This window comes from Cnephaeus nilssonii (assembly GCF_951640355.1).
Source record: "Cnephaeus nilssonii genome assembly, chromosome: X".
Taxonomy (NCBI): domain Eukaryota; kingdom Metazoa; phylum Chordata; class Mammalia; order Chiroptera; family Vespertilionidae; genus Cnephaeus; species Cnephaeus nilssonii.
In genome coordinates this window covers 125583325-125871682 of record NC_137071.1, presented here as the reverse complement: position 1 = coordinate 125871682, position 288358 = coordinate 125583325, and the positions used below count along the sequence as shown (strand labels likewise).

Below are 288358 nucleotides of genomic sequence, written 5' to 3'. Positions count from 1 at the left end.
ATTCAGAGTAGGGCCTTAGGACCAGAGGAATGGAATCTTAAGAAGGAAATGGAGACAAACATTATCTTGTGCTGCCTAGACTAACATTTAGAAGCAGGAAAAGGGGAATAGGTTTTAAGGAAATGCTGTCTCTAAGGTTATACAAAAGCTTTGTGTATAGTCCTAGCATTGCCAATGGATGGCTAGTGGGGCTAAGGCTGCAGATATTTATGTTTTATCAACTTTAAGATGCATGCTTTTCTTTTCTTTGAAGGCAGGATGGGTTTTGCAATCAATGGCATCTTACACTGGCTCTCAGCCATTTTCCTTTTTCTTTTTTCTTAAAGAACAGATAAGAAACATCAAGAGGAAAAATACAGTGTTCGCATTACAAAAAAGGTTTGAAAAAAACAAAAATGTAGAAAGAATGAGGAACAATAATCCCAACCCTCTCATATTCCCATGACCAAAAGATAATCCCTACTAACATTTTTGTATGTTTTTTCTCATCTTTTTCTGTAAGCCAAGATTTTGTCATTGTGGTTGTTGTTGTGACCATATTGTATATCCAATTTTGTCTTGAATTTTTTACAGCCTGAGATAATGTAATAGGACTAAAAAGGTTTTTTTTAAAAAATAGCATCCATTGGTTTAGTATTCCATCATAGTCATGCTTCTCACAAACCCGGTGATTCTAATAGAATCATTTATAAAAGGAAACATATAAATGTCCCATGTCATTATGTACATGTCACACACATATATGTATATGTATATGTATGTGTGTGACACATTTCTCATTTTAATGTTTTTGAAATTTGAATTTAACTTCCACTTGATGCCATTTTAGACTTTAAATGCACTAAGAGCCATGCCTAAGTCAAGAATGGTTCATGATGAGGACAGGGCTGAGCTGTTATGACTCTAGCTATGAGGGCTTGACCTAATGAGGATTTCTATCCTTTTAGATTTTTGACAGCTATATTCCACTGTTGGCTAGAATGGGTGGCACTCTCAAACCACAAATCTAGATGGTTCTTACATATACTGGTGTGAAGACACCGCTCATCATCCTGCATTGAATAGCTGATTCTTGGATTCAAAGATTATCTCTTACTTTCATTCCTGTTAAATGTAATTTTGTTTCAGTCAACCTTCATCCCATTTAGTCACCCAGAAAACATTTAATGGCCCAGGTCATGTGCTGGGGGCTAGGATACAAAGGCAACTTCTGACCTCCATGTATTGTGGGAGGAATAGACAATAAAAAGACTGATAACTTATAGGCATATATGCATAACCCATTGACACAGACAAGAGTGCAATGAAGGCCTGGGGAGGGGGAGGAGTGAGGAGGATGGGGTCAGTGGGGGAAAAGGGAGACATTTGTAATACTTTTGACGAGAAATATAAATTTAAAAAATAAAATAAATTACAAAAATAAAAATAAAAAGACTGTTAAATGCAAAGTTGGAAGTATGTTTACAGGTAAGTAAAAGCACATAAAATGGGTACCCAGTCTAACCTTGGGTTTGAAAGAATGAGACTAGAGTGATAGATTCACTTAGCCTTTTATTAGTTGTGTGATCCCTCTGTGTTTCATTCTCCTAATCAATAAAATGAAGATAATAATATCACACCTGGAATTGTAAGAATAAAATGAGTTAATGCATGTAGAGATTTTTAGAATACTTCCTTAAGCATGACAAAGGTTGTGTAACTGTTAAATAAATCAAGGAAAGCGCTTCAGCAGCTTGAATTTGGAGATTGAGGCAGCTTCTTAAGAGATGACATTATTTTAAAAGGGCAGGACAAAACCTTTCAGGCAGTAGAGATAGAAAGAACATGGTACATTTTTTTAAAGGTATAGATAATGTTTTACTATTTGTTTCCTATTAACATCATTTCAATTTCTTTATTGTCTAAAGTTTTACATATGTCTCCTTTTTTCCCAATCGACCCCCCCAGCCATTTCCACCCCGGGCAAGCCCCCACCACCCCAGTGTCTGTGTCCATTGGTTATGCTAATATGCATGCTTACAAGTCCTTTGGTTGCTCTCTAACCCCCCTCCCCTACCATTTGTCTCTGGATCTATTCTTGTTCATCAAATTATGTTGATCATTATATCCCACATATGAGTGAAATCATGTGATATTTATCTTTCTCCGACTGGCTTATTTCACTTAGCATAATAGAACATGGTACATTTTAAAAATTGCAAGTTTAATAGGGCAGATTATAGGCTGTGTATTAGCAATAATAAAGAAGGAAGTGACAGGGAAGGTGTCAAGCATGGGACTAAGTGTTGTTTGCCATGGTAATGGATTTGTATTGGTTAATGAAAGAGGAGGAAAGCCGTTGAAGAATTTTAAGTCATAATAATCTACCCTTCAATCTATAAAATAGCTATTACCCCACTTTACAGATGGTAAACCTAGTGCACTAAAACATTAAAAAACTTGCCCATAGCTATGTAGATAATGATAAAATGAACTTGAATTTGAATCTAGGCTTCAGGGTGCACATACTTAACCACTATATCATACCACCTTTCCAAGAATACAGGAAGAAAGTGTCAGGTTTAAGATGAAAAAAATGATGAGTTTAATTTTTGACATGTTAAGTTTGTAATACCTGAGAGGTATTCAATTGTCCTATAGGCAATTGGATAATGAATGGAGAATTTGGCCAAAATAAATAAATAAATAAATAAATCGGGGCTTGCTATTTAGATCTGAGTCAATCATGATAAGCTATAGAGTGAAAATTAGAAATCTGACAGTGAAACAGGGGGAACCCCCAAATCTATCAGATAGGCAGAGGAAAAGGATCCAATAATGTTGACTAAGAATGAGCAGCAAGATAATTAGGAAGAAAAGAAGAGAGTAGAGTAGAAATCAAAATAAAGAGAATTTCAAGAAGGAATATGTAGTTGACAGGGTCAGATGCTGCTGGGAGGTAAAATAAGTCAAAGATATAAAATTATCATTTGGAATTATGGGACTTATACTTCCAGTAGGGTGAAGAAGGCATACTTTTCCCTATTCTGTTGACTAAATATAGTTAAAAACCCTGACAATTATCTATAGAACAAAAATAAGACTGAAAGTTAGACAGAGAAAGGCAGGCAAACTAGAGACTTTGGGTTCCAAGGAATGACACAAAAGGAGTCCTTTGGGTTTACTCTTGCCTCATATATCCCAGATTGGGTGCATCAACAATAATGGGCACAGACCCCTTTTCCCAAAATAAAGCCCTAGAAAAGCCTGCTGCCTCCAGACAAAAGATCAGGAAAGGGGAAAAGTAACAAGACAGAAAACTCCAACCAAACACCACAGAAAAATATCTGTGGTCCCACTCCCCAACACTGTCAGCAAAGACCAAATCAGAAGGCTAGACTTTCACTCTGGTCAGGCTGTAATGAGGCACCCAACCCTACACCAATCCCTGCCAAGAAAATGTTAGAGAATGCTGAGTGGGAGCTGGGATTTTTATCTTCATCAAGAGTTAACAAGAACCCTGTTGCATGGTGTCACCAAAAATCATGTGGGGAGCTTGCACTTTCATTTCCACCTGAATGAGAGATCCCACCCTCTAGTTGTTGGAGTAATGTTAGTGGAAGCCTTGTGGAAAGTGTAAACTTTGAACAATATTCCCCCAGAATATCAGTGGAAGCCTGTGGAAAACTTGGATTTTAATTTCAGCATGGCAGTAACAAGTCATTACCTCTAAAACAAAATAAATAAGATCCAGAGTCTCATAACAAAATACCCAAAATGTTCAGGTTTCAATAAGAAATGACTTTTCACATCAAGAACCAGGATGATCGTCACTGGAATGACAAAAAAACTATCAACCAACACCAGTAACAAGATGACTCAGATGTTAGAATTATAAAAAAATGTTTAAAATTAACTATCATAAAAGCGATTTAATAAGCAATTACAAACGTACTTAAAACAAAAATAGAAAACGTCAGCAAAGGAATAAAAATTCTTATCAAAGATACAATAAACAAATTAAAAAACTCAGTGGATGGGCTCAAATCAGAATGGAGAAGGCAGAGAAAAAGAATCTGTGAATTTGAAAATAGAGCAAAAAAAAAAAATACCCAATGTGAATAATAAACTAAAAAAAGGAAGTCAGAAAGAGCCCCAATAACTTCCATGTCATTGGAATTCCAGAAGGAGAGGAAAAAATGGGTGGAGTTGAAAAAGTATTTGGAAGAAAAATGGCCAAAATTTCCCCAAATTTGGCAAAAGACATAAACCTACAGCTTCAAGATGCTAATTGAATTCAAAACAATATAAAGAAATCCATGCTAAGACATATCATAGCCAAACTTCTGAAAATTAAAAACAATCTTGAATGCCACCATAGGTAAATTATGAATTTTAAAAATATTTAAATATTTGTATTGCTTTTTTTAAAAGAGAGAAACATGCATGTGAGAGTGGAACATGGATGAGCTGCCTCCTGCATGCCCACTACTGGGGATCAAGCCCACAATGAGGCATGTACCCTGAACTGGGAATCTAACCAGCAACCTCTTGGTACACAGGATGACGCTCAACCAAGTGCTAATGAAGTGCAGGGTGTGGTTACAGTTGGAGCAGAAAAGAAACTCACCAAAATTAAAGAGTACAAGGAACTGTGGGACCACGGGTCTAAATGGATTAGTGACCTTTGAAGTCTCCTAAGGATAACAGTGATGCTTGCATGAGAATGGGATAGATTAGGAGTGGGATCTAAAGTTTTTAATAAATGTGGAAGAATGACCAGAAGGTTTTCTACATGGTATTGAACACCTGTTGAAGATACAAAACTTAGAAGAGGATAATTTTTGCAAGATGAATAATTCTTCAGAAGCAACAGCAGAGAATTAGAAAGATAGTTGATAATGTTGCCTATGACACACTTCAGAAGGACTTAAGAAGTGATGCTCTTAGATGAGTCATTCGTATATTTGTTCATTCATTCATTCATTCATTCATTCACTAAATAATTATAGATCACGGACCATATATCCTGGTCTGTCTGGGGACAGTGCTGGTTAATGCATATGTTACTGATATAATTGTTAAGAAATGGCCCTGTCATGATCAAAATGTTCCAGTTTGGATAAATTACATAGTCAGTGTAGTTGTAGAGCACTTATGACCTGGTTGAGAAGAAAGATCTTTGTTGGCTCCTTATTCTGTATTCTATCATATTTGATATGTGGTCATTTGCGTGTTTGGGGGTGGTCACTCATCTATTGAGCATCCATCAAAGTCTAGTATCATCAGCCTTATTTCTCCATTGGTTGAAAAAATATCAAGACCCTCAGATATGTTCTGATTATACAATTTCCCTGAGTTCCTAATCCCATGAGTAGGGAAAAGAAACAGCCTGGCGTGGCTAACACTCTGTGAGCTCTGCTTTGTATTTTCTTAATATGTTTTAAAACCAGTCCTTAACAATACATTTAGAAATATGGAGCTGGATTAACATCAAACACACTAATCAATAGTCTGTAAAATACTTTAAAACTATTTTGAAAGTTAAAATTATATTTGGCAGTTTCCAGTATTGTGGAATTTCTTCCAGTCTTTATTTTCACTTACTCTCCTTCCACCTCTGCAAAAACAAAACAAAACAACAACAAAAAACAAAAAAACTTCAGTCCCCCCCTTTCTGACCTTGTAATATATTTAATGCCTGCATCCTACAATTTAATTTATCTTTAGTAGTTTCTATATTTTGTTTTCTTCCTTTGGGAATTTTGCACCTGCTATTTTCTTTGCCAGGAACATCTTTCCATCCCTTTCCTCGCGCTCTCTTATTGCCTTGTGTTTTTTAAAATATATTTTTTATTGATTTTAGAGAGGAAGGGAGAGGGAGAGAGAGATAGAAACACCCATGATGAGAGAATCATCCATCAGCTGCCTCCTGCACGCCTCCTACTGGGGATTGAGCCCACAACCTGAGCATGTGCCCTGACCGGAATCGAACCCAGGACCCTTCAGTCTGCAGGCCTAGGCTCTATCCATTGAGCCAAACTGGCTAGAGCAAGCGCTTACCATTTTAAAGTTAATCAGGTTATTGAAGATTGGAAGACCAGACACTTATTTTTTATCGAATTCCTGAGGATTTACGATATATTAGATCATGTGATCTACAAATAGAGATAGTTTACTTTTTCTTTACAATCTGGATGCTTTACATTTTATTTGTTGATTTTATTTTTTAAAATATATTTTTATTTATTTCAGAGAGGAAGGTAGAGGGAGAGAGACTGATAGAAACATCAATGATGAGAGAGAATCATTGATTGGCTGCCTCCTGCACACCCCTACTAGGGATCAAGCCCACAACCTGGGTATGTGCTCTAGACCGGAATCAAACCCGGGGACCCTTCAGTCTGAAGGCTGACGCTCTATCCACTGAGCTATACCAGCTAGGGCTCCTATTGCCTTGTTAATTACTACTTGTTCTTTAGTCCTTTCCTTAGCCCTCACCTCTGGGAAGTCTTTTCAGCCTCCAGGAGGCATAAAAGTGTCCCCTCCTCTATGTTCCTATAACAGGATATGTTTCACTCCATGAAATCCTTTATCCTACGACTGTAATTGTGTGTTTAGTTGTCTGTGTCTCAGACTCTGAACTTCATGAAGCCAGGGACTGTGCTCGTTTATAATTGTATCCCCAGCACCATGTAGAGTGCTTGCTACAGAGCAGACACTCAATAAATATATCTTGAATGAATGAGTGACCAAAATTTCTAAACCAAACGATTTAAAACATTGCTTTGCAACTATGAATATACAAAGAGGATCATGGAGCTGAATATTTTAAATGAGAACTAACGTGGAAAATCCAAGCCTTTTGGTAGCCAAATTCACTTGCTGGAGCTGTTTTCCCCACCCACATGAACATCTCCTTTGAGAGAGCAAATTAAGTATCATGCCTCACATCTCTCACAGCCTCACATAGCATGAAATACATAGAAGCATCTCAAAAAATACATTTCAATTTGTAGATGATGCCAGAGCATCATTTTGGCTGCATGCTATTTGATGTTTTTTCCATTTAATTAATTCAGATAATGAGACGAATAACCCATTTCTCTTTTGCTATGATGGCCCAGCCTTTCTTCCAGGTGTTTCTCTCTCTCTCCTTTTTTAAATCACCCATTTCAGTATCTACCCATTTCCCATTCCTGGAGATATGGGTGCAGGTGAGGAATTGCATTTGGTTCTAGTGTCTCTTTGTCCCTATTCTCCTCAGTTCTGGACACACACAGAGAGTGACTGTATGAGGATGAGTACAGATTCCTGGTCTAAAAACCCAGATCCCACAGTAATTCACTGGGCAAATGCCTCTCCTTTCTGAGCCAGTGTCTTTACCTGTCAAGGGGAGGATTCAATTAGCTGATTCCTTAGTTCTAAAATTTATCTGATTCTCTCCTTTGTAGCTTTATTTCTAACCACACAATATGTAGCTGTCCCTGGGGTCTCCAACTTACATCAAATTCTGTCACGCCTCCAACTTGAATCATAGCAAATAGATCCCTGGGAAACATCCCAATGTATGAATTATTAATGTTCCCACCACACAGCCTCTGTGTGAATATTTACTTATATCACTGGGTATCTAATCCTAACAACAAATCATCATTTGAATGGTTTACTATTGTTTTCTATTCTTCTCAGTGATTCTGTTCATGTCTTCATTTCACCTTGAGGATTGTGTAATTCTTTCTTTCCTTGAGACTGTGACACCAAATAGCAAAGAAAATGTCAACATCTGAATCCAACCTTTAATGTTTTGCTACTATTGCCTTATAAATTGTTGCATTTGTTCCTCTACTCTCAATCCTCCTTGCCTCAGATCCCCTAATCCAGTGGTTTGTCTTTTGTTCTACCCACTCCATAGCTGGAGCAGCTATAATCACAGTTCTGCTGAATGCGGTCTTTAATATGCTCACTGATCTAGTTATTTCTCAAAGGGGAAAAAACCCTACCCGATATCTCAGCTCTGTACTAAGGGGTTTGATCAGCAGCTGTTGCATCCTTCACCTTCTCTCTGGTCTTGGCTATCCAGTATTGCACTCATTCTCACCCTTTCATAAGTTCCTCTTATCTCCCCTTCCCTCCCTCATACTTCTCCCTCTTTCCTTTCCCACAACAGTCACTGCAGGTTTGATTTCAGCCAACACTTTTCTCTGCTTATAGGTTGAAATAGATGTTTATATCCTTGGAAATCTTTTGAGCTAACCACTTCTTTAAAAATGTATTTTTATTGATTTTAGGGAGAAAGGAGAGAGAGAGAGAGAGAGAGAGAGAGAGAGAGAGAGAGAGAGAGAGAGAAATGATGAGAGAGAATCATCAATCAGATGCCTCCTGCACACCCCACACTGGGGATCAGCCCGGGCATGTGCCTTGACCCAGAATCGAACTGTGACCTCCTGATCCATAGGTCAGTGCTCAACCACTGAACTATGCTGGCTGAGCGAGCCATCCACTCTTTATCACTTCAACTGGGGGTGGGTGGCACAACATTAATACATTAATTTAGTTGAGGATGTAAAGATGATTTGACTTTGGGTGATGGACACACATGCAATATACAGATCATGTATCATAGAAATGTATACTTGAAACTCATATAATCTTTTTAATTTTATGTCACCCCAATAAATTTAATTAAAAATAAATAAAAAAAGGTTTGATAAAGTCAAGCTGCGGGAAACAGAATGGAAGTTCTCTGGCTTGTTACAAACCATTCTCTGTACTGCCTCACAGATTGGAAACAGGGAGATTGAGTATATGCCTCATTTCTTATTTCTATCGGATGGGGGGGTGCCAATTTCAACTAGTATTTGCTTTTCTGTAAGGAGGGGTGTCCCAGCCAGCTCAGTGGGGGCCCTAGTATGATACATTCAATTCCAAGTAATGTGGGGGAGCCTGATTTGAATGTCACCGAGTAACATGCAGCAAATTATTTGCATGTTGGATGGAAGTGCCCTTAGGAGATACAATCTGGACCAGCCTCCTGTCTGCTCTACTTGGCTATCCATTTAAACCAACTAATAAACATTACTCTTCACCAAAGTGACATGACAAATGTTGATGACATATAGTCATCTAATTTGTAAAAAGAAAAAAAAACAGGCAGCAACAGTGAAAGGTAAGTTGAGTAGTAAGAGGGTAAGGGGTTGTATTTCTTTTGACAACCCATATCAGGGCAAATCAGCATGTTTGTTGCTGTAAGGAATAGGAGTTTTCATGAAGCTTGCCTTGATCTAGAATATTCTTTCACTCCTTATCTTAGGTTCCTGCAGTTCAAAGACTGGAAAATGTCATGCTTCTCCTCCCCTAGCTTCTGCTCCACAACACACACACACACACACACACACACACACACACACACACACACACGTAACTGGGATCTATATAAGTTCAAATTTCCTTAAAGGGGAAAAACCCATCATGAGTTTACTCTGGCACTCCTCATTGGCATGGTACTCATTCTGGGCAGTAAATAGGTCAAACTGAGGAGAAATTTCAGGATCTAACACCAAACATTATACATTTCTCTAGGATGAGGTTGAGGGGATTAGTTGTGGGATATCTCTGAGAAAACTGAGATACCCCACAACTTGTCAGATTCATGGACAGGGGTGAGCAAGCAGTTTGTGATCTCTATGTCCCCAGGCTGCCCACCTCTCTGACCTTCTGGTAAAGCAGGGGAAGAAAAAAGATAGTAAGAAATGATTTCCTCTGCTGAGTCCAGATCTCTTTTTCTACTCTCTATCACACCTACACCAATCAGTCACCTTCACAGGAAAAAATTTGTGCTAATGGCCTGGCAGAATTGGGAAGGCAATATCTCCTTCTAACTAACTAGATCTAACATAGTGGGAGCAGCCTAGTGTACATGGTTTAAGACAAAGATGACTTGTGTTTAAATTCTGGTTCCATCATGTTCTTTGCAGTGTGATCTAGATCAAATTGCTTAATTCCTTGTATCTCCATTTGATTATCTGTAAAATAATATGGCAATATTAGTACCAACCTCATTGGGGGTGTTGAGAGGGTTAAATAATGTAATACATGTCACAACCTAAGAAACCTGCTTTGTAATTCATAAGCACTATATGAGAGTTTGCTACCATTATTCCTGGAAAGAGCACTAAAACTGAAGTCAAACTGATCTTCATAATTTATAAGTCACTTCACCTTCCTGTCCTCAGCATTATTACCATAAAATTGGAGAAAGGACTTGTCTCACATCCTCTGACTGCGTTATTTCACTTAGCATAATACTCTCCAGGTCCCTCCATACTGTCTCAAAGGGTAATCCTTTTGGGAATGAAATGAAATAAAATATATCAAACATCTGGCAATTAAAAGGCCTTCAATACCTGGAGAATTCTTTTTTTATTCCCCTATCTTTTACTTCTTACAAAAAAACACCTATGCTTTAAGCCCTGGCAAATCTCATGCCCTTAAGCTTCAACATCCTTTCACTAAGAATTCTAAAATCAAGTGATCTCTGCCAACTCCAGTCCATTTCCATTATTTATTTAGGTAATGCTATTATTGCTGCCATTTATTATGCATCTATTGAAATGGTACTGCAGTGGCTGCTGAATGGGGCTATGCCACCTACTCTGAGAAATCTTCACCAACACCCTCCCCTGCCCCCAGTCAGTTATTTTCTCTGTCTCCCACAATACCCTATGCATGCTTCTACCTCTATTACAGTTTGTTGAATGAGTTAGTGATGAAAAAAAGACAGAAAGACAAGAAGAAGCTTATCTCAGGCTCCAGAATATGCAGACATAACCCTCCATTAATGACTAATGGAATTAATGATTAAGCCACACTACCTTGCCTAATTTTATCCATAAACATGATCCATGTTTGTTTCTGTTTGATTTTCAAGGTGAAATTGTGGATTAAGTTGGATGCTGATTCTTATTAAATAGATATTTATGATACCCATTCTTTGCCAAGCTCTATGCTACTAGGCACACTGGAATTATAAAGATAAATAAGACATAATTGTTCCCCTCAATTAGCTTAGATTCAAGCTGGGGAGCTGAGAGAGACATGTGAAGAGAAGCCTAAAGATACCAGTCAGTGGAATGTTGTGAGGAAGAGTGTAGTCTTGGGGATCACATGGAACCTTGTCTCCTCAACTTACTAGTAATGAACAAGTTATTTAGCCTTATTGAGCCTCATTTCCTCATCTATAAAACGAGGCTGCTAATAAAAGTACTTAGCTCTGGGCTTCTTGGGAGGATTAAATGAGATTATGCATTGCTTACATGATACCTAGGTACACAGTAAGCACTAAATAAGTGTTAGTCACTAGTGTCAAGGTTTGATATAAATACTGAGAATTCCAGAGTCAAGAGGCAAAGATATCAACGTAGGCTGGAGATCAAGTCAGTGAGACTCAATTTTGCGAGGTGAAATTTTATTTAGGCCTTAATTAAGAGAGTTATAAAGCAAAGGATACTGTGTGTGCAAAGGTGTGTTGACACAACGTACATATTGGAGGTGAATGAATATACTACTGTGAAGGAGGCAGCTCATACAAGGGAGAATTGGGCAACAACAGGAGGGAAAAACTCTAGGAAAAAAGTACATTCACAAGATGTTCAAATCCTCAATCTACCATTTCTAGCTGTAAGATTTTATTTTATTTTATTTTATTTTATATTTTATTTTATTTTTAGCTGTAAGATTTGAGACAAGTTAGTTAACCTCTTTGTATTCCAGTTTCCTCATCTTTAAAATGGACTTGCCCTGGCTTTCTTCAATCTTGTCCCAATCCCATTCAATCTTTTTAGAAGTCATTGTTTTAAGGATTTTATGTGAAACAACCCATCTAATCCTCACAATGAACTGATCATGAAGATGCTACTAATATACTCTTTTTTTTGTGAGGAAACTGAGACAGAGGTGTTAAGTAACTTAAGAATGTCACACAGATATAGCTAAGTGGTAGAGACACAATTTGAACACAAGCAGTTTGTGTGTTTTTGTTTTTTATTTGGAGGCCAAGGAGAAAGCAAGAAAGATGTCAGATTACTGAAAGAAAAACGCTTACAAATCAAGATCATCAGTTTAGGTCTAATTTGTATTGGCTGATGCAACTGACTAATTACCCTACCCCTTAGCTAAATGAATAATAATAATAACAGCTACATCAAAGAACATCAAGGTCCTATGAGCTAGGCACTGTATTAAGTTCTTTATAAGTATACTTTATTGCCACAGAAACCCTAAAAGGTAGGTATTGTTATTCTCCCCAGTTTACATAGGAGGAAATAGAAACAGTTAATTCATTTGCCCAAGTCTCACATAGCAGAACTGAGATTTGAATTGAACCAAGCTGGTCCCAGATACAGCTTAGTCATAAGACAAGAGAGTTAACAATTGAGGGGTTGGGCTTTGGGGATACCTTTGAAAATAAAACAAAACACAAACTACTAATATGGAAGAAGACAAAGCTGATTTCTTGTTTTATGATTTTTATGGTTTCATAGTCCATTTCCCTTTATTGATTACATATCTGACATTCCCTTATCTATATACCTGGGAGCATCTTAATATTTGTCTCAAATGAATAGTGTTATAGGAGACAAGCATATGAGAGGGGATCATCTCTACAGGAGATTGGAAGCTGCAAAGAATCAAGTCATAGTGCCACTGTAGACTCCTTCCTGGCACCTCTTTCATACCTACACATTAGGGTTATTGTAAATGGGCTTGGTAGGTTTAAAGCTTTGAAGGGTATCTATTGAGGTGCTTCGTTTTTTCCCTAGTGTAACATCTTGTCAGCTCTCTAAAGACAGCCTGGCAGCATTCAGTTGGTACCTTATCTTTACAAAAATAAAGGAAAATACATCCACTGCTTTTCCTCTTGTTGGAATAAATAGGAAGAGTAGTTGGGGGGTAGTTTGAGGTTCATATATACTCAAGAACTTAAAGTCTGGCTATTTGCAGTCCATGCTATTGTTCTTTTATATTCTGTTTAAGAAGCTTGAAAGGACACAGCCCATGGAAGAACAAATAAACTAAGATCTTAAGTTTATTAACTAGTAACCTCAGGAAAGCTGAAAACTTTCTTTTAGTCCATTTTGGTTTTTGGTTTCTGATGTACGAACCATACTTAGAGCCCCATAACACTGATTAGATGAATCCTACATGCCCCTCTTTCAGTGATGTGAATTATGAACCTTGCTATAAATTTGTAAATTAGTTCCATTGTTTCCAGCAAATTATTTTAGTTATGAAGTTCATTATCACTTGAATCCAATGAACAGAAGCTATAGTTCTTTAACCATTCAGTCATGCATTGCTTAGTGACAGGGATATGTTCTAAAAACTGTCATTAGGTGATTTTATCATTGTGTAAACATCATAAATTTCACTTATACAAACCTATATGGTATAGCCTATTACACACCTAGTCTATATGGTATAACCCAGTGGTCGGCAAACCGCAGCTCGCAAGCCACATGTGGCTCTTTGGCCCCTTGAGTGTGGCTCTTCCACAAAATACCACATGCGGGCACGCACGTGCAGTGCGATTGAAACTTCGTGGCTTATGCGCAGAAGTCGGTTTTTGGCCTGGGCGGGTCTATTTTGAAGAAGTGGCGTTAGAACACTCAAAGGGCCAAAGAGCCACATGTGGTTCGTGAGCCGCGATTTGCCGACCACTGATATAACCGATTTCTCCTAGGCTACAAACCTGTAGGGCACGTTACCATACTGAATATGACATGCAATAATAGCACAATGTATTTCTGTATCTAAACATACCTAACTTAAAAAAGTTATAGTAAAATTATGCTATAAAAATAAAAAATGGTACAGCTGTATAGGGCACTTATCATGAATGGATCTTGCATGACTGGAAGTTGCTCTGGGTGAGTCAGTGAGTGAGCGGTGAGTGATTGTGAAGGCCTAGGGCATTATTATACACTACTATAGACTTTATAAACATTAAGCGACACTAAATTTATTTTAAAATTTTTTTCTTTTGGTGCATGAAATGATGCTCAACCAACTGAGCCACACAAGCCAGAGCTAAAATTTTATTTCTTTAATAATAAGTTAGTTTATTATAACTAACTGTTCTCTTTATAACTGTTCTACTTTATAAACTTAAAAAATTTTAAACTTTTTGACTCTTGTAATAATGTTTATCTTAAAACACAAACACATGTACAGCTGTACAAAATATTTTTTCTTTATATACTTATTCTATATGATTTATTTTATTTAAAACAAATTTATTTTTTACTTTTTAAATGTGTTTGTTAAAAACTAAGATAAAAACACACATTAGCCTCGGTCAGTGGTCGGCAAACTCATTAGTCAACAGAGCCAAATATCAACAGTACAACGATTGAAATTTCTTTTGAGAGCCAAATTTTTTAAACTTAAACTTCTTCTAATGCCACTTCTTCAAAATAGACTTGCCCAGGCCGTGATATTTTGTGGAAGAGCCACACTCAAGGGGCCAAAGAGCCGCATGTGGCTCGCGAGCTGCAGTTTGCCAACCACGGGCCTAGGTCTACACAGGGTTGGGATCATCAATATCAATATCTCTACATCTTGTCCCACTGGAAGGTTTTTAGGGGCAAAAACAGACAGAACTGTCATCTCCCATAGCAATGCCTTCTTCTAGAATACCTCCTGAATGACTTGCCTGAGGCTCTCTTTGAGTACGTGTCACTCTTTTCAGAGGTATGCCCATGATGGTTTGCTTAATTTTTCTGTCATCATAGATTTGCTTTAAGCAGATAATGCAACATGACATTCCTCTCCATTAATGAAAACCTTTCCATTTTAGAGTCGATGTTTTCAAACATTTTAAGGAGTTTGTTGAGATCCGCCAAAAATTCTGCTAAACCCACCACTGTGAATTTTCTTGAGGATTATTCTTTTTCTTCTCCTGTAGTTTCATTTTCTCTTCCCTCTTCTTTAGCCATGTGCTCCTGTTTCATTTTCAACAACTCATTAGTCAATTCCTCAGAAACCACATCAAGGAGCTCATCAATGTCATCCTCACCCACAACCAGGTTAAAGCTGTTTGCCATCTCAACCATAGCTTTGTTGATGTTTGCAACTTCCTCATCCTTGGAATATCCTATGAAGGAATGTATGAACCTCTTCAGTGTCTTCTTTCGGATGCCATTCATACATTCTTTGGTCACATTACCCCAAACCCAAGCAAGGTTCTTGATGCAGTCAGAGATGTTATTATTTCAGAATTGCATTTTTCTCAGTGTCTTCCTCAGTTGCAACAATAGCCTGGGCAAAGGTCCTCTTTAGTAGGAAGCCTTAAAACATTCTATAACTCCTTGATCCATTGATTGAACAAAAGAAGCAGTTTTGGAGAGAGGAACACTGCTTTGATGTTGGTATATAGATCACCAATAAAATTAGGATATCTGGGAGCATTATCAACAACAAACAAAGTTTTGAAAGATATGTTATTCTCCAATCAGTACATCTCCATTTCACTGGTATAGCAACTCAGGAGATATCTTGGAAGAGGAGATGGGCCATCCATGGCTTCTTATTGCTCCTATAGTACATTGGCAGTGTGTGTGAGAGATAATCATTGACCGCTGGGGATTGAGCCTGCAAGCATGGCATGTGCCCTTGGCTGAAATCGAACCTGGGACTCTTCCGTCCACAGGCCAACATTCTATCCAAACCAGCTAGAGCCCCAAATATCTTTAGCTGACTTCACATTAGCACTCACAGACTTACTACTCTCTTTTACATTATGTAATGAGTGATAATTCTTGAATCATTTATACCACCCAGAACTAACAGTAAATTCAAAACCATAATTGGGTCTAGCCTTTCTTTCCACACCATAAACAAACTTTTTCTTTGGCTGTGATCATCATGATGCAGAGAGGGATATGCTTCTGTGTCTGATCTTCAATTGAGGTCATTAGTAGTTTCTCCATGTCTAATATAGGCTCTTCTTGAATTTTTGTTAGTTTTGTTGCTTTCAATGAAGCAGAGGCTTTAATAGCTTCTGTCGCTTTGTTCTTGTTCTTCAAGATCAAAGCTCTGGTGGCATGGGACATGCCTGACTGGAGAGCAATAACCATCACTGATTTTCCACTTCGTAGTCCTTAAACACCTTTAATTTTATTTTCAGGTCAATCACTTGATGTGGCCTCTTCCTGTCAACATTAGCAGCAGATTTTGTATGCTTAGGGACCATGATGAACAAAACAAGAAGAGATTAAATCAAGCACAAGAGAAAATGTTGCAATCAAGAGATGCAGTAAACACAAGATGAATGGGGCTGCTGCCAGCATAACATGGCATACTGTTTAACTTTTAAAAAAAATAAATAGAAAGGGTACACTCTAAAATAGTGATAAAAGTATAGAATTAAAAATACATAAACCAGCAATATAGACATTTATCATTATTAAGTTCTAGGTACTTATATAATTGTATTGCTGTATTTTTATATGACTAGCAGAGCAGCAACACACCGGCATCAACACAAACACAAAAGTAATGCATTGTGCTATAACATTACAATGGCTATAACATCACTGGGTGACAGGAAGTTTCAGCTCTATTATAATCAATGGGACCACTGTCATGTATGGGGACCATCATAAATAAAATGTCATATGCAGTGCATGTGTATTAAGAAATATATGTCTATTTTATTTCTATAATATATGAATTTGCACATATGTGAAGAATAAAACACTATTTTTTTCATCAGAAACACTCATATATTCTTTTTTTTTTTAATAGTAGCAGTATGGTTTACTAAGCTGTGCCTTTGTACAGGTGCTGGGGCTTGCCCATGGTGCTCTTGATGTTTAAAGCCTGGACATTCTGCCAGTTCTTTTTGAGCAATGACACCAGGAAATTGACAGCTAAGTGGATAATGTGCACAAGTTCATCATCTGTCATCTTCACCTGGCCAACAGCCACTGCCAGACACAGCACCTTCTTCATCTAGCACTTGATTGTGGATTTCACTTCATTAAGTTTGGCCAACATGTTCTCATTGTGGGTCAGCAAGAAAGAGAACTTGCCAGTCTTATTCAGGCCTTGGCCCAGGATTCCTGGGATCTGCTTGATCACAGATTTTGAAGCCAAAAAGGCATCATACTTCTTGGCCAGCTTCTTGACCAGTTTCTTATTTTTGTTGAGTTTCTTTAACACCTCCATATCCATTGCCTTGGCTTCATCACAGTGCTGCTGGTCCCCCAGAACACATGTATTGAAGCCTGATGGTGTCTGAGAGAAGCGTTTTTCCTTCTGAGGGTCATAGTTCTTCAGGTTGATCTTCAGCTCCACCATTTCCAAAAACTTATCGTACTTGTGCTGGTTCCGGTGCAGGACTTTCCACACTGCCTCATAGAAGGTATCATAACAGACTTTGCTGCTCATGGCCCCCAAAACTGGAAAAGAGTCAAAGATTGTTTCTGTAGCAATTATCACAGCTTCATTCCTTCCTCCCTCTGACTTTCAGTATTTCTGGGGAAAGGGGGGTAAAAGGATAGGGAAACATTGGAAAGCAAAACAAATATAGTCTCTGCTTTCCCCTACCAGGAGCTTATACTCTAATAACAAAGACAGGTATTAATTAATCACACAGGCAAATCGAAAAGTCCAATTTTGAAAAGTGCTGGGAAGGAAAACTTCCACATGTTGTGAGAGAATAATATGAAGGCCTAATTTAGACTGGTAGACAAAGTAAGGCTTCTCAGGGAATTTCTATGTATTAGAAATCTGAATAATGAATAGGAGTTAAGTAGATGAAGACTGAAGAAAAGGAAGAACACTTCAAGCTGAGCAAACAGTGTGTTAAAAGTCCCCCTGACAGTAGAGACATCAGAAGGAGGGACTGAAAGAAGGCTAGTGTGGTTGAATGTAGAGAGTAGGGGTGTACAGTTTGAGTTGTAATTAGAGATATAGTAGGGGACAAATCATGAAAGGCCATGTTAAGAAGTTTATTTTTTCTATGAACAATGGGAAACCACTGAGGAGTTTAAAGGATGGGCAACACAGCCCTAGCCAGTTTGGCTCAGTGGATAGAGCATTGGCCCACAGACTGAAGGGTCCCAGGTTCACTTCCAATCAAGGGACATACCTTGGTTATAGGTTGATCCCCAGTGTGGGGCATTCAGGAGCCAGCCAACCAATGATTCCCTTACATCATTGATGTTTCTATCTCTCTCTCCCTTTCCCTTCCTCTCTCTGAAATCAATAAAAAAAAAATAAAGCATGGGCAACACAATCAGATTGGCTTTCATTAAGGCCACTGACTGCAGTGTGAAGTAGACTGGTTGAAGGTGGTAAGTATGGATGCAGGAGGATATTGAGTCCAGTGAGGGATGTTGGTGGCTTGGACTATGGAGAAAGCAATGGAGTCTAGTATGGCAGGAGAGAAGTGGGTGAATCCAGAATATGTTTGTGGGCTAGAACTCACAGAATTTATTGATGGCTTGTATGTGGGAATGAAGAGGTAGGATGTGTTAAGGAAAATTTCTCAGGTTTTTACCTTGTGCAAATGAGTGAATGGTGGTGTCATTCATTAAGATTAGGAGTACAGTAAAAAGATAGACTATAGTTTGGTGAAGGTAATGATTTCTATACACACATAAGCAGAGCTGTGTATTGCTCTGTGTTCAAGTTGGTTGAGAGTACGAACAGGAGAGGTCATATAAACTTTGAATAGAGTCTCATACATCTCTATAATATAGCTTCATCTAACGTTTTCTATCCAAGCCATTCATTCCAGCAATTACGCTTAAATATACCTTGGGCAATTCTTGCTTTAGTGCTCCAGCTCCTACTGCATAGGATTATTATTATTATTATTTGTGTGTGTGTGTGTGTGTGTGTGTGTGTGTGTGTGTGTGTGTGTGTGTGTGTGTTTTGTCTCATCTATAAAAACCTTCCCAGAATCTTTAAGAGAAAGGGCTCTTTCCATATGGATTCTAATAGCATTCATTATCTGCAATACTCATCTGACATTTATTGATCACAAACAGGTCATTTCTAATTTCCAAATGGTTTGAGTTGAAAAATTCATCTATGTCAGTTGTGTGAAGTACAGAATTCATTTTTTCTATATAAAATCTGGTATAAACAAAATCATTATCTTTTTTTGTTGTCAAATAATCTTTAATTGAAATATTTTCCTTTGTGGTTCTTAATTAGGTAGGCATTCTACTACACCACCATTGATGTCATGAAGGTGACAGCCATCAACATTAGAGCCCACAGACTGGGCAGTCCCCAGGATATCTTTAATGGTTCCAGAGAGTTATCTAGATAAATATGGGTGCCACATCTGTTGTGCAATGTTGACAATCTCATAAAAAGTGATATTTCACTGTGCTTGATGTTTCTTTACTTCTTTCTGTCTCTTGGTGGTTCTTTGAGGGCCTTCTGCAGAGGCAGAAAGTACAACTTCAATCTTGGCCTATCTTTTCTGAATGGTCAGTTTCACTGTGATCCTCAGATTCTTCCAATCACCAGTTGCTTTGGTAATGTCACTACCAACTTTTTTCGAGACAGACCCAGGACACTGATATTTTTTCTTTTTTTTAAATTTCTTTATTGATTAAGGTATCACATATTTGTCTTCATCCCCCCATTCCCATCCCACACCCCTCCCCACACATGCCCCCACCCCCCTGTTGTCCTTAACCACTGGTTAGGCTCATATGCTTGCACACAAGTCCTTTGGTTGATCTCTCCCCTTTACCCCCACCCTCCCCTACCCTCCCTCTGAGGACCAACAGTCTGATCCATGCAGGACACTGATATTGAGGGCCAGGGTAGACATACCACTAATTTCCTCACTGGTGCACCTCAGGTATACACATTTGATTTTGTTGGGATCAAACTTAAGTGGCATGGTGGAGACAGCCAGTGTCAGATGAACCTGGATTCAGGACGACCAAAGAAAATTTCTATTAGGCCTCCTCCAAGCTGAAAGCTAAAAGCCAAAAGCCAAAAGCCAAAATCATTATCTTGAAGAGAGATCTGTAATCCTATGTATATAGTAGTGTTATTCATAATAGTCAAGGTATGGGAAACAACCTAAATATCAGTCAACCGATAAGTGGATAAAGAAAAGGCTGCATGATATCACTTATATGTAGAATATTAAAATATGTTGGAACTCATAGAAACGAAGAGCAGAATTATGGTTGCCAGGAGCAGTGTGGGGGTCAATAGGGAGAGGTTGCTAAAAGGGTACAAACTTAAGTTATAAGATGAATAAATTCTGAGGATCTAATGTAAAGCATGGTGACTATAGTTGATTATACTGTATAATATAATTGAAATTTGCTGAGAGTAGAACTTAAAAGTTCTCTTTTTAAAATGTAAATATGTGAGATAATAAATGTATTAGTTAACTAGATGTGGAAAATTCTTTTACAAGATATATATATATATATATATATATATATATATATATATTCATCATTTTGTACACTTTCAATATCTTATAATTTTGTCAGTTATGCATCAATAAAATTGAGGGAAAAGACTGAAAATACTGAATTCAAAACCTATTGAAAGAAATAATAGTGTAAAATATTTTTGAATTATATATATCTGTGTAAAAAAAGAAAAAGAAAATCTTTTGTAAATGATCGTTAGGTTCCAAGGTTAGCCAATCAAATCAGTTTACTTTAATATATATATATATATATATATATATATATATATATATATATATATATTTAGTTATTTATTTCGGAGAGGAATGGTGAGGGAGAGCGAGATAGAAACATCAATGATGAGAGAGAATCATTGATTGGCTACCTCCTGCACACCCCACACTGAGGATTGAACCCACAACCTGGGCATGTGCCCTGACCAGGAATGGAATCGTGACCTCCTGGTTCATACGATACTGAACCACTAAGCCATGCCAGCTGGGCTCAAATAATCTACTTTATAATATAGCTGAAATATGGAGACATGTGTGATGCAGAAGAAAAGAAAGTGATGCTCTAAAATGAGTAAATGAGCAAACAATAAAATTGAGTAAAAAATTATTTTATGTATTTGGAATTCTAACACTCGAGGATAATCAGATTTAATTAAAGGAAGATCAAGAAGTAGATTGAGAGTTTTATGAAAAATTTGGAAAGAACTTTAGAACCTGATGATGCTAGTTTTTTTTATTATGTTTAAATTCACTTCAAAACTTATTTAAAAGTTATCCTGGTACAGCTCTGTTTTAACACTACACTTACATGTATCAACTACAATTAGGATTGCTTTAGTTTCCAGTCTGAATTTTTTTTTCTTTGTTCACAAAAGCAGGAAATGCATGCAATTTTTTAAATGTAGAAAGTTATAATTTTTTTTTTAATTTGGAAATTGCACTTGTCCACATTCTATCTCAGATTATTTCTATCTGCCCCTGGTCCTTCTCTGTTTATCTTTTTCTGACTACTCTTGGGCAATATTACATATTCTCAGTTTTACAGTCCCACAGCAAGGTGCTTCTTAGGAGTAAGTAACTAACCAACCAGAGTGAGAATTCAGACCCATCTCTCACCGTCTGGCCTTCCTTCATACTCACTAGCTTTTTTATACACTGAGTGGCCAGATTATTATGACCACCTGACGTTTGTAGGCAAATTAGCCATACACTGCATCGTATGGGATATGGAAGCCGGAGGCCTGTTCGAACATCTTTGCTGTCTGCAGTTACCAAGATAAAATGTCTCCAATTCACACGGGAACACAAGAATTGGACAGTCAAGCATTGGGAAAAAGTCATGTAGCCCTTTGAATCACGTTTCCAGTTGCATCATGCAGATGGCAGAGTGAGAATTTCGTAGAAACAGCATGAAAGCATGCACACCACATGCATGAGTACAACCGTTCAAGCTGGTGGGGGCAGTGTTATGGTTTGGGGCATGTTTTCCTGGTGTGATTTGGACCCTTTAATTCGTGTGGAACAACGTCTGAATAGTACAACATACCTAAGTATCATTGCTGATCAAGTTCATCCTATCATGTTGATGGTGTATTCCAATGGGGATGGCTTCTTCCAACAAGACAATGCGTCATGCCACGATGCTCGTATTGTGCAGCAGTGGTTTCAAGAACATGAGGGAACAGCCTAAGTGCCCATCAGCAGATGAGTGGATTAAAAAAAAACTGTGGTACATCTACACAATGAAATACTATGCTGCGGTAAAAAAGAAGAAGTTCTTACCATTTGCAACAACATGGATGGAGCTGGAGAGCATTATGCTAAGTGAAATAAGCCAGTCAGAGAAAGATATATATCACTCATTTATGGAATAAAATGAACAACATAAACTGATGAACAAAAACAGATCCAGAGTCAGAGAAACATTGATCAGACCATCAAACCTCAGAGGGAAGGTAAGGGAGGGTGGGGGTAAGGGGGAGAGATCAACCAAAGGGCTTGTATGCATGCATATAAGCCTAACCAATGGAGGGTAAGGGCATGAGTGGGGAGTGTGTGGGGGGGGGTAATGGGGGAATAAGGACACATATGTAACACCTTAATCAATAAAGAATTTTTTTAAGAAAAAGAACATGAGGGAGACTTTACCTTGCTTAGGTGGCCCCCACAATCACCAGATCTCAATCCAATTGAGTATTTGTGGGACGAAGTTAAAAGAGCCATCAAGCAGCTGGTTCCACAACCATCAAATCTCACAGAACTGGACAGTGCTCTTCATCAGGCATGGTGTCAGATTCCTCGAATCACCATTCAACATCTTGTGGAGTCAATGCCAAGAAGAATCCCCACAGTATTAAAGGCATTAAAGGCAAAACGTGGCCCAACGAAGTACTGATGGGGTGGTCATAATAATCTGGCCACTCAGTATGTGTGTGTGTGTGTGTGTGTGTGTGTGTGTGTGTGTGTGTGTGTATGACATGACCTTCAGTCAATAGTTTGGGACACTCAGTACCTTCCTTTGGGATTAAAACAAGCTGAGGGGCCTATTCCATAGGTGGTGTCAACATTCGTTTCTTAAAGTATCCTGATCCCCAAAGTCAGCCTCAGGGAGATGAAGGATGGAAAGTCAGGAGCTAAAGCAGAAAGGGAAAAATCTTGGAGGTGGAGGTGGTCCCCTGATGTTGATAGAGATGCCCATAAGGAAATTTAAATCACTGTTTAGGAGTTAGCCACAGCTGTGCAAGTGAAATTACAGGTATCACTCACAAATGGATCTTGCTCTTACAACCATTTAAAAATTGTGCTTACTGCCATTTTTTATTTAGTTACTAAAATGTAGATTCTGGGAGAGCAGGCTCACTACTATACCCCCAGGACCTATAATGGGCATTACATGGAGTAGTAACCCAATAAATATGTCTTGAATAAATCAATGAATGCATACCACTTTTCATTTAAAACCAGAGATTTTTCTAACAGCTTTTCTGGCAAGTCAGTAAATAAGGCCCTTCTGCACAATTCTAAAGAGTGCAGGTCCTCACATGCTGCCTACAGAATCACCTGAAACAAAGGCCCTTCCCTATGTATCCAACCCCTGAAGTAACTATACCTGAACTGGTCACTATTAAAAGTTTTTATCATTTTAAAACCTACATTTTTTCCCAACGATTCTTATATCTCAGTGGCTTCCTTACAGGCTTTATTAGGTGTCACTGAGGCAAGGTTTTTTTATTTCCATAGACATTAGTCTTCACACACAGGTATTTTCCTGAATCAGAACACATTTACATATTTATTGCATTTTTGTAATTCTAATACAAGGTAAAAATGAGACTATTTTCAATCCACAGTTGATTGAATAAGTAGAGTACGTTTTGCTGTCAAGAATCCATTTTCTTGCACCATCAACTCATGCTCAGTCCAACACCCACACCATCAAGGTATGAGACAGAAACTTTCCAATTACATCCCTTTGTGCACTTCTTTGGCTGTTTATTTCAACAAGTAGTTTTTAGCAAAGATTTTTTTCAAAACCAAAAGTTTGGGATTTGTCTTGAAATTATTAAAGCATTTCTTCTCTCATTATGTTATTTCAAAATAACCTCAGTTGTACCTTAAATATGAATATGGCTTTGACTTAGTTTATTTCTAATTTGGAGGGGAGAAGTACATAACATTTGCTTGTTAAAGCAGATGTATTTATAATCAAGTTGTGACTATCTGTTACATTTATACATAAAATTTACACATGTACATACATATACAGGGTGGAGCAAAAGTAGGTTTACAGTTGTATGTGAAACACAGAGTTTATTCTTGTATTATTTATTATATTATTTTCTATATGAACAACTGTATATATATATATATACATATATATATATATATATATATATATATATATATATATATATACACACACACACATATATACATACATTTTTTACATGTACATTCATATGTACATATACAGAAGACTGCCACCAAAGTTGCTGGTTGACTGAATCTGAATAAGTTAATGCACATTCCACAGATTGGATGGAAATGGATTTTCATTTGCTAATTTAATGGCAAGAGGTGTGCTGGTAAAGAAACTGAGTAAAAGGTGAAGATTCAAACTGGCAAGAGTCCTGTTAAGATACTTAAAGGTTTGCATTGGATTCTTCTCTCAATGCAGGGTTTCAATGGTTTCCAGAAACGTCCAGCCACTCTGCCCAAGTCCCCAAGCCTTCCAGCCTCTTTTAGCTACATGATTTGTTTTTCTATATTATTGAATTTATTTCCTTGCATAACTCCTTTCTACTTCAAGTCTCCAAATAAATGGAGAGGGTGCCTTTTATTCAACCTCTAACAATGGCCTGCCTGGACTCATGAGTCAGGAAGATACTTCAAAAATACTGCACTAACTACATGAAAAACATGGTCCTCATTTGTGCAGTCAACAGAGAGTCAGCAAAGGGATTGTGTGGGCAGTCATCTATCAAGCTGACCACTCAAACCCCTGGCCAAGGCTATACCCAAATCACCTAGGAATGTTCCTACTTTTAAATTCTTACTATGTTTATGTTTTCTAATTATAAAGGCAATCACTGATGATTATAAAAGTAAAAAGTTTGGAAACGAAAAGCTAAATAAAAACCAAAAAGCATGGCCCTGACTTAGTAGGAGAGTTGGTTTGGGCATTGTCCTGTTGGGCATTGTCCTGATACTCCAAGGGTACGGGTTCAATCCCTGGTCAGGGAACATACAAGAATTAACCAATGAATGCATGAATAAGTGGAACAACAAATCTCTCTCTCTCTCTCTCTCTCTCTCTCTCTCTCTCTCTCTCTCTCTCTAATAAATAAAGTTAAAAAGCACAAAGAAGATAATTTATGCAGCTTTGGCTTAAAACATTATCTTACTTTTGGTCTTTCATTAGTGTAAGCACTTCAGTTACCACTTCAACCTTTTATTGATAACACAACAATGGTTTATTATTTTTCGTGATAGTGTGTATTGACCTGGCCGTTCTACTTCATGTGCTATCAGTTTTTCTGGTATGGCTGCAAGGTGTGAAATGCTCTCACTCATATGGCTGGTTGCTTGGTGCTAGCTATTGGCTGGGATCTCAGCTGGACTGTTGGCTGAGTGCTTGGTTTTTCTTCATACAGACCTCTTTACATTGTTGCTTGGGCTTTATCACAGCAAAATAGCTGGGTTCAGGAAGGAGTGTACCAAGTGGTGAAACAAGACTAAACTTCAGAAATTACAAAGCATAATTTCCGCTACATACTATTGGTGAAAATTAGTCACAGGACCAGCCCAGAGTCAATGTGGTAGGGGATTATAAAAGTGAACACTGGGAAGTAATGATTTATTGGGAGTCATTTTTGGAGACTAGTTACCACAGAGCCCTTCCTATCCCCTTATCCCAGCAGTTTTTGCTCCTCTGCAGCAATAACTGAGTAGATTTGTGAGAATGGGATGATGGCAATGATTATATATATATATATATATATATATATATATATATATATATATATATATATGGAAGTCAGGTTGATATGATCAGTTGACTATGCAGCTAAGATCCCCAACATTCAATGGCTCTGAATTTGTATTTTTGGCCTTGTCTAAGTAATTGGCCATTGAGAAGGTTAAACATCAAAGTCTTAGCTTAAATATCACTTTCTCAAAGAATTCTTGAGACATTCCCCCAATTATTCTCTACTTTTACTTCATCGTGGTTTTCACAATTTCTAACTTATTATTTTTTTTACATATGTTCATGTGATTATTTGTTTTATGGTGTTTTGTTCACAATGCCATGCATCTCATGAAGGCAGGGACTTTGTCTTCTTTAGACTAGAACCTAACCTAGCACAGAGTGTGGTAGAGAATAGGTACTTGCAGAATATTTGTTGAATGAATGGATGACTAAAAGGGAACGTGGATAATGTCCTCACCTCTCATTTACTCACACACATGCAATTAGAGTAATTTAGTCGAGGATTATAAATGGGAAGCTCTTAAAAACAATTTTCACCAAATCTATTGGAGATAAGAAAGTGATACAGGGGAATTTCAATCAAAATAAGTTCTGTTGGGACATCTGTTTTCTATAAGAGAAGGCATCTCCAGGTTCTATATTAGAAACCTCAATTTCATTCCCACGTTTTGTGCTTCTTTTTTCAATAGCTCAGAATTGTTACCTGGACATCTCATTGTTACAGTCAATGCAACCAGTCCTATTTCAGCATTTTTACTTCAAGCCTATTAGCTTTCCATTCCCTGCCATTGATACCAATATCCCCAATCATCTTTGCTGCTTTGTTCATCTTCTCTTTCCCATATCTAGCCAAACTCTATTCTCTCTTCTATTTTATATTCATTATTCATTCATTCTTTAAGTTCAACATACATTCACTTAACACATATTATGTGCCAGGCAGCAGAATACAAAAATGTTTATGAGCCAGGTTCTGTCTTTGAGGAATTGATAGTCTCATTGGGGCATATAATGATTGCCATTAGAACCTATTAGTGCTTTTAGAGGTACTGTGATAAAATAGAGGGCAGAAAAATAAACTGTCTCAGAGATTTGAACCTGTGAAAGAGTTGGGAGTGGAGAGGACATAGGGAGGTGAGTCAAGAATGGTAGAACATAGGAAATTACATTTAAACTGAGTCTTGGAAGTAATTCAACCAGTGACCCTGGAGAAGAAATGTAAGAAACAGAGGTTACAAAGCACATGCAAAGGCATGAGAGTATGGGGGCGGGGAAGGTACTCAATATATATGGAATATAGGTTGCACAAGAAGGAGAAGATAAGACTAAAAGGCTAAAGAAGGGCCATAAGTCTACAAGAACCATGTACAATATACTATGCAGTTGTGTACTTCAATTGAAGAATTTTAAACAGGGCAATAGTGTAGTTATATTTACATTTTAAAAATATGTTTTTATTGATTTTAGAGAACGAGAAAGGGAGAGGGAGATAGAAATATTGATGAGAAGGAAACATCAACATTGATTGGCTGCCTCATGCACGCCCCCGCGCAGAGACCCAGCTCCCAACCCAGGCATGCCCCAATAATGAGGAACTGAAATAAAGTAGTGGTGAGGAAGTTGTGAATAGAGGACACAGTGGCAGAGGAACAAGGATAAGAAGACTGGAAATAGGCTTGGTAATATGAGGACTGACATAGGATTTATTAATTTGGTGGCATTAGCAAAAAAAAATATCATGTAGTAGTAGAGACTGAAAGCAGATTTCAGTGTAAGAAGTGAGGAAATAGAGACAGGATAGACAAATATTTAAAGACACATAACTAGAATGACGATTATAGGGAAAAATGATTAAAATCGACTCTGTTAGTTTAATGTTTTTTTATTAGATGAGACTTCAGGGTATATATTCACTGAGAAGAAAATGTCCATGAAAACAGAGAGGTTGACTCTATAGGAGAAAGACAAGGGTTACTTGCTGGAAAAGGACACCAAGGAGGTAGGAGGAGGTAGGTGGAATGGAACCCAAGAGAAGAATGGTGCAGATACCTCTCACTGTCAGACTGCAGTAGTTATTAGGTGATCTTGAAATCAAATAGCCCTAGGTTAAAGTCCCAAATCTACCACTTGCTATCTGGGCAAACTTGACAAGCAGCCTCAATTTTCTGTTATAAATTGAGGATAACTAGACCTTTTCACAGTGTAGTTGAAAGGATCACATGAGACAGTAAGTGTATAAAATGGTAGCTATTATTACTAAGGAGAATAGAATGGGGGCAAGCTAGAGATAAATTTGACAGTAAGGAGTCAAGAATGGAAGGCATTTGTACCTAATTCCTCTAATGTTCTCTCATAAAGGTCAGTTGTTGAAAGCACAAAAATAGGGATGGGGGTTAAGGAGCTGAAGAAAAGTGTTATGAAGCTTGGAGAGGAAGGAGAGGATTTGCTGAGGCATAAGATTGCTGAGCAACATCAAGGGACTTGACTTGTCTCCTGTCATTCAATCTCTTGCTTTCACATCCATCTTGCACAGTGACACTTGATTAATATTCTCAAAAGGGCACATTTATCATGTCACATATTTGGCATTTTAGGCTACCTGCATTCAGATGTCTTTCTATTATACCAGCTTCTGCAACTCCACAAACCAGCTGAACTCTTTACTCTTTTCCTTATGTTTCCTGTTTTCTTAATTTTGCATCTGTGTATATGCTATTCCCTATACTCACAACATGAGGCTCATTCTAGAAGTTTATAAAGTGCAGACTTCAGAGCCCTGAAAAACTGAGCTCCAATTTGAACTCTGTCACTGACCAGTCATTAACTTTAGGCAAAGGGCTTTGTCAGAGTGATAGAAAAAAGTCAGAGTGGTATAAAAAGGAATGTCAGGGTGGGTGCTAGCACATAAAAAGTCATCAATGAATATTTGTTGAATGAATAAATGAGGCTCTCTCAAGGATCATCTTCTTTATGAGGCCTTCCAAGACCACTCCAGGTCACAGAAATGTATTCTTTGTGCAACTTTTCATAGAATTATGTCTGAGATTACTTGTTCAACAGCCAACTATTTCTCCTTGGGAAATATCTTTACTCATTTCTGTGATTTTCATTTCAATTTATCATATGTCTTTCTTCCTTCCCCCTTCTACTTGAAATCAGAGGCTGTATCATATGAACAACAAATATTAATATGTGTTGATATTCTTTTTGTTGATTGGGGTTGATATTGGTATACATGAAATGAAGTTTCTGTTTGTTCTTACATTGCATCCTGGGAAACCAGCTGGAAGGATTGTCACTACATTTTAGAAGTATATGTTTTAAATTTATTGCAAGTGTGATAGGTTGAGAGTAGGGGAGTGACATAATCTGATTTATGTTTCAAAAATTTTCCTCAAGGAGTTCTGATTCCAGTAAGGATGGAGTAAATATATGCCAGCCTTTCTCTCCCACAGAATATGAAAATAAAACCTGGAATGGATTCATGTGCAGCTATTTGAGAACTCTGAAAAATAAATACCAACAGAGGAAGAACACCAAAAATCAAAGTACTACTGAACCAGCTTTAAATTTACCATATTTCCTCCTCTGGAATCCTCTGGCCTAAAGGCAATGCAACTCAAAACATGAAAGTGAGTGCTGTAGTGCAGACAGAGAAATACAGGAAAAACACTCTACTTTTAGATCAAAGGTCAAAGAAAGAAAAAAGGAACACTTAGAGCTCGGAGAAAGTAGAAGAAATACCTGTTTTTTTTCTCTGTTCTCTCATGCCCCAGCCCCCAAGTGGCTTCTCACTGAGAAAGGAGGTAGCAGTGAATGTGATGGAAAAAGCAAACTGTAGGAGCCAAATCCATAAGGAAGAGAAACTTTTCACTCTGTTTAGTGGAGCAATGACTCTAAGAAAGCCAGGCCAAACTCCACTGGTTATTTTACACTTTTATAACTTCTGTTTCTTACATTTCTTGATCCTCCTGTTGCTCGGACTCTGAATGCAAGACAATTACAGAAGTGGTCAGTTTGTGGACACGATAAAGGAGGCCCAGGGAACCAAAAAGTACTAGGGAGATAGCAGAGATGGAGCATAAGAAAATGATCCCATAAAGAAGTTGATGAATTCCTGGGCTCAATCCTGACTTATGAAACTGTGGGTCTAATCTTCCTTAGCATAACAAATATTTTGAGAACTGAGATAATGCACAGATCTCAGTCCAGGTTCTACACTGACCACTGGGTGGTGCACATACAGGATAGATCTAAATACCACTGCAAAGTCTTTGAAAACTAAACTGACGTTAGAACCACAGCCTACAGAAAATACCAATCTTTCCCATAGGACTTAAACAAGATCCAGAGTCCTATAACAGAATATTCAAAATGTCAAAGTTATAATCCAAAATCACCCATATACAAAGAACCATGAAAATCTCAACTTGTATAGGAAAAGAGGCAAACAAGATGGCACAGAGGTTGGAATACATAACAAAACACATATTATACAAATGCTTAAATGGAGGGCTTCTGGTTTCAGTTCCAACATGCGAAGAGCTTACAAGTTATTAGTTTCACACTCACAACATAAGAAGAGTTGAACATGCTGAAAATAAATATTTTTTCTTAGCTCTATCAGAGAATTGAGGTGACAGGACAAATTACCACCCCAAAAGATGGAGAGACAGGGGAATACAGAAAATCACAGCTTACCAGGAGCAGAAGCTTCTAGAGTAAGACAATGGGAGGAACACTTAAATGCTAACTTCAATGAGATGTTAGTGGCTCAGTGTAGATTATCTTTGTTAGGTCTGATCAAATGACTGAATAGATATCCCCTCCTCTGGGAAACTGACCTTTAGATCATTTCATAACCAACATTCCCTTTCACTTAGACCACATTCCATTTGCTAACTTTCCCCTCTGGACTTGCCCAGGATCCAGACCCACCCAGAGAAATCCCCAACATATAAAGCCCACCTAGAGTCCTTTAAAAACTCTGACTCCCCATCCCTGGGTGCTGGTATCATTTTGGGACTCAGCCCATCTGGTTTCCAGATGGCCTAATAAATTTATAATTCTTTACCACTTTTGGCCTCGTGTGTACCTCCTTCGGAGACCCTAACATTTGGTGCTGAAAACCGGGAGAGTTCCATGGGGAAGGGGAGCCATCACCTGGGCTTTGGTTGCACACAGTTTGCTACTTGGAGAGCGGTAGGCAGCAGCAGCTCATCTTGGGCTCACCTCCAAATCCTACTTGGGTGACAGGACCACTGGCCTTGAGTAGGCCTCCTTCCCATATGAACCTTCCCCACCCAGCCAAGGAGGCCGCTTTTTTGGGAACTTCTTCTTCTCCATTGTTTGACTCTCCATCCCACACTGGCCAATCTTCTCTAGGTGAGTGACATTCCACAATTTCCCTCATCTTGAGTCTTCTGTCCACTTACTCTCACTGACTTCTCAAAAGTCCTCTCCTCAAAAGTTCTAGCACTAGGCCAGAAGACTCCTTGGCCATTTGGCTTTGTGTCCTTCTGAACTGGGGACATCCAGTCTGGAGAGTCACCCCTCATTTCTCATGGTGATTTGTTTAGTGGTGGGGACACCTGCCCTAAACAGCCACCTTTGGACTTGTAGTCTGTCATTCACTCTTCCGCTCTCGTGGGCCATGCTTATTCTCCTTATCATGGGAAATGCTTCCTCCGCATCCTCTTGAGACCCTATTGGCTGTCTCCTTAAAAATCTCAACTGCTTTAGACTCACTGAGATCATGCCCAAGCACCTCGTTTTCTTTTCTAACACTGTTTGGCCACAATACAAACTAGATAATGAGTCTCAATGGCCTGAAATGGCACTTTTGATTTTAACCCATGGCATGATTTAGATAATTGCTGTCACCACAATGGAAAATGGTCAGAGATTCGCTATGTTTAGCCCTTTTTAATCCTTGGTCTCGAGCCTCTCTATCAGATCCTTCTCTTTCACACAGAACATCATACCCCTAACACTTCTGATTCTGAATCTACTTTTGACTCCGCAGACAACTGACCTCCACTCCCCATGTGTCCCCTCTCTCACCTGCAGTAGATTTCTAAAACCCAGACCCTCCCTTCTAACCAGAAACCACCTCTCCTCCGGTCCATGAGAGCCCAAATCCAGAGAACACGAGCTTCAATACAGCCTTTTCCCTACCTAACACTTGCTCTCCGGCCACCTAAAGAATGCCTTCCTCAACAGCTGTTTTTATTCCTGTGCCCATTCTACCCCTGAGGGAGGGAGCAGGAACTAAGGGCATAGTCTGAGTCCATGTCCCATTCTCTATGTCCCACCTTTCCCATATTGGAAAAAAGACTCGGGTCTTTTCCCAGAGACCCGACAAATTTTACTAAGGAATTTGAGTATCTGATCCAGTCCTATGACCTGACCTGGCATGACATCTAAGTCCTCCTGTCCTCCTCTCTAACCCCAGAGGAGAAGGAGAGCATCAGGCTAGCAGCTCAGAAGAATGCAGTGGCCAACCCATTTGACACTGGCGTGGTCCCCTCCAACTGACCCAAGAGGGGACTATCAAGTTAATTCTCTTGGGTGCCAGCTCCATAGCCATATAATCACCTGCCTCAATGCTAGACTCAAAAAGGCTGCCCATGAGGTAGTCAACTATGACAAACTTAATAAAATCATTCAGGGCCCTGACAAAAACCCAGCTCTCTTACTCTCCCACCTCACAGAGGCCTTACAGAAATTTACCACCTTAGACCCCACCTCCCCAGAGGGAACCCTTCTTCTGAACACCCATTTTATACCCCAATCAACCCCCGACATAGGCCACAAACTTTGAAAAATAGACATAGGTCCACAAATCACTCAAAAATACCTCGTTAACCTGGCCTTTAAGGTCTTTAATAATAGAGAGGAGGAGACCTAAATCCAAAAACAAAAGTGAGATCAGGCCACGGCTCATAGCCACCACTCTCATGAACCCCAAACTAAGTGCTGGTCCTCCAACCATGCATAGGTAAGGCAGGGGCTAAGCCTCCTCCAGGCCCATGCTTCAAATACAAGAAAGGACACTGGGTCAAGTTCTGTCCAAATCCAAGACCCTCAGAGCAAGGATGATAGGCCAGGTACAGAAACTCACCAGGGCAGAAAGCTCCAGATGCTTAGCAAGGGGCAAAACTGGAAAAACAAGAATCTTGTCCTCAGCATAACCTATCCTCCCCTAGTATATCAGTAATCAGGCAGTTTAGACCCCCTGACCTTTTCCTCCCTAAAGATAACATCTAGGCCTCAGTTGTATTTCAGGTCGAGGCCCAGAAAAGCAGCAAAACCAGACAAGTGACTGCCTCTGAACCAGCTTTTACCTTCCAAGTCTCTCAACAGTTTTCCTCAACCTTGGGTATCACATAAAAACTCCACCCAGAATTTTTTTAATTTAAATTCTTTATTGTTTAAAGTATTACATAAGTCTCATTTTCCTCCCATTGACTACTCCCCAGTTGCCCCCACCCCCCAGCACATGCCCTCACCGCCCCCCATCTGTGTCCATTGGTTATGCTCATATGCATGCACACAAGTCCTTTGGTTGATCTCTTATCCCTCACCCCCTGCTTTCCCTCATAGGTTGGACAGTCTGTTCAATGCTTCAATGTCTCTGGTTCTATTTTTTTTTAAATTTTTTTATTGTTTAAAGCAGTGGTCGGCAAACCGCGGCTCACGAGCCACATGCGACCTACACCCCCACTTCTTCTAATGCCACTTCTTCAAAATAGACTCGCCCAGGCCAAAAACCGACTTCTGCGCATGGGCCACGAAGTTTCAATCACACTGTACGTGCGCCCCTGCACGTGGTATTTTGTGGAAGAGCCACACACAAGGGGCCAAAGATCCACGTGTGGCTCGCGAGCCGTGGTTTGCCGACCACTGGTTTAAAGTATTATATGAGTCTCCTTTTTTCCTCCATTGACTTCTCCCCCACCACCCCCTCCCCCAAGCACAAGCCCTCACATCCCCTACTGTCTGTGTCCATTGGTTTTGCTCATATGCATGTACACAAGTCCTTTGGTGGATCTCTTACCCCCTCAGCCCCCCACCTTCCCTCACAGGTTGGACAGTCTGTTCAATGCTTCTATGTCTCTGGTTCTATTTTTGTTCATCAGTTTATGTTGTTCATTGTATTCAACAAATGAGTGAGATCGTGTGATATTTATCTTTCTCTGACTGGCTTATTTTGCTCAGCATAATGCTCTCCAGTTCCATCCATGCTGTCGCAAATGGTAAGAATTCCTACTTTTTTACAGCAATGTAGTATTCCATTGTATAGATGTACCACAGTTTTCTAATCCACTCATCTGCTGATGGGCACTTAGGCTGTTTCCAAGTCTTAGCTATTGTAAATTGTGCTGCTATGAACATAGGGGTGCATATATCCTTTCTGATTGCTGTTTCTGTTTTCTTGGGCTATATTCCTAGAGGTGGGATTACTGGCTCAAATGGCAGTTCCATTTTTAATTTTTTTGAGGAAACGTCATATTGTTTTCCACAGTGCTGCACCAGTCTTCATTCCCACCAGCAGTGCAAGAGGGTTCCTTTTTCTCCGCATCCTCGCCAGCACTTGTCCTTTGTTGATCTGTTGATGATAGCCATTCTGACAGGTGTGAGATGGTACCTCATTGTTGTTTTGATTTGCATCTCTCAGATGATTAGTGACTTTGAGCATGTTTTCATATGTCTCTTGGCCTTCTGTATGTCCTCTTTCAAAAAGTGTCTATTTAGATCCTTTGCCCATTTTTTGATTGGATTGTTTATCTTCCTTTTATTAAGTTGTATGAGTTCCCTATAAATTTTGGAGATTAAACCCTTATTGGAGATAACATTGGCAAATATGGTCTCCCATGCAATGTCCACTTAACATCTTAATCAAACATTGACTATAATTAATTATTTGGCATGTACTAGGAATTTTTTCTACATCCCTTCTTAGCAAGAGACAGAGTTCTACTCAAAACAGGAATGATCAATTGGACAAGAACCTGTACTCTAGTCTATCTCTCACCTAACGTAGACATAGCCCCCCAATAATCAGTCTTTACCTGTCCCCATAACCCATCATATCTGACACAAAAGGGCAGTCCAAATAATCCCTCTCCTCATAACCTTTGGTATCTCAGCAGGTGTTGGGACTGGCATAGGAGGCTTAACCGCTGCTCTATCACATTTTTAACTCCTGTATCAGAACCTACAAGAAAGCCTAGATGACATTGCCAAAAGTTTATTTCAAATTCAGGATCAGATAAATTCACTAGGGGCTGTCACCCTCCAAAATCAGAGAGGACTAGTCCTCCTAAGTGTGGAGAAAGGGAGTCTATGCCTCTTTCTGGAAGAAGAATATTGTTTTTATGTCAATCAGTCTGGCCTAGTCAGGGATGCTGCCCAAAAATTAACAGAAAAGGCCGCAAAGATTAGAGAACATCAATCAAATTCATGGGACTACTGGCTAAAATATGTAAATTGGTATACTGGGTACTTCCCTTCATAGGACCATTAATATTCCTATTCCTCATTCTCGTTTTTGGCCCATGTATTCTGCGTCATTTTTCGTCTTTCCTTTAGGACTGCTTTCAAGCCTTCACCAACCAGTCTCTCAGGGAAATCATGCTGCTGCAACCCCTCACTCCAACCAAGAGGAATCTAACAGTGTTCCAGCTAACTACAAAGTCCATCCCCTTATGATCTTGACATCCCCTCTCAGATGGAAGAAACAACTTCCATCCCTAAACCATACAACAAAAAGACTGTGGAGTGTTAGGTCTGATCAAATAATTGAATAGATATCTGCTCCCCTGGGAAACTGACCTTTAGATCATTTCACAACCAATATTCCCTTTCACTTAGACCACATTCCATTTGCTAAGACCAGTGACTTTCCCCTCCAGACTTGCCCAGGATATGGACCCACCCAGAGAATTCCCCAACAAAAAAGCCCACTTAGAGTCCTTTAAAACCTCTGACTCCCCATCTCTGGGTGCTGGTTCCATTTTGGGGCTCAGCCCATCTGGTTTCCAGATGGCCTAATAAATTTATAATTCTTTACCACTTTCAGCCTCATGTGTACCTCCTTCAGCCACCAGAACAATCATGAGAGTTAAAACTTCTGAGGGATATTCAAAACATACAAAGTACTCTTAAAACTCAACAATAAAAAAACCAACTTGTATAAAATATGGGCTGAAGACCTTAACAGACACCTCACCAAAGATAAATAGATAGCAAATAAGCACAGGAAAAAATGTTTCACATCACATGTCATCAGGGAAATGCAAATTAAAATAACAATGAGATACCACTACACACCTGTTAGAATGCTCACAATCCATAGCAGTGACAATACCAAATGCTGAAGAGTATGTGAAGCTACAGGAACTATCATTCATTGCAAAATAGTACAGATGGAAGATGGCTTGGTTGTTTCTCACAAAATGAAACACACTCTTAACATATGATTCAGTAATTGTGCTCTTTGGTATTTTGCTAAAGGAGTTGAAAAATTATGTCCACACCAAAACCTGCACATGGATGTTTATAGCAGATTTATCTGGGTAGGTATGGGATTTTTTTTTTTTTTTACATTTAACCTGTTTGGTATTCTCTGAGAATCCTGGATCTGTAGTTTGGCATCTGACATTAATCTGGGGGCAATTCTCGGTAATTATTGTTTTACATATTTCTTCTGTTTCATCCTCTCCTTTTTCTCCTTCTGGTAGTCACATTATGCACATGTTACACCTTTTGTAGTTGTCCCACAGTCCTTGAATATTCTGTACTGTATTATTAGTATTTTTCTTTTAGGTTTTCAAGGATTCTACTGATATGTAATCTAGCTCAGTGATCCTTTCCTCAGCTGTGTCCAGTCTACTAATAAGCCCATCAAAGGCATTTTTCATTTATGTTAGTGTTTTCTTATCTCTAGAATTTATTTATTTTTCCTTAGGATTTCTACTTCCCTGCTTACATTGCCCATATGTTCTTGCACGTTGTCTACTTTATCCTTTAAAGCCCTCAGCATATTAATCATAGTTGTTTTAAATCCCCAGTCTGATAATTCCAACATCCCTTCCATGTCTGTTTCTGTTGTTTGCTCTGTTTCTTCAAAAGAGTGAGTTATGCTTTTGGAATTTTTTCCTTGAAAACTGAACATGATATACCAGGTAAAATAAACTGTTGTAAATAGGTCTTTAGAAATGTGATGGTGAATTGTGGGGGAAAGGGAAGAATTCTATAGTTCTATGGTTAGGTCTCAGTTTTTTTAGGTAGCTTATACCTCTGGACTTCACAAGTGTTTCTCAGTCATCTTCTATCTAGTTAAGTGGGAAAGGATAGTCAGAGGCAGCTAGATTTGGATATTTCCCTCCCCCATGTCAGTTAAGTTCTGATAATGCTTCAGCAGGTTAGGCTCTGGTTAACTAAGTTCACCTGATAGCAGGCCTTATTAAGAATAGAGTGTTCTAATAGAGTGGTGTATTTCAAATGGTTCCTTCTCCTCTCACCCTGCTGGAAGCCTGAGGGAATTTTTCTGATATTTACTATAGGAAACTGGTTGAGCTCCTGGAGGCAAATCTCACAATATTTTGGCACCCCTAACATAACTGGGTCCTCCTGGAATTTTTATCTCTTAGGATTTTTCATAATCAGATTCCAGCAATTCATCAATTACAGTTCAGATTTTTTTCTGCACCAGCAGTGGTTCCTGCTCCTAAGTATCTGTTCTGATATGTTGTGATAATCTTATTGGCCTGTTTGTCTCTCGAATGTTGGGGTCAGCAGTTTGCCCTGTGTCCTCAATTATCTTATAGATACAATATTTGTTGAGTCTTAAGTCAGTTTAGCTTTTTACTTGTTGGGATGAAATGGCAACTTCCAGCTCCTTATAAGGAACCGGTTACCAGAAGTCCAGTTATACTTTTAAACTCCAGAATTTCCATTTTCTCAGAAACAATAGTTTCTGAGTTCGATGTTTGATAATTGTTGTGACTCCCGGAGGGCTCCTTCCAGCTGTCTTATTACCCAGTTTTCTTTTGCAAACGATTTTATGCACAGTCTAGAATTTACCTTTATTAAATCCATGAACCTCCTTCCAATTATTTTTCACCACAATCACCAGTGTTCTTGAGTGTTCCAGTAGACCTGTTATTCTTCAAGGTGTTACAAATAATGTCAGTTTCTTTAGTAAGAGGTTAGGATCTATCTGTTTATGGCTTGCTTTCCCCCACCCTCCCACCCCCAGGTCAAATCTCTGAACCAATGCTCTGGAGCTGGGGATGAGAAATTGGCAAGTTTCTCTCTGAGTGACACTCTTCACTCTATGAACTGATCCCTTGGTAGAAGGGGGCAGTTAGGTGCTCTCAGCTTTCCTCTCCTGCCTTGGAACTACCACATCATAAGGCAGGAAAATGTGATCAAGGTCCTAGTATTCTCAGCATGCCTCACTCAAGGCAGTCTCTAATCTATAAGTGGGGGTTTGGTGAAAGATGAGAGATACCACCTCCTGATCACAGTGACCCAGGATCTAGCTTCAGCAACAGGTAGCTTGAGGCAGGGTGCAAAATGCTGAAGTTCTGTTTTGCATGGGAAGAAAGCCTCTAACGGGGAGCTGGGAGAGCTGGAGCCCTGTGTTCTTGGCTGCAGTAATCTGGAGTAAAATATCCCCTCTTGAGCTTAGAAGAGGACAGAAGGAGCTGTTTTTAAATACTATAAACTTACATTTGTTAACTGATTTTTTGGAGATTTTCTTGAATAGATGTTGCTTCATTTGCTGTTTCCAGATATTTAAATGGTTGTTTTAAAAATATTTTCCATCAGTTTTACTGGGGAGGGTGTCAGTGGAGGCCCTCACACTGTCATACTAGAAGTTAATCTCCACTGAGAAGTTTTGAGCTTGATAATGACAGTGTGAGGTTTGAATTTCATTTTAGTTAAATTCTGTAGGATATATCAGTAGAAAGTTAGGATGGAATTATTGGGAGAGCAGTTAGGAGTTTATTGTCATGTTCTAGGCACGAGGTGAAAAAGCCTAAAGTAAGGCCATAGTAGGGGAAAGGGGCTGATAAGTTAGAATTGAAAAGGCACAGGGGACCCTAGCTGGTTTGGCTCAGTGGATAGAGCGGCAGCCTGTGGACTGAAGGGTCTCAGGTCCGATTCCGGTCGGGAGCACATGCCCAGGTTGTGGGCTCGATGCCCAGTAGGGGGTGTGCAGAAGGCAGCCAATCAATGGTTCTCTCTCATCATTGATGTTTCTATCTCTCTCTCTCCCTCTCCCTTCCTCTCTGAAATCAATAAAAATATATTTTAATAAAGAGGTATTGGATAGCTTAAAAAGGAACAGAAGCCAAAGATGATTTCCAGGTTTCTGGCATGTGTGACTAGATTACTAGTGGTGCCATTTACTGAGATAGGGAAGACAATGTGTTTAGTAGATGTCATACAGTGGGAATTGATGGAAAATATAATTGTTGAAATGTGTTAGAGGTGCCTGTTGAACATCCAAGTAAAGTTAAATTGTCATTGTTCCAGTATATAGGTCTGGAATTTAGGAGAGCAATTTTTATACATGGGAGCAGTGTTGTGCTAGGTCCTTCTTGTAATGGCTCATGAGAGACTGCTAAATTTTCAGAGATTTAAGTGAACTGGTTGTTAAACATTGCAGTTATTAGGAACTAAATTATGTAAATTTATATAAGTGAATCATGTAAAATATATAAATTATAATAAGAACAAAGATAAATACTCAAAACTCATTGCTTCATATTTATTTTCTTATCTATGCTCTTGAGGTTATTTGCATGCATTGTATTTGTATGATGGAAATCTTATATAATGGTATTCTATTTTGCATCACTTCCCATCTCTGTGTTCAGTGATTGCATGTTGGTAACTCGAAGTCTGCCATGATGGAAGTATTTACACAAGGGAAAATAACAAACACTACATACAAACCAGTAAGTATTTTTCTTCAGAGAGCCAGTGGTTAAATACAGGGTGTGGCAAAAGTCATTTTATAGTTGTTCGTATGGCACATAATACAATAATGAATAAATAATAATGCAACAATAAAACCTGTGTTTGCGTATATGCAACTGTAAACCTACTTTTGCCACAGCCTATATTTACCAGCATACCACTGCATAGGAGCCATTAACATACAGGTGGTGATTAAAACTATATGAATGAATGTGATCACTCAGGTAGAGTACAGAATGGGGTGAGAAGAGGATCCAGAAATCGGACTAGGAAGAGAAGCTTCAAAACCGCAAATCAGAATCTTCCAGTGATTTTTAGACCAGTAAAAAGGAAGAAAATTATACTTTTCCCACTATATCAGTAAGGCATCTAGTCATGAAGGTAAAGTATTAGCAAGTTAAGTTAATCTGTCTCCTGGAGATGAGTCAGAGAATGAAAAATGAGCAAGTTGCCTGGACAAAAAAATTCCATCCTGAAATCCAAGTCTTGTTAAGCTACGCTATAAAAGAACAGGAATGTCTGCATTGCCTAATTGGGCAGGAGAGGAAAGGGCAGATGTTTTTCACATATTAAAAACAAGCTGGCAACATGGCTCTTTTGTTCACACAATTGTACATCTCCATGAGAATTTATTGAGCACCTTCTAGGTCCCAAACATAGGTTAGGAACTGTGAACACAGAGTGGATGATACAGTCATACAGAAAGTACTGAAAGTTGTGGTCAGAGAAATCTCAGAGTACATGGGGTTTAAGCTGGATTTTGAAGGTTATTTAAGAAGTACCTGGTTGGAAAGAAGAGGGTGGGGACTATTCTCCAAATAAAGTTTAACAGAAATAAGAAAAAGCTAGAGCTAGGAATAACAATACTTAACACTTAAAGAATTCTTATTCTATCCCAAACACCATTCTAAGAGCTTTGTGTACACTATCTCATTTAATCCTTAAAACAACCCTATGTGAAATTACTATTACCCCAATTTTACAGACAAGGAAACTGGGGCCACACCACAAGGAAGTGGCAGAAATGGCATTATGAATCCAAACATTCTGGCTGCAGAGCCTACAGTTTTAACTAATACCCCACCTACCTCCTGAGTGTGCTAGGTGTTTTCATGAGGGTTTGTGCCGATAGAGGTCCAACTGGAGTACAGGGAATCCATGAAACAAGAGAATTTCATAGGTAAGAAGTGAGCCAACTTCAAAGAGTCTTAAATTCTGCAGACACTCCCATCAATTTAGAGCAACATGACAAACCCAACTTTGAATCCTGAATCTGACATTGATTAGTATGTGACATAAGACAAAGTCAGTGGTGGCTTCCATTTCCCCACCTTTCAAATGAGTCTGTCAATGCCAATTCTGTAAGGCTGCAGTGAGGATTAAATGAATAAAAGTGTATAACATGTCCAGCACAGAGTACACCATAAATGGAGGTCATGACTATTACTTACTTTATGACTTGTAGAGTCCTTAATATAATCTTTATATGTGGAATCTAATGAACAAAATAAACTGATAAACAAAATAGAACCAGAGACATTGATACATGGAACAGACTGACAGATCTTAGTAGGGAGGGCGATGGGGGGGATTAGATAAAATAAGGTGAAGAAATTAGCCAAAGAACATATACATAGCCATGGACACAGACAACAGTATGGTGAAGGCCTGAGGTGGGGGCTGGGTAGATGTATGCAAAGGTGGGAGACATCTGCATTCGTGTCAATAATAAAAATTTAAAAATAAAACAATGGCAAGTTTGTTTATAGAACAAAAAATAATTAATTTTATGTTCTTAGGCAGTGATTCCTCAGTGGCCCATCTAAGTGAAACCTCATTCATTTTTTTATGATTTATTCTCCTGGTAACTTGTGGATCAGACTGTTGGACACTCTACAACCTTGGGTTGCGGGTGCCTTCCAGTTGGCAAGTATGAACAAAGATTGGCTTGGTTTAGGGCAGTGGTCGGCAAACTGCGGCTCGCAAGCCACATGTGGCTCTTTGGCCCCTTGAGTGTGGCTCTTCTACAAAATACCACGGCCTGTGCAAGTCTATTTTGAAGAAGTGGCATTAGAAGAAGTTTAAGTTTAAAAAATTTGGCTCTCAAAAGAAATTTCAATCGTTGGACTGTTCATATTTGGGTCTGTTGACTAATGAGTTTGCCGACCACTGGGTTAGGGTAATGCCATACATGTGTGCCCACCATTGCTAGGAAGTAGTAATTCCTTTGGGGTACTACCATTGGGATGAGGACAGCTAGACAGGAAAGAGGCTGGATATCAACTTCTCATCTTGACGTTGGTCCACATGTCACAGCTAGGCTTTGGAGATATCTGCATTGCTCAATCCCTTTCATCTACCTACCTGTCCAGTTCTGGAAAGATAGCAGTGAATACCTGTGGAAACATAAGGTCCGGGTACCCTGTGGAGACTTTGACCTCTCCCAATTTCTTAGAAAATTCTCTTTCTTCTCTAACAAAATGTCATTTTATGTTTCAAATGTGCGCTATGGAAAATCTTAATCTGTTTGATATCTTCCTGGAAAAGCAGTTGTTAGAGGCACATAATGGAAAGCATGACTAGGATTAGCTGATGTTGTCAAGAATCTTTTTAAAAAATATATATTTTCTTGATTTTTTACAGAGAGGAAGGGAGAGGGATAGAGAGTTAGAAACATCGATCAGCTGCCTCCTGCACACCCCCTACTGGGGATGTGCCCACAACCAAGGTACATGCCCTTGACCGGAATCGAACCTGGGACCTTTCAGTCTGCAGGCTGACGCTCTATCCACTGAACCAAACCAGTTTCGGCATTGTTGTCAAGAATCTTGAAACTGTAAACCCTAATAGTCAAGACTCTAAATCAAGGATGGGAGGAGGAACAAAACCTTTTACTTTTCACATGCAAATATCTTAATGTACAGCTGTCACCCCAAATAGAAAACCAAAAAAGCCTCTTCTAGATTCTCAAAGTCTGCCATGGGATCTGTGGCACTTCTGTCTTACAGGAGACTTATATTGAAGTAGAGTGGATTCCTCTCCCTGGGGTTCTGTCTGCAGGCTGTCAAGTAGGTCTGTGCTGGCTGACTGTCTGCAGGAAGGGCCAGGGGAACCACACTATTTCCTTCTCAGGCCATAATGGCTGCCTCACCCAACAGGCAAATGAGTACATATGGCCTCCAATTTCACAATATTCTATTTTCTTGCAGTGGTCCTAGGGTAGGTAGTCAGATTGGGAGAGGGCACATCAGGCCAAGTTGCCTTACCTTTGCTACAGTGGTTCACTACAGTGATTCTGCTGGCTTCAGATCTTTCCCACAATTCCCTAGAGGGCAGTAGATTGCAAGATTATCTTTGGAGTTGGATTAAAACCCGGACAAGAAGAGAGAATCATAATTAATGGCAACTGCTTGGTCAAATCAATTCTTGGGCCCGACAGGGAGTGTGATGGAGGAGTCTGAATCAGACATTCTTGACTCTTTCTCTCACATCTCACAACTGCTCTTCCCTTACAACTGGGTGTACCTTTTACATTTACTTAGAAATTGATCTTTTTTTTTCATCCTTTTTACTGCTACCACTTTGTTCTAAGCCAACATTCACTCACTATAGACTCTGTACTCATCTCCCTTTTTCTGCCTCTACCCCTCTACAGTCTGTTTTCCTTATAGCAGCCAGAAGGATATTTTAATTCTCAAGTCAGATTATATCACTTCTCTGTTCCTAATCCTTCAATGACATTATCTCATTCAGAGTAAAAGGCAAATATCTTACAATGACTTACAAATCTCTGCATGATTTGTGCTCTCTTTAGCTCTAAAACATCAGTTCCTACTATTTTGCTTCATGCTCACTCGGTTACAGCCACACTGGTTTCTGTGCTGGTCCTTGGAAATAACAAGCATACTCCTGCCACAGAGACTTTGCACTAGCTGTTTCTCTGCGTGGAAAAAATTTCCCCCAAATACTCAAATAATTCACTTCCTCACCCCTTCAGTCTTAATTGAAATAATGCCCTCTTCAGTGAGATCTTCCCTGATATTGCTTTATTTAAAGTTGCAGCCACCCCTATACTCCTTTGGTCTCTTCCTTGTTTTTTTTCCTTCTTATAGTATTTATCAACTTCTAGTATATAACTTTTATTTTATTAATTTTTTTATAATATGTATTTCCCCTACTATATAAACTTCATTAGGGTATAGATTTTTTTGCTTTAAAAAAACCACCTGTATATCTGCAACAACTAGCAAAGGGCCTGGCATTAGTAGGTGCTCAATAAATATTTGTTAAGTAAATTTTCTTAAAAGATGCCCATGGTTCAGGAAAATGTTCCTTTTCTTAGTTGGATCTCACTGATAGCATAAGGGGATTGGATTGGTCAAACTCTCACGTCTTTTGCATCTCTAGAATTAAGTCTGGAGATCTGGGTAAAAATACACAGTCTCCAGAGCCAGATTTCTTGGGATCCTATACCTGCTACCATAAGACAAATTACTTTACCTCTCTGGGCCTCTCAGTCTTCTTATCTGAAAAAAATGAAGATGATGAAAATAGGGCCTGTCTCCAAGGATTGCTTTGGGAGTTAAATAAGATCATCCATAAATAGGTGCTTTAACACAGTGCATGGCATTCAATAAACATTAACTATTGCTTTTTGAGTAATTATTAGCAAGTAGCCACATTACCAGCCTTCCTTAGGCTCAAAAAACAGCTTCAGTGACTGATAATAAGGGGGAAAAAAGGCAAAACACCCTTCATAACAGTGAACTCACCTGCGGTTTATATGCAGCTCATATGCGACTCATAGGCATATAGCTGGACTGTTTTCCTCTCCCCATCCCATTAGTAAGACAGAAGAACAGCTTGTTCTCTTATAACCTGATGTCCCTGGATAAGAGGGAGGGAGAAAGAGGAAGCATGTGATTGCCAGGACCACCAGCTGCATCTCAAATTCCACAGAGAAGCAGGATATGAGGTCTTATTCACAATCACCCATAAACCTGGCCACAGGTGGCTTCAACCAGATGTGTGGAGTACGTGTGTTCCCAGTGACAGGGACTCATCACAGAGGTTCTGCTAGGAGGGCAAAAGATAAGGTTCAAAGCCATAAAACATGATTCACAAAGCTGGCCTGGTCTGGTGTTAGAGATGCATGACCGTGACAGAGTAAGGCAAGTTAATACAGTGGAAACTAGAAAAGGTAACCAATGAATAAGCTTAATAGTAGATGATGATCATATTAATAATAGCTCATATTTCTTGTGTATTTATTGTATATCATGTATTTTATACATGCTTTCATTTAATTCTCTAATTAACTCAGTCATTCTTAACGTTAGCTACACATTGGAGAACGTGAAAAACACTATCAGTGCCCAATCTCCACTTTACCAATTAAGTCAGAATTTCTGACAGTTTTACAGATAAGGAAACTTAATTTCAGAAAATTTGCTCCTGGTCACCCAGTTAAGAATCAGCACTGGGCTATAGTGCTTCATGTTCAGTACTACACGTTATATGCCATTCTGAAAAGGCTTGAACTAAATACTTGGGGCGGGGAGACAAATGTACTACTATTTGTAATACCTTAAACCAGTGGTCGGCAAACTCATTAGTCAACAGAGCCAAATATCAACAGTACAACGATTGAAATTTCTTTTGAGAGCCAAATTTTTTAAACTTAAATTTCTTCTAATGCCACTTCTTCAAAATAGATTCGCCCAGGCCACGGTATTTTGTGGAAGAGCCACACTCAAGGGGCCAAAGAGCCGCATGTGGCTCGAAAGCCGCAGTTTGCCAACCACGGCCTTAAACAATAAAATTTTTTTAATAAATAAATAAATACTTGGGGCCAGAGCCCAATTTAAACAGAGCAGGTGCATTGTGATTGGACCAGGTATGGCTTAGGCTAAACCCCTTGCAGCATGTAGGCATCCTGGGATCAAGTCTGGGATGCCATATTCCAGAGACTGGTCAAGCAGTACCATGGGCAACTGCTGTTGTTTAGGGACTTCCTGCCTCAATCAAAATAGTCTCAGTATTAAGTCACCTGTCCTAGTGATAATTATTACAAAGTAATCCAGCTGCTATCTACCCTTCTCAGCTTCCTCTGCCCATCAGTTCCAGGCTTAGTGCAACAACAACAGTGACATTAGATGATTATTTCCTTAAGCATGATATGTGTGCCACTGAAGATTTACAGGATGATTTAGGCAGTAAACAGGTGATCATTTTGAATTTCAATTATTATGTGTTCATTTTAATGTATATTAGAATATATATTTCCAATACATAGTCACGATTTCACAAATATTGCTTAGAACAAGACTGAATTGATTTAAAATATTAAAAAGAGACTTGAGTTAAAGAAAATATTAAGTAAATAATAGCAGTAGAGGTGGTTGGCACAAGAATATGGGTCCAAAATTCAGAATAGAATAGATGAATGGCTGAAGAGTAAAAACACTAGAGTCCATTTACTCATTCAACAAGCATTTATTGGATAACAAGTATGTGCCAGAAATCATGTTAGATACAATATAGATGAATAGGAAATGTTTCTTATTTTCAAGAAGCTTACGTAAAAAGTAAGTATACAATGGCAATTCAGTATAAATAAGCATAGTGGGAATATATGGGAGTGGGCAAGTTATGGAAACAGGGATAGTTGGATTTGGGAAGATTTCCAAGAAAAGGTGACTTAGCCATGTAAATGGGAGAGGGAGAGGATGCCAAGTTGAGGGCAGTAGGAACAAAGCATAGAAGTGAGGAACAGCAGGTGTAAATGTGTAATGGTTGAAAGGGGAAGGGTGAGAAAGGGAGTAAAATACAAGGTAAAGAAGTAGAGAGAAAAGTCTGGGAAGATCTGTGGGACTGGAGTATTGGACTTCATGAAAAGGTGTTTGAGCCGTATTATTTGGACATGGTTGGCTTTACTTCTGGGATAAAGGGTAGATAATTCAAACCCTAGTTATATTTTTTTTTACTGTGTGACAGTGGGCAAGTTGCTCTAATCTTTCTGAGTTTCAGTTTTTTCACCTGTCAAGTGGGAAAATTATTAGTACCCCTTTCTTAGCATTAATTGTAGATAGTTAGATGAGTTGTCATTTATAAATCACTTTTTATGGTACTTGGCACATAAGTCCCATTCTTGACTGTTCTTCCCTGGTTTTATTCTTTAGAGATGTCAGCATCATGTTTATAATATAAGCCAGTTTCTATGACCCTCTTATTTTATCACATGGTCAACAAGTGTTTGTGTGTATGTGTGTGTGTGTGTGTGTGTGTGTGTGTGTGTGTGTGTGTTTTAAATATATCTTTATTGATTTCAGAGGGAAAGGGAGAGGAAAAGAGAGCCAGAAACATTAATGATGAGAGAGAATCATTGATTGGCTGTCTCCTGTACGTCCCCTAATGAGGATTGAGCCCGCAACCGGGTGTGTTCCCCGGCAGGAATCAAACCTGGGACCCTTCAGTCCGTAGGCTGACGCTCTATCCACTGAGCCAAACCAGCAAGGGCAACAAGTTTTTAAAGAACATGTGCATGTAGCAGACATCTTACCTATTTTATTTCACTAATTTGCATAATGGTTCTGATGACAGGATGACTGTGTAGTGAAAAGTCAAGTGAAAAGGGCAGGGCTGCTACACAACTTGGACTTCAACTAGAGTAGCTATTATTTGCTTTATCCATACACTTAAGGTGCAACAGGTATCACATTTCTTTATTTTTTTAAAAGATGAAAACCCCAAATATGTGGGTTTCCCCAAATATGTGGGAGGAAAAAGAGTTGAAGACATAGAGTGTATATGCTAGGAATTTGCTCCAGTGACCTCTGCTAGCTTGTGAGTCTGGAGATATTATTGATATTTTTCAGAATTTAGTGGTTTTGTCGCTCCAGATTATTTTTTTATTTTTATTTTTAAAAATTTCTTTATTGATTAAGATGTTACGTATGTGTCCTTATTCCCCCATTACCTCCTTATCCCCCCACTCATGCCCTCATCCCCCTGTTGTCTGTGTCCATTGGTTAGGCTTATATGCATGCATACAAGTCCTTTGGTTGATCTCTCCCCCTTACCCCCACCCTCCCCTACCTTCCCTCTGAGGTTTGATGGTCTGATTGATGGTTCTCTGTCTCTGGTTCTGTTTTTGTTCATCAGTTTATGTTGTTCATTATATTCCATAAATGAGTGAGATCATGTGATGTTTATCTTTCTCTGACTGGCTTATTTCACTTAGCATAATGCTCTCCAGTTTTTTTAATTTGGTAAAAAGCACAAAACAGGAAATTAGAATCTTAACCACTTTAAGTGTGTCGTTCAGTAGTGTTAAGTATATTCTTATTTTTGTGAACTATACCTCCAGATTCTTTATTTTTTAATCAAAAGAAATACTATATGAGTGTGTTCATTTTGTGATGATTTGCTGGTATGTAAACTTTAGATTTATTCACTTTTCTGTATATTACACATAAAAAAGGAGATTTATCTTTTTTAAAAGTGATAACATTGAATAAAAATACCAGTAACTGTCTCAGTTCATTTATTGGTGAGTAATCCAGTTAGCTGTAGAAATGAGAGGTGACAAGTTTCTTAGATGTAACGCAAGAACAATATTTTTAAAATCCTGTGTACAATTTTTAAAAAGGGAAGAGATTAGTTCAATACTAAGACATCTTAACTATCATAAAAGAGAATAAAAAGGTCTTCTTGTCCAGCAAAGGTGGCATAAACTCATTTATACCTTGCTCTCCCCTTCTAAGTATGACTAGGAATCCTGGAAATAAATCCCTTTGTTCCTGTATTTCTTGAGACTCTCCATCACCACTGACAGGTATTGGGTGATCAGGGAGTTTCTTGAAAGTGGGATGCCTACAGAACTAGTGACCCAGCTTAGGAACTTCTTTGTGTCCATGGATCTGAGAATACTCTCCCCAACAAAGACTGGCCATGTCGTGGGAGGAGGGATCCTGCCACACGTGGCCAAATTCTGAAAGTGTTCTTTTTTATGGAGACTCCTGTTCCCTAGCTAGAGGCATCACACAATCCAATCTGAAAGAAGTACCTTCTGCTTTCATAGGTAGAATCAGCACAGACTAGTGGGAGCCACAGAGGCACCAGATACTCCAAGCAGATTGAAGCACAGTAACAGCTCTGAAAATTGAACTGTTATTAGAACCAATGTATACAACAGTAGCCCAGGACCTATGTGCTACAGTTAAATGAGAATGCCAGCTAAAGTAGAGGATTTACATAGGACTAGAATTTCTAACACAACAGCCAAAATATCCAGAATACATTAAAAAATCACCTGTCATACCAAGGGCCAGGAAAATAACTTGAATGAGAAAATACATTCAAATGACGCCAACACTGAGATGAATCATATGTTAGAATTATCTGACAAAGATTTTAAAGAATCCATTATGAAAATGATTCAATGGGCAATTATGAACATGCTAGAAACAAATGATAGAAAATCATAGCAAAGAAATAGAAGTTATTGAAAAGAACCAAATGCAAACTGAAAAATATAATAGAAAAAACCTCCAGGGAATTATGATGAATGAAAAATAGCTAATCCCAAAAAGTTATGCACTGTATAATTTCACTTATTTAAAGTTTTTGAAATGACAAAAATCATAGAAATTGTGAACATTTAGTGGTTGTCAGGGCGGTTTTGGTTCAGAGGAGAGTTGCAGAAGGAAAGTGGGTGTGGTTATAAAAGGGCAAAACAAGAGATCCTTGGGGTGATGGAACTGTTCTGTATCTTCACTGTAGTGATGGATACACAATCCTACACAAGTGGACAAATTGTATAGAACTAAATACATAGATGAGTAAAAGTGATACTGGAAAATTTTGAATGAGATTAGTGGATTGTATCAATGTCAATATCACCATTGTAATATTGTATTATCATTATCATCGGGGGAAACTGAGTGAAAGGTCCACAAGATCTCTCTGGATTATTTCTTAAAATTCCATATGATTCTATAATGATCTCAAATTAAACTTTTAATTAAGAATTAAAATAAGCCCTAGTCAGTTTGGCTCAGTGGATAGAGCATCGGCCTCCAGGCTGAAGGGTCCTGGGTTCGATTCTAGTCAAGGGCATGTACCTCGGTTGCAGGCTCCTCCCTGGCCAGGGCCCTGGTCTGGGCCTGTGCAGGATGCAACCAATCAATGTGTCTCTCTCACATCGATGTTTCTCTCTGTCTTTCCCTCTCTCCCATTCTCTCTAAAAATCAATGGGAAAATATCCTCAGGTGAGGATTAAAAAAAAATTAAAATAAGATAACCTATATTTTATTTTATTTGTTATTTTAAGAGTTTGGTACATATCTTTATAAATCTTTTGATATCAATATACATTAAAGAAAGAAAGAGGGCTCAACCAGTGTGGCTCCGTGGTTGAGCATTGACCTATGAACCAGGAGGTCACGGTTCAGTTCCTGCTCAAGGCACATGCCCGGTTGTGGGCTTGATCCCCAGTGGGGCCACGCAGGAGGCAGCTGATAAGTGATTCTTTTTCATCATTGATGTTTCTATCTCTATTTCCCTCCCCTTTCCTCTCTAAAATCAATAAAAACATATTTTAAAATGTTTTCTAAAAAAAGAAAGAGGGATGGAGGGAGAGACATCATCTGTTCACAGCATACTTCCTCTTACATTCTTCACCTAACAGAAGATAACTTATATTTTAAAGTCTTAATTAAAATGAAATTAATTATCTGGTTTGTGAAATAGAGAAAATAGAATTTTATTGTAACTGTGGCTTTGCTTTGTTTATATTACTGCTAGTGTTGGGATAAACTTTGAATATAGTGGCTTTGTTAATATAACTATAATTTTGAAAGTTTCATTTTTGAGCAATTTTGAGGTACAGAACTGAAGATTTGTTGCAGAACTTAGGGTAGCTTCAGAGTTAGTAATGTATTTAGCAGATGAACAATATTGGTTTTTAACTCTATTTTAAGCTTACAAATGATTAGAAATTAAGTGTTTTGTATATCCAATTTTAAAAGTACAATAAAAATTAGAAAATAATAAGATTAAATTAGAAACATAAATCTTATATGAGTTCCCACTCAACAGCATTGGCCAGAAGTCCAATATCAATTGCTTTTTGGGATCTTTTCACCTCACTTCAATTATTGCAGAATTTTGGGGTTTAGGCAGTCCAGGAAAAGAACAGGAGGAGTATGGCAACAAAGATCTCATTGCTCCTCTTCCAGCCAATGTTATCCATTCAGAGATGAGCTCTGTCATTCCTTGTACCCCTTCCATACCAAGTTCTGCTATAAGACATTTCACTGAGGTTCTTAGGGCTGTAGTGCCTAATACCCAAATCTTCATGGCTATAACCATCCAGGCCCTGTCACTACCTAGGTGCTCGGTGTGAACAGAGGTAGAAACTAGAAATCCAGTGGTTCCAATTCACTACTTCCCCTGAAGGAAGCTGTACAACTTCCTCTCTGTCTTGGCAACTCATCCCATGTCCATGATGAGTTTAGATGAAACTCTGGAGTGTATTGCAGTTACCTAGGAGCTTGTTAAAGCCACTACAACCTGAGACTTGCTCCAAACATCCTGGTCCCTTGTTTTGTTTATTAATCCATTCTGTGGAAAAGGTAAAGAGCAAGGTATTTGGACATTAACTTAGTAGTATCTCACCCTGCCATGCACATAAAAGTTTTTGTTTTGAAAATTATTAGTATTTTTTATTTTTTAAATATATTTTTATTGATTTCAGAGAGGAAGGGAGAGAGAGAGAGAGAGAGAGAGAGAGAGAGAGAGAGAGAGAGAGAGAGAGAGAGAGAGAGAGAGAGAGAGAGAGAGAGAGAGAGAGAGAGAAACATCAATTATGAGAGAGAATTATTGACCGGTTGCCTCCTGCATGACCCCTACTGGGGATCAGGGCATGTGCCTTTGACTGGAATCAAACCTGGGACCCTTCAGTTCACAGGCTGATGCTCTATCCACTGAGCCAAACCAGCAAGAGTTAAAAATTATTTTTTATACTTCAAGAACTTCCTTTAAGCACAGAATAGGTCTACCAATGGAAAATTATTATAGTTTTTTTCATCTGAGAATGTCTTGATTTCTGATTTATTCCTGAAGGATATGTTTACTGGATGTAGAGATTGGCCTATAATTTTCCTTTCTTGTCATTTCATTGCCTTCATTTGCCTTTGAAGTAAGATCCAAAGTCTCTGCAAGGCTGCAGTATAGCACAACTAGAGCTATAATTTTAACCATGTTCCATGTTGTATTCTAGGACTGCCATTCACATATGAGAGGATGACTCTGGAGTTGCGTGAGGTGCTGAAAAGAAGTGGGATTGGAGGGGCATGACAAGTATGGTGAATATTCGAATGGCACTGAACAAATGGGAGAGGAGGCTAACAAATGAAGAGGTAGCTGACTGGTGTTGAGGGCCCAGTTGAGAAAAGAAGTTTGCAGTGGCTTCAATCTGCATAGCAGTATGGTTTCCTTTAGCAGCCTGGAATAGAGGGTAGCTGGAGGCATCAGAGAGAGGATAAGTTTGAGGAAAGCTTTTGAAATTTTTCTCTGGTGTTTCCTTTAATTTCCACTTCACTTCAGAAATCAGTGGAAACATCCCAAACCACGGTTATCAGTCACTGTGGATAAATCAGAGCATATCAGGGCAGAAATAAAAAGACAAACAAACAAACAACAACAACAACAACAAAACCCCACCCAATCCATCTGCTTGGTTGACTGGTGGGAGGTTGTTGAAAACAGATGGGGATTACTTCATTAGACATTCATTCTTCCATCCCTTTCAAATCCCCAAGACTGGTATATTAGAACCTAGGACATGGACTCCTCACAGTGCTGCTTCTTTCAATGCATTTCAGGATAAAGCCTTCATCATAGCAGTTGCCTATAAAGTGGCAACAAATAGGAATGATCAGCAGGTTCTGTGGTACCTGGGGCTCTCTTCTCCCCATTTTTCAAACACAGACTGGGAAAGATAAGGTAAATGGAATTTTAAAATATCAAAGACTTCCCTAGCTGTTTTGCTCAGTGAATAGACCATTGGCCTGCAGACTGAAGGGTCCCGAGTTTGATTCCAGTCAAGGCACATGCCTGGGTTGTGGGCTCAATCCCCAATAGGGGGTGTGCAAGAGGCAGCCAATCAAGGATTCTTTCTCATCATTGATGTTTCTATAGCTCTCTCCCTCTCCCTTCCTCTCTGAAATCAATCTATATAATAAAAGCCTAAGCTACTGTTACGGCAGAATGACCAGAACGACTGGTAGCTAGGATGCACACTGACCACCAGGGGGCAGATGCTCAACACAGGAGCTGCCCCCTGGTGGTCAGTGTGCTCCCACAGGGGGAGCGCCACTCAGCCAGAAGCCGAGTTCAGGGCTGGCGAGTGCAGTGGCAGTGGCGGGAGCCTCTCCCACCTCCACAGCAGCTCTAAGGAGCAGCGAGCTGAGCAGTAAGGGGCAGTGAGCAAGCAGGCGGTAAGGAGTGAGGGGTCCCAGACAGTGAGAGGGCGCAGGCAGGGCTGAGGGCTGAGGGACCCCCTACCCCCAGTGCACGAATTTCATGCACTGGTCCTCTAGTAAAAATATATTTTAAAAAATATCAAAGACTTCTCAAGGCTTCCAGATTGAAAAATAAAATATTCTACAAAGCAAAGAATTAAACTGATAACATACTTCTTATCAAATTTGAGTACAAGAAGACAATCAAGTAATCTTTTTAAAGGACTAGACTTGCAGTGTTTAAAAGGACTTTGAGCATATAATTCCTTTTTCATTTAAATGTATTAAACTAATAAAATATTCTGGGTCATACAATGTCTCAGAAGGCTTGCCACACAAAATCCTCATTAACAGCAATTTTTGAGGTTTTCAAATTAGAAGAGAAAAAGAGATGCTGCAAGAGATATGGGAAGTAAGCATGATAAATATCATGGTATAGTTTATTGCTGATATTAAAATTAAACAAAAAAATACAGAAGAAAAAGCATATTCATAGTAACTCAGACCTCAGTTTTTAAGCCTTATCAAAATGATAGAGAAGGTGTGTCTTATGTACCCAAAAGACATAAGAACATTTTCAAATACTTGTATTTTTTAAAGGAAAACATAGATATTGGTAAATTAATATGACTAAATAAACATGCGTGTTAAGAGAAACCACAATAAAGATAAATATATAATGTATAATTTTTAAATCAAAGAAGAAAATTCCATCTATTCTATAGAAGGCAGAAAAAAAGAAAAAGATAAACAAGTCAAAAAAGATTTCCAGCCCTGCGGCGTTGCTCAATGGTTGAACGTCAGTCTATGAACCAAGAGGTCAAGGTTCAATCCCTGGTCAGGGCACATGCCTGGGTTGCAGGCTCGATGCCCAGTGTGGAGCGTGCAGGAGGCAGCCAATCAATGATTCTCTCTCATCTTAGATGTTTTTCTAGTTCTTTCTCCCACTCAATTCCTCTCTGAAATCAATAAAATATTTATATGTATGTAAAAGATTTCCAGTGTGGATTTCCTGTAGGTAAAATCATCCACTGTGTAGTTATGGGTTATAGTGGCTGAAGTAAAATAGAATTGAAGCAACAGAACTGAGAAGCTAAGGTGCTAGGTGACATGTCTTCATTGCCAGAGATGAGAAAAATTTTATCCTCCTTTGAGATTCTGTTTTGGGGTTTTCCCATTCTCTTCTATCTTTGTCAAATCCTATAATTTATGAGGAATAAGAAAAATAATGGATTTCACCAAAGAGAGCTGTATGGAAAGTAGAATATTCAGGGAACTACCAAGTCTCGGTTAAGGAAGGATAAATAAAGAGGGGCAACCACAATATCTCTATGTTTCCATGGGCTGAGCTTGATTTACTGTGCAATGGGGTTCCAGGAGGAACTGTGGAAAGGTCTTAAAAGAGGGAAATCAATGTTGGGAAGAGAATTGGATAAGAAATTCATGATTAGAGTACAAGGGTGGGAAGAGGGTAAGGTGATGTGTGGGCTGGTGCTTGCTTTTGGGTGGTATCTAGGGATTATAAAAATGAAAAGCATAGATGGAATTGGTTGCCCACAAACACTCTAACATTTATGTACATTGCTTTATACCCATAATGAACTGAATTGTTAAATGTTACACAACCTGATACCAGCACCTCGAACACCACCACCCCTTCTTCCTTACCCAAGCTAACTTGTTGAGCTCAAAGCAGCGATAAAGCCCCCTCCAGTCATATTCCTCATTCCATCTCTTTCCTTACTTTTCCATCACCCACTTTTTTCTTTTCACATCCCTATATCACATTACCACTTACTGCCCTTTGGACAGTTAGGTGACTAGACCACATCCACTTACTGTAACCATTGGTCAACTCATAGGACCTTAGGCAAAGGTTGCCACCTGGTGGTTGGAGACCAAAATGGGACTTGGGTAAAACAGATGTGATTTGGATTTGGGATCTCCTACTGAAGATGAATCAGAATCACCTGGAGGACTTGTTAAAACAGAGTGCTGGGCCCCATATCCATAGATTTTGATTTAGTAGGTCTTGGTTGAGACTCAAAACTTGAATTTCTAATATGTTCCCAGATGCTGCTGCTGTTGGTATTTCAAGGACCACAGTTTGAAAAACACTGCTTTAGACAAACCTCATTGAGATAGGCAGACCTCCATTTAGAGTTTGACTCCAAAGTACATTATTTTTTTTAGCTACACTATTATTGTTAGGAAATGCAGGTGGTAATGCTTGGGTTGCAGTCTCATTTGTAGTCTGTGTCTCTGGCCAGGGTAATCACCTAACAAAGGAAGGAATGGTATCTATTCTTCCTGCATGAATTATATGTACCATGCAAAATTAATAATTCCCCTACTGCTGGATATTTATGTTGCTTCCAAATTTTCACATTTATTAAATATTTTAAAGTGAACTTTCTTTTTCATAAACCCTCTCTTGCTATTTACTGATTATCTCTGATAGAATAATTCTGATGCATTTTTATGATATTAACTTTTCCCCTTCCTATGTGAGGTGAGGACGCATAGGGGAAAGGGGGATGTGGGAGCCAAGAACTCTATTTGACCGAAACAACTACTATAAAGAAAACTGGACACAGGTTCCTGCTCTTCTGGAGATTATAATCTAGCATAAGACTAAAACATTAATCAACAAGTCATACAGATAAATGTAAAGTTGTGACTATAAAAATGCTGTTGAGGAGAAATCAACAGTATGGTAGGCAGTGTGACAGTGCTTGAAAATTTTGTTCCAGATTATAATGATAAACTTTAAAAAATTGACTACTAACATTTAAAAAAATTATCATTAATATTTTGATGTAGGATAACTCTAAGATGTCTGTCTTTCTTAGTTGGTTGGATAGGGGTTATTATTCATTGAAATATAAAGACCACTGTAGGGGACCAGGTTTTAGAGGGAAAGATCACATGTTCAGTTTTGGACATATGGGGTTTAAAGTGTCATTGAGCATCCAAACAGATATGAAGCTTTGGAACTAAGAGAAGACCTGAACTGGAGATAAATTTTAGGAATCAACTACATACACATGAAAGAGAGAGAACAAGGAGAAGAGGAACTGGGACTAGACTTTAAGAGATCCCAATCTTATATAATAAAAGCCAGTATGCAAATGTCCCCTCGACCTGGAGTTGGACCTGGAATTCAACCACTCACTATGACGTGTGCTGGCCACCAGGGGGCAGCGCGGAACATGGTGGGCTTTGGTGACGCTGCTTTGGCAGCAGGCTGCAGTGGAGGCACTGCCAGCTCCGATGGGCCAGGATGAGAGCAGGACCATGGCAGGATGGTGGAGCAGGTGAGCGGGTGGCACCAGGCCAAGGCAGGTGTGAGGGGGCACAGGGGGTCCGCACCTGCTTGATCGCCCCACAGGCGGGATGGTGGGGCAAGTGAGGGGGCAGCCCCAAGCCACCCCACAGGCCACCCAAAGGGACCCCACCCATGCATAAATTTGTGCATCAGGCCTCTAGTATTTAATAATTTTGTTGCGAATAAGCCAGCATAAAATATCTCCAAAATATGAATCCTACAGCAAGAGCGTCATGAATGCATCTCTCTCATAAATATTACTACCCTACATTTCTGAATTGCCTAATATGAGCTAGGGCCACTGCACTAAATGTTAGTGGTATAAATTGGTGCCCTTGAGAAGCCCACAGCCTAAAGGGAGAGACAGAAAGCATAAACAATTATCTTACCCAAACATCATACACTGTTATTAGTATAATAAAGGAATATTTCTGAAGGAAGTGAAATCTGAGTTGTATCAAATGACAAGCTGCAATTAAAGGAAGAAATCAGGGGAAGGATTTCAGGCAGAGGTATTTACTTCTGTGAAAGCACAGAGGGATGAGACTGTGTAACATCTTAGGAGAACTGGCAAGAACTAAGGATGAATCTGAGGAGGTGTCAGAAGTCATAGCTGGAGAAGTACATAAGGGATAGATTATGAAGGGCCTTGTATACAAGAAGTCTGGACTTTATTCTGTGGGCAGTGAGGCCAGGTAGAGGGAACTGGCCTTATATGCCATTTGGGAGTCAGGCTTGAAGAGTGGTGTTATGTGTACCCTGTACTCAGATCCTGGAAGCAGGTAGGACGTTATTTCTTCTCTTTAATAACCACAAAAGTACCCCCTTTGCAGAACTGATAAAGGAACACTTTATCAGAGTGGGGGTAGGTATAAAGGTTTTGAGTGCCTTCTAGCAAGGTCCAGGAGACACATGGTTTTCCTCATTTTCAGATTGTTTCAGGAACAGACATGGTTTAGGCCATGTTTTGTCAAAACTGGATTTGTTTACAAAAGGTTTTAGTAACTGATTCTTCAGTAGGACTTAATAGCTACCAGGCTGTGGGGAAGTGACCAAAATTGTGTTCTAAATACACAGCATTACCTAATTTATCCAGTCTCATTACTCTTCTCTATCTGCCCCTCTTCACTCTTACCACAATCTACTTTCCTAAAAGAAAAATAAAGGTTTTATATTTGTAAAAGGTGTTTAAATATATAGTCATTTGTGAGACTTCTAAATGGTAGCTGTTCAAGCTTAGCCAGTATGAGAGATTTCTCTCAATTACAAGTTATCATTTGTTATATCTACTAACAGTTCTGCTATTTTACTTTTGTCAAACTAAAAAATGTGGACAACTCAGGGTACATGTTGTTATTTTTTTAGCATTTTGACTTATTCACATTTAACCTCATGCATTTTCAAGTTGGAAATATTTTTCACTCAGATGGCCTTTTCCCAAATTATTTACTCTGCAAAAAATATGACCAACTCAGCACCTGAGAAAGTGAGTTCCATTAATTATCCTTTTTAGGTAGAAAAATCAGTAGCTGGGAGAAAATGAGAATTCAAAACCGTGTTGTTTTACTCAGTTAATAGCAATGAGCAAATCCAGGATGTAGTGGCATATTTAAGAAACATAAACAGTTTACAAATAGAGCATATTCTCTAAGGTTTACATTGCCCAGTAGGAGAGAGGCTTTTGCCAGAACCCTTTAGCTTGTGGCCATGTTTGAACCATGCACAAAATGGTCAAGATTTCCACGTGATATAGGTTGGTTGTCTTTATCAATAGTGGAATGCAACCTTTCTAAGCTATTTTAATCTGACTTCTTTAGTGCTAAGGGGTTGCCATACTTTTGCTAGACATTTTAAAAAATCACCATACAAATTTTATTTATTGATAAAATAATATCTCTGCTGAAAATTAATATGAAATATTTTACTTATTACAGTAGCAAAGAGATTCATGAATTTAGACTATTAGTAATAGCTATGGCATCAAGGAAAAATCTGTTTTGCCTCTGTACAGGGTAAAAAATGATTACGTATGTATGTGTATTTTATATATAAAGTATCACGTAATTGTGTATGTCCCTTTCATTAGGATAAAATGTGCTGTGAATATGCACTTTGCCTATTTCATTCACTGCTGGTTCTCCTGAGCATAAACCAATACCTACCATATTAGTTGAATGAATGACATTACAGTTACATCCCTTTTGTTTAATTTACATACAGTAAAAATGCTGACAAAATTCTGAATTTCTAATTAAGTGTTTAAAAACCACAGAGCTCTTGTAAAGATTAAGTGAAGGTTTTTAAAAGTGTATATTTTGATAGAAAACCATAGTGGAAATAAAAATATGTGAAACTGCCTAACCTCGGGCAGGGAATTCAATATTTAAGTAGACTCCAAATCTAAAGAGAGGTTTGAAAAAAGTAGAGGGTTTTCCTACACTATCCTCAAATCGGAGTCCAAGTAGTCCACATGTAAAATCATTTGTACCCTACTGCTCTTAATGGGGTATTTTCTGGGAAATGGCGGTAGAGACAGCTAACAGATGATGACATTGTTTCCATTAAGATAAGCCTGCCTGCCCTAACCGGTTTGGCTCAGTGGATAGAGGGTCAGCCTGCGGACTGAAGGGTCCCAGGTTCGATTCTGGTCAAGGGCATGTACCTTGGTTGCAGACACATCCCCAGTAGGGGGGTGTGAAGGAGGCATCTGATTGATGTTTCTCTCTTATCGATGTTTCTAAGTATCTATCCCTCTCCCTTCCTCTCTGTAAAAAATCAATAAAATATATTTTTTAAAATAACTTTTAAAAAAGATAAGCCTGCCAGAAAATTATACTTACTATGGTGACCTCCTTAGTCTGAAACACTTTCTCTGCAAGTCCAAGGAAATCCTGACTTGGGGCACAGATCAGGGTGGGTGAGGAATGGAACCACCTTTTACTGAGGACCTACCGCATATCCAGCTCTACCAAGAAACTCATTTGTTTTCTACTTTAACTTTATAATAATGGTTAACATTCATTGAGTACTTACTTTATTCTAGGCCCTGTTTTAAGCACTTTTCATGGATTAACTCAATAATTCCTCACATCAAATCAATGAGGTATGTGTTTTTGTTACCTCTGATCCACAGAAGAGGACACCCAGACACAGAGGAGTTAAATATGCTCAAGAGCTGATTGGTTCGATTTCAGGTCAGGGCACATACTAAGGTTACAGGTTCAATCCCCAGATGGGGCCCAGGTGGGAAGCAACCAATTTATGTTTCTCTCTCTCTCTCTCTCTCTCTCTCTCTCTCTCTCTCTCTCTCGTCCTCTCTCTAAAAAAAAGTAATGTTTTAAGGAACTGCCAAATTGTTTTCCACCAGCAATGTATGAGTGTTTCAATGTCTCCATATCTTTACCAATACTTATTGTTTTTTTCTTATTGCTATTGTAGTGGGTATAAGGTAGTTTCTCATTGTAGTTTTTTTTTTAACCTCACCTGAGGATATTTTCCATTGATTTTTAGAGAGAGTGGAAGAGAGAGGGAAAGACAGAGAGAAATATCAATGTGAGAGAAACACACCAATTGGTTACCTCCTGCACGAGCCCTGCTCAGGGCCTGAGCCAGGAGGAGCCTGTAACCCAACCAATGTACGTACCCTTCACTGGAATCAAACCCAGGACCCTTTGGTCTGCAGGCCGACGCTCTATCCATTGAGCCAAACCTGCTAGGTCTATAGTTTTTATTTGTATGTCTTTAATGTTGAACATCTTTCCCTGTACTTATTGGCAATTTGCATATATTCTTTGGAGAAATGTCTATTATAATCCTTTTCTCATTTTATTTATTTTATCATTGAGTTTTAATAGTTATTTATATGTTCTGAATAAAAGTCTAATATTAGATATACAATATGTAAATATTTTTCCAATTATGTGGATTGTGATTTCACTTTGATAGTATTGTTTGCAGCACAAAGTTTTTAATTTTGATGTACTTCAATTTATTTGTTTATTTGTCACTTGTGCTTTTGGAGTTATAAATAATCACTGCCTAACCCCGTGTCAGGAAGATTTACTACTATGTTTTCTTCTAAGAGTTCTGTAATGTTAACTTTTACATTTTGGTTTATAATCCATTTCAAGTTAATTTTGCATGTGGTGTAAGGCAGGGGTCCAACATTATTCTTTTCCACATGGTTTCTCAGTTGTCCCCACATAATTTGTTGAAAAACTATTCTTTCTCCATTTTACCTTCGCATTCTTATCAAAAATTAATTTACCATAAATGTGAGGGTTTATTTCTGGACTCTCAATACTATTCCATTTATTTATATATCTAACCTTGTGCTTGTATCACAGTCTTGATTACTGTGGTTTTGTAGTAAGTTTTGAACTCGAGAAGTGTGAGTCTTCCAACTTTGTTCTTTTTAGAGATTATTTTAACTATTCTGGGTTCCTTGCAATTACATATGAATCTCAAGTTTGACTTTTCAAATTATGCAAAGAAGCCAGCTAGGATTCTCATAAGGATTGCATTGAATCTGTAGATGAATTTAAACAATATTGTCATTTAAACAATATTGTCTTGCCGAAACTGGTTTGGCTCAGTGGATAGAGCGTCAGCTTGCGGACTGAAGGGTCCCGGGTTCAATTCCGGTCAGGGGCATGTACCTTGGTTGCGGGCACGTCCCCAGTAGGGGGTGTGCAAGAGACAGCTGATTGATGTTTCTAACTCTCTATTCCTCTCTCTTCCTCTCTGTAAAAAAATCAATAAAATATATTTTAAACAATATTGTCTTTCCATCCATAAACATGGGTGTCTTTATACTTATTTAGATTTTAAAAAATTTCTTTCAACCATGTTTTGTAGTTTTCAGTGTACTCACTCTTCTTTTGTTCAATGTGTTCCTGAGTATTTTATTAAGTTGATACCACTGTAAAGGGAAATGTTTTCTTAATTTTTTTAGATTGTTCATTGCTAATGTATATAAATACATGGGCTTTTATATATCAACCTTATATCATGCAACCTTGCTGAACTCATTTAGGCAGGCAGTATGAGAAGAGCAAGAATATGTCTAGGATTCAGAAGGAATTATTGAGTAAATCAGGACTAGAATAATGTGTAGTTACCATGTATTGAGCATGTTTGTGATAGGTTACTGCTTCTCAACCTTTAATATGCATATCAATATCCTGGTAATCTAATTAAAATGCAGACTTTTGTCAGTGGGTTTGGGTGGAGTCTGGGATTATGTCTTTCTAACAACTTCTCAGTAGGTAGCTGGTAGCTTTCACTTACTATTTTAAGCCACACCAACCCTGTAAAATATATATTATTGTTTCCATTTATAGATAAAAAGGAAATCAGAAGTTGAGCAAATAACCAAGTTCATAGACTAAGTGGCAGAACCAGGATTTGAACATAGTTCATGCTAATACCAAAGCTAGGCTCTTTCCACTCCCTCACACTGGATATATGAAATAGGATATCAGTTGGGATATGAACAATATATGGATCAGGAAAAAAAATTAAGTTTTTCAGGGTCAGCAGAGTTGCCTCGAGTGCATTTGGGTCTAAAGCTTGAGGTTATCTTGGTTATGTTGCTAAGAGTGAGGGTGTGAGACCAGAATATCAGGTAGAAGGAAGATGATACTAGTAGACAGAACTCAAGATTAGAGGTGGTATAGAAAGTTGTTCACTTCTGATCAGAACAGACTTCAGAACTGGACTCTTTATACTGCTGAGATTTACATTTGTGGTTAAAACTACTGTTGACTCTTCCTGAATTCTAAATTATTTTACTGGGGATAATGAATGATATAATACTAATGCAATCCTTGAGGGGCCAGGTTAAGGATTTAGGAATGTGGGTAAATGGTTACCTATGAAGAACTATAGATAGGTGATCAAATTCCTTTCTAATAGTTTTCAGTAGGATATTAGATTTCCATCACCTCAGTCAAAACACATGAGATAATTATTTTTGTCCTTAGCACCTTTTATTGAAGTATAACCCTTGATGACAATCTGACAGGCATATCAATGTCAGCCAAAAAGGGAGTGGTGGAGGACACAAATGCAGAAACAATTAAGACTCAGAAAAATAATAGCTTCACATGGGATAGATGACCCCCAACAGTTGTACAACAAACACTGATTCTTTATCTATAGAAATCGCCCCCTTCCCCACCCCCCTCTAAAGATCTACTAATCTTCAAAGAATATAATATGCTGTTACAGAAATATTATTGGCAAAGATAACTCCTTTGGCAAACACAGCGGGAGTCACCAAGCTTCAGACAGGAGGAAGTGGCCAGAAATGTGCCCAGCTTCCTCCATCTGAGACTTGCTCCTGGCAGAGCAGCGCCTTTAGGGAGGCTGGCGTTGTGGCTCTAGTGCCCCTGGACAACTTTTTGGCACATGAGGTTAAATGGAAAATAGAACCTGAACCTGGTCCTGAAAGAGGCTTTTCACCTTTTCACCCTCTTTGGATCTCTGCTTCCAGTTTTTCCCTTGCAAGGACTTTATTTTCAGTGTGTCTGTCTTTCTGTTGGATTCCCATTGAGCATTTACTGCTATACCCTGGCCGAGTCTGCAGCTAGTAGGATTCAAGGAGACTTGATTACCCAAGGCTCTGGGAGTGGGGAGTTAGAAGGGACATATCATAGTAGCTCTTGCACTGATTCCTCTCTATATATCAACCACTGTACTTACCTATTACGCACTGGGGCCTGTATGAGTATTTGAAGGGAGAGGGCAGACTTCAAGACCAATAACGCTTTGTGAAAATCCCTTGGCCTGCCTTCCAAACTTCTTCCTTCTGGCAGGCCTTTGTGGAGGGCAGAGCCCAGGACATGAGAACAGAGGAGAGACTCAGCATTTGAAGTAATAAGGACAGCTTTATAGCACTATCACTCACAGTGGGACTGCCAAGTTAGCAGTGCTGGGCATTAATTATATTGAGTAATATAATTTTGGGTTTATTTTATTAAGATCTTGGAACTGTCCCTCTGTATACAAGTGAGCATCCTTTTGTTCTGATTCCAACTCTAAAATAAATTGAGGTGGCATGAGGGACAAAAATATGAGTCGATAGTACTTTTAGTGTGATAAACTTAAGGTACAACCAATCTATCGCTGACTAGAAAAACTAAGACTGTGGCCATAGTGTCCAGGTGAGTGATCACTCTTTTCTATGGGCCTATATTTCCAAAAATCTGTTCTAGATGTGCACACACACACACACACACACACACACACACACACAAGCATACAATCTTCTGATGATGGACTACATTGGCCTCATCTCAATCTTGCTCATTGTTTATTTTAGAGCCTGTGTTTTTAAAAACATGGCAGCCACAGCCTATATTAAAAGCACTCCTCCACCTTCCTCAACCTTGGCTTGGGTAAACCTAGCCCTTTACAAGCCATCAGCCTTCCTGAATAAAGTAGAATTCTCCACTTGGGGGGAGAATGGCAGGTTGACATTTTAACAGTAGTTCTGACAGCAGCAGTATATTAAGAGCATACTCAGCCCCCACCCCACCCCACCCCCCAGCCCAGGACACCCTGCTGGCCAAGATTCTTCTATTGTTTTCAAATACAATGAGGAGGAAACGGAAGTTAGGAACCAGTATTTGTAGCAGCAGCAAAATTCCTTGGCAAATTCTTTTGGTCAATTGAGGCACTCCTGCTGCTACAGTTAACCTCCAAAGACAGTGAGGAACTCAGCAATGACTAGAACAGATGTCAGGGATGCTGGGCAGGGCTGGGCAATACCAAGTATGGGCTAGTTAGCAAGGAATAGGGAACTAAGCTGTATAACAGGACAATTTGGCCACAACTACCTTCCTGCCATCACCTGAAGGCTTTCCCAGGACAGAAACTGGCTACCAGTGCCAGGAACTAGGCAAAAGCAGCAGCATCAGTTGTTTGTCTGCCTCAGATCCTGGCTGGTTCATAATTTGTACTGGGGGGCTGGCCCTGACTAGAGCTTTCTGCTACCACAAATTTTGGTTCCCTGAGCCAGACCACAGGCTGAGAAAGCAATTAGGTAGAGGAGTTCCTCCTGAGCTTATCTCTCCCCTTTTCCTTAGCTTGAAGACTTGGAGAAATAGGTGGACCTTGGTCAGTTTCAGATTTCTTTGGTTTCAAGGAAAAATAAGTAAGAAAAAAATTGGACCCTGTTGGGGAATGCTAAGCTCATGGCTATCTATACTTCAATGGAAGTATAGGACCAGGCCACACTGGAGAAGCTCTGAGTTCAAGGTGAGAACTTTCTTAAATACTTGTCAGCTATGGTGGGAATAATTCAAAGCCTTGACACCGGTTACCTAGCTATGGTGAATTCAGGCTGATCTACAGAAAATGTTTTCCTTCTGGGCTAACTTTTCCCTTTCTAACTCCCCTCCTCTCACCTTATTAGTTAAAAAAGAAGAAAAAACAATAAAAATAAATAAAGTCAAAAGGACATTTAAAATATAATAAGAACCCCTTCCCCCCAGTAATGAAACATGTATGCAGAAGTCAGCTTTAGCAGAGCTATTCATGGCCCATAGTGTGAAGCCCTTAGGGTAGCCATCTGTAACTCCAGCAATACAAAGGCAAGATGAAATAGGAAGTGGTAGGTCCAAAGTCTTAGGACAGGAGGAGGGCCACACTAGCCAGGGCTGATAGTGGGCCTCTTTCCCTTTATGAAGATGCTGGGAAAGGTGGGGATGGGACCAATTTCATTAAGCCTAGCTCTACCCAGCAGGGCATCTGGGGATCACAAATCCTTTGCTCACATTCTGTTAAGTAAAATTCCTCCTTCTTTGCTTCCCACTGCAAAGCTTGAGTAAAGCCCTGAAATTCCAGTAGGTAAATGCCCTCAAGACAGTCAAATTTCTGTGGGAAATGACTGGGCCTTGAGCTTTGGCTGATTATGGTGTGGGTGGGTGGTGAGTGCATGATGTCTCTGATATCCTACTACAAAGAAGAATGAAGGCACTTTGTTGATTCTCTGTGTGCTAAGTGCTTGCTGTGCAAACTGTGGGAAAGAGTGTGGTTGTATGATCACACTCCATTACAGTTTCTACTTCTTGCTTCTACTTCCTAGGGTAGAAGTTTGGGGTCTCCCCAGAGTGTCCTAGCTGGTTGGGCATACTGCTTGGTAAGGGGCAGTGAGAGATATCCAGGGTAGAGGATATGGAACAAACTGCTAACTAACTGCTATTTGCTAACGAACTGCTAACAAAGATTGAAAGCACTTCCCATTGTGGCTGGGCAGTGATGATGTGGGCAGTCTGCTGGTGGAATTAGAAATTGCTAGGCCCCAGGAGTAGGCTCTCCCTGAGACATTTGAGCTGCTCTTCCCCAAGCTTGATCTTCTCTTCTAGCTCTCGCTGTTCAATGATGAGAGCAGATTTCATCTTCACAAAGTGCTGATAATCTTGGAGCTGGTCCTGAGGCAGGTAGCGGGAGACCATGCCAAACACCAACTTCTCCCTCCGGTCCATGTGCTCCTTCAGCTCCTTGGCATCTGCCAACTGCCCTGTCAGCTGCTGCTTCTTCTCCATCAGCACCAACTGGGGAAATAGAAAACCAATTAAGAGTCATTTCAATTACCAGTCATCAGCCTAACCCATTGCTCCACCGGGCATGCTGCCACAAAGCAAGTACGCATTCTGCTAACTGATCAATCGTAGATTTCCTGCCCTGAAGTCCACCTTCATGCAAAAGCTTTTCTTTCCTGTAGCAGGGGGAGAATATACACGAAAGTGATTCTGGCCAGGGGGATATGCAATTCCCTTTTTCCATCTCTAAACTATCTTTAATTAGTGGATTATCACTGAGGTAGATATGAGGGAAGGCTCTGACAAAGCTAGCTCATGCCCCTTCTATCTGGTGAACAACCATCACTGCAAGAATACTTTTAAAATGGTATCAGTCTCTGCGTGGGTATATATGTGTAGCCATGTGTGTAGGCACATGCCTATGTGCCTCTTATTGTAAAATAAAATTTTTATCTAATACCACTTGCATAGGGAAAGGCAATGCAGTTTGGGTTCATGAATGTATGCAAATTGACCCAACCTGTGGAACTGACAGTCTCCCAATCTCAAATACTTGGTGAGACCTTGCCCTTTAAGAGAGAGAGAAAGAGAGAGAGAGAGAGAGAGAGAGAGAGAGAGAGAGAGAGAGAGATTGCTGCTGCTGCTACTATTACTACTGACAGCATTGATTCAGTGTTTAACCTGTTCCAGGCCCTGTTTTAAGACATTAACATGAATTATCTAATTTAATTTTCAAACTTTATGTAGTAGGGAGTGTGTTCATCCCATTTTTAAGAGATTGAGACAGAGTGAGGTTAAGTAAGTTGCCTATAAGTCACACAGCTAATTAGGGGTAGAGCCAGAATTTCAAGGCACTTAAAAGCCAGTGCTCACACTCATAACACTATGCTCTACTCCCTCCCAGACTACCCAAAGTTGAAAGAGGAAGCCTCAAGAAGACACATATGGCATTTCCCTCCATCCACACCCAAGAGACTCCAACTCTACCTTCTCCTGGTCAGCTTCTGAATCAATGCTGTTGAGAGCATTTTCTACCCGGGCCAGTCGTCCAGAGAGTGACAGCAACAGGTTGACAACTTTATCCAGGTCCCCAATAAACAAACGATATTTTTCAAACTCATTGGACTTGCAGACAGCTTTTAGGTTGGCCTCCACCTCTTCCCCAAGGGCAGAATTGGCATTGATGTCCTCCAGCAATCCTCGCTGTGCCTCCCGTAGGACAGAAAGTTTTCTGCCAATGCTTTCAATAAGCTGTATCTAGGAGAAACAAGGAGAAGAAAGCAAAGGAAGAGGATGGGGACTGTCAGAAACTGATATGTTCTTGTAACCTATGTTTTTGGATCCAAGTAACAGATGGTCGGCTCTACCCTAGTCACTGGAAACAAAAGAAACCTGAGCAAGTCACATGAGCATTTTCTGTTTTCAGGACAGTCTTCTCTCCCATCTTTTAGAATCTGGGAGGAATCTCTGTCACTATGAAATGTCTTGGCATTAGACAAGTGATACCCATGGGCTAATACCAAATGTAACTTCATAAATACTTGCTAAAAAAATGAAACTAGACTACCTTCTTATACCATACACAAGAATAAATTCAAAATAGATTAAAGACAAAATTTAAGACTCAAAACCATAAAAATATTAGAGAAAACATTGCAGTAAAATCTCACACATTTCTTATAGCAATATTTTTTCTGATATATCTCTCTGGGCAATGGATAAAAGAAAAAATAAACAAATGGGACTACATCAAACTAAAAATGTTTTGCACAGCAAAGGAAACCATAAAAAAAAATAAAGACAACCCACTGAATGAAAGAATATATTTGTCAATACATCTGATAAGAGGTTAATATCCAAAATTTATAAAGAACTCAGACAACTCAACACCAAAAAACAAACAAACAAACAAACAAACAATCCAGCCCAGTGGTTGAGCAGCAAGTGACCTGTGAAACAGGAGGTCACGGTTTGATTCCCAGTCAGGGTACATGCCCGGGTTGCAGGCTCCATCCCTAGTATGGTGCAACTGATCAATGATTCTTCCTCATCATTGATCTCTCTCTCTCTCCCTCTCCCTTCCCCTCTGAAATAAAAAACTAGAGGCCCAGTGCACAAATTCGTGCATGGGCGGGGTTCCTCAGTCTGGCCAGCAATTGTGGCTGATCGGGGCCAGCCAGCTGTGGGGAGGGACTGTGGGAGGTTGGCTGTGGGAGTGCACTGACTACCAGGGGACAGCTCCCATGTTAAGGGTCTACCCCCTGGTGGTCAGTGCATGTTATAGTGACCGGTCGTCTGGTTGACCAGTCATAATGGTCACTTAGGTTTTTATATATAGATAGATATATTTAAAAAACAACAACAACAGACAATCATTTAAAAAATGCACAAAGGATCTGAATAGACACTTCTCCAAAGAGGACATACAAATGGCCAATAGACATATAAAAAGATACTCATCATTGCTAATCATCAGAGAAATGCAAATTAAAATCAAAATGAGATACCACCTCACACCTGTCAGATTGGCTATCATCAATAAATCAACAAACAAGTGTTGCAGAGGATGTATAGAAAAGGAAACCCTCATGTACTGTTGGTGAAAATGCAGACTGGTACAGCCACTGTGGAAAGCAGTACAGAGTGACCTCAGAAAATAAAAAATGGAACTGCTTTTTGAACCAGCAATCCCACTTCTGGGAATATATCTGAAGAATCCCAAAACACTAATTTGAAAGAATATATGCACCTCTATGTTCATTGGAGCATTATTTATAATAGCCAAGATTTGGAAGCAGCCCAGTGTCCATCAATAGATGAGTGGACAGAAAGCTGTGGTACATTTACACCATGGAATACTTTGTGGCCATAAAAAAGAAGGAAATCTTATCTTTTGCTACAGCATGGATGGACCTGGAGAGTATTATGCTAAGTGAAATAAGCCATCAGAGAAAGATAAATACCATATGATTTTACTTATATGTGGAATCTAATGAACAAAAACAAGCAAATAAAATAGAAACAGACTCATAGATACAGAGAACAGAGTGACAGCTGTCATAGGGGAAGGAGATTGGGTAACTGGGTGAAAAAAGCGAAGGGATTAAGCAAAACAATCTCAGACACAGACAATAGTATGGTGATTACTTGAGGGAAATGGGTTGGGGGGAGGTAGAAGAAGGTAAAGGGGGATAAATGGTGACGTAAGGAGACTTGACGTTGGGTGGTGAACACACAATACAGTATAGAGATGATGAATTATAGAATTGTACACCTGAAAACCTATATAATTTTATTGACTGTCACCCCAATAAATTAAATAATAAATAAATACTGTTTAATAAACAGAAATTGGAATGCTTATGAGAACATAGGTTAAAAAAGCATTGTCATCAAGTATTTGCCTATTTCTTTATTCAATCTCCTTCTATCCATTTAAGTACCTCTGGAGTTCATGGCATTGTGCTAGATTTTTACCCCCTCAGCTTAACTTTTCAAGCCTTTTCAATAAGAGTCTGAGTTCTAGAGTTTCAATAACTACGTTTGACTTAAAGCTCTGCCACTTCCTAGCTGTGTGACCTTAGGTGAATTTCTTTATGAAGTTTTTCTTTCTTTATCTGCAGAAGGGGACAACTGCAGTACCTACTTCATTGAATTGTAATAAGGATTCAATGAGATAATGAATGCTAAGGGTTTAGCACAGACTGAATGCTCAGTAAAAGCTGGCTGCTATTATTATTATTATTCAGTTTGTCCCCACTCTACCATTCTGATTCCACTCCTCAGAACCTTTCAAGATTAGCTCCTCACCCTCCTCTGTGTTCACAACACTAATTCTTGTGTTTCTGATCTGTTTATGCAGTTCTACCTACTTTGGCCAGTCCCATTCCTTATTCAGAGCCCAGCTTTGTCTCTACCCTTCCTGCTGAAAACCCCTGTCCCCATAAGTCTTCTCTCAATAATCTTTTTCTTTTCTGAACTCTCCAGATGTTTAGAATTAGAATCCTATTGTGTAATTTGAAGTTGTTCACTTTCTGTTTCTTGTGTGTGTACCTGATTCCTCTCCTACCATTGATTGTAAGTTTGAGGGAAGCACTGCTTGTGTCTTCCAATTTGTCTCTCCTATAGTCAGTTCTGGGACTGCACTTACAGGAAGGTAGTGTGGTAGAGTGGAGTTGTGGAGTCAGAGATGCCTGGATTCCAATTCTACCTCCTCAAAACTGTGTGACCTTGAGTGAGATACCCAGTCCCACTGAGACTTCTGTTTTCTCATCTGTAAATTGGAGAAGTGCCTCCTCTCTTCCTACTCCCTATTCTTGTGAGGGTTAAGTGATATCATAGAGGTAAAATACTTAGTAATTTGTCTGGAACATTAATCACTAAATACATGTTCACTAATGCTGCTGCTGCCGCTATTGTTGTTATTATATTACTAGAGGTCCGGTGCATGAAATGCATGCACTTGGGGATCCCTAAGTCCGACCTATGCCCTCTTGCAGTCTGGGAGCCCTCAGGGAATGTCCGACTGACGGCAGAGTCAGACATCCTTAGCGCTGCCACAGAGGCAGGAGAGGCTCCCACCACCGCTGCTGTGCTCACCAGCCGTGAGCCTGGCTTCTCGCTGAGTGGCACTCGCCCTGTGGAATCAGGCTGAAACGGACTCTCTGACATCCCCCAAGAGGTCCTGGATTGCGAGAGGGTGCAGGCCGAGGGACCCCACTGGTGCATGATCAGGGCCAGGGAGAGATGCAGGAGGTTGGACAGCCAGGGAGGGACTATGGGAGGGCTCCAGGGCGTGTCCAGCCCATCTCACTCAGTACTGATCAGCCAGATCCCAGCAGCAAGCTAACCTACAGGTCAGAGCGTCTGTCCCCTGGTGGTCAGTGCACGTCATAGGGACTGGTTGACTGGTCAACTATCTGCCCCCTGGTGGTCAGTGCATGTCATAGCGAGCTGTTGAATGGCCTTAGCATATTATTAGCATATTATGCTTTGATTGGTTGAATGGCCGACCAATCGACAGGACACTTAGCATATTAGGCTTTTATTATATAACTAGAGGCCCAGTGCATGAAACTCATGCACTTGAGGTGGGGGGGCTCAGCCCAGCCTGCGCCTTCTCACAGTCCAGGAGCCCTTGGGGGATGTCCTGGAGACTGGAGGGGCTCCTGCCACTGCTGCTGCATTCGCCAGCCGTGAGCCTGGCTTCTGGCTGAGGGGCGCTCCCACGAGCACACTGACCACCAGGGGGCAGCTCCTGCATTGAGTGTCTGCCCTCTGGTGGTCAGTGCACGTCAGAGCAACCAATTGTTCCACCGTTTGGTCGATTTGCATATTAGCCTTTTATCATATAGGATTACCTGGGTATTACTACTACTGCTATCTGAGTTTGAAACCCAGTTCTGCCACTAAGTAGTAGAGTGACCTTGAGCAAATAACTCAACCACTCTGTGCCTCAATTTTACCATCTGAAAATAGGGTAACAATAGTACTTATCTCAAATGCTGTTATGTAATTAAATGAGTTAGTACATTTTATGTGCTTAGAACAGTATCTTGTATATAAGAAGTATGCTTTGATGTTTGTTTTATTATTCCTTCCCAGAAATAGTTTTCTAGATTGTGTTATTTTCTAGTACTTTATTTAGAGATATCCAAGGTGACCAAGACCAAGAGACCCTGCTCTGGGTTCAGAGTCTGTTGTTATATTTCAGGACTGGTCAATATTCAGGAGATCACCATGATCTTAGTCTGAAGTGTAATAAGTTTAAATTAGGAAAAATTCCAAAATCCACTGGGAATGAGGGCTAAATGATATGAATGAGGCAACACAATTAGATGCCAAGAGGCTCCCAGATATATTTTTTTTTTATCGACCAGCTGCCTCCTGCACACCTCCCAGATATTTCTTATCTTCTTTTCTCCAAAATAAAACTCAATGCCAAAGACAAAGTAGGGCTGGGGGCCAAATGATCAACCTGGAAAATCAACTACCCAACCCAGTTCTTAGGTTCCATAGGTCTTCCAGGATAAAAGTGGAGACAACCCTTTCTTTCTTGGCATTTGGTCTTTGCAACCTGAAATTCAACCCTGGGGAAAGTGTAGTAGATAGAGTTATGGAGTCATCACAGACCTAGCTAGAACTGAGCTGCTTTTCTGGGATATTACAAATCAGTATCATTTCTCACCATCTTCCTCAGAGACAAAAACTGTTCCAGCCCACCAACAATCACTTCAAATCACTATCTGCTATTTCTGTACGTCACCATTTCTGATCATTTTTCTCTTCTTCTGGTCAGACTATTATTAGGTTTTCTCCTAATGAGAAGGTCCTAAGTAAGACAGGAGAAACCTGCCATGATTAGGGAACATGGAATCCAAGAAAACAGGCATCTGGATCAAGAAATCTTTAATACCATCATGCTTCTAATTCCTTCTCTGACATTTTGTTTCAGATTGGAAAGTGGTGGTGGGGACTTTTGTAAATAGCCTTGAGCTTTCCCACAGGTCATATCCTGAATGAGAAACATGGGCTGATGACTAATTTACATTGAGTTCAGATGTCCACGAAGTGGTAAATTGGGCCTTTCAGGTTGTCATGGAAACCCAGTTGTTTATGAAATAAAATGGGTAAGTGCAGAGAGGGCAAAGTGATTCCAGGAATTTGATTAGACAACCAGGCTAGTGGTACTTAGAGGAAGAAAGGGGAGGCTTTGCAATAGCAACATCATTTCCATTTATCTATTTAACATTTTTAAGAGATTACTGACTACTTTTGAAAATAAACACTAAAGTTTACCAGCTTATAATTTCTCCTTTTCATAGTTAGTCTGTTCTCTGTCCCAGAAAGTTCACAGATAATACAATCAATGATTACCATTGGTTAGAGTTCACTGGCCAAAACTCTGATGTGCCCTGGGCAGTGTGTTACTTAACAAGGCTGGCTTGCCCTGGTCGGTGTTGCTCAGTGGTAGTGTCAGCCCACACACCGAAGGGTCATGGGTTCAACTCCAGGTCAAGGACATGTACCTGAGTTACAGGTTCCTTCCCTGGCCCTGGTCAGGGTATGTATGGAAGGCACCAATTGATGTCTTTCTCACCTCTCTCCCCCCTTCCGGTTCCCCCCCCCAGCCCCTTCCTTCCTCCTCTCCCTTCTCCGCCCCCTCCTCCTCCTCCTCCCGACCCCCCTTACATTCTCTCTGAAAAAAACAATGGGAAAAAATGTCCTCAGGTGAGGATTAACCAAAAAGAAAAACAAACTAACAAGGCTGGCTTATTTCAGAGGGACAGCCCAAAAGAAAGACAGTCTTGACTTCAAGTCCTGAATCTACCACCTAGTCTATAACCCTGGGCAACTTAGTCCTCTCAATTGGCAAAAAGTAGACAGTAATGTCTACCTTGTAGAGTTGTTTTAAGGATTAGATACTGCAGTGATGACTATGATTACTACTACCATAATTACTATTATTGACCAGATCAAAAAGAGACTCGAGCTGCATTTGTGAGAAACCCAGAGAGGCTATTTGATTTTCAGACTGAAAATATAGGAATATACCAAGATGTTCTAAAGAGCTTAGAGGGCAGGGCAATCTCTAGACTCACTCAAGCTAAAATTTCTAAGGTATATAAAAAAAATTTTCACCTTTTTTTGAGCCAGTTCATTGTCTACTTCCTCCTCTCCTAGGCCAATCTCTGCCATTTCGGGTTGGTCTTTCAACTTGTTCAACAGCTCTGCTTTGGCCACAGAAATATTGTAATAAGCTGAGTAAGAGGTAGAAATCCCTGGGGCCCCTTGAGGAGGCGAGAAGTGCTGAAATTCTTGCCTGTGGGAACAAAGGGTGACCATTTGAACACCTCTGTTGAGAGGCTGCTGACCTTTCTGCTTCTTAGTTTCCCTATGTGTAATACAGTGGGATCCTGCTTTGCCAAGGAGTTGTAAACTAAGAAAATAATGGACCAGGTGGCACTATTCAAATATAAACAGACCACATAAAGGCCATCTAGAATTCAAGTCAAGACCAATTTTAAGAACTTAAAAGGCTATTTCCTTGTCCCTGACTTCTGAAGCTACAGGGACTTCCTTAGAGATAATTTGGTTTGGTCATTGACAACCCAGTAAAATCCAGAAAAACTGACAGGCCCTTAAAGTCCTGGGCTTATCATCAATTATTCCCCTTGGTTCATGGCCCCAGTATATGAACCCCAAGGGAGGGTCTAGGTGGTAGGGATGTATCTGAGACCTTAGCTATTTGTCTTCTAAGCCTGTTGGCATCCCTCCTACCCATCCTAGACATCGCCCACCCCCAGCTCTATCTAGTCTGCTTGCTTACAAAGGCACCCTGTGGCTTTCCTGGACATTCCGATAATTTCTTCTTTCCTGATGGTACAACTTCTGCTTGAGATGGCCCCTCCACTGCAGATCTCCCACAGCAAAGAGGTCACCCATGACCTCAGCAGTGGTCACCATGTTGGAGGCTGGGGTTAGCACCCCTGCCAGGGACTTGTCACGGCCCACCACATCTCTCATGAGCTCTTCTGAGACTGCCTGCTGTAGAGCAGGCCTTCTGCCTGAGAAGGAATAGCATCTCTCCACTTCTGGTGTATCCCCAATGGCCCCAGCCTCCTCCATAGTTGCAGAATTATATGGGGGGGAAATGGAACCAGTGGCACCCAGGGGCTTGACAAGTGTAGCAGCAGACCCTGTTGTCTTGAGTTCACTGAAGCCCACGGGACTGAGATGCTGCTTCTCGGAGCGCCAGCCCATGAAGGACAACTGCTCTTCAGGAAACAAGTAGCTCTGGCTCCAGGCTGGCTTGGGTTTGGAGTCTTCTGCCATCAAGGATTCTGGTCTGGCATGAGGAAAGAAGGGAAAAAGAAGTTGGGCTTCAGGGACAGATGAGCAAATAATTTCACCCATGATTTATGCAAGGGAGAGGCCCACCCCCTCTATATTCTTGTTGCCTACCAGCCACCCCCACCCTCCACCTGTCTGTGTCACTGCCCCTCTGCTAACCTCTAGCTGTTTGAAAGGAAAAATAGGAAAAACTCATTAGTCATTTTTGCAGCTATTTGCAGCTCTTAAATAAAGGTCAAAAATAATGGTTAAAATGCTCCACAGCTTTTTACTGATTCATGTTATGCTGTCTCCTAATTCATCACACAAAAGAAATTTGAGCATGCCAGCATTCCTCATCCTAGGTATTCATTTACATGTAGGTTTTTAAGCTAATAACACTGATAAAGGAACACTACTCACTAACATCACACAGGGCTTACTATGTCCCAGAAACTGTCCTAAGATGCCTGTGTGTGTGTGTGGGGGGGTGTAGATACAGATATAAAATTCAATGCTCATGACAACCATTTTACAGATAAGGAACATGAGGCATTGAAAGGTAAAGTAACTGTTCCAAGGTCACCAGACAGTAAATGACAGACCCGTAATTTATACCTAGGTTATTTAACTCCAGAATCTGTACTTTTTTTAAATAAAGAATATATTTTTATTGATTTTTTAGAGGGAGAGAGAAAAACACACACATCGATGTAACATTTATTGGCTGTGGGGATTGAACCCACAACCTGGGTATGTGCCTTGAGCAGGAATCAAACCAGTGACCTTTTGGTGCACGGGACAATGCTCAACCATCTGAGCCACTCTGGCCAAGACCAGAATCTGTGCTTTTAGCCACACTATGCTATACTTCCAGGGGAGCAACTTGACAGCATATAAAACCTGCATGTAAAAAATTTTCTGACTGAACAATATCTCTGTTAGCAGAGAAAAGAGAACATTCTGAAGGGTATATAAATGTATAGGATAGGGAATTCTTATGTATAAAAAAACATTTAGGGCATATATGAGTGTTCTGAGCAGAAAGTGCTGCAGGAAAGTATGGAATATTTTTTTAAAGGATGTGGCTCTATGTCAATAAAACTGAAAAAAAAATAAATTTTAAAGCCACCTCCTTCTCGTGAGAACTCTGTGCAGTCTAATGATCTGGAATAGGTTCTTCTTGATCAGTCTAGAAATCTTGAGATGACCACAGTAAGCCAGACTACTTGAGTTCTGGCTACCTGTGGTATTTTGCAAGTTATTTTATCTCTCTTTGCCTCACTTTTCTCATCTAAAAAATGCAGGAGAGTAATGGTATTTACTATAGGTGTGTTGTGAAGATTAAACCAATCAATACATGAACGTTTTTAGAACAATGCTTGGCACATGGTAAGCAAGCAAAAAAAAATTAGCTATGTTGGGAGTGATGCTGTTCCTTAAATCGCTATCACTCAAAAAAGCATCTATAACTGACTTTCTGTAGCCACAAGCCAGGGTTGTACGCAAACAAATGCTTTCCCTTGCATCCCATAGTCATTTAAAAGGAACTCTGGAACACCTTACAAAAATCTCTAATAAAAGCAATTTCCTTCTCTCTATCCAAGGTGCCAAGGTGAATGGAAGTACATAAAGGAAGAACTAGCAGACTGACAGAGGTACTATAACTACTACCTCGGAGCACAATGCCCTACAGGAGACAGAAGGGCCTCATAAAGGTCTGGTCTACCAAAAGAACAATATCTGAGACTAGGATAGCGAAAGAAGCATGGATTTGGGAGGAAGATAAATCTGGTTTTGAATTTTTGCTGCAAAATTCTGACTTATTTAGTCCCTTATTTTGCTCAGCTTTAGTTTTCTCATCTGTCAAATGGGAATAATAATGGTGCTTAGGGCTGTTGGGAGGTTTAAATGAAATGATGAATATAAAATGACTAGCAATGTCTGGCACACAGCAGATGTTCATTCATTAATTCATTTATTCTTTGTTGTGAATATTAAGTGGAAGGTCACCTTTCCTTCCCCTTGATAGGTAACAATCACAGTCATTTTCCACAAAATGTTTTCCGATTATAATAAGAATGCTCCCCAGCTAGACGGACAGCTTGAGAAGCAGCCACTAGGGATATAATAAGAGATTCTCTCAGTGTCTGGAAGCCAGGCCCTGTAAGTGCTGTGCTTGTGGCACTTCAGGCTAGAAAACCTTGACTAGCTCCAGATAGCCAAGTAATGGATCTGCCTGTCAGTAAAAGACATGATAATAAGATACTTCTAATAGTAACAAGTCTCAGGCAGATTCCTTCTGTAAAGGGATTTAATAAAGCACTTAAAGGAAAGACACCTGCCCCCCCATCTTCACTCCCAGAAGAGAGTGGGCTGAGCTCTCTGTGGGAGGCCTGACAGAGCTAAAAGCCAAAGCTCTTTTGCTTTGGAGCAAAGAGGACAACCACACACTGTAGTGCATGCATATGAGCATTGGCACAGTGAAGGGAACAGACATCGGCAGACCAGCGGCCAGCAAGGCTTTGGTCTTCCTGCCCAGGCAGCTTATCCTGTCAACTACACGTATTACTCAATGAAGAAAATGCAAAGAGAGAGGTGAAAGTGGAAGAGGAAAAGAATGTTCTTAGCTATTGTAAAGAATGATCAGGGCATAAAGCATGCAACCCCAGTAACACCTTTGATGTTGGGGTGTTAGGAAGAGTTTAGAAGCCCCGGTAGGTTGTAGAACAAAGGCAAATCAGGTTTCAACCTGGCCTCTTGTTCTGAAAAGCAAGCATAAGACAAGGTAGAAGAGGGCAGGAGCCAGGTTTCTAGGAAAAGCCTTGTACAAGTAATAAGGGTTTAATGCTTTCTGTCTCAGGGGCCAGAAACTGATGCATACCTGAAAGACAAACTGGGAAATAATAAATATATTTTGATAGTGGTATTTAGGGATAAGACCATGAACAACTACAATTTGCTGAGCACCTACTATGTGATAGATTAACTTCATATTCATAACAACCGTGTGGAATAGGTATCATCATGCCTATTTTCCAGTGAGAAAACTGAGGCTGGGAACAGTCCAAGGTCATGCAACTGGTACATGGTGGAGGTGGAATTCAAACGCATGCTGCCTATCTCTTCGGGGACCTAATATCTTTCATAAGCACTTACTTGGAGGGATCAGTGGTCTCCTGCTCCGATGTCCTCCAAAGTCCACCAATGCCATAATAGCAAGGGGGCTGAGCCTTCTCCGGCTGAGATCCCAAGTGGCCCCTTATTGGAGGCATGTAGTCGCTGGAATGGAGAGTAAAAGACTCTTGCTCTGCTGGGAGGCTTTGTGTACCCTGCCTTGAGACCTCCAGGTGACCAAAGTCCAGGGGTTGTGGCTGCTCCAGGACTTCCTCAGTATTGAGAGCACAGGAACCAGTGGTTTCTGAACTGAAATACTGGGGTGGCAACTCCTCCTCCTCGCCTCCCTCCTCCTCTTCCTCCTCGTCCTCTTCTACCCCCTCTTCCTCTTCCTCTTCCTCCTCCTCCCCCTCTTCCTCTTGCTGCTTCTGCTGCTGTTGCTGCTGCTGGGCTGCACGGAAGAGCCTATACTTCTCCCAGTTGGGAGGAGGAGGACGAGGAGGAGGAAAGGCCTTCTTCCTGGTTCCCAAAGGATCTAGCTGGGTTTCATCAACTTTGGTAAAGAGCTCCCTCCTAGGCTGCCCCCAGGCCCGGGAGCTCTGGGGATCCAAGCTGATATGGCTCTCTGAGAAGGCACGGCTGCGCAGTGGGTGGGGCATGGAGGCCATGGAGCTCTCCTCCTCATAAACTGAAGTTTCCTCTGTTTTTTTCGAGGAGTGCTTGAAATCTCCAAGGAGGTCAAGAGAAGAGATTGCTCGGTAGCTTGATAAATCCAATGCTGGGTTCTCAAGGCAAGGATGGAAGGGAGTTGCCCATGAAAAGTCAGCCTTGGAATGAGCCATTTCCCTGCAAAAGAGCAGATGGGGATTGTGTAAAACAAGCAGGTTGCAGATGATCCCATATTTTCAAAAAATATGTTTTTATTGAGGTTTTTTGTTTAGAGAGCAAGGAAGGGAGAGGGATAGAGAGATGGAAACATCAATGAGAGAGAAACATTGATTGGCTGCCTCCTGCACATCTCCTACTGGGGATCGAGCCCAAAACCCAGGCATGTGCCCTGACTGGGAATCGAACCAGGGACCTCTTGGTTCATGGGTTGATGCTCAACCACTGAGCCACACCAGTTAGGTTGATCCCATATTTTTGATGACATCATTTACGTAAAATTTAAAGTGGCCACAAAACAATGTAATCTATGTAGTAAATGTGATAATAATAATATATATTATTGATAGCTAACACTGTGTATGTACTAAATACCAAGCACTGTTTTAAGTGTTTTCCATGTCTTAACATATTTAATACTCATAATAACTATAGGAAGTTGTTATTATTGTCCTGATTTTATAGCTGGGGAAACTGAGGCATGGGAAGGATAAGTAACTTGCTTGGGGCCATAAAGCTAGTAAGTGGCAGAGCTAGAGTTTGAACCTGAACAATCTATCTCCAAAGACAATACACACACCACCTCAGTCTGTTTGTAGCACTCGGATTAAATGTACTATATCCTTAGGCTTACAAGTCTGGTTATCTTGCTTCATCTGCTGCTCCTTTTTGTTTTGTTTTTAACTATGAAAATTTAAAATATTTACAAACATACAGAGATTGCTAAAATAAATATTCATGTTGCCAACTACTGCTCAAAATAAAGACATCTTAATACTGTGCCATTCATTGATGCTTCATAAATTTATTTTTAAGAAATAAGAAAAGCCTGTCCCAGTTTTGCTCAGTGGATAGAGCATCAGCCCACAGACTGAAGGGTCAAGGGCATGTACCTTGGTTGCAGGCTCGATCCCTGGCCCCAGGCTGGGGCACGTGCGGGAGGCAACCAATTGATGTGTCACTCTCACATCGATGTTTCTCTCTGTCTCTCCCCCATCCGTCCACTCTTTCTAAAAGTCAATGGGAAAATATGGTGTGGATTAACAAACAAAAAAAAATAAGAAAAAATACCCTTGTTTTACTCCCCACTTCCATTAACCTATTGCCTCTCTAGATGCAAGCTATATCATGAATTTGACATGTATATTTTTGGTCCATGTTATTATACTTGTAAGAAAAAACATCAAGCATGACATTTGTAAATATCTGCTATTTTGGATTTAAAATATCTCCTTCCAATGCAATTCCAGTCAGAATTCTCAATAGAAAATTTTAACAATAGAAATTTTTAATAGCTTGTAAAATAAAGCAGGATATCATATTAAAGAGTATTTGTTATAGAGAAAATGGGGGGTGAGTAAGGGATTAAGCATATTATAAAGAACTTATAGTGAAAACAGTGTGTTACTGATTATAGGAACAGATTGGAAAGTCCAAAATCTACACTAATAAAAGTGAAAGATGCAAATTGACCGTACCTTTGCTACACCCACCAGCCAATCAGGAGTGAGTATGCAAATTAACCCAACAAAGATGGCGGGTTAATTTGCATATGCAGGCACAGAGGAGCCAGGAGTGGGGCGGGACACTTGCATCATCGCCATGGCAACGACACAGGTGTTCCGCACCGCCCCAGCCACTCAGGGCCTCTGGGCAGCATGGGAAGGCAGGGCCGGAGAGGAAAGGCAGTGCAGGCAGCCAGGGAAAAGAAGGCCCAGTCCTGCATGAATCTTCGTGCATCGGGCTTCTGGTATCATATATAATTGGCCTTCCATAACAAGGAGATAAAGATCATTTAATAAATCTTTCTTGAGATAACTGCAGAGCAGTATTATTTAGAACTATACCATGTACCATCAAAATAAGTTCCAGATTCACGAATTAAGGGTGTATGTGTACAGAATTTTAATATATGTTATATGCCTATGTATGTACTATCAAAATTAAAAAGACTATTGTGAGGAGAAATGAGATTGCTCACATTATAAGCAATAGAAAAAATATCCAAGGTAAATGAGTTCAGGTTTATTTAAATACTAGAGGCCCGGAGCACAAAATTCATGAACTGTGGAGAGGGGCTCCCTCAGCCCAGCCTTTGCCCTCTTGCAGTCCAGGAGCCCTTGGGGGATGTCCAACTGATGGCTTAGGCCTGCTCCCTGCAGTCGGACATCCTTAGCGCTGCTGCGGAGGTGAGAGAGGCTCCCGCCACTGCCATTGCATTTGCCAGCCCTGAGCCCTGTGGGAGCACACTGATCACCAGGGGGCAGCTCCTGCATTGAGCGTCTGTCCCCTGGTGGTCAGTGCGCATCATAGCAACTGGATGTTCTGCCGTTCGGTCAATTTGCATATTTGCCTTTTATTATATAGGATGTATAAATATATAAAGTCAAATTTCTATATAATAAAGAGTCACCGAAGTCATCTATTTAGCTTTATAGTATAAAGGGTTAAGTCTGCTAAACCAAAAGATCTGGTTTGCTGTAGACTGTAAGCAATCAGTATCATTCTAAGTACTGCCCAGTGACAGGAAATTCCAGCAGTTCAATAAAATCATCGGACAGAATATCCTTCACTAGTCATAATGAAGACCAAGAATATTTCCTTAATAATATTCATAATGGTATTCAAGCTCAGGTAGAATGGAAAGCAAAATATCCTTCATTCCTCTTATCTCCAGTCCCCATCTGTGGCTAGTTCATCACTCATATGGATCAGAAATTCATATCCACACATCACATTCCCTATTCTCTTCTCATTTAGGCCTTAGCCCACCTAGAGCTCCTTTATTTTTTTCTTCATGTTTTATTACCTAGATCTCTTTTATATTAAAAGAATCCCTTGTGTGCAAACTCTTCCACCTGGCATTTTCCCTTCATGAAACAAACAAAAAAACCAAGGTGGTGAATGGAAAGTAAAAAGATGACAAATGCCATCAGGCAGAGAGGACTATCCTGAACACTTATCTAAAATGACTTATCCTTACTTTTCCTTTTTTTATTTTGTTCTTTCTCAGAGAATACATCACCACCGGATATTACTAGTATGTCACATACCTATTTTTACTTATTTATTTTGTGTGCCACCCTCTAATTATAATGTAAGCTCCACATTGACAGTGATCTTGTATGTCTCATTCATCTGATATCTCGTGCCAGGCACACAGTAGGCATTCAATAAATATTTGTTTAATACATGAATTAATGCCAAAATGAGAAAAAACAAGGGCCATGATACTCATATATTAAAAAGTTGAATTAAAGGCAAAAATCAATTAATAAGACAAAGAAGGGCACTATAATACTAATGATTAGAACACATGATGAAGATCTAACTACTCCAAATCTTTATGTACCAAATAACAGAGCATCAAAATTTCTAAAGCACAAAAAAAATTAAATTTACTTCATTTAAATATTTTTTTTATTTCTACAGTAAAAAAAGTGTCTAAAGCAAGTCAAGGGGATGTAAAGTACAGTATAGGGAATATTAATCAACAATATTATAATAACTATGTATGGTGTCAGGAGGGTACTAGACTTTTCTGGGTGATCACTTTATAAGTGATATAAATTTCTAATCACTATGTTGTAAACCTGAAACTAATATAATATTGTATGTCATCTATAGCTAAAAAATAAAAATTAAAATATTTCTAAAACAAAATCTATAGGAAATACAAAGGTAGAAAAAAGAAGAAACAAAATATGACACTCCTTCAGCTGATGACAGATTTGATAATCAAAAACTAAGATAATGGAAAAATCTAAATTTATTCATACACTAAAAAAAGACTATTTTTAAGGGCTCATTGAACATTTTTTAAATTGACAATATATTAAGCTAAAAAGTGGAAGTAGTACAGAGTACAGTATCTAATCACAATACAGCAACACTCAAAATCTATAATAATAAAAGTGTAATATGCTAATTATACCGGACAGCCAAATGACCTTCCAGATGTCATTCTGGAAGACCTGGATGAAGCCACCATGGCGGGGGCTGAGGCAGAGGTGGTTAGGGGCGATCAGGCAGGCAGGCAGAGTGGTTAGGGGTGACCAGGTTGCAGGCTGAGGGACCCCTCCCCCTCCTGCTCCCCCCCCATGAATGAATAGGCAGGCAGAGTGGTTAGGGGCATCAGACAGGCAGGCAGTGGCAGTTAGGGGCAATCAGGCAGGCAAGAGAGTGGGTAGGGGCAATCAGACAGGCAGGCAGAGTGGTTAGGGGTGATCAGGCAGGCAGGCAGGCAGGCAGATGAGTGGTCCCGATTGCGAGAGGGATGTCCAACTACCAGTTTAAGCCCAATCCCACAGGGGTCCTGGATTTCGAGAGGGTGCAGGCAAGGCTGAGGGACCCCCCCTCCCGTGCCCCCCCCCATGAATGAATTTCATGCACCAGGCCTCTAGTTAATAACAAAAATGAAAAATAAAAGGGAAAACATTCTCCAGGCTAGTAAAAGAGGAGATCTAATCTGAAACTATACAATATGTAGAAAATAACAACAATGAAAATATTAGAAGCTAGAGAATATAGTTGATTAAAACAGTGGTAAAAGGAAAAATTGTAGCCTTAAATACTTATAGCAATACATAAGAATAAATTAAAATAAATGAATTAAGCATTCAACAAAAGAAGTTAAGAAAACCACCACAAAAATAGACCTAAGGAAAGCAGAAAGAAAACTAATGGTACCAATTAATACACTACAAAATAAATGATAGTGCAAATAATTAAAGCTAAAAGCTAATTCTTTAAAAGAAAATTAAAATAAGACAGATAAGCCACTTGCAAATCTAATTTTAAAACCCAAGTGCACAAAATGAGAAGAATGAGAATATCTAAACCCGCCAGTTACCATAGAAGAACATTGATAAATTTGACCAAAAATAAAAAGCACACTCACATGGTCTTGTGTTAATTCTAACCTTCAAGAAACAAACAACCCCAATACTATTTATTTTTCTAGACTCTGGAATCTAGAGAATAGAGGGATAAGAAAAGAATCTTGCACAGTGTCAATACCAAAACCCCAAAACTAGAAAATACATAAAGGAAAACTAGAGACCATTCTCATATAAGAATACTAATGTATATTTTTGCATTTAAAAACACAAATATTAGGACATCAGTACATATAAGGAATTTATTAATAAACTACCAGCATATACTAAAGGCACATTCTTTAAAAATTCTTTCTGAGAAGAGTGCATGATCCAAAAAGCTGGAAACCACTTGGAGAAGTTTTTTAAAATACAAATTCATGAGCCTCAGTTCTCGAAATGGGAACTTAGTACCTCTGGTGGGGGTTCAGGAATCCGTATTTTTAACAACTGGCTCAAGGGATTCTAATACAAGTGGCTCAGGGACCATATTATATAGAAATAAAGGGCCAGGATAAAAAAGGATGTATGAGTGTTGTGGTTTAGCAGTGGAGGTTTGAGGGCAGATTTATTTGTTCCAATTAGATTGGTTTCCAGTCTATACAGCCTGTCTTCCACCCCTCACACACACATTTCTACCTTCTATCCCTGTCTTTCTCCCCCTTCCCCATCTTTATCTCTAATCTTGACCTGATAAAATTCATGCAGTGACAACATCTCCAAAGGCCTCATTTGGGCCAATGTCCTATAGTTGCGGCGAGGATAACCCAGGTTTGTGAGAGTAATCAAATTTACCACTCTCTTCTCTTACTAGCCAGGGTACAAGATAAGCAATAGAGCAGAGCGGAAAGAACACATTGTCAGAAAGGCTTGAGTCTAAATTCCAGGAAAATTTTGAAATCTGGCTGTATAACCCTAAAGCTGTACAACCTTGATCAAAGTATTTAATTTACCTCAGTTTTAGTAAAATATCTATCTTACAAAGCTGTTGTGAGGGAGGATAAACTATATAAAAAGGACCTAGCAACAGAGAACAGACTGATGGCTGTCAGAGGGTAAGGGGTTTGGGAGGCTGGGTGAAAAGGTGAAGGAATTAAGCAAAAAAAAAAAAAAGCCTCATGGACACAAACAACCTTATAGTGATTACTAAAGGGAAAGAACAGTGGGGGGAGAAAGAAGAGGGTATAGGGGGTATAAATGGTGATGGAAGGAGACTTGACTTTGTGTGGTAAACACACAATACAGCATACAGATGATGTATTATAGAATTGTACATCTAAAACCTATATGATTTTATTAACCAACTAGAGGCCTGGTGCATGAAATTCGTGCATGGGGGGGCGGTCCCTTAGCCCAGCCTGCACCCTCTCCAATCCAGGACCCCTCAGAGGATGTCTGACTGACAGTTTAGGCCCTCTCGCAATCCAGGACCGCTGGCTCCTAACCGCTCACTTGCCTGCCAGCCTGATCGCCCCTAACTGCCCTCTCCTGCCAGCCTGATCGCCCCTAACCACCTCTGCCTCAGTCCCCACCACTGTAGCTTTGTCTGGAAGGATGTCTGGAAGATGTCTGGTCTAATTAGCATATTACCCTTTTATTAGTATAGATGTCACCCTCAATAAATTCAATTTTAAAAATAAAATAAAAAGGACCTAGCAATGATGCTGGGTACATGAAAGGTGATTAATAAGTGAAAGGACTATGTTTATTGTTAGAGTGAAGTCTTTTACTCAGGGCACTGCATATGGTTGTATAAGTTGTTCAGTGTACAACCTTCACTGCTATATGCTTTAGCCTTGTTCCTTGTTCCCATCAAGGAAGCTGGACTATACCCCCTATGGTTAATGTTCAGACCTGTTTAATAGCCAAGAGATCAGAAAACCTTGGGTCTCATCTCAGCCACATGGCTGCCTAGCCAGGAAGCCCTAGCTAACTAAGGATTTTAACATTGGTCTCATTTACTCACTCATCCCATCTATTAAAAAGGAAAGATAATAAAAGACAAGCTTAAGAGCAGAGATAAGATCAGAAGGACTACGTATTCTAAGTTGTCTTGTTTAGGTACTAATCACTGTCAGTCTTACAGAATTTACCCATGGGTAGCCAACTCCAGAATCAGCTGGAAGAAAAGAGCATGCCTTCTAGGAACGTTTGGTGCACTGATTCATGGTACTGTGGCCCTATCTGGAGGCACTGGGCTCTAGCAAGGCAATCTGGAAGTTACTATTCTCCACATCAATTCTGATTTTAAAAGCACTGCCTTCCCATTTACACAACTTATTTAAGGCCAGCCTGAGCCTTGCAGAGTCACTTATATCAGTGGAACAGAGTACACAGGACTTCAGGAAGGGGAAGAACGGCCTTCAATATGATCAGCTGAGCCAATGTGTATACAAGTCATTGCAAGCTCTCATTGAATATTACACTGTGCAAGGAGCAAAACCAACATAGCCCTTGCCTTCCTGGCACTAATATTTGAAGCAAACTGGTGAACAGAAGGCTTCCATTGAAGTGTGTCAGGCTCAAGCTGATATTTGCCTCCAGAGGTACTATTTTCAAAGGGCTCAAGGCTCCTATGTACACAGAAATCTACAACTCCATTTTGGAACCAAGTGGAGGATTCTTCCCTGAAGTGGAGGACAAGGAGCTTTATTAAGGGAAAATAACTATAGTTTCTTACTTCTTACTATGCGTTAGGCACTATTGTAGGCACTTCCATGTATACATTTCTATTAATCTTCACAGCAACCCCATGCAATGGTTTTCATTATTGCCAGTTTGTAGAAGAGGATCCTGAAGCTTAGAAAGGATATATCATTTTACCAACTAATAAGAAGTAGTAGTGCCCAGACTGACACTTGCCTTATTTTCCTCCATGGGGCAATCTCATTGGAGCAAGGACTCGTGGGGAGGGGCAAAGAGTACTTGCACTACATTCATCCCCAAGTGTCCATGAAGACTTTAGTTCCTTGCTGAAGAAAGGGGAGAAAGCATGAAGGCTCAGTATGAGAAAGGGCTTTGTTGACACCAGCAAGGAGACTACATTACAAAAACAAAAGTAAATTGCCTGCCAAGTCCTGGGCTGTTCTCTTTTCCTCTTGGCACAGGTTACGAATCTTCTGATGAATAGATTTTCCCCTTTTGTTAATTTTTTTTTTTTTGCCTAATAGTAATTGAACATGAAAACCAATATTTGCAAATACTGAAAAAGCTCCTCCTTAGGCTTTTTTGAAGTTTCTTGTTTGGAAATGTTCCTTTTAAATTCCCCACAATAGCTGGGCATTCCAGGATCTCAGCAGTAAGAGTGCACAGGTCCAGCCCCTCTCCCCTTTCTCTTTCCTCAGCAGCCAAAAGATAAGACTACTCCAAGAGAAACAGCCACTCCTGGGTTATTGCTGAAGGAAATATTTGCAAGATCCAGGAAGTGGGACACAAGGAGGCTGTATGGGGAGGGGGCAAGGGCTCAGAGTTTGTTGTTACCACCCTTCTCTGCCAATAGCTTCACAGAACTTCAAGTAAGGAACAATTAGCCTGGCCAAAAAAAAAAATGCAAATAGCAGGAATCCCCTTGAGGCTTCAATAGCACCTAGGAGGCTGATGCAGTGTCCTCTGAAGAGATTAGGTAAGTCCTTGTTTTATATGTGCTGTCCTGGGAGAAGCTTAGCTTCCTCTCCCCAATGACCTCAACTTGGAATTTCAAGAAGGTCTTCCCATTAGACCCTGGATGTTATGTAGTGTCATACCCATGGTGATAAGGGATGATAATAACAATTCTTGTTTACTGCAATTCTGTCATATGTAAGGTGCAGGGCTGCACACTTGACAGACTTGACCTCGTTCAACCTTTGAGACAATCTTCTGATCTGGGTATTCTCTTTCTCGTGTAAGAAATGAGGCTCAGAAAGGTTAAATAACTGAGGGAAAACAAAGAGATTAAGTGGCCAGAAGTTACAACTAAGGTCCATCAGACTCCAATGCCCATGCTTTGGCCAGCACGAATGCTGCCTCTCCAGTGTTCTCATAACCTTCTTAAGAGATTTAATAGTAGACATTTTAGGAGACCATAACACATTGCCAAGGGGCCAAGAAGGTTTGATATCCACAAGAACAATTTAGCTGAGTATCAGGCTGGCCATGATTATTAAACCTCTTTTCTCTAATATCCAATGGTTCTGAAACTTAAGCATGCAATAGAATCACCTGGAGGGCTTATTAAAACACAGGTTGCTGGGTCCAACCCCCAGATTTTTTATTTAGTAAGTCTGGGATGAAGTGGAGAATTTTTATTTCTAACAATTTCCCAGGTGATGATGGAATTGTGGGTCCGGGATCACACTTTGAGATCCACTGCTGTAATCAGTCATTATCTATCAGGTTGCCAACTCACCAGGGTATCTTAAAAGGTATAAAGTCATTTTAAAACATGGGACAAGTGGGATAAAGATTTACAAAATAAAATATTGGGAATACTGGAGCTCCAAAAAACTCTGGGAATCCTGATACTATTTAAAGAAATGTGGTGCCCCACCATGGTTAAACAATAGACAGGCCTGGTCACGGGGGGGGGGGGGGGTGGTGGAGGGAGCAAGTTTTACAAGTTTTGTCTGTTTGAATCCTCCTGTATACAAAGCATTAATGTACTGAATTTCAAAGACCAAGAATACAATTAAATGGACTTAATACGAACATTATAAAGAACATGATTCTATCTCAGATGGTTTATAAGGCATCCTGGGTATTATGAATTATGAATGACAATTATTATTATAGAGGAGTGCTTTGGAAGGCATATGTTAAGCATTTGAGGTTTTACTGTTTTTAGAGTAACCCTAAAGATCCATGAAATGTAGTAATTGCTCAACGTGCAAAGGATATGAATTTGACTTTGCAAAGCATCACATACTGGTTTGTAGGGCAAGTCACCCAGCAAAGGAGGAAGCCTAGTCAACTGCTTGGCAGTCCCATCTCAAGTGGCTTGATGGGTCTCTATTTGCTGTCAAAGTAGATTTGTGAAGTAACCATGGTAGAGAGAAAATGTGCTTCTTTGTTAATAATGACATTGAAATGCAAACTATTATTGCTGGTGATGGAAGTGAAGAGCAATGGAAAGGTCTTAAGAAAGTGATGTTTCTGAGCCAGATAATGTTTATTGGTGGCGGTAGTGGTGAGTGGGTTCTATGTTGTAGTGGTGATGATAAATTTGGAGGTTCACTCACAAAGATCTGATGATATACCCCCTTAGAAATGTCAAGGTTTTCACAGATTTAGATAAGCAAAAGTACTGGTTGATGGAGAATTCTAGCAAACCAAATTCTATCGAACAGTGAGATCAAGCATGTCTAGTAAGTAACATTGTTATTGGTATGGGGATTTTTCCAAAGTCCTTGATGTTAAACTTCCCAGGACTAAATCAAATCATTGTGGGTTGCCTCTTCCTCCGATTTTCTTTTTTTTTTATTATAAATTCCAGCTAACTTGACATGTATCCAGAGAACACCATGTGCATTCAACTCCAGCTATTTACATTTTACTAGTTGCCTTTCTAATTTTCTTTGTGTAAGGCTACTATCAGATTCAACATGTGATTTAGGATTTAGCCTTTTTTGGTTAATGAGATTACAAATACCCATTTCTGTGCATGACCCAGTATTTGTATACCTGCCACTGTTAATGGCTGTTTTCTAGTCCACCAGGATGATATATTAAATAGGTAAATCTTTTCATGATTATAAATAGCACTACTATAATACATTTATTATAATTTATTATAATCTTTAAGCAAATTACTTTTCCTTTTTGTGTTACTTCCTTGGGGGTATGCTAGGTCAAAGAGTATGAGCAGTTTTGTAACCCTTGTCACATATTTCTAGATTGCCCTCTAGGAAACTTAACCAATTTATACTACTCCCAGAAACATATATGTTTCCTCACATCTTGCCAATAAAGGGTTTTATAATTTCTATTTATCATTTATTAATTTCTATTTATTAATTGTTTATAATTTAATAAGCAGGTTGTGATACCTTGAAGCTGTTTTTATTTGCTTTTCTTTAAATGCTTGAGAGGTTGTACTTTTCCATGCAGTGATTTTACTGCCTTTATTTCCTCATGTGTAAATTGCCTATTCATTTTCTTCACCCTTTTATGAAGCTGAATCTACAAGCTGACCTTCAATATCTGTATCCATTCTTTATATTTTTTGGACAGTTAACTGTTATCAGTGATACTGACCCCAGACAATTTCCTCATTCTGTTGTTTAGCTTTTTATTACATTTTTGTACAAAGTTTCCCCCCTAACTTTTATATATTTGAAACCATCCATCTTGTCTCTGACATTATCCTCCATTTAAAACAGACACCAATTTACCTTCCATTCATAACTGAAATAAATATGCTATTCTACTTGTCTGCTTTCTAGAATTTATTACAGAGTATTGTATGAAATATTGACCTAATTATTCTCTGAACTGATAACTAGGATTCTCAACATTTTTTTTAAAGAAAGAGTGATTACTTTCTCTAGTTAAGGGTTGCTTCCATTGTGCTCTATATTCTTAGAATAGCTTGAATCTGTTCCTAGAATCTCCCTTTTTTAAAATTTCATTGACTTTTTTTTCAACCCTCTATCATATGGTTTTGATAATTGTCACTTTATGACCGGCTTTAAAATCTGATAGGGTAAATCTACTATCATTACCTTTTTAAATAAATGTATTATTTGGTATGCTTGCCCACTTATTCTTCCAGATAAATTTCACGATTAATTTGACAAGTTCTATAAAGTATCCCATAGTGACTCTAATAGGTAGTTTATTACATCTATATATGTATTCACTTAGGGAGTATTGCAATCACGATTATAATTTTTCCAAACTGAAGCAGAGTATAGTTATGCATTTATTCATGTCTTTATTTCTCCCATTAAGAGTTTTATAATTTTCCTTGAATAAGCTCTGTGTTCCCAGGTATTAATTTAATACCAAAGTATTTAAATTCACTTTTTCATGCCTTTGACAAATCCTTCCATACCTCTGAAGGTTGCATTCTTCTTAGGTGGCAAAGTCTTCCTAAAAAATTTACTCTTCCTATGAAATGAAATTCAACTCTGAATTATTCATTTTCTTTCATTCAATCAGCACATAGGAAATGTGTTCTGGATATTCCACACTCTGCTCATGATGTGGTATGACAAAGGGAAGGAAGAGAGTCAGATCTAGGCTAAGAATTAAAAAAAAACTTGGGTAATAGTTTTGTCATGTACTTGTTATATAATCTCAGAAGTAATGGGTTCTGGGGTCAGATACCTGTTTGACCTTGGGCAAGTGACTTTATAAGTTTCCTCATTTTTATTTTTTTAAGTCATTTTTAAAGTGGGTCAATAAATGGTAACTATCTCACAGGGTAATGATAAATAATAATGAAATAATTTCTGTGAAATGCTTAGAATAGTGCCTGACAGTTAATAAATGTTAACTATTATATTTTTGTTATTGTTGTTAATAATAGTATAATACTTTTCCTGAGTTTCATCTCCCTTCTATTCTCAGTCAAATGGGAACAATAATGCTTAACCACAGAAGCACATGGATTGTTGTGAGGATTAACTGTGGCCATGTTCATAAGAACACCCTACATATTCTAAAGGTTTGTTCAAAATGGAAAGGATCACAGGAGGCAATCATAGGTACAGAAACAAAAATAGATAATCCATAAAATACTTTCTTTTGGGTTTTCAATACATCACACGTATGTGGCTATTTCTCCCAGCAGATCTACTCACTAATTTTTTCCCTCCTGCTAATTTTAAAATGCGTTTGAATTCTCTGCACACAAAATAAATAACAGTGGAGGGAGACAACCAAGAATGTAACTACATGGAATTAAAATTTGTTGTAGGCTTCCAGGAAAAGAGGGTGGCTTAAGAATATACATTTAATTTTCCCACCTACACTCATCCTTCCTGTTGTGACAGAAATGACATAAAAAATGTTAAAATGTGTATATGTTGTGTGAAGGAGTAGAAACTCCATCAGGATTTCACCTCTTAAATGTTATCTCTGCCCTTGAACTTTCCTAGGCCTTACTCATCTTCCCTCAGTTTATAAACTGTGAATCTGCCTCCTCCATCTTCAGTATCAATACTCCTTCCCTTTCCACTGACCTCTCCTTTCTATTCTTAAACTAAAACCAGTTTCCCAAATCCTGACCAACCCTTCATTTAAACCAATGGTTCTCATAGTTAGCTTTTCAAATCCCAATTGCCTGGAAGGCTTGTTAAAGCACAGATCACAGGGCAATATCCCAGTTTCTGATTAGAAAGAGGCGTGAAAATTTGCATTTCTAACCAGTTTTTAGGTGATACTTAGGTTGCTGGTCTTAGGGCCACATTTTAAGAACCACTACCTTAAAGCCTATTGCCCCCTCATCTATCATCCAATTTACTCCTACCTACCCCTAGCTAACTCCTTTATAAAGACACTAGAGGCCTGGTGCATGAAATTTGTGCACAGGTAGGGTCCCTAGGCCTGGCTAGTGTTCAGGGCCGATCAGGGCCTTCCAGCTGCTGGCCGGGGCCTTCCTTCACTCTGCACTGCCCCCTGGTGGTCAGTGCACATCATAGCAAGCGATCAAATACCTGGTCTCCCAGTCGAACTCCTGAGGGGACACTTTGCATCTTAGCCTTTTATATATATAGATTTTTAATGTTTAAGTGTTTTTTGAAACATTCTTCTTTTAAAGTATTTTTCAAGTCTCACAGTAACACTAACACACAATCAATGTATTAAAATTAATGAAAAGAAACAGAAAACACTTCTACATTGCTGGAGGAAATGTAAAATGGTATGGCTGCATTGGAAAACAGTGAGGCAGTTCCTCAAAAAGTCAACAGAATTGCCATATGGTTGAGAAATTCCACTCCTAAGTATATTCCCAAGAGAACTGAAAACATATGTCCACACAGAAATTTGTATATCAATGGTTATAGCAGCATTATTCACAACAGCTAAAAAGTAGAAAGAACCCAAATGTCTACTAATGGATGAATAGATAAATAAAATGTGGTATATCCATTCAGTAGAATATTACTCGGCAAGAAGGAAGGAAATACTGATACATGCTACAACATGATGAACTGCTAAAGCATGATAACTGAAAGAAGCCAGACCCAAAAGCCCACATATTATATGATTCCATTTACATGAAATGTCCAGTATAAATCCATAGAGACAGAAAATAGATTAGCGATTGCTTGAAATTGAAGGTGGGAATGAAGAATAACTGGAAATGGGCACAAGGGATCTTTTTAAATTGGATTGTGGTGATGACTGCACCACATTGTAAATTTACTAAAACTTATGGAAGCATACACTTAAAACAGATGAATTTATGATACATAAAGCTGTGTGCACTTCTCCTCCATGCATCTCCCTTACAGATTATCATGTCATCTATTTCCTAAGTTTGCTAATTTGAAGGTCACTTGTGGTTCCAAACTGTCAAAGCCAGTAGCAGTGCTCTCCTTATCCTTGGTGATGGTACTCTGGCATACTTCTCCTTCTACCACTCCAGCTGCTTGCCCATTCAATATTGTTTGCTGGTTCTTCTTTCTCATACTACCCTCTGCTGGGTGATCCACAAGCATCCTTCAAAGAATCCATTTGTCTCCATCTCTAACTTCAAATTCAACATATGCCAATTCAAACTTATCATCTCCACTAAACCAGCTCCCCTTCTCACCTGCCCCAGCTATGTTAATAACTTTCTCCAAGTCATCAGGCTTTGGAGTTATTTTTTTACTTATCTCCTTTCTTTCCCAAATTCCAATCACCAAGTTTGCTCTACTTTTCTCTGAAAAGGTGTCACATATTTGTGAGCAAATAATCTGAACAGAACATATGAGATGAAATGCAAATATCAAATAAACACATGAAAAATTTTCAAACTAAAATAATCAAAGTAAGCAAATTAAAATTATAATAGGTATCATTTACACCTATTGCATTAGAAAAAGAAAATTTTCCATCAAGCTGGCATGGCTCAGTGCTTGAGTGTCGACCTATGAATCTGGAGATCCCAGTTCGATTCCGGTCAGGGCATCTGACCGGGTAGCAGGCTCAATCCTCAGTGTGGGGAATGTAGGAGACAGCCGATCAATTATTCTCTCTCATCACTGATGTTTCTATCTCTCTCTTCCTCTCCCTTCCTCTCTGAAATCAATAAAAATATATCTTATAAAAGAAAATTTTCCATGATGGCAAGATCTTGGGCAACTGGTATACTTGTAAATTGCTAACAGCAGTGTAAACCACCTCCTAGCAAAGCAGTCCGGTGAAATCTATCAAAAACAATTAGAATGTTCATATTCCTTCAACTAGTAATCCCAACTCTGGATAATTGTATTTAATGAAATAATTCAAAATGAGAAAAAGGTTATAGCTACAGAAATTTTTCTGCAGCATTACTTTATAATAGCAAGAAATTGGAAAAAATCTAATTATCCAACAATTTGAGAATGATTAAGGAAATTAGAGCACATTAATCTAGTGAAATATTATGCAGCCATTAAAATTTATAACATTTGAAGAAGCCTGTACAGCAAAATGAAAAATTGTTTGCTTAGTGGGGAAAAACAAAGCAGGACACACAAAATCACATCTACAGAGTTATTTAATCAAGCCAAAAAAATATCTATATCTATAGATAAAAGCTGGCATAAAAATGAAAGCAATTATGGTGTTAAGGTGGTAGCACTAAAGCTACTTTTTCTTCTGGTTTTAATTTTCTATAACATTGTTTTTCACAATAAACCAACATTTTCTCCTAAATATCACACATATTTATCTATCCCTTCTACATCACCCCTCCTTCCCAATCCAGGGCCACACTCTTTCATGCCTGGATCACTGCCCATAATTGGTCTCTTCAACCCATCTAAACTGTAAATGCTGCCAAGTTTTCTAAAGTGCTAGCTACATTTACCATGTCACTTACTTGATCTGTAACCTTCAATTGTTTGTGATCCTATCTAGTTTTTAAGGCCTACCTATCCTTGCCCGATACTTGGCTATTTGCCCTTTTTTCTGTACTTTTACTGCTGCTGCTCTTCTTCCCTTTCCTCTTCCTACACCTCATTATCACATCCAACATTTAATTGGGGTTTATGGTGCCAAGTTGTGTTCTAAATGCTTTACATATATTAACTCATGTATTAATCCTCACAATAATCACATGAGGTAGGTACTTTTAACCCATATTAGAAATAAGGAAACTGATGAAGCAGGGAGGGAGGGTAGAGGAGAGAGAGAGAGAGAGAGAGAGAGAGAGAGAGAGAGAGAGAGAGACTTCCTAAGCCACCTTAACACAGCTAGAGAATGGAAGACACTGAATTTGAACCCAGGCCAACTGACTCCAAGGACAGAACCCTTAACCAACAGGGCTTATTCCTCCCACACAGCCTGCTTAGTCTCTCTTCTGATCCTTTCCTCCTGAAGGTCCCAACCTTCAGTGTTCTTATTGTCCAATAAACTCAAGGCACAATAATATTTATCATGTGTTGTCCCCTTACAGTGTCCCAGGTGTTTCTTTTTTAAAATTTCTTTATTGATTAAGGTATTACATATATGACCTTATCTTGTTTAAACGTGTCTCTGACATTTCATCTTATAGCAACTCGCCTGAGTAAGCAACACTTAGCTTGTCCCTTTAGTACCTGTGAGACATTCAGTAAATTACTCAGTACCAGTATGTCTGAACCTCAGATTTTTTTCTGAGTCAATATTCTCAAAGTGTGATCCCAGGACCAGCTGCATCAGCATCACCTGGGGAGCTTGTAAGAAATGCACATTTTGAGCCCCACTGCACACCTACTGAATCACACTCGCTGGAGGTGAGATTTGTCTATCTCTAGTTTAACAGGCCTTTCAGGTGTTTCTAATGCATACTCAAGTTCGAGAACCATCACCCTAGCTAAAATAATTACCTACCTAACAGAGTTTTGGGGAAAATAAAACATAACATAATATGTGTATTTTAGCTTGTGGTATGTGGGTTGTTTTGCAAATGGTACTTAATTATTACTGCTACTTAACTCTGTGTGGGTTAGTCTTTCTTGCTCAAGCTGTGGGTGGGCAGGCTTTATGCTTCTTGCTGCTCTTTAATATTTCCCTGCTTGTGTAGAAGAAGGCAGTACCTACACTACGTTTTAAATAAAGTTCTTACTTCATTGGCTGATTGGTAACAGAACCATTTTTGGAGAAGCACCATATGCTAGTACAGCAGGTTCTTGATCACTTTGTTCAATGGCATCTTGTTATGAAGTTATAAAGTTGATTAGAAAAAAAAAAGATTCCCAGCCAGGGCCACTATCTGTATGGAGTTCACAAATTCTTCCTATATCTGTGTAGGTTTTCTCCGGGGACTCCAGTTTCCTCCCACATCCCAAAGATGGATATGTGAGGTGAATTAGCATGTCTACATTGTCCCCGTCTGAGTGAGTGTGAGTCTATGTGTGTGAGTGGCCCTACAATAGAAAGGTGTCCTGTCCAGGGTGGGCTCCCACCTTGTTCCCTGAGCTGCCAAGATCAACTCTGGCCACCTGTAACCCTGAACTGCAATAGGTGAGTTGGAAAAGAAGTGACTTTTTATTAATATTTTTAAATGTATGTATAGCTCACATTTATTTCAATGGTGAATATTAGAAGTGTTTTGGGTCTTCATTTAGAAATTTGGTGATGATTTTGTGACCAAAAAATGCCATAGGTATTTAATTCTCGTTTATATCAATTAGCCTATGGTAAAATTGGTCTCATTGCGTCGTTTCACTTAAATTTGCAGTTTCCAAAAACCAATTGGTGACATTAAGTGAAGACTTACTGTGGAGTGTCTCTGAAGTAAGACTGCCTGGATCTAGTCAGCTTACTATATGTGGAACTTTAGGCAAATGAATTTATCTGTGTGGGCTTCAGTTTCTTCTCTCAGGCAAATGGGGAGATTAACAGTACCTACCCCTTAAGGTTATAGTGATAAATAATTTTTTTGAATGGTGCCCAAGTAGAGAACTTTTAGTTAACATTAGAGATTTTAGTTAAAATTATTATTTTTGTGACATTTTACCCGTTCAGTGGTGAAGGCTCTGTTTCTTTATTTGGCAAGCAAATGACAACACCACTCAGCAACTTCTCTGTGCTTGTCATAGAGTAAATCTATGACCAAGGCCTGGTCTCCTCTCTTGGTTTTTCAGCCTAATATGGGAAACTCTGCAGATCCACTAGACTGAAACAAATTCTCAAAGGACATGGTACAACCCAGTTCACAGTGAGGAATCAGGACCAGTCATAGAATCCCATAGTATCCCCATCCAGGTCAGACCGCAGAGGCATGATGCTGAGTGATCAGTTTGAAGAGTTCTTTAGGGATCTCAATTGAAGCAGTTATGATGGAAAATGCATGAACTTTGGGGTCAAACTTGGGTCTGAATCCTGTTTCTATCACTTATACTAGGTGCATGACCTCAGCTATGTTATATAACCTCTCTGGACCTCATCTATAGTATAAAATGAGCTGTTGTGGAGAATTAATGAGATCATGGGTGTAAAAACATCCAGCCCAGTGATTAATAATTAGTAGATAATCAATAAATGTTGGGTTCCTTCTTTTTTCCATTGCCAACCAGAAAACTGATAGGTTACCCAGACTTTAGAACCAAAAGAAAGCCAAAATTTTTCCTGACTACAACAACAAATCACAGGGGATAATGTAGACCCCCAAGAAAGAACCCCAGTGGTCAGGAGACCCCGATTCTAGTCCTCACCTTTAGTGTCCGCTCCCTAAGAGCCCCTTCAGAGACAAGGCTGACAGCCTTCTTCCCTATGCCACATTCATTCCTACAGTTTGAGTTAAAGAATCACTATAATTTAGGAGCTTCTTGTACAATTAGGCCTGGAGAAGAACTGACTGAAAGAGTATATCAAGGAATTTCACAAAGGAGAGAGTCCAGCCAGGCTGATGTAGAGCAACACCGAGAAGGTAACTGTCACTCCTTATGTTCACCTATGACTGGTAGGCTCATCTCTGGGGAACATGAGTGCTGGGTACCATACTCCCACAGTACAGGAGCACACTCTCCATTCTGGGCATTTTTCCCCTTAAGGGCTTTGCCCAAACAACTCTTTTTCCTCTAGCCCAAGCCATATATGCCATTTGTAAAAATTCTCCTTCTTTCGGGAATTTTAATCTATTGTTAGCATGATCTGCCCTTGGACTTTTAAAAATATATATATTTTTTCTTTATTTCAGAGAGGAAGGGAGGAGAGAGAGATAGAAACATCAATGATGAGATAGAATCATTGATCAGCTGCCTCCTGCACACCCCACACTGGGGATCGAGCCTGCAACCAAGGCATGTGCTCTGACTGGGAATTGAACCGTTATCTCCTGGTTCATAGGTCGACACTCAACCACTGAGCCATTCTGGCCGGGCTGCCCTTGGACTTTTAATGGGCAGACCTTAAGTTCTCAACAAGCCCTATAAAAATAAAGGTGGCAGAACCCAAGAAACAAGTACCTCCAACAACTCTGAGACAAAGGCACAGCAGTAGCAAGACAGCCTTACCTCCTCTCTTCTCCCTCCAACTGCCTAGTGACCACTGGAGAGGTAGGCATAATTTATGCCTTCTCATGTATTTCAGCATGGTCTGGTCCCATATGTTCTTGTGCCTGGGAAGGCCTGCCTCAGGTCCTTAAGATGATGGGCACAACGTTCCACAATCCTGCCTGACCACTGTGTATTACAAAAGGACCTAGCAATCAGTTTGGTCTGTAGCCCAGCTGTCTGGGGACAGGCTGGATGACACCTATGTAAACTCCAAACCAGGTTCCTCCAAGAAAACTGAGCAAACAGAAGACCTTACCATTTCTATAGAAACCTCAGAGGTAGCAACTCACCCCAACACCCTGAGCAGCCACTTACCTCCCTGACTGGCTGGTCTTCCTGTTTCCTGTTACTGGTTTCCATTTGTCCCCAGGAAATTCCTGCAAAGCAAAATTCTGATAAGTTAGAGAGCTCTGAGCAGTCAGGTATCTAGATGGCCTCAAAAATGCAAAGAGTTCAGAAACTTGTCCCTGGCCAGGTCCCCCAGATGGTTTCTTCTACTCTCCCATGCAGGTAGAGAAATACGTACCTGGAGGGCTGCCTTTCTATCAGGAGGCCTGCTGAGCTGCTGGGAGCATGCAGAGACCAAGAGAGCACTTAGGGATCTTGACAGTGTAGTCTAGAAACTCAGTGTTTCCCTCTCTTTCTCCACTCCCCTCCCAAACCACGTTAAAAACCAGTTTAGCATGTTTGCTGTTTGCTCTGGCTCTTGTAAAGAAGGCATTTTTGTTTGTTCTGCCTGGTGAACCTGCTCTCTCCCTTTGACTCTACCAACATAGAAAGCATCTTCTCAGAAGCCCTGGCCCTTGAGGGAGCTTTGAGGCCTAAATTAGCTCTTGCTGCTGCAACCCTTTCCCAGAGTGAGGCAGAGGAAGATCATGCATTCCAGCACACTGCAAGGGTCCTTCCTCCTCCCAGGTCCGCTGGCAGGGGATGAGGTGGGCTTACCTCGGGGGAGCCTGAGTGCTGGGTGCCATGTTCCCCACTTTACAGGAGTACATTCTTCACCCTGTGCATTTTTTTCCTGAAGGGCTTTGCCAAAACAACTCTGTCCCCTCTCCACGTGTGCCATTTGTAAAAATGTCCCTACCTTCCAAGTCTAGCTCCAAACCTAATACAAATTTGCCTTTGACATTCTCCCTGGTTTTGCTTTCAGTACCTTCTATCTGGCAACCCAGAGCTTAGCCCAATGGGAATGCATAGGTATTCCTAAACCTCAGTGATGTTCCAAATGCCCTCTTTCTCTAATGCTACTATTGGTCCCATTCAAAGTTTTATTACCTTTGCCCCAGTTAAACAAAAATTACTCCCTTTTGGGACTAAGATATCTGGTGTCAGTCACTGGCTAAGATACTTAACCCTTTGCACTCGCTTGCTTTTTTGTCGATTCCTTTATTCTACTCGGGATTTAATTTTTTAAATACCCCAGATTTTACAAAGCGCGGCAGTAGAATAAAAAACTGGAGTTTCTTTTCATACAAACTTATTTATTTGGATTTTTTTATATTTCAAATTATTGATACATTCAATAACCGTCACACTCGACATCCGAGTGCAAAAGGTTAATAGCTGTGCTATTTGAGAGGAACTATGTCACCTCCCTAAACCTCAGATTCCCCTCTGGCAAATAAGGACTATGCTATATCTAGCCTTGCTTGGTTCCCAGTAGTGGGAATAAAGTGGGATCTGCATAAATAATCCCTAGCACATTGCTCAGCACATAGGAAACTCTGGATGTTGAGTGTCATGGAAAGGATGAGGTTACTCAGATTTTACAGGAGCAGAGCAGTCTCCGCCTGGATGTGTCATGGTAGAGCAGCTCTAACCACTTGTTAGATTTCAGACTCTGCCTTGATGCCCTTGTGAGATGTCCCTGCCCTCAAAGACATGTTACTTGCTCAGCCACAGTGGGAGCCAGGATTTCCTGTCCATGCCCTGTCTGGCCCTATGGGAAGTGCTCAGTAAATAGCAGTGGCCAAACCAAACAAAGTCCTGTCCCAACTCCCAACCTCCCTCATAGATTTACTTTTTTTCCTGAGCCACTTAGGTTGCTATAAATTGCCCGCATCCTTTGAACCAAAGAGGTAGTCACCCCATGGCTTGGTGCAGATGGGGATTGCTGCCCCAATGGAAGATATACTACTAGAAGGTGTCCTGCCATACTGGAGAGAGCCTGGGCTTTGCAATCAGCCTATGGAGAAACAGTGTAAAAGTCAATTAGGAGTTTGGCCCTGAAGCAAAACTATTCAAGTCCCACACTTGCCCTTTACTAACTATGTGACCTCAGGCAAAATACACAACTTTTTAAAATCTCATTTTCCCCAGCTATTTAATAGTGTGATTGTGATAATAACATTGCCTATTTCTTGATTACTTTGAGGACTGCATGAGTTGACACATGTAACGTGCCTAGAGCCATACCTGGTGCACAGTAGACACTCAAATGTTAGTTATAATTGTTCAGATCTTGCCTTTGCCACTTGCTAGATGTGTGATCCCTCTGAGCCTCAGTTTCCTCAGCTGTAAAATGGGATCCTATTATAACTTATCTCATACAATTGTTAAATGAAATAACCTGATAATATATGGAAAACTAACTGGCATGAAGTATGAGGGATGTGTGTACTGATTTTAGTTCCCTTAATAGCACAAAACAGGAGCCAATTACCTCTTGAACATCTTCCAGGGGCCATAAGGAAGGCATCATCCCTACTTCACACAGCCACCATCACAACTACCTTAGTCATGTGAGCTGGGGTATCCTAATCCATGCTATAACTTTACTCATGTTTGTGGGAAGGGTGTGTTCAGGTGGCTGGGGTAAGAATGAGCATGAAGTGGCTCTTATATGGCTATATACATGTCTGAAAGGCTAGTGTCTAAGCAGACCTGTTTAGCTAGACTAACAGGCATTATGGACTCAATGTGTCCCTCCCTCAGAGTGCAAAAGGAGGCCTGCATTGCTGCTGCCAATAGATGCAACCTGCAAATTGTACCTCCTTCCTTTACAGAGTTATTGGCCCTGGGCTGACACTTCTGTAGCTATCATCTTCTGCCACCCTCCAACTTCAGTCCCCTTTCTCTATTGTCTATTTGTAGGTTCTTCTTTCAGCAAACAGTTTCTCAAGCTAAGCCAATCTCTCCCTTTATTTTAAAAGATAATAACTCACACTTATCTATCTGGCAGTTACTGTTCTAAGTGCCATACATAAGCTACATCATTTAATCCTCAAAACCAACTTTTGAAGTAGGTACCATTATTACCTCCATTTTTAAAGTGGGAAAACTTAGAAATTTGAACTTTGGCAGTCTGATTCCAGCATCAGTGCCCCTAAACCATTATTTTATATTTCCTCTCATTTTTTTCAATATTTTATTATGGATATTTTCAAGCATACAAAGAGTTGAACAAGTTTACAATTAACACATATATCCACCACCTAGATTCTACAATTAATATTTTACCATATTTGCCTTATCACATATTTCACTACTCACTCCTCTACCCATCCACCATCCTATCTTAAATTCTTTATGTATTTCAAATTCTTACAAACAACTTTATCCCCATAAAATTAAAAGCTTAAATGAAATAGACAAATTCCTTGAAAGACAAGCTACCAAAACTCATATAAAAAGAAATAGACAACCTAATGACCCTATTAAAGACATTGAATTTGTAGTTTAAAAACCTTTCCACAAAGAAAGCTCCAGACCCAGAAGGCTTTGATAATGAATTTTATCTAACATTTAAGGAAGAAATAATACCAATTCTGTACAAACTCTTCCTGAACATGGAAGAGGAGGGCATGCCTCCTAGCTCATTTGGTAAGGCCAGCACCTGGTATAAAAACCAGACAATCCTATATAATAAAAGACTAATATGCAAATTGACTGAACAGTGGAATGAGTGGTTACTATGATGTGCACTGACCACCAGGGGGCAGATGCTCAATGCAGGAGCTGCTCCCTGGTGGTCAGTGTGCTCCCACAGGGGGAGCACCACTCAGCCAGAAGCCAGGCTCATGCCTGGCAAGCTCAGCGGCAGTGGCAGGAGCCTCTCCTGCCTCCGCAGCAGTGCTAAGGATGTCCAACTGCCGGCTTAGGCCTGCTCCGCCTGGGAAGCAGGCCTAAGTCGTCATTTGGACATCACCCGAGGGCTCCTGGACGGCGAGAGGGCACAGGCTGGGCTGAGGGACCCAACCAAGCGCACAAATTTCATGCACCAGGCCTCTAGTGACATTATAAGATTACTACAGACTATAATCTTTGATAAACATAGACACAAAAATCCTGCCTTTTGACCCAGTGATCCCACTCCTGGGAATATATCCGAAGCATCCCAAAACACCAATCAGAAAGAATATATGCATCCTTGTGTAGCAGCATTAGTTACAATAGTCAAAATCTGGAAACAGCCCAAGTGCCCATCAGCAGATGAGTGGATAAAAAAGCTGTGGTACATTTACACAATGGAATACTATGTAGCTGTAAAAAAGAAGAAAGTCTTACCATTTGCAACAGCATGGAGGGACCTGGAGAGTATTATGCTAAGTGAAATAAGCCAGTCAGAGAGAGACAAATATCATATAATCTCACTACTACATGGACTCTAATGAACAAAATAAACAGATGAACAAAATGGAATCAGAAGCCTGAATACATGGAACAGACTGGCCTATGCCCAAGGGGAGAGGGATGTGGAGATGACTGAACAAAGAAGGTGAATGAAATAGCTAAAGAACAAATATGCATACCCCATGGACACAGACAAACATTTGGTGAAGGCCAAGGAAGGGGGAGATAGGAGAGGGTGGAGGTAGGCAAAGGAGGGGGGGCGGGGAGCTTCTGCAATAATGTCAACATTAACATTTTTAATTAAAAATCCTTAAACTATGAGAAAATCAAATCTAGTAACAAAGCCAATAATATGTCCTGGCCAAGTGGGTAATGCTAGGCTAGTTCTGGTTTCAAAAATCAATTAATGTAATTCACCATATCAGTAGACTCCTGATAAAAGCTCTCATTAAACTAGGAATAAAAGGGAACTTCCTCAACCTGATAAAGGACATCTACAAAAACCTACAGCTAGCCCAGCAGGTGTGCCTCAGTGGTTGAGCATTGACCCAGGGACCAGGAGGTCAGGTTTTGATTCCTGGTCAGGGTGCATGCCCAGGTTGCAGGCTCGATCCCCAGTAGGGGGCGTGCAGGACACAGCCCATCAATAATGTTCGTGTCTCATGGATGTTTCTATTTCTCTATCCCTCTCCCTTCCTCTCTATCTAAAAATCAGTAAAAACATATTTTAAAAAACTCGACAGCTAACATCACAATACTGAAAGACTGGAAACAAAGCAGCAATATCTACTCTCACCACCTCTATTAAACCTTGTATTGGAGGTCCTAGGCAGTGCAATAAGTTCTCCCTCTCCCCTAGAAAAAACATACACAGTGGACATATTTAAAATTATTTCCACTTGCAGATGATATTACTAAGTAGAAAAATGTTTAAAAATCTACCATAAAGCTACCAGAATCACTAAGTGAGTTTTAAAAGTTTACAGGATACAAGGCCAATACACACGATTGAATTGTATTTCTATATAATAGTAACTAAGAATTTTAACTTGACATTAAGAAAACAATACTATTTACAATAGCATCAGAAACATAAAGTCTTAGGGATAAATATAACAAAATATGTGCAACATTTGTATGCTGGAAACTTTAAAGTAAGTTAGAGAACCAATAGACTTCAAAAACTTCAGCATTCATATCATTAAATAAAGTTCCATATTTGTTTATAATATTTTAAGGCAAAATTTACTTCTAGTGAAGTGCACAAATATTAAGTGTACATTTGTTGAGTTCTTATGAATGTATACACCTGTGTAACTCAAACTCTTATCAAGATATAGAACATTATCATCATCCAACAAAATTCCCTCATGCCCTTTCCCAGTCAATCTCCGTGCCACCTCCCATAGGAAACCACTGTTTTGAATTATTTTCCATAGAATAGCTGTTTTAGTACTTTATATGAAAGGAATAGCAGAGTATATATTCTTCTGTGTAAGGCTTCTTTCACATCTAAGGTTCCTTTAGTCAAAGAATATGTATTGAGCAATTTCATACACCAAGTCATTCAGAAGCATTTGCCTATGCTACAACAGTTCAACACAGGAACTCACTTCTGGTTTGAATGCATCAGCCAAAAGGTGGCACTAAGAAAGCCACAGAGAAGGAATCTGGCAGTGAGCTGGTAAATACCTATGGGGTCCTCCCAGAAATACCTTGGGAGATGGTGGTAGCTTATGTTAGGGCGATAGGTCATAACCAGGTATAGCAACAGCCAGTGTAAACCTGGGTCTCTGACAGAGAAAGAAATTGGAGAAGAGGGGGAAGTATTTGTCCTTTAGAAAACCAGATAGATCAGATTCCTTAAAGCAAAGCCTGGGGGACCATTTGCAAATTTTGGAGCTCCAAATAGTTCTAAAGCAGGAAATGGAATACATGCTGTTTTGTATCAAATACTGCTCTGACACTCTATATACACAATCTCATTTGATCCTCACAACTGATTTATGAGGCAGCCATTATTTTCCTCCACTTTAGTGATGAGGTAATAAGACTTCATTTAGTACTTGGCATTTTATGAGATAAAAATTTATTTGTCCCTTTAAAAATCACATAACTGCCAATTTTGGTGGTTGAATGACTTGCTTAAGGTCACTCAGATACCAATTATACGGCCAGGGTATAAATCCCAGTTTGGTCCATTTCATGAAGCAAAAGTGATTTTATTCTAACTCTAAAGATGAGGTAATTGCAATTTTGATAGCTGCGTGTCATGCCCAAGGTTAGTAAACTACCATATGGTGGAGCCAAGACTATATTGTTTTAAGAAATTATAATTGTTTTCAAATGATTCACCTTGCTTTCTCCTTAGAAAGAGAATAGTGAAGCTCACCCATGCAAGTAGCAAGTCCTCACCTGCACTGTTGGCTTCCTGGGTTTCCAAGCGTTGCCAGGTGCCAAGCTGCTGTCCTCCAGGGTACTGTGCTGGGGATTATGATAGCAAGCTGAACACCGAATGCATTGGTGGTGGTGGCACCGACAGTTGTAGCAGTTTGGCATCATATTTCTCTTTCGCAAAGCAGGACAGATTTCCCCAGAACAATAAATGCAAGGGTCATGTACTACAGCTCCCTGGACACTGCAGGAGTAAGAGCAGGTCCTGTGGTAATCAAAATCACCACAGTGCAGTGGCTTACAACACATGGATTGTTCTAGACCTTTGCTTACAAAACATTCTGAGTAAGAAGGAGTTTCTGACTGAAGGGATGACATGAAATGATATGATTGGTCTGTGGCATGATATGGTTGGTCTGTGGAATGATATGATTGGTCCATGGGATGGCGCCTCAATTCCCTATAGCTGGAGCTCTTTGGCTGGAAATTTTGGTCTATAGGTTTTGGTCTCTGGGTAAAAGTTTTATTACTATGAGTGGTTAAACCTGGCAAATGAGATGTAGATAGGGATTTGCTATTCTCTTCAAAGAACTTTCTTCTGTCTGCAAAGGGCAAGAGGATGGCTTCCTCCCCAGCTTGGGCAGTAGAAGCCTTCAATTCCTTGTTATCTCCTGGGCTGGAAGAGCTTTCTGTGGCTAGTGCCACATGCGGCTGCAGGTTGTGCTCTGGAGACCATCTCCAATGACTTCCATAGACTCCACGGTGAACACTTGTTTTCTCAGAGTCTGAAGAGGATGAATCAGATGCTTTCCACCAGGTGTTCAGACCCAAGGAGGACTGGCCAGGCTTCTGGCTAGGGCTCATTCGGCCCTCCAAGCCTATCCTACATTCATGGCTCTCAGGGGCTTGGCTTAGGCACTCTGAAGACCTAGCCCTAAGCATCATGTTCTTGTTAAAGAGCTTATCTCTGGGGCTAGGTGGTTTTTCATATGAAGGTAGCAAAGGTGAATTAGAGGCAGGAAGTAGAGGACTTTCCAGGGGCTCCTCGGCCTCTTCCACTTGCTCCTTAGTGTCACACAGCTGTGATAAGGGACTCTTGCTTTTATGGAGCTGGGCCTTCCTCCTCTGAATTTCATTCCGCAGGTTGGTAGCAAAACGCTCACTCTTCCGTCGGTTTTGGATTGAGCGTCCCCGGGTCCCTCCATTTCGCCTACCACCCACCCGGCTACACTCCTTGGGCTTGTTGTCCCCTTCTTCAGTTGCCTCTGTGGTGCCAGCTACTTTAGTGGTTGAAGAACAGTCCCTGGTTTGTTGAACAAGAGATCCAGAGGCAGAGGGCTGCTGGCTGGGCAATTCATTGCCTGCTCTGCTTACTCTGTTTGGGTCCTGAAAACGTCTTTCTGGAGGATGTCCATCAGCTTCTTCATGAGGGGAGCTGCTTGGCCTCTGGTGTCCCGAGCCCATAGACCTATCATCCACTGGCCTGGTCTTTCTCTCTTTGCTGGGCTGGTCCTGGGCTCCTCCTATAGGGGGACATGGACTTTTCTTCCCTGTGTGGATGTTATGCAATGGGGACAGAGTCCACTCATGCCCATCCTGTCCAGTTGGGAGCTCCATCCCCTGGCTACTCCTAGTATCAAGGTGCACATGCTGCAAGTGGGATGCCAGCAGCTGTTCAGGGGCACTATGGCGATGGCCTATGGGTCCTGTGAGGCGTGAAGGGCTGCCAAAAGAAGAAGTCTTAGCTATCTCTGCTGAAGCCTTGCTGTGTGGGCTGGAATCATATGATTTTTGGAATCCAGCAGCTTTGCTCGAGGCTTCCATAAGTAAGTGCTCAGAGCCCTGTTGATTGGATTCAGGAGGTTGGCTGAGCTCACAGTTCTGATGGTCCTCATTGGTCACTTGGTCTTGCCCACTGAGGCAGCAGACTCTGTGAGGGTTCCGTGGGCATAGCTCAGTGTCTAAGCTTGGTTTCTCCTTCTGTTGCAAAGAGTCCATAGGCTCAGAAGCCCTGTGCTGCTCTCCATTGAGGAGTTGGGCTCTGGAGGTCTGAAGACTGTCTCGTCTCACTGGAGGTTGTGGTGGGCCCTTGGCAGCCTTGGCAGGCCCTGAGTGGTGGACCTCCTGAGGGCGGGATGACATCTGGGAGCTGGAAGTCAGCTGGCCCCCATTGGTGCGCCGGCTACCTCCTGAGGTCTCCGCCACATTAGGTCTGCCATTAGGGGTCTTAGTTAACCCTGGGCCTTGCATGATGCAGTCTGTAGAGGCTGGCTCCTCTGGCCTAAGGGAAAGGGCACAGTCAGAGGCATTTGAGCTGGCCGAGAAGGAGCTGTAGGCCGAGTCACGCTGGTTAGGGTACATGTTCTGGTCAATGGGCAAGAGGTGACCCTCATAGGTGGCTTGGCCTGGTTGCTCCAGGCTCTCCATGCTGCCAATGGAGCTGCTTTTCTCAGTGCTGCAGTGCCGGGAGAGTGGACACCACTGCACACACACGTCACTGTAAGACACAGGGCATTAGTTAGCCAAATTGCCAAATCCCTTTCCCACTGTGGCCAGCCCTGCCATGGGAGAAGGCAAGACAACCCAAAAGGCACCCGTGCCACCAATGAAAGTGAGATACAGCAAGAAAGGAAGTAAGGGAAAGATATGGACACTGGGGTACCACAGTGATGTGGTAAAATGGGAGAGAGGACAGCATATGGAAGAAGGATGGGGCAAGATCCCAAAGACTAAAAATGTGAGGTATCCATTGGAGGTTATGTTCTGCTTGATGTCAGTGAATCTAGAATTGCTTCTGACCTGTAACTGTTTCCAGGGTGTCAGCGTGGGGCTCTCTGCCAGGAGATACAATCACAGATTATTAACATTAGAGAGGGGCTTTAAAGGTCTGATTCAATTTCAGACAGCCCATTTTGAAAATCAGTGGCTCTCAAATTTGAGCATGCATTAGAATCACAAGGAGGGATTGTCAAAACACAGGTTACTGGGCCTCATCCCCAAAGTTTTAGGTCTGGGTAAATACTGAGAATTTTTGCTTTTAACAAGTTGCTAGGTGATACTAGTGCTGTTGGTCCAGGGACCACACCTTTGAGAACCACTGGTATAAAGCAAGCTCTGCCAAGGAAGAGATTTTTAGGAGGTTATATTTCACAAGGTAACTCAGTTCTAGCATGTGGCCCAGACAGGGCTGGAATGGAGGCATCTCTGTTTTTTTCTTGATAATAATAATCCTGACCATTTACCAAGGACCTATGATGTACCAGGCACTTTAGAGTGTCACATTTCAAACTTAAGGCAAGAAATTATCTGCACTTTATAATTAAGAAAACTAAAACTTCAAGAGGTCAAGTAAACTGACAGCCTCACAAAGCTACTAAAGAAGCAGAGCTAGAATTGGAACCCAGGCCTCTCTAAATCCATTGTCTTAGCTCTTCTGCTATACCATCTGTTGAATGGGACTATAGTAATATCTGCATCGGTAGGTTGCTTTGTGAGTAAAATTAGATAGTAAATGTAAAGCTTTTGTCACAGCTGGGCACCTAGCAAAAGTTCAATATATGTTAGCTGCTGCTCTCTTGATTGCTGTTTCCATGGCTGTTGTTATCAGCATTCTCTTTACTACTAATATTGATAGTATAGTGGCCCTTGACCATGATGCTGCCCTCATTCTCCATGGTAAAGGCAAACTGGGGAGACCAAGTAAGGGACTAGGGTCAGACACAGTCTTGATTTTTAAGTATGATTTCCCACACACAAAGCCAAATTGAGCCAAGTCATGCCAGTAACTCCTATGACTAGAACCATAGAGGTTGCAGGCTGCTCTCAGAAAGGCCACAGTTCAAAAAGCCAGAGCTGAGTAGTGGCAGGAGCACATGAGACTCTCAGATCAGCCTCCCATAATTCTTGCTCCCTGCACTGCCCCTTAGCCACTCTGTTCACTTGACCTCTGGGCTAGAACCTTTCAATTCCTTGTTGGCAAGGGGACCTGCTACCCACCCTACCACCCTTCCTGCTCAAAACAACCACACCCCCTCTCCAACAGGAATCAAGCTCAAAATGTGTTTCTGTGTATTCTTCTAGAACAAAATTGCCTCTGGCTCTGCACTAAGCCTATGGCTTCCAATGCCAAGTAAAGTCACTGAGTGGGAGCCAACTCAACCTTGAGCTTCCATGAACCTCTTCAACAGAAATCCCTTCTTGGATGATCTTGTTGTATGAGGGAAAAGGCAGCTAAGGCCAGCAGCTTTACTGGCTCTGAGCTTGCTGAAATAGTTGTATACCTCTTATGGGAAGTTGTTTCAACAACAGACTATACCACACTCTCTGCATTGAGAGATATTCACTATTATTCAGGGAGATCACATTCTGAAGGTTTTTGGCTCAGTGACAGAGCTGATGAACACTGGATGAGGTTGCAGTGAGTCACTGTAGACAGGGAAGAGGAGCAGAACTGAGCCCTTGGGCCCTCCTACATTAAGAGGAGGTGAGGAGGAACCATGGAAAGAGATGGCAGGGGAGCAGCCGGTGAAACATATGAAAAGCAGGGGAAAAGCCGAGTAAGTTAAGTATTTCAAGGAAACATTTTCCAAGAATGAGAGTGACCCAAAGCTACAGAATTAGCAGAAGACTAGGACCAGAATGCAGATGGGAATCCCATTGCATTTTCCATTATAGCACTCTGGGCTCTATAACATCCAAAAGGTACTAGATCAGAGGAGAAGAAGTGATCACATTACCTACCCTCCAGACCACCTTCAGAGGAGAGTTCCAAACTCACCTTGTGTTGCAGCCGGAATGCCAGGACAAACTGAAGGCTTCAGAAGGGACATGCATGGTGGTAGCCGCTTCAGGGCATCCCTCCAGCAGCTTGGCCACATGCCATGAGTGCGGCCTACTGACAGGGGCGTTTCTCCTACAGCAAGAAAGGGACAGGAAGTAAGCTTAGAGAAGCAGAGCTGAAATCACTTCCCAAGCAGCTTCCGTCCCCACCCTTTTTTTCCCCTAAAATGAAGTACAACATCTTGCGAGGAGTTGGCATAGGAATATTGATGGCCCTCTTCAGCTCCTAGTACTCAAATCTCTTTCATCCCAAAGGGTGATCCCTGGAGAAACAAAATGTTAACTTCACACAGCTATTGTGTTCATAGGTGTATCCCAAGCATGTATAGCAATGCCAAACACATAGTAGATGCTCAGTAAATATTTGTGGAATAAATGAGTGTTGCTGACCAATGAACAGTGACTCTACCTTAAATTGTCTTTGACGAAAAAAAATCAATTGGCCAATCTTCCCATTTTTCTCTAAGAAAGGAATCAGCCAGTGATTGAGAAGTTTGAACAACAAACTTCAAATTCTTCAACCTTTGCTTGTTCATTTGATAAGAATTTGTTGTATGTTTACTGTATACCATCTGTTTATAGCTCTGGTGACACAGACACAAATCAAATATAGTCTTTGCCTTTGAGAGTTATAGATTAGTGAACAAGACAGAGTTATTCAAATAAAGAGTGGTTAAAGGCCTTGAGAGAGTGAAGGATAGGAGGTGAGACACCTGAGTATGTAGAAAAGTGGTGCAAAGGAGCCCCAACTCCTGCCAGGCAAAATAGAACAATGTGGTGAAAGGTGCATGCTAGGCTGACAGAGGAGACTTCCGCTCACCAGGTTAGGGGTGAATAAGAGAACAGGTCTGAGGCCAAGGCTCTGGATGCAACCATAGGGTCTGTCTGGTGCTTGAAGCTGAAGCAATAACTCCTGAACTCATTGGCTTAAACAGGACCAATCCTTGTCCTCTGATATATTTCATATGAATAAATTTCATATTTGGATGTGGATAAGAATAATATGGAGAAGAGCACACATGGGGCATGGGTAATGCCAGAAGATAAAGAAAAGATTGATGAGAGAGAGAATGAGAGAGGGGCAAAGGATGGGAGGGGGGATAAGGAGAGGATGAGAGGAAGGGAGGGAAGGAAGGAAGGAAGGAAGGAAGGAAGGAAGGAAGGAAGGAAGGAAGGAAGGAAGGAATTGGCAGGGCCAGGTAGATGATAGAGATAAGAGGGAAAGATAATACAAAGACAAACAAATGACAGAAAGGGAGAAAACCATGATAATGATTATAGGGAAATACATAGTTGAAAGAACTAGATGATAGAGATGAATGACAGAGTAGGAGAAACAGATGATAAATTAGTAGATGACAGAGAGGTAAATGAATGATAGCTTATTTACTTAGTCTATAATTCTCCTCCACCGAACCATACTAGATACTAAGGGTTTAGAGTTGACTAAGGTAAGGGCCCCTGTTTACAGAAGCTTGTTACACAGTGGGATAATTCAGCGGAAACACAGAAAATCCAAGCAGTGCAAGGCTCTAGAGGGCTAAGCCTAAAAATATAGTTCTGAGGAGAATGGCCTTGCTGGGAAAAACATGGGTTGACTGGTAACAGGCCAGACACAGACAAGGAGGTATAAAAGGAAGGGCAGGGGAAGCTGTTTGTCAAAGGTCAGGAACCAGAGTCACACAGGTCAGTAGCAGTGACTAAGATTTATGGGGATGAAAGCCAGGTGAGGCCCCCACATTTAACCACATTGTTCTCTTATGGATTTCAGAGCGCACAGCAGGGATGCTGAAGGCTCAAGAAAGCCCTGGGCAGGGGTTGCAGGGTGGGGTGGGGAGAGCTGGGGGCATGCTCATTCACAAATTCCTGATGCTAGAAATCTCTCCAGCTTCTGTACCCGGTAGTCATTCATTAACAACTATTTATAAGGCTTCTCACAGAAATACTATGTACCACTGTGGACTGTGTACCAACTATGTACAGTACCACTAAGCAATGAGGACACAGTGGAGAACAGGGAACCTCTCTCATTTTGGGCTCTTCATCCACATCTAAGTTTCCTGAAGTTCTTCTGAGTCCAGGGTTTAAAAGGCTAGCAGTCAGTCTTAATACCACCTTCTCCCCAACTGTCAAATTACTTACTGAGTTCTACAGAGTCTTCTTTTATATTTCTCTGGCTTTGAGCCTCTGTGTGTGTGTGTGTGTGTGTGTGTGTGTGTGTGTGTGTGTGTCTCCATTCTCACTGAGACTATTCCACATAACCACAATTCTCCAACACATAACCTACCATCAACACCTCCTGTTCTAGTCCAGGTCCTTAACAATTTACATCCAAAATATTATGTCAATCTGCCAGTCAGTGTCCCCTTATTTCACCTCCAGTCACTAGTTTTAGATCATATCATGTCAAACACCAACTGAATTGTAGCACTCTCATATTCAAGAATCTTCACTGGCTCCCTATTTTTTACTCTGTCCTGCATTAAATATAAACTGGATCAGACGTTCAAAGCTGTCTTTATCCACCCAGTCCAATCTCTCATATCTCTGCTCCAGTCACACTCTGAAACCAGCTTTGTGCCTTTGCTGATGGTTTTCCAGTAGAACCTAGCACAAGCTCTGGACTTGAACCACCTTGATTTGAGTCCTACTTCCAACACTTGTTAGCTCTGTTGCTTTAGATCAGGGGTCCTCAAACTTTTTAAACAGGGGGCCAGTTCACTGTCCCTCAGACCGTTGGAGGGCCGGACTATAGTTTTAAAAAAATATCAACAAATTCCTATGCACACTGCACATATCTTATTTTGAAGTAAAAAAACAAAACGGCAAAAACACCCGCATGTGGCCCGTGGGCCGTAGTTTGAGGACGCCTGCTACATGACTTCACTTCTCAGAGTTCTAGTTGCCATGGCAGTAAAATGGGATAATAGTATCTAATTAATGGGGTTTGTTAAGATCAAATGAGACAATGCATGCCAACTGCTTAGAACAAGGTCTGGTAAGCCCTCAACCAATTTTAGTTATTACTATGACTGTTCCCTTTGCCTAGAATGCCCCCTCCCATTTTGTTAATCTAAATTCCAACTGTTCTTCAAGGTACTGCTCAAATGCCGTTTCCTTCAAGGAGCTTGCCCTTAGTAATTTAGTACTCACAATTTAGTCCCTAATAGTAATCTGTTTTATATTGCTCATCATTATTTCATATATGTTAGTCTCATCCTACCAACTATACTGAGTCCATAGGCAATGAGGCAAAAATAAGTGAGACAGATCTAGGTTAATATCTTTTTAAAAAAAATTTATCTTTATTGTTGAATGTATTACAGATGTGCCCTTTTTTTCTAGGTTCATATCTTAACCACTTTGGATGTGTGATTCTATGCAAGTCACGTAACCCTGTGGTCGGCAAACGGCGGCTCGCGAGCCACATGGGGCTCTTTGGCCCCTTGAGTGTGGCTCTTCCACAAAATACCACGGCCTGGGCGAGTCTATTTTGAAGAAGTGGCATTAGAAGAAGTTTAAGTTTAAAAAAATTAGACTCTCAAAAGAAATTTCAATCGTTGCACTGTTGATATTTGGCTCTGTTGACTAATGAGTTTGCCGACCACTGACGTAACCCATTTGAGCTTCAGAGCTCTTTTCTTATCTGAGAAAGGGAACAATAATCCTTACCTGGCTAGGTTATTGTAGAGATTAGATAATATTCTCAAAGCATCTGGAACAGAGTTTGATGCATAGCAAGTTGTCAATAATATGTACTATAATAAAGGTTATCAGCTCAGACTTGTCTTAATGGTTCAAGAGTACTCCCACCCAGATTTGTCCATCCACTGTCAAAGTTCTGCTGTACCACTCTCTTGCTTCACTTTGGGAAATAAAAGGCCCCTACTCTCTTTAGGGCTTTCCAGCAATGGGGAAAAATCCCAAAGTATACATAAGCAAGGCAGTGGGGGCTTTGGGACCATTTGGCGGAAAATATAAGCTGGGGAAAGAAAATCCCAACAGAGGATCTGTAGCCACAGCTGGAGTCTTCTAGCCATAGTTTGGGAAAGGAGATGAAACTATATAGAGAGTCTAATACTTGGTCTATAATTATTCCTGAAGAGCTCTAGACAGTCTACACTTATATTCCAATCCTAGCTGTGACTTTGGGCAAATCACTTCTCTGAGTTGTAGACACTTTATCTGTAAAATGGGGAAGGTAACCATCCCTTATGCAGGAGTTGTAGTCTGGATGAAGTCCCATATGTGAAATCACTCAGCATGGTACCTGAAATACTATTAAATTTAAAAAGTAACAATAGGGACAATTTATTGAATACTTAACACATTGCGGACCAGTAGTTTTATTGCTAGCTTTACCCAGTGGCCAGATAAGTTTCTATTGGACGAGTACAAAAAAATGTTTTACGTAAATGTTAAAGGCATGCTTTAAAAATTAAATACCCATTGCTTTTGAAGTTATTTATTACATGTTCTTACAAGCTACTATCTTTTTAAAGTATGATACTTTGTAAAACACTGTGTAATTTGAAGCGAGAATTTTCGTGATCCGTCCCAATGTTTAAAATGTGCACTTTGCATGCATTAGCTGATTCAATCCTCACTCCAACCTTATAAGATCTATTATTATCCCCTCTTTACAGATTAGAAAACAAAGACCAAGAGAGCTGAATTGCTTTTGCTAAAAGCACATAGCTAGCCACCAGCAGTTGTTACTGAGGCTCAGATACTTCAGCCCTTTCTAGGATACCACACAACTACTCTTCCTCAAAGAGCAATCTGTCTCAAAAAGCTTGTATACCCGAGGCATCTCCTAGCCATTCCCTCAAGAAGCAATCAGGCCTAGCAGGCCTAGCTCAGTGGTTGAGCATTGACCTATGAGCCAGGAGGTCAAGGTTTGATTCCTGGTCGGTAGGGGCACATGCCCGGGTTGCAGGCTCTATTCCCAGTGTGGGGAGTGCAGGAGGCAGCTGATCAATGATTCTCATCATTGATGTTTCTATCTCTATCTCTCTCACTCTTCCTTACTCTCTGAAATCAATAAAAAAAATATATTTAAAACAAGAAGCAGCCAGAAAAGGAAACCAGTCATCCTAGAGTTTAAACCATACCTTCTTTAGGCAGTGGGGAAGTGGGATGAGGAGAAATAAGCAGAGAGGTAAGAAAATGCCAACCACTAGCCAGGCAGCTCTAGACCTAGCTATGGAGGCAACTATCCCTTTCTTCTAAGGATGGCTCAGGACTAACATCAAACACATGCCCCATCATTTATTACCCCAAAACTCCTTCCTTGGAAGCAAAAAGTAAGGGATACTGAAGAAAGAAAGCAGAAGTGGGGAGAGAGACAGCAGCCATGATGGCCACGGCTACTAGTTGTACCTACCAGGATAGTTGCCCAGGATGGGGAGATGGCTTAGGAGAGAGCTGGGTATCCAATCAGCTCAGATGCTCATCAACAATCCTTCCAGCCAGCCCCTAGGGCTTCTTTTAGCAAGTTGGATCCTCCCTTAGCTGAGAGCCATCTGCTTTCCAGTTAAGACCTCCTTAGACGAGGGGTCATCAACCCAAGCTCCTCAGTGTGATCCAAGGGGCCCAGACACAGCCAGGTCCAGGTTCCAAGAACAGAAAAGAGTGGTACTGAAGGCAAGGTATGACCAGTAGCCTGGTTGGCCCTAGATGTAGCCACAGCCTTAGTGAATGAAAGCCAGTGTCAAGAAATCAATAGGAGTGAAGACCCTGCTCAAGAAACCAGCCTGTACCCTGGTGGCAAAGGGAAGGATGAAGGGCAGTTCCAGTAGCATAAACAGCCCCCCTGTTCCTGATTCCAGCCTCCTCTGAGTCCTGGCCCGCCCCCTTCCACAGCTTAGAGGCCAATAAGGAAGCTGGGCCCCCAGCCACTGCTAGAACTCAGGAAAGGAGCAAGGAAATGATGTTTGGGAAAGATAAAGCGGGTGTCTAAAAAGAATTTTTAAAAATACACGTAACTGAGAGAGAAAAATACCCCAGACACATACACTTAAAAGAATTCCTGTACTTCCTGGACTGAGTTGACCCCACCCAGCCATCTCCGCAGGTCCTCTAAGCCCCAGAAAAGCAAAGTCCAGATCAGCCAGGCCTACTAGCTTCTAGGACAAGAAGAGCAAGTAGCACTACAGTTGATTTTACACAACTGGGGTTATGTGACCTAGAGATTTTCCCAAAGTGAAGGTCCTGCTGAGATATAAAGACTCATAAGCCATTCTGGGCCATATTTACAGGGTCTGTGCTTCCTATGGGCACCTGAGCTGACCCAAAGAAAACTATTTCACACCAGAGACTCCACCTCCAGAAGAGTGGCACTCAGGGTTACCATCCTTAGCTCTGCCCTGAGTTTGCTCTGACCTCTGGCAACTTACTCCCCCTCTCTGAGCTTCTGTTTCCTCTCTGCAAAATAAAACATTGGACTCCATCATCACCAACAACCCTTCTAGCTATAGCATGACATGATGTAATAGGCCTAGGCCCAAGGCTAGGGCTTCAAATGATGTCCTCACTGACCTGTGCAATAGCCAGAACCCAGAATAGCCCTACATGAGTTTGTTGCACACTCTAAGCCCAAGCTCAGGCATCAGAATTTAGTTTCTCTTGGGGATTTCCCTTCATAATCCTCCTGATTCCCACTCCAGTTTCCTTTGACCTCTGGTCCCAATTCCAGCAAATTCTGGCTCCTGAAAGGGCTTACGTGAGCTCCCACAGGACAAGAAATATGCTAGGGCCTTTCCTCTCTGGGGAAATCATTCCTGGAGGTTAGAGGCCACTTCCCCTCACTGCCCTCTGTACCTCCTAGGGAAGTCTGGGTTGATGTTTATTCCACAAAAGGCAGATATTATTCAAGTAAGTCTATAGGCACTCCTTAGGTAGTTATAAGTACTGTATAGGTAAAGTTTGGAGATTTTTGTGGGCATATGGATCTGGTGTGGCCTTGACTAGTTTGGCCTTGAGCATGTTGCAGAACCTCAGTTTACTCATCTGTAGACATTCAGTAAACAGCATCTGTTATTACTACTAGTATTATCATCTACACAAAATAATAATAGGCAAGATACTATTAGTAGCAAGAAGAATAACTTATTTGATCCTAAAGAAGATGAAAGAGAAAGAATTAGTTAAGAGAAGATACAAAAGCCAAACCTAGTACTCTAGAACAGAGCTTCTAGCGGGCATACTCATCACCTGGGCATCTTGTTAAAATGCAGATTCTAATTCAATAGGTCTAGAGTAAGCTCGAGATTCTGACCTTCTAACAAGCTCTACAGCAATACTAATGCTGCAGGTATGATAACCACACTTTGACAACACACTAAGGAATACAATACCATTAGCAGTACATGAGGGAATAAACCCTGCCCTGAAAAAGCAAACAAACATCAGGATAAACAGTCTCTTCTCATGTCATTACTCAGTCCTGGGTGTCCAGCCTTCCCTAATCTTCTGGTCGCCAAGTACCTTCCCTCTTCCACTAAGTAACCCAGCCTATAAAAGCGCTTCCTTAATGAGGCTTGCAGATCCCCACTTCCTAACAAAATAAAGAGCAATGAGTTTGATAGCAGTCTGGCTCTGTCAGTAGCCGGGGTGGGGGGGTGGGCAGGGGGGACACTGAAGAAATTAGGACTAGTGGCACAAGCATGTTCATAGGACTGGCTGGGGTATGGAGGCGGGGTGGGAGTATTATTTGGGTAGTCACCAGAAGAGGTGATAGGATAGCCAGGAGGGCACAGACAGCATATACTTGAGAAATTCTTCAACAAGGAAAGATAAGAGAGAAATGTGAGCAGTTTGGCCAGTATGGGATTTGGGCAAGAGGCTAGAAGATGAGGTGGGAATAAAAGGGGCACCCTCTACCTTAGCAGAGCTGAGATCCAGATAACTTGACTATAGCCTCCTAGGTAAGTAAAGATGACTGCTTATTTTCTAAGAACTCAGAGGATAACAAGTGGGCATGGGTGCACTGGGGGTAGGCACATGCAGGCAGAAGTAGCAGATAAGCCAAAAGCTAACTCCCAGAAGAGTCCTTATAAAGACTGTTGGGAGAGGTAAGAGGAGAGATGAGAACCAATTCTGGAAGGAGTCAATCTCTAACTGTGTTAGTAGGCTGTCAACCCAATATATTCAGATATCACTATCTATCTCTGAGCCTGGCTCCCAGCAGACCCCTGAGAAGATACGTAGAGGGGGGACAGGTAGGGAGCAAGCAGAAAAAGACCCATGACTCTGCCCTACTCTAGGGCAAGAAGAAAAATATGGCCACTGTTGCTTGGGGTTGTGCTTAGTCAGGATGTCTGTCCTATAACTTACTGTAGGCTCTTTCCTCTTTTGAAAGTGTTTAGAGCCCTGGCTGGTGTGGCTCAGTTGGTTGGAGCATAATCCCTACACTGAAAGGCGGCGGGTTCAATCCCTGGTTAAGGCACATTTGGGAGGCAACTGATTGATGTTTTTCTCTAACATCGATGTTTCTCTCTACCCCCCCCCCACTTCAAATCAATAAAAAATAAAATGTTTAGACAAAGGAAGCACAAAAGAGTGTCCTTGATTAGCTCTGTTTACTTTTTGTGGCTCTTCCAGTCTCCACACAAACAGCACATTCCACCTGCCCCACTTGAAGGGATCCAAGCTCGTTCTGGCCAGCTCAGCAGGAAGGGAAGCCTGCACACCGTCCGGTAGACAGAACAATGCATGGCTTGTTTATCTGACAGAAGAGGGGAAATCTGCTTGATCACCATGGAGGGATACAGAGCTATAAAGGCCCACTCACTCCTCACTGTTAGCTGAAGGAACTTGAAGCCTGGTGATCTAGAGATCCTTACTACAGATCCAACCAAGGGGAAATATATATGTATATATGTGCAAATGTGCATGTCTATATGTGCATGTGTCTTTGTGCATGTATATTTATGTATTTATATATATGTGTATGTATATGTGTACATATATATCTCTGCGTATGTGTAACTGTGTGTATGTATGTGTAATTTTAAAGAGAACTTTTAGGACAATAGTTTTCATTTCAGTCTGGAAAAGTTATAATCTGGGTCATCTCAGATATGAGTACTTTATGGAGACAGGGCTTTGTTACCCAGCTCTGCCTACCCACCTTTCCCACCTCTCCACTCAATCCTAACCCTAACCCTAACTAAAAGAAAGCTAGGGTAATGAATAGGAAATGAAGGGAATGTTGGGGTGGAAATAAAGACTCCCCCAAATGCTGTGGTGTGTGTCAGGGTGTGCCTTTTGGCTTTCTAAATAGAGAGTGATAACTTCATCTGGTTAGGGCTTTTGCATTTAACCTTCTGTTTTCATTTCTCCATTTTCACATTGGAATCTTTAAAACATGGGGGCATGTCTTTTTCTATAGAAGGTTGGAAGGTGGCAACCATATGAATGATGTGGGAGAGTTTTTCAAATATTAGAGGCTAGAAAATGTTTAGGAGTTTAGAAAAATGATACTCGGAATTCTCTTTCAGAATGGGCTGGGGAGTATATTCTAGGTTTTCTATGCATAATCTGATAAAACATACACATCATAGACTATTTCTTATCAGTTATCCCAAAGGCAGGGAGGTGAATTGTGCACATTTCGTAGCTTCTAGGAGTAAGGGGAGCAAGTCAAGAACTGAATAATTGAAGATAGTTTTTGTCTCTTTCCTGTATATACAAAAGCTAAGAGGGCTGACAGAGACTTCAGAGGAGCACACGGGGAAAATGACAGCAGGTTCATAGAGAACCATCCATAGAGTCAGATTTTGCTGTGATGTCCAATTTCCTACACCAATATCAAGTGTGATAAAGAAGATAGAGGATGTTTGCCCTCCAGCTCTGGGTTCTAGCAGACATATCTGTAGCATCCCTTGGGAAGAAGGTTATGAGAATTGTAGATTTCTTTTCTTCTCCCTTTAAGCCAAATATCGCTAATCTCAAACTCATTATTGGAGATACCACTTTTCAGGGGAAATATAGAATCCACAAAGGTTTTGTGGTCAAGTCTAAAAGCCCTTGGAATTACTTCTGGCCATCTTCACTACTAAAGACACAAAGCTTTAAGACAATAGCTAACAATAGCCAGGACCCCAATAGAACCAAGACTACCTACTCATTCTGCCTTGAACAAACATGACAATGAAGAAGGGCCAATGTTCAGCAGAGCTAGAGCACAGCGAGCAAGGTGGACAGTAGTAGGAGGTGAGATTGGGGAAGTACCAAGGCCAGATAATGGAGTTTTTCAAAGTCAAGGAAAGAAGTTTACATTTTATTCTCGGTATAATTAGTAGCTACTAGAGGTTGTTAAGCAGGGCACTACCATGATCTAAGTTTCATGAAAATCTCACTTGGTTGATGGATTTAGGTAGAAGAAGAGTAGAATCTGGGGAACCAGTTTAAAAAGTTCTTATAGATAAGAGATAATGGTGGTTTATACAAGGGAAGAAGCAGTAGGCATAAATAAAAGCAATTTGATTAGGTATCTTGAAGAGGTAAAGCTGACAGTATTTTTTGATGGGTTGTATGTGGAGAATGAGGGAAAAGAATAAACCATGATATTTGGGTCATCTGGCATTTGTTCCTTCTTAGCACAGAATTCATTCCTGAAACTGAGTCATTAGTAGTTCTAAAAAAATGTTGGCAGTTTTCACCATTCTTTTATTCTAGCATTTATAAAGCATCTATCTACATTTAAGGTGCTTGGAGAGTTACTATGAAACACACTAAAACCAAGAAAATATAATCCCGGTGCTCAAGGTATTTACAGTGTGATAAGGGGTAAATAAAAATACCTATGTAACCATTAAACAGGACAGAATGTCATGTCATAAAGGAAATGCTAACAAAAGGAGAGTTAAATAAAAGAGAAAGCAAAGCTGGTTGAATCAAAGAAGATTTTATAGAGACTCCGAGCTAATTTTTGAAGACACAGTATAATTTCAACTATAGAAAACTGGAGGAGAGGTTATGCCAGGTTTTGTATAAACAAGAGTGGGGAAAGCAGGAATATGCTATAGGGAGGACACACAGTTTCTATAAGGCACATAGGAAGTGAAATTAGAGTGATACAAGAACATGGTGGCCCTTAAGTGTCAGGTTAAAGCATTTATGCTACATAATCCAAAAGCCAAGAGAAAGCCTTTGGAGGTTCCAGGCTAGAATTTCTAGTATAATGTTGACTAGAAATGATGAGAGCAGACATCCTTGTCTTGTTCATGATCTTAAGGGAAAGTATTCAGTCTTTTACCATTAAGTATGATTTTGGCTGTAGGTTTTTCATGAATGCCCCTTATCAAGTTGTAACCAACTCTTTTTAATTAAAAAAAATGGTACATTTACTCAATGGAATATTATGCAGCTATCAAAAAGAAGGATCTCTTACCCTTTGAGACAACATGGAGGGACCTATAGAGTATTATGTTAAGTGAAATAAGCCAGAGAAAGGCAAGTATCATATGATCTCACTTATATGTGGAATCTAATGAACAAAAAAATCTGACAAACAAAATAGATCCAGAGACATGGAAGCATACAACAGATTATGGAATCTCAAAGGGAAGGCGGGAGGGAAGAGATCAACAAAAAACTTATATGCATATATGTATAAACCATGGACACAGACATTAGTGGGGTGAAGGCCTGGGGAGGGGAGAGAAGTAGGGAGGAGGGGGCCAATGGGGAAAAAAGGGGGACATCTGTAATATTTCCAACAATATACATTTTTTAAAATTTAAAAATACACGAAAAAAGGAATAAAATATTCAAAGAAACAAAAACAGAAAGAGGAATGATGAACAAACAAAGAAATTATCTTAGAGTCAGGATGAGGGGTCAAAACAAGGTACCAGATACAGATGATAGGACAGTTTAGAAGCTGGAGATGAGACTATCAAGCTGAAAATGAAATGAAAAACTATTATTTATTTTTCCCTAAGAGTGCTCTTTATCAAACTGTTGGGCAGCATGAGAAAATGAAATGTCATGCTATTACCATCTGACATCCTCTCTCATCCTCACTTGTAGACGTGTCCTGAAAAAGTGTACCCAGTAACGCTGCAACACAGTTAAATAAGCCAGAGTGAACTAAATTAATGTTCCTAAGGTTTACACCAAAGGTCCATTAATCTGTTTCACAGTAAGTATTAAATGTATTAAATGCATGAAAATGCTATATTTAAAGCTGAAATTATAATAAATACTCAGTGAAACATAATCTCCAAATGAAAAAACAGCAGGTGGTTCATGATCACCAGGAAAAAGTGGCAACTCAAAGTAACATCAAACATAAAGCAGAAATGTTAAATATAAAACCAGATCTTATCCCCAAGGGCGGGGGTGGGGGGCGGGGGACATCTTCTTTTCCAAAACAACCAAATGAAGGATCAGTAAAGAAGAAATGTCCAAGTATAACATCTCACAAAACACTCCATAACTGGCATCTTTAATAAAAAGGTAATCTATTAAATATCAGAAAAAGAAAAAAAAGAAGAAGGGAATAATGTGATAGAAAACATGCAAGGCAGAATCAACAGGGTTGGACTACTAATTAAATATAAAGGAAAAAGAAGAGTTAAGATGACTGAAACACGTACGAGAATGGTGTTATCACTAATTTAGAAAGGGAAGTGGAAAGCAGGAGCTGGCTTCAGGACACATGGTTTGATTTTAGACACAAGTTTGTTTATTGTGCTGTCAAATTATGTAGATAGGCATGCCCAGCAAGAATCCTTGAGTCTGGGCTGCAGTGCTGGAAAGAGGTCAGGACAGGGTATGGCCATGTAGTCATTATCCACAGAGAGGAGGCAAGCAGCCAAGGCTATTGCAGTACATGTGATTGCCCACAGTACTGTGTGCAAAGGAAAGATGGTGGGTGGCAGATCTTTACAGAACAGCTACAGTTCAGATGGGAGAGGAAGAAGAAGTAATCAAAGAGGCAAAACAATAAAATGGGTGGGGATGGATACAGGTACACATTTGCTGGACAGAAATCTGTCATGTTATCAAGAGACATAAAAAATGTTCTTGCTTCAGCCAATATATACTAAAATTGAATGATATAGAGAAGATTGGCATGGCCCCTGCACAAGGATGACACACAAATTTGTGAAGTGCTCCACATTTTTTTCCTGGAATTAGATAGCAGTAATAGTGGCACAACCTTGTGACCATACTAAAAACCACTGAATTATGTATTCGAAAGTATTTAATTTTATGTTATATGAATTATATCTGTTTTAAAAAGGTTCCTACCCTTTGATCCAGTTTTTCCACTCCTAGGAATCTATCCTAAGAGAGCAATTAGAGATGCACACATTGATTTATGTACATGAAGTGTCATCCACTGCAGGGTTACTTAAAATGGTAAAATTAAGAACATCCTAACCATCCAACATTTAGGAAGAATTAGGTGAAGAATTATACATCTACATAAGACAATAATAGTCTGCTATTAAAAACCATGCTTTTGAAGACTACTTAATGATCTCAGAAAAGGCTCATGATATAATCATAAGTGAAAGAAAAAGTGTATACAAAGCTGTACATAGTACCAGACCAATTTTTAAAAATGTATATACATATCCTATATAATAAAAGCCTAGGTGGCGTCATGCTCTGGCGTGATGCCCTTCCGCGATGTTGTCACAAGATGGCCGCCACAAGATGGCCATGAGCACAGCAGAGGCAGGGCCCAGTGGCCGCTCCACATGGTGAGGCCTGGGGGTCCCCTGGCTTTGCGCAGCACAGAGGAGGCCAGTACAGCAAAGAGGTGTGTCACAGAAGTGGAGGGCAGCTGTGGGCCATCAGGCCAGCAGGGGAGGGTGGTTGGGGGTGATCAGGCTGGCAGGGGAGGGCAGTTGGGGGAGATCAGGCCAGCAGGGGAGCAGTTAGGTATCAATCAGGCTGGCAGGGGAGCAGTTAGGGGGCGACCAGGCAGGCAGGCAAGCGGTTAGGAGCCAGTGGTCCTGGATTGTGAGAGGGATGTCCAACTGCCGGTTTAGGCCTGATCCCGCAGGGGTCCCCAATTGGAGAGGGTGCAGGCTGGGTTGAGTGACACCCCCCATGCACGAATTTTGTGCACTGGGCCTCTAGTCACAATAATAAAAGACCAAGAGGCATCATGACTAAAATGACCAAATGACTGGTCACTATGATGCCCACTGTAGCCAGCCAACCGGCCTGATGAGGGGGTGGGGTTGGCAGCCAACCTCTCGGCCCCTCCTCCCTGCTGGCCTGCCCCTAATTGGACTCTCACACCCCGATCAAGAGTCGGGCCTACTGGCCAAATGTCCCCTCCCTTCCCCCTCAAGCCATGCCCCCATCAGCCCACACCACCACGATAGGCCTGCAGCCCCTCCCCCCCACCAGCTAGTCCCTGATCACACCCCCCATCCCAATAGGGGGCAGGGCTGGGCGGCCAACCTCCTGCAGCCCCTCCCCTCAAATGGCTATGCCCTCAATGGGCCCCCACCACCCTGATCAGCCCACAGCCCCTCCCTCTGGTCAGCCCGGACCCTGATCACCACCCCATCTCAATAGAGGGCAGGGCTAGCCAGCCAACCTCCTGCAGGCCCTCCCCCTGGCTGGCCATGCCCCTGATGGGCCCCCACCATCCTGATCAGCCACAGCCCCTCCTCCCAGCTGGCCCCACCCCAGATCGACCCTCCCACCCCAATCAGGGGCAGGGCCAGCTGGCCAACCACCCATGGCCCCTCCCCCAGGCCGCTGGCCCCCAATTGGCCCCCCAACCCCAATCAGGGGCAGGGCTCATCAGCCAATCACCTGTGGCCCCTTCCCTCAGCCAGCCTGGCCCTGATCAGGGGCCCTGATTGGGCCCTGATCCAGGCAGGCCAGCTGGCCAACCTCCTGACATCTCCTCCTCCCGACAGGCCCAGCCCTGATTCGCCCTGATTGGGGCTGGGCCAGCTGGACCCACCTGTGCACGAATTCATGCACTAGGCCTCTAGTATTCATATACAAGCATATACATTTTCAAAGTCTAGATGGAAATGTACTCTTACCAGTAGGTATTTGTCTGTCTGTAGTAGAATTAAGCATCATTTAAATTATTTTACACTTATTTAAAATTTTGAAATTTTCTATACTACACATGTATTACTTTTAAAAAGTATATATTTTTATTTATTTAAGAGAGGAAGGGAGAGGGAGAGACAGAAAAATCAATGATAAGAGAGAATCATTGATCAGCTGCCTCCTGCACACCCACTACTGGGAATTGAGCCGGCAACCTTGACATGTGCTCTGACTGAAAATCGAACCATGACCTCCTGGTTCATAGGTTGACACTCAACCACTGAGCCACACTGGTCAGGCCTTATGTATTACTCATGGAATACATGGAATGAGAAAAGGTTTCCAAAGAAAAAGAACACCATTCTATATATACATATCATGTATCCTGGCAACTGTTTGTTAGAATTATCTGACATATTCCTCAGTTAGGAATCTGCAATTATACTTGTACTTCGACTTAATTATTTCAAACATGTGGATTTTACCCTTAAGGAAATCAGCTTAGAACCCACCAACTTAGCAAAATGCTTTCCCCAACAAATGCTTTCCTGCTTAGCAGTGGCTTCCTCTGTTTGTTCTACTAATTTTTTAAAAACTCGATCTGAGACTTTTTACCTCAATATTAGGACTGGGAGCTGTTCTTTGCTGTGTGAGGCTGCCAGGGCTGGAAAAACAAGGAGCAAGTTTAGGGGAGACAGGCAGAAGAAAAAGGAGGTCAAATCAAAGTCAGCATCAAGGCTGTGCCTATTGAATTGAAAAAAAAAATTCTTTTTTGCTACTCAGGGCCTTCTTGGCTTTAGTTTCTTTCCGGGTGCCTGATGGACTTGGTTAGGACAAAGTTGGGTGGAGAGGGTACAAAGCACAGGGAAATCTGGTGGGTGGGGGTAGCAGCAAGTACCAATTGTGAAGCCATCTAACTGCTAATATTTGTATACCATGTTTACACTTCACAAAGAACTTCCACAGACATCATTCCATTTATTCCTTACTACAATTTTATAAACTGTACTTTACAAAAGAAGGAACTCAGGTCAGAGAAGTGATACTTCATAGTGAGGAAGGTCCCAGAACAAAGAGGGAAATTCTCGGGTCACAGCTTCCCTTGTTGTGGGAATATATGAGCTGGCAAGCAGCTGCCCTATAGCTACATCCCTTTCAGAGGTTCTTTTCACACATTTTCACAGAGTTCCACAATACTCTGCATGAGCCCCTGAGAAATTTCCTGCTCTGATATATTTATATTTACAAACCTCTAGTTCATAAAGCTTTTCACTTCTTCGGTTTTCAATTAGGTTTTTAAAAATTGTTTTGAAACAATTTAGAAAAAAATTGCAGAATAGAAATTAAATTATTCTCCTTTTGGGGATCATGGACTGCCCTTCTCCCATCTCTCTCTCTCTCTCTCTCTCTCTCTCTCTCTCTCTCTCTCTCTCTCTCAATTATACACATATACACATTCTTTCCCCTTGGGATGGAGAACAAACCAATCAGCTATTTCTTTTGAAACTTGGAATTGACTTAAATTAGATTTTAAATTTTATCAAGGTGATGTTTGTAAAATTGAAACAAAAACTATACATGGATATAGATTTAATTTGAAAATACTAAAGCTGAAAGACAGAATCATGGAATGAAAATTATGAAATATTCAAAATTCTAAGAGTGAATAGAATTTGTTATATATCCCCTTATACACAGGTACTAGAACTGACTTCATTCATTTATTTAGTCATTGAATGATTGACTCATTTATTAGTCATTGAAAGCCAAGCAAACACTGTTCAAGGTGCTGGGGCAAAGCAATGAACAAAACAGACAAGACCTCAGTTCTCATAGGTCTCAGTTCAATAAACCTATGTCAGATAGTAATAAATGCTATGAAGACAGGGAAAGCAGGGTAAAGGATAGACTGACTGACAAGAGGTGCATGGAGCCAATGCTATTTTAGAGATTGAGGTCAGGGAAGGCCTCTGGTAGGAGGTAATATTTGAGCAGCAACCAAAATGAACACAGGAAAAGAGCCAGGTGAATATTTGAAGGAAAAATATTCTAGGCAGAAGCATCAGCAAGAGTAATGGTCTGAAATAGAATCATCTGGCTATGGTCTAAGAACAGTATGAAAGCCAATGTGGCCAGAGTGAAATAAGCAAGACTAGGAAGGATAGGAAATAAAGTTGGGGAAGAAGTCAGGAGCTAGGTGAGCAGGTTATAGGGACTCTGAATTTAATTTTAAGATTGATGAGAATAAACCCTGTGTCTAGTAGGTGCCAAGGAGTTTAATATGTCTGCACTATGATTATTGCCCTCAAGAAACTTACAATCTTTCCATTTGGGGAAATAAACCAAATTTACAGGAGACTTGCAAAGGGGAGGGGATTCTTGTTGTCTCAGGTATACTTGTTCCCAATCTTAACATGCCACTTTTAGTAGAAAAGAGTCCCAAAGGAGAAAAAGGTTTGTCTCCTATGCCAATTTGAGAAGATTCTCCCACCTCACATTAGGCATTTTTATCTCAAAGCCAGTGTTTTCTATATGTTACAAATATTAAAATATTTTTTAAAATATATTTTTATTGATTTAAGAGAGGAAAGGAGAGGGACAGAGAGATAGAAACATCAACGATTAGAGAGAATCATTGATTGTCTGCCTTCTGCACACCCCACACTGGGGATCAAGCCCACACAGACATGTGCCCTGATCGGGAATCGAACCGTGACCTTTTGGTTCAGAGGTTTACGCTCATCCACTGAGCCATGCTGGCTGGGCCAAATAATAAAATATGTAATACTCCCTAACAACCCTATGAGGCAAGTGCTACCATTGTCATCCCCATTTTGAAGAGGAGAAAATCAGAGGCTTGGAAAGGTTGAGTAACTTGCCCAGGATCACAGAACTAGAAAGTCATAGAAATGGTATTAGAACCTAGGAAGCCTGTGTTCTTAACCATTATTCTAACTGGCCTTGCCTAAAGGTAGAGATAGAAGGATGAGGGCGGGAGGATGATGAATCTAAAATTGAAAATAAAAGGGAAAGTCTCCCAAATGTTCTAGGTAAGCAAGAAGAGTGCTGGGGGCCCATGGTAGACCTGGGGGGAAAAACCTGAACTAGCCATGGGGGAGAGCTAGAGAAGCAAGCTGAGGGTTACTGCATCCACATTGGAGTCCATAAGGAGTATGAATACCCAGCATTCAGGCAGAAGTGCTTTCATAACGGAGACATTTCCTGTGGTATACTGAGAGAGACCATGGAAAAGAATGCATAATTTATTATAGCTTGCAGCCAGAGAAATCTACATAAAGGAGATTATCCTTAAAGTCTGGTCTTTAAGGAAGGATAGGAATTGATCCAGATCAAAGGTATTTCTGTAGAAGGAATAGCATGTTAAAATTATGGAAATGTGAGGAAAAATTGATATCCGGAGGGTAGAATATATGAAGAGGGGTGGTGGGAAGTAAGGATAGAGAGGCAGGCTGGGCTAGAATGTAAAAGATCTAGGTTGTTAATGAGTTTGGACTTTTCCCACAGGCACTGGAGAGCCAGTGATGGATTTTAAGCAACAGTGGCAGAACCAGATTTGCATTTTGTAAAGATGTATACTAGTATGTTAGAATTGTTTAGGGAGAAAAGAAGCAAGTGGACCAGTTAAGAAATAAATGTTATAATCCAAGTGATCTATAATTCAGGGATAGAGTAAGGGGACAGATTTGAGAATTATCTTGTCTAGGAGGTAGAACCAACAAATCTTGGTGCCTGATTAGACAGATGTGAGGGGTAAAGAAGAGGAAATCCAAAATGCCTGCTAGATTTCTCATTTCAATGAATGATTCTGCATGTCACCAATGCCAGCAGAAGAGTAGAGGGGAATTATCCCAATTTTGAACAAGTTGTTTTTTTTACGTATTTCTTATTTTTAAAGCAATATTGCAGAAGGCAAACAATTCATATAATACAAAGGCATGTACAATGAAAAAGACACCAGGGGAAAACACAGTAAACAGTTTCTTGTTTACTCCTGAGCAGCAGTATAGCATAGTGTTAAGAGAATAAGCCCTGGAAACCACCAGACTGTCTGAATCTAAATCCTCCATTGCTAGCTGTGTGGCCTTGAACTAGTTATTTAACATCTCTGCCTCACATTACCTATAAAATGGGCATTATAATAATACTGTTCAGAACCTTGCTGTTTGTGCTTAACAATACATCTGGAAGATAAGTTCCTATCTGCATATACTTTTTCACAGATTTTTAATAACTGCACAGTATTGCACTGTCTGAATTTTTCATAGTTTATTTACCCTTTATCCAATTAAGGAACACTGGGGTTGTTTCTAATTTTTGCTAATACAAATATCGCTGCAATGAATACCTTTGTACATCTTTACATACATACATGGTTATATCTGTTAGATAAATTCCTACAAATGGAATTCTGGTTCAAAGAGTATGCAAATGTTTAGTCGTTGTAAAGTCTCCTGAAATTCAAAGAGGTTATGCTAATTTGTACTTCCACTAACAATATATTAGAGCAGTGCTTTTCAAACTTTCATGTGCAAACAAATGACCTGGAGATCTCATTAAAATGCAGATTCTGATTCAATGGGTCTGGGATGGGGCTGCATTTCTAATAAGCTCTTGGTTGATACAGATACTGCTGGTCCTAGGATCACATTTTGAGTAGCAAGGTATATAGCAAGGTAAAAGTATGTGTTTCTCGACATGCTTGCCAAAAAAAAAAAAAGAGGTATATTAAATGCTCTGTTTTTTTGCTATTCTGATAAGTGAAAGTTGTAATTTAAGGTGAGAGTTGTTGCTTAAATTAATTTATATTTCTTTAATTATTTGTGTTCTTGAGCATCTTTTCATTTATTTTTTTATAAGCCACTTTTTCTCCAGACTGCCTGCTTAGTTCCTTTTTTCCTCTTTCAAATGGTTTGTTGGTATATTCCTTAGTGATTTTCAATCTCAAGAGCTCTTTAGAGAGAGAACCAGTTCTGTATTAAGAGAACCAGTTCTTTCCCATATCAGATGCAAAACCTTCCCAGTTTTTTTTTTTCCTTTGGATTTTGTTTATGGCTTTTTGTGATGCTGTAATTTTTGACTTTTGTGTAAGTCAAGTTTAACTCTATAATTTCCTTTGTGTCTTGCTTAGAAAGACCTTTAATATTTCTAGATACAATCTTATATTAAAACTAGTGGCCCAGTGCATGAAATTCATGCACATTAAAAGGGAATTAATTAGAAGAAATATTTATTTTAATATTGCCATTTGCCCTTTCTCTATAATAGAAATGTCAGAGATGAAAGAAAATTAGTAAAATGTATATGAAAATCTTCCTCCTGTCAGCGTCTAGGGCGTGCCATGGGACCCAGAGTCAAGTCCCTGCCGACCCACATGCGCCTCGAAATTACGCGAGACCCCAACCCAGCTGGCCCCAACCCTGTCAAGCCCCACTGGGCAGGGGGCACAGACTCAGGTCCCCTGGCCCAGCACCAGGGCAGAGGGTACAGCCTGAGGTCCCCCATCAAGCCCCACTGGGTGGGGGGCATGGTCTGAGGTCCCCTGTTAAGCCCCATGGGGGTGGGGGGGGTGGCACAGCCTCAGGTCCCTGCTGATTGCTCATTAAGGCTCATTATGGGAACTCAGCCTCCACTGTGCGTGCAGCCATCTTGTGTTATGGAAACTCCGCCTCCACTGTGGGCACCGCCATCTTTGTGGCAGAGTGATGGTCAATTTGCATATTCCCTCTTTATTATATAGGATAACATATTAAACTATGTCTTCAGATCAATTTCTAGACTCAGTTGTGCTCCATTGATGTTTGTTCATTTGATAGTACCAAACTGTTTTAATTAGTGTATTATTATATGTTTCAACAGGTCATTTCTCCATTAATACTCTTCTTTTTTTCAGATCTTTCCTGAATCAGCTTATACATTTATATTTCCATATGTATTTTAGAATCAGTTTGGGCATGTTGCATTATGATTTGTTTGGGAAACTACTTGATGGAGAAGTGTAACATGCAGTTGAAAATGATAATCTGAGATCTAGGAGTGTGGTCTTCTCTGGATATAGATATCTAGGAGACATTAGTGATATCTGAAGCCTCTCAAGAAATGTTTAGAGCCCTGATCAGTTTGGCTCAGTGGATAGAGCGTCACCTTGCAGACTGAAGGGTCCCAGGTTCGATTCCAGTCAAGGGCATGTATGTACCTTGGTTGCGGGCACATCCCTAGTGGAGGGTGTGCAGGAGGCAGATGACCGATGTTTCTTTCTCATTGATGTTTCTAACTCTCTATCCCTCTCCCTTCCTCTCTGTAAAAAAAAACAATATATTTTTAAAAAATAAAAAAAAGAAATGTTTAGAATGAGAAAGAAGGTCTAAGACAAAACTCTAGGTAATGGTTGTCAAAGTGCAGTCCTCAATCTAGTAGCACCAGCATTACCTGACAATTTATTGGTCAGAAACTCTCCAGAGGATTTAATGCACACTCAAGTTTGAGGACTACTGTTTTAGGGTATATGAGTGGTTCAGAGACAAATTAAGGGAGAAGAGCTAAAAATAATCAGTAGGAATAAAACCATGAAAAAGAATTGTTTGATGATTAATCAAAGGGAAGAAATTTCCAGAAAGAAGAGCTCATCCAACTACTATTTCCAAAGGGTTTTATACATATCACCTCATTTACCCATATAACACTGAAAAGTAGATATCATTATCCCCATCTTATAGATGACGAAGTTATGATTAAGTAACATAAAAGATCAGCCAGTGGATATGTGATTTGACACTAGTTCTGTTATATAACAAGGACTATTTATGTTCTTTCCACTATATTACACTAGTGAAAACTTTCCACACTATATATAAGCTGCCATGTCACATGGCCTTCCTACATCCTATGCAACTCACACCAATTTTCCACAAACACCAGTTTCATTATTATTTACCTACTCATAATTCTGCAATAGCTCCCCATTTCCTATTAAATAAAGTTTTTAGTTTAAAGGCTTTTTTTGAGCCTTCTATAGATTGTTCAGATTTACCTTACTGACCCCCTATATAAGTCTTAAGCTGGATTTGGACTCCTTAATATTCCACAGAGTTACATTTCTCTCCATCTTCTCTATGCCTTCTCACACACCATTTAGGAATTGGTCAAGCCACTCACCTTTTTGCAATCTACTTGGGATGTTCTTCTTCCAGTCGACATAATAACTTACTGCTGGTATCACTCATTTGGACACTCATCTATCTCCTTACTCAACCATTTCACCTATATGTGTCTTATCATTTTCTACTAGAGTTCAAGGCTAGAGCATACTCCTGTCCTGCTGTGATCCCTACCATATTGTTTAGCATACCACTATGTACATGCAAGCACTTAAACTAAAAAAATATTTATTAAATCAATGAAATTATATCATGAAAACTTGCTATATAACATATTTGGTGAATTAATATTTAGAAAGTGGCTACTTTCTTTTTAACTTTCAAATGCCATATTAAAAACAGTACATGTTCACTGGCTTCTAGGCACTCTCTTATGAAATACCTATTTAATCCTTACCAGATGTCTGTCAGGTGGAAATTATTGCCCTGAATTACCCATAAAGACAACACTATGAGAAGGTAAAAGACTTGCCCAATAGTATTTCCACTGAGGACTCAGAGCCTGCAATTAAAACTCCCAATTCCATTGTTCTATCCTCCACAACACAGATTCCTTTCTTTCATTTTTTAAACAGGATTCCATAGTTCTCAGTTGAATTGTAAATATTATTTTCTATAGTCAATGTAAGAACATTATAATTCACAAAATAGGTAAATAACAAATATATTTATATCTCAGGTTTAGTGTCTAATTACAGTTACTATGAATAATGAGAGAAAGTACCTTTGTGTCTCTGATTTAAACTTGTGCTATAATGCAAAGGGAGATGAGATGCAGCAGGGTGCTATATTAACATTCATAATTATGCACTTTATGTTCCAAAAATGAATTGTTTGATAACAAGGGGAAATGACAATAGTAAGAATTATGGCAAAAGCACATAAGGTTAATCAACATATAATTGACTCTCAAATAAGCACATTTTAGATGTTTTCTTTTATTTGTGTTTATGATTTATTATTTAGAAACATTGTAAACTAATCTACCAGAATATATTTCCCTATTAAAGATGCCTGAAATGAAAACATGCACATATAAAGTAAACTAATTTTTTGTGATGCATAGTAGATATATCACTTAAGGGAGATTTTGTTCCACAAATGCAATAACCTGCACATAATGAGATGTCAACTTCTTCAGTGATACTTGGTCTAAAACACTCACACACATACACTTTGGGGTCAATTTAAACCTATTGGGAGAAAAATACTAGATTAAATTCTATTTTTTTTAGTATCTCCTAATGCATGCTTTATTAAACATAGCACACACCAAAGAAACAGGAGGGATGCAGAATACAAATGACAACATTTTTCCCTCTAACGGAGACTGACCCAGCTTTACATCAGGAAAGAAGATGCCTTCACTCAACAGATGGCTGTTGGACGTCTTAATGTAAGAAGCCAATAACCTTCAATTCAGTTGCAAACAGACCCACACCTAGCACCTTACCCCATTCAGGAGCCAATTAACTCGGTATGTTTTTCTGCCTAGATTAGCAAGCACCCAAGGTCAAGGCAAAGCTAAAAGCCTAGATGACTGAGAAAGACTCAATTATCCTCTCAGACCAATTTACACTTCCTTTTGCTCTGGGCTCCACAGGGGTACAAGGTTACTGCTGAGGATAATATTCACAGGGAGAGGCTAAGGAAAAGGCATGTATAGCCTAAGGATTTTTAAAGCCACACAAGGATCTCTTCAGATCTCACCTAAAATATTCAATTTAAAGCCTCTAAAAATATTATTGATACAGAAGCAAAGTAGGCAGGCAGGTAGGTATGTAGGTAGGAACCAACTTAGGTGTTATAGAGAGCAACCTACACATGGAGTCAGATGGGACTTGGCTAAAAAGTGGACATGTCAGTTACTTCATTTATTTTGTACTTCAATTTTCTAATCTGTAATATGGAGATATATGTATTTATCCTTATACCTCATAAGAGAGCTGTGACTATTAAATGACATGATGCCAGAAAGAATGTATGCACCCCTATGTTCATAGTAGCACAATTCACCATAGCTAAGATTTGGAAACAACCTAAGTGCCCATCAGCAGATGAGTGGATTAAAGAACTGTGGTACATCTACACAATGGAATACTATGCTGCTGTAAAAAAGAAAGAATTCTTACCATTTGCAACAGCATGAATAGACCTGGAGAGCATCTAAGCAAAATAAGCCAGTAAGAGAAAGATAAATATCACATGATCTCACTCATTTGTGGAATATAATGAACAACATAAACTGATGAACAAAAACAGATCCAGAGACATAGAAGCAACGAGCAGACCTTCAAACTTCAGAGGGAAGGCAGGGGAGGGTGGGTAGAGGAGGGGTAAGAGATCAACCAAAGGATTTGTATACATGCATATAAGCATAACCAATGGATACAGACAGTAGGGGGGTGAGGGCATGTGCTGGGGATGGAAGAGGCCGGGGAGAGATCAATGGGGGAAAAGGAGACATATGTAACTACTTTCAGCAATAAAGAATTTAAATTAAAAAAAACACCCTTAAGCTTTGAAGTTCTCAAACCTCAGATTGTAACTTATAAGATAAATGCCCCATAGTGGCATTTGTTTGGGATAAATTTTCTTAATTTGCAATATGTCTAAAGGCACAGTACTTAATATATGACCTTTTTCCTTTTTGCATTTAACCAATAAATTTGGGGAATGTCTTTAAGAAGAGCATAGAATTTTCTGTGCACTCCCCAGTGGGTGATTGTCATGGTATCTATTCTCTGAATCAGTGGTCCTAGAACTTGTGTGCTTCACAATCACCTGGAGGCTTGTTAGAATGCAAATGTGTTGGTCCCACCATCAGAGGTGGACCTTTGTATTTCTAACCAGCTCCTGGTGACCCCAAGGCTGCTGCTCAGGGACCACACCTTGAGATTCATTGCCTTAAAGGACAAGCCAGTAAGAGCCCCCATTACTCTGGCGAAGGAAGGTCTTTTCCCCCATCAGCCAGATCCCTCCTCCTAGGGTATTAGTGAAGGTGAAGAGAAGTATAACGCACAGGTGAAGAAGAAAGAGAAGATGCCACTGATGGTGGCATAATTTGTCTACGATTAACTTCTGATTAATGAAGAAATATAAGAATAAAAAGGATCATGTGTCTAATTATACCAACCTTTGGCTATCCTGGGGTTCCTGAAAAACTGTAGTCTTTCATATTTACAAAAGAGGAAAATTTTTATTTGCATATTTCCTGAATGTAGCTTAGTGTCTCTAAATTTTGGTGGGTTTAAGGTAACTTCAGTGGAGAATAATCAATATGGTGAAACTAAAAAATAAAAATAAATAAATAAATGACATGATGCACGTGAGAATTGCTAGCACTGTACCTGGACAACAGTAAGTGGTGGGATAGAGGCAGTATTAACATTTACAGAGTCTCTATTAAATGTGAAGGTAATCATGCTTCTGGCTAATCTCTTCACACTTAGGTGGGAAGGTACCTTGGAAGAACCCTGCAGCCTAAATTTAAAACCCTAAGGATAACTTAGTTTATCCTTACTAGTCTTAACACTTTCAAACCAACTACTGGATAAAGTACTGATACAGCACTATCTCAGAGAGCTGCAGAACTATGATAGTCCCAATGGCTTGGTTCCCCCAGTAATGCTGATACAGGGAAAAGAGATGGGTTCTGGAGTCACACAGAGAGACTGAATTTGAGGTCCATCCCTGAAACATTTTAGCTATGTGGCTTTAGACAACTGAAATATTTATTCTGAATCTTGGTTGCCTCACATAATACATACTTTATGAAACTGTAGTGAAAACTCAATAGATGTAAGGTTCTATCACTATTGTATTTTCAGGATCACATGAGGTTTCAGGCCAAGCAAGCTAATCAGGTCCTGGTATATAATACATAGGCAACACAGAGCTACTTTCCCTGTCCAGCTGTGGCAAACCTATGGCCATTGCCAGTGTTTACCCCGATGAACAAAGAGAAAGGAAGAAGAAATTCTTTTGATTATGGCCTGAAAATGCACTTCTAGCAATTCTCCTATTCTGGGGGGCTCATCATAATAGTGATCCTGAATTACATATAAGAGGTCAGCCATACTCCCATCACTTCATTTGTGCCCTCTTCCAGTCAGCCTTAAACTTTTCTTTATTAAACCCAAGGCTTCTCCCAACAGAAACATTTCCTAATCTCATATAAAATTTATACACCAAAACTAGTTTTTAATTGTTGTTGGAAATGTTCCATTCTGTTGGAAGGGCCACTCGCACTTTAAGAAATCTATTCCTAAAGTGCAAAGAGAGATAACCTAAGGTAAGTAACTTTCAATTTGTGTAAATTTAATTGAAACAAATTTTATGACTGAAAGAGAAGGGCGGATGATGTTTTCCCTTTCCTCTAGAGAGAAAACCTACACTATATAACTTCTTAAAGACTATTCAAAGGCATGCATTAACTTTATACTTAATAAAATTGAATGATATTCTGCACCTTCATTACAGGAAAAAATGAAGAATATATCTTTGCATTAGGAGCCAGATAATCATTTTTAGTTGAACAAAGATGCCAAAAGAGCTAACCAATGCTTTCCCTATGATTAGCTGGAAAGAAATCAATACACTCTTGCTAGATTGGAGCTTTCGCTCAAAATAGAAACTGGCCTGAAGTCCAGAAAGCTGGCAGTTCAGATACAAATCCCCAGAAGGTAGCTTGACACTTGCACTAAGGTACAGGGTTCGCATGCTGGTCAGAACCCAGGTTTAAGACTGGAGCTTGCCGAAACCGGTTTGGCTCAGTGGATAGAGCGTCGGCCTGCGGACTCAAGGGTCCCAGGTTCGATTCCGGTAAAAGGGCATGTACCTTGGTTGCAGGCACATCCCCAGTAGGGGGTGTGCAAGAGGCAGCTGATCGATGTTTCTCTCTCATCGATGTTTCTAACTCTCTATCCCTCTCTCTTCCTCTCTGTAAAAAATCAATAAAATATATTTTTAAAAAAAAAGACTGGAGCTTGAAAAAGCTATTAATAAGGACTGGTGAGACATACTGAACATCTTCAAGATTTATGTTTCTTTCATCATCTAAAAGAAACACCTATGGTACTTAACGTTTGCTTAATTTGTTTTTTGATAGTTTTTTAAATTGATTAAGGTACTACATATGTGTTCTTATCCTCCCATCACCCCTCCCCCCCCCCCCCGCCAGTCATACCCTCACTCACCTGTTGTCTGTGTCCGTTGGTTAGGCTTACATGCATGCATACAAGTCCTTTAGTTGATGTCTCCCCCTTCTCCCACCCTCCCCTACCGTCCCTCTGAGGTTTGATGGTCTGATCGACGGTTCTCTGTCTCTGGATCTGTATTTGTTCATCAGTTTATGTTGTTCATTATATTCCATAAATGAGTGAGATCATGTAATATTTATATTTTTCTGACTGGCTTATTTCACTTAGCATTATGCTCTCCAGTTCCATCCATGCTGTTGCAAATGGTAAGAATTCCTTCTTTTTTACAGCAGCGTAGTATTCCACTGTGTAGATGTACCATAGTTTTCTAATCCACTCAACTGCTGATGGGCATTTAGGCTGTTTCCAAATCTTAGCTATGGCAAATTGTGCTGCTATGAACATAGGGGTGCATATATCCTTTCTGATTGGTGTTTCTAGTTTCTTGGGATATATTCCTAGAAGTGGGATCACTGGATCACATGGGAGTTCCATTTTTAACTTTTTGAGGAAACTCCATACTGTTTTCCACAGTGGCTGCACCAGTCTACATTCCCACCAGCAGTGCAGGAGGGTTCCTTTTTCTCCTCATCCTCGCCAACACTTGTCATTTGTTAATTTGTTGATGACAGCCATTCTGACAGGTGTGAGATGGTACTGCATTGTCGTTTTGATTTGCATCTCTCTGATGATTAGTGACTTTGAGCATGTTTTCATATGTCTCTTGGCCTTCCTTATGTCTTCTTTCAAAAAGTATCTATTTAGGTCCATTGCCCATTTTTTAATTGGGTTGTTTATCTTCCTTTTGTTAAGTTGTATGAGTTCTTTGTAAATATTGTAGATTAAACCCTTATCGGTGATAACATTGGCAAATATATTCTCCCGTGCAGTGGGCTTTCTTGTTGTTTTGTTGATGGTATCTTTTGCTGTGCAAAAGCTTTTTATTTTGATGTAATCCCATTTGTTTATTTTCTCTTTAATTTCCATTGCCCTAGGAGCGGTATCAGTGAAGAAATTGCTTCGGCATATGTTTGAGATTTTGCTGCCTTTGGATTCCTCTAGTACTTTTATGGTTTACCATCTTACACTCAAGTCCTTTAGCCATTTTGAGTTTGTTTTTGTGTATGGTGTAAGTTGGTGGTCTAGTTTTATTTATTTATTTTTTGCATGTATCTGTCCAGTTTTCCCAACACCATTTATTGAAGAGACTATCTTGACTCTATTGTATGTTCCTGCCTCCTTTGTCAAATATTAATTGAGTATAGTGGTTTGGGTCAATTTCTGGGTTCTCTATTCTATTCCATTGATCTATGTATGTCTGTTCTTGTGCCAGTACAGGCTGTTTTGAGAAAAGTGGCTTTGTAATATAGCTTGATATCTGGTATTGAGATCCCACTTACTTTGTTCTTCTTTCTTAGGATTGCTGCAGCTATTCAGGGTCTTTTTTTATTCCAGATGGATTTTTGGAGAGTTCATTCTAGGTCTGTGAAATATACTGTTGGTATTTTAACGCAGAGTGCATTGAATCTATAGATTGTTTTGGGTAGTATAGACATATTAATGATGTTGATTCTACCAATCTATGAACACGGTATCTTCTTCCATCTGGTTATTTCTTCCTCTATCTCTTTTCCAAGTGTCCTATAGTTTTCCATGTACAGGTCTTTTACCTCCTTAGTTAAGTTTATTCCTAGGAATCTTAAATTTTTTGGTGTGATGGTAAATGGGATTGTTGTTTTAGTCTCTTTTTCTGTAAGTTCACTATTGGTGTATAGAAATGCCATAGATTTCTTGGCGTTAGTTTTGTATCCTGCTACATTGCTGAATTCATTTGTTAAGTCTAATAATTTTTTGATGGAGTCTTTAGGGTTTTCTATGTATAGTATGTCATCTGTGAATAAGAACAGTTTCACTTCTTCTTTTCCAATTTGGATGCTTTTTATTTCTCCTTCTTTTCTGATCACAATGGCTAATACTTCCAGTACTATGTCAAATAGGAGTGGTGAGAGTGGGCATCCCTGTCTTGTTCCTGTTCTTAGGGGAAATGGTTTTAGTTTTTGCCCATTAAGTGTGATATTGGCTGTGGGTTTATCATATATGACTTTTATTATGTTGAGGTATGATCCTTCTATTCCCACCTTGCTGAGAGTTTTTATCAAGAAAGGGTGCTGAATTTTGTCAAATGCTTTTTCTGCATCAATTGATATGACTATGTGATTTTTATCTCTAAATTTGTGTGATGTATCACGTTTATTGATTTGCAGATATTGTACCATCCTTGCATCCCCGAGATAAATCCTACTTGGTCATGGTGCTGGATCCAATTTTCTAGAATTTTATTGAGGATTTTGGCATCTATGTTCATGAGGGATATTGGCCTGTAATTCTCTTTCATTGTGTTATCTTTATCTGGTTTTGGGATTAGGGTGATGCTGGCTTCATAGAATGAGCTTGAATGTGTTCCTTCCTCTTACGTTTTTTTGAATAGTCTGAGGAGGATAGGTTTTAGTTCTTCCTTGAATGTTTGGTAAAACTCCCCTGTGAAGCCATCTGGCACCAGGGTTTTGTTTGCTGGAAGGTTTTTGATGACTGCTTCAATTTCTTCCATAGTTATTGGCCAATTGAGATTTTTAAATTCTTCCTGATTAAGTTTTGGAAGGTTGTATTTTTCTAGGAATATGTCCATTTCCTCCAGGTTGTCTAGTTTGTTGGAACAGAGTTGTTCATAGTATTTTTTAACAATTCTTTTTATTTCTGTGGGGTCTGTTGTTATTTCGCCTCTTTCATTCTGATTTTGTTTATTTGGGTCCTCTCTCTTTGTTTCTTGGTGAGCCTGGCTAGAGGTTCATCAATCTTGTTTATCCTTTCAAAGAACCAGCTCTTGGTTTCATTGATCTTTTATAAGTTTTTTGTGTGTTTTTTGGTCTCTATGTCATTTATTTCTGCTCTGATCTTTATTATATCCTTCCTTCTGTTCACTCTGGGCTTTTCTTGTTGCTTTCTTTATAATTCTTTAAGGTGTAGAGTTAGATGATTTACTACCATTTTTCTTATTTTTTGAGATAGGCCTGTAGAGCTATAAACTTCCCTCTCAGGACTGCTTTCCTTGTGTCCCATAAATTTTGGATTGTTGTGTTTTTATTGTCATTAGTTTCCAGGATGTTTTTTTAATTTCTTCTTCGATCTCTTTGGTAACCTAATCATTATTTAATAGCATGCTATTCAGCTTCCAAGTGTTTGAATTTTTTGGATTGTTTTTATTGTAATTTATTTCTAATATTATCCCATTGTGGTCTGAGAAGATGCTTGATATGATTTCAATCTTCTTGAATTTGGGGAGACTTTGCTCGTGACCCAATATGTGGTCTATTTTTGAAAATGTCCCATGTGCACTTGAGAAGAATGTATATTCCGTGGCTTTGGAGTGAAATCTTCTGAAGATGTCAATTAAGTCCATCTTATCTAGTGAGTCATTTAGGATTGCTGTTTCTTCACTGATTTTTTTGTCTAGAGGATTTATCCAGTAATGTCAGTGGTGTATTCAAGTCCTACTATGATTGTATTGTTGTTGATCTCTCTCTTGATATCTTCCAGCAGTTGTTTTTTTTTTTCATGTATTTGGGTGCTCCTGTATTGGGTACATATATGTTTATCAGGGTTATATCCTCTTGTTGTATCGATCCCTTTAGTATTATGAAGTGGCCTTTCTTTTCTCTTGTTATGGCTGTCACTCTGAGGTCTATTTTGTCAGATGTAAGTATTGCTACCCCAGCTTTTTTTAAATTTCCATTTACCTGAAAGTTATTTTTCCATCCCTTTACTTCCAGTCTGTGTGAGTCCCTTGTTCTGAGGTGGGTCTCTTGTAGACAGCATATATATGGGTCATGTTTTTTTAATCCATCCATCCACTCGATGTCTTTTGATTGGAGCATTTAGTCCATTTATGTTTAAAGTTATTACTGATAGGTACTTGTTTGTAGCCATTTTTTGGTGCCTGTGTTCCTTCTTCCCTTTTTATTTCTTATTTTTACACCAGTCCCTTTAGCATTTCTTGCATTGCTAGCTTCGTAGTGATAAACTCCCTTAGCCTTTTTTTGTCTATGAAGCTCCTATTTCCCCTTCAATTTTTAATTATAGCCTTGCTGGATAGAGTATTCTTAGATTCAGTCCCTTGCTTTGCATCACTTTGCAAATTTCCTTCCATTCTTTTCTGGCCTGATGTGTTTCTGTTGAGAAATAATTTGATAATCTAATGGGAGATCTTTTGTACATAACTTTCTGTCTCTCTTGTAGCTTTTAAGATTCCCTCTTTGTCCTGAACGTTTGCCATCATAATTATGATGTGTCTTGGTGTGGGTCTTTTAGGGTTCATCTTGTTTGGGACTCTCTGTGCTTGTGTGACTTTTTTCTCCCCCACATCAGCGAAGTTTTCTGACATTATTTCTTCAAATACGTTTCTAACCCTTGTTCCTCTTCCTGTTGTTCTAGCACCCCTATTATTCGTATGTTGCTTCATTTCATGTTGTCCCATAGCTCCCTTATGCTCTCCTCCTGTCTTTCAATTTTTTTCCTCCAATTGCAGTTCAATTTGGGCCTGTTTTGCTTACCTGTCTCCTAATTCAGTAATTCAGTCCTCCACTTCTCCTAGTCTATTGTTGAAACTTTCCATGGTGTTTTTTATTACAGCTATATCACTCTTCATATTTTCTTTATTCTTACATAAGTTGTTGATTTTTTCATCCATCCAGTTTATGAATTGTATGACCCTTTTTCTGAGTTCTTTTTCTGACATATTGCATGCCTCTGTTTCACTTAGCTACTTTTCTGGCGATTCCTCATTTTCTTTCCTTTGGGGGTTTCTTTGTCTACCCATTTTTTATCTCATCGATGGATCTAGATGTTGGGTCATGCAGGGGCTACTCCTTGGGTGGCAGTGGCTCCTTGGGCTGCTGTTGTTCCCCAGGTGGTCGTGGCAGTGGCTGCTCCTCAGTTGGCAGCGGCTCCTCTGGTGGGTGCTGTTAAGCAGCAGTGATGGCTCCTCTGGCTGGTGGGGGGAGGCTGCTCACACAGCTGCTGCTCCTAGGATGGGGGTGGGGTGTTCACAAGGCTGCTGCTCCTTGGACAGGTTCGGGCTGCACGTAGCTGCTGATCCTCAGATGAAGGCGCGCTGCTCGTGTGGCTGCTGCTCCTCAAACAGGGGCAGACTGCTCATGTGGCTGCTGCTCCTTGGATAGGGGCTGGCTGCATGTCACTCCTGCTCCGCAGACAGGGCAGGCTGTTTGTGATGCTGCTGCTCCTTGGGCAGGGGCAGGTTGCTTACAGGGCTGCTGCTCCTCAGATGGGTGCAGGGTGTGGGCTGCACGCAGCTGCTGCCCCTTGGATGAGGGTGGGCTGCGCAGGGCTGCTGCTCCTCAGTCTTGGGCAGGTTGTTAATGCAGCTGCTGCTCCTCGGATGGGGGTGGGCTGCTCGCATGGTTGTTGCTCCTTGGATGAGGGGGCAGGCCACTCACATAGCTGCTGCTCCATGGACAGGGGCAGGCCACGTGAGGCTGCTGCTCTTTGACCTGGGGCAGACTGCTCGTGGGGCTGCTGCTCCTCGTACAGGAGTGGGCTGCTCACGTGTCTGCTTCTCACATAGTCACAGTGTCCTGTGCTTTCTCCAGGGGTCCTCTGCCCTTCCCAGCTGCAAATTGTCTCACCAGCTGAGTCTCCTTTGCCAATTCGGGGTGGATGTTATTCTTTTCAGCTGCTCATTCTATCTGCTCCAGGACAAGGCTCAGGACACATCCATCTATTCCACTGCCATTTTGTCCTCTCCTTGCTTAATTTGTTTTAATAAAGACATTGGGTTTTTAAAAAAGACATATTTTCTTTTACTACAATTTTAGGTTCACAGCAAAATTAAGGGGAAGGTAAAGAGATATCCCATCTGTCCACACACATAATCTCCCCCATTATCAACATCTGCCAACAAAGTGGTACATTTGTTACAATTGATGAACCTTACACTGACACAACATATCACCAAAGTCTATAATTTACATCAAGGTTTACTCTTGGTGTTTGTACATTGTAGAAGTTTAGACAAATATATAACAACATATATCCATTATTAAAGTATCATACTGAATATTTTCACCACCATAAAAATCCTCTGTGCTCTAACTATTCATGAAGATCTCTGAATGAGAAAAGATAACCAAAGGATACCAACATCAAGATAACAGAAATGTTAGGATCATATGACAAAGCGGCTATCAGAAAAATGTTTCAATGAGCAGTTACATACATGCATGAACCAAATGAAAAAATATAAATTCTCATCAATGAAACAGAACGTCTTGACAAAGAAGTAGAAGCTATAAAGAAGAGCCAAATAAAAAATTTAAAACTAAAAACTAAGTGAATAGCTTCAATAGGAGAATGGAGAAGACAAAAGAATGAGTGAATTTTTAAAAAGAACACTAAAAATTACCCAACATGAACAACAACAACAAAATAAACTGAAAAAATAAATAGAGCCTGATGGAACTGTTGGACTATAATGAACAATGTAACATTAATGGCACCTGAGTCCCAGAAGGAAAGAAGAAAGACAGTAGGGCTAAAAAATGTACTTGAAAAAGTAATGCCTGAAAACTCCCCAAATTTGGCAAAAGACATTAACCTGCAATCAAGAAACTAAGCAGATTCCAACAAGATAAACCCAAAGAAGTTCATACCAAGATACATATTAGCCGAATGTCTGAAAACTGAAGACAAAGAAAAAATCTTGAAAGCAGAAAGAAATGATACCTTACCTGTATAGGAAAAATAATTTGAAAGACATATGATTTCACATCATAAATTGATGCAGCCAGAAAAAAGTGCCACAACATTTTTTAACTACTGGAAGAAAAAAAATCTGTCAACACTGAATCCTATATCCAGACAAAAACATCATTCAGGAATGAAGGGGAAATCAAGATGAAAAAACAAAACTAAGAATTCATCACTAGCAGACCTATTCTTAAAGAATGGCTAAAGGAAGTTCTCTAAATAGAAAGGAAATGACAAAAGAAGGAATCCTGGAATATCAGGAAAGAAGTAACAACACAGAAATATATAAATGTAAAAATAGACTTCCTTCTCCTCTTGAGTTTTCTAAATTATTTTTGATGGTGGAAACAAAAATTATAACAATATCTGATGTGGTTCTAAATGTATGTAGAGTAAAAATTGAGACAATTTTATTATAAATGAAGGAGGGTAAAGGGATGCAAATTTTGTATACTTTTCTCAAACTGGTAAATAAATGAGAACACCAATAAATGGAGATAAATTATGTATATATAGCAACCACTAAAAATCTATATGAAGAGATATACCCCCAAACTAGAGGTAAATAAAAATGGAATTTTAATAAATGTTTAAGTAACTCACAGTAAGGCAGGAAAAAAGAAAACATAAATAAAAAAACACAGAGAAAAGAAATTAAAATCTTAGACTTAAGCCCTAACATATCACTAATTACTATAAATGTATATGGTGATTAAAAGACAGAGATTGGCAGAGTGGATAAAACACATTACCCAACTATATACTGACAAAAGAAATTCACTTCAAATAAAACAATATAGGCAGGTTGAAAATAAAAGGATAGGAAAATATATGATGCAATGTTACTCAAAACAAAGAAGGAATGGTTATAATAATAGCAGATAAAGCAGGTTTCAGAACAAATAAGATTACTGGAGAAAGAGTGGATCATTGCAAAATAATTAAAGGGTCAATCCATCAAGATGACATAATGAACCTAACTGTGTACACAGCAAACAACAGAACTATAAAATATGTGAGCAAAACTGATAGAACTAGAAGGAGAAATAAACAAATCCACAGTTACACTTGGAGACATCAGCACTACTCTCTCAAATACTATTAATAGAACAACTAGACAGAAAATAAGTGCGGATATAGAAGAAATCAACATTACCAGCAACCTTCGAGATCTCATCTACATTTATAGAATACCTCACTCAACAACAATAGACTACACATTATTTCAAGTGTTTATAGAGCATATACCAAGGTAGACTAGACCCTAGGCTATAAAACAAACCTGAATAAATTTAAAAGAATTGAAGTCATACATAGTATATTCTCTGAACACAAAGAAATGAATAATAGAAAACAAATGGAAACTAAACAACATACTTCTTTTTTTAATTTATTTTTTTTATTGAGGTATTATATGTGTACATATCTTACCATTACCCCCCCCACCCCACACCCACACATGCCCTCACCCCCCAGAGTTTTGCGTCCATTGTTTATGCTTATATGCATGCATACAAGTCCTTCGTTTGATTTCTTATCTACCCCCCCTCTCCCTAACTTTCCCCCTGTAATTTGAAAGTCTGTTTGTTGCTTTAATGTCTCTGTAACTATCTTTTTGTTCATCAGTTTATAATGTTCTTTATTATCCATAAATGAGTGAGATCATGTGGTATTTTTCTTTCATTGACTGGCTTATTTCACTTAGTATAATATTCTCCAATTCCATCCAGGTTGCTGCAAATGATGAGAATTCCTTCTTTTTTATGGCAGCATAGTATTCCATTGTGTAGATGTACCACAGTTTTAAGTAATCTATGAATCAAAGAGGAACTCTCCAGAGAAATCAGAAATTACATTAACTAAAGGAAAATGAAATACAACTTATCAAAATTTGTGAAACATGGCTGAAACAGTATTAAGAAGAAAGTTTAAAGCAACTAAATGCTTATATTTAAAAAGAATAAAAGGCTTAAACCTAAGAATCTATATTTTAAAAAAATTGAAAAAGAGTACAATAACCCAAAGCAAGCAGAAAGTAAGAAATAGTAAAGATAAGAGCAAAAACATCAATGAAATTGAAACAAAAAAATTAGAGAAAAACACTGATTCTTCTAAAAGGCTAATGAAATTGAAAAACCTCTAGCAAAATTGACAGAGAAAAAAAAGGAGAGAAGATACAAATTACCAATATCGTGAATGAAACAAGGGCTATTATAGACTTTGCAGATATCAAACAGACAACTTCGTGCACATAAATTAAAAATTCTCACAAAAGAAATCCTCAGGCCCAGATGGTTTCATAGAGAATTCTACCAAATGCTTAAAGAAGAATTAGTACGCTCAGCTGGTGTGGCTCAGTGGTTGAACATCGACCTATGAACCAGGAGGTCACAGTTCGATTCACGGATCAGGGCATTTTCCTGGGTTGTGGGCTCAATCCTCAGTGTGGGGCATACAGGAGGCAGCCAATCAATGATTCTCTCTCATCATTGATGTTTCTATGTCTCACTTCCTCTCCCTTCCTCTCTGAAATCAATAAAAATAATGTTTAAATGGAAGAATTAGTACAAGTTCTACACAATATCTTCCAGAAAATCAAAGAGGAAAAAACACTTCCAAATTCATTTTATGAAACTAGAATTAAACCCTGATATAAAAACTAGACAAATACAGCATGAAAATACAAACTACAAACCTCAAATAATGAAAAATTTAATTTAAAATCCTTAATAAAATATCAGAAAATATAATTTGGCAATATATTAAAAATTATATAATGTGGATAACTGAGGTTTATTCCTATGATGTAAAGCTGATTCAATTAGTCAACAACCTCCCAACAAACAAAATCCAGGACCAGACAGCTTCACTGGCAAATTTTACCAAACATTCAAAGATTTAATACCCATTCTTCTCAAAGTCTTGCAAAAATTAAAGTGGAAGGTATACATTCAAACTCATTTTACAAGGCTAGCATTACCCTAATGCCAAAACCAGACAAAGACAACACACACAAAAAAAGAAAATTACAGGCCAGTATCCTTAATGCACACCTAAAGAAAATATTAGCAAACTGAATTCAACAATACATTAGAAGGATCATACACCACAATGTAGTGGGATTTATTCCAGGGATGCAAGAAGGCTAAACATCCACAAATAAATTTATATACACCACATCAGTAAAACCAAGGATAAAAACTTTATGATTAAATCCACAACCTAGGTATGTGTCCTGGCCATGTGTCTCAGTTGGTTGGATCATCATCCCGTACACCAAAATGTTGTGGGTTCAATTCCCAGTCAGGGCACATACCTAGGTTGCAGGTTTGATCCCTGGTTGGTGCGCATATGGGAGGCAACCAATTAATGTTTCTCATATCAATGTTTCTCTCTTTCCCTTCCTCTCTCTTAAAAACATCAATAAAAACATAGGGTGAGAATTTTTAAAAATTATAATTATCTCAATAGATACAGAAAAAGAATTTGCAAATTTCAACATCCATTTACAATTATAAACAACTAGTAGCCCATTTGCAGGAAAATCCTGCAAGCGGCTGTTGCGGCCACGTGCGCTGCCACTGCTGCCGCCTTTGCGGCCACCGCACCTGCACCCGCTCGCCACTGCTGCCGGCCCCGCTCCGCCCCGTTCCACCCCGCTCCGCCCCGCCCAGGCTTTCCCTCTGGCAGCCACCTTGCTTTCTGCTTTTCCTCCCTCTTCCTTCTAAGTTGTCTTCAGTCTTCACTCCTCCCTCTCTCAGTGTATGCAAATTAGCCACCATCTTTGTTGGGTAATTTGCATACGCGCCCTGATTGGCCGGTGGGTGTGGCTTTGGCTGGTGGGCGTGGCTTGGGCATAGCAAATGTGCGGTCAATTTGCATATTACTATTTTATTATGTAGGATTCAACAAAGTGAGTATACAGAGAACCTAACAACATAATAAAGTCCATATGTGACAAACCCATAGCCCAGGGTGAGAGGCTGCAAATAAAATTTTGTGCATTGGCCCTTTAAGTGGGTGCCTTCTTCTCCAGCAAATTCCATCTGTCCTTGGTGGACAGAAACCCTGCTGATTTTCACAGCCAGATGTTATGTGGGCACCTCTTCCTGCCTCTGATGATCTGGGCTGGGGAGTCTGGCCTGGGGTTTAGGCCCCATACTTTCTAGGGGGAACATCCTGCAGTTGAGATATTCCTTTGTACCCTCAGCCACAAATAAATTAACTATATACACCACATCAGTAAAACCAAGGATAAAAATTTTATGATCAAATCCAAAACCTAGGAATGTGCCCTGGGAGTGGGCCAGATCTTTTCATGTCTCCATCCTTCCTACCAGTCTTGATGTGAGTTCTTCTATAAATCCTTTATTATAAGTCCCCTCTTCAGCTTGGCTTTAGTTGGTTATTCAGAATGATTGTTCTTTGATTTAGTTGTATTTCCAGTTTGGTCCTGGGAGCAGGTGATTGTAAGATCCACCTATTCCACCACCATCTTGAAAAGCCTTCTTCAATTTCTTTTATCAGTGTTTTATAGTTTTAGTGTATAGATTTTTCATCTTAATTCCTAGGTATTGTATTATTTTTTGCTGTAATTGTTAATGGATTGTTTTCTTTTTCTGCCTGTTCATTATTAGTGTATAGAAACATCGCAGAGTTCTGTATATTGATCATGTATCCTGTAACTTTGCTGAATTCATTTATTAGATCTGACAATATTTTGATGGAGTCTTTACAGTTTTCTATGTATATGGTATCATCTCATCTGCAAATATGGACAATTCATTTACAACAACAGTGTCAAGAATATACAATGGAGAAAGGTGCAATAAATGGTGCTGAAAAATGGACAGCTACATGCAAAATAATGAAACTAGACCACTATTTTATATCATACACAAAAATTAACTCAAATTGACTAAATACTTGACTGTAAGACCTCAAACTATGAAATTCCTAGAAGAATACATAGAAAGTAAGCTCCTTTATTAAGGATTTTTAAGTAATCAGTCTTAGCAATGTTTTTTATGGATCTGAATCCAAAAGCAAGGGAAACAAAAGCAAAAACAATTAGGACTAAATCAAATTTAAAAGCTTCTGCAAAGTAAAGGAAACCATCATCAAAACAAAAGGATAGCCTATTGAATGGGAGAAGATATTTTAAAAACATATATCCAACAAGGGTTAATATCCAAACTATATAATGAACTCATAGATAATATATTTCAACACCACTAATTATTAGGGAAATGCAAATCAAAACTGCAATGAGATATCACCTCACATTTTTTAAAAAGGCTATTATCAAACAGACAAGAAACAAGTGTTGAAGAGAATGTAGAAAAAAGGGAACGCATACACTGTTGGTAGGAATGTAAATCAGTACAGCGACTATGGTAAACAGTATGGAGATACCTCAAAAAATTAAGAATAGACCTACCATACAATCCAGCTATCCCACTTCTGGGTATTCATTCAAAGGTTACAAAAACACTAATTCAAAAAGATACATGCATCCCTATAATCATTGCAGCATTATTTAAAGCAGCCAAAATAAGGAAACAACCTAACTGTCCATCAATGGATGAATGGATAAAGCAGATGTGGTATATAAATACAATGGAATACTACTCAGCCTTAAAAAAGAACAAAGTCTTGCCATTCCGAAACCATGGATTAACGTTGAGAGTATCTAAGTGAAATAAGTCAGATAGAGAAATACAAATACCGTATGATTTCACTCATATTTGGAATCTAAATAACAACAAATGAACAAACACAACAAAACAAACTTATAGATACAGAGAATAGATTGGTAGTTACCAGAGGGAAGAGGGGTGGAGGGTCAAAATGGGTGAAGGGAGTCAGTTGTATGGTAAAAGATGGTAACTAGACTTTTGGGGGTGATCACTCTGTAGTACATACAAATGTTGAATTACAATGTTGTACATCTGAAACTTACATAATGTTATATATGAAGTTTACCTCAATTAAAAAGTCTGTCAATATGATATAGCAAAAGGCTAAAGAAGAAAACTCATATAATCATACATTGAACCAGAAAAAATCCAATATTTATTCATGATAACAGCTCTCAGCAAACATGGAATAAATTTGATAAAGAACAACTACAAAAATCCCACTGCTAACATCATACTTAATAATGAATGCTTTCTCCCTAAGATCAGAAACAAGGGAAAAAAATATATCCACTCTCTCCACCCTTATTCAACATAGCATTAGAATTTATAGCCAGCACAATAAGGTAAGTAAAAGTAATACAAAGCATTCATATTAGAAAGAAAGAAATAAAACTGTCCATATTTGCAGATGATGTATGTAGAAAATCCCAAGGAATCTAAAAATAAACCTAAACTAAACAAACAAAAGAAACTACTAAAACTCCTAAGTTCAGCAAATTTGAAGCATACAAGATCAACACACCAAAAGCAATCACATTTCCATACACTAACAACAGACATGTGGAACAATTTAAAAAAAAATACCAAAAAATCATTTACAATTTCTGCAAAACAAATTAAATGCTTAGGTATCAATCTAACAGAACATGTGTAGGATGTATATATTGGAAACTACAACAATGCTGATAAAAAAATCAAATATCAAATAAATGGAGAAGCACATTGTATTCATGGATTTGAAGACTCAACATAGTAAAAATATCAATTCTCCCTAAATTCATATACAGATTTAATGAAATTCCTATCAAAATACCATCAAGATTTATGTAGGTATATAGACACAATTATTCTAGAAAGTCAGAGGAACCAAGAAGAAAATAGAAAATCCAGAAATATAGCCAAACATATATGCCCAACATATTTCTGGCAAAATTGTAATAGTTATTCAATGGAGGAAAGATAGCCTTTTCAAAAACTGGTGCTACAGCAACTGGACAACCATAGGCCTAAAAATGAACCTCAATATAAGTCTCATAATTACACAAAAATATTTAAAATGCATCATGGATTTCATGTAAACTGATACATTGGATTTAGGTTATATCATTCATTCTTTACTAATTGTTACTATAGACTGTTAAGTACTCGGTTCTGGGATTTTAGAGATGACTAAGATGCAGTCCCTTCCTTCAAGGAGTCAAAGTTTAGTAGGGAAAAGAGATACTTAAACTGATATTTATGATGAAATGTGGTAAGCATACAGAAGAGAGGAACACCAGCTCTCCTGTGAAAATGAGGACTGGCTTATAAAATGTAGGGGGCCCTTTAACAATGAACAGGGATTTACCAGATAAAGAAAGGGTGGGATACAATTCTAAGCAGAGCAAACAGTATCTGTAGAGACAACAAGTCATGAGAGGACACTGTGTACTCAAGGAATGGTTAAGATGTTCAAGGAAGCTAAAAGCATAAAATCTGTGGGAAACCTATCTGAGGTAGAATGAACATGATATGGACCTGATTAGGTAAAAGTGAAATGGGTAGCTAAGAGAAATGGAGGCTCAAAATACTTCTCTAAGCCCTACTTTAGGGGACTAGGACTATTAAATGAGAAGAAAAGGAAGAGAGGTTCTTATTTTTGGAGGAGGGTATCAAGACATGTTGAGGTCGAGGTAACTGTGTTTACAGACAAAAATGTCCTTTGGACAACTGGAAATATGAGGTTAGTATTCAGAAAATAGTCTGGGCTAGATATATAAATGTGAAAGGCATCAGAATTCAGGCAGTTGAATCCATCGTAATAAATTATGTTACATATTGAAAGGACAGACTGAGAAGCTGGGTGTGTGCCTGTTATGTGTGAGGGACAAAAAGAAATTTACAGAGCAAAGTCCAATGTTATTTCTTTGAGTGCTTGCCATTCAGTCTTTACATAAGTAGTTTAGATTCCCTTTGATGCATTAATATTTAGAGAACTCTGCCTTGAATAAAATAGATGAAAAGGCTGTAGTTCATCCATTTCTCAGCCATTGCTGCCAATTCCCTTCTCTTCTGTCTCAGCATGGCATCTCCAGGGAGGTAAGGATGTGCTGAGGTCAGCAAATAAAATTCTATAGCTTTTTTGTTAAATTATCACTGACTACAGAAAGTGATTTGGAAGTCTTCTAGATTGGAAGACCTAGCGAACTCCCTCATGCTACAAATGATGTTGTTGTTTTTTTCTTGTGCTGTCCTCAATAAAAAAAAAAAAGGGAAGAAAAGAAAACAGACACCCTGTTGTGTGTATCACAGAATGTGTTTTCAGGTATGAACAGCATGTGAAAGCAGATTTTTCAAGAAGAATAAAGTGGCTGGTGGGAAGTCTTAGGGTTGACAGGGTAAAAGGGGTCAATAGAGGAAACCATGGGACACATTCTTGGTATTCTAGAATAGCAGATTATTTGTTGTAGAGAATAATTTTCAGTACTTAAAGTAGTTATTACATCATTTCTTCCTGTCTTAAAACAAATGTGTAAAGACACCAACACACAGCTTCTTTACTTTGCAAGGCAAAACTACCCCATGGACATTAAATTGGTTGTAAAATAAGTTAAGTTGGCATTTTTTGTTTTGTTTTTTAAACCATCCATGGCAAGTGTGTATTTCTAAGGGTCTGAAAACTATCTTCTCTGGATTGAATAATTTTGATTCTTTACAAAGCCTTTACTTGAATGACTTTTCTATCCATCTATCATTTTATAGTACTTCCTTGAATGCTCACCAAATTCTCTATACCCATCTTTAGCTGTTATAAGATCACTTTTAATTCTCCGGTCTAAAACTGTGTTTTAATATTGTTCTAAATGTTCTGTTCTATGCAAGGCATACATATAAGCCTCTAAAAAACATTTCAGAAAAAAATTGTCAGACAGTGTTGCTAAAGGAAGTGACCTGTCCTGGGATATTAATTTAAAAACCAGTTATTTTATCCAGCTTAAATCTGTGTCTCCTAACTCCAGCTTAAAAAGCAGCAAAGTGGAAGGAAGAGAAGAAATGCAAGAAAAAGAAAATATCTCCTAATTAAGGAAAGTGACACACTTAGTGATATCACTTCCTGAATGAAGCCATTCTTTTTTCTATAATTTCTGTCTGACATGGAAAGACAACAAAATGATAGAAGGAAATCTGGAAGCAAGGAGGTTTAAAAAGGTAAATTTGGGTTTTCTCACTGGTTAGCTCCTATAGCCAAGACCAGGGGAGCAGCTTATTTGTGGCCACAAGACTATAAATTGCAGTTAATCACTGAGCTAGGCAGATGTGGAGGTTTTGGATACCGAGCATGTCCCAAGGATGAGAACATGCTGCCAGAGAGTTTTATTTTATTTTATTTGAATTAAGATTCAGTGTAAATTGATAAAAGCAAAGTGAAAGAATATTATATCTGGTAGTGCCTTAGCTGTTTTTTGTCTTTAAAAATTGCTCTAAAATTGCCTAGACTGTTGGTTAATGTTAAGCAAAGCTGTTTTAACCTCAATGTCTATGATTTTTTAAGTGAAAAGGTATAATATTTTATTTTCCCACTGTAGTAAAACATAAACTGAAAGTTTGGCTTATCTGGAAAGATTGAATCTGGAAAAATAAAGAGGAAATAGAGCTAGTATTTCTTAACCTTTTGCACTCAGATGTCGAGTGTGACTCGACACGGTTAGCATTAGAATAAAGGAATTGAGAAAAAAGCAAGCGAGTGCAAAGGGTTAAAATACAAAATCCCAAGTATCTTACCTATATATTCTCTGAAGAGAGAATATATATGCCTCTGAAGAACACATTGAAAACTGACCCAGAAATGTTAAGGAACATGTTCAACCTATTAGTCTATTGCTCATATTATATTGGTGCTCCTAAGTGTTCTTCTTAAGGTGTTATTCATTCATTCATCAGCTATTTATTCATAAAATGCTATATTCCAGACTCTGGAGCCATGTCCTGAAATCAATAGTGAACAACACAAGGTCCTAACTTTAGGGAGCTTTACCTATTTCTGAACAACTCTTCAAGTTTTGCAGGACTTTGTGCCTTTTCCTACAACCTGTTGGCCTTTTATTCCATATTCTGTCATCTGCCTTATTAATAGGCCTTCTCTTTGTTATAGCGCTGTGGTCAACTCAGCTATAAGTCACTTTATGGGGTGGGGGAGGAAGGGGAACAAAATGATCAACCAGTCTTTTCTCTGACACATGCAACCAAATTAGCGTAGGAAAAACCTATTAGGTCACATCCACTCCATCCCTCTGGGAACACAGCAAAACTGTTCCTTGTATTATGCTACATTATTTTTCAGCTACATTGTCCTGCCTAATTGTAAATAATTATAAATGACTCAGTGGCAGGGTTTCCACTATTTCCTCTCAAAGGTTAGCCCATAATTGAGTAATTTTCTGTCTCAATATGGTTTCTCTGATAGTCAGCCCTTGTCTTTTAATCTAATTATGCTCTGATCTACCCTGATTCCATATTATGCAATTCCTTGTTTGTTGTTGTATTTGTACCCTTCAACTATAGCTATATGGCTTTCACACCCTATTCCTTCCCCTATCCAAGGGTCAGTTGGCTGACCCTTTAACTTTGGTAGAAGAAACTCTTCAACTCTGCCACAACTACTAGCCACCACAGTATTCCCTACCCTATGCAGAGAATGTCATCTAATATCTTGCAGTTCTGGGTTCAGACTTTACAAGTCACTTCCTATACATTGGGCAGTGTGGTGGATATGCAGAGACCAAAGATTGCATTTGAATTGCCTTCTTTGTTATCTCCATTTTTTATTCATCTAGGGTACACATCTGTAGCTATTTTTTCCAACCACATGTTTTGATGAAGGTAGTAAGACAGATCCAATTCCTCAGTAGAACATCTTAGAAGATTCTGTTGACCCTATCTGGGTACAGAATTCATTCGTTCATTCACATACTCAACTTTCATTGGAAAACAGCCATGTCATACCCTGTACAAGTCATTAGGTATAAAACGTGAATCTGACATATTCCTCTTCCTCAAGGAATTCAGTCTAATAAAGGAGATAAATAGGTCCTTTTCTACAATTTACACCCCCCACCTACTTTTCTAAAGGATATTGTTGACATATACAATTCCTTCCTCCTATTTACCCTTCACTGAACTTGGATCTCTGCTCCTAATGTTTTAATGAAGCTTTTTCTGCCAATGTCAACCAATAACCTAATCAGCAAACTTAATAGCCTTTTTTCAATATTCATACAACTCAAATGCAAGAGCATTTAACACTGTTGATTGATGGCTTGCTTATTCTTAAAATCCCATCCTTACCCTTGGTTTTCCTGATACCACTCTCCCATATCTCCTCCTACATCTCTGATTACCCTTTCTTTTTCTCTTTTACATCCCATTCCTCCTCTCACTCTCATATGATGCCTCACCCTTATATTTTATTTTAAAAAGAGAAGAGAATATCCTCATCTTTCTATCACTTCATCACCAACCTACCTTGCCTTTTTGTCTTCTTAATACAGATGATTTATCCTAATTTGTATCAAAGTTCAATCTCTCACTTCTTTTCTGACCTCCCCAATGACCTTTCTACTGCAATTATCCCTCCTTTTGTATACCATTAATTTTTCCCTCACTACTGGATTACCCTATTACTAGTCAGATATTTAATGTTCATGATTTAAAAGAAAATCTCCCTTTCTTGATCCTACTTGCCTTCCAGCTAACACTCCACTTTTCTGTTTCCCTTCACAGCTAAACACTTAGACTTACTATCTTCCCTTCTTCACTCAAGCTTTTGTCTCCAACATTCTATTGTTAAGATTGCCAATGACCTCCATGTTGCCAAAAATCAAGAATCAATTCACAGAATCAATGTCTCATCAACATTTGACACAATTGACTACTCTCTCTTTCTTGAATCAGTTTTTTTCACTTGAGTTGTGAGACACCACTCTTTTAGTTTTCCTTCCACCACAATAGCCCCCTTTCAGCTCATTTTTGGTTGCTCCTTATCTTCCCTATCTCTAAATATTTGAGTATCCCAGGACTCAGTCCAAGTACCTCCCCTCTTTGGTGTCTATACTTAACCAATTCCAGATTTCACCTATTCTCAAAGTTTTAATCATCAGAGGGTGACTCCAAAGTTTATATATTTAACATTAAGTTATTTCCTGAACTTTAGATGCATTTATGTAATTTCTTACTGAATATTAGCATGTAGCTGCCCATTGGACATCTAAAACTTAACATGAACAAATCAAGCTTTTTATTTCCTACTTCTGCCCACCATTCATCAACTTGTTCCTCTTCCAGTCTTTTTCACTTTAGTCACTGGCACCATCCAGTTATTCAGGCCAAAACCAAAGAACCTATCATTTCTTGCCCACCCACTCCATACCACAATTCTACAACTCACTCCTAATCCATTAACAAGTTATCCAAAACAAATCCCACATCCAACTACATTTCACTATCTCCATTACTAAAGCTCAAGTCCAACCCATAACCACTTGTTGCCTGAATTATTATAATTAGCCTCCTAACAAATTTCCCTGTTTCTTCTCTGCCCCCTAGAGTGTGTTCCTTATACAGCATCCAGGTGTTCATCTCCAAGTCAAAAACAACCCACTGTCCTGCTTAGAATAGCTTCCCTCTGCAATTAGAATAAATTTGAACTCTTTATCAGAGGTTACAAGACTATGTGATTGTGTCCCTGATTACCTCTTCAACTTCATCTCCTTTCATGTTTCTTTTTGCTTACTATGCTCCAGTTTCAGTAGCTTTCTTTCTGATCCTTGAATACATAAATCATTTTCCCATTTAAGGACCTTTATTCTTGATAACCTTCTGGCCAGAAAGCTCTTCCCCCCAGATATTTATATGGCTACCTCTCTCTCATCCTTTAATTCCTAGTTCAAATATATTCAGAAAGCTCTTACTTGAATTAGCTAAAGTCTTCCCTGTGCTCACTGCACCCACCATATCCACATTTAGTCATTTTATATGCTCTTACACTGCTTTGTTTTTCTTTATAGCACTTATGACTGATATTATATAATACTATTGTCCCAGTGCATGGATTCATGCACATTGAAAGAAAATTAATTAGAAGAAATATTTTAATATCGCTATTTGCCCTTTCTCTATAATAGAAGTGTCAACCAAATTCATGATCAATGATGACAGATCAAAACACATGCATGTGATTGGTGCCAGTGAGAGCTTTATACATATCGTGCATGCACAAGTTAACTTAGCCTTAACTTGCTTAATTAGACCTGCTTTCTGATGTAGCTAAACTTTTTCCAGCCCAGTGAAGCATCCCAACTTCTCTTTCAGGTAATTGCCAGCAACACAGCAGTAAATATCAACATGAAGCAGATTGCTATTGTAGAGCACGCAGGGAGAACAAAAGGTAAAATATTTAACTGTAACAGTGTTTGACTATATTCTGCACAGTGAGAAAACCTGAAGTCATTTTCAAGTTCCACCATTTCTTACTTCTTTTCAGTGGGGTCAAGATTCTAAACTTTCTAAATCTCCATTGTCTTGCTAATGAAAAGAAAATATGATTCTACTGAGTCTCCTATCAACCTACTCCAGGGCTTCTGTGAGGATCAAATAAGATGAGGCACAGGAAAACACTTCACAGACATTTGGTTGAAGTGTAAAATGTTTGCACCTGGCTATAAAGCAAGTCAGGTTCCTGGGCTGAAGAAACTTCTAGGAGGCTAGTTGCTAGGAAGAGGAAGCTGGGCGTTGCTATGTGACATCATTACCGGGTGCCCACAGCTACTGTTGTTGGGCTGGGCTGGGCTGTGGGCCGCATTTTGCACCATAGGGTCTTGGCAGTGTTGGCTGTGATTTGGTGGGGTGTCGCTCCAGGGTGGTGGCAGGGCCTGTGTCCCACTTGGGGGAAGCCAAGTGTTGGTTTATCAATGCCAGGTCTGTGGTGCCATTTATTTTTAAATGGCCAGTGCGCATCATGGCAGCTCCTGTGTTGAGCATCTGCCCCCTGGTGGTCAGTGTGTGTCATAGCTACTGGTCAGAGGGAAAGATGGGCATTTAGCCTTTTATATATATAGATGTTTACTTGTTTTTGATTACTGTCTAGTTCCCCTGTCTCCACTAGAATATCAGCTGCATGAGGAAAGGGACTGCTATATCCCCAGTTCCTACAAGAGTACTTGGTACAGAGTATGGCCCTAGTAAATATCTGTCTAATGAAGGAATGATAAAAGGAAGGAAGAAAGGGAAGAAGGGAAGGATGGAGACAGGAAGGAATAGTTCCTCTCCCTGTGCATAGCTCTTAAATACATGTTCCCCAATATCTTGCTCCAGTCCTCTTCCCTTCTCCTCTATACTTTTGGGAAGGTCCCTCCTAACCACCCACCCCCAATGGCTTCAATTAACATCTACTCAAATAACTCACAATCTAATAACTGAGTCTTTGTTTTTTTCTTATATCTGATCATTATAGTTAAAATTTCCCACTGGGCTTTTCTACCCAGTCTTACATATGCTTCAAACTCTGCATGTCCATGTCTAAAAACTAAATTCATTCTTTTCCTTCCTTCTGATATAACACATATAAAATATCAAGTCAAATGCTCAGTACCTAGTAGACACTCAATAAATGCTAGTTATTGTAACTCTATCTAGTCTAATAAGCAAGAAACTTTGCATTCATCTTGGACTCATTTTTCTTCTTTAATTGAGCCCACCACTTCAATTTTTTCAAGTACTTGAAAATGTAACAACCCAGCTTCCCTGGGATTCTCAACTTTTAATCCTTACTCCAATAATCCTGATTGCCCTTGCCTGGCACGTATTCATTCAATTCAACTAGCTATTCAATGATTTTGAGCTTATAACCCTACTAGGCACTATCATGGCTATTCTAGATAAATAACACACGGACACTGCCCAAAATTAACAGGGGAAACAGATGAATAAACAGCAGTTACAATATAGAGTTATCAGTTATAGATATAGAAAATCAAAGGATTCTGTTTATGGCATAAAAACAATATAGCCCATGGATGAAAGAGCTAAGGAAAGTATCTAAGAAATAGTAAAGCCTTGGTTAAGTCTTAAGTGTTGATTAAGAGTTAGGTAAACAAAAAAGAGGAGAGAGCAGTCAACATTCTAGGAAGCAGCAGCAGAATAGACACAGAGATATGGGAGATGATGGTATAGTTGGGAAAATACATATAGTTGAATATAGACATAACATGTAGTTGAATTTGGGTACATATAGTTGAATGTGGGCTTGTTCAAAAGGGCCTTGTTCAACCAAATAAAGGAGTTTGCACTTTATCCTGAACACAATATGAAACCATGAAGAGTTTTGGTGAGTAAGAGTTTCATGACAAGTTTTACTTTTAAGAAGATTCTGGTTACAGTGTGGAGAGTAAATTCAGGAGGTAGGGAACATGGTAAGACTGGAGGTAGATAAACTAGTTGAAAAACTATTACAGTGAACATACAAAAGAGGAGAAATTTGGAAAATTTTCAGTAGATAAAAATTGCCAAGATTTGATCAATTAGATACAGAAGTGAGTAGTTGAGGAAACTGAGTTCACTGTGAACTATCTTACCTAATAATAGAGAAACATGTAAATTAACCAAACCTCTGCTATGCCCACAGCCAATCAGAGTGAGTATGCAAATTAACCCAACAAAGATGGTGGTAATTTGCATACATACTTGGGTCCTGGGAACTTCTTCAGCACCCAGGTCACTCCCAGCTGGCCATCGGGTGGAGGCTTTAGGCTTGGGAAGGGGCTGAGCCTGTGATTGGAGGTGCTGGGGATGGGGGGAACCCCTTCCCAAGCCTAAAGCCTGGGGTGGAGATTTAGCCTTGGGAAGGGGCTGAGCCTGGGATCAGAGAGAAGGGGGGAAAAATCAATGGAAACATGTCCTCAGGTGAGGATAAAAAGAAAAATAAAAAAAGAAATGTCATATCCTATAAAAGACACATCTTGAAAATGCTTAAAGAAAGTTGTCATTTTTTCATGGTGAAGGGACTGGAGTCCGTGTTGATGAAAATACCTTGGTGGCTGCGATGACTGGCAGTGGCTGCAGCAGCAGGGTGATGGGGCGGGCCCCTTCCCCTGATCAGCCCGGTTGCCTCCCACAAAGGGAGGCCAGACTGCAGCTTAGGTCTGCTCCCAATGGGGAGCGGGCCTAAGCCATCTGTAGGATATCCCCTGAGGGCTTCCAGTATGTGAGAGGGGGCAGGCTGGGCTGAGGGACCCCTCCCCAATTCACAAATTTCATGCACCAGATCCCTAGTTTACATATATAGAGGTACACAGGAGAAGCAGATTTTGTCAAGTGTTGGGGGTGAAGGTTAATGAGTTTAATACATGCATGTGAAGTTTTTGAGATATCTGTGTGGGCAAATGGAGATGTCCAGAAAGAATTGGGATATATGCGAGAGTGGTGTGGAATAAAATGAGAGAGAAGTAATGTTTGCTAAGTAAAATCATGAGAATGAATTGAAATCACCAGATTCAATTGAAATCACTAGATTGTGTCGTATGAGTGAAGAATCTTGTGCAGAACTTTACAGACTATAATATTTAAGGGGAAAGTGAAAGAAGAGGAGCCATAGGAAAGGAATATACAGGCAACGCCAAAGAAAAAACAGGAAAAAGATAGTATTATTAGAGCCAAAGAAAGAGGAAAATTTGAGAAGGAAGCAGTGTTCAATATGTTAAGTGCTGAGGAAAGGTTGTACTGGGTTGAATAGTGTCCCCCTAATATTAATGTTAATTCAGAATCTCAGAATGCAACCTTATTTGGAAATAGGGTCTTTTGCAGATGTAATTAGATAAGATGAGGTCCTACTAGATTAAGGGTAGGCATTAAATACAATGATTGCAGGTGAGGGCATGTACTGGGGTGTAGGGGAGGCTGGGGGGAGGTCAATGGGGGAAAAAAGGAGACATATGTACTACTATTTGTAATACTTCAATTAAAAAAAATAAATACAATGATTGCTGACCTTATATAAAAGGCCATGTAGATTGTAGAAACACAGGGGAAATACTGTGTGCAGACAGAGGCAGAGATTAGAGTGATGTATCTATAATCCAGGTAATGCCAAGTGTTGCTGGCAAACACCAGAAGCTAGGAAGAGGGAAGGGGGGATTCTTTCCTAGAGCCTTCAGAAGGAGCGTGGCTCTTCCAGCACCTTGATCTCAGAATTTTAGCCCCAGAACTGTGAAGAGAATTTCTGTTGTTTCAAGGCACCAGTTTTTACTTTGTTATGGTTGCCCTAGCATACTAATACAGAGGTAAAATAAGATAAGAACTGAAAAAAGTTCATTTCTTTAAATAATTAACAGTTAATGTTAGCCAGAGTCACTTGAGGGATGAGGTGAGGGATAGGGTTAGATTGTTATGGGTTGTGCTTGTAAATAAAAGGTGGTAGAGTAAAATAGTGAGACAATTGTTCTTTTTTATTAAAAAATTTTAATGTCATTATTGCAGACTTCCCCTTTCCCCGCCCCCTCCTTTGCCCACCTTCACCTACTCCTGCCTCCCCCTCCTTTGGCCATCACCACACTATTGTCTGTGTCCATGGGATATGCATATATGTTCTTTAGTTAATCCCTTCAACTTCTTTATCCAGTCATACCTAGCCCCCTCCCCTCTGGTTCCTACCCGTCTATTCCATGTTATCCATGAAAGTAGTTTAGCTATGAAAGAAGCAAAGAGCAATATCTGAACATAAGTCTGAAAAAGTTTTCTTTTTCAATATGGGAGAGATATGAGCTGGTTTGTAGATGTAGAGGATGGAACCATGGCAAAGAGGACAACAAGCTGACAATATATGAAAAAGGGAAAATCAAAGGAGAGAGGTTTCTTCAGGAAGTGGAAGGGAATGAGGCCCAGGCCACAAGGGAAAGAATCGGTATGTCCAAGTGAAAAGATAAACTCTCTTAATATATAAACCTTTGGGTTTCAGGAAGATAAGGGTAGGGGAAAAGTCATTTAAACACATTTATACAGGTTCTTCAATGATGGAATTAAGTGTTTAGATTTAATTCTGGAGGCAATTAGGGCATTTTTTGAAAAAGGAAATGGACATGACTCAGACTAAGTACAATCTCGATCTCATAACTCATGAGGTTTACCCGGAGCACAATTGCTGCTGATTGAAATGAATACAGAAATGTACTTTTGGGAGATTCACTTGGCAGAACTGCAGAGAATGGGTTGGAGGGCATCCAGACAAAAGGTAATGAGTCCCTGGCAGTAGCAGGAAGAGGACAAAGGTGATAGATGAGATGGATATTAGAAACACTGCCGAGGGAGCTTAGAGAGGTCTTGGAGGTAAAAGAGTAAGAGTAAATTGAAGATGATTCTGCAGTCATGAGCTTGACATATAGGGGGAGGAAATATAAAATGGACAGAAATAGAGATATCAAGGAGGAGGTTGGGTGAGGTATAATGCACACTTTGGAATGGAACTCTGCAGCTCAGGAAGAAGGTAATGCTGGCAGAGGGACATGGCAGTCTCCTGTATTCAGGAGAAAGGCAAAACCCTTGGAAGTGAATCAATTCATAAAATAAGAGTTGGCAGATGCAAAAGATAAGGTAAAGGATATCAGAAATGTACTTTGGATATAGGAAGATGTTTCCCTCAAATGCAGGAAGGCTTCCTAGAGGAGGTAGAGAATGTGAGATGTCCTAGAAACAGTGGAAAGAATGCTTGGCTGGTAAGCAGAAGCTGCTGGTTTAGTCTTACCCCTGTCACTTCCAAGCTGTGTGGCCTTAGGAAAGTCCTTTCTCATCCCAGGCCTCAGTTTTTCACCTATAAAATGGGGTTGCTGAATACAGTGATTACAAAGATCCTTTTATTGCATTTTCCTTTAATCGGCAGCTTGACTTTAGTGTATGGCCAGTCTTTGGTTTGGCACAGAGGAATGGGAAACTTTCTAGGTCAAGGAACAACATAGAAGAGGCAGAGGCACATTTAAGAAATGAGAAATAAGCCAATTTGGAGCTAGTTGTTTTTCACAACTTGAGTTATGCAATCTAATGATTGACAATTATTAACGTACTAAATGGTTGATAATAATATCTGTTCTATGTTGTCAAAAGTGCTAGCCACTGAAAGGAAATTTTTATAGTGAAGTTTTAACTAGTGTTGTACTCCCTGCGGAAAATCAGGACTGAAGGATAAGTGCTGCCTAACTTGTATTTCTTCAGGAAAAGGAAAAGAACAGTTACTAAGTGTCTACTTTGTTTCAGGTACTTTGATATACTTGACTAAAATGCAATTTCCATAAGGGCAAGATTTTCTTTTTAAATCTGCTGCTACTATATCACCAATGCCTGAAATAGTGCCTAGCATATAGATGGTACTCAATAAATATTCTTTCAATGACTTGAGGAAAAAATTATATATACTGAGTGGCCAGATATATATATATATATATATATTAGAGGCCCAGTGCATGAATTCGTGCATGGGCCAGGGGGAGGGGACATGGGTGGTTGGCTGGCCTGCCTGCTGGTTGAACTCCTGGTCAAGGGGACAATTTGCATATTAGCCTTTTATTATATAGGATATACACTGAGTGGCCAGATTACTATGCGTTCAGAGATCATAATAATCTGGCCACTCAGTGTGTATAATTTAATCTTTACAACAAACTCAAAAGAAGTGTTAGTGATCTCATTATACAGGTGGGGAAAGAATGGCTAAGAGTGGTTCTATAAACTTGCTCAAAGTCACACAGCTAGTAAATACAATAGTCTATAAGCTCCATATGGGTAGAGAATGTATCTGTTTTATTCTCCATGGTATCCCCAGCAGCTAGCTCACTATCTAGATTACAGTAGCACTCATACTTGTGTGAACACAAATATCATTCATTTTGTCCTATACCAACCACATCATCACCCAAATTCAAAATAATAATTGAATCTTAAGAATCCTATAATTCATCAGACTGCCTTAATGTTTGTTGGTTTAAACATTCTGTAATTTTTGATTCATTCTTACTTGTAGACTGTGATCATTCCTTTCATTCCTTTTAACCCCTAGATGGAGTCTGAAGGTCATCTTTTTGGAGTATTCTTTATACCAGAAGCCAGTAAACTTTTTCTGTAAAGGGTAAGGTAGTAAATATTTTAGGCTTTGAGTGCCATATTGGACTCTCTTGCAACTACTCAACTCAGCCTTTATGGTATTAAAGCAGTCATAGACAACACATAGATGGATTAGCAACCCTGTGTTCCAATAAAACTTTATTTACAAAATACAAGTTGCAGGCCAGATTTGGTCACAGACCATAGTTCACCTACCCCTGCTTTATAATATCATTTTGATTCTCCCATTTCTTGCCTTTCCAAGACTTCTATAACACTATGTTAACTCAAAATTCCTCCTATCCCTGATACATTAATACATGATAGGACAACTACAGTTTTAACATTTTAACCCCTTTTATTTAATTGTAGATGGCAGGGATATAACAACAGAAACAGGTCAGCTGGGGAGGTTGGGAGGTAACCTGGACAAAGCCCCAAGATATGGGAGTTCCTTTTCATAATCATGTTGGTCCAAGATCTGGACATCAGGTTTTAAGGAAAATAAACAGTGTACCTAGAGTTGATCAATTACTTAAAAACAGGCTCACAGATAACCATACTCATAAGAGACTGAATGAAATCTCACATGCCAATTTAGTTGACCATGAAAAATATAATTATCAAGTGGACCAGTTACTCATAGTACCTACTTCCCTACATCAGTATATATATAAATCCTAAGTCTTTCCTGGGGCCATATGGTATACTAGATGCTGGGGACACAACAATGTATACAAAACAGCCCTTCTCTTCATGGTTCTTCTAGTCCAGGGTCAACAATTTTTTTTTTCAGTGAAGGGACAAATAATAAATATTTTAGGCTTTACAGGTCATATAGTTTCTGTCACAGCTAATAAATGGTGCCATTGTCATGTGAAAGCATCCATAGACAATATATAAATGAATAAGCATGGTTCTGTTCCAATAAAACTTTATTTATGGACACTGAAATTTTAGTTTCATATAATTTTCATATGTCATAAAATACTACTTTTCTTTTGTTTTTCCCCAACCATTTAGAAACATATTTTAAAAAGCACTCTTAGCTAGCACGACATACAAAAACAGGTGGTGGGCTGGATTTAGCCCATGAGCTATAGTTTGCCAACCCCTAGTCTAATGAGGAAGATAAATGTAGAAACAGATTATTTCAACACAATGTGATAAAGTCTAGAGTTTTATGGGAGCCAGAGAAAGGCCACCTACCTCAACCCAAGGCATAAATGTATCCTAGACATAGCAACCCTAGAACTGAGTCTTAAATACTGTTAATATGAAGGCATTAACTAAGGAAAGAAAGTAGAAAACATGCTCCAAGTAGAAAAGAGAAAATAAAGTCACAGAATTGCTAAACAACAATGAACTTACTGAGGAATGATACTCCTCCAGAAATGGTATTACTCCAGTTGAGGAGTGCGAGATAAACTTATAGGTATGGATAGGAATGAAGATATTAAATGTGTTATAGAATATGCCTCTGTGCAAGGAAAGCCACTAACAAGTTTTCGGCAGGGGACTGATATAATTGAATCTGCACTTTAGATTTATCTCTGTGGCAACACTTTGGCAGACAGATCTGAGACAGTTGAGAGGCTACTGAAGTAGTCTAGAGAGAGATGATGAGGGCCTGAACTAGGGCAATACAATAGCAGTGGTGATGAAGAGAAGAGGATAAATTCTGACAGTGCCTACAAGGTAAAATCAACATGCCTCAGTGAGGGAATGCAAGGAGTCATAAATGACTGAGTTTTCTCACTTGGATGACTAAGTAGATGAAAGTACCATCAACTGCTATTGGATGGGGAGACTTTTATAAGCTTGATAATGAATTCAGATTTATACACATTGCATTTCAATTTTCTGTTGGGTTTTCCTGTGGATGTTTTTACCAGGCTACTGTGTATATGAATTTTGGGGAGAGATTAGAACTAGAGGTACAATTATGAACACAGATGTGGTAGTTAAAACCATGAATAAATGTAGTTGCTCGGGTTTAATAAGAGTAAGGAGAATCCTGGGCCATGGTTATAAAAAAAAAGACTGAGCCTGGCTAGTGTTGCTCAGTGGTTGAAGGTCGACCTATGAACCAGGAGGTCATGGTTTGATTCCTGGTCAGGGCACATGCCCAGGTTTTAGGCTCGATCCCCAGTAGGGGGCATGCAGGAGACAGCCAATCAATGATTCTCTCTCATCATTGATGTTTCTATCTCTCTCTCCCTCTCCCTTCCTCTCTGAAATCAATAAAAATATATATTTAAAAAGGGAGACTGGCAGTAGGAAAAAATAATATTTGAGGCCTTGATGGTATTGAAGAGCAAGTGTAAAGAGAAAGGGGTAATTAGAAAGGTAGAAGAGAAGAGGTTGTTATGAGACAGTAAAAATTAGTCTTCCTCAACCAATTCCTGAGAACTTAAACCCTAATACTTCAAGGCAGTGGTTCTCAAACTGTAAGCTTGTCACCTGGAAAGCTTGTTAAAAGATGTTGCTGGGCACCACCTCCAAAGTTTTGATTCAGTAGGTCTTTGGTGGTGACCAATAATTTGCATTTCTAACAAGCCCCAAAGTGATACTTGCCAGTGAGAACCACAGTCCTAAAATATCCATCATGTGTAATGAATTAAATTCTTGCTTATGCATCTAGAACAAGCATGTCAAACTCACGGCACATGGTCCGCATGCAGCCCACAACGAATATATTTGTGGCCCAGCCAATATAACGGTATGTAAGAAACGTTTTAATAAAAATTTCATAACTTAATTTTTACAATATCCTGTTATACATAATCCTACCTTATAATAGACAAATATGCAAATTGACCGCACCTTTGCTACACCCAAGCCACGCCCACCCACCAAGCCATGCCCACCAACCAATCAGGATGAGTATGCAAATTACCCCCAACAAAGATGGCGGCTAATTTGCATATCAAGACAGCGTAGAAAGAAGCCAAGAGATGCTGAAGGGAGCAAAGCTGTGCAGAAGCAAGCAAGCCCGGGGGGAGGAGAACGGCAGAGCGGAGGCAGGGCCGGGGGAGAAGGAAGGAGAAAGGGGCGGGCTGGCGGAGAAGGCAGGCCGGGGGACAAGGGCGGAGCGGAGGCGGGGCCGGGGGAGAAGGAAGGAGAACGGGGCTGGCTGGCAGAGAAGGCGGGCCGGGGGACAAGGGAGGAGCGTGGAGGCGGGGCGGGGTAGAGTGCAGCAGGAAACCCTATTGCAGGATTTTTCCTGCAACGGGAACGCTAGTTATTAATAACAAACTACAATGTTCACTAATGACTGATTACTATAATCATGTTGCATTCATTTCCCTTATGCACCTTGGAGTAGCTGCACCATTTCTCTCCACTAATACTAGCAGTGAATATTTTAGCAACCCATTGCCACATCATTAATCTTGGACTGACTTGTTTGGTGGGTGCAACAGGAAATATTTCACTTTCAGAGAACAAGAAAAATAGGTTTATTTGTGTTACGCTTATTAATTTGTGCAGTTATTCAGTGTCTGGTAAGTTAATGTTCAAGAAAAAATTTAATTTTTATTAAAATGTTCTATTATTTTATGTTAACGATTACTCATTTATTTCAGCCCTTTGTATTCAGCATGTCTCTATCAAAATAAAATTGAAGCTTTCGTTTTTTGCCCACATAAACTTAAACCTTGTTTAGTTGGCCCTCATTAGTCTTTGATTTTGACATGCTTGATTTAGAATGCTCCTAGTTTTGTATTAACCTTGAAGCAATTGAGATAATAGTCACTCAAGTTATTTTCTTTGTTCTGTAATTTAGATAAGAAACCCTGTCAGAGAAGAATGGAAGTTGTCAGGGGTCCATGAGAGCAGGGACCATACCTATGTAATACATGACCAAATCACCGGACTCTAGTATAGACTAGCCATTCAATAAATATTTTGTTGACTGAAAGGTTGGCAAGGTCCATAGTACAGTTGGGGAAGTGAGCTGCTGATATTACAAGGGTTTATCGACAGGGGTGGGGAACATCTGACCCGCAGGCCGTATAAGGCCCATAAAATCATTTGGTCTGGCACTGCCAAGGCATTAGGGGTGAGTTAATTAAATATTTGGCCAAATATAGCTGGCTAATTTTTTTAAAACATACTTATTTCAGAGAGGAAGGGAGTGGGAGAGGGATGGAAACATCAATGATGAGAATCATTGATCGGCTGCCTCCTGCATGCCCCCCACTGGGGATCGAGCCCACAACCTGGGCATGTGCCCTTGACTGGAATCGAACCCAGGACCCCCCTAATCCACAGACCCACGCTCTGTCCACTGAGCCAAACCAGCTAGGGCAGCCGGATAATTTTTAAGTTGATAATTTTGTATGGCCCACAAATGATGTTATAAATATCCAAATGGCCCTTGGCAGAAAAAAAGGTTCCCAACACCTGCTCTACTAGGACAATAAAATCTTTCAGTATGACAGTAGAAATTGGGATAGAGAAGATGACAGTGAAGCAGGTGCCAAAGTATAAAACAATAGTGGAGAATGGCCTGGAGGCTGATAGATGATATTGGTAAAGAAATAAAAATGGTAAAACCTGCTCGTTTGAATTTCAAAAGTGAAGGGATTTTGCATGCAGCTGGAGGAATAATGCTTTGAAAGTTATCTGTGGAAAGCATGCCTAAACCAGAGCATATTAACAAACTGTCCATTAAATTGTGTCTTGCTTTTTTATTTTATCATTTAACACAGTGTCCTGAGACTTTACCCACATGATTAAAAATTACTTGTATATTATATGCATGCATATTAGCATAAACAATGGACACAGACACTGGGGCAGTGGGGGCTTGCCCAGGCTGGGATGGGATTGGGGAGGGGGTCAATTGGGGGAAAAGGAGACATATGTAAAACTTTAGACAAAAAAATAATAAAATAAAAAAATTAGTTGTCTACATTTTATCTTTCTGTGCAGTTTTGTCATTTCTACCATATGCATCCTCTTTCTTTGATACATATTTCTTTTTGGTCATTCCTAAGAATTCTTTGTGTTTGGTTGCTATTATGAATGGAATATATTTCTCCTGATAGCTCCGAATTGGTTATTGTAACCTGTTGTTAGTTTTAAATTAAATTTGTGCTTCTTTGACTTATCCTTTGAACTGGTTGTAACACATTACAATTTCTTCATTAATTACTTAAATAAAATCTTAAAAATATGTTCATTTTTATATCGTTGTGGGAATTAAGATTTTATCTTTTAAAATATTATAACATTTGTAATGAAGTTTTATCATCCAATATTATTCAAGTAGATTTGAAAGATTTTCATTTATAAGTTTTGCATCTTAGTTCACAAATTGCATAGAATATTCTGTTTGGAGCAGTATATCAGGTGTTGACATCAGAGTGACTTAGCTTCAAAAACAATGTGAATAACTGCAAGATTTTCAACTTGATAACATTTTTATAAAATTGAACTTGGTTGTTCCTAGAAAGTTTGAAGAAACTCACTGATAAAAACATCTGACCCTATGTTTCTCTTTGGTAATTGTTTTCAGTGTTTCTACAGTTACAGGTACATTTAGTTTTCAACTTCTCAATAATACTTGGCATTGAAAATGTCATTAGATATTTTGAATTTCTCTGAGATTCACAAATTTATTAAGGTACAACTGAAGTCGTATCCTATAATTTAAGAAACCTTTGTATTTGTTGTATTTCATTTATCCTTTAAATTTTATTTATAATTCATCTTTGTTTTCTTGATTAAATTTGCTAGAGGCATATCTACTTGATTCATTCAGCCATTTAAAAAACCTACCCCTTGGCTCCATATTATATTGGATTCTTAGTAATGTAATTTTATTCTTCATTTTTAATAATGATATATTTAAGGTTATAGATTTACTTCTGAATATTGTTCTCAAAGTTATGTCATGATCTCATTTTTGTTATTTTTTTATTAGTCTACTAGTGTTTCTTTGGGCTAACATATGCATATAAATGTGTTCTGAAATGTTCAAGCAGTTGTTTAAATTTGCAAAAGTTTTTATATTATCATCAGAGAAGAGGATAAATATAATTTCTATTTGTAAGAGTTTTCAAAAGTTTTTTTGTGGCATACCATATAATGATTAAAAAATATATATTCTCAGGGGTTTCAAGATGGCAGCAGAGTAGGTGGATCTTCCTGCACCTCCTCCCAGAACCAAGCTGGTAATAAAACTAAATTGAGAAACATTCACCCTGAATTACCAACTGAAGACTAGCTGAAGAGGAAACTTTTAACAAGTGAGGGCAGAAAACACCTTAAGACTGGTAGGAAGGGTGGGGTCGCAAGAAGGGCTGGCCCAGCTCCCATGGGTGGCAGGTGGAGGGTGAAGAGGGATATCTCAGCTGCGAGGGTAGGGGATGTGTCCCTGAGAGGAGTAAAGCCCGGACCCCAGGCTGGGCTCCCAGCCCAGAGGACCAGAGCTGAGAACAGTGGCACACAAAACATCCAGCTATGAAAGGCGGTGGGGCTTCTCTCTGCCTGGGAGATAAGGACCAGTTGGAGATAAAGCCAGTTTAAAAAACAGAGCACAGGATTTTTCATTTGCAGCCACTCAATGAGGCTTCAGTGGAGGGAGGGAGGTGTGGACTGGAGTCACCTGAAGAGATGCTAGGGTGAGAAGCACTGGTGGGAGATGTGGAAAAGTGGTGGCTAGGAATCCTGTGCTCAGTCATCTCCCCCCATACCGCTGCAGCCATTTTTCCTGGAAGCTTAAACCCCTCTGAGCAGCAACAGCCTGGGAAAGGCAAATACCCCACCCCTCGGGGACAGCGGCCCCACCCTCAGGAATCCTGCTTGCCCCACGCTGCATCTTGACACTATCTGAACAGCTACAGAAGCCAAACCTATGGGTCTGGACAGTCTCAGGGGGCATCAGTGACAGGCTTTGGGGTGGGTCCATTTCCCCCATTGTCTTTGGAACCTGACTGGTGCTTCTCCCTCATGGGAGACCTGATAGAAATTCCCAGCTTCCAGCAAACACAACTGGACTACATACGAGGGGTTCTGCCCTGCTGAGGTCAGGGAAATATTCGCAACAGACTCAGATGTGTGACTCACAGAGGGGCGGACATACCCACCATCTTCCCTGAAATTTGAACATCATCCCCCTCACTGGCTGAAAAAAGCCTTTTCAGTGACTAAGTCTAGCAGTTGGACAGCAGGCAGAAGTGGGTGGAGGCAGATCCCGAGGTGTCTTGGGATATTAGCTGATCTGCCCTGGAACTAGAACACAGCTTGGCCCCTCCCATGCACAGCCAAGCCCTGTGGAGGCAGTCACAAACTGTGGATCGCTTGAAGCTTCTAACCCATTGGGAGAGCCAAACGTGGACAGCTTCTGACAGTGGCTAGCACCAAGTACCTCCTGGGAAGCACAGAAATGGCATACAAAACAGTCAGCCTCTATCAACATAAGAGCAAGCAAGATACAAAGGGAGCTCCCAGGGGCACTAAACTCTGCTGAGATGAATGCCACTTGGCTTTTTTTTTTTTTTTTCTTTTCTTTATATTTTTTCTTTTTTATTGCTTCATTATTATTTTTACCTTTTATCCTTTACATCTTATTTTTCTCTTTCCTTTTCTTGCTCTGTTTTTTGTTCTCCTTCTTTCTCTGCTTTTTTCCTGTTCTTATTTTTTCTTTCTTCTATCTCTTCTCTTTTTCCTTTTCATATTCTATTTCTTCTACTTTTCTTCTATACCATTCCCCTTTTCCTATTCTTATTTTTTCTCTTGCTTCTTTCCTTTCATATTTTTACCTTCCCCTTTTATTCTTCTCATATTTTTTCTTTTCTTATTCTTGTTCTCTTTTCTCTTTCTTAATTCTCTTTTCATGTCTGTGTTTTGTTTTTTTGTTTTTGTCACTGTAGAGGTATTTTATATGTGTGGTTGTGGGGTGTTTTTTTTGTGTGGTTTTTTTTTGTATTTTGTTTTGTTCTGTCAGTGCCTGCACAATAGCTCACATGACATGGTTAAGATTGAGCCTCAGAGACAGACAGCCTGAGGGGAGATCCCATCCATGAACAGAACAATGACAATCAAGGCCCAATTACAACAGGAGAGCCCAAATAACATGCACTGGGACATTCCTAAAGCATCTAGCTCAGGAGAACAAAGTCTACACTACTGGGTCCCACAGGACATGTACTATATAAGGCCACCCCACAGACTGGGAAGCATAGTTCTACCTACTACATATAAACAAACACAAAGAGACAGCAAATGTTGGGAAATAAAGAAACAACTCCCAAATGAAAGAAAAGGAGGATGCTCCAGAAAAAGAGCTAAAAGAAATAGAGGCAAGCAATTTATCAGATACAGAGTTCAAAGTAATGGTTATAAGGAACTTCAACAGTCAGACATGAAGAATACCATATCTGACATCAGGAATACACTGGGCCAGCCAGAGTGGCTCAGTTGGATGAGCATCATCCTGTGCATTGAAAGGTTGCTAGTTCAATTGCCCCAGTCATGGCACATACCTGAGTTGCAGGTTTGATCCTGGTAGGGGCATAAACAGAAAGCAACCAATTAATGTTTCTCTCTTCTCTCCTCTCCTCTCTTCTCCTCTCCTCTCCTCTCCTCTCCTCTCCTCTCCTCTCCTCTCCTCTTCTCTTCTCTTCTCTTCTCTTTTCTTTCTCTCTCTCTCTCTCTCTCTCTCTCTCTCTCTCTCTCTCTCTCTCCTTCCTCTAAGCATGTCCTTGGGTGAGGATTTTTAAAAAGAGAATACACTGACAAGAAGAGAAAAACCAAAGAACTTATATACTTATATGCATAGCTCATGGACATGGGCAATAAGATAGTGAAGACCTGGGGGCAGGGGAGTAGGGGATGGGAGGATGAAGGTAAAGGGGGGAGAAGGGGAGATATCTGTAATACTATCAACAATAAAAAATATATTTTAAAAAATAATAAATAAATAAAAAAGAATATACTGGTAGGAATTAAAAGTAGATTGAATGAAGCAGAGGATTGAATCAGTGATTTAGAAGACAAGGTAGAAAAAAAAACACACCAAATCAGAGCAGGAAAAAGAAAAAAGAATTAAAAAGTAGGATCGTTTAAGGCTGTGGTCGGCAAACTGTGGCTCACGAGCCACATGCGGCTCTTTGGCCCCTTGAGTGTGGCTCTTCCACAAAATACCACGGCCTGAGCAAGTCTATTTTGAAGAAGTGGTGTTAGAAGAGTTTAAGTTTAAAAAATTTGGCCCTCAAAAGAAATTTCAATCGTTGTCCTGTTGATATTTGGCTCTGTTGACTAATGAGTTTGCCAACCACTGGTTTAAGAGAACTTTAGGACAGCATGAAAGATAACAACATCACATCATAGAGGTACCAGAAGGAGCAGTAAGTAGCAATAAATAGAGAACTTGTTTAAAGAAATAATAACAGAAAAATTCCCTAACATGGGGAAGAAAAAAGTCACACAATTTCAGGAAGCACAGAGAGTTCCAATCAAGATGAACACAGAGACCCACACCAAGACACATCATAATTAAAATGGCAGATATTAAAGACAAAAAAAAAATCTTAAAGGCAGCAAGAGAGAGACAGAAAGTTACCTATAAGGGAGTTCCCATTAGACTGTCAGCTGATTTCTCAACAGAAACACTTCAGGCCAGAAGTGATTGGCGTGAAGCTTTCAAAGTAAAAGAAAAAGCAAGAACCTGAGTCCAAAACTACTCTATCCAGCAACACTAACATTTAAAATTGAAGGCAAAATAAAGAGCTTCCCAGACAAAAGAAGGCTAACAGAGGATATTACCACCAAACCAGCATTGCAAGAAAAGTTAAAGAGACTGCTTTAAGGAGAAGAAATCAAGAGAGAGAGGAAAGGGAGACAAAATGGCAGCCAAATAGGCAGACGTGTCCTGTGCCTTCTCAAGGAGCAGATAGAAAAAACAACTAAATCAAATAACATCCACCTGGAATTGGCAAGTTAAACACAGCTGGTGAGACAATCCTTGGCCAGAAAAAATAGAGGACACACAGAGAATTGTAGGATCGGGGATCTGGGCTGGAGAGAGAGACGCCTAACTACCAGGATGAGAGGGTCAGAAGGAACCTGCGCTGCACCAAGTCCACATCCCTTGGGGACATGTGTAACACTCGACTGTGTAACGGGGTCCAGAGGGCTGCTGGCAGACAGGGAATCTAGATCTAAGTCCACAGCTGCAAGAGGCTGTGCCCAGAAAGGCAGCCTGAAGAACTGCCCTAGTCGTGTGGTACCAGGGGAGAGAAATGCACAGCAGCGTGGCTGTTTTGCTTTATATTTTCCTTGCTTTTACTCGATAAACCCAGTTCATAGGACCTTGCAATTGCAAACACTCACCGAGGCTGCAGCACAGGTGGAGGTGCAGTTTTGTGGAAACTGTGGAGAGGCTGTGGAGAGGAGCAGGACAGGGAGAGGTGACCAGGAATCTGGCACTGGGACATTCTGGTCCCTCCAACCCTAAGCACCCATATTTCTCCTGAAGAGCCAGCCCCTCCCAGCACCTTCGGGCAACTAGTGCAGCAGCACCCAGCCTCAAGCTCTGCAGAGGAAATAAAGAATGTGAATAACCCCAGGGAGCCCTGGGGGACTGGGTGGAGGGGCCGTTTGGTCCTGGAAACTAATACAGAAACACCCCCACCTAGAGTCTGTGTGAGAAATAGATGCTTGTGTAAATACAACTGAAGGCAGGCAGACAAATAAAGCAGGCAGATTGGTCTCGCCTGCCTGAAACCAAGGCTGTGGAGTCAGACACAGAGGAGTAGTGACTCACTGTGAACTTCAACATGGTGCTGACTACCTAACAGGAAACTGAGAAATGGCAGACAGAACAGTACAGAGGGGTCTTAAACCAGCCCCCATGGGACATTAAAACACAGCTAAAGAGAACAAAACTTCACTTTTTTATTTTAAGAAAGAAAGAAAAAAAACTTTTTTTCTTCATTTTATTTTTTTTTATTTTTACCTTTCATTTTTTTGGATTATTTTTCTGCACTCTATTTTTATTTTTTACTAGAAGTCCGTTGCACGAAGTTTCGTGCAATAGACTTTTCCTTCACCTGGCTGCTGGCACCAGTTTTCCGCCAGCAGCAGTTTTCCTCTGGCCACCCGCCGATCAGAGCGCCTCCCGCCAGCATGATCGGCTACCCCGAGAGGAACTCAGATCGGGAGGCGCTCCGATCGGTGGGTGGGCAGAGGAAAACTGCTGCTGGCGGAAAACTGGTGACGGCAGCCACACAATTGGCCACCCCGAGTTCCGCCACCAGCGTCTTCCGCCGGCCCCATAGGTCCTTCCGCAGCGCCGGCCACCTTGAGTCCCACCCCCCACGCCTCCAGCCGGCCCAATCGTGGGCGTTGCGGAGTGATGCAATTTGCATATTACCTTTTTATTATGTAGGATCATTATTTTACTTTATCTTAATTTTTCTTTTTTGCTACCCTTTTCTTCCTCACTTCTCCCTTTTTCATCCTGTTTCTCGTCTCCTATTCCTGCTTTAGTTTTCTCTCTCCTTTCTTTTTACCTCTCGTTAAAAATTGTTCTTCTTTATCTGCTTTATTGAAGCATTATTATTATTGTAGTATCAGTTGGCTTACTCATATAACTAATTTCCTCTCCCCTGCTCCAAGTCCATGCACCCTTCTCTTTTCTGTTTCTTCGCTAGCCAATTTTTATGCTTTTGTTTTTCCTCTACTCTTGCTCTCTTCTTCTCCTAATAGCTTAGTTTCACTCCCTAAACTCAATCCTATATGCTCTCTCCTCTATTCTCCTTTTCCAAAAATAGATGAATGTATAGATAGATAAAGACAAAAAAACATTTTTAGTCTTTTTATTTTTTTATTTACTGATTATTTTGTTTGTTTGTTTAATTTTCTTCTTATCCACTCATTCTCTTTCTACATTCTCTATACTGAACTGAGGCCATTCCCCTATTCATTCAATTCCTTTACATTAATTACATTAATTTCTGGAAAATAAGCTCTGCTTCTACAGATTATGCCCCCCCCCTCTTTTTTTTCTGGGTGTTTGTTATTTGCACTTTTTGGTTTGCTTGTTTGTTTTGTGGAGTTTTCTCCCCATATATGTATATTTTCCCCTTCTTTTTTCTTCTTTTTCTTTTTTCTCTTACATTTTTTCCTTTTCTCAATATCATTTTTTGCTCTCTTTTCTCTCTCCTAATTCTTTTATCTGGTGGTCACTTTTATTGGGGTTATCGGTGTCGTGAATACATTTGTGTTTTGTTCCCTCTGTGTCATGTCTTGTCGAGTTGTATTTTGTGCTTTTCAGTCAGCATGGTAGAGAGTAAACTACATAACCAGACACCCTGAGAGAAGACTCCATCCACAATCAGGACAATAACACTCAAAACCCAACTACACCAAGAGAACTGAAATATCCTAAGTAAGGGACATCCCTAGAATACCCAGCCCAGAAGACCAGAGAGATTGCACAATAGGGTCCCACAAAACATCCTATATAATAAAAGGCTAATATGCAAATTGACCGAATAGCAGAATGACTGGTCGCTATGATGCACAATGACCACCAGGGGGCAGACGCTCAATGCAGGTGCTGCCCCCTGGTGGTCAGTGCACTCCCACAACGGGAGCACCACTCAGCCAGAAGCTGGGCTCATGGCTTATGAGTACAGCAGTGGTGACAGGAGTCTCTCCCAACTTTGCAGCAGTGCTAAGGATGTCCAACTGCCAGCTTAGGCCTGCTCCATGCAGGGAACAGGCCTAAGCAGTCAGTTGTATATCCCCCAAGGGCTCCCAGACTGTGAGAGGGTGCAGGTTGGGCTGAGGGACACCCCCCGAGTGCACAAATTTCATGCACCAGGCTTCTAGTCTACTATATAAGAAAAACTCAAAAGAATCTGGGTGACATAGAAGTTTGATCTAATACACATAAACAACCACAAAGGAACAGCAAAAACAGGGAGACAAATAAACAGCCCCCATATGAAATAAAAGGAGGAATCACCAGAAAAGGAAGTAAATGAAATGGAGGCAAGAAATTTGTCAGAGAAATAATTCAGAGCCATGGTCATAAGGACACCTAAAAGGATGGAAGATAAATTCAATAACGTGTGTAAGAATCAAGAGGTAATGAAGAGCCCTAGCCAGTTTTGCTCAGTAGATAGTGTCAACCTGTGGACTGAAGGGTCCTCGGTTTGATTCCAGTCAAGGGCACATGCCAGGGTTGCAGGATCTATCCCCCATGGGGGGCATGCAGGAGGCAGCCAATCAATGATTCCCTGTCATCACTGATGTTTCTATTTTTTTCTCCCTCTCCCTTCCTTTCCGAAATCAATAAAAAATGTGTGTGTGTGTTTTTTTTAAAAAAGAGGAAATGAAGAAGAACCAGGTGGAAATGAAGAATGATATAGCTGCAATAAAGAACACAATGGGGTCAAAACCGGTTTGGCTCAGTGGATAGAGCGTCGGCCTGCGGACTGAAGGGTCCCGGGTTCGATTCCGGTCAAGGGCATGTACCTTGGTTGCGGGCACGTCCCCGGTGGGGGGTGTACAAGAGGCAGCTGATTGATGTTTCTAACTCTCTATCCCTCTCTCTTCCTTTCTGTAAAAAATCAATAAAATATAATTTAAAAAAAGAACACAATGGGGAGTATCAACAGTAGATTAGAAGAAGCTGAGGACCACAGTGAGTTAGAAGACAAGGTAGAAAGAAACACCCAAGCAGAGCAGCAACTGGAAACAAAATTTAAAAAGCAGGAGAGCCCTAGCCGGCTTGGCTCAGTGGATAGAGCATCAGCCTGTGGACTGAAGGGTCCCAGGTTTGATTCCGGCCAAGGGCAAATGCCTGGGTTGCGGACTCAATCCCCAGTGGCGGGCAAGCAGGAGGCAGCCGATCAATTCTCTCTCATCACTGATGTTTCCATAACTCTATCCTTCTCCATTTCTCTCTGAAAGCAATAAAGAAATATATTTTATAAAAAAAGCAGGAGGAGAACCTAAGGGAGCTTTGGAACAACACAAAATAAAACAACATACACATGATAGGGGAGTCAGAAGGAGAGGAAACTGAGCAAGAAATAGAAAACCTGTTGGAAGAAATAATGACAGAAATTTTCTGATTTGAGGAAGAAAAAACTCACACAAGTCTAAGTTGAACCCAAAAAGACCAACACCAAGTCACTAATCATCTGAGAGATGCAAATCAAAACGACAATGTGGTACCATCTCACACCTGTCAGAATGGCTATCATCAACAAATCAACAAACGAAAAGTGCTGGGGAGGATGTGGAGAAAAAGGAACCCTTGTGCACTGCTGGTGGGAATGCAGACTGATGCAGCCACCGTGGAAAACAGTATGGAGTTTCCTCAAAAAACTGAAAATGGAATTCCCATTTGGCCCAGTGATCCCACTCCTAGGAATATATCCTAAGAAACTGGAAACACCAATCTGAAAGGATATATGCACCCCTATGTTCATAGCAGCACAATTCACCATAGCTAAGATTTGGAAACAGCCTAAGTGCCCATCAGCAGATGAGTGGATTAGAAAACTGTGGTACATCTACACAATGGAATACTACGCTGCAGTAAAAAAGAAGAAATTCTTACCATTTGCAACAGCATGGATGGACCTGGAGAGCATTATGATAAGCGAAATAAACCAATCAGAGAAAGATAAATATCACATGATCTCACTCATATGTGGGATATAACGAACATCATAAACTGATGAACAAAAATAGAACCAGAAAAAGAAACACTGAGCAGACCATCCAACCTCAAAGGGAAGGCAGGGAGGGTGGGGGGAATAAGAGATCAGCCAAAGGTCTTGTATGCATGCATACTAGCATAACCAACGGACACAGACACTGGGGTGGTGGGGGCATTTCCTGGGGTTTGGGAGTGCCCTGGGAGGGGTCAATCAGGGAAAAAGGAGACATGTGTAATACTTTAAACAATAAAATAAGAAAGAGAGAGGAAAATAAGTATAAAGAAAAATGGCAATAAATAAGTACCTATCAATAGTAACCTTAAATATAAGTGAACTAAATGCTCCAATCAAAATACATAGGGTAGCTGAATGGAGAAGAAAACATGAGCCATATACATGCTGTCTAGAAGTGATCCACCTCAGAACAAAAGATTCACACAAACTGAAAGTGAAGGAATGGGGAAAAATATTCCATGCAAATAGAAATTTTTTAAAAAGTTGGGGTAGCAGTACTCATATCTGACAAAATAGATTTCAAAACAAAGGCTATAAAATAGAGAAGGGCACTACATAATAATAAAGAATTTGATACAATAAGAAAATATAACTCTTGTAAATATATACTCATCCAACATAGGAACACCTAAATACACTGAGTGGCCAGATTATTATGATCTCCAAACACATAATAATCTGGCCACTGAGTGTATATCCTATATAATAAAAGGCTAATATGAAAATTGCCCCCTCGACCAGGAGTTCGACCAGCAGGCAGGCCGGCCAACCGCCCATGTCCCCTCCCTCTGGCCAGGCTGGCCGAACCACACCCATGCACGAATTCATGCACTGAGCCTCTAAAATATATATACTGAGTGGCCAGATTATTATGTGTTCAGAGATCATAATAATCTGGCCACTCAGTGTATATGTTTAAAAAAACTCTTGGTAGACTTTAAAGGACAGAGTGATAGCAATACGTCATAGTAGGGGACTTTAAGACCTCACTGATACCACTAGATAGATTTCCAGATTTAGAAAAACACACACAAGGAAACAGCCACCTTAAATGACATACTAATCAGATGGATTTAATTGATATTTAGAGAACATTTCATGCCAAAGCAGCAGAATATACATTCTTCTCAAGTGCATATGGAACATTCTCAAAGATAGATGATATATTAGAACACAAAATAAGTTTTAACAAGTTCAAGGAAATTGATAGCATATCAAGTATTTTCTCAGATCACAATGGCATGAAACCAGAAATCGATTACAATAAAAAACTCAAAAACATTCAAACACATGATAAATAGCTAAATAGCATGTTATTAAACAATAAAATGGCTTACCAACGAGATCAAGGAAGAAATTAAAATCTTCCTGGAAGCAAACAAAAACAAACACACAACAGCCAAAATCTATGGGACACAGCAAGAACAGTCCTGAGAGGGAAGTTCATAGCATTACAAGCCTACCTAAAGACACAAGAAAAATTAATAATAAACTATTTAACCATACAACTTAAAGAATTAGAAAACAACAAGAAAAGCACAGAGTAAGTAGAAGGAAGGAAATAAATAACTGGAAATAAACTTAACCAAGGAGGTAATTAATACACTTGTACTGGGAAAACTATAGGACATTAAAAAAAGAAATAGAAGAAGACACAAACAAGTGGAGGCATATACTGTGTTCATAGATTCAAAGAATTTACATCATTATAGTGTCCATACTACTCAAAGGTCCTGAGACATGGAGGCATGGAGCAGACTAACATATCTCAGAGGCAAGGAGGTAGGAGGGCAGGAAAAGATTAATCAAAGAACATATATGCATATATGCATAATCCATAGACACAGACAATAGTGTGGAGAAGGCCTGGTGTGGGGCAGGGTCTAGATGGAGGGGGGGAAAGGGGAGGGGTGGGGGACATCTGTAATACTGTCAACAATAAATACAAATATATATATATATATATATATATATATATATATATATATATCCTGTGACTATTTCTCTGTTTTCTGAAAATGTTCTCAGAAAAGAGAGTATTCATTATCCATAAAAATATTTTTATATGGGGGGATAAGAAGACATATGTAATACCTTAATCAATAAAGAAATTTAAAATATTTTTATATTTATTAATTAGACTTGATGGATTATGCTTTTCAAATATTCTAAGTACTTATATTTTTGGTATACTTTTTCTGTAATGATTAAATTACATGGATATCTCCCATACAGACATTTCTTTAATTTTTCTTCTTGTATTACAGTTTTTTCTTTACATATTTGGATGCCATTTTTTGAAGAAAGAAAACAAAAAAGGTCTATGACTACAATATCCTAAATATAGCTTATATCTTTTATCATTATAAAATGAATTTCTTGGGACAAAAATAATTGTATGATTATTGTTATTGGTATGTTGTTGTTGTTTTTTCAAATAGGTAAATGACATGATAAGATAACTTATTTGGAGGTTATATTGATTGGAAGGAGCTAAGACCAAAAGATGAGAAGGCAGAAATTATGAATGATTGAATTAAGAAAAAGGCTACAGAGAGGTTTTTAGGGGACTGGATTGAAGGGAACTGGATTGATGGGGACTGGGGCAAGGGAGAAGAGTTGAAGGTAACACCTAGACTTCTGATATTGTTGATCATTATCTAAAGGCAATATAGGAGGAAGAGCTGGGCTGGCTTTTCAGAATAGGCCATATTATACAGTTCCCTCTTTTTATATTCATCCCAAAGGACTCAAGCCTAGACCTAAAGCTCAGTGTTGAATCTTCATCAGTTGATTGCTTACTCAAACCAAAGTCTTTCTACCTTATTCTAAAACATTAGTGTAAATACTAAATTTCAGGGAGAACACATTTATTTTATGTGCTAAGAGCTCTTTCATAAATTTGAGGAATAACTTACCCCTACAAGAATGAATAATTGTCCTTCCTCTACTATCCTCAGGGTAGTCTACAGGTGAAGGTTATGTTTTCCACAAGAGGGCAGCATCATATTATAAATTATGCCATTGAAAGTCTCCTCCAATAAGGGCTGGAAAGATTGAAAAGGTAAACTACATAGGTTCAGGGAGCCATGGGAACTGCCACACCAATGAAAACAAAAGGGCCCCTACTATCTCCAAAGGCCTGGTAGGTAGTGGCTGATGTTGCTATAAGTAAGAGAAAGAGGACTTGGAGCTTACCAAGGGAAGATGAGTGAGTGACACACCTGAACACTCTCATTATTATGACTGGCTCATAAGTCACCCTGCATGGTGTCTACATTTCTGCAAAGTGCTGGTATTTCTGGTATCTCTGTATAATCAGTATCTCACAGGGACCTTTATTTCCTGTTCAGATCTTTGTCGCCTCTAAATGATTTCCCAGCAAATCATGTTCTCTGAAGGTTATGTTGCAAAGTACACTACAGTTCTGATGTTCTCCTTATTTAATAGTGTTTGGTTATCCCAATTATGCTTCTTTTATGTCCTAGGGAAAGAAATGAGACTGAAATTCATTGATAACCCATTATGAAAAAGGCATTTTACATAAATTGCTTCATTTAATCAATACAACGATGCCATTATATAATAACTACTATTTCCCATATGACAGAGCTAGGAAGTAACATACATGGGATTATCTGACTCCAAAACAAAACTCTGCCAAATGCACTAAGCTACCCCTCCAAGAAGCCTTATTTATAACCTAAATCATGACCAATTGAAGATTGAGTCAGTGACAATGTGTGTATTGTATAAGGCATTGCTTAAGATGTCACCTCCTATCCAAATACATGAGGAGGCATGGCTTAATATTAATATTAGATACCAGAAAGTAATATAATACCAGTAAATGATTGGGATCCTATATAACTTCACCCCTACTAACTCAAAACCCTTTCATTCTTAATTATTCTTTCCTCAGGATAAAACATTTAGATGTGGAGCATGAGAACAATGGAAGAATTAAAGGTGGCTTCTGTGTTTCTGGCTTGGTTAACTAAGGGCATGGTTGTCTCAACCACTGTGATAAGGAGCTTAGAAAGAGATTACATTTTAGGTTTTGAGCATGTTGTCCTTGAAATGCTTCTGAGACATCTAAGTATAAATGTCCAATGGGAAGTTGGTTATATGAGTCTAGGGCACAGGAGATATACTCATACACATATAGATAATAATTGAAGCTCTGGAACTGGGTGAGATTTTTTGATGGCATATTAATGAAGTCAGGAAGGATGGTAGTAGGGGAAACACCAACATTTAAGAAATGGTTAAAGGAAGAGTAGGTAGGAACCTGGTTTTTTTAAAAATGAACATTAAGAACAAAGAGGCAGCCAACCAAATGAGATATGATATTTGTAAACAGTAGCTCCTACAAAGGTTTAATTTCCAAAATATATAAAGAACTCATAAAACTCAACACCAAACAAACATCCCAATCAAAAAAATGGGCAGAGGGCCTGAACAGGAACCTTTCCCAAGAAGACATACAAACAGACAATAAATATATGAAAAGATGTTCAACCTCACTAGCAATTACAGAAATACAAATCAAAGAAGACTGGATAAAGAAGATGTGGTATATATACACAATGGAGTACTACACACCCATAAAAAAGATGAAATAGCATAATTTACAACAAGGATGGACCTTGAGAACATTATGCGAAGTGAAGTAAGTCAAACAGAAAAAGCTAAGAACTATATGAGTTAACTCATATTTAGAATATAAAACTGAAACTTATGAACACAAACAGCAGTGTGGTGGTTGCCAGAGGGAGAGGGTGGGGGGAAAAGTGGTCCTAATATGAGGTGACAGGAGAAGCTTTGACTTTGGGTGGTGGGCACACGGTCCTATATACAGATTTTGTAAATTAGTAGTCCACACATGAAACCTATATCTTCATGTTGACTAATGTCACCCCAATTTAAAAAAAAAGAAAAGTAAAAAAAAAAATGCAAATCAAAACTATAATGAGATAGCACCTCACACTATCAAGATAAGTAATAACAAGTGTTAGAGAGGTTGTGGAGAAAAGGTCATTCACTGCTGGTGGGAATGTTGACTGGTACAACCACTATGGCAAACAGTCTGGCGATTCCTCAAAAAATTAAGAATAAAACCCAGCAATCCCTCTCCTGGATATATACCTGAAAAACTCGAAAATGTGTATTCACAAAGATATATGCACCCCTATGTTCATTGCAGCATTATTCATGGTGGCCAAGACATGGAGACAACCAAAGTGTCCTGCGATAGAGGACTGGATAGAGAAGATGTGGTCCATATACACAATGGAGTACTACTCAGCCATCAGAAAGGCTGAAATAGCACCATTTGCAACAACATGGATGGACCTTGAGAATATTATGCTAAGTGAAAAAAGTCAGTCAGAAAAAGCTAAGAACCATATGAGTTCACTCATATGTGGGATATAAAACTGAGACTCATGGACACAAACAGCAGTGTGGTGGTTGCCACAGGGAATGGGAGTCCCATATATGGTGACAGGAGAAGATTTGACTTTGGGTGGTGGGCACACAGGGCAATATACAGATCTTGTAACATAGAAACCCACCACACCTGAAACCTGTATGATCATATTAACCAATGTCATCCCAATAAATTTAATTTTAAAATAAAAATAAATAACATTTAAAAATGAACAGAGAGGTAAGAAAAGAACAAGTAAATGGATATCTTGAAAGCAAGAAAGGAGTTTCACAAAGGTGGGCATAATCCATAGCAACAAAGTCAAAGGCTATGTATAAATTGTATATGATGAAGATTGAAAATAATCCATTGATTTTGGCAGTTAGGAAGTAATATGCAGATTTGACAGAATAGTTTCAGTGGAGTTCTAAGGGTCAAATTCAGACTGCAATGGGTAAAAAGCAAAATGGTAGGTGAAGAAGTAGAGACAGTGATTATAGAATCTCCTTTTGAAAGACTGAGTATCAGCAAAAGAAAGAAGATAGGATAGTAGCTAGAGGGGAAAGTATAATTGTGGAAGGATGCTTTAAATTCTTTTTTATAATAAAAATATTTAATATGGAGAAACCTAGGCATATGTATAGAAAACAAGCTAATAGACATTAAGTATAATTTTCAGTAGTACAGAGCAAAGATGCAGCAGCCATGTGGAAAGCTAACCAGTAGGCAGATGTTTGGTGGCAGTAGAATGACTGTTCTAAAATGCCCTTACCTTCCTTCTGTTTATGCCACTCAACTTACCTGGAGTGCCCTTTTCCGTCAGATGGTTTGTTTGTCAAGTTCTACCCACCCTTGAGCTCAAATTTCACCTCCTCTATGAAGTCTTGCCCTATCAATCTCTTCTGAAGGTCCTCTCTTTCTCTTGAACTCTAATAGCAATATCTGTTTGAACAATCCATTTGACAATCACCCTTCACTGTGAAATCTCCTTAATTGCTTTCTTCAAAATTATGTTGCTAATTAATAACATGTGAATCCTTTCTCCCCTGCTAAACTGTACACTCCTCAAGGGCAGGGTTTCTATCTTAGAGTTTTCCACAGCCTCCAGAATGTCTACCATGGAAGGTAGTAGGGTCTCTTTAAATCTACGTGGTTGAGCAGTGGCAGCCTGTTATGAAGAAGACAGAAAAACGGTGGGTTAGGTAGGCCCTTGGTGTGCATTGAGTCATTTTTTTCTCTCAATAGCAAATAAGACAGAATCTTGCAGAGGTAAAGTAAATTTATACAAAAGACACAGATAGTATGTGACAGAGCCAGGATTTGAACCAAAGGCCTTTCTCCTAATACAGTATTCTTCATTTGTGTACAGAATTCTGTTCATGGGAAACAACTCTTTCCTTGGTGATTTTGATAGAGATATGACTCTATTGAGGCTTTACTACCAACCAAGTGGTTTTGGCAGCCCTTGCACCGTGCAGGAAATTTCCCTGTACCTTACCTCCTGACAATCAGCTTGAGGATCCTGAAGGAGCCTTTGATGAGGATGAGGGCCTCTTGGCGGGAGCCATACAATGGAGTGCCATTGATATTCACCAGCTCATCACCAGTCCTCATCTTCTGGGACAAGGCTGCCTTGCCCCCATCTTCAATCTGTGTTGCAGAGAACAAGATAGAAAGCAGGTGGTGAGGCAAATCCTTCCCCAAAATTCTACTCTCTGGCTCCTCCCAACCTCTAAGCCACAAGTAGTACTGCAGTGGGGCATGGCAGGGCTGGGGCAGGGGGGAGGCAGGGAGGTGGGTGAGGAATGGCTCCAGGAAGCTCCAGGCAGCAGCTAAGAAGCTGATCATAGACCATTATTTACTGAAGGTAAAGCTTGGGCAAGCCTTTGAGGAAGGAGGCAACATAATAATAATACAATATGTCCATCTAGGGCAGTGGTTCTCAACCTTTCTAATGCCACAACCCTTTAATATAGTTCCTCATGTTGTGGTGACCCCCAACCATAAAATTATTTTCGTTGCTACTTCATAACTGTAATTTTGCTACTGTTAATGAATCGTAATGTAAATATCTGTGTTTTCTGATGGTCTTAGGCTCTACAGCAGCGGTTCACCTAAGACCATCAGAAAACACAGATATTTACATTACGATTCATAACAGTAGCAAAATTACAATTATGAAGTAGCAACGAAAATAACTTTATGGTTGGGGGTCACCACAACATGAGGAACTGTATTAAAGGGTTGCGGCATTAGGAAGGTTGAGAACCACTGATCTAGGGAGACAAGCACTTCTAAACATGAAAATTATGCTTGGAAGGAACCCCACAATATGGGCTGGAGTAGCAGAATGGCATAGCAAAATGTGCACGTAAATTAGAGTCGAAAGAGCTAGACTCCAGCAAAATCACCTTTGGCAAGTCCTTTCCTATCTTTGAGCAGACTTTGAACTCTGACAAACTTGAGTTTGGATCTTGGCTCTAGTACTTCCTAGCTGTGTAACCCTGAGCAAGTTACCTAATATCTCTGTGTCTTGAGGACCTTATAAGTGAAATATAGATAATGAGAGTACCTACCTCACAGGGTTGTTAGTATACAAAGTGTCTGGGAGCAGTAAGTCCTCAATAAATGTGAGAGTTCTGATTATTATACAGAGATTGACTCTGGAGGTAGCTTCTAGTTCAATATTCTGTGAATGGAATTGTAAATTCAAAAGATACAAAGTATGCACAAACAAAGTAATTGATCATTTATCTGTGTCTCTTCAACAATTACCCAGCACAGTGCTTCCAGTGTCTGGCACATAGGGGGCATTTACCAAAAGCTTGGAACCTGTGTGTTCACTGTTCCACCACAGCCTAGAGAATTTCCATTGAGAAGATCAATCTTGGCAAGAAGGGGGGCATTGAAAGCAAAGTCATAAATAATAGCCACTGTGGTAGACAAAGGAAAATCAAAGCAGAATGTCCCCCAAGGGTCCTTGCTTATAGCTACTTTTATCCTATATAATAAAAGCCTAATATGCTAAGTGTCCAGTTGTCTGGTTGGCCGTTCAACCAAAGCATAATATGCTAATGATATACTAAGGCTGCTCAACTGCTTGCTATGACGTGCACTGACCACAAGGGGCAGACAGTTGACCAGTTGATCAGTCGCTATGATGTGCACTGACCACCAGGGGGCAGACACTCTGACCAGTAGGTTAGCTTGCTGCTGGGGTCTGACTGATTGGGACTGAGTGAGACAGGCTGGACATGCCCTGGAGCCCTCCCGCAGTCCTTCCCCACCAGGGGGCAGATGCAGTGAGCTGAGCAGTAAGGAGCAGCAAGCAGGTAAGGAGCAGTGAGCAGGTGGGCAATAAGGAGCAAGGGATCACAGACTGCGAGAGGGATGTCCAACTGCTGGCTTAGGCCCGATCCCTGGGGAGCAGGCCTAAGCCAGCAGGAGGACATCCCCCGAGGGGTCCTGGACTGCGAGAGGGCACAGGCTGGGCTAAGGGACCCCCCTCCTACTGCACAAATTTGGTGCACCAGGCTTCTAGTATGTTATATATTCCTTCAACCCCCAAAGTGAGTTCTACCTATTGGAACATCAATTCCATCCATCTCATCTATCCATTAATTCAGACTTCAAGTTTTTAGTGAATTTCTAGTATGCACAGGAAAACATGCTGGGCATACAGAAAAGAGGAAGGCACACACAACTCCTAGATTCAAGGGTGGATTACCATCTAAAGTTCATATAGCCACACAAATGGTTTAGTAACAAAAGGTCCAGTCCACTGATAGAATCAGAAAGAGGTGTTTGTTTGTTTGTTTGTTTGTTTGTTTTTTCCCAAGGGCAAATTGAGGTGAGGGTGATTAAACCACACAATCCTTAGGGAAAATTAGATTCTAAGTAGGGTAACTATGGGCTGGTCTTTGCCGCAGGTGTTTTTACACTTCTAATCTTGTTCCAATCTTTCTCTCAGTTTTTAATAGCATCCAATCTATCCCACACCATGGAAGTTAGAATATTGCTGAGCTTTAGGTTGGCCAGTTCATATGCAATTTGGCAGATGTGCCCTCCTTAGTGCAGAGAAAAATGTTAATTCAGGATTTCAAAAACCCCATCAAATAAATTGAAATTTTAAGTTAAATCACAGACTGTAATTAAATTTATTGCTGCTAACCCAACAGTTTTTAAATTAATCTTTGTTTGATAAATTATAGGTTAGCCAAGTGACTTTGAATATATATACCTTTGTTCCAGTACCTGGGCCACCACTCAAAACAAGCCTATATTGGTAAATGTGGAACAACTCTCAGCAAATTAATTAGGATTGCACTCTTATTCCATTGTCATTATCATTATTACTCCACAGTCACTGCTGCCTGCTGCCAAAAAAAAAAAAAAAATGCTATACTTGAATTTCAGGAGTTCTATTTGAATGACTCATTCCTTTGGCATCCATGGAAGGTCCTCAGCATCAGGCAGGAATTTCAACAGGGCTTCCTTAGGCTAACAAACAACCACAAATAGGAATCTAACTAATGACTGCTAATAGATTTTTCCTGTTGATGTGCATTAGTCTTAATTCACTCTACTCATTTTTTATTCATACAACTCAATTATCCATATTACTGTTAGCCACAGCAAGTCTTCCCTTCAATATGTATTGATATTAAATACCACTTCGAGTTAATTAAGCACTTTGTTACATCAGCAAGATCTCTGTTTATTCTAGGCCAGAAAATGAAAGAGGGGTACTTTTTAAACTAAAATGCTTAGTTATTGCTGTAGCAAAAGTTCAGGCATTTTGCATTCCCTACTGCCACTTCAGCTGCCATTATCTGAGTCCTTGCAGGAACTCTTTTTTAGACTATAGCCTCAGGCTGACTACATGCCCCTTTTGCCATTCCATGCCCTTTCTCAGTCACTGGCAGTATCCTCCTCAGGACAGACGATGCCACTTTAGCACAAGTGTGAGGATTTGCAAACAACAAAACAGCCAATTATTGGCACCAAGCACAATCCCAGAGTCCAGACTGATCCAGAGCAGGGTATGAAACTCTCTTTGGTTGAAGATATATTGGGCTATACACCAAACTAGTCCTTTCCCAGACACAGGGCATTTACTGAGCTATACAACTGATTCTTTCATACTCCTGATTTTTTTATGCTTTTAAAAAACTATTGTTCACTAGTCTTTCTCTTCCCCTGCTTCCACATAGATTTCTGGGAAACAGCATGTCTTTCATTTATTGTTTTGCCTCCTGAGAGCCAGTTTTCCAGGTCAATGGCTCAACCACACATTTGTTTATATAGAAGATAAAACAGCTGTTCATTTTTCTAGCAAGGAAATGGAAAAGAAAAGGAAAGAAAAAGAAGGAAAGAATGGAGGAAGGGAGAGAATGAGGGGAAAATATATATACAGGGTGGGGCAAAAGTATATATACAGTTGTATTATTATTTATTACTAGAGGCCTGGTGCATGAAATTCGTGCCCGGGAGGGGGGGTAGTGTTCCTCAGCCCAGCCTGCACCCTCTCCAATCTTGGACCCCTCGGGGGAATGTCTGACTAAACCGGCAGTCAGACATCCCTCTCACAATCCGGGACTGCTGGCTCCCAACCGATTGCCTGCCTGCCAGCTTGATCACCCCCTAACCACTCCCCTGCCAGCCTGATCGATGCCTAACTGCTCCCCTGCCAGCCCGATTGCCCCCAACTGCCCTCCCCTACTGGCCCAGTAACCCCCAACTGCCCTCCCCTGCCAGCCTGGTTGCCCCCAACAAGCCCCATTTTGTGCTAATGAGCTGATGATTTAGAAATTTTTGATGGGTCCTTAAGGTAGCATGAAATGCTCTGATAGCTGGCAACAAAGTGACAAGTCGGCCCCTTGAGAGTAAAGGCAAAGAAAAATTGACGTAACAGCACTTACTAGCTTTCTAGTAGCTTTTATTTAGTCAGATATTAGCAGATACTTGCTTGGGTCTTTTGAATAAATTTATAAGATATGAGAAAGTGAAGAAAAAAGCTAAATCAGGTTTATCTTGAAAAATGCTGTCAGCAAAAGAAATAGCATCTGCAATGATAACTAAATGGTACTGAATGCTTATAACAATGGTGTAAGAGCATCATTAAAAATCAATGACATGACTGTAAATATCTCTACTTGCCACAAGAAATTTATTGGAAAATCAGGCATTGACTAAAACTTTCTTGGCAGTTCTAGAACCTTCTGGCCAAATTACCAGCCCATATTCCTACATCCGTCAGCTAGTCTAAGAAGGTAAAAACGTTTACTTGTTTAAATTGATGGTTTGTTTGTTGTTGTTTGTTGCAAATAGACAGAAGAGGTCCACCCAGAATACAGTTACTTCATTGCTTTAAGAAAATAGAATATCCTGTGAATGTCTATTTAGTACCCTCTAGAAGATTTTCTGTTTCTAGTAACACTTCAGACACTCATTCAGCAATTTGGCCTTTTCTAGGGAATAAATAGAAAGAAAATATAGAGGTGGAGATAAGCTAGATTTAAGAAGTTAAACTATTAGGAAGTAGGACCGCAAAATAATGATAAGTCTGTGCTTATTCTAAAACTTAGTTTGAAATCCTGAGTAGATCACAAGTTGGGGAACATTTCTGATCTGCCCTCTGTACCCTAGTGGTACCCCTTAGAATCTGACCATGCTAGGAGAGACTAATCAGAGTGCCCTGGACAGGGGAGATACAGTCTGAAATCTCTGCAATGTCTTTGCCATGACTTTCAACAGTCCAATTCCAGGTTGTGGACATATCGGCTGCCCTACTTTGTCTCTCTTGTAGCAACTCTCTCGCTTCAAAATCCCTTTCAAATTTCCAAAGTACTCTAGAATAGAAAAACAAGAAACTCTAATGTTTCTGATTTTATGTTCTCCACCTTACTCCAGTTTCCAAAAGGAAAAATAGAAAACAAAAACCTTTTTCTTAAATAAAGAAGAATTCAAAAACACCAACCAATTAAAAAAAAATGTAAGCAGGCAAAAAAAAAAAAAAAGTAAACAGGCCTGGTTCTAAGTAATAATCCCTGTATGGAGACAGATCAAGGAGGAGGTAGACATCAAGAGAGAAGATATTCTTTCCCTCTACCAGCTAAGAAGCAGATGCCCAAATTCTACAAGGGGCTGTTCCAGAATGTAAAGTTCTGTGAATCAGGCCCATGGGTTCCCCTGACCTTGGACCAAGGGAACTATGCTGTGCGCCACAGCAGACCCTATACCTATAGACACCTCCCCAATTGCTTAATCATCATCTAGTTTACTAATCCTCACAACAAAGGCCCTCTAAGCTTGAAATCATTGAATATCCCTAGGGATTAGCCCAAGTCAAATTCTAAGTATCTGTGCCAAAAACTCAGTCAGCCAAACTCAGCTCTAGGAATTTGGTGATGGAAAGGGGTAGGGAGTCAAAGCACTATAGCCTACATCAGCAACCAAAAGTCAGTTTGTCTTTGATCCTACCAAGCCAGATCATCCTGTTGTCTCCATAAGTCAGATAAGGGGGAATAAACATCACTATGCAAGAGGAAACTCAGGGTTTCTTCCACTATCAGCAATATACTTATTGTGGTCCTGTTCACACTTTATAAACTCAAGTCGATTGGTTACACTGAAGTCTCTTACTGATGTTAATAATATCAGTGTTTGTAAAAAATGTTAGCCTTTAGTGGTTTAGAACAATAATCTCCAGAGTGGGGTATATATTTCCCAGGTTATGCACAAGATGATTTACTGAACAAGAGATTCTGGAACTTCTGTTTATATTTATGCTTATCTAAAAAATTAAAAATCAAGCCTGTTAATATTTAATATTGGTGGTATAAATTATATCATCCGCAAATAAGATTATGTATATTAGAGACACATGCTCAAAATATTTTTACTGATGCAAATTTTTACTAAAAATATTTGGCCAGATCATAGCGTTAAATGACAGGACTAGAACCATAAAGGTTTTAGAGTAAAACATAAGATAATATCTTTGTGGGTAAAGTTTTTTGGGCAGGATGTAAAATGAAATAACCATAAGAGAAAGAGTGTTATAGTGGAGTTCATCTATATATAAAAAAATATATGTTCATCAAAAATGCCACTAAAAAGTGAAAAGACAAGCCACAGACTAGGAAAAATGGAGGGGGTAAGCAGATGGGAAGTTCCACTATTAATTTTACACTTCTCTAGGCTCTCAATGTTTATATGTTGTTGTTTTTTAAAATGCCAACAGAATTTTCTGGGTAATAAGAGACTAGGTCTCTTTTTGCTCTTTTCTTTATATTCAACTCTATTACAGTAAAGGGATGTATGTTATTTAAAAGGAACTTACACAAAATAATATGTGACCCAGGTAGACAATTTTGAAAATAGAGGAAAAAACAGAAAACAATTTAATTCATTCATATTCTCCCAATTAGACATGATAGTAAATAATATTTTGATCGTTTCCTCCTCCAGTCTTTTTTCTTATGTCCATTAAATGTCTATTTTAATAAAATTGAGATCCAGAGACATAGAAGCATGAAACAGACTGACAAATTTCAGAAGGAAGGTAGGGGCTGGGGGGTGAGGGACTGGGGGTAGGGAGAGATTAACCTGGGAATTTATATGCATACTAGAGTCCCGGTGCATGAAATTCGTGCACGGGGGTGTGTGTCCCTCAGCCCAGCCTGCACCCTCTCCAATCTGGGACCCCTCGAGGGATGTCCAACTGCCCTTTTAGGCCCAATCCCAGTAGTAGGATCAGGCCTAAATGGGCAGTTGGACATCCCTCTCACAATTCAGGACTGCTGACTCCCAACTGCTCCTGCCTGCCTTCCTGATTGCCCCTAACCGCTTCTGCCTGCCAGCCTGATCACCCCCTAACCACTCCCCTGACAGCCTGATTGATGTCTAACTGATCCCCTGCCAGCCTGTTTGCCCCTAACTGCCCTCCCCTGCAGGCCTGGTCCCCCCCCAACTGCCCTTCCCTGCAGGTCCAGTCGCCCCCAACTTCCCTCCTCTGCCAGCCTAGGCACCCCTAACTGCCCTCCCCTGCAGGCTTGATCACCCCCAACTGCCGTCCCTTGCAGACCTGGTCCCTCCCAACTGCCCTCCCTTGCAGACCTGGTCCCTCACAACTGCCCTCCCCTGCTGGCTATCTTGTGTCCACATGGGGGCAGCCATCTTTGACCACATGGGGGCAGCCATCTTGTGTGTTGGAGTGATGGTCAATTTGCATATTACTCTTTTATTAGATAGGATATGCATAGTCCATATACAGGAACAATAGTATTGTAAAGGCCTAGGAGGGGTGGGTGCCAGGTAGAGAGGGTCAATAGGAAAAAAACAACAACAAAAGGGGACATCTGTAATACTTTCAACTATAAAGATAAAGTTTTTAAAAATAAATTTTAAAAAGTCTAAGACAATCCAGAAAGTCCATCTAGTGGGTGTCCCTAGATGACAGGAAAGTCCAACAGCCTTTCTCATACTATCCTAATATATAAAAAGCCAGGGGCTGTCACGATCTAAACAACCAGATGGACGGCTGAACAGCAGGCTGCATGGGGCGACAAGGCCGGCAGGGGGGTTAGTGAGGGACAACCAAATGACTGAACAGCAGGCTGCATGAGGAGACCAGGCTAGCAGGGGGGTTAGTGAGGTATGACCAAACAACAGAACAGCAGGCTGCGTGGGGTGACCAGGCAGGCAGGAGAGTTAATGAGGGTCGACCAAACAACTGAACATCAGGCTGCGTGGGGCAACCAGGCCAGTGGGGAGGGCAGTTGGGGGTGACAAGACCATCAGGGGGGCAGTTGGGGGTGACCAGGCCAGCAGGGGGGCAGTTGGGGGCAACCAGGCCAGCAGGGGAGGCAGTTGGAGGTGACCAGGCCAGCAGGGGGGCAGTAAGGGGCAACCAGACCAGTGGGGGAGAAGTTAGGGGCAACCAGGCAGGCAGGGGGGCAGTTGGGGGCAATCAGGCCAGCAGGCAGAGGTGGTTAGGGGTGATCAGGCTGGCAGGGGGGACAGTTAGGGGCAATCAGGAAGGCAGGCAGGTGAGCAGTTAGGAGCCAGCAGTCCCAGATTGTGAGAGGGTGCAGGCTGGGCTGAGGAGACCCCTCCTATGCACAAATTTTGTCCACTGGGCCTCTAGTCTATATATATATAAAAGCCTAAGTGACTGACCAACTGGTAGCTATGACCCACACTGACCACCAGGGGGCAGATGCTCAACACAGGAGCTGCCGAGCTGCAGTGACTTGGCAGCTGCAGTTCTCAGATGACGCACCCGAAACCAAAGAGGAGGGAGCCTGATTCTGGAGTGCGTCACCGGAGAACTGCCCTCTCACAATCTGGGACCCCTCAGGGGATGTCGGAGAGCCAGTTTCAGTCCAATCCCCGCAGGCCAGGCTGAGGGACCCCACCAGTGCACGAATCCGTGCACCTGGCCTCTAGTCTATATAATAAAAGCCTAAGCGACCTTTACGGTGGAACAACCAGAATGACCGGTTGCTATGATGCGCACTGACCACCAGGGGGCAGACCCTCAATGCAGAAGCTGGGCTAATGGCTGGTGAATGCAGCAGTGGTGGTGGGAGCCTCTCCCAACTTCGCAGCAGCGCTAAGGATCAGTGAGCAGAGTGGTAAGGATCAGTGAGCAGGCGGGCAGTGAGGAGCAAGGGGTCCCAGACTACCAGAGGGCATAGGCCGGGCTGAGGGAGCTCCCCTGTCAGTGCACGAATTTCATGCACTGGGCCTCTAGTCTAATATAAAAACAATGGAAATAGGATGCATTAACTTATTGACATTTATGAGCTGTGCATGAATGCTTGGAAGAAATGCCCTAATTAAAATATAAGTGGCTGTGAAATTCCATCAGATTACTAGAGACAGAAATAATTCTACTTGGGTTAATATAATCTTTATGTCTCTACTATCAACCCAATCTCGATGTTAAAACTATTCCTCAAGATCATTAAAAGTATCTTTTAAACTTCCCAGCTGAATGTAAATGAGTTACATACAGCCTTTCAGCCCAAGAAGATATGATTAACTATCTGGAATCTGAGCCATCCCAAAACCAAGTTCACTCAATAACTCATTGCTGGTTCCCTGAAGCCATTTATTTATAACCCATTATGCAAAAAGCCAAAGACAGTTTCTAAAGAGTACACATACCCAACATTAGTCATTTCTGACTGGAAAAAGACCAAAGGACTAACACCCTTTAGGGAAGGGACAAAAGGCTGTCTCTGAAAAACAATAGGCCTGCTCTGCTGTCTGGAAGCCACTTGTACAGTTTACTAGGCACCTGTGTGCCCTCTATAAGATGTGGGTGAAGGAAGAGGTGGCTGGATTTCTCTTTTCCATAGTTGGGCCCCTGCATTCTGCTCCCAGGACATTGTTTGCCTCTGCCCAGGACTCCTTTCCTCAGCAGTGATTTTGATCTTTGCTCTTCGCTTAGCCCTCTGAACAGTGTTACATAAAGAGTGTGTAAAGAGGCATTCAGTTGCCTCCCATCCTTCTGCATAATGGCTATCAATGCAAACAACTTCCACAGAAATAATCTACCAAGGTATACATATATTTTGCAAAGGCAATAGCAATAATATTCTTTACCAACCCTTGGATAGAACCAATTTAATATTAAGTTATCACACTTACTACTGCTTTCAGAGTGCTGCAGAGCTGTTAATAGGTAAGCCATCACACTGTTTGGTCCAAGCTACTTTCCAGTTCACATGGTGACTGAGAAGTGACATACCATTTCAGCAAGACGTATCAAATAAAACAAAACTGAATTTCCACAATTGAAAGAGAGAGAGGGGAAAAAATGTACTCAATTGTTTGTGTGTTAGTGTTAAGTAGGGACTCTTACATCAGAGCGCATGGATTGAAATGCCAGGATTTATTTGAGAAGAAAATGAAGGAGGACATGATAGGCATCTAAGATTAAGATCAGGGGAATCACTAAGGATAAAACAATATGGAAGCTTTCTTTTCAGGGCAAGGCTGGATGAAAAGAAAGAACCAGATTTTTAGCTCCAGTCCCTGCTCACTTCCACTTCTCTAATTTTAAATACAAGGGTAGAGCCTTCCCCCTTTTCCTTTAATGGTTGATCGCATCTGACAGTGGACTCCACAGACCTTGGCACTGAGGCTATTTCCCATAGCCAAGGTCACTCTGGTGCTTTTCCTCCTCCCTCCAAACTTTCTCCAGCCCTCCCTAACCACCTCTCCTGGGTACTCACTCTTCCATTGCCACCTCTCTCTCCACAAGGTATTTGAGCTTGTTTTCTCTGCCTTAGCCTTCCCCCTACAACTCACCAGTGCCTTTTCTGGAATTCTTATGGGCAAACATCAAGAACCCTATCATTAACATCTAGCACTTATGTTCACTAATTAAATCAGTCAGGAAGACCAGGAATGATTCCTACCAAGTAAATAGCAGATTAGAAGCCCTACACAATCTGGCCATGTCTGTCTTTTTGGACTCATTTCCTACAAACACTGCAGTCATACTGAACTTTCTGTTCTTTAGAGAGGTCAAGCCCATCCCCACCTCAGAACCTTTGAACTTGCTGTTCTCTCTGTTCAGAACATTATTTTTTTCTAGATCCTTATGTAGCTCCTTTCATCATTCAAGTGTCAGCTCAAATGTCACCTCCTCAGAGAGGTCTTCCCTAACCATCAATATAAAGTAGATTTATTCTCTTTTCCCAACCTCCATCCTTATTCTCCATCACATTATTTTGTTTTATTTTCTTCACAAAAGTCATCATTTTGTATTTTTTCACTTATTTCTACATATGTTTTACCTTCTGTCAGGATACTGAAGTCAAATAATGTCTTTTTATAGCTCTATCACTGGCAATTAGGAAAACAAATATTTGTATTGAGCACATAGTAGTTGCTCAATAAATACTGGTTGAAATTAGACTTAGAAGGGACCTCAGGATAGCACCCATCCTTATTTCTCTGATTCTGGACAAGTAATATTATTTTAACTTCGCTGATCATATAATTGAGGCTCATGGATGTTACATGACTTGCCCAAGATAAAAAATCTATTAGGTTTAATATATTTCCTTCTGCAAGGATGTGATAACACATTTTTGTTTTCCATGGGTCTATTGCTACTCATGATACTTAATTAGCAATGCAAAGAGTTCTGTTAAAAAGGCACTTTAAGTCTCCAAGCTTTAAAAAAAAAGCATTATCATTATTGACTCAGAATAGTCCAAAAATAATTATCTTTTGAGCTAAATATCTCCTGTTTGTGGTGAGTGCCCAGAGGTGATTGTTAGACTTAATTTGGTGGGAGGAATGAAGCTTTTAAGTAAACTTATGTGCATATCAACAATACCTTGTACCCATACATGATTCTCCTTAATTTTTAACATTCTCATCCTTAGGAAGTTAATTTAAAACACACACAAGCCCTCACAAACAGACCATGAATGCTGGGAGATTTAACTGCGCCCAGCATCTGGGAATTCAAAGTAACATCTACTCTACCTTCCCGTGTACAGAGATCACAACAGGCCCTTTCAGTCTACCATTCCTGAAAAGTTTAAGAGCAAATACAGACGATGGGCATAAACCAGATTCTAATTTGATTTAGTGCTTAGTTAACCAATTCCCTCAGACCCCTAAAAAGGTGTGTGTGGTGGGGAGACCCTCACCAATGTCTGAATGAGAGTTTGCCCTGACTCAATCTCATATAACTATAGCTTTCTTTTCCTTAAAGGCCATTTGTTCAATGTTTAAGTGGGATTTAGTGTTTATACCTTCGTGAGGCTTTTCATATAAACAAATTCACAAGTCAGAAAAAAAAAACCCTTTGTCGAGCCAGGTTTCCTGATGTGGGGGGTTTGGAAAATATGGCCACCACGATATGACTAAAACAAGTTTAAATATCTGTAGTATGCATTCAGCACTAATGAACAATAAGTGATAGGGAAGTTTTGTCAGGTCTGATTCAGATTACCTGTGGCTGCTGTGAATTATATGGAATTACACAGAGTTTAATGGTTCTCTGGCAATTTGCCTTGGCTCAGTGCCAAGGCAGCTAATGCTTCAATCAAACTGCTCTCCCCACCCCCCATCCCAAGACAATTTCTGTTCCTGTCTACATCTTGAGTGTATCTGTGATGAAGCCTTCAATGACACCCTCATACAAATGCTATTTTTTTCTTCTCTGTCATTTTCTCTTCCTTTTTTATGGCCGGATGCATTAACTGCCCCTGTAGCTTTGCAGAGACAAACTGCCTGGCTAGCGTTTATGAAGATAAGATCTTTTAAGGTTTGATTAAAAAGGAGGAGCCAACAAGTGTGACAATGAGAACAGGACAAATCTCAGTTGACCCTATCCCTTTCCTCTGCAGTGCCATCAGCTAGGTCTATTATGCCCTGATGAGTATGGGCCCTGGACCCAACCCTGCTGGGTGACCTAAGATAACAGCCCTCCCCTACCACAGCAAAGGCAGGTAACCCATCTGACACAGAAAACCATGTGGAATGGCAAGTTACCCTCTTCTCTTTAGGAATAAAATTGGCCCTGACTTTGAGGTGCAATCGTCCTGTATATAGCAAACATTATGAGTTTTCTCTCTCTCTCTCTCTCTCTCTCTCTCTCTCTCTCTCTCTCTCTCTCTCTCTCTCTCTCTCTCTCTCCCCCCTGTTAACCCCTGTCTTCGCACCCTGTCCTAAACCTCACATGGAGTTTCAACACTAAAACCTCCTGCTTTTTGGCTGAAGCGATTCCTAAACCCCTTGCCCAATTGATTCCAAAGACATAGTTACTGGCCATACTAAGGAGAAAGCTCATTTTAGGAGACTATCTGCCATAGAACCAGCAGGAGGGAAAGGGCAGAAACCACAGGATTCCTACTCTACGCTGATTGCCACTAACTCATTTCAGCTGCTAAGGGGAGGCCCTGTTGGGGGAGCCGGGGAAGGAAATGGGTTCCATGTACAGTCCACTTTAAATTGTTCACAATTGCGTGCTCGAAAATAGCCTCCACTAAACATTTAGCATGCCCATTAGCACAAATCATAAAGCTTTGGGCTTTGCTGCACTGTTGGCCCAAACTGCCTACGCTGCTTCCCTATGGCAAAGATGATTAAACGGCTGGCAAGTCAGATGCATGCAGGAAGGATAAAGGAGCTCCAAGGATGGTTAAACCTGGGCCCAGGAAGAATGGTTTAATATATTTTTTAAGCACATAAAAAACATAGAGGGTGAGGACCAGCTGTTCTCAATTTTGATTGAAAGCAGAGCAAGGGAAAAGAAACTAAAATTGCAATGAGAGGGACTGGTGTTAGCAAGAAGGAAGGACTTCCTGCCAGAGAAAGTAGGTAAATATTAGACTGAGTGGTGGGTCAATGAAGGTTGTGGAATTTCCTTCTTTGGAGTGGCTCTTCTGTCTGGGCTATTTCTGTGTGGTCCTTTCAGAGAGCGGGGAAGGAGGAAAGAGAGGCAGCCAGAGGTCCAATTCAGTCCCTCTCAGAGCTCAGAATCTCGTATTTGTAACACTCAAGGATCTGTAACAGGAATCACTTCACTGAGACACACACACAAAAAGAAGAAACAAGCAGCTTGTTGCTGATTTCAAATGTTTAGATTTATCCCAACTCTGTAGCCCTTTCTGTGAGCCAAGCTTTTGCCCTGGCCCCTTCAATCTCAAGAAAGACAGTGAAGACTTGTTTTTGGCTCCCCAAGGCCCCTAAGCCATGCATATGGGAACAATATTTTCTGAACCCCAAAGCAGGACATGGTCTGACAATTATATTTATGGGGACGAGAGGGTATACTATGTGAAATCAGAGCTATCCCAGGAAATCTGGGACGTATGGTCTCCATAGCCACATATTATCTCTTTCTGAGGGTCCCGACACAGGAGAGAGTTGATTAAAACTGTGCCATGTGGTTTGGGGCCTGGGTTCTTTCCTTGTCTGCAGCAAGATCAGTTAGGATTGTGAAAAAAATCAGGGTCATAATCAGCGCAGTACAAACTGAAATCCCTGCTGTGCATGTTAAAGAAAGAGGTAGTATACAGTAGTCCTCCCTTATCCACGGTTTTGCTTTTTGTAATTTCAGTTACTTGTGATCAACTGCAGTCGAAAAACATTAAAGGGAAAATTCCAGAAATAAAAAATTCATAAATTTTAAATCGTTCACTGTCCTGAATAGCTTGATGAAATCTCTCGCCATCCCACTCCATTCCGCCCAGGACGTGACTCATCCCTTTGTCCAGCATAATCACGCTGTATATGCTCCCTGCCTGTTAGTCACTTAATAGCTACTGCAGTTATCAGATCAACTGTGGCAGTATTTCAGTACTTGTGTTCAAGGAAGCCTTATTTTACTTAATAATGGCCCAAAGTGCAAAAGTAGCCTAACGCTGTGTCACCATGCCTACGTCACTCACCTCACTTCATCTCCTCACACAGGCATTGTATCATCTCGTATCATCACAAGAAAGGTGAGTACAGTACAAGATATTTTGAGAAACAGAGACAGAGAACACATTCATATAACTTTTATTATAGTACTAGAGGCCCGGTGCATGAAATTCTTGCACAGGTAGGGACCCTAGGCCTGGCCTGCAATCAGGGCTGATCAGGTTCCCCGCCTCCTCCTTCCCTCACTCCCTCAGCACCCCGCTGTCACCGCTGGTCGCCAGCCATGCTCTGCGCCACCCCCTGGTGGTCAGCACATGTCACAGCAAGCAATCAAACTCCCAGTCTCCCTGTTGAACTCGTGAGGGGACACTTGCATATTATCCTTTTATATACATAGATATTTTTGTTATTCTATTTACTAGTAATTATTGTTGTTAATTTCTTACTGTGCCTGATTTATAAATTAAACTGTATCATAGGTATGTATGTATAGGAAAAAACAGTATATCTAGAGTTTTGTACTACCCATGGTTTTGGCATTCACCTGGGGGTCTTGGAATGTATCCCCTCACAGATAAGAGAGGACTCCTGTTTATGTCCTCCCTAGTAATCCCCTCATTCTAAAACTTAACAGGATCAAACACATCCTACGTAGGGTGTGCCCATTCTCACTCAACTATAAATAATATCATAAGGTTACAGAGGGGGGGGGGGAATGTGCTCTTGCACAAGGGATCCTATTCATTCATTCATTCATTCATTCATGCAGTGGTTCTCAAAGTGTAGTTTCTGAACCAGTAGCAGCAACATCTCCCTGGAAATGCAAATTTTCTAGACCCACCCTTGGTCTTCTACTAAATCAGAAATTCTCGGGGCAGGCCCCAGCAATCTGTGCTTTTGTAAACTCTCAATAGTGGAAATCCCTGGATTAGAAGTCCTAGTGGTGATGTTCACATTGTCAGCCAACAAAAGTACCATTAACCAACAAGACCAAGGCTACAGGCATGTTTGGTGCAGTACCTCTGCCAATTCAGTGTATAATACCTTTCACAATCTCCGGACCTACTACTTACCAAATTATTACAACCCTGGTTTTCAAGGAGGTAACTCAGCTTATCTGCTCCAACAGGCCTTTTTCAAATAGGCCAAAGGCCCTTTGGGTTTCTCATGTAAATCCTACTCAGACACACACACTCCTTTGAGTGTTCTGTGTATATTTCAGCTCACAGCCCTGATCTGCGCTTCAATTAACTGACTACAGTTCACTTTGAAGACCAACCTGGGAACATTTTCTGTTTAGCAGCATTATTTTTACTTTTAAACAAACACAGATGAAAGAGTCCCTGCTGAAAAGAGCAGCCTTTAATGTTAGCCCTTATACACCACTGACATTGAATTACAATAAAATCAAACAAATTTTTCAAGGTTCTCACCTCCGTTTAAACTAATAAGTTAATTGCTGTAATCAATGGGCCACCTTTCACAAGTGTTTGCTTGAAAAGAGAAGAAATGCTTGCAGGTGAAATTTTTCAAAGTGAAGGAACCTGAGGACCAAATCTTGTTAAATGCCAACTGAAGGAAAAGCAATCTCGGCACTGCCTCCCAGTTAGAAACATTAGAAACTTCTGGCTACCAATGGAGCTGCTAGTTCAGTTAGGCCCTAACTGTTAGGGAAACTGCACAGCACAGTTAAAAACAATATACAATATGCACCCCTATGTTCATAACAGCGCTATTTACAATAGCTAAGATCTGGAAATAGCCCAAGTGCCCATCAGTAGATGAGTGGATAAAAAAGCTGTGGTACATTTACACAGTGGAATACTGTGCAGCTGTGAAAAAAAAATATCTCGCTCTAGCTGGTTTGGCTCAGTAGATGGACTGTTGGCCTGTGGACTGAAGGGTCCCTGGTTCGATTCCGATCAAGGGCACATGCCCGGATTTCAGGCTTGATCCCCAGTAGGGGACGTGCAGGAGGCACCCAATCAGTGATTCTCTCTCATCATTGATGTTTCTCTCTCTCCCTTCATGACAGCATGGAGGGACCTGGAGAGTATTATTCTAAGTGAAATAAGCCAGTCAGAGAATGACAAATATCACATGATCTCACTTATATGTTGAATCTAATGATGATAGTAAATTGATTAACAAAATAGGTCCAGAGGCATGGAGGCATGGAACAGAATGACAGATCTCAGAGGAGAAGGGGGTAAAGGGGATGGAAAGAGATTAGCTAAAGAACATATATGCATATATACATAGCCCATGGACACAGAAAATAATGTGGGGGAGGCCTGGGGTGGGCAGGAGCTGGATGGTGGAGTGTAAAGGGGCGGGGATGGGGGACATCTGTAATACTGTCAACAATAAAAAAGCAGGCATACTTCATTTTACTGCATTTCATTTTATTGTACTTCACAGATATTGCCTTTCTTACAAATTGAAGGCAAGACCCTCCACCAGCAAAAGGTCCTTGGGAAGCAAAGATCTCTACATAAGAGAGTGGTGACAAGCAAGGCTTTGTCACTGGAACTCAGCATTTAACCCTAATGTTTGATTCATGGATTAGACTGTACAGACTTTCCATGCCCTAATACCCTATCCTCATAGCACTACCAGCAGGGCTTACACAGTTCATTGAACTCATAAAGTCAATGAAAACAGCACTTTTAAAAAAACTGAAAAATTGCTTTACATTTAAAGAACATTTTGTTGTTTTAAACATGCACATAAACTATAGTTTTAGTTTAAGGTATATTAAGATAGCAACATAGGATAGGGCCGTGGTTGGCAAACTGCGGCTCGCGAGCCACATGCGGCTCTTTGGCCCCTTGAGTGTGGCTCTTCCACAAAATACCACGGCCTGGGCGAGTCTATTTTGAAGAAGTGGTGTTAGAAGTTTAAGTTTAAAAAATTTGGCTCTCAAAAGAAATTTTAATCGTTGTACTGTTGATATTTGGCTCTGTTGACTAATGAGTTTGCCGACCACTGGGATAGGGGATTGTGATTTTTTAAAAAATATATTTTATTGATTTATTACAGTGAGGAAGAGAGAGAGATAGAGAGTTAGAAACATCAAACAGCTGCCTCTTGCACACCCCCTACTGGGGTTGTGCCCGCAACCAAGGTACATGCCCTTGACTGGAATCGAACCTGGGACCTTTCAGTCCGCAGACCGACGCTCTATCCACTGAGCCAAACCGGTTTCGGCGGGATTGTGATTTTTAATGATAGGATATCATTAAAAATGAGACTCTACCGTTAAATAATCTTTTTTCTGAAAAAGTTGATATACATGTTTCAACCAGTTATTAGGGGCCTGATCTTCTGTAATTCCTGGAGGATATGCTATAGAAGATCATAAAGCAACTTCAGAAGCTACTGTTCTGCCAGTGAGGGTCGGTGTTCAATGACAATTTGAGACGCTGTTATTCATGGAGATGCTTAGATTTCAGGCTGTATATGTGGATTAGAAGCTCTAAGGAGCATGTGTGGGTTAACCACAACATATGGAGAGGAGGGAGAAAAGAATTTATCACCCTATTGTTTACTCATTGTTTTCTACAGACTCTACTCCTTCATTTGCTCCTACAGTACAAAGTAAGAAGGATGTTTGGGGGGATTTGCTGTGCATGTATCTATGTTATATGGTTCTTTTGTAACTTTTATTGCTTTATAAGCTCCAGACATTGCCTCTATCCCTTCCCTATGTAGCCTGGATAAGCTAGTAAATCCTGTGTACTTCCAGTGTGTGGAACCTCTAATTTTCCACACACTTACCAAATAGTATTGAAGTTATCTCTTCATGGGTGTTTCCTCTGCTCTATTGGAAACTTGCTCAGGGCAGAGACTGGGTTTTTCATATCTGTGTCCCTAGCATCTATGGGTGGCTTAGTAGATGCTTATTAAACTGTTTGGGGGAAACTTGAACCTTGTAATCTAATAGTGTCTTATATACAGTATGTGTTCCGTGTACATCTTCTCTGATGATAGTCATTTTAAAAGGCCTCAAAGTATATGGCACTTTATATGGTTTACCAAATGCTTTCACATTGCCACATGATCCCCACCACAAACCTGTTAGGAAGCAAGTCAGATATTATGATTGCCATTTGAAACATAAGGAAACTGGCTCAGAGTAGTTAATTGACTCATACAAGGCCACATTGCTAATATGAACTCAGTGGGTACTCTTGAGTCTATCCTGTTGCTCTCCAGTGCCCATGTTTCTCTACTTTCTATAAAGAGGAAACTGAGAATGTTTTACTCCAATATGGTTTACTGGATTTAGGATTTACTAGATTCTTCTCTCTCCTGCTGGATAAGAGCAAGGTAAAAAACCTGCTAATAGTCATTATGAGCAGCAGAATCAACAAATCTTGAAGCCAGCCCTTTCCCTGGACTTCCTGTTATGTAAGATAACTTCGACTTAGAGTAGGAGTTTCAGTTACTTGCAGCCTAAGTCAAACCTGGTGTATGAGACCTGCTTCCCGAGAAAGACTAAGTTCTTTGAAAATAGGGCTCAGCCATTCTCTCACTCTGGCCTTCTCTACAGTAATCACAGCTTGGCTTGCTACAGTGAGTGAAGGGAAGATGAATCTCAGAGAAAGTCTGTCAGGAAGGTTACTGAAACAAAAATCCGCCTGTTGCTTAAGGAACAACCAGTTATGAAGCCATGTTAATGAAGCAGAAGCTGGCAACCAATTCAAGAGGGATGCAATGTATTCTCCACCCCAACCCCACAAGAGAGTGTTTCTCCTGGCAGTGTTGGAGGAGAAGGGGCAAGAACATTTACATCACTTCCAACAGACAGTCCTCAGGCCCCCTTAGAGAGATTGAAAACCAGCACCTCCCCAGAAGGCAGTAGTCTACAATTACTCACATTAGAACAACAGTTTCACCACCAAAACCCAAAGGGCTTTATAGTACTACTGGAGGCCCGGTGCATGAATTCATGCATCGGTGGGGTCCCTCTGGGTGGTCTGCAGGGATAGGGCCGAAACCCACAGTCCAATGCCACCTGCAGCTCCTACCTGCTGCTCCCGCTCATCCCAGCCCCACTGTGCCTGATCGCGTCCAATCAGACTTGATTGGGAGAGGCTCGTGCTGCCAAAGCAGCGCTTGACAGACATGAGCCCTGCGCCTGGCGCCCTCCCAAGGGGAGTGGCCTGTGTGATCAGGCTGAAACCAGCTCTCCAGCATTGGTCCTGGATTGCAAGAGGGCGCAGGCCAGGCTGAGGGACCCCATCAGTGCACGATCAGGCTGGGGAGGGAATGTGGGAGGGCTCCAGGGTGTGTCCGGCCCATCTCACTCAGTCCTGATTGGCCAGACCCCAGCAGCAAGCTAACTTACCAGTCGGAGCATCTGCCCCCTGGTGGTCAGTGCACGTCATAGCAACTGGTCGACCAGTTGACTGTCCACCCTGTGGTGGTCAGTGCATGTCATAGCAAGCAGTTGAGCAGCCTTTGCATATCATTAGCATATTACTCTTTGATTGGTTGTTCAGTTGTTATGTTCTATTTGCATATTACCCTTTTATTTTATAGGATAGGTAAGGAAAAGTTCCAGAGATATGACTTTATGTCTAAGCTCTATTAAGAATTTATTGTGATTGAGACACACTCTTAAAATACTTCCACTTCCATAGTAATAGAATGGAAATGATATTTGCTTTTTCCTTCCCTTTCAAGGGCACTGGAAATGTGAATAATTAATTCATGAGGTATTATTAAGACCAGGAAAGTGCTTTGCACCAGCTTCAGGTCTGGATTCTGGAGTAGATTATAGGATTACAAATAGAATGGCCCATCTACCAGTATGCTCTATGTTAAGAAACAAACATGTATTGAGTGTCCACTACATGCTGGGTTCTGAGCTGGGCTTTGGGACTACATTAATGAGTAAAACACTGTCTCTTCCCTCAAGTTTCTAGTATAGTAAGAGACAGGTGTACAAATTCAGGCATGAAACATGAGGGTTTCGGTGTTGTTGAAATCTGTGGGGAGAACTTGTGAGAGATGAGGCCAGAAAGATGAGCTGGGATTAGATGAATTGTGAATGTGAAGGTAATCCTCAAAATATTTAAAAACCAGAACACAAGAGCACTGACCAAGCAGAATGGATGCAGTTCAATACATGAAACAGTATTCTTCAGGCTCTCTGCTGTGCTGGGCATTATCATTTTAGTTGCTGGGTCCAAAGGAGTGAGAAACAGTGCAACAAGAGGGGTTTTGAGGCAACTCAGAGGAGCAGCTCTGAGTATCAAAGTATTCCACAATTTGAAAAAGGTGTAGCCATATCAGTGCCCCACTTCAATGTCATGTGAATGAGCATGTATGCTACCTTGTGGGCATCCAAGAGCCCAGGAATTCTATGTGGGTTGGAAAGAGCAATTCAGCAGCAGTACAGAGGATGGAATGGATTGGGGCAGCATGAAGTCAGGGAGATAAATGGAAAGGCTTTGCAATATACCAAAGATGATAGATAATGGGGCTTAGTGCAGGGGCAACAGAGCATGTGTTTCTATAAGGAGGGCTAAAAATGCTTGCACAAATCCCCATCTCAACATATCACTTTTGTTTTTCAGTATTTTTGTTGTCATGGTTCTGATATCCTAGTCCAATGAAAGCTTGCGCACGTGCGCGCGCGCGCACACACACACACACACACACACACACACACACACACACAAACACACACACACGAGCCCACGTGTATATTTGTGTGACAGATCCTTTTTAACTATGAACACTTAGCTAGTGGCTAGCAGGCTATAATTATGGCAGGCAAGAGGCCTGCCAAGAAAAATTCATTCAAATACTGAGGTCATCCTATTCCCAGCTGCAGGAGAGTGGCTACAGTATAAACACCTGCCTTCATAATACCAACTTATATTATGGATAGTCCTCTCTACTCTTCCAAGTACAACTATGTCATTTGTTCTCTTAACAATGGTCCTAGGAGGTGGGTAAGACTGATAGTTATTAGTAGCAATGTATAGATGGGGAAACTGATGTTCTTAGAGAAAGGACTTGTCCAACGTCACTCACAATTAGTCAGTGGTAACACTAGGACTAAGATGCATTTGGCCTCTTGGTCTCATATTACTCTCAACTTTTCATATGGCCTCTTTCAGACATGGATAATTCTAGATCATTCTTGTTCCTACCTCCTGCATACTAATATCCATTCAATACATTCTAATGGACATCTCTGAGAGGATACTGCAAGTGACTGGGCATCTTCAATCCTGTCCTCCAACGCAGTGCTGCTCAGGTCTCACTATCCCATCCAGGAAATGTGCCCTGGGACCCCAGTTCAGTAACCTTATCCTTTAATATTACCCTTTAATATTTAGTCTGTGTTACTGCATTAGTGCTTTCATTATACTTTTATGTTGTGTTCTGATTACTCCATCTGTGACTTCTGGTTCCCTGGCTTCTTTTCTTCTGCCTGCCTAGCACAAGGCTTGGCACACAAGGGAACACTTAGTAAAGTGTTGTTAATGGATGGCTTGATCCAATAAAGCCTTACTCTGGTATCAGAATGCCTGAAATTACCAGTTCACAACAAAGCACTCTGTGTGTGAGTGTGTGTGTGTGTGTGTGTGTGTGTGTGTGTGTGTGTGTGTGTGTTGCAGCCATGCACCACTCATCCAATGACCCTGAGGGTAACTAAATCAATGCTGTCAAACTGCAGCATCAGCACATAGTTATTTTACATTCCAGTAGGAATTGAAGCAAGGAAACTTTCCCCCCTAATTTTTAAAAAATAAATATTGCTCTAGTTCCAAGTGGTATATTTTTGACATCTTGTGTACATTTCTGAAATAGAGTCCAGATGAGAAACCAGCTCGTGTGTATGTCCATCCCAATCTGAGAACAGTAGATTCCTATTCATGGACAGTTTCATTTCTGAAATCCTAATTGAAGAAAAAAGACTAGGGAGCAAGCAGGTTATAGGAAAGAACAAGGTCTACGTGGAAATGATTGTTAAAAAATCTCTTTCGGGCTTGGGAAGTAAGACTAGGGCATGAGGAAAAGAAGAATGAAATGCTAAATAATTTTCATCCCTCCTCTCTCATACAGATTTCTAAGGGATGTGAATGGGAAGGCAGCTGATGGCTGCTCCTAAGAAGGCAAGATACTTGCACAACTCCCCTTAGATGTGAGGATGGCCAAAGGCAGATGAACATTTATAAAGAGGACTGGGTAAAGCAGGTCCCAGAGAACACCACTCACTAGATTACCTGGTGAGAAAAGCCTCCTTATAGTCCCAACTGAGGGTGAAGGGATCATTTTTTTTCCTATCTATTTTACAACATGCAACATTGCCCAAGTATCTAACGTACTGGGTACTGTGCTTGGAACTTATCAACATCAACTACTTTTCCCTATTGGGATTTATATTCCATTTTTCAGATGAAGAAACTGAAGGGGGAGGGAGAGAGAGAGAGAGAGATTAAGTTATTTACCCATTATGGTTGACTCCATAATCTGGGTTCTTTCCTTTTCACCTCTCTGCTTTCCCGAGGTATATTCAGTGAGCTCTGGAAACAAGAAGAGAGCTGAAAACCCCTCTCCAGTAAGCCTAAGGTTTCACTTGGTCTTAAATGATGAGTGGAATACACCCTGATAAAGAAAAAGAGAAAAACGATATTCATTCCTGGCTGAAGGAGTAACAGATGCAAAGGGGCTAATACAGAAAAGGAAAAAGCATGTTCAGGAAAATTGTAAATAGTTTTGTGAGGTTACCAGGGGTGAGGACACGTGAGGCTACAGCAGTTGAGGTCAGTTTACATATCATGTAAGGAATGTGGGCTTTCTCCTGAAGGAAATGAGAAAGACTGGAAGATAGGGGAGTAGAGATCAGACCTCTGTTTTAGAAAGAGCACTGTGGCAGCCCTGTGGGCAAACAGTACAGAAAAGGCACTGACTGGCTGCAGAGAGACTGAGGTGGGAAAGTATGACAATAGATAGTCAAAATGAGAATCAGGGTGGTGAAGCAAATGGAGGACCAGCTTGGAAAATGCTGCCTCCAGAACAGTCACTGAAAGTCAGTCTCAGTCTAACTTCAAAGCTGGGATCCCAGGCTTTGCTACATCTACCCCCACAGCCCTTAAACGCTATGTGTGTTGCTTTGGCTTCAAAACTAGTAACAAGTCTTGCTTTGTCCTTTGGGGCCTCCCTATTTGTCTCCATCTTCTAAGCTGGCGGCTTTGTAGCTCCCCTGGGCCTAGCCTAGCCCAGCTGGCTAGGGAGGGTGGAGAGGAATCAGGTAGGCTCCAAGCAGAAAGAGCCCTGATTAGCACATGTTTCACATTCCGCACATTGCATGGCAATTCAAAATCAAATCCTATGGGATTGTTTTCTTAAAGATTTGGGATCGGTTTGAGGCTTCTTCTTTTTCTTTTTCTTCTTCTTCTTCTTTTTTTTATTTATTAAGTATGTTTCTGGACTGCAGCTTTTTCCTCTGTCCTTGAGTTAAGTAATAGCAGAGGGGGAGAGAAAATGAAAGTTTTCTCAATGCAGAAAAGATGTTTCTGGAAAAGTCCGAGGAGGGAGGGAAATCCAGTGTGGGGGCCCACAGCAATGTTCAGGGAAGGCCAAAGAATGTGACTGTTGGTGGGTGGGGATGTGGGGTGTCTGCGAGGGCAAGTGTAGAGAAGTCAGGCAAAAGCCTACCTAAGGGAAGTGGCCCCTAACACACAGCCCAGCTCCAGCCCTTGGCTCCTCTGCAGTCAACACTCAGATTGATTTTGTTCTGCCTATTTATCCCAACCTTGCCCACTAGCAACCACTAATCTTTTTATTATCTCTACTAGAGACCCAGTGCACAACATTTGTGCACTGGGGGGTGGGGGTGTCCCTCAGCCCGGCCTGCACCCTTTAGCAGTCCAGGAGCCCTGAGATATCCTTAGAGCTGCCGTGGAGGTGGGAGAGGATCCCGCAACCACCACTGCACTCACTAGCCGTCAGCCTGGCTTATGGCTGAGCGGTGCTCCCCCTGTGGGAGCGCACTGACCACCAGGAAGCAGCAGCTCCTGCATTGAGCGTCTGCCCCCTGGTGGTCAGTGCACATCATAGCGACTGGTTGTTCGGTCGATTTGCATATTACCCTTTTATGATATAGGATAATTTTTCCTTTTTAAGAATGTCATAGAGTTGGAATCATACACTGTGTATCCTTTTCAGATTGTCTACTTTCACTTATTTAACACATTAAGTGCCCAGTCAGTCACTGGTGACTGACACTATACTTTCTGTCCAGAAGACAAAACAGGCTGGGTGCTTAACGTGTTAATATGCATTAAGGTTTTCTCCATGTCTTTTTATGGATTATTCCTTTCTCTTCAGCTATGAAAAATATTCCATTATCTAGATGTTCCACAGTTTATTTATCAATTTACCTACTGAAGGGTATTTTGGTTGCTTCCAAGTTTTGGCAATTATGAAAAAAGCTACTATAAACAAACATGTGTGTTTTTGTGTGAATAAGTTTTCAAATCCTTTAGGTAAATACCAAGTAGTGTAACTGCTGAATCATTTGGTCAAGAATGTGTTTAGTTTTGTAAGAAACTGCCAAAATTTCTTGCCTAGTGGCTATACCATTTTTCATTCCTACCAGCAACGAATGAAAGTTACTATAGCTCCACATATGTGTCAGCATTTGATGTTATCAGTGTTCTAGATTTTGGCCATTCTAATATGTAAGTGGGGTCATGGTATTGTGTTAATTTGCACTTCCCTGATGACATATGATATGGGACATATTTTCATATACTTACCCTCTGCATATCTTCTTTGATTGGGTATCTGTTAAGACCCTCGGCCCAATTTGTTAAAATACTTATTCATAAAGATATATGTACCACTGTGTTCATTGCCACATTATCTATGATAGCTAAGGCATGGAAACAACCTAAGTGTCCTTCAATGGATGATTGGATAAAGATATGGTACAATGGAGTATGGTACTACTCAGGCATAAAAATGATGAAATATTGCCATTTGCAACAACATGGATGGATCTTGAGAGCATCATGCTAAGTGAAATAAGTCAGATGGAAAAGGACAGGAACCATATGATTCCACTCATGTGGGATATAAAACAGAAAGCCACAAATGAACAAACAAACTAATAAACACAGGCAACAGTATGATGATTACCAGAGGGGAAGAAGGCTGGGGGGAGGGGAGGTAGTAAAGGATAAAGGAGGTCAAATATATGGTATCAGAGGGAGATAAGATTTGGGTGATGAGCATACAATGCAACATTCAGATGATGTATTAAAGAATTGTACACTTGAAACATATAATGTTATTAACCAATGTTACCCCAATAAACTTAATTTAAAAAAGAAACAAACTAAAAAAAAAAGATCTTTGGCCCACTTTTTAATTGAGTTGTTTTTCTTATTGTTGAGTTTTAATAGTTATTTGTATATTTAGGATAAAGTCCTTCATCAGATGTATCTTTGCAAATATTTTCACCAAGTCTGGTGGATTGACTCTAATTCCCTTGACAATGTCTTTCACAGAGAAGAAGTTTTTAATTTTAATGATGTCCATCTTATCAGTTATTTCTTTCATGGATCATGCCTTGGTGTTATATCTAAAAATTCATTGCATTACCCAAAGTAACCTAGATTTTTCTCCTATGTGTCTTCCAGTAGTTTTATAGTTTTACATTTAGGTTTATGATGTATTTTGAGTTAATTTTTGTGAAGGGTGTAAGATCTGTATATTGATTCATTTGTTGCATATAAATGTCCAGTTGTTCCAACACCATTTGTTGCAAGGACTGTCTTTGCTCCATTGTATTGTCTTTACTCCTTTGTCAAAATATTATTTGATTATATTTATGTGGGTCTATTTCTGGGCTTCTCACTCTGTTCCATTGGTCTATTTGTCTATTCTTTTATCCATACCACATTGTCTTGAATATTGTAGCTTTATAGTAAGTTTTAAAGTCAGGTAATGTCAGTCCTCCAACTTTGTTCTTCACCTTGAATATTGTGTTGGCTATTCTACGACTTTTGCTTCTCCATATAAACTTTAGAATTTGTTTATCAATAACCAGCTGGGATTTTGATAGGGATTGCATTGAATATATAGATTAAGTTGGGAAAACTGACGTCTTTACAATATTGAGTCTTTCTGTCCATGAAACATGGAATACCTAACCATTTATTTAGTTCTTTGATTTCATTCATTGAACTTTTTGTAGTTTTCCTCATATAGTTCATGAACATATTTTGTTTAATTTATACTGAAGTATTTAATTTTGGGGAATACTAATGTAAATGGCATTGTGTTTTATTTAATAAGGCTATTTTTTTTGCAGAATAGATATTTTAAATAATATATTATAATAACTCTGGATTCTGTTCACACTGAGTCACCTCTACTTCAGCATAGTTAGCGTTTAGCCTATTATCAAATAGAGGGTTTTCTTAAGCACCCAGACTCAATTAGACTTCTATCCTTTGCCAATGTATCTTTGTATAGCTTGTGGAATGCCTTCACAATTCAGGAACTTTTTTATTCTACCCTACATTCAAATAGAGTTTAGAAGTTCTATAACATTTCTGGTTGCCCCTACACAGGGTTTATCCTTGTGCATGGATACAGCCTTCCAGAAAACAAGAGTGGTTTGATCTTAGTAGGGCCTTTTTTGATTGTTTATTTGCCTAGATCTCTCTGCAAAATATCTGGCTGATCTGCTCTTTTTTGTTTTCTACTAATATATAATTGCTTTTTTACTTTCCACTACTATGATCTCTATGGTTTTCAATAACACTTTTAAGCATGCGTTCATTTCATGTTCTGTTCTGAAGAAAGTCAGCCTCTATAGTATGTGCTTCTATGCTGGGTGGGGAGAGGGTGATATGGCAGCCTGTGTCTTCTGGAGTGACACCTATGCCCTAGAGCTCTTGAAATCATTGTCTGACAAGTACAATACCTGGGCCCAGGCACTGGACATTTGAGGGAAGAAATGGGGGTCCCCAGGTTCTTGAACTGCCACTCAATTTGCTGTACCTATCAAGGATATTGACTCCATCTTAGGAGTGAGAGATGGGCAGGGCAGTCTACTTGGCCATCCCCACCCAGAATAAATTTTACGTAACACAGAACTAGAGGGCAGAATAAAAATCACTTGCAGCCTGCCAATGCCAGCGTAAAACAACAGCCCTACATCCAGGATCTGGTGAAGAAGAGAGCCCCTGTTTTTTTGTTTTGTTTTATTTTTATTTTTATTTTTTGCTGTGCCCATCTAGAATAAATCTTCTGAAATATAAACTTGAAGGAGAGGTAGGAGCAAGTCTTAGCTCAAATGCCTCAGATGCCAATCGTTCTTGCCAAGACTCCATAAACTTTCTTAAATAAAAGCTTTCCAATTTTTTGCATGCCTTTAAACTAATTTTCAGACACTAAAAAAATGTTGGTAATTTTAACCATTAGAATGATTATTTCACTGGGTCTGCTGAACTCTTTACATGGCCATTCCAGAAGTTGCTGTCACAATTATTTATCTTAATTCAACACATATTAAGCGAACACCTACTAGGTTGCAGGTATACTGGGTTCATTTTAAATAACAGCTTCATTAAGGTACAGCTGACATACATTAACCCCAAAAGTTTCTTTGCTCTTTATATTGCCATCCGTCCTTCCCTGCCCCTTTCTCAGACAACCATTGATTATCTTTCTGTCACTATAGATTAGTTTTTGTGTCTCTTTTTAATGTACAAAGTAGGTTGGTGGTAAAGTTTATCCTTACTAAGAAACCCATCTCAGCCAGATTGCTCTTTTGTTGTGAGCAGAATATTTTAGGGATTTCCTTTTTTTTCTCTAGATCAAGATTCCTCAACAGAAAACAATGATTCTAGCAACCACATTCCACTGAAAAGGGGGCCTTGGTAACTAGCTTACCAGATTCTTGCACATAATGTTTATAGATATCCAAAAGAGGCAGCAACATTTCACTTCTGTTTGGGTTGGTAAATCTAAGTCCTTGCATTTAAAGAACTGTGTGCCAGAGCATAAGTGGTACCTTACTCTCCTGAGTTCTTCTCACAATCTTTGCTCACATGCCACCAAGGGCTATTAAGCAACCTAGTGTATTCCTATGCCCTTTAGGTGAAAGATTATAAACTTCTAGTGGAATCTGAAGGAACCAGGGTGACATAGTTCCTACATGAACACAGGAATTAAATCTCCAAATCATGTACATGATATTGTTCCTTTCACTCTCCAATAGGAAAATGATACTGTAGCTTTAAGTGGCTTACTTGCTATTAACTGAAATTGATCCTAAGAACAATGATTTATTGCTTGCCAAGCACTATACTAAGTGGTACAGAGTTGTTAACCTCATAATTCTCACAACAAGCCCACAAGGTTGGTAAATTGTGTATCATTTAACACAAACAAAGCTGAGGTAAGGTGAGGTAAAAGGACTTGACCTATATTATATAGCTAGTAGATAGCAGAAGTGGAACTCAAACTCATATCTGATACCAAGGCTATCCTTTTCACTCTACTATAATGTCTGATTGCCAAGCTTAGGAATTACCCTCTGCACCCCTAAAATTCTCTCATGGAGGAGAATTCCAACAATATGGCCTTTCATTAATGTGTCACTAAGTGCCACTTGGTTCCCTGTATTTTTATTTCTTCTATGAAAACATACCTCATTGCCTGGCTGTTGTGGTTCAATGGTTGAGCATTGACCTATGAACCAGGAGGTCACAGTTCGAATCCTGGTCAGGGCACATGCTCCTGTTGCTGGCTTGATTCCCAGTGTGGGGTGTGTAGGAGGCAGCCGATCAATGATTCTCTCTCATCATTGATGTTCTTATCTCTCACTCCCTCTACCCTCCTTTCTGAAATAAATAAAAAATATATTTTTGAAAAACCTACATCATTTTTTCAGAGGAATTAAAAGAACTAATTCATATAAATGTTCCTCCTCAGAAAGAACACAGGAATCTTATTAGCCAGAAAATCTGTGAATGAATTCAGATTCAGGCTGTAATCTTGACTGTTTACATGACAGTGAACAGCATAAACTTTTATTATATTAACAGCATCTATGATTACTGTCTTGGGATTTTGTAATACTTGAAAAAATAATTTCTCACCAATAGCTATCCATGCAATACAGAGTTCTAATATAGCTGTGCTGTGTCAGAAATAGGCAATACTACTGGCTGCAATATTTTTACAAGGTCTACTTTACATAATTGAAGCCAGGTTGCCAGTTTGTGTTATATATGTTTCATGCAAGATTCCCCTTTTCTAAAGTGCTAAAAAGAGATAAAACTGAATAGAGCTACTTAGCTCAAATTAGAATTCAAGTTCAAAGCAGTTACTGACTCTCTTCAGTAGAGGGCAGTAGTGGGCAGGGCAAAGCTGGCAGGAAGAAAGACATTAACTTCTATTGTGCACCCACTAAGTGTTCAGGCTCAGTGCTTAATGCTTTACAGATAGTATCTTATGAGTCATGACAATCACCCAAAGAGGTGAATGAATTAAACTCAGATCTGGTGCCCATCATTTCAACACCACCATGCTGTTTTGTGAGAAGTAGTATTCCAAAGTCCCATAACTGAGAGCTTATACTGACGAACTAAAAGAACAGCTCACCCAGGACATAAAAGGTCCTACATATGATGGAAACTTAAAAATCTGGACTGGGTGGAACAATGGGAAGCACTTAACAAGGATAACATGTAACAAGTTACAAACTTTGGAGCCAGTGACAAGATGGAAATTATCTACAAGAAGTGGTTTAGATGACTGCAAACCTGACATAATAAGAAACAGTTGAGTAGGCTTTGGTCCAGTCAGAAGCAGATTTTAGTTCCTTAAAAGAAATAACCTTCTAATAGGCAGAGAAACCTCTAAGAGAGAGAGCAACTCAAAACTGGCATGAGTTGCTTTGTAGATTAGGTTATAAAGATGACCCCCCCTCCCCCCAGGAATCCTTGATACTCAGATTTGGAGCTGGTCAAGATTCCCAGAATGACTCTTTTATCCTTGTCAACTGAAGGTATTAACGCTTCCCAAGAAGGAACTGGTTGGTTAACAGCACTTAGGAGCCAAAGCATTCAGACCATTAGAACAACTCTACTTAGAACTTGTCCACAGAACTAAGAAATTAATTATAAGAGAAATTCTGAGATTGCCTCACAAGAGGGAGCCAGTGGTATTCCATTGGAATCTGGGCATTGAACCAATTCACTTGAAGGCTACAAATGTACCTTTTGCTCAAAGAAACAAACAAAAAAAGATCAAAAAGTTTAATCATTTCATTAAACAAGAGGTCCCTGAAATACACATACACAGGGTATAATATCAAATAAAGCTTAATGATGATGAAATCCAGAAATGTGCAACCCCAGCCATATCTGAATAAATAACTCAATTACTCAGTCAGCATTTACTTGGTTCAGCCTGCTGAATGCCAGTCTCTGTTCTGTTTAATGGAGGTAACAGAGATAATAAGGCACAATTCCCATCTTAGAAATGGTCACAATTTAAAAGAGTGATATCCTCATAGATAATATACTCCCTAGTATGAGTAAAGCTACAAAACAGATCTATACAAAAGACTGTGGGACCACAGAAAGGGAATGAGAGTTGGAATGAGGGAAAGATATACAGAGAATATGTCATGTGAGCTAGACCATGAAGAATGGTTAAGAGTTCACCATGTAGAAGGAACATTCTAGCAAAGGGTAAAACATGCGAAGACAAAGAGGTGGGAAGGATCTTGGTATATTTAAAGAAAATAGTTCATCAGATATGGATTGTTTAAGGCATAGGATATGTGAAGAAGTAGTGAATCAACTTCTTGGTATTCTTGCTATGAGTAGATTCTCTTTCAACAGGCTTACCAATAACTGAACTGGCCTCCATTGCTGACCCAATACTTGGCTGTGCCCTTGCCATTAGAAATCTGGTTGTTACAAGACCTCCATCATCTATCTCTTGAGAGTTATCAAAGCTACAGTGAACTGGTACTGAAAAACAGAGATGTTTCTTGGGGACTTCAAGCTGGTAATAAACCATCTCATTATTTTGGTCTCTTCCAGGCAGCACTTCCAGGAATGGAATGATTATGAAGGTGTTTACTAGAATCTATGCCCAGATCTGCCAGTGATGAGACCCTATTACTGAGAGAGAAAAAGGAGTGCCACATGCGCCAGCCTACCTGGCCAAATTAGCTACTAAAGACCTATGTTTTTTCCAGAGGGAAGCATCCAAAGGGCTTCAGTCAGGAATCCTTATTGCTGCTGTTACAGACCCTTCTTAAAGAGATGAACTCCTGCCAAAACCAGTTTGGCTCAGTGGATAGAGCGTCAGCCTGCGGACTGAAAGGTCCCGGGTTTGATTCTGGTCAAGGGCATGTACCTTGGTTGCGGGCACATCCCCAGTAGGGGATGTGCAAGAGGCAGCTGATCGATGTTTCTGTTATTTTTAATTGCACTGACCTTAGTTGATTTTAAGGCTCGTAAGAGAAGAAACCTTACCTAATAATGTTCATTATCATCCTTGGTCATCCTCAAGCAAATAATTAGGTTGGAAAATGGTAAACAGCAGTAGAACAGTGCTGGACATTTAATAAAAGCTCTCTAATCACAGCTTGTTTAAGATTGTTCTCAAATGGGTTACTAGAAGAGGCTGGCCATTAAGACTTTTTAAGTCATTAAGACATCATTTAATATGACACTCTATATTACACAGTAAGAGTCTGTCTTGCTATGTAAAAATAAGAAAATTTTAAGACTTGCTTTCTTTACCTTCACCCAAGGTTTCATAAAGACATACACATAAGAGAATGTATTTTTAGAAGCACTGTTAATTGAATCTATCTTTATTCATTTTTTAAGAAGACAGTTGGTTTTGTTAAGACTTATGAGGCAATGAAAAATTCTTGTCACTCTAATTGAAATCGTGGAGTCTTATGCTAAACATTGCTCAGATTATAGATGTATCCATGTGGTACCACGTCTTTGATCAACTGTGAAATTGTTGCTCCTAGGGTGATGTGACAATACAACAAAATAATAATGAAACTTTTCTCCTCTATAACTATCAGGCATTGAATTCTCATCCATAACTCCAGGGGGAACAATAGAGAGCTACTATTTCTCTACCTACCAGAATCCAAACCTAGCCTACCAAAAGGGTGACTCTCTATCAGTCTGTCAAAATAATGTTATCTAAGGAGCTAATGATATTCTGTAAATCAAGAAGAGCTGGGGTTCACTGTTAGATTTTTGTCCAGGTTGGTTTCTGCATAGTTTGGGGGGAATCAGAATGTGACCATAGTCATTTCCTTTAGCAACATTGGGCTGTATTGTTGAGAGCTCCATATCCACTTCTCCTACTACCCAACATGACACTAACACTATCAGGGAAATAAAAAGTCTTCCCTCATCTTAAAACTGTTCTTTATCATGTCAAATACATGCTGTATCTACTTCACATTTTTAGTATTTAATTATAATTAACATATTACTTTCTTTTCTCTGATTGTTTCTTGATAATAGAAGTCATGTTTCCCTAGCTAAGTAGTAAGATTTAAGGCAGCAGTGTATGACAGTGGGAGAAATGGGCTTTGGAGTAAGTCATATCCAAGTTGGAATGCTTCTTCACTAGCTATAAGTCACATGAGTCTTAGTCCATAAAGTGGGAAAGGTGCCATCTTCCCCACAGGATGGCCTTAAGAATATGTGAAGTGCATGGCACATTTCTGTAAATGAAAGTTACCTTCCTCTTTCCTCTTTATTATTCCTACATCTGGTAAGATAACACAAGATGATTCAGTAAATCTTGACTAAACATAGAGGATAAACATTTTATTCCATTCTTCTTGTGTCCAATATTACAAGAATTCCTAGTTCTGATCTTCCTCCAGTTTTAAAGCCAGGTTTAGTCACTCCTGGCTGCACATGGTTTGTCAACAGCAGACTAAGCCCTCTGGAAAATGTGGTCCGTAAGCACTTCCTATTCTGATAGAACAGACAGAGTAAGTCTCACTCACACCTTAATCCTAAGGAATGTGCCTTTTTTTCTTCTCTTTTGACACACTGGCTTAGAGCCACATCTTCTCCCTGAGGAAAGCAGACAATAGACAATCTGTGATTGTGTCTGTTTCAGAGCAACAAGATGGCCACCTGTCTTAGTTTTCAGATGATTAACTCCATTAGCCAGACTGCCTTTATAACCAGTCTGAGGGAATGCCTGATGTGGCTTAAGGGCTTCTGAGAAGGGTCCCTTCTACAAAGTACAACTCTCCCATCCCTCCTGTCCTTACTGTCCCAAAACGTTAAAAAAAGAAACCTGCCTTATTCAAAGGAACTCTTTTAAAAACCCACCTCTATATCTCCAATCAAGGAAGAGTACTTAACACCTAAGACAATTCCAAGAGCCCTTTATGTGACAAAATAGATTTAAAATATTTTCTTCCAATGGTGGAAAACTCAATACCAGTTTTTAATTCTCCTTTGTTCCAGGCAGGCCTGCAACTACTGAAGGAGTCTTTCTGAAAACTGTCAAGTGATCTCAGGGCCTAAATTCTGGCTTCATTAATTTGTATCTTCTGAGTGGACACAAACTAGAAAGAATCTTTTCACTTGATTATCCCTAGACATACTTTTGGGTCTGTAAACTACCCACCTATCCCTTGCATAGCTAAGCCATGGTAACACCCACACAGTCCCACACATAGCCATACACCTCCACACAGTCACACACATAATTGCACGCCTCACACATACATTTATACATCCCCCAGAGCACAAAGAGACATGGAGCACCTGACAGATGGAATGTCCTGGGAGAAGAGATTGAGCAATGGGGAAAGGTAGAGGATAGTGAAAAGTGAGAGAATTCCCAGGCTAGTACTTCATTCTTTATTGGTCTTTCCCCTGGATCACTTGAACGTCTTGAATGGCAGGGTCCTCTTCATTGATGACCCTGAAGGTCCCCACCTTAAATCACTTCCTGCCCCAATTCATGGCCACTCTGCAGAGATCTGTGACCTCCCTGCTTTGGAGAATGTTTGCAGAATCAAAATGATATCCTACTTTAAGAGAGCTACTCTCCCAAAAGTAATGGAGGAGACTTTGAAGGAGCCCGAAGGACTGTTACATGGGGTTTTAACCTCGTGATTTTCAGTCCAGGTAGCTCATAATTGAAAGAAATGCTTTATGCTAAATAAATTATTATTAGGATTATTCCAGCTGATGTGCCTTTCCTCATCACATTACAGAAAGGTATCCTATATAATTAAGAGCTAATATGCAAATAGTCATTACACCCTTACGCCATAACAGCTCAGACACTCAACACTGGGGAGAGGGGAATGGGGACCAGCCAGGCACAAATGAGCTCGCAAGAGAGGAATGGGGACCAGCCGGGCACAAATGAGCTCACGAGAGAGGAATGGGGACCAGCCAGGCTGTGGCCTGAGAGAGGGACAAGCTGCCTGCCCCACAGTCCCGGGCATCTGCGGCTGCAGCCCAGGCAAAGCAGCCCATCCACGGTCCCCTGCGGCTGCGGCCAGCCCGGGCAAAGTCGGCCCAGGTCCTGGGTGCCTGCAGCCAGCCAGAGGGAGGAAAGCCCAGGTCCCAGGTGCCTGCAACCGGCCAGAGGAGGTAATCCTGGGTCCCAGTTGCGGCAGAGGTGGTTAGGAGCGATCAGGACAGCAGGGGAGCAGTTAGGGGCGATCAGGCAGGCAGGCAGAGGTGGTTAGGAGTGATCAGGCATGCAGAGGTGGTTAGGGGCGATCAGGCAGGCAGGCAGGCGAGTGGTTAGGAGCCAGCGATCCCGGATTGTAAGAGGCAGTCAGGGTCCCATGTTAGAGAGGGTACAGGCTGGGCTGAGGGGACCCCCCCCTCCCATGCACGAATTTTGTGCACTGGACCTCTAATCTAATATATTTCAATATCCCTGAAAGCAAGGCTATGAGTACAGTTGCTACCCACTAGCCACGTGTGATGATTGAGCACTTAAAAATGATTAGTCCAAATTAATTGAGATGTATTTGTAAGTTTAATATACACACCAGATTTCAAACTTAATATGAAAAAAGAATGTAAAATATCTCACTAATAAGTGAATGTAAAATATCTCACTAATAAAAAAGAATGTAAAATATCTCACTAATCACTTTTATATTGATTACATATTTAAATGTTAACATTTTGAATACATTGGGTTAAATAAAATATTAAAATTTATTTCACATGATTGTTTTTACTTTTTTAATGTGACTACTTGAACATTTACAATGGCACATATGTAGCTCTCCTTATATTTCTATTAGACAGCACCAGCCTAGCACCTCACCTGCTACATAGTTGAAATTCTATAAATGTTTGTCGAAGGAACAAAAAATGAAACAAACAAAAAGGACAAGAACCTTAACAAAGGCATAAAGGAATAGCTGGTTCAACCCTGGGTTTAATCCAATCCCTTTCCACCTCCTTCTGAGTTTCCAAGCCCAAGAGGGGAATTTGTGCTACTGGGGTTCCTTATGTGGCCCTTAAAAACCCCTTTAAGTAGCATTAAATGGATTTAACATTTTTGAAAAAAAAATCATTCTTGAAAGAAAAGGCCCTTGACTCATCTTCTATAAAGTAAGTATTCTATGCCCCTTGACTCATCTGATATAAAGTAAGCATTTTGTTGGGAGCCGCTCAAATACTGAAAGCATAAAGAAAACCTTTGGGAGTAGGGTATGACGGCATTTATCAAACCATTGCTTGGGATTTCATTCATCTTCAGGGACTAAGTAAGATACTCTCACCTCAGGGAACTTGCTGAAGCATTTGGGAAGAGGAGGGGTGAAGTTATATAATTTCCCCTGATAGTTCCAAATTACCAGGCATCACAGTTATGGGAAATAGGGAAAATGGTGTTAGAAAATATAAGTGGTTTTTTTTATGACATTTCAGCAGAGCAAGATTCCCCTTTCCATTCAGAAGGTCTAAGTCTGGCATACAATTGAGCTAGGGACTTGATAAATGTTCCCTGCATCAATGAATGAAGAGTAACACAGAACAGGAGGCAATGTAGTATAATGGAACAAGTACAAGATTAATAGTTGGGAAAAACTGGGTTTGATTACATGCTCTTCCTCATGTTAGTTGACTTGAATTCTCCAGGCCTCGGTTTCCTCATTATAAAATGGACCTAATTAAATGTCTATTTCATAAGGTCATTATGAGGATTTAATGGGTTGATGTATCTAAAGCACTTATCTCTCTACCTGGCACACATTAGATATTCAATAATTGGTAGCTATTCAATCCAAAGAGTGAAGAGCCTTTCCCAAAGCAATGTAACACATCTCATCACCCAACTAACATCATATGTCTTTACAAAATTGCTAATGAAATGTAACTTCTATACAGAATATTTTGTGACATATTAAAAATTCTTATTCCCAAAACACAAAGATCAGCAACATAAGCCAGAACAAGTATCTTCACAGGGTCAAGTACACAGCAAGTGCTCACTAAACATTTGCCAAATTCATAAACCCAAGGGAAATTATTTGCCACTTTTCATCAAAGAAATAGAACCAACAGTTTGAGAAAAATATTCAGGATGTGAAAATAAAATAAATCTCAAGAGAAAAGGGCTTTAGGAGAGCACAATCCAGAATGCTGGAGAGAAAGAAGTTTTGAAAGGGTAAATAGGCTCAAGGCAAGTGAAAAGGTGGATCACAGAATCCAAAGGAAGAGGTCCATGGTAGCATACACAATGAGTACATGGAGGAAATTAACAAATGGAACAAGGTCCTGGAAATGTAACGGGAATATAAATTTGAGAATTATACTTTATCTTGGAGTGGATGTTATCATTTAATTTGTTTAGTAATCTTATTCTTTATAAAATCATCATCATTATTATTTTCTTAAACCACTGCATTTTAACAGCTTTGCTGATATATAATTTACATATGATAAAATTGACCCATTTAACATGTACAGTTTAATGAATGTTAACATATTTACAGAATTGTGCAACTACCCCCCCAATTTCATTTTAGAAAATGTCCATTATCCTAAAACAAAAACAAAAAAACCTTGTGCCATATGTCATCAGTCCCCATCCCCAAACCCAACCACCAATCATTTTGTCTCTACATATTTTTTTTTACATATAAATGTAATCATATAACATGTAGACTTATGTGTCTGGCTTCTTTCATTGAGTATAATGTGCTAGACGTTCATTCATATGATATGACCTGTAAAAGTGCTGAAAAATATTCCATTATATGGATATACCATGTTTTATCCATCTATTCATCATTTTATGGACATTTTGGATGTATCTGTTTTGGTGTGAACATATGTTTTCATTTCTCTTGGGTAAATAGGTATCTCGGAATGGGGCTGAATTATATGGTAATTCTATATTTAACATTTTGTGGAACTGCCAAATTATTTTACAAAGAACTGTACTATTTTATATTCCGTGATCTCCTGGTTCATAGGTCAACACTCAACCACTGAGCCACACAGGCAGGGCCTCATTGTATTGTTGAAAACTACCTCAGAGTTGCTCCTGGGTCAGCAATAACAATATTCAGAGAGTGATTGGTCAAAAGTTATGCTTATACCTCTTGAGCCAGTAAGGCTTCAAAACTTGATCACAGATCTCTGTGCACCTTAGGAAATACTTTTAAGTCAGCTTCATGTTCAAGCAGTGACTAGTAGCTCTCAAGTGCCCACTCAGGTTGCTTTTGAGTAAGTGCAATGTAGCATACGTGCACAGCCTTCCTGGCCCACAGGGATAAGTGTGTTCTTAGCAGGGCTCCTATTAGCTGTCTCTCTTTCTCTCTCTGGTTCTATTACATTTCTAGCTGGTCTGCCATTCCATGTGTTGCTCCTAGTTTAATGGAACTACTAGCCTTCTACTAGTTGCTCAATACAACACCTTCAGGGATGAATTCTTCCATGCTCTGTTCCAAATAAATTCAACCCCCTCCACAGAGCTACTGAGCTGCTGATCCTCCAGTCTTACTTAACCCATTGAGCAGACTTTCTGTATTACTTTATGGGAGTAAGGGTGTTGTGGTGGTCAGATTCTCCCTGGGTGATACTTCTACCCTATAAGCAGGAGCTGGAAGGTGGGGATGGTAGCCCCCACCTTCTTGGTATGACTTTCATGGTGTGTAACCTCAACCCTACAAGCAGGACCTGGGGGAAGATGTTGGAATGTGGTGTTCTAAGCTTGCCTCTCCTGGCATTGAACCTCTGCCATACACATGGAAACTGGGGTGGGGAGTGGTCTTCTTGTTCATGCCAGCCCAAAATAGAGCTTCCACAACATGAAGCTGAGAGTTTGGAAAGAGAAATGCTGGCAGCCTTTCCTTCCCTTCACCCCTCAGGGTGAAACCACAGCCCTACAACTGGGGACTGATGGTAAGGTAGCCCCATGTTCTGGGCTATACCTGCCCAGAGTAAATCATCTATAGCATGGAGCTGGATGGTGGCGAGGTCACATCTAGACTCCCATTGTTCTTACTGGACTTGGTAGATTTCCTTTAAAATACTTCTCAATATATCAAATCTCCTAGGTGAATTTCCAGACACTAAATATGTTTTTTTTAATAATCTTCATCAGTTAAGTGGTTGTTTCCCTGGGAAGAGAGTTAGTCAAGCTCTTCACACATTCTTTCTGGAAGTCCTGCTCCCAAATCACTAATTTTTAAGCTTCTGATTAAGCTTTTCTTGAGCTTTGGAAAAGAATTCATTTTCAAATTTGCAGATGACTTGGGTTCAGTTACCAATGTTTTAAGTTCCACACTATAGTCTTCATGCCCACAAAAAAGAAAACACTTCACATATTTATTAAGTGTACATTCATGTGAGCAGTCTCATTCAAGTTAATTTTCTGTCTAATACATACTGGCCCCTCATTTTTCCAGCAAAAGGTAGGTATGAGCTGTTTTTCTATAACCAAATCTTCTTGATATCTGAACTTTATCCTTCAAGCATCAGATACTTCATTTTAGCCATTTTGATGTACTCATTCTAAAATGTCTCCTAAATAGCCGAAACCGGTTTGGCTCAGTGGATAGAGCGTCGGCCTTCGGACTGAAAGGTCCCAGGTTCGATTCTGGTCAAGAGCATGTACCTTGGTTGCGGGCACATCCCCAGTAGGGGGTGTGCAAGAGGCAGCTCGTCGATGTTTCTCTCTCATCGATGTTTCTAACTCTCTATCCCTCTCTCTTCCTCACTGTAATAAATCAATAAAATGTCTCCTAAATAACTCAGGCAAAAAGCAGGTGATCCTAACTACTTGAAACAGAGAATAAAGGATTGCTTTTAAAAGAACCATCTGCAATAAATGAAAGATATCACAAACTACAGAGAGGTATCAGACATATTAATAGATACTGCAAAGGGTAGACGTCATACTGCCAAAGAGCCCAAATATCAAAATGTTACACATGTTTACCCCACTCTCACATTTCAGAGACAGTCCAGCAGAGAACAGTCCAGAAAACAGCCTTCCAAATGAAATGGACTGGCCTAGAAATCCACTCTGAACATAGCACTGTCATATCCCTAAACCTTCTCCATGCCAAAACAATGTAAGAATCAATGCTTCCTCTTGACATTTAAGGTCCACCTTAAAAGTGACCCCAACCTAACATTCCAATCTCAATCTCTACTGTTCCCCAATTTGTAACTTTCTCCAACCACATCTGTTTTCCTTTCTACTATCCCCTGGTATGTTTCCTTTATCAGCACCCAGTCTTGCTAGTCTGAGAGCTCCTTGAATTCAGGGATTATGTCTTGTTCATCTCTATCCCTCACATCCAGCACATGGCCTAGCACAGTGGTCTGTTGACTAATGAGTTTGCTGACCACTGTCATATACTACCCTTTACCTCTTTGCACACAGTATGCCACAATTGCCTAATCCTCACAGCTTCCAACTACACAGTAACATTTAGTTTAGTCCAGTGGCCTAGCAGAACAGATATTCAGTACATGTTTTTTGAATGAATAAAATCCTATCATCTGAGCGCTTCTTAAATGTCATCTCCACCTTGAGGCCTTACCTTGTCTCAGGTAGAATCTCTCACTTCTTTAAATTCCTTCACTTTCTTGCTTTTCACTTCTTTAATGATTCCTTATATTTTGATATAATTATTTAAATATCTACCCTATTACTGCCACTGCCACCTTTCCCCTCTTCAGAGAAAAAGGGAGAGGGAAAGACAGACACAGACACAGGATCACACACTTGGAGAGCACGGACTTTGCCTCATTTAAAAAAAACAACTCTCTTGTGGTACTTAGCACAATGTTTAGCACATAGGAGGAGTTCAAGAGGTATTTGCCAAAATGAATTGCTAAAACATTTGGCTATCAGTATGGAGATTTTACTTTAGATCCATACCTCATACCATACACTTCAATAAATTCCAGATGGGTCTAAGAATTAAACACAAAAAAGAAGAAAAAAAACACCCTGGGGGAGTGGGGAGGACAGAATCACATATTTGTCCCAGCTGTGCAGGAGTGGTACATTTCTGAATATTGAAAAATGAAAGAACCATCAGAGACAGGATGGATGGATTTGAATATATAAATGTGAAAAAGAACACTTTTGCATAGTGAAATATAATAAAGCACACACAAAAAGAAAGCAACAAAATTGGAAAAATATGTGACAAACATAAATGATAAAGCTAGACTATCCAAAATACAAAGAATAGATAAAAATATAGAAGGTCAGTCCATTTTTCTTGGTAAGTGCTCTAAGAAAATGAATAAGGAAACATGGCAAACTATGACATTAAGAAATGCAAAGCCTCATTAAATAAATAAAAATTTTAAAAATGGATAGTATACTTATATGCCTATTACACTAGCAAAAACATTTAAAATGATAACATTCAGTGTTGCAGGGCTGTGAGAAAATGGGCGTGCTTACACAGTTTAATCTTTTGGGAGTACAATCTGGCAACATATAGCAACAGCAATAAAACAACTCATACCTTTTGACCTGGCTATTATACTTTTGGTAAGATATCAGGAAGCAATAACTCTAAACAGAAGAAATGCAATTTGTACAGAAACCATTCACTTTCTATAAGAGTGAAAATTTTAAAAGAACTTAAATTCCCAATAATAATAGAATGGCTAAGCAAAATCTAGCATAGCAACACTACAGAATACCACAATCTTATGTTTTTTAGTGGAAGGCTATGTACCTATTCCACATCACCAGGTCTTTCCTTTTGTGGTCTCTCCATCTCAGTTGTCTAGCAAGCAACTATCATTGTAAACTACCTCCTGAAACCCATGTGACTGGCTACCCCCAATTCTAGTTTACTGCTTTTATTCTGCTATAACTGAGGGAATAACAGGCTCCCATTAAATTAAGACTCAGTGGGTCTCTCTGTAGTGAAGGCATGAGGGCCTCTTACCCTGTACCACAGGTTGTGGCAGCTGTTTCAAAGCCTTTAAACAACGTATTACTGGGGTCCAGGCTATGTTCTGAGTTTCAGGATAAGTGAGACATTAGTGAAAATGGTTTAGCCTTAATAATAGGCCCTTAGTACAACTGTTTGCATTTCATGAACACTAATGTTTTTGAACAAAACTCTTCTAGTTCATACTAGAAATATTTTCATATGGAAATACCTCTGAATACCTCTTATCAGGAAAAATTGCCTATAAATTTTAAGTCTTGAGAATACATGTGGTCATGTGATGATTAAAGAGAAAGTTAGGGACAAGTACTAGTAATAGCAAATTTATTTATTAGAGTCATGCTCATATGCCTATTATCAACTAAAATACATTTCTGTAAATGTAGGTTTCTTTGGTTTATTACAGATCACTACTGCTTTGAAATAATAGAAAACTTATTGAATTTCACAAATATGTGAAAATTACAGCCTTTCATTTCTCATAAAAAAAAAAAACACTCAACCTCAAACATTTCTTATCAAGGATCCATTCTCAAACTTATTTTTAAAAAAATGTCAGTTCTCTGTAAGTTACAGGTTTTACTGAAGGCCATACATGATTAACCTTCAAATCTGAAATCAATGTAGGGCCAAAATACAGACACTAATATAAACATATTAGAGTCTTCTTTTGTGCAAGACCCAGACACCAGCCCTACCAAAGAAGCCAGTAGACACATTAAAGGCAATTCAAAATAAATAGAAATAAGAACATTTTGGGTGGAAAAGTGACTGATGATGACGTTAAAAGAGAATGATATCTTCATTTTGAATAGCATAACCAACAAAACAAAACACTCTTATGAAATTTAAGCTGTGAAAACTTGGCTGTGATGACAAGAAGATTAAAAAAAAAAGTGAAGAATTTCCCACCTTGGTTCTGTACCCTGGGTGGAGCTAAGGGTGTTAATTCTGCTTGTGTGAGGTTGTAAACAACAATCCTACTAGTTCTGAAAGGAATCCCTGAATGGGAGCCATTGTTTGATTTTGGTCATTTTGCAAATCACTTTATTTCTTATAGGTAAAAACAGTATTAGTGAATCTGTAAATCTCCTGCTTTACCTATAAACATGAGCTGCTTAGTGCTTTGGTCAGCAACAAATACTGTGTACACGCTTAATTAAACTTTAATGGGTCCAAAGATTCCCATATGTTGAGCATCTGAACTAAAAATGCAATGCAGGTTGATGGACAGGAAAGGAAAGAAGAGCTCATGGAACCTCAGAATCAAAAGGTACTTTCAGAATCCAAATCGGCTGATGTCTGTTACCAACACTCTGGCACACATTTATATGAATTAGGTTGGCAGGTTGATAGATTTCCCATTAACAAAGTTGGGTTTCTTGAACTCTTAGGGCACTGGAAGAGAGTATTTGGGCAATAATCATACCAGCAGAAGGCCAGGAGAGTGAGACCTGCAGGAGACATTGGCTGAGCCATTTCCTGAGCATATCAGAAGGGAATGATTTCAATTATTGTTACATAATGGGCCAAATGCTCTGTCTTGCTCTAGCCTCACTATGTTTCTCCTTCCAAAACAAAGAGGAGGAAAGAGAGAAGAGAGGGAGGGAAAGTGGGAGGAAGGCAAGCTAAGAAAGGGAAGAAGGGAAGAGCATTATGATTAAGTCAAAGAAAGGATTAACAACTGTAAGAAATAAAGGTTACTTTTGCATAAAATAAAAATATAAAAGGTCAGTGTTCAGGAAATGTTAACACACTAGCTCAGTTACTCTCAGTTCATAGGCCTGAGTCATTAGGCTTAGCAGGCCCAGGGAATAGTGCCATAGCTTTGTCGCTTGCGTTTTTATGAGGCATATCTGTGCTGGTGGCAGCTAGCAGACTGGCAGGGCTACAAACTGGCATGCCCTCGGGTCATAAACTAATTATGGCACAATCATTCACTTGTTCTAACCATTCTGCCAATTACTTCATGAGTGGGGAGGGAGGAACCCTTGTCTAAGGCTGGCTCTGGAAACAAGACCTCCCGGGCTTAAGCCTTCCTTCCTGAGGAGTTATGTGGGACTCTATAGGGCCATCAACAGTCTCAGTAAGCCTAGCAGTCTATCCCTTTGCCTTAATAATCCATTCACTATTTATTAAGTGTCTGTGTTGTACAAGACCCAAAGAGGAAATGCAAAAATAAGGGAAAATGGCCCAGCCAGCATAGCTCAGTGGTTGAGCATCGACCTATGAACCAGGAGATCAGGGTTCGATTTCCGGTCAGGGCACATGCCCAATTTGCTCAATCCCCCGTATGAAGCTTGCAGGAGGCAGCCAATCAATGAATCTCTCTCATCATTGATGTTTCTATCTCTCTCTCTCCCTCTTCTTTCCTCTCTGAAATCAATAAAAATATATTTTAAACAATAAGGAAAAATGTACCTTCAAAAGGCTTAAAGTCTAGAGAGGGTGGGAAATATAAAAACGATTCAAAACATTCACATGTCTTAAGCCCACCTGCACATCTCAAACCCCACATTTTCCTAAACAGAATAGGCCTTCTGAATCTAGACCCTGTATTAGTCCTCTATGTCACATATTCTAGAAAAAAGAAATGAAGACATTTTCTTCCAGAGTCAGTATAATCTCCCATCTTTTCCCCAACAGTGGGAGAAAAGCTTCCCAGTTCTCCAGATTCATAATTCAATTAAGGACTCACCAAAGCCTGCTTGTCCAAAAGAAGGGCCAGTCACTCCCCTTCAGCACAATACCTTCTTTCCCCACAGGCCTGTCTCCACAGCACCAATCACAATCAAGGTTTCTGATGAAGTACACACAGATGTGATATATTCCTTTACACACACAAAAAGGCTTACCCACACATGCAGACTTACAAATAGCTTCGAGGGCCCAAGCATGCATACCCCAAAATGCATGTGAACACATGAAAATATATGTGCACAGGTTTGCTTACAGAGTCAGAAGAGAAAGTACACAGATTGAGAAGGAATGGTAAAAATTCACAGCTCAATGAACAGGAGGCCTGGGTAAAAAGGAGGACAAATGAGTCCAAAATACCCACAGGGTGCTGCTTTTTGAGACACCAGCACACACATAGCCAGCAGTGACAAGGATTTGCTAGGATTGGAGAGAATGGATTTGTAGAGAGAACTCAGGAAACAGTTTGAGGATCAATAGGCTCCATCAGTATGCCAGTGATTTTACAGTAATATAGTCAAGATACCAGAATAAATCATTTCCATGCTCATTACCGCTTATGGCAAACATCACCCAATTCAGACTTAGAGGTTCAAAGAGCCCAAACTCTCTGACAGGCATCATTGAAAACATTCCTACAAGGAGCACCCTTTATAAGGTGGAGCCTGGCCAAGCACACAGGCATCTGCTCCCCTCCATGGTCACATATTCTTCTGCTGCCTTCCACCCTCATAGAGGCCCCCACAGTCTGTTTGCATTCCCACACCTGGCCCCACCTTCTAGAAGGGGCCAAGAGTATCATTCCTGGATGAGTGCCCAGCCTTTGAAGTCAGAGAGAATTCAGGCTGTTAGATGAGGAGATCCAGATTCAAGACTTCTCAATACACACTTCCCCCTACTCAACAATGCTTACAATAAAGTTGCACTCAAGAGGCACTCTGGCTGCTAGAAAAAGAGGAAGCCAGAGGAGTGGGTGGGTAAGTTGGTCTCTTTAGGCTGGCCTGAGCTCTGTGGAATGTCAGGCTCACTAGAAAGTTGAGTCCCTCTACTAAAGGTGTGACCAAGGCATCCTTAAGCTAGGCACTGACCAACCAGCCTTGCCTTGAAAAACTATTTCTCCCCAACACCTTCCCCCACCTCCCCACCTACACAAATAAAGTAGCCAGGCCCCCAGGCTTGGTTCTCAAGAGTGTAGTGGAATGACACAGGACAGAAGCAGCTTTGGAGACCTTGTGCTTCTCTATTCAAGTGAATTCCTAGAATTTGAGGTTGGCAAAGAATAGACCTGAACATTTGTCTAGAAGCAGCCATTTGAAAGCAATTGTTTCACTTCAAGGCTACAAGAGTCGTTCTTCATCATCAAGAGGGAGAATAAATAGTAACGATCCACTTATACATACATGTTCATAAAGGTAATCCTAATTTTTGTGGAAATCAGGGAGAAATCAAGCCTTCTCCCCTCTCCTAGTCTTTAAGGCGGGGGTGAGGAATGTCCGGCCTGAGGATTGTATAAGGCCCACAAAATCATTTGGTCTGGCCCTGCCAAGGCATTAGGGGTGAGTTAATTAAATGTTTGACCAAATATATCAGGCTAATTTTTAAGTTGATAATTTCATATGGTTCATGAATGATGTTATAAATATCCAAATGGCCCTTGGCAAAAAAAAAAGGTTCCCCACCCCTGTCTTAAAGTCATCAGTCAGCCACACCTCTAACAATAACAATTGAAATGAAATAATGCATACAGCTCTTGACAGTTTACAAAGTTTTTTCCCATTCATTATCTCATTTAATAAAGATTAATCCAGTATGTGCTTTTAATGAAAGGGATGATTTTTAAAGTGTATTCCCTTTGACCTAGTAAATTTGCTTCTTTTATGAATGTCTCTTAATAAAATAATTAGACAAGTGTGTGAAGATTTATGTACATAAATGTCCACTGTAGCACTGTTTATATTAGCAAATCATTAGAAGCAAGTTAAATTACTATGGTACTGGTTACAATATTTATAGCATTCATATAGTCATAAAGTGTGATACTGTGAAGCCATTAAAATGCTTATCTTGAAAAGATTTCTACAACATATTGTCAGGTATAAAAAGGTGGCCTATAAAATAATACATATCATATGACCTCAACTCTAATATGTGTGTATATATAAACATAGAAAAAGTGTGACATATATACACCTAATTATCAGTGCTGGTTATCTCTGGGTGGTAGGAATGTATGGTTATTTTAATTTTCTTCTCTAATCTTTTATTTATTTTCTAAGTTAATATTAAAACAATGAACAGTATTGCTTTTGATGACATGGAAACAATAAAGTTATATTCATTTTGAAAAGAAGAGATATGGTATGCAACAACAATAGTAGCTAACATTTATTGAGCAATTATTATATACCATAGCTTTAAGCACACATTATATTTTAACCCTCATAACAACACCAAGAGGTATGTAATATTGTGTATTATTACTAGTGGCCCGGTGCACAAAATTCGTGCCCAGAGGGGGAGGGGTTCCCTCAGCCCAGCCTGCACCCTCTCCAATCAGGGACCCTTTGGGGGATTGGGCCTAAACCAGCAGTCAGACATCCCTCTCACAATCTGGGACCGCTGGCTCCTAACCGCTCACCTGCCTGCCTGCCTGCATGATTGCCCCTAACCCCTCTGCCTGCCAGGCCTGATTGCCCCTATCTGCCCTCCCCTGCTGGCCTGATCTTGCCCCCAACTGCTCTCCTCTGCTGGCCTGATTTTGTCACCAACTGCCTCTGCCTGCTTGATGTCGCCCCCAATGGCCCTCCCCTGCCAGCCTGATCTTGCCCCAAACTGCCCTCTTCTACTGGCCAATTTGGTTCTGATTGGTCAGTTTATATGCCAGTCAGCGTCAAAAGCTCCACCTCCTCTGCATCCATTGGCTCCTCACAGTTGACCCAGATTTGGTTCTGATTGGTCAGTTTCTATGCCAGTCAGCGTCAAAAGCTCTGCCTCCTAGGCAGGCATTGGTTCCTCACACTACACCCAGATTTGGTTCTGATTGGTCGGTTTCTATGCCAGTCAGCGTCTCTGGGTCTATCAATGGGGCCTGATTAGAAAGGCGGGGCTGATCAGCAGCCCTGGTGGAGGCCTAGAGAGAAATGAGGTGCGGCTGCTGGCCAGACTGGGAGAGAAAGAGAGAGGCAAGTGCTGATCAAAAGCTGCCACAGAGGCAATGGATCAGTCCCTGCTTCTCTCTTTCGGCCTCTCTCTGGCCCTAATTCGCAGCCCCCTCAGCAGTCAGCAACCCAGCGCTGACTGCAGGACTGACTTCCGGTTGGTCAAGCCTCGGTCATTACTGGACGTTACGATCCAGGGTTTTTATATATTAGGATATTGTCCCCCATCTTACAGATGAGGACAGGAGATCAAGGCTCAGAGAGTTTAAGAGACTTCCCAAGGACCCATAGAAGTGACAACATTAGGATTTGAGCTAAGGTTTCTCTTGACTCTAAATCTCATACTCTTATTTGCTGCTCTATCACCTTCCTTCTCAAGGGCCATTTCTTCCTTGAAGTGCTCAGTGTACCAAAGCCAGCTATTATACTTTCAAGTACTTATACCAGAGAGACCCCATTAAGAATGTAACTGTTTCCAGCTCAGAGAAAGGTTTCAAAGAGTACGCAGAACCATTAAGGCTTGATGCCAAAAGCCCATGAAAAGCAACAACAGCCCAAATTGAAGCTTTGTCCCTAAAAATCTCACAAAGGCAAGAAGAGTCTTTGTTTGATTTAAACCTCTGATTCTTCCATCCTTCTATTTCTTCACTGAGTACCTATCATGTGCCAGAAACTGTGGGGGTACAAAGATGAGTAAGACAAAATTATGCCTTCAGAATTACTTGAGAATAAACTCCAGGTTGAAATGTGACAAATGGCCATGGAACCACAGCAGGAACCTTGGAAAGATAGAAAGCAGGTCGCCAAATCTTCTTTACTACACTATAAAGGAATATTATGTATATGCATCCAATTACCCAAAACAGCAAATATTATTGATCAATGACTAGGTATGAGGCCCTGTGTTAGGTGCTGTCACATATCTTACTGGTACTGTTATTATTACTACTACTCAGAGAAATAGCAGATAACATTTTATTATGTCCTTACTCATAGTGCCAGAAACTGGACTAAGTACTTTACATACAATATAAGTTTTCACAATCACAATTCTATTAACTTGGATTAAGGTAGAGGTGTGATATGAAAACAAAATGGAACAAATCCAACAAACGAAGCCTCAAGAATTCTCCACAGATCCCCTTATTCACCACTAGGAATTTGATGGTCATCCTAGAGGTAGAATGATTTGAATGCCCAGACACCTGCATCAATACTTTCCATGTATTCCTTTCTTTTGGCTTGACACAGCACAGAGTTATTATTTCTCAGTTTCTGTAGGTCACGAGTCCAGACTATAGCTTATCTGGGTTGTTTGCATAGCTGAAATCAAGGTGTTGGTCAGAGGTTTCAAATAATGCTCAATCAGGGAAGAATCTGCTTCCAAGCTTATGTGACTGTTGACAGGATTGAGTTCCTTGTGGGCTATTGGATACTTGCTGGTTGTCAGCTGGCGGCTACCTTTATGTGCTTGCCACATGGCCTTCTTCATAGGTAACTCACATTCCTGGAAGCTCACTACCTCAAAGCCAGTATGAGAGAGAGGATCCTGTTCCTTCCTTTAGTCCATGTCATAGGTTGACAAACTTACAGAATTATTGTATAGGGTTCTAAATATTGAGTAGCACTCTATTGCAGTACAAGGGATTTTCAGAGAGAATTTCCAATAATTGATGGTTTTTGTCTCATGTGCTACTTTTAGTACCTGACTAAAAGGGCATATGAGATAATAATGATGATATGACTAGTGTATGCCTTAATATAGTAAATTTCACAATAACCCTATCAGGGAAGTACCCTTGACCCCATTTTACAGGTGAGAAAACAGGGTTCAGAAAGGGTCAGCCCTCACTGCTTTGGTGTGACAAAGCCCAAGTTTAAACTCAGGTGTGACTGACACCAATGCTCCTCAAACAGCTTCATGAAAATAAAATAATTTGCACTCAACCATGGACCAAATACAATCATATTGGCATTATTGTTTAATTTAATTCTCCTGACAACAACCCTGCAACTTAAGAATGAATTATTCCAATTTAACAAATGAGGAAACTGAGATACAGGGAGTTGCTCAGGAGTACTTGGCTAGGAAAAAGGACTTCCAGGCTTTGAACCCAGATGTTTGTAGCTTCACAACTTGTAGTCTCTCAAGTCAACCTGCTGCTGAATAGTGCTGGCCCTGCACAGTTAAGGAACCAAGCGCCCAACATTGGTGGTGGTGAGAAGGGACTGCAGCAGCAACTTTCCCTTAGCAGCCGAGTGCCAGAGAAAGCCTCTTTCAAAATTGGATTTATAGGCTTTTAAAAATTCCTACCTATTCTGTTCTTTGTAAATATAACTATGACAATGATAACAACTATATGGTTGTGTTATATAGATGCTTGGACCACATATATAGATGCTTGGACCAATATGCAATATATATATATATTTACAAAAACCAGAATAGGTAGGCATATATATATGTATATATATACACACACATACATACATATAGCACTACATATGTATATTTTAACCCATTATTTAAATACTATATAATAATACTAGGTAGTACTTATTACCTAGTAATAAGCAATACTGTGTGCCAGGCTTAGATCATTTCTTCACATTAGAGGACCTACATATAAATAATATAATTATGTGTAATTCACAGTTGAAAAATTAGGCTTGAAAAGGCTCAATAACTTACCCAAGGTCACACAATAAATAACAGAATTTCAGTTCAACTTAGCCTCCAGATCCACACTATATTGCCTTCCCACTTCTTCCATATAGATACCACAGAAAATATAGGTTAGCAAAAAGAAGAAAACAAAATCACCCATAATATCATTAATATATTTGCTTTTCTCTACAGATTTTCAAGCTACATAAGCTGGTGTTTTTATTTGATCTAGTCCTTAATTATCCCACACGTGTCTGACCTCTTTCCCCAGAGAGCTGATAAGCCCCTTGCAAGCAGTAACTATGCCTTCTCTTTCACTTCTGCCCACCGCCTCACCCAAATCCCAGTCCAGAGACTAATGGATAATCATATCTGTTGCTGATGGACCAGCATGAGGAGACTAAAGATCAATGATGATACCAAAATGCAGCATAATTTTCCAAGACATGATTTCCTGAACCTGGGGCTCAGTGAGAGTTCACTATGTAATCTGAGACAATGAGAGATCTTGGGTAACTTCCCCAAGCCCTAGGCTGACCCAATCTTTTATCAAGCACTAAATCAGCCCAATTGTAAATCAGTAAGAAGACTTCTTAAAGAGTTGATATGTCTTTAAGTAAATTATCAGATGCTTGGACCAATATGCATGTACAAATATGTTCTCCACAATGTTATTTATAATAACAAAAAATTGGAAACCTAAATGGCCAATTTCATGGAAGTAATAAATTAAATTACAGTGCATCCATATGGGGCTATTATTATGCAGTAATTTAAAATTAAGCTTTCAAAAATGTTTCTAATGACAAGAAAAAAGAGCCATAATAAGTTAAGTGGAAGAATTTGAGGGGAGGATATCGACAATATAGCCATGTAGTATGATGATCTCAAATACATATTACCTTTTAATCAAAATATATTACTCTGCTAATGAGAAAAATCAACTTATAAAAATAAGTTTAGTAATAGTGACCCTTTTCACAATGACCTTTCTCTTGCAATTAGTTTTGCCTTTTCTCAAACATGGTTTAAGTTGCTACTACATTATCTCAGTTTCATTTGTAAAATGCGGGTGGGTGAAAGTAACTATTAATCTCCCATAGTTGCTGAAATGAGATAATGGATGTGGAAGTAATTTTTTCAAACATTAGAGTACTATTCACTTCAGAGCTATTACTGAAGAAATCCTAATTGTGCTGAATTTTTGGTGGTTTACAGAAATCAATCTGTCTTGGAGCCAGCCTTCCTGCCCATTTCCACTGCCATAATTACATTCCTGGCTTTTACCCTCTCATTGCCTGAATTTCCACACCAGTCTCTGAGCTGGACCTCCTTCAGTTCTGGCTGCCAGTATCCACCCACCACAAAGCACCAATAATCATGTTTCTGACCATATTAATCCTTTGCTTGGCCTGCCACAAAGACCCCCCAGTGCCCTTCACATATCACACCAATATTTAAACCAATTTTTCTATTATGTTCTCCAACAATCATTCCACTCCCCATATAGTCACCTTAAAAGACTTCAACATGTTTTTGATTAGCTAGAAATCATTGCATTACCTAGCAGACCCTCAATGTGTTGTACTTTTCTACTTAAAGTGTGGTCTCAAGACCAGTATCATCAGACTTACCTGGGAGTTTGTTAGGCAGAATCTCTGGTTCCACTCAGACCTATTGAATCAAAGTCTGCATTTAATAGTATTCATCAAGAGATTTGTATACACAGTAATGTTTGAGAAGCAATGACCTAGAAGGCCCTAAAGCTATCAAGGTAAAGCAAAATGTTGACAGCTATAATGAACTGACAAGATTTATTTACTCTTTTCAAGCTGTCCTCAGTCTCTCTCAGGTATTTGTCCATCTCTCTCTTAGATGGTAAGATAGTTAAAAATAGTAACGTACATTTTTCTCTTTCTTTGTCTCAACTCCTATCATCTAGGAGGCCCTCAAGTAAGTGCTCATCAACTAAAATAGTTTTAAAGGCCATATTTAAAAGCATCCATGATCAAATTTATTTAATATAGCCTAGTGGACATGGAATTTGGAGCCTATCAGCTTGAGATCATAAACCTGGCTCCACCACTTTCCAGCTGAGTGACCATGGGCACTTAACCTCTATGTGCTTCAATTTCCTCATCTGTGAAATGGAGATACTGATAGATATTCAAAATGTTGTGAGAATTAAATGAGTGAAGCAATGGAAAGCTCTTAAACAGCATCTGACACAGTTACCACTATATACGTTTTAGGTATTATAAATTTTTAGATGTAATTATGTTAAGTATTTCAAAATTTAGGCCATCAATAATCATGCTGTTTAGGCCATTAATAAACAGAGCCATTTCCATGATGGACTGTGTGCTGGAAATTTAATGTGCATAGCCTCACTGAATTCTCACAACTCTTCAAAGAGAATGATAGTAGTCTTATTTTGCATAAGGCAAAGCTTACATAGCTAGACTTAAATTCAGGTCTGAAGGACTTTGGAGTACATATTGTCTAATGTTTATAAGCAGGGGTTTTACAGGAAATTGATAAAAGAAACAGTTGATGGTTTTAAAAGATAATATAAAAGGAGGTAAAAGTTGATAGTCTGACACTTTTGGGTATCCAAAGTTTGGAAAAGCAGGATCTAGCTCTGTAAGAGCTCACAAGCTCACTGATACAAATAATGAAAATAGTATTGTGGATATTGCATTCAGTGACGTAAGCATGAAGCCAACAGTTTGTGGAGGATAAGCCAAAGGTAATCATCTGGGTCTCTTGGATTTTCTCCTTCAATATTCCAGGCCAATAAATGGTTAATGAAAACTTGTCTGCTATCTAGACTCCCCTAAATGGGAATTAGGCACAGATATTTCTATGCTGAACTTAGGGAGTCTGGAACACACAGGAAGAAGAAAAAGGCTCACAATGTTCTAGCAGTTCCCTCCTGGACTTTGCAACCTCTGGTTCCTCTTTCCTACCCTAGGGAATCATCCAGTCACCACTGCCACCACCACCAGTTAAGGCAAACCTCTTAAGAGAAGCCAGAGGGAGGTAATGTCCGGAATTAGGGCCAGAGCTAAGAAAGTAGTATAGTGTTCCCTCCTTGCTAAAAAGATGGGAAGGGGGATGGTGAGAATGGTGGCCTTGTGGAGTCTTCCAAACTCATAGCAAGAAGTGGCAGCATCTTGTAAAGAGAAAAGTCTCTGAGGCCAGAGGCATAGCTGTGAAAGTCCCAGTATGGTGTCTGGCATGTGGGTGAGGACATCTTTGTATAGCTGTTAAGTAATAAATTCCTTGGGTAAGGAAATGCGCAAAAGAGTCCTAAGTCACTCCCTGTATACTAATGATAGGAAAACAGACATTGAATTATCTCTGCATACAGGTGAGAGATTTCAGCCACTGAAATGATTAAGATAATTTTAAAATGTCAACCAAAAAGGAGGAAGAGATCATGGGACCTAGAACCAACAATATGGTATGACAAGCAAAAGGTTAGAAAGTGAGGGAGAAACAAACATTTCATTGCAACCTCAAAGAATGCTACAGCTGAAAATAAGTCAGTGATGGCAGTGATAAGATCCAATTGGAAAACTCAAATTTAAGGAGTTAGAAAAACAAGCAAAATTGAGACCTATCTGAAAGCACATTATAAAAAGCACTAGTAATGAAATCACATAGCATCTAAGCACTGCATAAGGGAGCCTGAGTTCCCATTTACTCCCCAAGGCTGAGGGAGTAAATGGGAATCTGGGCTGCACTTGCCAAGCCTGGTGCCTCTATACAGGGCTGAATGAGGAAAGGGGAGTCTTTTCATATCTGGCATAAAAGCACCATACAGGCTAGAGGCAGCTCAGGAGTCTGTGTCCTCAGAGGGTTTCATATTGATAAAAACACATGACTATTGTTTAAATTGTTGATACAGCTATGTCTGACTCACTTGATCTCTTTTCAAGAACATAGAGATGGATATTATAAGAGTTTTACTTAATTGCCTGAAAAGCAAAAACTCCCAACAGAGTTAAGATTCAAATGGGTAGTTAAAATTGTTTGTTTAAAAAAGATTAAAATAAACCATTATCATCACCATTTAAGATAATGTTATGTCCCATATTGCACTCACAAAGGGAAAACAAAAGTTGGAATCAGAATTTTACTGATGGGAAAAGGAAGCCTAGAGAATGGTAGTAACTTGCCCAAGATAACTGATCATGGAAGTAACAATCTCGACTGTAGAGTGTAGGGTATTTTGCTTTACATGAATTAAAAATCTGGTGAGGGTGGGGTGGGATGGGGTAAAGTTCTCTGAAGTCAGGCATTGTTCATGTTCTCCATTTGCAATTATATACTTGAGACAAATTAAATAATAATCTCAAATAGTCACTTTGCTAAGCCAAAAATATTAAGAAAATTACCCATGCTTCAGAAATGGGAGCCTTACACATAACAGATGGCCCAACTTTGTCTACTGAATGCATATAAGTAAATGGGGAAAATATAAGTTAGGGTACAGACAGAGTCCTACCTGTGTATCTGCATAAGCACTGGGGACAATGTAAATAGCCAGGCTATTGGAATTCCTCTTGTCCTCCCCACAGTAAAGGCTTAAGTTAAACTTATCTTATGCCTGAACACAATCCTCCTTCCCTTACATTCTCTATCCTATCCACCCAACTATTAGAGCTAATTTGAGATCTCCTGGGTACATTCTCTTTTCTGACACAAGGGTCTTCAAATTATACCACATTAAACTGCAAATTTTCCTTCATTCTACATACTTAAGATCTAAGATAGACTAGGATGATAATAGGAGGCTAAAATGAAAGGATGATCTGATATAGGTATTTTATCTTCATGTTTATAAACCAAAGTTCTTATTTTACTCCACACTGGTCATGTAAATAGAGCTGAAGCCCACTGCAATTTAGGGGTGAGCAAGGAGGATTGGCAGGCAGTTCTATAGATATGCATATATTTCTAATGAGTGCTTTTAGAGGAGCAGAAATGGGAGAACAATGGGTGGGAGTGGTTGGACACTTCCAAAGAAGCTTTGTCTGACTCTGGCTACTTATACTTAGGCTGAGAGACCAAGAGACCTTCCAGCCACTCCACCTACAGTCTCAGGAGAAACAAGTGTAAGGTAATTAATGCTTTTAAAAATATTTTTAAATTGATTTCAAAGAGGAAGGGAGAAGGAGAGAGAGAGACAGAAACATCAATGATGACAGAGAATCATTGATCAGCTGCCTCTGGCACACCCCCTACTGGGGGTGGAGCCCTCAACTCTGGCATGTGCCCTGACCAGGAATCGAACCATGACCTCCTGGTTCATAGGTCAACACTCAACCACTGAGCCATGCCGACCGAGCAATGCTTTTTTTTTTTTAAGTATAGGTTCTGTCTCTGGGAATATGCGCTCCAAGCTATAAGCTCTGAACAAGTAAAGGGATCTGGAAATCACTGTAGAATGTTTCCTAAAGACAGCAGCCTAATTTGTTGTTTCAGCCAAAATAATTGGTCTAGGTATGTCAATAACAGAAAAGAAAAAAGAGAGAGAGAGAGAGAGAAGATGCTCCCTTCCCTCAATACTTCATCTAAACCTGCCACCAATTCCTTTTTCATGGTTTGCCTTTACCTGGGATACTATATGCAGGTCTGGTCACCACATCTCAGGGATAACAGTAACAAACTGGAGAAGGTCCAAAAGAAGGCTTAATATGCTAATAAATAAAATGAAGCCCAACTTCATATAATTAGTATACTTAGAAAACACATTACCCCCAACTTTGCCTCAACACCATAGTGAATACACATGTAAAATAGGGACTTATTTCTCAAACAAATAAAAACCAGTATGCTTATTTTGTAGTCAAACTTTACACAGTATGCACAGCTCATTCTGGATAAAGAAACTAAATAATGACTCATAGACCCTTCTAATCCAGAAGATTGTTAGTAAAAACAATAGGTCATAAAAGCTTCACACTAAAGTATATTAAAGTAACCAGGATCACCCTCCTATAGAACAGATTTCAGGTGTTAGCTGAAAAAAAAGAAGGATTATTAATTTTGGCTTTATTGGATGATGAAATTAAGGCAAGGCTACCTGATAATACGTTTTTCAATAGTTAAAAACTAGTCTTTTTTTATTAATTCACTTAAGAAGATATAACCATTATTCAAAAAACTAGAAGAAGAAAAAATAAGACGTGTGGTTCCCATATGGTTCAGTAATAATCACAACCAGTCTATGACTCCCTTAAAGAGTCTGATGAAATATATGAAGGGAGAAGAAAAGGGGGCCCTGTGAAAGGTGTACTGGATAGGGTGGGGGTTGACAAAGATATTATGGGGCCAGAGAGAGAGATCAAGAACACATTTTTACTTTACAAAATCAACTTAGAGACCCTTATGTAGTTGGCTTATACTCATGTAAAATACCAGCCAATCCATCAAAAGATTTTTTTAAAGTACCCACTAGTGATTTATAGTTAATGCTTAGTGAACTGGAACACTGCAACTGGAACTACTTAAATTTTTCTGACTTCTGAAATGTAATTAAATTGGTACACACAGGGAATTAGCAACAGTATCATGATCCTTTAGAGAACGATGTGTTATCCATTGAATTAGTCTGTCTGTCTGGGTAGTAAATCATGTTCTTGTATATTAGTAACATGCTAGATAAGCATATCTCACTCAACCAGAGAACTTGGAAACTTCAGATGGAAATCATTTACAAAATACAATTGGGAAACCACATCACTACCAAAAGAAGGGAGGGAATAGAGAAAGAAGAGAAGAAGGAGGGAGAGGGAGGAAAAAGTTTTGTAGGATGTAGCATTTTAAAGGAGTTTTCTTAAAACAGAATACAAGGAATCTTTCTACTCCAAACTCCACCCAAACACAGAGGTCTCTCTCTCTCTCTCTCTCTCTCTCTCTCTCTCTCTCTCTCACACACACACACACACACACACACACACTCATATTCTCTCATATTTTCTCTCTCTCATGCACACTAAAATTCACAATCTCTAGGTTGAATAATGTCTCTAGGTTGAAGTGAAGTATCTATCTATCTACCTATGTAAAAAGGCAAAATTCACACCAGTTTGTAGATAGCATAGCAATAAATGCTAAGTACAAGGGAGCGAGAAGGTGAGAAGTAATCAATATTAAACTAAAAACAATTCCTCTAAGATCAGGAACATGATGAGGAAGCCCACTCTTGAGACTTCTATTCAACACAGTACTGAAGTCCTAACAAGAAACATTGGGCATCCAAATTTGACATGAAAAAGTAAAATTGTCTATTTTTGCAGAACACATAATCTTATACATAGAACCCCTAAAGACTCAACCATTAAAACTGTCACATTGGGGTCTGACAGTGTATGACAGGAATTATGAACATAGGCTCTCAAAACAACCTTGCTGAATTAAAATCCTAGCTCTCCCGTTTACTAGTTGTGAGACTCTGGGTAAATCACTTGGATTTCCATATGCCTCATTTTCCTCCTCTATAAAATGGGGGAGAGAATAATAGAAATATATATGATTGCTGTGTGGATTAAATAAGATAATAAATTTAAAATGACTATGAACAGTGCCTGACATCCAGTAAGTGCTCAATAAATGTTAGCTGATTTTTTTGTTGTTGTTGTTTGAATGGAGTGCAAAGAAAGTACCCAGGATTTAAGGTTGGAAGAGAAAGTAGGATCCATATTATGGAGAACTTGGGATGTCAGACTTCAAGGGTTGATACTGAAATCAAAATGAAGGGAGTTTTGAATAACAGAGTGCCATAAAGTCAGACAAATTGGTGTCAGTTTGTGATAGATTTATAACAACTCTAGCTACCTGACAATGGAAAGGGCTGGCTAGTGAGATAGTTGTTACCATCAATGGAAGGGTTTAAGCACAGCCTGGTCAACCAAATTAAAGGATGTTATAAATAGTAGTTAGGCAGTGGATCAGAGTTAGACAACTTGAATGACCTCTAAGATTCCTTTAAACTGTAAGTAGCATTAGTTAGGACAAAGAAACTAGAAACAATAGGGAGGAAAGATTTGTGCAAGGCACTTGCTAGGAGCATGGAGCCATAGCAACTATTTAAGTGATAGAGGGCAGTACAGGGAGTGTCAGTGGCAGGAGGTAGGAATATACTGTTCAGGAAGATTGCTGGTCTAGAATGTTAGAGCTGGAAAGGACTGTAGAAATCAACCAGGCAGTCCAGCTTCCTCATTATACAAACAGGAAAACTAAAATTCTCAGATTGGGGAAGTGACTTACAGGGTAAATTTAAAAGGGGTAAGCCTAGAGGTAGGGAAGACAGCCAGGAATCCAGAAATTCAGAAATAAGGGAATGGAAGAGGGTGGTAATAGGAATCGAAAGGAATAGAGGGTTATTTTGAAGGAAGACTGATAGCATATGGTGATTGATCAGATAAAGAGGATGAATAGGCAGTCACTCCAAGATTTCAATGCTAGCTGAGTAGAAAACAGGAGGCCAAGGACAGAGCCTGTTTGGTAAGGGGGAAATAGTAAGTTCCACTTTAGACATATTAGGATTTGAGATTTAAAAAAAGAAAAATATTCAAATAGACACTGTCCATCAGACTGCTGAAGAACCTAGAGCTTTGATAAAAAGGTTAAGGCAAGTCCAGCCAGTATGGCTCAGTGGTTAAGTGTTGACCTATGAACCAGGACAGTCGTTGGCAAACTCATTAGTCAACAGAGCCAAATATCAACAGTACAACGATTGAAATTTCTTTTGAGAGCCAAATTTTTTAAACTTAAACTTCTTCTAACGCCACTTCTTCAAAATAGACTCGCCCAGGCCATGGTATTTTGTGGAAGAGCCACACTCAAGGGGCCAAAGAGCTGCATGTGGCTCGAGAGCCGCAGTTTGCCGACCACGGAACCAGGCGATTAGGGTTTGATTCCAGGTCAGGGCACATGCCTGGGTTATGGGCTCAATTCCCAGTGTGGGGCATGCTGGAGGCAGCTGATCAGTGATTCTCTCTCATCATTGATGTTTCTATTTCTCTCTCTCTCTCCCTTCCTTTCTGAAATCAATAAAAATATATATTTTTAAAGGTTAAGGCAAGAGATTTTGGAGTCATGAGATCTCATCATTGCTCTTAAAAAAAAAAAAAAAAAGACCACTCTACACTTAAGAAAATTTGGTGGCAAAGAGGGCATATGAGATTAGTAGATTTGTGGGGGTCAAGACAGTCAGGCTGGGGTTTTTTTGTTTCATTGTGCCCCCCCATCCCAGTTTAAGAGGCAACAGGGGGCATTGGGACACTCTAAAACCCAATAAACTACATTTTGAATACCAGTTCTGCCAATTACTAGTCCAATGAATTTTGGAAAGTTATTTAACCCTCTTAGCCTCAGTTTCTGCATCTGAGAATTAGGGACACTACTAAGTAGCTCTCATACATTATATTACTTAATCCTGAGAGTCTAATTTGCATATTTAACATTTTCCCAGGAAAGCTTGGTAACAACTGGTTCTGTGTGACCCATTTTTTCCAATGCTATGGCATACAGAACATGGTCATAGGAATAGTTAATATTGGTATTGGAAAGAAATCATGAGTCACAAAAAAAGTGTTTTCTAAACAAAATTCTAAAGTATAGTGGATATGGAGTCAGGCAGACCTGGGTTCAAATCAGGTCTACCACTACAGGTTTTGTTACTTTGAGAATGTTGTTTGGTCTCTCTAAGCCTCATTTTTTCATCTGTAAAATAGGAATACTATTACTTAATTTATAGTAATGATGAAAAATTAGAAATTATACATATAAAGTTCCCAGGACATTTAGTTAATGGGAACTTTTATCATCCCCAGTCCAGAGTTAAGGCTCTAAGCACGTGAAAGCAGCAATGCCAATTTCCTACTTTGCACTTCCATTCCATTGCCCTTCCAAAATGGCCCTCAAAAAATAAAAGCACACTGGCTATCCCTTTGATTTTTCAAGCACCTATGAGGTCAGCCAAAGAATTCCCTCCTGCCCTTTGAACTTTTAATTCATTCTCAAATGATTTACTGGCTGCCTGGCCTCCAAATGACCATGCTAGAAGTCATGTCCTTCCTCTCTGAGGCTCTGTCCCTTTGATAACAACAGTGGCCCTGAAGGGGTTTACCATTCCCACACTCTAGGAGCATGCTTCCGAAACAAAATTTTCAACTTCAGAAGGACCTTAATGGGAACAGAACTGAAAAGAGTGAATCATCTCTAAGACTTTCTCAGATGGTCTGTACTCCTTTCAAACTTACTAAGTGATCCTAATAAGAACAAACACTTCCTGGGGTCCCTTTCTAGGCCTGTTCCTAAAATCTGCTCCAGTAATAGTCTGAGCCAGACTAAGAGAAGCCCTCACAGTGTGTCTTTTAAACTGTCACAGTACTGCCACTGTGAGTTTCCATCTGTTCCTTTTAGTGCCCTAGCATAACCTAATTGACTTCCACAGAGACAGTTAGCCACCAATTAGTTTAGACCCCATTAGGAAGAAGGACAGAGATGGTTCTTTCTGGCCCTTGTCAGCGTTCTCAGCTTTGAGTAAAATAGTGAGAAAAGGAATGTCATGGTCAAATAATAAGGACACTTAAGGCACTGGGTATAAATACCAGACGGTGACTCACATTCAAGGCTAGTCAGTCAGAATACGTTAGGGCTTGCTTAAGCAAAAGTGAAAACACACACACACACACACACACACACACACACACACACACACACAGTATGTTCACATAAAGCTACTTCTTTTCAGCTGAAGCAGTGAAAACACTGGAGTCAGGCAGAAAGCTCACACTTTACCCTCCCCAAACACATAGCAACAAGACGGGTGGCTGCTGTTTTAAGAGTCTCATGGCAACCCTTCCCAACAGCAAGGAGAATGCTGTAATCATCAGCCAACAGGCCTTTCCCACATACTAGTACAAGCCTCAGGAATACAGTTCACACACAGGAGCTGCAGCAGCAAGGAACCCAACTGTTGCAAACCAAACTCTAGGCAGCTCTGGGACAAGCAGGTAACCACCCCTATCCTCCATTGCTGCCATCTCCCCTCTCATTCAGGGTTGCATCCGGGATCCCTCTCATCTTTCGCCAATACCATTATTTCCTTTTATGTGTTCCCTCTGTTCCTAGCTCACCCAACATACTAGGTATCACAGAAAGACTAGAAAACTTGGCTAGTGTATCGAGCTCTTCATGTCATATCCTCTTTCTAATTTGGGATTGGGAGTGGAAAGGCAAAAATGACCAATTATTGAGCACAAAATTTTTGCTTGAGTCTTCCAGCCAATCATTATGGAGAGTCCATTCTGTGTTCTTCGCTGAGGATGGTAAAGATAGCCATTGTCCTTTAGAAGATTTTCATCCAGTAAGCCAGATACAAGGCAGCGAAAGTACCCAATGATTTCTACTGGAAAATCAGAACTCCAGCCTTCCAAAAGGGAGCAATTACTTCCATCAGGAGCCAACAGAGATGATGCCCTTGAAGCATACAGATAGAGCTTGAAGGTTAGGCCCAATTGGGTGGGGCATAGAAGAGAAAAGAAGGCCTTCCAAGTATGCAGTGTGAAGCCCAGCCACGCAAAGAACATCAGGGTGGGAAATTTGGAGGCCATAATTTCCCAGGTGTATTTCAGGCGGTGGGGGGGGGGGGGGGTGCAGAAAGAAAACCAGGTCCTGGAAGAATTTCTAGAAAGTAAGACTAGAGCCAGATGGAGAATGAGCCATACACCAGGCTGAAGTAGTTTGGGAGAGAGCCATTCAATAATTTTAGGGGGGAGGAGGGGATGATCAAAGGGAGGGAAAGCATTGAGGCGGCCACTATAGTAGTGTAGTTGTTCCAGAAGGAGGCTTCTTCCTGCCTGTCCCAGCTCTTGCAAGATCCTCCTTCAAAGCTGTCCTCTGTCTGAGCTCACTATCTCAGAGCTCATTACTTTGCAACTCTTTTAAGTGGAGTGAAATATCAATAGCATTTCTTATTCTGAATGAGACTCCTAATGTTGTACTGAAGTTGGTCAGGGACTTTTAAAAAAAGTAGAAGCTTCATCCAAATATTCCAGTTTAGAAGAGAGGCACTCTGATATATCATTTCCATTTCTGTAATAGCATCAGTCGGCTTGGCCCCTGGGGTCACTGGTCTTTTCTAAGATCCAAACAGAGGAGGAGAGGAGGGGAGGGAAGGGGAGGGGAGAGGAGGGGAGGGAGGGGAAGAGGGGGGAGGGGGAGGAGAGGAGAGGAGGGGGAGGAGAGGAGAGGAGAAGAGGGGAGAGGAAGGGAGGGGAAGGGGGGAGGGGGAGGGGAGGGGGAGGGGGAGGGGAGGGGAGGGGAGGGGAGGGGAGGGGAGGGGAGGGGAGGGGAGGAGAGGAGAGGAGAGGAGAGGAGAGGAGAGGAGAGGAGAGGAGAGGAGAGGAGAGGAGAGGAGAGGAGAGGAGAGGAGAGGAGAGGAGAGGGAATGAGAGACCTAACAGCATAGGGCAAAACCTGATTGTCAAGTGCTTTTCTGGGGCCTGTTCCAGATCACTGTCACTTACAGGCTTAGACTAGAGCTCAGCCTTAAATTAGGGCTCCAACCTAGAAGCCAGGATGAGAGGTGTAAGAGCCCTGCCTGGGTCTTAGCAGTGGGAATTAACTCTCCCTGATCCTTAATTCTTTTGGCTTTTATTAGTGGCTGGAAGGGGAGAAGGATGTAACCTGAACTCTAATGCAGCTGAGAAGGGCTAAGAGCCAAAACCTTCCTTAAGCAGATACAATATGTGCAGAGCCTGGGCAGGTTTCAGAACACTGCACATTTCTTCAGCCAACGGCCCAACGGCGCGGGAAAACATGAAAATTACTTATTTAACCCTTTACATCCAGAGGAGTTGAGTATCTTCCACCCACCAGGCAGGGCTCACACAGCAGAAGTTGGCAAGCTGGCTCTTGTAAAAGCCAGAGTACTCAGGTAGTCTTTTTCACAAAAATGCCCCAGCAGCTAGATATTCAAATCAATTGCAAACATAAATTGCAAGTGATTTACCTTGTCAGAGAGAAGAGTTAGGTAAAGGAACCCATGTTCCCTTAGTCTTTTAGCAAGAAGTGAGTTTTGTCTATAGGAGGGAGGGAGGGAATAAACCAAGTCCCCTAGCACCAGCATCTTTACAACATTCTAAGTTTTAGTTTTCGGCATACAGAAAAGCAGATGATGCTGCACAAAAGAAGCAATGGCTCTAGAAAATAAATCTAAAAAGGCTGGGGGTAGGAGAGAGATCACTAGGCCCTTCCGCACACAAAGGTAAGCTTTTCTGAGAATTACATGTACGTATGCAGGGCATCAGGCCTAGGATTTGGGTCAGATAATCACTCCAAATTTGCAAATAGTCTCTTAATGATAAAGCAATGTTTTCCACCCACCCATAGCAGTGAATGAATTTGTGAAGTAAATCCCTATTTCATCCTCATTTTAATATAAAAATCAGGATGAGAGTTTGATGAGGACACCACTGAAGGCAACTGAATAATATTTGCAAGTTTATCAGTGTTTTTTCAAAGGTCACACTCAAGAACCAATACTGTCGTAGAAATATTAACAATGATATTCACAAATTAATAATACTACACCATGCGGAGAGTATCAAACTGCTAACAACAAAAATGCAATACAGACTTCAGACTCCAGGGATTTGAGGTTAGCTTTCCAAGCCTCAACACTGTGTTTTTCATATAGAGAAAGCAATCCTTAAACATCTTGGCAAGTCAACTGAGGTTTTTTCACAACCTAGAACATTTTAACATTTCAAGCATTATGTCTGAAGTTTGGCCTTTTGTCAGTTTCTTCTATTTTTTGTTTGATTTGGGGACTTTCTCATCACTTGAAAGTACTAAATTTAACTTCAGCCAGTAACACCTGAGGTGACTAGACATCCTGCAGATTAGAGGGGAAAGCAAGACCGAGCTATGACCAAAAAGTCCCATTAAATAACAATGCAGGCCTGTTCCAATGTCTATTGGGGCATGTGATTCTCTGGCAATTAACAAATTTTCACAACAATCAGCAGATTAGTACATTGTCTATGTTAACCCGCATGTTCCTGAAATAATGATTTGTTGTTTTAACTGATCAGTGGCCTTAAATCAACAAATCCTTTTTTTTAACTGCCTATGGCACTTCTTAACCTGATTATCCTATAGACACCTCCATCTCAAAAGATCCAAAACTGATTAACCCTCCCAATTCCCAGCACCACTTAGAACCTTCTAGGTTAGAAATACTGGATTTGCCTCTAACTCCTACCTCTCCTTCATTTCTTCAGATGCAAATGGTGTTTTATTACCACTAACTTCTGGCAACTTGCTGATGTATAACAGTCACAACACTGCCGAGATGACTGACTCTCTCAAAATGTGCCCTTTCATTGTTCAGTTCAGGTTTTTCTTCTTGGAAGCTTTTATGTGGCTGGTACTGTGCTAGAGGCTTTATTTTTAAAACATTAACTCTACTCCTCCCAAACAACTAAATCACTACCTATTCCCAACTTGAAGCCATTATGTAGCCCAGTTTTCTGAGTTCTTCAGAATAACTGGCTCACACCATTCACCTTTATATCCCATTATTCTGCAACAATCAAGCAGAGATACAGTGATTCATTTAGCCAACCACACAAACAGTATGACATTGAGCAAGTTACCTAACCTCTCTATGCCTCGATTTATCATCTGTAAAATGGAGTTAATAAATGAGTTCATATGTGTTCAAATAGAAAACCAGTGCCTGGCCCAGGATATGCATTATGAAAGTATTTGTTAGAAAACAAATAAAAATGACATTTATGGAGTTCTGTGATGGTTTTACAGGCCTTAGGAAGAATAGCTCAGCTCCCAGAACAGGCATTCAGTAAGTTTAGTGAATGAATTAAGTGAGCAAATGAACAAACAACACATCCCCTGTCCTTGGGGAGCTCATGCTGTAATCAGTTCACTGTGGAGTGGACCAACTGGTCTCAATCTCCTGTCTGTGTCTTTAGAACATGCAGCACTTGCACTAACTAAATGAATATCCTTCTTTCTCCCCAGACTATCTATGTCCTATATATCCCTCAAGGCCTAATTCCAATTCTTCTCCATTTTCCCACAAAGCTCCCCAGTCACAGCAGCCTATAATGAAATCTCTTCTCGCTGAATAAATGCTGCTCTTAGATCCTACCCCATGGTTTCAGAAATTCAAGGGTTTTGTTTCCTGGGTTTTCAGTAGTGCCTCTCTTCAACAAAACTATCACTTCTAAGGAACAGGTCTTCTTTGGTGTCTGTCTCTTGAATTCTCTAGTTTAGGGTTAGGCTCTTTACAAAGTGCTCAACAAATACGTGTTGACTGATGGGTTGACTGACTGATTGATTGGAGGCTTAATTGAGAGCTCTTAGGAGACAAACCAGGGTTAGCATAGCTTTTCAAATTGCTGGCTGTTCAGACATTAGCCAGAAATTATGTCTGGTCTTCTAACTTGCGTCAGTAGCAAACATCACATTAAAGGTATCCTGCCATTTCACACGCTTGCAATGATTTGGTAACTTCAGAAACTTCATTTTTTAAGTTCAAAATTATCTTGAGAGAATTGCCATTTGATAATGGACACCCGTAGAATGCTTTTTATTTCTTTCTTAAATCACATACACATCAAATATTTACATGAACTAAAGGATAAAACCAATCTCCCTCCCTACTGGAAAAAGTACAAGTTTTATTATTTTAATCTTGCAAATGAGGAAATTGAGACACAGAGAGGGAAATGACTTGCCCAATGACAAATAAATAATAATTGGCAAAGCAAATACTGGACTTCATGTCTTTTGAATCCAGGCTCATACCCCTTACACTGATTTGAGATTTAAAACCCCCCAAAAAATCAAAAACCCTTCCTTTGACCCGAACCCCTGAGGGTATATTGGCATTATTACCAGTTTTCACACTAAATTATAATTCTCTCATATCTCTCTTATCTCTTCCCACCCCCATATTCGTATCCAGTTCTTTCTCTTATTGTTCCTTTCACCTCTAAAAACATGGTATTATAGAAAAAGACTGAGATTTAAAGTCAGACAGAAGTAAATTTGCATGCCAGCTCTTCCACTTACTGTGTGACTTGGAGTCTGTTACTTAACTTTTCTTGAGCCACAGTCCCTTCATCTGTACAATGGGGACATCAATATCTACCTCAAAGAATTACTGTAAAAATTAAATAAGAATATATATAAAACACCTAGAAACCACAGTATTTGCCATGTAGCAGAGCCAGTACCTCTTCTATCCCATCATATCTAGACTACACTTTTGGTTCAAGAGGTTGCTGAGGTCCAACCAAACCATATTGTCTCTACCCAGTGAGGCACATCCACATAAGTGGTATATCCAAGTCCTTACCTTGTCCACTTTTCAGCCTGTTATCTTGATACTCCCTGATTGAAAATTTAAATTAACACAGAACTCTAAACTCTCAGTCAAGTCCTCCAAAAAAACAAACAAACAACAACAACAACAACAAAAACACATGAGTCAGTACCGGACATTTACTCACCCCTGAGACTCCAAGATGTCATCATTCACCATATCAGTCAGATAAGGTGCCATCAAAAGCTGCCTACCTGCAGAAGTTTTCACAGGAGCTTTTACTTACATAAAACATAAACAAAAAGAAATGGAAAACAGCAAGGCAGCCCAACAAAGACACGGCTTTAGCATGTCATCTTTTCATAAGCAAAGATGGGGCTGCAGCCATGAGACTCTAACCTATTTCCAGAATAACTAGTTGAACCAGATTTACTCTCAGCTCTACCTCACCTCACCAACCCCCTTCCCCATAAGAAAAATCAATTTCTGATGGACCGTGAAAGGCAGTATAGGAGAACCATTTAAAAGTTTCCTGCCAGAGGCTCAGGGAGAGAGAAAACCATACAGCTGGGAATCTGCTGAGTGGCATTGGGGTGGGGGCCAGAAGACACCACAAAGGGTCTGTCCATCACTGGGCTTAACCCTTGATCCTGTCAAATTAGTCCCACCTCCTGCATTCCTCACAGATATAACATTAAAAGATTTGAGTGAAAGTTAACAGACCATGCTGCATGCCATCCCTGAGAACATACCAGGAAATAGTCACTTCTGGAAAGATAGGAAGTAGTAGTGTGGAGAAAAGCAATGCACTATAAGAACTGCTTGCTGTCAGTCAACCTTCACATTTCCACCAAGACCAAGCAAGGATACTGGAGCCCTTAGCAACTCATCAATAAAGCAGAAGCTTGCCTCATGGAGAGTCTGAGAAGAAACAGGAGGGTCCAGAGAAGTGAAGTAACATGCCAAGATTACTCAACAAGTTGATAAGAGGGTATCAGGAATGTGACAAAGGTCTTGTCCTCCACTAAAACAGGATAGAGAGTCACAGCATGAGAAAATTTCCCCCTAATCTAGCTATCAATTTGCTGAGTGTTTTTAAACTTTATCAACTTTAATTCTGTGATCTTCTCTCTCACACACCCCCCACCACCACCACCAGAAGTATGGCTGAGACAAGAGGGACTAAGCTGGTACAGCAGACTAGAAGGGCCCACTCTAACCAAAGAAGGGGAAAAGTTGGATTTTGGACAGAGGACAGGGCAGCCAATGAATGAACAAAGAAGCAATGGCATTTGAATGAGACAGTTCAACATGTAGGCCTCAAGTAACTGGTGCTGATGGGTGGGGGCTGGGAATCCAAGACCAGTCATGAAAGAAGGGCAGCTTGGATGCATGGAAACTGTGTCTCTGTTGCTACTAGGCAGTGCTCGCTCTGTGACATAACATAGCCACAGAATCATACTGTAAGAAGAGGGAGTGGAGATGAAGTCAAAGGGGAGGGGTTAGTTACTTTGAGAAACCAAGTCATCTTGATCCTTGCAACTTCAGTGCTTAGCCAGGATGGCTATGTGCCCAAGTAAACATACCAGTGTGATGTGAGGAAGAACGGATCATCCCTTGAAAAACTAATGCCTAAGATGATCTTCCCACTTGGCCTATTTACACTAGATGGGGCAAAGGAGTGTTAGGAAACAAACCTCTACCCCAACACAATCTTTAACCAAGAAAAATAATATATCAACTTATTTGTTAATGATGTAATTAATTAAAGTCTTCCTAAAAGGTATACTTCAGGGGAGTACCAAGAGACAAATATTGGCTACACAGAAGCTGAAACTGATCTAGGTACCAACATAAGCAATATAGAAGGGTCAATTGCTGATAACAAGATAACTCAGGTAAACGTGGAGTTCCGTTTCAAAAAGAAATTTAACCATGCATACATACACTGTGTGCACAAACACTCAATGATATGAGCATCTTTGGTAGAAACCCAAAACCCACCCAGATATGTGTAACAGAGATATCTAGAGCATTTCTTATTCCGAACTTATGAATGGTTTTGCAGAGAATACTTTTTATAAATAAGTAACTTGGATCTTTGAATAGTTTCCTGTAGATAGAATATTGTACATGGTGGTTAGATTCTGAAATTTCATCAGTCATAAACTATGAATTAAATAGCCCTTTCCAAAACTGTTATGACCCTAGCTATTATCAATAACATATATAAAAGGCTAAGTGTCTGTCCGTCTGACTGGTAGCTATGACGTGCGCTGACCACCAGGGGGCAGACACTCGATGCAGGAGCTGCCATGACATGCAATGGCCATATATCCTAAATAATAAAAGCCTAATATGCTAAGTGTCTGGTTGACCAGTCAGCCATTCAACCAATCAAAGCGTAATATGCTAATGATATGCTAAGGATGCTCAACTGCTTGCTATGATTTGCACTGACACTCCAACCAGTAGATTAGCTTGCTGCTGGGATCTGGCCAATTGGAACTGATGGAGATGGGCCAGACATGCCCTGGAGCTCTCCCGCAGTCCCTCCCTGGCTGGCCAACCTCCTGCATCCCTCCCTGGCCCTGATCGTGCACTGGAGGGGTCCCTCGGCCTGGCCTGATCCCTCTCACAATCCAGGACCCTCGGGGAATGTCAGAGAGCCAGTTTTGGCCCGATCCTGCAGGCCAGACCAAGGGACCCCACTGGTGCACGAATTCATGCACCAGGCCTCTAGTATATGTATATAAAAGCCTACTATGCTAAGTGTCCAACCATTCAACAGTTCTACCGTTTAACTGATAGCTATGACATGCATTGACCACCAGGGGGCAGATGCTCAATGCACAGTGTATGCTCAATGTATGGAACAGACTGATGAATCTCAGAGGGAAAGGGGGAGGGGGGAGAGTGGGAAGAGATTAAACAAAAATCTTATATGTATACTAGAGGCTCAGAGCATGGATTTGTGCACTGGTGGGGTACCTTGACCTGGCCTGCAGGGATCAGGCCGAAACCGGCAGTCCAACACGCCCAGAGGGGTTCCAGATTGCCAGAGGGTTCAGGCCAGGCTGAGGGACCCCACAAGGCATGATTCCATGCACCAGGCCACTAGTCCTATATAATAAAAGGCTAATATGCAAATCGACTGAACTGCAGAATGACCGGTTGCTATGACACGTACTGACCACCAGGGGGATGATGCTCAATGCAGGAGCTTCCCCCTGGTGGTCAGTGTGCTCCCACACGGGGAGCACCGCTCAGCCAGAATCCCTGAGCTGGGCTCATTGCTAGCAAGCGCCACGGTGGTGGCGGGAGCCTCTCCCGCCTCCACGGCAGCAATAAGGATGTCCATCAGTTGGACATCCCCCAAGGGCTCCTGGACTGTGAGAGGACACAGGCTGGGCTGGGGGACCACCCACCCCGAGTGCAGGAATTTAATGCACCAGGCCTCTAGTCCTATATAATAAAAGCCCAGTGACCAAATGGCAGAATGACCACTTGACCAGTCGCTATGACATCCACTGACCACCAGGGGGCAGATGTTCAATGCAGGAGCTTCCCCCGGTGGTCAGTGTGCTCCCACAGTGGGAGTGCCACTTGGCTAACCAAGATGAGCGGGTCGGCCGAAACCGGTTTGGCTCAGTGGATAGAGCATCGGCCTGCGGACTCAGGGGTCCCAGGTTCGATTCCGGTCAGGGGCATGTACCTTGGTTGCGGGCACATCCCCAGTGGGGGGGGTGCAAGAGGCAGCTGATCGATGTTTCTCTCTCATCGATGTTTCTAACTTTCTATCCCTCTCTCTTCCTCTCTGTAAAAAATCAATAAAATATATTTAAAAAAAAAAAAGATGAGCAGGTGGTAGCAGCCACTTGGCTGACCGGGATGGGTGTGAGTAGCCGCTCAGAGGGCAGGTCCAGAGCCTCTCAGCTGACTGGAATGAGCAGCACTCCCACAGCGGGCTGATCCCCACAGGCCACGCCCCCCACTAGTGCATGAACCCCGTGCACTGGGCCTCTAGTTTAAAAATAAATGGCGCCAGTTCAAACCAACACTCGGCTTCCCCCAATTGAGACAAAGGCCCCACCACCACCCTGGAGTGACACCCCAACAAATTGCAGCCAACTCTGCCAAAACCCCATGGCGCAAAATGCAGCCCACAGCCCAGCCCAGCCCAGAAACGTTCGCTGTGGGCACCAGGTAATTATGTCACGTTGCCAAAACCGGTTTGGCTCAGTGGATAGAGCGTCGGCCTATGAACTGAAGGGTCCTGGGTTTGATTCTGGTCAAGGGCATGTATCTTGGTTGCAGGCACATCCCCAGTAGGGGGTGTGCAGGAGGCAGCTGATCGATGTTTCTCTCTCATCTATGTTTCTAACTCTCTATCCCTCTCCCTTCCTCTCTAATAAATCAATAAAATATATATATATTTTTTTTAATTATGTCACGTAGCCACACCTGGCTTCCTCTCCCTAGCGACTAGCCTCCTTGGAGTTTCTTCAGCCCAGGAACCTGATTGGCTTTATAGTCAGGTACAAACATTTTACAGTTTAACCGAATGTTTGTAAAATGTTTTCACATGCCTCATCTTATTTTATATTGACAGAAGTCCTGGAGTAGGTAGATAGGAGACTCGGTAGAATCCTATTTTCTTTTCATTAGTAAGACAACCGAGATTTAGAAAGTTTAGAAACTTGACCTAACTGAAAAGAAGTAAGAAATGATGGAACTTGAAAATGACTTCAGGTTTTCTCACTGTGCAGAATATAGTCAAACACTGTTGCAGTTAAATATTTTACCCTTTGTTCTCCCTGCATGATCTACAATAATAATCTGCTTCATGTTGATATTTACTGCTGTGTTGCTGACAATTACCTGAAAGAGAAGCCGGGGTGCTTCACTGGGCTGGGAAAAGTTTAGCTACATCAGAAAGTAGGTCTAATTAAGCAAGTTCATTCTATATCTATAAAAGGCTAAGTTGACTTGCATATGTGTGATACATATAAAGCTGGCGCCAATCGCACACATGTGTTTTGATCTGTCATTATCAATTGTGAATTTGATTGACACTTCTATTATAGAGAAAGGGCAAATAGCAATATTAAAATATTTCTTCTAATTGATTTCCTTTCAATGTACACGAATTTGTGCACCAGGACACTAGTTATCAATAACATTGTATCAATGGAACATGTGTCCTAGACACTCTCTCTTCTCCAGGCCTCTCATCCTTCAGTAATAATGAGTACTAAGTTTCACCCCAATACACTTCCTGATCAGGGCTTTAGTAGCAAAAAAAAAAACAAAAAAAAAAAACACAATGTATTTATTTGCCCATCTCAGGTGACAAATTGATAGATATGAGGACATGGGGAAATGAAACTATGGGTGCAAGACCTCCAGCAGAAATGACTCTTGTGGGTATTCCAGGTACAGAAAGAAGATCAGAGAACCCAGAAATGGCAGCAATAGCAGGGGCTTTTGCAGTCAGTGCAAGTGGCAATGTGCAGGAAGATAAGTATCTGACAGGAGTTGGGGACAAGAACTGCTGTGTCTAAATTCCTACATAGGGGTCTGTAAGTTGGGGGCTGATTGTATATCACATATGGTCAACATCTTCAATCTTGGAGACACCAATTTTTCCCCAAAGGGGAAAATTAAGTTTAGAGAGGTTACTCCTACAAATTCTAAGCCAACAGTTGGGGAAAAAATAAAATAACTTAAATCTGATGTTTTAGAGTCTGACTTTGACACTATTTATTAAATGCCACTTCGTTCTTCTATGATAAAAATTCCTTCTCTGTCTTCTTTGTATAAGCATATGTACTCCTTGAAATCAAGGCTTCTGTCCTCTCTTTCATCTCCCTTAGAACACTTTTCCCAAGGCTGGCCTAAGCTAGGAGCAGGGCTAGGGGAAATTCTAAATCAATAGCAATAGGTGAAGTGTGTCCCTCCCAAATGTATTATGTGGGTATTCCAGATACCCATGTGGAGGGCTTGTGCAGGTATAGCTTGGCAGCAGTATAGATAGATACCGCCACTAAAAGGCTTTGCTTGACACAGGATCTTCATATGGCATGGACTCCAGAAAAAGCCAAAGTGGTCTTCAGCTGTATTTTTTTTCTAGAATGATCCTATTCAACTTTGGTCAGACTCGCCTCAGTTATGGTACTCAGCTGTGGGCTCCATAACTCAAGAGGAACATAGATAGGCTGGAGTGTAGCCAGAGTGGGAGGAAGAAACAGAAGAGGAGACTGGATCTCAACAGCTGAAAGATCTATGGCTCATTAGCATAGAAAAGTGAAACAAGGGGACACAGTCTTTATCTTTGGACCTCCCAAAGGCTGTTCTAAGACAGAGAAAGCATCCTTGTTCTGCGTGGTCCCAGAAAGTAGTGCTAGGACCCATAGATGATAGTTAGAAGAAGAATGATTGCATCTCAACTTAATAAAAAGCTGTCCACAGACAAAACTTTCTAACAGTGAAATGGACTAACTAAAAGGGGAGTAAGCTCCCTAATGACCACAGGAGAATAAGCTCGGGGCTACTGCATAGGAGGCTCATGGACTGGCTAAGACTAAGACCAGAGGACTTCCAAAAGGCCCTCATCATCTGAGAATCTGTGATTCTAGGTCTCCTTCAAGAATAGCATTAGGTTAACAGCCCTGCTTTGAGTCTGCTTTAGTGTGTGTGTGTGTGTGTGTGTGTGTGTGTGTGTGTGTGTGTGTGTGGTGTAGGAGAATAGTGAGAGCACCTTTCACTTAATCCCTGCTATTCTTCAATAACTTTTCTCAGATGGGTCAGCATCTTTCCCCCAACTCCTCCTGTTTCTGAAGAAGCCTAACTATAAAAACTGTGATGTTCTCTCCAGATAATCATTCCATAAACACCAATCTCAAGTCTGTTTAAAAATATCCTGGGAGGGGGATGGAAAGAGCAAGGGGATAAATAATTTTAATTTTTTAAGGGACAACGCTTAAGTGTCTTCCCAGCTGGAGTTGAACTATTTTCGTTGTCTGAAGCTTAGATGATGGAAAACCCTCTAACAGACTTCACCTTTTTCACTTCAGGGACCACACATGTGGATCTCAATAGGGTACCAGGTATATCGTGACAGTCCAGCAGGCCCAAAAGTAGTGTGTACCCAAAGCTCAGCCAAAGGTTACCAGATATACCACTGCCCTTCTTGTTCTACCTTCCTTCAACCTTCTTTCTATCTCTTTGGATTAATTCCTATATCATGTCCCCAAATGCCTACTACTTTATGGGAGAGGATAGCAGTTGAGGAACTGAGCAGTAGACATCTTTGCTGATTCTAAAGGCAGAGATGAGGAGAGGAGTCATGTAAGTAACCATGCTGGACTAAGCTCCCAAGAAGCACACACCATGAAGGTCTCATTGTGAATGCCAAGCCCATCCTGAAACACAGCTAAAAATGTATCACAGAAACTGTCCTTTTTCATATAACAGGACCTCTGCACCCATCAAGAACTCAAACTTGCAGCCAAATTTACTGCCAACCACAAGAGAGCCTTAATCTGACTTTACCAATGTCCTCTTGAAATCTCAACTGCGTCTTTGTGTGCTTCTTCTAGAAATATGCTCACAGTGGAGATGAGGAGGGCCTAAAAGCAACTTAAAGAGCATTCCCTGCCATCTTCCTAGACAAACAGTATTAGAGTTTGCCCAATTCATTCTCATGTCATCTTTGATGATAAAAATCAGGCATGTATGCCTAACCCCATTTTGCAAATAGAGACTTGGGTCTAGAAAGGGTGAAATGATATCGTGACATCAGTGCACATTACATGGAGGAGGTGAAGCTTCTTTATCCTCCAGGCTACTTCTCCACTCTACTTAACTTAGTTCCAGGGCAGTCACTAGCCCCCACTTCTTTCACTGTGCCAAATGGAGACTGCCGCTAAAAATGGGCCAAGAAAAGGGCAAATATGTAGCATGAGCCTGTTTTCTGCACCATCTTAACCTCCCACACCCAATTTTCTTCCTCCTTTTCCTGCATCTCCACATTGGTCTCCACCCTTTCTTTTCTCCACCCTTAGCCAACCTCAGGGCACATTACCAATAACAAAATGAGTATAGGAACCTTATGCTATGCTATAGCTCAGTCTCTCTCTCAGTGGGCGGGGGTAAGAAAGACAGAGAGACAGAGAAACAGAGAGACAGAGAGGAGGATAAAATTTGAATCACTAAGTGGGCTCTAAGAGGCCCTATTTTAAAAATATATATTTATCTTTATTGTTGAGGGTATTACAGATGTCCCTGATTTCCACCCTTTGCCTCCCTCTATCTGGTTCCCACTCCATCCCAGTAAAGTCAGATTAAGGCTCTCTTGTGGTTGGCAGTAAACTTGGCTGCAAGTTTGAGTTTTTGTTGGGTGCAGAGGTCCTGTTATATGGAAAAGGACAGTTCCTGTGAAACATTTTTTAGCTGTGTTTCAGGCTGGGCTTGGCATTCACAATGGGACCTTCGTGGGGTGTGCTTCTTGGGAGTTAGTCCTTCACCACACTAAAAGGCCCCATGTGATGCACAATAATTAGTTCCAGAACCTTGGAAAGGTCACCCATTCCCAAAGATGATCTTTTCCAGCGCAGGAAGCCAACTTCATAGATGGCTCTCTATACTGTAAAGGGGGACCCCTAAATAGCAAAACAGACAAATCTGTTTAGAAGAGAATCCCCATTTCATCCAGATGGGCTCCATGGACCAACAAGGTAGTATAGACACTAACCAAAGGAATTAGTAACACCAAGGACATGGACCTTGTGGGTCATGTTTCAATAGGGAAATTAGAAACCATCTCTAACACTTGGGATAATTAACAGTAACTTTAAAAAAAAAACATTTCCTCTTTTTTGTCACTTGATTGTCAGGAGGAAACTATAGCAATCATCATAACTTTGGGTAGTTGAAGTCCCCACATTCAGGAAAATCACAGGAGTTGGTAGGAATTGATGATTTCCCCAACCTGATTATTTCCTGGTCCAAAGGTTTTCCCATGACAAATATGAGGTAAACTTTCATACTACATGCACTCTTTTCCCACTAATCACCTTTTCTCAAATTCACCCACTCTCAAAATGACTCCACCTTTTCCACAAGCTATCTCCAGGTATGTACGCCATACCATCCAGACCCAATCATTTTTGAGATTCTTTCCCCATGATACCAAAGGAGGTTCTCCATTTCCAACCATGATTCTTGTACCTTACCTCTGTCTCTGCCGACCTGAGATCATCACACGTGGTTTAAAATCATCAAAATAGTCCTATCCTACTCCCTGAGCCCAGACTCCATCAGGGAGTGTCTACAACCCAGTCCTGGCCCATTGTGGAACCATAGGCTGGCATAGAAAGGGTCACTGGGGTGGGAGGTTGCCAAAACTGGATATGTACCTGAATGGCATTGCCCCATGCCCCTTCACAAACTACAGTACTACAAGAAGACAGACTTAGTCAAGCCACTCAGTGCATCCTGGCCTCAGTTTTTCCATCAGTTTCTTCACAACCTTCCCTGACTTCCTCATAGGGGGCCTGTAAAATGCTAATGAAATAAGGGATGTGGAAACACACTATAAAAGTAACCCTGTGTGAAAGTGGAACAAAGCATCATCTTCCTCAGTCTGAAACCCTTCTGAGGAGCAAAGGGCCTGAGCTAGCATAAAGGATTGGCTACTAGACCATCATCGTCTTATTTAAAGACCACCCACATGAAACTCATTGTAGACATGTGGCACTTAAGTCCATGGAGGACAAGTGAAGTATGAAGAATCCCAGAGCTAGTGAGTAGCAAATCAAGGATTAGAACCCAAATTTTTGATCTGCCAATGGGATTCTCTTTCTATGCCCTTCCATTCCATCACCACCAGTGGGTTCATACTGAAGCTATTTTCAAGAAGAAAGCTATATGGTTCTAAAGCTTAAGGGGAATAAAATGTGCCATAAGGTGTCTTGGCAAGAAAAAAAAAAGGTAACCACTGCACTTGAAAAAAAATACTATGGCCCCTTTATATATTGTTGGGGCTAACCAGATCATATATAGCTGGCTTTTACTGTAAGGAACCAGGCTATTTGGGAGGGATGGGAGAAATGATTTTACCCCCTACCTCTCTAAATGTGTGTAATAATGAGCCTTCATATAATAGGGGTCACCTGTACATTCAATGGAAAGGGAATCATTAAAAGGCACCCTGCCTCTCAACACACGAGTCACTTCCTCAGCAGCTTGGCCAAGGAAACCCTCATCTACCCGCAAATAATCCCCCAGCCAGACCACAAATTGCTGGCTGCCCCATACTTAGTAACACCCCCTGCCATGCTAGCGCTGGCTCACATAACAATCCAGCAGCACAGCAGCAAGCACTCTCTGGGGTACTTCTCAGAATGGGTCAGCCCTGGGCAGAGGTCAAAAGTGACCTCTCCCAGTCAAGTTGTTTAGGCAGACAGTGGAAATTCTGTGGGTGGTGTAAGGAGAAAAAGAGAGGAACTGCCAGATCATGGAGGGCTACATAGCCAGTTGTGACCTTGATGGAAAAGGAGGGTGGGGGTGATTAGAAGAAATCCCGAAGGCCAGGATTCCCCTCTCCAAAGGGGTTGTTTGACAGTGTTTTTGTTTAAAGAAAAGCATATTACTCCCTCCAGAGAAGATTGGAAGGGGTGTGCCTTAGGAGGGGGTATGGCAGTGGGTTACAAAGGCATCCCAGGCTGGTTAGAAATATATGACTAGTATAGGGGAAGGGAGTGATGGGTGAAGATCTGGACTAGTTATTGGTGTCAGGGGAGGCTAAAGATCGCAGGTTTCCCTGGCAGCTCCTCAAAAATGTGCCTCAGCATACCTCAGACTGCTCAAGCTGATTGGTACACCCTATGACAACACCACAGGGTTGATAAGAGTGTGGGTGGGCCCCAAGGCCTTAAGGACCCCTACTCTAGAAATTAACCAGCAGCTCCAAAGCAAGGCAAAAGCAGCTCATGTTAGGGGGCACTCGCGCCCCTGCTGAGACATGACCCAGGTTAAAAAGCCAAAAAAGAAGTGACATTTGTTCCCTGCTGAGAAGCCACATCTTTGTATCTCCAGCCCAAACCCACATCTACAGCCTCAACTGCAATTTCAGCGGGTTGGAACGGCTTTTCAGGTTTGAGCATTTAAGAGAAATAAAAACAAAAACAAAACAAAAATGGGATCAAGTACATGAAGTTGGTTTACTTGGCAATCTGGCGCCTCAAGGTGAGTTGTCCTACAAATCTCTCTTCCCAGTAACAGCCCCAGAGGCCCCCACCCTCACGCCTACCAGGAATGGCTAGTTTTGCGGGTTCTGGAGCACTTGGGAGAGCTCCTCTCCCTGGTCCTCAGCTGTGACTTGGCTTCCAGCAGATCACAGCCTCCTAAAACAAACAAACCCTGGCGGCAGCGGCGGCAGCTCCAGCACAGCTGCGCTCCATGGCGCAAAAGTTTCCTCCACACTCCTCAACGTGCAGGAAATCTCGCCGGCGCTGGGACAGGACTGGGGAGGGAGGGAAAGGCCAAACCTAAGCGGCGGCAGCAACGCCCCACGAGTTGAATGGATGTGCGCGCGTCCGGCCGTGGGAAGTGAGGCCGACGAAAGTCACCGATGCCTCATCTCCGTTCCCACAGGAGACCCTAGCCCTGCAACCTGCCCCCGACAGGATGGCCCACTGATCGACCAAGGGCCACCGCTGCTGAGAAAGCTGCCAAGCCGCCTCGCCTGCCCCTGTAGCAGCTCACTGCCCCGCAGCGGCGCGGGAACTTCTAAGGAGAAACCCCCATCAGCCACCACTTCCTCTAGTCCAAGTGAGGGGAGCAGCCGCCCCGACGTGGGGGAGCAAAAGAGCCTCCCGAGTGTGTCTGCGGGCAGCGCTCTAGCCACACTTCAGGGGTTGTCTGTGCCTGGGCTGGTGGCAGGAGCTCTCCGTGCCGCTAATGAGCCACAGGGGGGGCTTTCACCCCTCAGCCCGAGCCAAGTTTCAAAGTTGGTCGGAGGGCCCCGTTCTGCAGCCCGTACACCCGTTTGCCCATTCAAAGTTGGGCACCGCGGGGGCAGAGCCGCCAGTTCTTACCTTCGACACCGTGAGCGGTTCGCAGTGTTCCAGACCCCCTTTAAGGGTGAAGCCCCAGGGCGCCCCCCCTTGCAGCTGCACAGGGACGTACTGGAAGGACCCGGGCCGGTTCTCCATCCTCCGCTCGGCTCAGGCGCCGCGGGGCTCCTTTTCCGCGGGGGCTACGTTGCCTCCGCCCCCAGCAGCTCCGCCACCATTGCCCTCCAGCGCTACGCCACCCCGCACCGCCCTGCTCCGCCTCCTCTCCCGGCTGGAGACGCTCGGCCCGAGCGAGCGCAAGGAGGAAATGACACGGAGCTGGAGAAAGGGGGAGAGAGGGGGGGAAAAGGAGGAGGAAAAAAAAAAAGAAAAGAAAAGAAAGAAGGAGAGGCGGAGGGATAGCGTGTAATGGACAAGAAAACGGAGCAATAGGGAGGGGCAGTCACTGAGACCTCGCCTATAGGATCGCTGGGAAGTGGGAGCAAGGCGAGGCCTCACATCAATTGTTACATTGTTTCATTCAAGCTGGCCCCCACTTTGGTCCTCCTCCTTACGGCTGGGTTCCCCGCCCCTCCAGCCAGTCGTTAGTGTAGATGGCCCGCGTGGCCGAGTGGGCTGAAACCCTGGTTTCCCGATTAGCGCGTTCTTGTTCCTCTGACTGCCTTTTTCTTCTGAAGGTCCCAAGAACCAGTTCCTAGGAGGGTTACAAGACTGCTAATTTGTGGATCTTGCCTAGAGGGATGGAAAGTAAAGTAAGCAGGCCAGCGAACACAGTGGGGCTGTGTGTGTAGGCTGCTCTATGCGTATGCGCTAGGTGTGTAGGGTCATTATGAAACACTGCCCTGGAGCATAGTTTAAATAAAGAAGCACTTTGAGGATGCCCCCTGCCCGGGCTCAGCCGCACCCGGCTCAGTGCTGGCGTCTATGGGTAGCACTGTGCTTGTGTATGTTCCAGTCATCTGGAGTTCCTGGCACGGCCTTGCACTTGCCCCACTGAGATGACCAAGCCAGGAATCAGCAAACTTGTATGACTAGCAGTATTGTTTCCACTCCTAAACAAACCTACAGGAAAGAGCATCCATTGATAAGCTGGCCAATTAACAATGTTGTGCCTTTTGTAAGAATCAGCTTTTAGGCAGGGTCCAGAACATCTCTGCTCATCTGTTCACACTGGGCTTGTAGACCAGGAGCCCCCAAACACACACACACACACACCCACACACACACACACACACACACACACACAGTATTAGTCTCAAAAAGTGTATTTGTTACTAAATCGTATGCTGACGTCTCATTCTTGACCTGGGCAGGTTACCATTCCTTTCTGACGTGTCGTTTCTGGAGCCATTTGCAAGCAGTGAGTTTTTAAAGGTCTTCACACTAGCAGGGAAAGTTTTGACAACTCATTTGTGACTCAACAGGATGTTTCCACTCTCTCCTTCCTCCAGCCTCTTGCCCTCTTCTTGTGCAGCATCTTCCTCATTGCCAAGGAACACACTGTGGCACCCTTCCTTCCACAGACAGCTTTCTGCAGGCAAGGTTCCCACTCTCTGCTTCTATTCTCTTACCTGTCACTTGCCTCTTCAACACACTTTGGCCTGCATTGTGCCCCAGCAGGCCACTGAAACTTCTCTCACAGGCTTCCCTCCCTCCCCCAATCCTTTCTTCTCAGGCTTCTGGACTGTCTGCATTTTATGATTTGACCTGACTTTTCTTTAATAAAATGGCAGTTTGGGTATCTATAGTCCACTTTTAAAAAGTCCTCTGAGATGAATCAAATGGAAAATCACCTTCAGTGTTTTAGACCTGCAAAAATAATTTTGATCATGATCATTTTTTTCATTTCCCCTACTAGAAAGCAGAAATTTTGAGAAAATGGCATCTCCGTTTGTTTATTCTTAATTGTGTGTCAACCTATTACATAACATTCATTTGCTCTGTCCTGTCTTTAAACTCAGATTTCCCCCCCTTTTTGGGATAAGATTCCTATCTCTATGATTGTCACTTGGTAGAACTCAGCATGTTTTAGTCTCAGCATATTAAAATCTGTAAAGTTCAGTTCATAGGATATGCAGTCATCACTCCAGGTCTACTAGAATTATGTGTCTAGACTAGAGGAAAGAGATTTAGAAGCAGTAGTCATACATGTGAGCCCTGGCCTTGTCACTAACTAAATTAGTGACCTTGGACAAGTCACTGAACTGTTTTCAGTCTCCTTTTGTTCATCTGTAAATTTCAGCTAATAAGCCCCACCCAAGCCTGTTGAAGACTAAAATGAAATAATACATATGAAAACACTTCGAAAAAGAAAAAGTAGCCGAAACCGGTTTGGCTCAGTGGATAGAGCGTCGGTCTGCGGACTGAAAGGTCCCGGGTTCAATTCCGGTCAAGGGCATACACATTGGTTGCGGGCACAGCCCCGGTAGGAGGTGTGCAGGAGGCAGCTGGTCGATGTTTCTCTTTCATGGTTGTTTCTAGCTCTCTGTCCCTCTCCTTTCCTCTCTGTAAAAAATCAATAAAATATATTTTAAAAAAAGAAAAGTAAAAGTAAAAATCCTCACAACCTTATTATGAAAGTAAACCAATCTATTTTCATTCTAAAACTAACTCCATGCTGATGTCTTGTTGCACTCTTTGGTCTGTCCTTTACATCTCTTCAGCAGAAGAACATAAACTACCTAACCCCTGGTGCAAACAGCACACAAGTACTAGTAGACATTTTAAATAGCGGATGGCTAGATAATGTTGCTTGTTTACTGATAAAAATCACTGCTAGTAGCAGGGATCTCATTCTTTCCTAGAAGTACAGCTAGTGGGAGCATGATTCATCATTTAGGTAGGGTACTGGGTAGAATGTGAGGGGTCTGGATTCTAAGCTGGTTTTGCCATTAAATTGCTGTGTGATATTAAGCAGATCTTTCCCCCTTTCTGTAAATTGAAGGGCTTGAGCTATTTGATTTCTTAAATTCCTCTACAGTTTGCAAATTCTGTGACTATTTCCTGGCAAGTGTCTAAACATAGTAGATGTGCAAACAAAGGCTTGATGATGGAGATGAACCAAGTGAAATTAAATCAATGGAGAAGAGTCCCTGGGTATATTTCTGTGTGTGTGTGTGTGTGTGTGTCCAGCAAACATAAGTAATTCACCTAAAGTATGTGAAATTGCCTGTGGGGGAAAAGGTAGGAAGTCTAGTAAGCAGGTAGAAATAGGAAACTCCATATCAAGAGAAAGGTGGTGATTAATAATATACTTTTACATTATAGTTGAAGCCATTTGGAGAGGATCATCTCACTCAGGGATATCAGAATGATATGAAAATGGGGGTGTAGATAAAATCTTATATTATGCTAATATTAAAAGTTAAGAAGGATCACAAAGGGTTTTTTAAAAGGAGCAAACAGAATATGTGGGCAAAAGGCCAATCAGCAGAAACAGGGAAAGAGAAATTAAAAACCGGTTGTTTACTTCTACCTCATTAAAACACACACACACACACACACACACACACACACACATCCTCACAAAGAGTCTATCATTCAATAGAAGTCTATCAACCAGTTTACCTTTTGGGAAGAAAGAAAATTGAACTATCAGTCCTTTTCTGAACTTTAAAGAAAACTTTCTTAGATGGACCCTTTGTAAACTCAAATATTCCTCATAGCAGTGTCTTGAGCACCTCTCTGAATTAAGGACTCTATTGAGATTCTAATGAAAGCTATACAATCTCACCTCTAGAAGGCCTCACAGAATCTCCCAATGTTATATACAGTTTGTTCTGAGGCTTATAGACCCCTAGCTTCAGAATCCTTACTCTAGTAAAAAATACATTTTTAAAAAAAATTTGGTAAAAAAAAATAATAATAACAGAAAACATGAAATCTATTATCTTAAAATTTTAAGTTTACAGCACAGTATTATTAACTACTAGATGCCCGGTGCATGGAATTCGTGCACTTGGTGGAGGTGTCCCTCAGCCCAGCCTGCACCCTCTCCAATCTTGGACCCCTTGGGGGATGTTCGACTGCTGGCTTAGGCCTGATTCCTGTGAGCAGTCGGACATCCCTCTCACAATCCGGGACTGCTGGCTCCCAACAGCTCACCTGCCTGCCAGCCTGATCACCCCCTAACCACTCCCCTGCCAGCCTGATTGACGCCTAACTGCTCCCCTGCCAGCCTGATTGCCCCTAACTGCCCTCCCCTGCAGGCCTGATCACCCCCAACTGCTCTCCCCTGCCAACCAGTAACCCCCAACTGCCCTCTCCTGCAGGTCTGGTCCCCCCCACAAACTGCTCTCCCCTGCAGGCCTGGTCACCCCCAACTGCCCTCCCCTGCCAACCCATTCACCCCCAACTGCCCTCCCCTTCAGGCCTGGTCCCTCCTAACTGCCCTCCCCTGCTGGCCTGATCACCCATAACTACCCTCCCCTGCCAGCCATCTTGTGGAGGTCATCTTTGACCACATGGAGGTGGCCATCTTTGACCACATGGGGACAGCCATCTTGTCAAAGGTGTGAGGGTCAATTTGCATATTACCTCTTTATTATATAGGATATGCACAATGTGTTCCAGCAGGTCTCTAGAACTTTTCCAACTTATATGACTGAAACTTTATACATCTTGAACAGCAATACCCATTTCTACGTCTCCCCAGCCTCTGGCAACTACCATTCTACTTTTGCTTCTATGAATTTGACTACTTTAGATACCTCATATAAGTGAAATCATGCCATATTTGTCCTTTTGAGACTAGCTTATTTTATTTAGCATAATATTCTCAAGTTTTATCTATGTTGTAGCATAATAGTATTTCCTCTTTTTTAAAGACTGAATAATATTTCATTGTGTGTATATACCATATTTTCTCTATTCATTCATTGGTCAATGGGTATTTATTTTGTTCCCACCTCTTGGCTTATATGAGTAATGATGCAATGAACACAGTAGTGCAGATATCTCTTCTAGATCCTAATTTAAATTCTTTTGGATAAATACCCAGATGTGTATTGATGGATCATACGGTAGTCTTATATTTAATTTTTTTAGTAACCTCCATACTGTTTTTCATACTGGCTACACTATTTTATATCACACCAACATTGCACAAGAATTCCAATTTTTCAACTTCTTTGTCAATACTTGTTAATATGGACTTCTGTGTTTTTTTAAATATACAATTGCCATTCTAACAGGTGTGAAATGACATGCATTGCATTTGCTTGATTATTAGTTATGTTAAGCATCTTTTCATAAACCAGTTGGACATTTGTATGTGTTATTCAGAAAAACGCTTATTCAAATTCTTTGCCCATTTTTAAATCAAGTTATTTGCTTTTGGGGGGTATTAAACCCTTATCAGATATATGGCTTACAAATATTTTTCCATTATCTAGGTTGCCTTTGCCTTTTCTTTTCTTTTCTTTTTTTCTGTGCAAAAGCTTTTTAGTTTAATGTAATCCCACTTATGTTTATTTTTGCTTTTGTTGCCTGTGCTTTTGTTGTTATATCAAAAAAAATATTGCTAAGCCCAATGCCATGAAGCTTTCCCCCTATGTTTTTCTTCTAGGAGTTTTACAATTTCAGGTCTTATATTTAAGCCTTTAATTCATTTTGAGTTCATTTTTATGAATGGTGTAAGATAGAGGTCCAGTTTTATTCTTTTGCATGTGGATATACAGTTTTCCAAGCACCATTTATTGAAGAGACTATCTCTTCCCCGTTGCGTGTTCCCCTTGTCAAAGATTAGGTGACAACATATGCTTGGGTTTATTTCTGAGTTCTTTGTTCTCTTCCATTGGTCTATATATCTGTTTCCATACCAGTATCATACTGTTTTGATTACTATAGCTTTGTAAAATGGCTCAAAATCAGGAAGTGTAATGCTTCCAGCTTTGTTTTTCTTTTTCAAAATTTCTTTGGCTATTTGGGAGTTTTTGCATTTCCTTGTCAATTTTAGGATTTTTATTTCTGTGAAAAATGCCATTGGAATTTTGATAGGGATTGCACTGAATCTGTAGGTCACTTTGGGTAGTATGGTCATAACATTTGTTCTTTTAAAGAGCTTACATATTTACTGAAACAATGTTTCAACAGAACAATATTCATTCAGTGAGTTAAATTTGCCCTAGATTGAGAAACAATTACTAAATGCTAGGCACTATGCAAGGCACTTTACATACATTATTGGCAATGATTACAATGACCCTGAAAAGTGGTATAATTAACTTATTCCAAGTGAGGAGACTGAGCCAAGAAGTGGTAAAACCAGGATTTCAAAGCAGGGATGCTGGAAAAGCATTCTGTGATAACTTGATTAATCATGTTTCTGTCATACTCTCCTTTTTAAGCAGTGGTGGGAATGGATTAGAGTCCTCCATTCTGTTCTCTCCATGTTTCCATTTGGGAGTACTTCTGTTAGCATAACTATCTTGGCTTCTTTCCCCACTCCAGGGTCAGTTGGCAATTCTGTCCGTTAAATGGGGAAAGTATTAGAAAGCTTATTATGGCTTTCTATATATTCCATGTCCTTCAATCCAGTTTTTAACAGTAATAGATATTTTTAAAATGTATTTTTATTGATTTTTAGAGAGAGAGGGAGGGAGAGGTATAGAGAGATAGAAACATCAATGAAAGAGGAAGTCATTGATTGGCTACCTCCTGCACGGCCACCACTGGGGATTGAGCCTGCAACCCAGGCATGTGTCCTGACTAGGAATCGAACCGGGACCTCTTGATTCCTGGGTCGATGCTCAATTGCTGAGCCACACCAGCCAGGCTAAACAGATATTTTTTTCATCTCTGTCTTTCAGCTTCGTGTGTCTCTCAACTGGTCCTGAACCTGGGAGTGGATGAGAAGGGTGTTATTATTTATCACTACTCCCCAAATATATATACCCAGCCCATTTCTACACAGTGTGTGTGTCCACTTATCTGTTCATTATTGTCTTCTGAATGTCTGTATGGGCCTATTCTGAATGCAACTCTGACTGCCAAAGTGCCTCTATGTGTGTACATCTATGTAACAGAACATATGTGTGGGTGTTAGGTCCAAGCTCCATTTGGTCCTCAGGGGGGAAATGATCTTGGTATGTGTTGGGGAGAGGAGAAGAGAGAATGAAGATATATTCCTTGAATTTGGCTTTGAGGGCCTCCTTTCCTTATAATAATTCTTGCCCTTATCCCTTAGAAGCAGGCTCTACCTCAAAAGACTGTTTAATTTTATTTCTCTTTCCTTCCATTCTGGAGCCTCAGACTTCCCATTTCCAGTCTGTGAGGTAGTAGTCATCATTTCAGAAACCCTTTCTATGTTGGCTCAAAGACTATTTGCACATTGTTTACAGACTAAGGAAGTTCTCATTTGTCATAGGCAAATGATCCTATTAGAGAAATCTATCTTGCGTTTTGTGATTGTTATCTAGTGTTCTATGGCACATACATCTAAGATACTCAGTGAATTTTATCAAGTCATCTTCTTAATTTCATCACTCCTGTGGGAAAATAAGGTAAGAGTCACAATTAGAGTCATCATTTTACAGGTAAAACCAAAGGCTGAATAAATTCATTGTTTTTATAATTGTCCCTCCATGCTTCCTTGTAAAATCAAGTGTTGGTGAGCCCAGAGTATTCCTGGGCTAGTTGACCCATAGGCGCAAAGGAGCCCAGAGCAAATTTTTTTAATGAAACAAATTTTGCCACAAATAATATCAATAGGTGTTCATTTTTTTTTATCTCATCAGGTGGATCTATTGGACTATTCTACTTGGATTTCTAGGGCCCTGTTCTCTCCTTTCCCACATATCCCCACCCTACCCAGTAATTACCCTGGCTCTTCTGGATGTTTCTCACAGAGGAGAGATCTGGGGCAATGATAATTATCAGTGGAGAGGGGAAAAAAGTGTAATGTTCCAGGTATTATTCATATATAGATTACATGAAAATAATAGCAAGTTCCTCCCTCCCATCTAGCTATACACCTAAGGGAACCTGTAGTGGGGGTAGGGTGGAGCAAAGGGCAATTTAAGTAGACTATAGTACTAAAGAGTCTGATTCCTAGGGAATTTTGCCTAGGTAGGGCTAGGGAAACACATGGTTGAAGCCTGTTTCTTTTGAGTTAAAACTAGTATAACATTAGTATACAAAATACTATAGCTGGGCAATATTTTTTAAAATAAATCCTCATAAGTACATGCTACTAGAGAAAGTTGGAGTTTCCATTTCTCCTTGGGCAATTTCGTAAAGAATCCTTCCAGTGCCAATGTAGCCCATTTGGGCCATCCTGTGCTTTTAGTCACTCAGAAAAATACCAACTCTCTCATGAAATCTCAGAATCTTGGCTAGGCTTGGTATTGTGTTTGAGACTATAGATTTAAAGCCTCTTCATCCTTCTTGAGCTAATAAATCTAGGCTGTGTGTGTGTGTGTGTGTGTGTGTGTGTGTGTGTGTGTGTGTGTGTAAGAGGCTTCCATCTGTGGTGGCTGGTGCTCTATGGGAAGGCCTGTTGGAGCAGGAGTTGGTTTGTTTGTGTTCTAAACTCACACGAATGTCAGCCCAATTAGAAACTTTCAATTTGCCCTTGGGGCAATCATTCACCTGGTACAGGTTCAGCTGGGTTGTGATGAATGTTTGTCATTGCTCTAGAGGAGTTTCAGCTAGGGATTGACTCCTTCATATCATGGATGTGAAAATCAGATGAACTGGTCAGATCCAATATGTGGGTTTGAAGATGACCTCTACTTAGGACCCAGCGTGGACAGGGGCCACCCCTTCCTTTGAACTGTGTGTTAGCCAATCTTCTCAGCTTCCCAAATGCTGTTTTCTGTGAGTTGTTCATCATTCCTTGGCCGTTAATAAGATGCATTTTTGGTGAATATTAAGTTCCTACCTCAACTCCTCTAGCTATGAAAAGAAAAAAATTGACAAGTACATACACACAAAACCCAGTACTTTTACTTTCAAAAAGTTTCCATCATTTTGTAGAAAAGGTACACTAATTCAATGGGCATTTGAGTACAACAAAGTCCCCACTACGTTTTGATGACGCTCTGGAGAAGTACATAGTTGCAGGCAAAATATTGATATATATATGTATCCTTCTTTTCTTCCTTTGATAGTTTATTTTTACTCTGGATTAAGTAGAAATGAACCCCATCTATGAAACATTGGCTGAAGAGGAAGTCGTTTTCTTTTTGCTTGAATCTAGAATAACCTAGTCCAAAGAGGAAAGACAAAGACAACTGCCTTTGTCTAGGAGTGTGAGATGGGCTTCTGCAAAGGATTACTTACTCCAAATATTTTCTTCGAGGGAAGTGATCCTATGTGACTAGATGTGTACACATCATACACCCCTCCACCCATGTAGATTCATGAACAAAGTCATACATAAGGACTTAGGTTCAAATTCGAGGATGCTTGGCTCATTTTTTTTTTTTAGAGAGAGAGAGAGAGAAAGTTTGGCAGCTCAGATTGCTAAAGAAAGAGGTTCCTGAATTCTGAAACAGCTGTCAGCAACCTGACAATACTTAATGTTCTAATATATAGGCACTTATAATGGTTGTTTTTTCTTTCACTGGTTTAAATTAAACTTCAGACACCTGGATATCATACTTAATTCCTCCTTTTTACTCCCAACATCACTGGCATTCACTTAGTCACCAAGCTCTGTCATTTCTAGTCCTAAAATAGCTCTCAAATCCATCTACTTATCTCCATGCCCACTGCCACTTCATCATCATCTCACAACTAGACCATTGGAACAACTTTCTAACTGAGCTCTCTGATGCCTGCTATTCTGCCCAGATGCCTCTAATCCATTCTTCACTTTGCAGAGAACTCTTTCTAAACAAAAACTATATGTCACTCCTCTGTCCATTTTTTTCCAATGGTTCTGCATTGTTTCCTGAATAAAATCTTAAATCCCTTGACTAAAATCCTTATTATATGGCTCCTTGCTACATCGCCAGTACTTTCCCCCTGTGCCACTTCCTAATCCTCCCCACCCAAACACTTAGATCTCCAGAAGTATCAAATTATGGGCAGTTACCCTAAGCACAACCTGTTCTCTTGTATCTCTAGGTCATTTTATAAACATTTCTTTCTACCTAGAATGCCTTCCACTTCATCTTTGTCCATCTGGCAAATCCCTATACTTTCTTCAAATCATTTTGAAGGTCAAATGTTCCTTGGTACTTCTAAGCTCTGCTTTCTTGATGTTTTGCACCCTTTATATCACTTCATTGTGGCCCTGATCATATTTTATTGTAATTGTCTCTTCCCCCGGACTGGCTGTTCCTCATGGAAGATAAGGATTGCCTGACCTAGAGCAGCCAGCAACTAAGACACTTCAAAGAGGCTCCGTTAGTGATTTAGAACCCAAAAAGTGTCCTGAGATTGACCAAACCCCAAGCCTAGAAAGATTTCTACTTTGATGTTGTTTAATGGTACATGTTACTGGCGAACTAATAACAAAAGGAGAAAAACATGTAAAAATTTGGCTGAGTTATAGAAAAGGAATATAAAAAATAAAAATTGCCATCTTCTTATGCTCCACTACAGGCCCTTGCCCTGCCCTCCTAGCTTTGGTTCTTCCTCCTCTGACTCTCACTCTACCCTCTGGCCACATCAAAATACTTACAATATCCCCGCCCCCCTTCATTCCGTGGTGTATCCTACCTCCATACTTTTACTCATGCTGTCTCTCTACCTAGAGTACACTTCCCTTTGCTTTAGGTAACTTCTAATACTTTAAGATGTAGCTCAGGCCTCACTTGTTCCAGGAAGCCTTCCCTATTTAATCAGCATATCAGTGAATATGTGCCTGCACATGCTCACGCACAGAGAGAGAGAGAGAGAGAGAGAGAGAGAGAGAGAGAGAGAGAGAGGAGAGGAGATATTTTGCTAACAAGTGATAAAAATACAACACGTATAAGCTTAAGCCAAAATAAATGGGTTAATGATACTAATTGAAAAATCACAGGGGCAATTTTAGGCATAGCTAGGCCCAGGTGCTCAAATGATGTCACCAGCAATCTGTTTCTATTTGTTGGCCCTGATCTCCTCTATGTTGACTCAGTTCTTAAGCAGGCTCTCCCTGCATGATGGCCAAGATATCCACCAAGAGCTACAGATTTGCATCTTACCACTTAGCAACCCCAGTAGAAACATGTTCTCAATGGTTCCAGCAAAAGTTCTAGAATTTAGTCTATCCCCAAACTAATAACAATGGCCAGAGGAACAGAGTTCTCTGATTATCAATATGTGTTGGTCAGAGTTCTCCAGATAAATAGAACCAATTTTTTGTTGTTTGTTTCTTTATTAATTATAGGAATCACGTGATTATGGAGGCTGAGAAATCCCATGATCTGCTGCCTGAAAGCTGGAGAACCAGGAAAGCTGGTGGTATAATTCAGTCTGTCTAAAGGACAGGAGTAAATAGATATCCCAGTTCAAGCAAACAGCAAATTTGCACTTCCTCTGTCATTTTGTTATACTCAGGTCCCAACAGATTGGATGATGCCCACCAGCATTGGTGAGGGCAATCTTTATTCAGTCTACTGATACAGATGGTAATCTATTCCAGAAACACTCTCCTCTCACAGACATACCCAGAAATAATATTTTACTAGCTAGCTGGGTATCCTTTAGCCCAGTCAAGTAAACATATAAACTTAATCATCCTACTAGAGTTGAGTGATGTACCCATCTAGGTGGGATGAGATATGTTACCAGAAGAAGCCATGTGGGGCAGCAAAAGCCCTATATGTTAAAACTTAGTTTCCCTCTTATATTCTCCCATGTTCCTCCCCTTTCAATGCCTCTCATCAAACAGTATCATTTGTATTTGTATATATGTATGTCTCCTCCACTAGACAGTGAGTTTCTATGTCTATTTATTGCTATCCCTAGAGATAGTATGGAGGCTTGGCTTCTAGTAGGTATTCTCAATCAATAAAGGATGAATGAATAGCCTTGCTGTGCATTTTGAACAGATGATTAATGACATGGAGCCATACTGAAGGGTAATTCAGGCAAATAGTTTAATTTAATAATTAGACAAATTAAATAACTTTTCTCTAATTTATTTGATTAAATACACAATTATTACTGGGTTGCATGGTAACAGGCATAAATGGCTCACTCAACATTCCAAAATTATGTAATAAACTAGAGACTCGTTGCACAAAGAGATTCGTACAATAGGCCTTCCTTCCCTTGGCTTCCAGCACCGGTTTTCCTCTGGCACCAAGGACCCAGGCCTTCGCTCCGGCCAGCGTCTGCCTTCTTCATCTTTGCTGCGGACTCCAGAGTCTGCAGTCTTGTCTTCGCTGTGGCACTCTGCTCCTGTAGATCCCTTATCCCACCCTCCCTCTCATAGCAGGCATCTTGTCCTGCCTGGCCACTCTGTGCCTGGAGCAGCTGGGCGGCTGCCATCTTTGGCTTTCTAATTTGCATACTCACTCTGATTGGCTGTGGGCATAGCGGAGGTATGGTCAATTTACATGTTTGTCTATTATTAGGTAAGATGCCTTATATGTGTCAGGCACTATGCTAGAGACTAAGATTATCCTCTATTAATTAGCCCCTTACCACTAATGAAAGTCAGTCGTTTATAGTGTGTAGTGATTGTACGTGTGGGCTCTAGGGCCCTGGATTTAAATTCTAGCACTTGCATCTACCAGTTAAGTTAACCTTTGATCAGTTACTTATCCACTGTGCCTAGTTTCTTCTTTTGCCCCACCCTGTATTATTTCCTACAACCCTTGCAAAAAGCCTTGTAAGGTAGGTTCTTCTGTTATTATCTTCTTTTACAAGTAGAAGTAGAAACTGAAGGGTAGAGAAGTAAAATAACTTGCCTAAAACCACATAACTAGTAAATGGGAAAGCCAGGTTTCCAACCCAAGCAGCCTAGCTCTAGAACTCATTCTATTTACTACCTCTTCATGTTGCCTATAAGCTCAACCTCTCTGAGCCTCAAATTCCTCATCCGTAAAATCACCTTAATTGTGCTCACCTCCTAGGGTTTCTGTGAGGATTAGACATAAGCCAGGGGAAGCATTTTGCACAATACTGGACACATTTGAAAGAGCTTACTGTGTAAGAATTTTTATTATTCTGCTTCTCCATTGTTCCAAGGAGCAGCAGGTCTGGACCTTCCTTCCTTTTTGCCAGTGCTACTTCTTGACTCTATTTATTCTGACTACAAATTAGTTTCTATATGAGGGAGGTACTACTGGGTTAGTTACAGAATGGAGAAAACTTTGATGCCACTGATTTTTCTTAGTTCATCCTCAAACTGTGATTCTGCCTTCTGTATCCTGGCTACATGTGTCACTCACCAGGTTCCCCAACACTGGCCGAGTCTCTCCTCACTCTCCAGCTAATCTTCCCAATGGGGGTTCTTGCCAGGATCCCATATTTCCTTCCACCTGCCATCTCATTATGGAAAAATGGACTTGAAAAGGACTGAAACAGCAGCCTGGGGGAGACCCTTGTGGACACAAATACACCTAAAAGGGATTTTAAATCGTGGCTAGTTATTTCATTTCCTATTGGTAATTTGTATTTTCCTGCCACCTTCACACTATTTTTAGTATATATCTAATCATAGAAACAATAAGAGTTAAGACTAAATTGAAAACATGAAAAGAAAGATAGCAACTAAAAAAATCCATCAGTCAGTGATGAGCTTGCACTGTTACAGCTGCACTCCAAATAAGTCTGATCCTTTGGGAAAGCAATTTGGCAATTTGCATCAAGAACCAAAATTATGTTCCTTGCCCTTTGACACTGCAATCCCTCTCTGGGAATTCTATCCTAAGGACAGACATCAGCAGAAGGAAAGCAAAAGTCGATAGGCACAAAGATTGTCAATGCAGTTTTACTAACAAGAAAATGGAAATAATCTTAATGTTGATCAACTTGATGTATATTAGGGTCTATTAGCAAATAAAATAGGAATAATAAAAGGTTCATTTTATAATGTTAAATAAATAAAACAAAATACAAGATAGTTACGAGGTAAAATTGTCTTTATATGGACACAAATTAGAAAGGATTTTACAAATGAGGACACAACTTAGAAATGAAAATTCTAGCGTTAGGGTAAGGGGTGGAATTACAGTCTCTTCCTCTGCACTTCAGTGTTTTTTTATTATTGACTTTAGAAGTTTTAATGTGTGCTTGGGTAAAGGGTGAGGAGTGGGAAGGAGTTAGAGAAGGAATTTCAAATACCAGATCCATTAACTCTATTTTCTACTCATCAACTTACAACAGCAATTTTCCACTGGAGTTCTGCAAGACTTTTTAAAATATATATATTTTATTGATTTCAGAAAGGAAGGGAGAGAGATAGAAGCATCAATAATGAGAATCATTGATCGGCTGCCTCCTGCATGCCCCTTACTGGGTATGGAGCCCACAACCCTAGAATGTGTTCTTGGCCAGAATCGAATCCGGGACCCTTCAATCCGCAGGCTGATGCTCTATCCACTAAGCAAACCAGCTAGGGCTGCAAGACTTTTTAAAACATGCAATATCTGACTTTAATCAGAGGCACTGACCTCTCTTCCCTTAGATTGTCGAATAAAAAAAAAAGACAACAGCCAACACAACAAAAGCCATCCAGTGTGAATGAATCAGAATTATACCTATTTTTGGCAGATCAGCAAAAAATATATCTGGTGTGCTGCAGAATTTTAGCTATTAGTTTATATGTGCCATGAGATCAAAATGGTTGAAAATTGCTGCCTTACAAGTAAAGCCAATTACGTATTCAACTTAGTTTTGTCTTTTAATACAAAGATAGACAGTAGCCCCATTTACTAATCCTAACAGATATACATACACAGTCAGGCTCTCTTCTATTCCCTAGCCCTTCCTTTTCTGGTCCCACTGTGGCATGCAGCAGGGCACAGGAGTGAACAAACTCGTATTTCCATTCTCAATATCCCACTATCCGCTATGTGACCTTAAGCAGGTTACTTTAACTTGTCTGAAGCTTGGTTTGTTCATTGGAATAATGGAGCTTACATTTTGGGATGTGAGAATTAAATAAATTAATGTATGCAAAGTGCTTAACACAGTGCCTAATATTATGTAAATGCTCAATAAATCTTAGTTGTGTGCTACAAGATTGGGATAATCCTAGCTCCAACCTCAGAAGACTTCTAGGGATAACATGGAAGGATAAATGTCAAGCCTCTGGTTTCATAGGTGCTAAATGTATGATAGCTGCCATCATGGAAATTGTTGCAATGGAGATTCTTACCCAGTAACAAAATTATCAGATGCTAGAGGAAGCATGCTGATATTAAGTGTGTTGGTGTTTAGAAGACATACCTGTTAAAATTCCTTCCAAGCAAGCAGTACAAATCTTCGTGATTTGAAGGTTAAGGAGAGCCTGAGAGTGACTCAGCAGGGAAACCATGTTCAGAATAAAGATGAAGCTCCTTTTAAATCCATGAAGAAACTAGAGAGTAAACAAGAGGATTAATGTTGATTGTAGAAATTCAGAGACAGCTCCTAAAAGAATATGCTAAGAAGTCAGAGGCAAGTCAGCTAGAAAACCTTGAAAGAAAACTTAGGAGAGTTGAACAGAATCAGCAGGTATGATCTGAGCCCAGAAAAAAAAAGAATAGCTAATATCTAATGTATAGTTGGAATTTACTGTGTCAAGCATTGTGCTAAGCAATTCATGTGCAATATCTCATTTTATCTTCCTTATCCTGTGAGGTAAATTATATTATAACCCCCATATTATAATCTGGACCTATGTATGCATGACTATAAAACCTTAAAGTATACCAAGTCCCAAGAGAGAACCTTCTGGAAATAAGCCATTGAATCAGGTTTAGAGTGTTCAAAACTGAATTCATCATCTTTTCCCAGGGAATCCATCTTTTGTTCTGTACTTCCCATCATAGCACTACCATCCACCCAAACCAGAAATTTGGGATTCACTCTTGATTTTTCATTTTTAATTGAATCAGCCACTAAGGCCTTCCAATTTTGCTTCCTATTTCTGAAATCCATCTTTTTCTCTCTATCTCCTGCAAATCAAGCTCTCCTGGTCTATTCTAGTAGTGCCTTATGTGGATTCTCTGCCTTTAGGTTTTACTTCCTTGATAAGAATTTAGCGTACAAACTGCAACCTTTTATTCTACAAGGTAATCTTTATAAAATGCAAATTTGCCCATGTAATTTCCCTACCAAAGACTTCTAGTTGTTCCATAATTTTCCTGTGTGTTGTCCATGATTTAACTTTCCATGTTCTCCTGAGCTGTGCCTATTTCTCTAGCTTCATCTCCTGCCATTCTTTATTCCCTGAACTTCATGTAGTTCCTCCTTACTCATCTCTCTGGTCCATGGCCTCATGAGTTTGTTTGTGTAATTTATTCTACCAAGTTCACCCTTTCCAATACCTTTTCTCTCATCCTTTGAGTCTGAGCTTAGGCATCAACACCTTCATAAAGCCTTTCAGGACCCCTAAGTATGCTAAGTGACTCTCCTCTACACTCTGCCCTCCTTCACCCTGTGTGTCTGGTCACTTATGACAGTACATTGGAACTATCCTTGTGGTTCTGGATCGTGCCTTGTTCATCTCTACATCCCCAAACTTAGTGAGTCCCTGATCCATAGTTAGTTTATATATATATATATATATATATATATATATATATATATATATATATATATATATATATATTGATTTCAGAGAGGAAGGGAGAGGGAGAGAGAGAGATGGAAACATCAATGATGAGAATCATTGATTGGCTGCCTCCTGCACACCCCTACTGGGGATCAAGCCCGCAACCCTAGCATGTGCCCTTGACCGGAATCAAACTGGAGACACTTCAGTCTGCAGGCTGACACTCTATCCACTGAGCCAAACTGGCTAGGGCCATAGTTAGGTTTTTATAAATGTTTTTGAACTGTTGCAAGTACCTAGGATCTGTATCCAATTAATGCTTGAGGTAGAGACCAAAGAGACCTAAAAGAAATAACTACCAATTATGAAGCACCTATTGTGGTGATGTCCAACTCTGACTAGCATCCACTAGACCCATATTTTCTCTTATTTTTCTCTATAGCTTTTATCACCATCTGTCATATTATATATCTTACTTATTTCGTTTGTCAAACTTCCCCCACTATAATATCAACTCTACATGGGTAGTAATATTCATCTTTGTTCATTGTTGTATCCCCAATGCATACCAGTGTCTTGCACATAGTAGGTTCTCAGTAAATATTTTTGAATGAATATGAAGGGTAGGTACTTTGATCCTTTTATTTTATTTTGAAGTTATATTTTATTTTTATTATTGATATTATTGAGGGTAGGCACTTTCAATGTATAATCTCATTTGTTCCTCACAACAACACCTCAAGGAAAGTATTCATGTTTCTATTTTATAGGTGAGGAAAGTGAAGCTCCTCATCACCCACACAAAAAATGACAGTGGTTTTGAGAAACAGGTATATTTATTGAGCCTAAAGATTGAAAGATGAATGATTCAAAGATCTTGGTCACAAGATGTGGCGCTGCAACAAAAAAAATGCCAGCCTAATAAAATAGCAATAAATAAGCGAATCTCTGAGAAGCTGAATTGAATAGAAAGACTATACTCTCTTCCAAGGGAGAGACTATATATTTCTACATTCTACAGATGAAGTCAGTTTTGTAACCTGAATAGCTATATCTGCTGTTCTAAAAGAATCTGGGTCTTGTAAGGACTTCCATAGAAACATTATGAGGCAAGTCCATTGCAGACAAGCCCCTCAGGATGTGCAGAGAAAAGTTAGTCTGTGGCACAGAGAATTGGGGTGCCTGTTATGTGACCTCTATAGGTACAAACCATACATACCTACATAAGGGTAGAAGAGAACTAAGCATTTTGCAAAAGGTCTTATAAGGCTCCTCTAGTCAGGGCCTGGAATTCAACCATAGTGTCTGGATCTCAATACAGCTGACATACTCCAGAACTTTTTAATTCTACCTCAAGTTTTGGCCTCTGTAGTCATATTTTCAGCTTTGGCCCTTTACATCCCATTGAAGACTTACTAGTACTTTCAAGTTTCTTACCTATTTTTAGGCTAGATAAATTAGAAGGGGAGAAAAACACGGGGTTAAGACAAGGAGTTCTGTTCCTATGTATTTTCCCCCACTACGTATTCTTGAAACCCTTTTATTTCCCCAGAAGGGAAAAGTTTTCTGAATTTTCCTAAAAGATGACCTAAGAAGTAAGATTATTTTCCCTGCATGTCAGCTGTCACCAAAAGAAAAATAGCTGGCATTTGTATCATAACACAAATATATCATGTATCACAATAGATTTATATTTTATTGTGTGCTTTTCACTTACACCAGGGCATTTAAAACTCTTTATTGTTGAGTATTACAGATGTCCCCCTTTTCCCCTCAACTGCCCCCCTCCACCCTGGTCCCACCCCACCCTAGGCCTTCACCTCCTGTTGTCTGTGTCCATAGGTAATGCATAAGTTCTTTGGTTAATCACTTCCTGCTCCCCGCTTCTCTCTGAGATTCATCAGTCTGTTTCATGCCTCTGGTTCTATTTTATCCATCAGTTTACTTTGTTCATTAGATTCCTTGTTCATTTATTTTAATTTTTAGATTCAATTGTTGATAGATATGTATTTATTCTCATTTTATGGTTCATATTTTTCTTCTTCTTCTTCTTCTTCTTCTTCTTCTTCTTCTTCTTCTTCTTCGTCTTCTTCTTCTTCTTCTTCTTCTTCTGATTCTTCAAGAAGACCCTTCAACATTTCACGTAATACTGGTTTGGTGGTGATGAACTCCTTTGCTTTTTCTTGTCTGTGAAGCTCTTTATCTGACCCTCAATTCTAAATGATAGCTTTGCTGGGTAGAGTGATATTGGTTGTAGGTCTCTGCTATTCACCACTTTAAATATTTCTTGCCACTCCCTTCTGGCCTGCAAAGTTTCTGTTGAGAAATCAGCTGAAGTAATATAGTGCTCCCTTGTAGGTAACTAGCTGCTTTTCTCTTGCTGCTTTTAAGATTCTCTCTTTGTCTTTAATCTTTGGCATTTTAATCATGATGTGTCTTGGTGTGGGCCTCTTTGGGTTCATTTTGTTTGGGACTCTCTGTGCTTCCTGGACTTGTAAGTCTATTTTTTTCCCCCACCAACTAGGGCAAGTTTCTGTCATTATTTCTTCAAATATAAAACCTATTTGAAGGTATACTAGGGCATTTTAATCATTACAATCCTCTTATAGTGGAGGAAATGGTGACTCCACAAAGACATATAGCTAGGTGAAGGCCACACAGGTAGAAAATGGCAGAATTTGCTTTGTAAATCTTAAGGGGTAGCAAATACCAACCTTGTCTATTCTACCTTTTATTAGAAATCCCCCTTCAAGCTTCCTTTGGTAAAAGTTAACTCATCATCTTTGTCTCCCACCTCTGTTCTCTATCTCAGGATATGGAGCCTTTATCCATCCCAGTGTTCAAGTCAGGCACCTGGGAGTTAGCCTTGACTTCTACTCCCATGATGTCTCTTGAATATGTTCCCTCCTCAATAACACTCTGCCTCACTACCTTATCTCAGATTCTCATCTCTTCTCATTGAATTAATCCAATGACCTGTTCACAGGCTTTCCTGCCTCCATTCTTACCCTACTTCATTCTCTAAGCCAGAAGGACCTTTATAAAAAACAAATTAGATTAATTAATTATAATCCTTCAATAATATCCCATTGCCTTTACGTTAAAGTATGAATTCCTTAATTTGGCATCACATCCTCCCTCCTTTCTCCCTATATTCCCAGATATGAACCCTGCATTCTACTGAATAAAACTCGTAGTTTTTTAAAAATGAACATAAACTGAGCTCACATTTATTGAGCACTTATTATATGCCACGTTGTAGTCTAAAAGTATCATTTCCTATCATTTAATCATCAGCAATTATCCTATGAGGTGGATAATGTCATCACCTCCATTGTGACAGATGAGGAAATGGAGACAAAGAGAGGCTAACTAACTTACCAAAGGTAATTCAGTTAATAAGTGTAAAATTTGGGATTGAAGCCCAGGCATTCTGGTTCCACAGTCTGTGTTCTTAACAACTATCCTACCTCTTTCATCCCGTTCTATCTGCCAAGCATGTCTTTCTCCCCTTCTCATCATCCACAAGGCTAATCTCTTTAAGACTTAACTCAATAATCTTCTCTGGGAAAATTTCCCTGACCACTCTACATTCCTTTGCTACTTCTGATCCCTACCTCAGGCTGAATAAGATATCTCTCTGCTGTTTTCGCTTAGAACCTGTCCATTCCTCTAATTATAGCACTTGACTCATAACTTACATGCCTATTCATGAACTTCTTAAGGTCAAGAAGCTGGCTTTAGTCACATTTTTTTCCAGCATGTCTGTAGCACAGTGCCTGGCACACGCAAAATGTTTGTTGAGTAATTATTCTTCTGGAAGATCTCCAATAAATAATTTGGATAAGTTCATATTTGCCAAAACATGCAAATCCAGAAGTGGCATCTTTTACTATACTGGAATCCTGAGAGCTTCTAGAAAACTAAGCACAGGAATGTTCTAAACAGGATGGGATGGATCATGAGTTATATTTTTAATGTTTTATTTAAATGTTTTCAAAGCTATAGAAAATTTGTAATAATAAGAATTATATAAAGAAGACTTATATACCCTTTACTTAGATTCACCTATTGTTAAAACAGTTTTCCCATTTGCTCTATCATTTGTTTGCTCTATCATCTATCTATCTATCTATCTATCTATCTATCTATCTATCTATCACCTACTTATCTATCTATACATATCATAAATCATACTTGATTTTTCCTGAACTATTTAAAAGTATGTTGCATATATCATGGTCCTTTCCTGATAAATACCTCTGTATTCTCTTACACAACCACAATATGGTTATCAACATCATAAAATTTAACATCAATATGATACTTAATATCAACTAGTTTCCATATTTCATATACAGGCCATTCCATCTTCCAATTGTTGCAATTGGTTGTTCCTTATAGCATTTTTTTCTGCCAGTACAGGATCCAGTCTAGGATAAGGTATTGAATTTAGTTGTTATGTACTTTTAGTCTCTTTTGATCTAGAACATTTCCACAGTATTTCTTTCTATTTTTATGACATTGCTATTTTTAAGAATATAGTCTTCTCTACCCTATGCTTTAAAAATATATAGTGTTCCCAATGGGGAGAAAATGAGACATATGTAATACTTTCAACAATAAAGAATTTAAATGGAAAATATCTATATAATAAAAGCCTAAGTGACCATTACAGCAGAACAACCAGAACGACTGGTCGCTATGATGCACGCTGACCATCAGGGGGCAGATGCTCAATGCAGGAGCTGCCCCCTGGTGGTCAGTGTGCTCCCACGTGGCGGGGGGGGGGGTGGGGTGGAGGGGTGGTGGGGAGCAATGCTCAGCCAGAAGCCAGGCTCATGGCTGGTGAGTGCAGCAGTGGTGGCGGGAGCCTCTCCTGACTCTGTGGCAGCACTGAGGAGCAGCGAGCCAAGCTGTATATATATATATATATATATATATATATATATATATATATATATATATATACTGCTCTTCATTGTGCTTGCCTGATGTTTCCTTGTGGTTAGGTTCAAGTTAGGTATTCCAGGCTGGAATACCGTATAGGCTATGTCTTTTTTAGGGAATCATACATGGAGGCATATAATGTCTTTTTTTTGCCTCTTCCTTAGTCATATTAATTTCGGGGGGCATATTAATTTTGGTTGACTGGCCATTCCACTATATAGTTATTTCTTTTAGTGGGAAATGGTATTAGAGAGCAAAATCTGGGCACTAGGTGTGTGACTTGAATGAAAGAAAGGTCCTATGGGATCTGGTCAGATAAATAAGGGCTGTCCTTGCCTTGGGACAAGAGAGGAGAAGAGGGGTTAGAAGATGTCCTCAAGAACATGCTCAGTTACTATGGCAAACACTGTAGGTTGATCACTTGACAGCCTCAAATGCTCAGTCCTATGCTAAAGAAACAACCCAGAGGTGTTCTTTGCCCAGCCTTGGGAAATGAATCATTATTGGTTTAAAACAATCATAGCAAGCCCATCCCCATTTGCCTAGTGAGGCCTACTGGTGAGCATGTGACTGCTTGTGATTTATAAGACCTTAGGGAAAGTCTGTAGTGGGGTTTCTGAGAAAGACTGTAGTGTCTGATAAAAGCAGCAGGCTTTGAAAGAAAACAGCCTCTTTGTCCCATGCCTGTCTTTGCTGCTTAGAATGTTGTTTGAGGAAATTATGTTTAATGTTATGGCAGTCATCTTGTGGCCATTAATTAATTGAACAAATATTAAGTGCATTCTGTGTGCCAGGCAATGCCCTAGGTACTGGGGATATAAGAGTAAACAAAACAGACTAAAGTCTCTACCTTCATTGAGCTTACATTCTAATGTGGGAGAGAGGAAACAAATAAAATATGTGGCATACCTGGTGGTGATTAGTGATATGGAGAAAAATGAAGCTGGGGAGGAAGAGAGG

The 288358-nt window shown here is 40.2% G+C and overlaps 1 protein-coding gene and 1 pseudogene across 6 annotated transcripts; both read right to left on the bottom strand.

Annotated features, from left to right (window-relative positions):
- Positions 1-16800: 16800 nt before the first annotated feature.
- Positions 16801-17430, bottom strand: LOC307095454 (large ribosomal subunit protein uL1-like; annotated as a pseudogene). Its single transcript has one exon. The product of its transcript is annotated as a large ribosomal subunit protein uL1-like (transcript).
- Positions 17431-62725: 45295 nt separating this feature from the next.
- SHROOM4 (shroom family member 4) lies at positions 62726-266095 on the bottom strand. Of its 5 annotated transcripts, none has more exons than XM_079765046.1 (10): positions 265828-266095; positions 186439-186590; positions 110458-110592; positions 105702-108177; positions 99027-99088; positions 78338-79141; positions 74676-75194; positions 73988-74168; positions 67334-67597; positions 62726-66358 (listed from the first exon to the last, which is right to left on the bottom strand). In XM_079765046.1, exons 1-10 carry the CDS (start codon positions 265942-265944, stop codon positions 66089-66091), a joined length of 4980 nt encoding a protein of 1659 aa, XP_079621172.1. In that variant the 5' UTR covers positions 265945-266095; the 3' UTR covers positions 62726-66088. The 5 variants fall into 5 exon arrangements, with proteins under 5 accessions (XP_079621172.1, XP_079621171.1, XP_079621174.1 ...); XM_079765045.1 differs by having other exon boundaries at positions 62729-66358; positions 67334-67603; XM_079765049.1 differs by having other exon boundaries at positions 62733-66358; positions 67334-67603; positions 75045-75194.
- Between the last annotated feature and the right edge of the window lie 22263 nt (positions 266096-288358).

Bases quoted from the DNA above. Each gene is read 5' to 3' on its own strand.
- SHROOM4 (XM_079765045.1), bottom strand. From the start codon at position 265,944: ATGGAGAACCGGCCCGGGTCCTTCCAGTACGTCCCTGTGCAGCTGCAA. The intron at 79,142-99,026 runs GTAAGTGGCTGC...GCTCTTTTGCAG, and splicing joins AAGACCAGCCAGTCAGGGAG to GGAAATGGCTCATTCCAAGG. The intron at 74,169-74,675 runs GTAAGCAAGCAG...TTGTTCCCACAG, and splicing joins GAAAGCCACAGGGTGCCTTT to GCAAGAATTTCAGCACTTCT.